This window comes from Podarcis melisellensis (genome assembly GCF_964234715.1).
Source record: "Podarcis melisellensis genome assembly, chromosome: 1".
NCBI lineage: Eukaryota > Metazoa > Chordata > Lepidosauria > Squamata > Lacertidae > Podarcis > Podarcis melisellensis.
The window spans coordinates 45,263,005-45,527,069 of NC_138528.1; the positions used below are offsets into that span (position 1 = coordinate 45,263,005).

A 264,065-nucleotide genomic window follows, 5' to 3' on the forward strand; every position below is an offset into this window, starting at 1 on the left:
AAACAGATGGATGCCAACAGCAGGGCTTATTTGAAATGAAACATGACTGAGTTAGACTTCATTGGCAATATCTATGATAACACTTAAGTCATCACAGTTCTTATGCTTCAACAACACTTACATGAAGTGATGGGCATCACTTAGAGTTAAGTTCAGAGTTGAATCCCTTCTGCTTCCATGGCTAATCTAAAGCATAATGGTTTAGGACATCTAGAATTCTTACCTGTGTCATGACCAGAACATGCATTTACTCAACCTGCCACTTCAGATGTCTCCCTGATTTCATTTTCCATCTGAAGATCATCACCCTGAGCATTTTGGTCAAGAGGGTGATAATGTGTCTTCAGTTCTAAATTTAGAGGTCCAGTATTACTTTTACTTACACTTGGAAACAACATTTGAAAAAGGAGCCATCAAAAACTATAGCGCTCCAAAATGGCACAGCCTATAATATGCATTATGGAATTAAGGATGTTATTCATAGAAACTCCAGCTGAAAATGTTTTTGGTTTGCTTCTGTATGTGAATGTCAAGTCCAACAATTATTTACGTCTTCTTAATACTCTCAACTTTAAGAATCACACGGTCACCCTCTGGAAAACGGGAGAGGATGTTAAAAAAAATAAAATCCCTTCACTGAATAGGAATTCAAGCGAGCATTCTGAAACTTCATTCTGGGATGCCGCCTCTGCTTTCATTTGGAACGGGGCTCAGCTCAGCTTATGGAAATGCATCTTTTACACTTGGAAACACCAGTGCTTGGGCTTCCGGTTTCCGTCGCTAACAGACAGTGCTTGAATTCCAGTAGAGAGACAGAGGATGGGCAGGGCTGTTGCTGCTCTGCATCAGGTAATGGCTAGTTTGAAGAGGAGGAACTGGCAAGACAGGCAGCGTAATAGCTGTGCCAGGAGCCATTCTGCATGCAGACTTCGGCAGCATTGTTTACCCTTTCCAAGGCTAAGCTCCACTGCTATGGGAGCTTGACTGGCTCAAGCTAGCTGGGAAAGCAAAGCTGTTCAATTCCCTTTTCTGCAGTGACCTTGAGCTACAGAATGGCTGTGCATATGGTGCACAAGCACAGAGCTTGAAACTAATCCAGGAAGGTAGATAGGAGTGTGTGTGTGTGTGTGTGTGTGTGTGTGTGTGTGTGTGTGTTGCCTCTCTGCATCTCCCAGCTGATTCCACAGCTTAGGCCTTAACAGCTGCAGTTGTCTGACAATTAATTCCTTCCCAGCCTCAGCTTCCCTCCCCCTCACTTCACACAGGCCTTTATATACCCAAGTGTGAAGGTGCCTGGCAACACAATTTCCTCCATGGATTTGGGCAACTCATGGCAATTTTCTTCAGAGATATCAGCTCCTCCTCCGGGCTCAGGCACAAGTCACACAAGCTTATAGAGCAGCTCTTTCAGAAGATGCTCCCTTCTTGGATTTGTGTTCCTCCACAAGCCTGGCCTTGCATTTCAAATTCATGGAAGCTGAACTGAGCCCCACCCCCCAACACCAGCAAGTCACTGAGGTATCCCTCACTGAGTATTCACAGGCTAAACTTTAGGCAATTAGCATGGTTAATGTTCACTGTGTGATAGTACAGCTGTGTGAGTCTCATTAAAACGTTCCTTCGGGAGAGCAGATGCAGGCGGAGAATAAGGGACCAGTTTTGCATCCTGTAGAGGAGACATACCTGTCTGTTGTGAGGGGGCCTGTACCTGATTAAACACTCGGAATCTCAAGAGCACAGAAAATATTCAGGTTTTTCACCTGGCTGTAAAGTGTCAGTGTGTCACCAGGGAGAGCATGTGCTACAAGAGGTGCCTGATGAGTGGGACAAAAATCCTCCTCCTCCTCCTCCTCTTCTTCATTTTATTAAAAGAGTTGGAATATATTATTATATTATTATTATTACCCCACCCATCTGACTTGGTTTCCCAGCCACTCTGTGCGGCTTTCAACATAATATACAAAAAGACAACAACAAAACATCACACATTAAAAGTGTGCTGATATAGGGCTGCCTTCAGGTGTCTATGGAAGGTTGTATAATTATTTATCCCCTTGAAATCTGATGGGAGAGTGTTTCACAGGGTGGGTGTGACTACCGAGAAGGCCCTCTGCTTGGTGCCCTGTATCGCCAGAAGGCCCTCAGCGCTGAACAATGGGGGTGGAGATGCTCCTTCAGGTATACTGGGCCGAGGCCATCTAGGGCTTTAAAAATCAGGACCAACACTTTGAATTGTGCTCAGAAACGTACTGGGAGCCAATGTAGGTCTTTCAGGTCTGGTGTTAGATGGGCCTGGCAGCTGCTCACTCACCATTCTAGCTGCCGCTGCAATTCCATGGAAAGAAACCAACTGGACAAGCAGATGAATCTTATTTCAATACAGTGGTACCTCGGGTTACAGACACTTCAGGTTACAGACTTCACTAACCCAGAAATAGTACCTCAGGTTAAGAACTTTGCTTCAGGATGAGAACAGAAATCGTGCAGCGGCAGCGGGAAGCCCCATTAACTAAAGTGGTACCTCAGGTTAAGAACAGTTTCAGGTTAAGAACGGACCTCCAGAACGAATTAAGTTCTTAGCCCGAGGTACCACTGTACTACCAATGTAATTGTGGCTTTTACTGCACCTGAGGGCAGCAGGATAGTTCTAGGTGTGCAGGACAGGCTGTGCTTACACAGGTGGACAGAGTGCAGCTGCTGATCACAGGTTCTGCTTTGGGCTTTATCACAGGCACCTGGTTGGCCTCTGTGAGAACAGAATTCTGAACAAGATGAGCCACTAGTCTGATCCAACAGGCTCTTTGTTGGATGCTCTTAATGCACAGCTGTAAAGCAGGCAGACATTCAACAGGTACAATGTTCCCAATATGGAGATACAGTGGGGGTGGGTTGTTGTTATGCAGTAGGCGGTAGATAACTCACAGGAAAAGCTGGCTGCCTTATCAGAGCAACAGCACCCTTCCTTGCAGATTCTCTGCCTCGCTCCATCCTGGGATCCAAAGAAGGCGACAGGTTGTATAGGAGAAGGGGGAAGACATGTCTAATAATTCAGGTCAGTCCTCAGAGAACGCGATGGTGCTTGTGTGCTGCTGGAACCAGACATTTCATTCCTTGTTAAATGCTTTCATTATCTCTCACCAGTCATGAGTCAGAGGCCACTGTTAAGAAATGAAGTCGGTCGCCTCGGCAGACATGGCTAAGCAGTGGCCTTTGGAGTGGAAAAAAAATAAATCTTCACAAGCATCTAAAATCAGGCATCATTTCAAGAACTTTTGTTGGGGGTGCAAAATTCACAGCAGAGTTTAAAGATGCAACATTTCCAAAAAACAGCATATTTTAAGAGGGAGTGTTGCATTTTGCATTATTATACCCTCACAAAAATGGGACCCCAGGTGATAATCCTGTGTGGGTTGAAACACAAGAGTTGGAAGTGTGACACTCCCTTCTTCCACGAAGGCATTTCAGACTTAAACAGTGAATCCAAGTTCCTGGTAAAGAACAAATCGTTTTCCACATGAAGTATGTATGTGAGAGACAGTTTCATGTCCCATATTGTGGGTTTTTTGTTAGCGCAGCTACCAAGCAGCCCATTGATCACAACACACGCTATCCATGCCAGTCTCAGGCCCTTTCTAAGGCCAGACCCTCCAATGTCTCTATTTTCCGGGGACTCCTGGATTTAGAGAAGCCACCCCGGTTTCTGATTTGATCCTGGAAAGTCCAGCTTTTCCTTAGGATGTCCTGGTTTTCTTTGGGGAAATGTTGGAGGGTATGGAGTTATACAACCCCAAGCCAAGGAGATAAGTAACTATATAACCTTTAAAAGACATCTGAAGGCATGTTTAATTTTTTATAAAAAATATTTTTATATATGGAAGCTGCCCAGAGTGGCAGGGGCAACCCAGTCAGATGGGCGGCATATAAATAATAATAGCTAATTGGTTAGAACATGGTGCTGGTGATGCCAAGGTTGCAGGTTTGATCCCGCGTGTGACAGCTGCATAATCCTGAATTGCAAGGGATTGGACAAGATGATCCTCAGGCACCCTTCTAACTCTATGATTCTATTATTTTAATGGAACAGGTCATTCCTATTTTCACCGGAGAAATGTTGGAGGGTATGTAAGGCCCAGTGTTTAGAATGTCACAACTATGACCCAAGATACTCTGGTTCAATTCCCCACTTATCCATGAAGCTCACTGGATTACTTATTATTTCTCGGCCTAACTTAACTCAGAGTTGTTGCCGGGGTAAAACGGTTGTGGGGAACACACGTACACGACCTCACAAACCATTATGGTGAGGGTAATATGAGTGAGTCATTTTTATTCCCCCACCAGCTGCACAATTGTGTGCACATTTTCATCTGCAGCACCCATGGAAAGCTGGATGGACTCAATCGATCCAACACAGGCCCATGAAAACAACTGGGACTCAAAGGGATGTGGGGTGGGGTGGGGGACCCCAAGGCAATGGGGCTAGGCAGGTGGGTTCAATACAAAAGGCAATGCCTATGGGTAAAGCTTTGTAGAGCACAGGTTGCTGTCAAAGATGCTTTGCCAGAGAGTTTCTACTCACTGAGCGGTTAATTTTTAAATAAGGAAGCCCTTGAAACAGTTCGTGCTGAGATTTATGAATGTTTCATGTGACTTGTAGCTTTGTTGGTGCAGCTGTTTTATACTGTGCATCTTTTGTAGACTGTATTGGGAGCCAATTGGGGAGCTTTAAGACATGTTCTGCAGTGTCAAACAAACAAATAAAGGAGAAATCCTGTGCATAATAAGGCACATGCTCCTAATGGGAAACCTTCTCCAATTTCCAGATGTAGGATTTATCAGTGGCAATGGCAATGGACACAGCCTGTTCCCTAAAGGCACTCTCTTCTTTTAGGATTTCATGCATGTATCCGTTCTATTGAAGGTTCTGAAGGAAGCCCTTAAGTGCTAAAGCCAGAACAAAACGATATCACTCCTTCAAAGATCTCTGCCATAAAGATGCTGCTCACATCTTTCACTATGATCTGCAGTCCTGATGGCAATTGCTTTCGAAGCTTGTAAGGGAAGAAAGAACACCAGACTGCCATGATGAAACTTGTGTAGGATTTGATTTATTTCCATCCCCCCCCCCCAGTAATCTATTGCATTTTTGGTACATATATATATTTATACATATATTATTCATTTCCATAAACTGTTGCTATAGATATCCTATGTACATGCAAGTAAGTAACTGTTTCTATAGAACTGCCTCATCACAAGTTAAACAGCAATACAGGTCTTTGTCTCCAGAAAAATAAAATAAAGGTACAATTTGCCATGAGTAGATTTAGCACCTCAAATATTGCCCATAAGTCATAATAACTTCACCCTTTGGGAAGATACACCTGATCATCTTTCATCACCTAGGTTGTGATGTGCCCACATGGGCTGGTTAAGTGCCAAAAAAAAATTTGGTGCAGAAAAAGAATGATGTGGTGTCCCACCATCGCAATCTGCAACATTTTGGCTGGCGTGCTAATCTGAGAGAGCTCTTTCAGGCTCGTAGCCAAATTATTTTACTTGTAACAGAAACACATTAACAGGTTGAGTAAATTCCCATACTGATTCCATACCTGCATTACCAAGGTGCGCAGTGGGTGGCGGCATGGCCTAGTAATCTCCAAATACAAAAAGAGCATCTGCAGGCTCACTCAAGATGATGCTCACTCGTGTTCCTTTAAAGGCACCTTCATGTTGGCATGATCATACTGTCAACCACTGCACTGTGAATATGATTTCTCTCAAGCATGTACTGCTTTGCTTCCACTTGTCTGCAGGTCAGGTTTCCCCCAGTGGTCTAGTTAGGTGGGACGATCAGTGGTAGATCACAGTCTTTGCATGGTGAAAGTTCTGATCTGGTCCCTGGTCCCTCCGATTAAAAGCATCAGGTAGCAAGTAATGGGCAAGACCTCTGCCTGAAACTCCGGAGAGTCAGTGTAGTAGACAATGCAGAAAGGTGGGCATCTCCCTGTATTGCTTTCAAATGAGCGTGAGGGGATCTCAGTAGGTGTAGCTTGTTCTGCAAGGATGAGGAAAGCTGAACCTGCACCCTCTTTGCCTCTTGGCCACCTTCATGGGGTCCAGATCCTGAGAATGCCCTGCATTAGCAAGAGTAACTCAGAAGCCACATGGGGCTTTCCTCATCATAGCTGAGATGTTACTGTCCCCCAACATCCTGCAACCTTTGAAGGGAAATGCAACATCTCTGAGCTGCAACCTGACAGATGGTGCTAATCTTGGCTGCTGTTTGGACCTGACTTGATCTGACTGTGGATTATCTTTAAATATAGTCTACTCTGAGGACTAGGAGCAGAGCGGCCAAGAAATATGAACAAGTGGCTCTTTTAAAAAAGGGTGTTAATGAATGGCAAATATTTCTCTAGGGCTGTTGAAAACTAATGATGTAAAAAAAGAGAGAGGAATTAACTAGAACAAAAAGTGAGAACATTTAATATGCATCCTGCCCTCCTTTACTACTGAATGTCGTTGTGTGACCAATTCAAATTATTTGAATGTCACCTTTCCCCCTGGCCATTTCTCTCCCACCTGTGATCATGGCAAATGTCCATCTGGTCTCAGTCCTGAGACGAGAAAGATTATTACCCTTCATGGCTGACAGCTTCCTATTTTCTATCTCCAACTAGCATGTCTAACCTCCAAATGAGCACCATCTGCATCTCCACCTGAACGTCAGTTTTCCTCGCATGGATTCTCACTTTGCTTGCCAACATGTGTTTACATCCTGGATGGGAGGTGTGAAAGGTGATATGAGCTTGGCACATCTTTTGCATAAGATCCTATTTTTGACTGCTGCTTCTCTTTTTCATCCTGTCCATTTATATGAAGGGACGTGGGTGGCGCTGCGGGTTAAACCACAGAGCCTAGGACTTGCCGATCAGAAGGTCGGCGGTTTGAATCCCCATGATGAGGTGAGCTCCCGTTGCTCAGTCCCTGCTCCTGCCAACCCAGCAGTTCAAAAGCACATCAAAGTGCAAGTAGATAAATAGGTACTGCTGTGTCGGGAAGGTAAACGGCATTTCCGTGCGCTGCTCTGGTTTACCATGCTGGCCACATGACCCGGAAGCTGTACGCCGGCTCCCTCGGCCAATAAAGCGAGATGAGTGCTGCAACCCCAGAGTCGGTCATGACTGGACCTAATGGTCAGGGGTCCCTTTACCTTTATATGAAGGTGTCAGGGGCTCAGGAGCAGAGGCACAGGAAAGGGAGGAAACGGAGAGCGAGGGGGAGGAATCCGAAGGAAATGTAAGCGATGACAGTGGTCCGAGGTCTCTGAGTCTTTCCAGTGAATCGGAAGACTCACAGAAAGGGGCTCCCAGGGTCAGAGCAAGGGGGACACCCCAGGAAGAAGGGGCCAGAGGGGACTCAGAGAGCAGCAGCTGGAAATCGGGACCAGCTTCCCCACCAAAGAGCAGTAGGGGGAAGGAGTCCCAGGTATCGGGATCAGGCTGCTCACCGCCAGCGGGAGGAGATGAGTCAGGATTGGCCACGCCTCCATCGGAGAGCGAGGAAACGGTCAAGAGGAAGGTTGGAAGCTGGGCGCGCGCGCCAAGTTCAAATGTACAGGCGAGCGGCACAGTGGGTAGCCCGGATAGGGAGCCAGGTCCTAAAGCCCGCCGAAAGGAGGGACAGGAGTCAGGGGGGTCAGCGTCAGAAGAGTCCAGGAAGGAGGAGACACCGGGGGGCAGAAGGACCCAGAGGAGAAAGGAGCAACGGAAAAGGTGGAGTAAGGCTAGAGTCTTAAACTGGTGTACAGGGGGTGGAGACTCAGACAGGGCTTCGCCGATCTAGCGTCTAGACGTAGGGCTGCACGCTGCGGCTTGTAAATGGAAACTGAACCTCAATAAAGACTTTTGTACATTACTACCGGCTAGCGTTGGTCCTCTGTGAGCTGGGACCTGGAGGCAGCTCTGACAGAAGGGATTTGTAAACTATATGATGCCACTCTGCTTAAGAGTCCTTAAAGACTCCATATCTACACTAGCCTTCCCTAACCTCACTCCAGATGATTTTGACCTTTAATTTCAGGATCATGGGTTCAAGCCTCACATTAGGCAGAAGGATTCCTCCATGGATGGAGGCTGGAGTAGATGACCCTTGTGGTCCCTTTCCAATGCTACAATTCTATGATTCTATGACTCTAACTCTGATGAACCCCAGCCAGCATGGCCAAAGGTCAGAGAGGATGGGAGTTGTAGTCTAAAATATCTGGAGGGCATGAGGTTGAAGGTTGATCTAGATTGACATTTGCCAGGGACTTTTGGAAACAATCCCTAGAGCCAATGGGAGCTCTGTCACTATCAAGACAATACTTTTTGTAGACTTTTTCCTCCTTTAAACATAAAACAAATTTTGTACGGCACACAACACATTCTGGAACAGAACCTTTGCGTGTGGACAGGACCAAGGCTGTGATAGTAAGCACACTTACTAGGAAACAAGTCCTGTTGAACTCTGTGGGACTAACATCTGATTAAACATACTTAGGAGAAGGACAGCTCTTACACTGAGATAAATGAAGTACCGGAACAATTTAGCACGTGGCGTGTGGCATCTGTAAGCTGAAGCCTCCAAAATATCCATGGGTCGCCAAGGTACATTTTACTACGTTACACAATATATCCAGAAATACAATTGTTCTTGTGATCCTAACTGTCCTTGAAAAGTCTCTAGTGAATATCTGGTACTTTGCCACCATGGTCAGATCCTGTGCTACAATAGCCACTGGCAATTCTGCTAAAGCGCACTGGAGAGTTGCTGCACAATGTTTATTCTGGAAAAGAGATTCTTTGCCTCACTGCTCTCTGCGTACAATTTCAAGCCCAGCCCAGCATTGGGGTTTGTATCTGCATCAAAATGCAGTGTTAAGCTGTTCCAAGGCACTGTGTGGCGGTAAGACATGTTCTAGCAATGGTGTGGAGAGCTACTACATTCCACAAGCGAGCGTGGAGAAGAGGCGTTTTTGAAGTAAGGTGGGAGCAGGGTCTCAGAGCAGTCAGCAGCACAGCAAGCTGAAAGTCACCCCCCCTCCACGATTCAGCCAATTAGGCAAGCACAGCCCCACCTGATTGAAGGCTCTTTTGGATAGCAAGCAATAATATGTAGTGTAGCTCTTCCTGGGCTGTATCAGATAGAAAAGCCACTTATTTCCACAACCCTCTCCCTGCATATGGAAATTGACATGCCAGGGAAAAAGAGGTTTAGCCCAGCCTTCTCCTTAAACTGCTTGATTTCCATATAGAAGGAAATTTATATCTGAAGTGTATCATCCAGGAAGGATCAAACTTGTTATCTCTGCACACTTGAATGGGCACCCGGCATTTCGCAGCCATTTGTTACTCGGCAGACGCAGCTGATAAGCAGCAGAGCAGGGCTAGCTTAGTACCAGCCACCGAATGCATCATGGCTGCTCTAACTACTCGTCTATAAATTTGGGGAACTAATGGTATATAAAGTCACTCACAAATGACCACACAATTTTGATGTCCAGTTAAAACTTTGCTAGGAAGCAAACTGATTCTGCACTTCCCATGCTATATATCCTTTTGGCCTTCTAAACACTTGGCAGGGTGTTTTTGTGGAAGGGCAGGCTTCAGCTAACCAGCTGTGCTTCTTGCTGCTGTAGAACAGATTTTTTTCCACATGCATTATGCTCAAGCATTACTAAGACTAGTTCCTAAATAAATTTAGGGACATGCGAATAGCTTGCACAAGGCGGGTAGAGTAGTTAAATCTGACTTAAAACAGGAGTTTCTTTTTAGTAAAGCAAATGCTTGAAAACAAAGGACAGGGGATTCAAAGAAAAGAGGCAAGCCACCACCGTGATTCCAATTGCTTGGAATAAGAGTGCAGCAAAACAAAAGACGCTGGCTATTCTGAGGGTCTGCAAGAGCAGTGCAGCCAGCCATTGGCCTCATTTATCCTCCAGGATGCCATGGAAGTGATGGGAAAGGGAATTTTTCTAATGCAGCCTTTGCCAGCTCTATTTAATACTCAACTGTCTTCCCGGAAGGGGAAATCCATCATGTCAGAAACCATGCAAAGGGAAAGCTCAAATGTCTTTCTTTATATGGTGCTGCTAGACTCTCTCCCCCCCCCCCATTATGTTCTGCTTTCGCCCTGCAGCTTGGCTTGGGATGGCCTAGAAACAAAGGCAGGTGGGGACACCTTAATATAGTAACACAGCTGCATTTCTGGAAACACTTTCCTTGAGGAGCGGGAGAGGCGGGAGCCTTGTCACATGAGCTGCCTGCAGAGCCACCAGGAGTGCTATTACCCCGCCTCCTTTGACTGGGAGCCAAAAGGCATGTATTGACAGAGCTTGCTTGGCTCTTAAGGAAGTGGGGAAGGCTTTCAAAGGTGGCTCCCCAGTTGGAGTCCACCGGCAATGCAAAAATGTGCCCTTGACAATCCGGGGGGGGGGGGGAGGGGGGACTAGAGAATAGGCAGACGGGAATTTCTTAGCAATAGAACACCAGAAAAATGAAAGGTAGCGGCTCATACCGTGGTACCTCAGGTTACATACGCTTCAGGTTACAGACTCCGCTAACCCAGAAATAGTGCTTCAGGTTAAGAACTTTGCTTCAGGATGAGAACAGAAATCGTGCTCCGGCGGCGCGGTGGCAGCGGGAGGCCCCATTAGCTAAAGTGGTGCTTCAGGTTAAGAACAGTTTCAGGTTAAGTACAGACCTCTGGAACGAATTAAGTACTTAACCTGAGGTACCACTGTATAACTGACTTGGCCTCCTTGCATACAAATTTCTACCACCGAAAATATGGGATTTCTTGATATTCAGGCTGTCTGAACCTGCAGGGCACACATTCTGAACCCACACTTAGGAAGCTGCCTTCAATTGAATCAGTCCATTGTTCCACCTGGCTTAGTATTGTGTGTACTAACGGACAGCAGCTCTCTGGGATTTCAGAGTTTTCTCCCAGCCCTACCTGAAGACACCAGGTATTGAACTTTGGGCCTTCTGCACTCAAAGCAGATGCGCTGCCACTGACCTATGCCTCCCCCCGTTTTCCCCTTACACTGGTGGAAAGGAGAGAAGCCCCCAGGTTCAATCCTTGCATCTCCAGGTAGGGCTGGGAACACCCCCTGCCTGAAACACTTTTTAGATAGCTGCTACTAGTCAGTGTAGAGGGTGCTGGGGGATACGGAGCAATGGTCCAATGCAGTATAAGGCAGTTTTCCCTGTTCGTAATACTGTCCGCCTCAAACAGTTTGTCCCCCAAGTGTAGTGGCTGGAACGCTATGAGACACTGCATGAAAAAGAAGGGCTGGGTCAATCTATAGACATAAGCCTCAAGAATTGCCAAACAGCAGGTGTCATGCGAAAACCCATGGTGTAAATACAACGCTCGCACTGTTTAATTTATCAGAAGCTGCTTAAGGAACTCATAATTCACACTTGCAGGGTTACTTGCTCCCCATAATCAATCAGCTGCCTTATCCCAAGGTTGCAACACGCCTTTTGCAATAGCGGACCAGCTGGTTCGATAGATATGGCCTCTCAGAGCTCCACACAGTCCTTTTATGCCACAGCTAGGCTTGTAACCCTAGAGCTAGGGTTTGCAAGAACAACACAAGCCAGCCTACTGTGATATCAGAGGAAACTGAGTTATGGGCATCAAGGGAGCTGCAGTAGGAAGAATGATCCATGACTGAAGAGGAAATTTCAAGAGTAACCTCAGTGGGTAAGTAGTAGAATGCATGAACTATCAAGACATTCATTGTCTATCATTAGATATAAAGGAAAAAGTATACAGTACATTGCAATTTCTTGATTAAGGCAACTCATCTGCACCTCCTATTTTAGCCGCAAATCCTTTGGTCCTAGTTGGGGGGGGATGTATTTCTCTGGTTTTATATAGAACCCTGTTTACCATTTGTGAATCACTAATAGATAGCCTTTGAGACTGATGATGGGAGACAGGATGCAGTGGACACCAAGAAGACTCAGTGTCAGAGAAAGAGAAAGGAGTTAAATGCTTAATAGCTAGGTGTAGATTCATCAGGCCCAAAGGAAGGGATCCAGATTGGCTATTGAGACTTCTGCATGTTATCTTCCTGTCTGGCCAAATCAATCATCCAGTTTGACACAGCAAGAGCAAACAAAAGGCCTAGCAATTAGATACTTGGTGAGATTGGGGTATGGACTCTAAAGTTAATGCATTCCTCTATGTGTTGTCAAATTGAGTTCATCCATTAACTTAATTCCATGTGACTTTGGGTGGTGAGTGAGCAGTGCAGGATCACCAGGCAAAATGACTGCAACACTGACAAGAACCAGAGATATTTAAGACACGTGCCCAACTTGGCTCTGAGCTTCCCTAAGTCATCAGCATCAAGAGAAGTATTTGTGTATTCACAAGTGCAGCCCAGAACTCATATGCACGACTCACACGAAAGCAAGCAGAAATGGGGTTGAGAGCTGAGGCTTAAGGCTGGGGTTGGCCTTGTCAACACTGAAGCAGTGGGGAGGTGGGGGCTATGACCAAGCAATTGCATGACCACTTCACTAGATTTAGCCTTCCCTGGTCATGCAGATTGCTCAGCTGATGGAGTTCAGCCTCGGAAAACTGTGAAAAAGAAGCTGTGGCCCTCTGTGTCCTCCATGGACATTTTCATCACAACAAGTTGAGTAAGGCACACGGGTCTACAGAGGGCAGGGGTAGCCAATGCCGTGCTCTCCAGATGTTGGTGGACTTCAACTTCCATAAGACCCAAGGATTATGGGAGCTGGAGTCCATCAACATCTGGGAGGCACCATGTTGGCTCCCCCCAACGTAGGGTATCTGTTTAACACTGACTGGGAAGTAGTAGGGGAAAGGTTGCTATTGTTCTCCAATGAAAGCGAGGAACACACAACTGAGCTCGGAGCAAGGGAATCTTTTAAGTTTCACTCTCCCTTCCACCTAAGTTCTTCTCTGCTCTCTCAGAGCTGCAGCTAATTAGTTACAGATTCTGACTGTGGAATTTCCTACACAGAAACAAAAACCATGCAATCTGGCCTGATCAATAACAAAGGCAGCTTTGCATGTTTGGCTTGAGATGTTCCTTCGCTTTCTATGGTGCTTTCCACCATGTAAGATGATGGGAGAAGTGTTTGCCATGGGTTGCCATGGCTATGAAGGATACTTCCAGCCGCAGAAATGAGTGATGGGGCTGGAAGCATGAAGAGAACCAGACAAGTTACCCTGCTCCATTTCCAAAGCAGAGTGCAAGTTAACGGATTCATGAATTAGATGACTTGCTTAAAGAAAAAAAACACATTGATCCAAATGTGTTGAATCCACCTTAAAAAAAAGTCTCTGATTAATTGGGCAGTAAATTTACTTTTTTAAAAAAGGTTTTAGCATACAGTGGACGCACGGGTTGCGAATGTGATCCATGCGGGAGGCACGTTTGCAACCCGCAGCATCCGCAACCCACAGCACCACGTCTGTGCATGCACGGGTTGCGATTTGGCACTTCTACACATGCGCAAAGCGCAATTTAGTGCTTCTGCATGTGCACGCCCACCGAAACCCGGAAGTAACCTGTTTTGGTACTTCCGGGCTTCGGCGTGTCCGTAACCTGAAAAAACACAACCTGAAGCGTTTGTAACCCGAGGTATGACTGTAGTACTGATTAAAACAACAGATGCCATTTCCAAAAAGACACCCTTCCTGGCCTCAGAAAGAATAGGGAATGCCTCTTCCAAGATTAAAATAGCATCTCTATTCAGAGCAAGGTGTGTGTTGCGGGGAAGGGGGGAGGCTATTAAAGAAACTGCTTGTATTCAGTCCACAGAAAGAGGATCCTAAGAGAGACAGCAGGCTCCCTGTTTATAAATGTTTTAAAGGATGTCAGAAAGCAGAAGGGGAACAATTATTCAGGAGGAACATTGTTTGGGATAGGAGCAGAGAAATGTGAGTTTAAGTTACAGGCCTGCAGATTTATGTTCAACATGAGAGAGAAACTGCCAAACCCCAAGAGCATTTCACCAACAGAGCAAGCTGCCCTTTAAGAAAAGGTTAGCGCCAGAATCAGGGTGCCCTACCTTCCTGCTGGCAATGTAACAGACCCATGGGAAGCCAACACTCGTTTTCCATGGAGGGATGAGGAGAGGAAGATTCTGGAAGCTGAAACGTTAGGGAATAGGATGGTCCCCTTGGGACAAGTGTCATAGGCAATCTTGGATGGCACTGGAAACAAAACTGTGAGCCAAGCCATGCTACTCATTGGCTCTCAGAACCTGTGGTCATTTTAGACTCTGGAGGGTATTCTATAGATAACACACATTTCTTCAATGTGTGATAAACCCACCCTGCTGTATTTTGGGGACCCTCCTTCTCATTCTGGAGCTCTGGATTGCTGCCCCAAAGCCCCTGCCCTGGCCAGTTCCATATGCATGCAATCATGGCTGGGTATTATTACAAGGGGACTCCAAGGGCTTTGCTCCAAGAACCGCTGTGAGTGGAAAGAAGCTCACCACAGACACAGTCGTGGCTGAGGCAGCTGTGCGTGGAGCAGTTTTGCAGCACAGGAGCTGAAAGTGAAGTGAGTGAATTAGTACTGGGCATTTTCCCATGGACCACATTCCTGGTTAAGCATCGTAGGTAGAGCCAGAGGCACAGAAATGCCCCTGAAAAGCACAATCATACATCTCAGGATACTTCAGAGCCCTAAGTCAGCTATGCATCTTGTATAATCCCCAAGTGGCCTAGGTCTCTCTCTCTCTCTCTGTCTCTCTCTGTCTCTCTCTCTCTGTCTCTCTCTCTCTCTCTCTCTGTGTGTGTGTGTGTACATTGGTACTGCTGGAGACCACTGCCTCCAGCAGCTGGTGGACCTGGTATACTGAATGGCACATCCTGCTCCCCCCTAAATAAGAGCCATGTAGATGTGGCATGAGTGACACAGCTACATCACAAAAGGTGGAGGTTTCACCTCTTTCAGAATAAGGGCCACAAGGCAAGAGGGGATGGATGCTTTAAGAAGGGAGTCAAGGAGAGCACGACTGCTGAGCTTGGATAACTGTGTCTCTGCAAAAGGTGTATGGAAAGCGGACCTTCCCGCATCTTTGACATCTGCAGCATGACTGATCCAGATTGCTGGACGTGTTTGGAGTTATCCAAAGGATTTCATGGTTGCACTAACCTGCTACTTTCTGGGCGACTGAAACGGAAAGAGATTAGTCTTTTTGCTGCCAGCAGAATAACCGGCAGGAGTTCTGAGGGATGTGCTTGGAATCAAAGAGTGAGGCAAGGATAATGAGATCCTGCCTGGGATTGCAAAAGGCCAAAGGGGTAAATTTGAGTATCTACCATTTTAGCTGCTTGAAGAACTACACAATTACATAAAAACCCTTGTATTAAATATTTTACTCCCCCACCCGCCTTTTGTAATATTATATGCTTTTGTTGAACATCAACAGGATGCCCAAATCATGTTGATAAGAGCTGAATTACCTCCAGAAGGTAGGTGGAGAGCACAGATGCTCTGCTGTGCAGGATGTGCTATCGCTGCACACATTTGCTCCTCTCTGCAGTCCAAAAGCAGCAGGCACGCCGCCCAGTTGCTTGGGGTGGGAGGCGCAGCTGTGTTTTGGTGCATTCCAGCTGGCCTGAGGCTCTCCTGCCTGAAGTAGCCAGAGGGTAAATTTTGTCTGCAAATTTCTGTGCCCGACGCTGACAGCCCCAATTGTTCACTGGCACCATTTTCCTCTGCACTGCTGGACCGGGAGGCTGTCAGCTCCAAGGTCGCTGCTAGGTAGCTCTGGCGCTTCCCGCAAAACTATGGGAGCAGCGTTTGGAGAAGAGCTAGACAACCCTGCGCAGAAAATCACAAAAGAAAAGCAAGCGGGGCAAGAAGCCCTTGAGCAGCAATGTGAACAATAATACTGCTTGTGCTGTAGGGCTGGACCATTTCAGATCACAGGTGGGAGGAGTGCATGGCTGAATGCTCCCCCAAATAGAAAACTAGGATGCCAAGGAGAGGATTAGGCTAGAATGGTCTCCCTGGTGTATTAGCTTACCACAGGCAGAAATACTTTTGATGCAAGGAAACAGTCAAATGTACAATCGACCACCTGCAGCCTGAATTGGTGCAGTCCTAGAAGTCCTAAATTATTATTATTTTCTTGCTCTGCATCCTTGAAGAGGACTCTCCAAAGGTTCAATTTAAGCACTTTTTTAAATTTTAAGCAATTTAAGGGGGAGGTATTGTTTTGTTGTTGCTTTAATTATGTATATTGTGTTTTTATGCTGTGAACCGTCCTGAGATCTCCAGATGAAGGGCAGTAGACAAATTTAATCAATACATAAATAAATAATGAAAACACAAAGTCTAGTAAGCGATACCATTTTATACTGCCTCTTTCATTCTCCAATCAACAGGAAAGGCTAGATCAGACCAACAGGCCCATCTAGAGTAGCACTCTCTCATCTGACTATGACTACGGAGGCGCTCAGGGATAGTCAAATAGGAGGGCACAAAACCATTATCCACTCCGGCTTGTTAGCCTCCAACATCTTGTGGCGCCAACAAAGCCATGTAGAGATTGATCATTAAAATTCCTTCCTGCTGAGAAGACCGTAATTAATCAGGGAACAGTGGCTGTATCCTCATTGTGGGGCAACTGGCCACTGGTTCAATCAGTTGATTTATATTGTAATGAGTCCCAGGTGTGATTCTTGTCATCCAGAGGAAGGGGACCTACCTGTGTGTACATAATTTCTCTCCTGAATGAGGGCAGAAATATGGTGCCTGAGCCGAAGAGTATGAGGCCTCAACAGGATGCATTGCAGGAAGCATCCTGTGCCTAACCCCATTTTCTAGCTAGTTTATAAATACCATGATTGGTAATTTACAGCTAATATTAGCATTGTTTTCTTCCAGGTTTTTTTTTGGGGGGGGGGCATCTCTCTGGAAAAAACCAAGAGGCCATAGAGCCATAAAAGGATGAGTCTAAGGAAGCTCTACAGCAACTTTTATCAAAATGGTGCCTTCAGAAATTTTGACTACAACTCCCATCGGTCCCAGACACCATAGACATGCTTGTCATGTCTGATTGAAACTGTAGGCTAAAACCTGTGGAGGGTGCCAGGTTGGTTGGTGAAAACTGCCCTATTGTCTACTTCCCTGTACGCCCTAAAGGTACATACTGAAAAAAGCTGCCCAGTCTTTCAAGAGGAACTGTGAAGTCCCTGGTCAGGTTGTCTACTTTTAAGCAATGACCCGCCTTATTAAAAACGGAAGTTTTGATACGGAAATGGAAACTGACCCATGTTCAACTGAACCTCAAAAACAAAACGTTTCTTCCTTCAGCCTTGCATGCATGAATTGGTTTAAACTCAATCTGACATAAACTCAGTTGAGCACTTGCCCTTGCAACATCCCAAATGACAAGATGGCTAATCACAGAAAACAGGAGCGTTGTGTGATGCTCAAGGTGATCTCAAGGCAAGATGATGAAGCTTTCAGGGCTGAGCATCACATACAGCTTCCATAATAGTGGCTTATTCCACGAAAGGCCATGCTGTTGCATAATGGGATGCATTACTCATGGGCACACAAGGCGACCAGAGCAATCTTGCAAAAGATGAGCCTATAAGCCTCCAATATGGGCAGACATGAAAGGTTCACCTCTTGGCCACTGATATCTATTATTTGATACTTTGATGAATGGAGTTCTGTCCTTCCTTCTTTAACTGGATGGAAGAAAACCTAGGTAAGTGTCTTCGGTTAAGACTCTCAATCAAACGGAGACGAATTACACCATCATATAGGGCCCCCTTATGACTTGACACCACTTTACATATCACAGTATTTCATGATACCTGACAATTAAGGGATATATTGGAAGCTTTTTGTTGTTCTCTAGTTGAGTAACTCATCGCTACAATGATGTAGGACCATCTGCCAATGTGATTTTTGCCCTAGCTGGAATTTACCAAATTAATCTTACCAAAATGCATTTAGCTTTTGTTGAGTTCCTGCAGATGTTATGCCTTAGCAGAACCCAAATCACCTAATATTTTGTGTGAGGGCACATCTAGTGGCCATTCTCTGCACCTGGTGTGACATGGAAGCACATTAGTTTCTCCCTCTGCATTCCACAGCCACTGTTTCAGGGGTTGCACAAAGGAAACAGAAGCTTTGATAGACAAAATAAGATGATAAGGCATGTCTCTGAAAACAGCTTTGCGTAGAGCATGGATGGGAATGTGGGGGCAGGATTTGCAAATTTACTGTGGGAATGGTGAAGTTTCTGGCACTCACCGGGCACATAAGAGCCCAGCTGTGATATCCAGTGGAATGTTTTGAAATAATAATATAGCATGAATATGCATGAGAAAGAATGGGAAATGGGGAAAGATCTAAGCTGAGGAAGGACTTGTGTCTAAATATCACTGTGGTTGAGGAGTGGGGAAGACAGATAAAGAGAGGATGTGGTTCAAAATAAATGGTTCAGATTTTTCAAATAGCAAATGTGTCTCATGCTTGGCCTTTTGCTTTAACAGAAATTTCGTTAGAAAGCAAACTATCTCTCTACACAGAAGGCAGTCAGACATTTTGGTCACCAGTGTAGTGAAATCAGGATCAGATCACACTGAACTTTATTTATTGTGCTAGGAATGCTCTCCTACCTTGCGCTGGACCTAATATGCAGAATAAGCACATTTAAATGCCTAAACAACAGGTATTGCATAGCATAAGGCTCTCTTGACTGAATGTAGGGGGTGCTGCTCAGGTATGGTGTGTGTGTGTGTGTGTGTGTGTGTGTGAGAGAGAGAGAGAGAGAGAGAGAGAAATATGAATATATGTGTGTTCTGTGTTTATGTGTCGTCCGTGTGTGAGAAAGATACACTTGGTGAAAGAAAGAAGGAAAGAAGGAAAGAAGGAAAGAAGGAAGGAAGGAAGGAAGGAAGGAAGGAAGGAAGGAAGGAAGGAAGGAAAGAAAGAAAGAAAGAAAGAAAGAAAGAAAGAAAGAAAGAAAGAAAGAAAGAAAGAAAGAAAGAAAGAAAGAAAGAAAGAAAGAAAGAGGGTGGGGAGTTTGAATGGTATTGTCTATGTGGAAGGGAGAGAGATGTACTTTGGTAAAGAGAGGAGAAATGGGAGTGTGAAAAAATCAGTATTGTATGAGCTCTACAATCAGGACTAGAATGAGGTTGCCCCGGGGGTGGTGTGGGGGCAAGTGGCAGCAAGTGCATTATGCCACTCCCATGGCAGCCATTTTGAGTTATGCCATGCCCTAACAACAACAGTTTTGTGACTGGCACCCACAACATTCTCTCAGGATTTGAAATGTGTTCCTGGTCCAAAAAGGTTGACTCCTCTTGTTCTAAGTGGTTCTTCCTTTGTTTCCCCTCAACTCCATCTTCCTCTCTACCCTTTATTGTCCCACTTTTGATAAATTTTGATTGTATGCTCCTTGGGGCAGTTATTTTGCAATGTGCTGTGTACTGGATCAACATACCTGTCCATCTAAGAACCAGTAGTGCAATGTCTGACAGAAAATTACCCACATTGCCTTTTTGTACCAGAAGGTGGACAGGAATGTTTTCCCCATCACACTAAGAATTCATGATTAGAGATATATCCATCTACTGCCCAGAAAAGAGCTTAATGTGCATTTAAAGTGGAAAGAAGATTTTTATGAATATAGGTATTATGAAATATTTTTAACACAAAAATATCAACACTACTTAGACTATCCTTCCTCAGCCTTAGGTCCCCAGATGTTATTGAACCAGATGTCTCAGCATTGGCCACACTGCTTGGGGATAATGGGAGTTGGAGTCCAACAACAGACAGAGACCAAGTATTGGAGAAGGCTGCTTTAGATCATCATTATGATGCTATGCAGGTCCAAATCAGATTGAACTTGTTTTAGTTTACACTTAAAGTAGTACTTTGTCTCCTTTTACTACTTTTTTTTAGCTAGTTCCCCTGTGCTCCCATTTCTCAGAGCATTGAGAACAATTCTGAGAAATCAGCCATATTATTTCCATACCTAGCTGAGTTATCACACAGTTTCAAGCCACCCTCACTTATTGCCACATTGTGAGAGACGTTCAAATGCCATTACATTGAGCAAAAAGCCAAAGTGTTGTAGACTGATTTCTCCCTTTCTCTACAAAAGAGACTTATCTGCGACTTAGTTGTCCAGGAATGAATAAATAACCCTAACAGGGTCTTTTTCTTCCTACAAGTGCAGGGAAATGTCTCGAATTCTCCCATCAGCTTGGTTTACTCTGTGTGACTAAATCATGAGACAGACAAAATGGGAAGAAGTATGCAGAAAGTGCAACCACACAACAAAGACAAGACTTCTTTCCCAACCCAGTATCACCTCTTCAAATATGGTGTTTTTACAGAATGTGTGCATAAAGCAGGTCAGCACAACTTGTGATACAACAAACTTGAATGCAGCCGACTGGCCGTGTGCAACAGATAGTGAGGGGTTCAGAAAACCATCCATGTTTGCTGCCTTCCTGGACCTGCAAAGCAACAACAGACAGACTGCCAAACACTTGGCAGGCCAACCTATAAGCTTGGGCTACACAAGCTGTGCAGGCCTGGCATAACATTTTGATCATATCGCCCAAGAAGCAGGGCCAACATTTTTTACTTGTGCAAAATGCAAAGCAACTCTACTGAAATCAGATCCCTCACAGGAAGCTTAGAGTCTGGCTTTATGGACCAAATCCTGAGCTGGCAGTCAGTAGCTTTGCCCCTTTCTATGCAGCTGAGGACCCCAAAATATATTTTTGGACGGATATTACTGACAGTGAGTGAAGAAGCTAAAAAGCACTTTTAAAACCATTATTTAAAAAGTGGATGATAATATGTCTACTATCTCATCGTGGTAAAACTGAATTCTTCCTCCCATCCTTAGGGAACTTTCAATTATTATTTTACTGGACCCGAACGGTTGTATGAAAGGGGACATTTGGCAAGATCAGCGAGAGCTCTTTCTGTGGCTAGGGAGTAAAGGTATTTTGGACCACCCTTTCCTCTTGCTCTGATTCCTCTTTGCCTACTTTAATCTGCATTTCCACTCAAGGATGGCAACACATGTATTGTGTACTATTCTCTCAGGTGGAGAAAAAAACCTCTTCAGGTTTCGCAAAGGATTCCAGATCTGAGAAGTTACTGTCAAGTCAGCAATAGCCATTATCCATGGCTAGGGAGAATTAACGCCAGGGCTACCAAGATATGCAGAAGATGGGATATTTTTGCCTGTACACATGCAGCAGCAGCAAGAGGAGATATGAGTGTGAGAAAGTGCCTGCATTACGAATACGGATCTCAACCAAATCTTTATCAAGATTTCTCTTAGGGCCCCTACATTAAATGACACCCACAGTCAGTCGCCCCAACCATCTCTGCCTAAGTTGGCATCCTGCATACAGCAAGTTGTGCTCCTCTGAAATCAAGCGAGAAACAGAGAATTATCTTGATTGAACTCAGTGCCATTACAAAGCTGTACAAGTAGAAAAGTGTTGATGTAAACTATGAAAAGAGGAACCTCCGGGTGGGCCAGGCTCTCCCTCGTGGTTTCCTTCGCCTTCCCTGTGCTCCCTTCCGTCTCTTTCTCTTCCCATCTCGTTTGCACTCCCAGCCGTACACACACACACAGACACGCACACACACAGTGACCCATTTGCCCCCAAATGATATTTCCGCCGTGGAGGAGGTTGAGTGAGTGCAGCTGTCTTTCGGAGATGCCAGCGACCGCTTGCTGAGACGATGCTGTCAAGAAGATTGCATCAAGCCTGTGAGGCGCTTGCCTGCCAGCGACTTCCCCTGGAGGAACAAACAAAAGGGAGAGGGAGGGAAGAAAGCCAAGGATGTGAATATATCCCAGTTACTCAGGAAAACAGGCCAGATTGCTCAGGGATTGGGAGGTCAGCACAGTGACCAGACAGGAAAGGAAAGGAAAGGCAGTGATCATTCAGCAGCCTCCTTCATCAACCTAGGGCCCACCAGATGTTTTAACCACAACTCCCATCAGCCCCACCTAGCAAGGCCATGGTGACCTCATGTTTGGGACTATATCTCCCATTGGTTCCAGCCAAATGGCCATGCTGGCTGGGCCTGATAGAAGCTGTAGATCAGGATGGCACCAGATGGGTTGTATGGGGGTCGGGAGGACACCTTTCTTATGCTGTGGCTCTTTCAGGTGATAAAAACCCCAGGTGCCAAACTTGCTGATTCAGCACACTTCAAATAGCTGCAAGGACGGCTGGAGAGCTGGTCACTGAGCACATCCCAGCTGGTAGAGCAGGGTAGGTAAGTATAGTTAATCCCACCACATTTTTTCCCTGCCAAAGGGTCCTACTTGGCTGCAAAATAAGCCTCCTGTTTAATCCTGGCTTTGTTGTACGTGTGCGGCAAAGAGTCCTGCCATACACTTACAAATACATTAGAACTGTTCTCAGCTTTGCCCAGATGCTCGGGGCAATCTGGTTGTGCCTGTATGTGTGCGAGTGTGTTTTTGCATCGTTTGAAATGGCAAGTGTATAATGTTTCACAAAAAATCCGAGGCTATTTTGCTGAGCAGCACCATATTGATCTAATTGACGGCTGCTTAAGCAACAAGCACAACCTTCCCTTGGTTGAGAAGAGATACTCTGTCCAACCTACTGATGTTGAAATTCCTCTTTTCTCTGAATTCCTTGATTCAATAAGCTTATGCCCAATTTATATTACATTTGCATCCCAATCCTGCATACATACCGTAGATACTGGCCAAGCCCCAACTGGAAGGTAAACCAAACACTTTCATACCAAAGTACCCCACATGTTCAAAATTGATGAACAGTTGACATTTGGAATTATGTGATATACTTTAAAGCTGCATGATCGTGTAATTCCACAACAAGTACCTACCTGGGCATCCACATGATAAAATTCCAGAGTTATCTCAAGGCATTCTTCCCAGAGCTACTATTCTGAGGTTGTAATGCAAATTACGGCCGTTTCTTTTACTTTTTAGCTTTGTTTATGCAGCCAGTGGTGCATGGAAAATAACAGAATGTGTGCCAAAAGAATGCAACAGATTTCTCAGAATACAGTAGGTAATGTTCACCCTGATCAGAAAAATCCATAACATGCTTTATCATTCATTTCTGTAGTTTAACTCATAGTCTTCTTTTCCTCATTTGCTTGCAATCACTAGATCGAGTTGCGAACTGAATGTGGAACTTCTGCCCACAGCTATCTGTGTGGACCAACGTACTGTTGTTTGGAGGGCACACAAAATTTCCCCTCCTCCTGAACTTCTTGCACCCATTTGAAGCTGAGAAAGGCTTTTCATGGGCCTAGCCAAGGGAAGGCAGGGAGGGGGGCACCTGCCCCTCCCAATCAAGTAAATAATTAAAAATAACTGACTAATCACGTCTCAGGTAGCTCAGTTCTGCCCCCCCAATATAAATCCTAGCTACTCCCATGTGGCTTTTGCCTCTCTAACAGAACAATTAGATGTGCGCCGCCTCAGAAATAAATCCCAATGTGTTCAGTAGAGTTCACTCAGAGGTAAATAGATATAGGATTGCAATTTAAGCTTCTTGGGAACTATCAAAAAGAGGGAGGAGGCATCCATGATTTCAACTCTGCCACTATTTATAAATTTCCTTTATCCGGACACCTCTGGTTGGTTACCCATCTAAATGAAGAGTAGATTCTGTAATGTCCTCCAGAGGTTGTTGGATTATAACTTCCATCATCCATGGTGCTTTGGTGTTGCAATCCAACAGCATCTAGAGGGCATTCATTGGCTATTCCTAATCTAAATGAATCTGTCTGGATTATAACAAGCAAGCAAGCAAGCAAGCAAGCAAGCAAGCAAGCAAGCAAGCAAACAAACAAACAAACAAACACCTAATCTGTATGCATGTAGGAGCACTCTATGGCAGAGGCCTCCCTGATGTTGCCCATGCCCTGTCTGATAAAGTTGTCTTTAGACACCTGGAATGGGCATCCTCTCCTGATTATGATTCCAGTACCATTGTTATTTTCAGGGTCCTGAAGGAAGCTGAAGGTAGGTCTGCCAGGGCTAACTTTATCCCTAAAGAGTCTCTGGCTCCTGGCTTTGGATTTCATAAAAGGGCAGCAAATTATAAGCTATTTTATTATTGTTGTATTTTTGCTCCCAGTGAGAGGTACCTGTATAATTTTCTGCCCCAGGTGTCAAAATATTTAGGCCTTTGGTACTATCCGCCTTTGGGACACGGGTGGCGCTGTGGGTTAAACCACAGAGCTTAGGACTTGCCGATCAGAAGGTCGGCGGTTCGAATCCCCGCGAAGGGGTGACCTCCCGTTGCTCGGTCCCAGCTCCTGCCAACCTAGCAGTTCAAAAGCACCTCAAAGTGCAAGTAGATAAATAGGTACTGCTCCGGTGGGAAGGTAAACGACGTTTCCGTGCGCTGCTCTGGTTCGCCAGAAGCGGCTTAGTCATGCTGGCCACATGACCCGGAAGCTGTACGCCGGCTCCCTCAGCCAATAAAGTGAGATGAGTGCTGCAACCCCAGAGTCGGTCACGACTGGACCTAATGGTCAAGGGTCCCTTTACCTTTTTACTATCCACCTTGACTTTTGAGGCAAGTGGAGCCACTTGCCACTCTGCCTCTGGTAGGAATATTTTGGGGGCTTTCTCTGAGGACGAGATGAGCAACTGACTTGCCCTTCCTTCCCAGGAGCTAGATTGCAGGGTTTAAAAAGCACAGTTGTGTGGTGCCTCTAATCACAAGGGGAATGCTATTCCTGAAACCTCCAGATATTCATAGAAATGGGTTCTCACAGAAGAGGAAGAAATGAGAAGAGGAACAATCTCATTTGTTAGTTAACTTCTCAAACACTGAACTGTCTCAACGGTGCTTAGCACAGCATCAAAGTTACACTGAAGGTCAAAGGTAGAGCAGAAATGTCTTCTGTAATACGTAGACTAATTTAGCCCCTTTTGGAACATTAACTTCAGCATCTCCCTGCTTCCCCTTATTTCTAAGCAGCTGCAGCAGCAGGGTGGTAACATTGAGCTCAACTGTGTTGGCAAGATGTAGGAGATTTGCTTCCCCATCTGACTACAGGCCTCAATGGAGGAAGCTTTCAAAGAGTTGTTACATGACTATTGGCAGCCTCAGTCTGTGTGTGTCAGGCAGGATGCTGGACTTTGAAATCCTGGAATAGCGACTTGACTTTCTGAAAGCAGCTGTGAGCTATGTGCCTTCCTCCTTGCCCCAGGTTTTATTTTGTTTGTTTTTTAAAATTATATCCTGTTTTAAAAAAATTATCTACGTCTCAAAATGGCTCACAAATATGCTCCACACAGAATAAAAAACTTATATTAAACCCCCAGAAATTTAAAATGACTGAACAGATTTAATTTCTTGTGATCAGCTGACTCGTCCACAATCTCATGCACTGGTGGTGTCTATCCACTATCCACTGGGTCTTATATTTGGCGAGGGGAATCAGAGTGTCATCCTATAATACATCAAACTCCAATTGCCAACATGAATTACTCAGCCCTCCTTGGTCCTGCTGAAAGGAAGCACGGTATAGCCACTAAAAGGAACCAGCGACAGGCCCAAACTCTTAGAGGACCTAAACTCATGCATACAGGCATGAGTGGACAGTGTACTACCATGAAGGCAAGCTCCACATCCATGAACATCCATAATTTGATAAATGCCTATCATGTCACCATGAGCATGTGTGAAATTAAGATCCCCCCCCCTCTGGCATGCATAGATTTATACTTGTTTTCACTGAATTGCATTTGCCATTTTACCACCCATTGACTCAGTTAGGAGAGGTCCTTTTGAAGATCTTCACAATATATATTAATTTTCATGACTCAAGTTAAATAGCACAGGTCTCATGACCAATCCTTGTGGGGGGATTCCACTTTCTACATCCCTGGACTGGGAAAAACTGTCCATTTATTCCTGCTCTCTGCTTCCTGCTACTTAACCACTTCTGATCCACAAGAGAAACTCTTCCAACACTGCTATTCTTCAATACCCTGGGAAACGGCTGTGAGGGACATGATGACCCTTAACATCTCCTCAGGCAGGAGGCCACATAGCAACTTGCATTGACAGCACACAATGTCTCCTGTACTTCAACCAGTGCTGCGGAGAGCAAAAAGTCTTATACTAATAACTCCCCCCCCCCAATTGATCAATTCTACTCACACTGAATATTAGATTCCTCTCAGCTATCCAGAAGGCACCCAGCCTCTTGAGAGACTGTAAACTTTTCCCACAATGACAATACAGGGAAATAAAGAGGCTGTGTTTTTGCGGGCTTATATCTACAGCTACAATATTCCTTAATTCAGGCCATGTGGTGCATTAGGCCTCTCAGAATCTGCACGGACAACAAATCCTAAAAAACACAGGGCATGCATAACCATTTCTTATTGAACCAGGATTTTTCATAGGACACCCCCAAAATCTCCATGTGTTTTCAATGCATAATTCTTTTAAAGATCTTAAGGACCATATCCTTTTATAAGCAGCCTTTTATTAGCATTTGCTGGGGGAGAAATGATACACACACCATAAACATAAGAAGGGTAACATAAATTAGGAAAAGAAACAAAGTTAAATGCTCAAGTAAGTTATTTTTTTTAAAAAAGCAACAGTAAAGAAAAGTAATGTCAAGAGAACATAAAATCTACACAGATAAATTCACATGAAAAGAGATCAAAAGAAGAATCGATTTAGCATGCATATAACAAATGGGTAACAACATAAAAACGAAGCCTTATATAGATTCTCTTTCTTAAAAAGTCAAAAGCATATGTCTTGAATACTATTTCCATGGAAATTAAACGTTTACCTAGATAAAGAATCACAATCTGGATGTACAAATGTCAACTCACTAAGTACAGGCATGTCACACTTACCCTATTGGCGCCCGGAGATTGCACAGTAACTATCTGACTGCCCGATCCTTTCATTTCCAGCTGCATCTAAGGTAAATTTTCCGATGGTGACAGTCACTATGACAAATGCAATGACTGTATGTCAGGAATGGCTAACCTGGGGCCCTCCACATTTTTAATGAAAACTGTCCCCCAGCCAGCAAGACCAATGGCTGTCAAGAGATGATAGGATCATAACTCCAACATCTGGAGTGCCACAGGTTAGCCACCCCTGCTACCTGGTGTGCTGCCTACCAAGCATGCAGACACAGCTGTCCCCTCTGCCATTGAAAAACAGCCTCTTTGTGTGTCCTCCCTTAAGGGCAGCTCTTCATATTAGTATTACAGGTGTACTTGCAGGCATGATGGAGAACATCCAACTTACTTGTGCAATGTAAACACTGTTTTGATGCCTCTGCTACAAGAGACTAAAACTGTGCCAGCTTCACGCCTTCCCCCCTTTCTTGTAGTGTCCTGATGAAAATCACACACTGTGCTTATCTAGAGGGGTTACAAAGATCAGGGCACAGAGAGACACACAGCGGCGCTGTGGTAACATCCAAGTACACCTCAACGCCTAACTTTTGCATGCAAGACCTCCGTGAAACATTAAGTCTGTTTCAGTAAGGGATGGATGAACCTATCAGTTTGGGTTTCCCCTCAGTTTCTCATTTCCCCAATCTTCAGCTCACCACCTTTCTGCGTCACTTTGCAAATACTTCTGCCATTGTTTTAGTGTGTATTTCTCCTAATATAACAGTTTTGTATGCAGTTTTCCTCCTGAATTGTAGGACTGTGGAGCAGGGGCACTGGCTCCTAGGCCCTTCTGGCCTCCCCCTATATTTTGGGGAGTGGAGCCACGGCCCGCCAATCACCAAATGTGGCATGCCTGGAGCAGCCGGCTTTTTCTTTCTCCTTCTCCTGCCGCAGAGGGGAAGGAAGGTTGAAGCTGCTGATGGTGCCAAGAGGAGTCAGAGGAGGAGCTGCCAGCCATTGAGTCATGTGGCCACTGCATTTGGCTCCGCCCCTGGCTCCTCCCAAAGTCCTGAAGTCATGTGCATGACATCACATGTGCAATGTCAGCCCCCCAGGCTGGGTAGAAAACGACTCTCAGCACCGCGCCGCTCACCTGCTGCTGTTCCGTAGCCTTTAAAAAGGCTCCTTCACAGCTTTGGGGGGGGCGCAAAGGTGCCCACCGAGTCTCCGGTTCACAGGCTTTGCGCCTGTGATTTTTTTGGGTCCCCGCTTCGCCGTAGCAGCAGGACCCGAACCCACGGAGCAGATCTCCCTCGGGAGCTCTGAGGGAAATCCACCATTAAACGATGGCGCTAACCGGAAGTCAAGTTTGGGGATACATTTCCCAGCACCTCCTGCCATGACCTAGAAGGTGGGAAAGCAGAGAAAGACAGAAAAAGGACTGCAGCCTGAGAGCAGCTCTGTGGGGCCCGGGGAAGCCCCAATGGGGACTTGGAGACGAATAAGAGTCAGTCTAGTGATTTGGAAACAGGTAGCCCTGAGATTGTTGCTAGGCAAGGTAGTTCTGTGGGAAAGACCCTGAGAAGAAGGCCAAACACAGTCTTGAAACTGTGCAGGCCTCCTGTTGGCCGGTAAATGTAGAAGCCTGCGCTGTTGTACTGTGGGCCCAGATCTTTTGTGACACCCCAAGGAAGCTGCAGTTTTCCTTGTTTCCCCAGCTCCTGCTCCACCACCCCAATTAAATGAACTGCTGTGTGTTAACTGCATGTCAGGTGTGATTGCTCAAACTCACCAGGGTCAGTAAAGAGAATATTAATACTAAGGTGCCTTCAGCACTTTCCTCCAGTCCTGATTATATGCACCCACTACTGATTTGAAAATCCATTACACTGCATAATCAAAACTTTATTAGCAAAGCCAACAGGCCACAGCTATGCAAGAATTAAAAATAAAGTAAGAATAAAAGGAAGAAAAGAACAAGCAGAAGGAGGTCCGTCAGATGAACAAGTCTGTCACTCAGATGGTGGCCCTCAATTTCACAGCTCTCTCGATGTACCTCGCGACCTTCTCTGTTATCTGACTGTCCGTATCAGATAAGAGAAAATACAGTGTAGTGTCTTGTGAACGGCCGGGGTTGGAGAGAATGAGTGGAGTAATAATCTCATTCCTTAGGTCTTTGTAAAGGGGGCAGGATAGGAGGACGTGGGACACTGTTTCCGTGTTACCATCTCCACATGGGCAGAGTCGTTTTTCAAATGGAGTCTTTTGGTAACGACCTTCGAGTACAGCAGAAGGAAGAACATCCCATCTAGCCAATGTAAAGGCACGTCTATATTTTGGGATGGTTAATTTAAACAAATATGAAGCTGGAGAGTCAAAATGGGAAGGGGGAAAGTAGGTATACCATGGGCACAGTTTCTTTAAGATAGTCAGGTTGTTTTGCCGTTCAATGTCTTTCAGGCGCTGGCCTATTAGACTCTTTGCTTTAATGAGGCCCATTGATAGTAGGGACTGCGACATTACACTGCATATATAAAATAACAGAAAAACTGAAAGACACCATTTAGTACATTCCTTTTTGCATTCAAAGCAATCGAGTGTACATGAGTCTGTTTCATGCCGTTTGGGAAGCTTTCCTGGTGAGCAAACATTCAAAGCCTTTCTTAGGAGCCAGCAATGGTTCTTAAACAAGATAGAGCTATTTAGTTTTAAATGCCCTTCAGCCATGGTGAGGCGCTGGCAGTGGTTCATTAGAAAAGAAAAGCTAATCCTTGCAAAATGCGTTTTGGCTGTAGGAGGCATTTGTCCCTTCAACATGCAGGATCAGAGAGAAAAAGTAACAAACCTCACATATTCTGTGTAGGAGAGACAAGACTCTGGGCAGTATCCCAGTCCAGAGTGACTGACATCTGAACTAAGGACACGGGCACCATTTCCTGGGGTCCTCAGCGCATGGGATGCTGAAACAGCTTCTCAGAGAAGCCTCCAGTGGGATTTCCCCAGTGTTGCCATTGCCCTCCAGCCAGTGAAGTGGGATGGGTTTGCAAGGCAGGATACACTGCCATCACGGGTCAATCAAAGGGCAATTATCAAGGAGGAAAGAGGAAAGAGATGGTCCATCTTAGTCTTGGAGGAAAAAAAGGTAAGGAGGGGAGATGAGAGTGGTGCAGAAAATTATGCATGGTACAGAGAACATGGATAGGGAGCCCCCCCCCCCCAGTAATATTACAACATGAGGTCATCCAATTAACATGAATGCTAGAAGATTCAGGATAGACAATAGGATAAACTTCACATCCTGTTGGCTTTTGATGGCCACTGTGGGCAATGGGATTCTGGACCAGATAGGTCTTTGTTCTGATTTAGCATCTATGTTTTTAATGTCATAGACACTACAGTACCAACCGAGCTTAGAAAAAAAATACTCTTTTTTTTCTGTGCGTGCATGAAAAGCAGTTTGGTTTCTGGAACCCATTTCTGAATCTGCTTCTTTGCTGCTGTGCAGAAAGGCTGTGGTGGAAATCGAAGATGCATTAAAAGCTAGCTGAAGAAAGAAAAGGCAAGAATCCAAAGGGTCACCTGCCTGAACCACGGACGTTCCACACTAAAGAACAGTTCAGAAGACTTCTATTAAGAGACAGACAGCCAAGCTCAAATCTCATGGAACAGGTTCGTTGTGGCCATTTCTACTCGTTTCTTTTGAACACGGTTATCCACTGAAGCTGAGATTTGAAGGGGAAGACAGACATATATTTTCTCCGTCAAGGGTAGGAACAACTTCAGGGTATGTGTGATTTTTCAGCAGGAAAGCAGAAGTCACATTCTTCTCATACCAACCTTTCCCTTCAAATGGCAACCTCAGTGGCTGCGTGACACAAAAGGTGGTGAGATGTGAGGGAGAGTATTTTCTTTTTTTAAAAAAGGAAGAACATATATTGTGTAGTTCTGTCCTCAGTAGAAATAAAAAGGGAGGGAATGTAAACAATTAAAGGAGAAGCAAAAGCAAGTAGGGAGCCTTATCCATTATTCTACAACTGAGATGGAAACCTTGTTAGACAGCCAGCATGGCTGATGGTTAGGGAAGATGGGACGATGTAGACCAGCAACATCTGGGGGGCCACAGCTTCCTGTTTCACATGGTGGCATTTGCAATTAGAAAGCAATTAGGGCAGCTAATTTAGGGAAGCTTTTAATGTTTGATGTATTACAGTATTTTAATTTTTTTGGGGAAGCTGCCCAGAGTGGCTGGGGAAGCCCAGCCAGATGGGCGGGGTATAAATAATAAATTATTATTATTATTATTATTATTATTATTATTATTAGGACTAAGCTGGAACTGCTTGCCTTATTCATGCTTCCAAAAGTGTATTGAAAAGTGTTTCCCATGTTTTGGTGTGTTCTTCTCAGGACTATTTCTTCATTGTCTTTACTGCCGTCAGCTTCATTTGCCCCAAGCTGCCATTTAATCTGACTGGCCTTGGGGACCCCCTTGAGGTCAGCAATGATTTTGTGGAGCTGCCTAAGCACATCCTGGGTAGGTGCAAACAAGGCCACATACTGTACATCTCCACAGCCAACAGGCTGAGCAGCCATGTGGGCAAATGAGGGAGAGGATCGTGAAGGCAAGTTAGAAGGCAGAAGCCCACTAGGGCACCAAAGAGAACCAAAGGAGTACAAATGTTTTTCGTTATCGTTCAGCTGCATCATCTTTGCTAATTTCAAGGGAAATCTGGCAATGAAAGAACACAGCTGTAACTGTAATGGCTATCAAATCAGAAAATTATTTTCCCCTATTTAGCTCACAGCTAAATATTTTTCCTGTATGGAGAGTAATGACTTACAAGATGTTTCTTCAATGGCTTTGGGTGGTTGATTACTAGCAAGGACACACGTCACTTGCTTGCAAGGGGACTGGGATGTGAGGCAGCTAGGATGCAGATAGTGGAGATAAAATTCCTCTGAGTATCTCTGCAACTGGCTGGTGGGTTTTCAAGGCCTGCTATTTGCTTTTGGGAAACGGAAGCTGGTTTAAAGGCTTGCTCTAGCTGTCTGGGTGTTTGTCTCCTTCCTCCACAGTCAGATGGTGTATTTGTAAATAAACACATAGTTCAGAAATCGACAATCACCTCCAGCATTCTCTCCCTTCTAAAGAATACGATACTACCAGCAGCTGTCCCTGGAACTTTCTACTGTTTGGGGAAATGGGAAACAGTATGTGTAGCCTAAATTGAAAACAGATGTGGGGTTGCTGTTAAGTCCTCTGTGATTCATAATGTGGCGAGGACTTCTCCATAGAATAATATCCAGGCAGTGAAATTGTGGAACAGCAATAGGAACATGGCACAGGTTCCCACTTTGCTTCTTTTTCACTCATGCATTCATACCTGAGTATGAAGCCCATGTGGTCAAAAAAGTTAAAAGGAAATTAGTGGTTGCTGGTATGAATGAAAGAAGCTTCAGACTTGACCTCAAGATCCACCTCTGATCCACCTAAGGTCTTCCACTTAGGTGACTGAAAAGAGAAGACTTAGTAGCCTCTAGCTTAGATGCCTTTGGAAGGGGATTACATGAAGGATAAGTTTGTCGTTGGCTACTAGTCATGATGGCTGTATGCTACATCCAGGATCAGAGGCAAGCATGAGTATCTGTTTCTGGGGAATGACAGCAGGAGGAGGAGGAGGAGGAGGAGTTTGGATTTGATATCCCGCTTTATCACTACCCAAAGAGGTCTCAAAGCGGCTAACATTCTCCTTTCCCTTTCTCCCCCACAACAAACACTCTGTGAGGTGAGCAGGGCTGAGAGACTTCAGAGAAGTGTGACTGGCCCAAGGTCACCCAGCAGCTGCATGTGGAGGAGCGGAGATGCAAACCCGGTTCACCAGATTACGAGACTACCGCTCTTAACCACTACACCACACTGGCTCTCGAGAGGGCTATCATGCTCAGAAGCTTGTGGTTGGTCACAGAATGTTGGACAAGATAGGCCTTTGTTGGATCCTGCAGGGCTCTTCTTATGGTTCTCATGAATGGTTGAGGAAATGTTATACATTCTATTCTACAGCCAGGTTCAAAGAGCAGCTTAACCTCACACTTTTGCTAGTCTGGATTTATTTTGTCCTCTTCTTCTTCTTTGAATTGCCAACCACTAAAGGCACATCACAAATTACTTTTAAAGCTCTCTTCCGTTTCAAAAGCAATTTGCCATGTGCTGCTGCATGAGGAAAAAGTACTTTTTAATGAAATACTATCAGGCTCATGGAACTAGTCTCACGCATCTTTGCATAGGATAGCTGACATTATTCAATCAGAGCTGACCATTCCAAGATATTTTAGAGGCCCATGTTAGATCAACAGAACTGTAATGGATTTTTGAGCCTGAGTTCAGAATCTGCATGCGCTTTTATGAATGAAAATTGTAAGTTGTTCTTTATTGGGCAACTGGTTTGAAACAAGTTCATTAAACATCTCTTAAACCTAGAGCCTTGTGGGGAGCATTCTGCTTACGTTAGACTGGGGTACCTTCACTGGCCGAAATCTGCATATCATGAAATTCTACCTTTTTATTGTACAGGAGTAAACTACACAGGAGGTGTAAAATTTAATAAAATAATTTCTGAAATAAAAGAAAATGCTGAAGAGAAGGTGGGGAAAAGAAAGAAAAGCAAAAGCAAAATGAACTTACCACGCTGCGAGTGAACTTTTCTAGAGAAGTTCTACGACCTTGCTCATTCTCGGGCTTTAGAAGGGGAAAAAAAAGTTAGGAAGGAAAAACTACTGAAAAAGCAAAGAAAAGAAAAGAAAAAGAATCCCTTCAGCTTAAATTTTGATCTAAAAACATTAGCAAAAGAAAAGAAGAAAGATAAAACATCTCAAAACATGGCAGCTACAATTTGCAAGAGCAAAGCAACTAACTTTTGTATTGTAATATTCTGGTAGCTTCTCCCATTGGGAAGTATCTTGTGTTCCGTGCTTAAAATGCGGCTCTGGAGGTAGCTCTAGTCCAAACTTACGTAGCTCAAGAGAAAGATACGTAATGATGCATTCTGCATCTGTCTTTTCAATAATTCAATCAATCAATCCCTGAGCTTTCCCTTCTGTGGTTCAGGATAGAGCCTAAACTTTCCCAATCAGCACACGGTGGTCTCCTACCATTCAGGATAGGCTAATTGGTTTTATAAAATGAACCAATATGGTACTAAAAACAGTCATTGCCCCTATCCAACATGGAGCCACCCATGGAAACACACTTGCTCTCCTCACCCCTGCATGTTGGATGTGTCTTTTAATTTGAATGGTGATGCATTGCCTTACGGGACCATGAACCACTTGTGACTGGATCAGGGCCAGTATCATTCAAGACTGACCTACTTATAGCTTTATTATCCTGTTGTATAGCTCTACACACAGGTGAGACGCAACATATACAATGGCTATAGCACAGTGGTTTTAGACTGTGCTATGAGGAACCCTAGGGTTCCTTGTAGGTTTATCAGGAATCTCTTAAGTGAGAAGGACAGTAATGGTAGGCAAGTTTCCATAATAAACAGGACTGTCCACCACCAATTTATTTTATCCTAAAATATGCAGATGCAAGAGAGCAAGGATGAGACCAGGGCCAACCCTGCCATTAGACAGCAAATGTAGCGGATGGAGAGCAGCAGCAAGATGTTGGGAGACAGAGCTGGCTTGCCCTGCTGCCCTCAGGTGTGTTGGGTTGAAGTCATCCCATTGCCAGTGTTGGTAGAAAGTCTCAGCCACCAGGATTGGCCAGCTTCTGTACATGGCTTTGGGGGCAGGGGGAGGCACCAAGATGAGACTATGATGTGGTGGTGGTGGTTGTTGTTGTTGAAAAAACAAATTAATTATCTGCTAGAGCATATAAATAATATAATTTCATCATAACAAGAAAGCCACCAACATTTTGGGTATGTTGCTGTTCTCCAAAGTAATGTGATTCATTTGGCATAGAACAAATCCTAGGAACTATGAAAGAAGAGGTAATTTTGCTAGCAAGCCTGCCATTTTGTTGAATAAAGGGATTAAATGGTGGTGGTGGGGAACAATCAGCACATCATCGGGGGGGGGGGGACTACCTAACCTCCAGTTCACTTGTGGTTGGGAAGTAACAGAGACATGTGATTATGAATGTGTTTGGTGGTTTTATTAAATCTGCACTTTCTTCTAAAATGAAGTGTCAAGAAATCAGAGAAAAACAGCAGACCTGCCACCCTTCTAAGCAAAGGAAGAAAGGGAAATCCTTTCTAGCAAAAGGACACTTTTGCTGAAGGGAGTTAGGAACATTGGGAAGTTATCTAAAGAGCAGGGCTTTGCACAATGGTATTAAACACTCTGCTTTGCAAGTGAATGTTTCTGTAATGGAAAACTTCCTGTCAGATGGTGCTGCATGGTGGAATGGAAGGGAGAAGAGTGATGGCAAAGGGTCAAGTTCTTTGGAGAACTTTCAGCACAACCAATTCTACTCCTCTGGAATACAAAAGAAAAAATCAGTGCTTGTGACTTACAGATCAGATCTACGAGCAGATGGAAGAGAAGTGAAAGCGGGTGATAAAAGATTGCTTCAAGATTCTGCCTAGAATAGGGATGAGGAAGCTCTGGCCCTCCAGATGGTGGCTGGGGCTGATGGATTCAATACTAGTCTGTAGGAGCAGGCAAGGAGAATCTGGTGAACTCTTTATGTCAGGGATGGGAAACCTTTGGCCCTAAAGACGTTGTTGGACTATAACTCCCAACATCCCTGACCTTTGGCCATACTGACTGAGGAAGACAGGAGCTGGAATCCAATGACATCTCAAAAGGTCACAGGTTTGCTATGCCTGGAGTGCAGGGATTAATCAGATACTAGGCATTAACATATAGCCAGCCGTACAAACAGGAAGAAACACATCTTTCAGGTCAAAACATATCATAAGGAGCAAGGATAAAAAAATGGGAACTGCTGTCAACACCAGCAAAACTTATGAGCACAAGAAAAAATTAAGATGCTTCAGTATAAAAGCTTCTTAGGGCTGTGCTACACAGGAAGCAGCCTGACCATTTAAGAGGAGTATCATCTGGATATGCTGGGGGTTGAACCCGGGACACTGTGTCTGCTGCTATGCAGATGCTCCACCCCTGAACTAAGGCCTTTCCTTCAACTTCTTTTCATCTGGTTCTGGTAGTTTTCCATGTACACCAAAATAGAATCTTAATGGCAAAATTTCTGGCGCTTGAGATTAAATGCTCAATTAAAGAATGCATTGAGATGACCTTTGCATTGGTAGTTTAGCACAGCAATTATTAGAAAAGATGTCTGTAAATAAAACATTTTAGGCCTCGATGTGAGGAATTGAAATCTGAACCTTTTCTGAATGGTCTTCAAATTGCCTTGCATTCAGCATCAAAGAGTAGAGCAAGACCTTTTTTTAAAAGAAAAGAAAAGCTTCTTCTTTGCAAGTGGGACCTCTAGGTATCCATAATTAAGAAAAGCTGAGGTTTGGGATCCGAGAATCTTAAAATATACAGATTTTCTTCCGGGGCTTTCTGAAGTGTCTTGCTTTGGGAGACTAAAGGCGTTCCATATCCTATTTTAACACTTGTTGCAAAACACCAGTTCAGAAAGACCCTGTATCCGAAAGCAGGGCCCTGAAAGTGCAGCCCATGGCCTTGTGGATGATGCATAGCTTTCAAGTATCCCTTATTTGAAGGGACAGTCCCTTATTCCAGCGCCATGTCCCGCTGCTGTCCCTTATTGATGGATGTCCCTTAAATTTCAAAGGAAGCAGCTCCTCTCCCTCGCTCCCTGCCGGCCAGGGCGGAGGGAGGCTCCAACTGTGTTGCTTGGCTGTGTAGCTCACCCAATAAGAAGTCCAAGAACGACTGGGGGGGTGGAGCTTGCATGCCTTGTGTGTGGCTAGTTAATGCAAGCTGAGGGGGGTTTTGAATGCTGGACGCCATTTTGTTGCACATGCTGCTGCAAACTTTGCAGTGCAAAGCCAGGCCGGGGAGCCATCTTAAGTTGAGGCTGCATAGGCCTTGTGGTGCATGTGATTTAGATTCTATTCAGTTGAACCTCTGGTTACAAAGTTGGTTGGACAATGTTCTCAAAGCTACCAGCATGAGTTTGACCAGACTGCAGGAGGACAGGAAGACTGGAGTGTCTGGAACAGGTGAGGCTTCTGGCCCCTTATTTTGGCTGCTGGTCCCTTATTTTCAAGGCTGCTGGTCCCTTATTTTCAAATCTGTAAGTTGACAGCTATGGGATGATGTGCACAACTCAAGTTGCACAATGATGCTTATCTGCACCCTGATGAACCGAAGGGATGTCTCTTGGCCTTCTTATTTGGGGCCAACATAGCACAGTGGGGAGGGGCTATCATTCAGTGGTAGAGCACATGCTTTGAATTAAGAAAGACTCGGGTTCAGTCCTTGGCTTCTCCAGGAAGGCCTTGGAAAGACTCCTGCCTGAATCTCTAGAGAACTGCTGCCCCTCAGTGAGGATAACACTGAGTTGGATGGCCTGACTGCGCATTAGGCAGCTTCGTAAGTATAGATTTTGGGAAATTAATAGAATTGCATTAAACCACAGCTGGTTCTAGATCCCTGAATGGGTTGCATCCAATGGTGTTTAATAGGAGATGATGAAACTGGAGATTTCCAAAATAAGGAGGGAGCTTATTTTGGCTAATTCCCTCTTCTCCCTGCAGCATCTTGTGCCACCTCCCATGCTTGTTCCAAAGCGTCCCCCAAACAGGGATGTGGGTTTTCTGGGAAAGTTGTCTGGAAAACCTTCCGATGCAGATTAGGGTAATTTGCATCAGAAAATGTTCATTGGGAAATGTTCAGGTTGCAACAGAATACTGTATGATGCCCCAGAGAGCTATTTAATGTAGTTAGTTTATTTTACAGGTATTTAGTAAACAAAGTTAAAAACCTAACTAATGTTTATTTGCACTTTGCATTAATCCATTGTTATGAATGAATGTATAAAATTGAATTTTCTGCAAAACCAAAACCCCCTCTGCCCCACAACACTGCTCCTAACCACCTGGAGCAGATTTTTTGGGGGGGGGGGCGTGCACAGTCTGCAGGGGGAGAGGGAAGTGGTGAAAATTGTTTTCCTTCCTGTTGTGCTGACCGAAGCCTCTGCTGCGTCAAATAACCTTCCATCAGTTCAAGGGGGAACAGCAATGAATACAGCCTATTATATGCCTTTTCTTGTGCTGAAAGAGATTGAGACCAAATCAGTTCAGAGCCTATGTAATGATGAAGCAAAGGGTGTGTGCTCTGACATTTCCAGTTCAAACTGAGACACAGAATTTTTAGCTTGCATTAGGCAAACAGTGGGTTTCCTCACCAGTATCTCCTCTTTCCATCTGCAGCATGGGAACAATAATTCTGGCCTACCTTACCAGGTTCTTGTGAGGATGGCTGAAATATTGCACATCAAGCATTCTGAAAACGGACAGGTACTATAGACATAAGCCTTGCTTAGGCATTATGCCTGAACAGGAAATGCCAATACAAGGGACATGTAGGCAGGGCAATTCCCCAATGTCCTGCCCTACCCCAACCTTCCTAAACTGAGCAGGAAAGTCTGGAGGGGGTTTCCAGGCATGCTAGACTAAATATGTTTTTAGACGCCTTCCTGCAATCAGGAAGCCCCTCTGCTATCAGAGTGCTTGTTCATGAATAGGACTCCGAGTGCATTGTGGGAAGGTTGTGGGTGGAGTAAGTGGAGCTGATGCATGTGGGAGCCTTAGGGGTGGGGTGAACATGCAAGCTCCCACACCTTCCTGCTCATGTTGACATTCCCTGCTAAGCCATCACACCTGAGCGAGGCTATGCTGAGGCTGCAATCCTAAACACACTTGCTAGAACATAGGGGAACGTAAATTCCACATAAGTATGCATAGCATTGCACTGCAAGTATGACAAATAGATCAAAAAAAGGATAAGTGTGCATTTTGTTATCAACAGTATTCCTGCCTAACGAAGTATGCTCAGATGATAACTTGTGGGTGACTAGATCTTTGTTGCTTGCTTGAGTCCACTAAAAGTGAACATTCTGGGGACAGTTTCGTAAACCTTCATGAATTTAATTGGAGCGTTCTGTGTGTCCCTCTTAAAGCAGGGAGAATAATTACAAACCTAACCGTTCTGTCTGCGGCAGCATGTTAACATTTCCACTCATTAAGTTCTGTAAATGCAGAATTCAGCACATACAAATATGCAGGGGCTGGCTTATGCAGTTTTCAAACATGCAAAAACAAAAAAAAAAGGTTGTGGGGGGAGGGCAGTTGCCACAAGAGAACAAATCAACCCATTGTTGTAGCAAAGAGTTGGGCATAGCTATGTAAAGTAAAAATGCTTTGATAAGGAAAGCGCTCATTCCAGTTAGCTGCAAGGGGATGAGAAAATGTGGGTCCATAAGTTTACTGTATCTGCATTCTTTGCCCTGGCTTTGCTTTAACCACACAACATGATTGTTCCTCCTCCAACCCCCAAATATCTAGTTCTTCGAATACAAGACCTAGTGCCAGGATGTGTCATTCCTGCAGGGGATTTCACATCCAAGTCATTTTGCTGCAGAGCAACAAATGAACTCCCCCCCCCCCGCCCCAAGTTAAGGTGCACAGGACTCCAGAGGCTGGCCAAGTTATTTTGGCGCCTGATGCAGAAAACCTCACAACTTCTCTCTCCTACTAAGTAAAGGTAAAGGGACCCCTGACCATTAGGTCCGGTCGTGACCGACTCTGTGGTTGTGGCGCTCATCTCGCTTTATTGGCCGAGGGAGCCGGTGTACAGCTTCCGGGTCATGTGGCCAGCATGACTAAGCCGTTTCTGGCGAACCAGAGCAGCGCACGGAAACGCCGTTTACCTTCCTGCCGGAGTGGTACCTATTTATCTACTTGCAGTTTGCCGTGCTTTCGTACTACCTGGCGTTAAAACACAACAATAAAAGCTATTTTATTTATCCATTTTCTGCCTTTTCAGGACAACCAAATTCAACTGCTGGAGGCAGCCACCCCATTCAGCTTGATGGTAGGCTGCATATGCACCATATATTTGAAGTACATGACTCCTCCCCCCAGCCCAATCTTGGGAACTGTAGTTTCTTAGCAGTGCTGAGAATTGTAATTCTGTACTTGAAATGCCAGGAGTTGAAGACTGGGAAAAACATCACCTAGCAGAAGGAGGAACAGTAGGATACCACCCTGGGGTAAACATTTTGAATACTTTAAAGAACTCTTGTATGTACAATTGACAGACGGATAGTTGGAAGTCCTTTTTATTTATTTTTCATTTTTCTCTTTTTCCTGATCTTCCTTTTTTATTCTTGTATTGCTTTCTCATTCCTGTATTACTTTTTTGCTTTCCTTTTTTGCTTTGCTCTTGCTTCTGTTTTGTTCTAGTTGTTGCTGTTGTTGTTCTCTGGGCCAATGAGGGGATTCGATGCTGGTGAAGGACCCTGTGTGAGAGGCAGGGAAGCTCTTCCAGAGGGAGGGGAAGAGAAAGGGGAGCTCCCAGGTAAGAGATGGGAGGGTCCAACTCTTTCTTTGTGAAACAAGGGTTAAAAATCTACCCATGAGAGAGGACTTTGTATTTTTCTCTTCTTTCTTCTTTTTGTTTTTGTTTAGATTAGTTTGTTTTTTTTTATTGTAATGTATTATGAAAAGTCTTAATACAATCTTTTTATATATATAAAAAGAACTGTAGTTCTGTGAAAATGAACTACAGCTCCCAGGATTGTTTGGGGAAAGCCATGTGCTTTAAATGTATGGTGTGGATGCAGCCTTAGACCTAGGTTACAACAGCAATGAAACCCCACCATGGGGCTAACATAAAACCCATCAGAGCAAATTTAGCTGATACTAACAAACATTCAGGGACGCGGGCGGCGCTGTGGGTAAAACTTCAGCGTCTAGGACTTGCCGATCGTATGGTCGGCGGTTCGAATCCCCACGGCGGGGTGAGCTCCCGTCGCTCGGTCCCAGCTCCTGCCCACCTAGCAGTTCGAAAGCACTCTTAAGTGCAAGTAGATAAATAGGTACCGCTTTATAGCGGGAAGGTAAACGGCGTTTCCGTGTGCTGTGCTGGTGCAGGCTCGCCAGAGCAGCTTCGTCACGCTGACCCAGAAGTGTCTCCGGACAGCGCTGGCCCCCGGCCTCTTAAGTGAGATGGGCGTACAACCCTACGGGCAGGGGTACCTTTACCTTTACCTTTACCAAACATTCAAAGGGACGCGGGTGGCGCTGTGGGTTAAACCACTGAGCCTAGGACCAGAAGGATCAGAAGGTCGGAGGTTTGAATCCCCGCAACGGGGCGAGCTCCCGTTGCTCAGTCCCTGTTCCTGCCAACGTAGCAGTTCGAAAGCATGTCAAAGTGCAAGTAGATAAATAGGTACCCCTCTGGCGGGAAGGTAAACAGCGTTTCCGTGCGCTGCTCTGGTTCGCCAGAAGCGGCTTGGTCATGCTGGCCACATGACCCGGAAGCTGTACATCGGCTCCCTCGGCCAATAAAGCGAGATGAGTGCCGCAACCCCAGAGTCCGCGACTGGATCTAATGGTCAGGGGTCCCTTTACCTTTAACAAACATTCATGTTTAGATAGAGGGATGAAAAATGATATGATCAATGGTTGTTATCATGGGACAATGAAATAGTGTTATATTACCATGAAGTTTGAAATAAGAGGTAATGACTATAGTTCTTTGCCTGCTGATGCACACTTTTTCTGGATTAAAACAAGATGTACACTTTACTCTCACTCTTAAAAATATACATTAGTCAGTGGTGTCCAAACATTTTTCAAAGAGGGTCAGATTTGATTAAATGAAGGGCCATGGGGGACGACCAAAGGGCCAACCAGCTTTTTTTTAGGATTGACGTTTTTGAGCTTTTTTAGAGTTGGAGCTGGAGTTGTTGTTGACCGGTGGGCCAGATTAGACCCCCGAAATGGACTCTGAACATGCCTGCATTAGATGTTTCCCTCATCAACTCTTAGAGAGCAGGGCAGGCGTTGCCTTAACAACTGTGGGGTAGCTCAGTTAATGCTGCCTCCCAGTGTTGCAACTAGCCATCTTCCTAGCCGGTCAGGACTCAGAGACAGGGTTGTGCCCCTGCGCCTTCCAGCTGAAGAACACTTTGCACCAACACATCCTTACAGCTTTCCTTTGGGATGCTTTGCTTTACAGAGCTCACTTTGTTTCCAAAGCTGTCTTGGACTCTTGTTTTTTTAAGTGACTAAACACTTTTTGCTGTCCCTCTGCAGCAGTGAAGCTTATATACCCTTTCTAGTTTTGAAATTGAAACAGAACTCCAGCAAAGCTTACATCCTCCTGAAACAACCTCTTACAATTCCATTAATTATTTCATTTTCTTTACAAAACAAAGCAAACAAGCAAACCAACCAACCAACCAACCAACCAACCACACTTTGGTTACTTGATCCCCTGAAAGCACTTGGGTACAAAACCCTACATCTGAAAAAAGAAAACCACTACAGGTGATTGATCACCCAGCACCCACAGTTCAGTTATTTAAGAAGGTTACCCCTTCTGGGACCAGACTACTAGAGGGATCTGTGGCACCAGCTGAAGATCCAGACTAGGACTACATGTATACCTTAAATAAAATCTGATGCTTTGCATCATCTGACAAGATTCCAACAGAAGCAGCAGAACGATGCTCATAGGTAGTCACTTTGCACCCTGAAGCATACACTAAAAGGAAGGTGTACTTTAAAGAAGGCCTCTCAAAACAGTAACCCATCAAGCCCACAATCCATGTGTGGCAGCAACCCAGCAGTCTGAAGATAATCAAGAAAACTACACAGAGGAAATAGGACCTTACCATAGTACCTGCATTTTCCCATTTCAACGTATGCCACTAAAACCTGCCTAAAGTCAATGTCTGGTGTAAGAAAACCTCTTATTTGGTCTGTTGCCTCTATACAGCATTCACAATGGCAGACAGCATGGAAAATATGGTTCTGGAAAGTACCTGGCGCACTCTTGGAGCTAAGTGAAGGCTGCTTCAGAGTACAACAGTTTTCGCCCAATTGTTCTAACACATTCGATCCAATCTAGTTGTCTCCACAGTACATGAGAGGCCACCGCCACACTAACAGAAGTGCGAAGGCTTTGCTCAGTAACTCCAGCTGTGCTTCTGGGCTCCTGAACAGAGAAGGGACTGCTGGATTGTGGGAAATCCATTCTAACCATCGAGGGCACATTGGAGCTGCAGTGGAGGCTAACTTTAATTTGGCAGCATATGGAAGCCCCAGCAGGATGGAGACAGCAAAGAGCAAAGCAATAGGAAACGGCAGGAAACCCAAGCTGCAGAAGCTGGGAAAACTCTGCACAAAGTGTCTTGAAGGTCAAAGGCGAATGAGAGAAGTGGGGAATTCTCTCAGATGTCTATCCAACATTGTTCTAGGTGGAGGAGCTTCTGAAAGACGTTTAAACACAGCCATAAATGGAGATAAAACTACCTCTGCTCCCCACCCTTCTTCCTTGCCTGGATAATCAGGTGATTATCAGTGCAACAAGAAACCCTTTGTTTTTTTGACCTGGATGGAAAACATATTGCTGATAATGGGCATGCAGATGCCAAAAAGGCAGAAAGGAATGGAAAGGTGTGCTGCTTTTGAGGAGTTCCCAGTCTTACTGTAATTAGTTTAAAATTGAATGGAAAAAAGTGGAAGGGGAGAAACCACATACAGGAAAGTGCAGGTAAAACAGGAGGGGAGGGGAGCCGATAAGAAATCATGACAAAGTCTCCATGCAAGGCATCCCTTACAAGAAAAGCTACAAAGCTTGACATAAGACACTAAATGGAAGAGGGTTTTGCGCCACTTCCCAATCATTAGTTACTGCCATGGTTATGAAAAATAAAGAGATTCATAGGTAACGTTACACAAGATCGCATATTTGTCCTGAAGGAGTTTAGAATGGGACTTTAATGCCTTATGTTTAGTTTGAGAGATCCTTGTGGAGGAGCTGTAACTCCACGGTGGATCCCATGCTAGGTCCCAGGGTCAAGCTCCGACACCTCCAGTTAAAGGTCCTCAGGGTCAAACTACACATTACACTTCCTCCTTAGCATGCAGCTGTGGCTCCAGGTGTCCTCCCCTTATGTAATTGCAGGTGTGCCCCCTCCACTGGATTGATATTAGAACTGCAACAGGTGGAGAGGGGAGGCAATGAGAACTTAGTGCCAGTGGGAACTTTTGAACTAATCCCCATTGTGTTGCTCCTAGGGAGAGATGAGCTGAACAGTGCCAGCAACATCAGGGTCCTCCATGGCTGCAAATAAGGAAAGACAGAGATGTAGCTGCACATTGTGCATCAAGTGTATTTTGTCATTTGACCCTGAGGTAGAAGAGTTGAGAAAGGAGGATCGGGCAGACAGCCAGTGTGCTCCACTGATGTACGAGCCTAGGAAACTGCCTTATACGGAGTCTGACCATTGGTCCATAGAGCTCAGCATTGTCCACAGAGACTGACAATACACCTCTCTAGGATTTCAGAAAGGGGGTCTTTCCCAGTCCCACTAGGGATTGAACCCTGACCCTTTGGCAATCAAGCCATTTGCCCCTTCCCAATGACCAGGCTCAGAACTAGGCAGCTTCTAGTTCACATGATCCTCGCAGAGGATGCTCAGAGTAGGTCTTCCTCATATTGACTGCTGTTTATAGGGATGCCAAACATGGAGCTTCAAGGAGAAAGAAAGAAAGAAGTGCTTTCAGTCAGCAAGAAGCCCCTGAATAACTTATTTTTCATGTTCACACAGCAGCAAGCGGCAGGCAGGAGTCATGAAGTGCTCAGAGATGCAAGCATGTCCTTCCCGACAGATACCTTCTTCTTTGCCAGCAACAAGTCTTGGTAAGCGTTAGAACGGAGGAAACGTGCATAGCTGTCACTCTTCATCAGCTTGTAAATGTGCTCCTGTGGGAAGGGAAGAAACAACGGGCTGAGATTTGTTACCTGGACACTAGTCAACATTTCCTGGGCACCTAGAAAAGAGAAACACCAAAGAGGCTTCCTGGATACGAAGCAGGCATTTATGAATACTATACAATATTTATTATTTGCGCATTTATCTAAAACATTTCCATCTCATCTGTCAGTCAGCAGACCCTCAAAGCATCCTATCAGAAGCTGGATATAATTCATTTCAGGAACAGACTTGATCACCCAGAATACAGATGATTAACACAGCTACTGATACACAGATGTACAGAAGTTCTCTACTGGTGAAGATGGGGCCATTGAGCACACTGGAGCATGTTTACAGTACAAACATTATTGCTGTAGTCTAGCTAGAGCAGCCTTTTCCAACCTGGTGCCCTCCAAATGTTGTTGGACTGAGGTGGAGTGAATGATCCTTGTACAGCAGACCTCTGCACACGTAACATGCAAGGTTCCCCTCAAATTGTATCCAGGGGCATTTGGATATGCTAATACATATGTATGCATATCCATGGCTCTGGCTGTGAATATAGTTCTAAACCTAACCCCAATCCCCCTCTTCAAACATATACACAGTTCTCCTTTCCTATTCCATCCACCCCTATTCCATCAAGCTATTGCACATATTTACAAGTTCATGTCACCAGTCAATACCACCTGCACTTGATATCTGTCACAGAGCGAGCCAGGCAGCAAATCACACAGGTCAAAGTTGGTGTTAACACTTTATTAGCAAAAATACAATCTTCACCGACTTGGCTGAGTGTCAGGCCTACTGAGCACACCAGCTCCTTCCTTGTAGGTCTTACTCCATGAAACCAGTTGCCAAGACTAAAGGTTCCCGCCTCCCCAAGCCATCTACTGGATGTCTCCTCCTCTCCAGGGCCTTTTCCAAGCAATCAGATACTACTTCTGTGTGCAGCCTGCCTTTGCTTTGCACTTTTCATGCCGCTTGTGGTTCTGGAAGTCAGGGAGGGAGGGCGCTTGTTGCAGCAAGAGAGGGAGAGCCCTGTGACTCTTCACCAGCCTGACTCATCTCTGCCCCTTGCCCTTTCCCACTTGCCTGCTTCAGCTTCTGCCTGATTCTGGAGTACTGGAGGAGGAAAGGGGGGTGGGGGGAGTGTACTGCCCCCAGCACCATCAGGGAAGGCGGTACCATCACAACCACCACCCCCTGGACACATGCCGTGCATCCCCCCACCGGCCAGGCGCCATGCCCCTGTAGGCGCCACGCCACACCCCCAGGACTCACGCCACGCCCCTGGGACACGAGCCACACTCCTGAGGGGGCGCACCACATCCCCAGATGCATGCCACACCCTCGTGGGCGGTGTGCCACGCTCCTGGGATTCACGCTACACCATGCCACACCCTGCAGGTGGTGTGCCACACCTCCGGGATGCACACCACGCCCCCAGGACGTGCGCCAGCCATGCCCCCGCCTGCTCTTCACCCCCTGTGTCGGAGCATGCATCTTTGCCACTGTTCTGGAGTTCTCTCTGCCACAGATTCTCTCAGTGCCTTAGTTTTCCCAGAGTGCCTCTTTGTTGTCACATAAGTCTTCTACATCCGCACTGCACTGCTCAAAAAGAAGCAGCAGCAGCAGCAGAACAAAACAAACCACAAAACACCAAGCCAACTGATGAATAGTTATTTTTGTAGATAACCAAATATGACTCGTCTCTAAGAACTGCCTATCTTGGGACTGGTAAACCACTGCAACTCTATTATTTTCACTGGCAGGCAGCAGGGCTTTTTTCCCCAGCCGGAACTCAGTTCTGGCACCTCTCAGGTGGGCATCATTGCCACTTTAAGAGAACAAGGGAAGCGAGTTCCGGCACCTCTTTTTCTAGAAAAATACAGTGGTGCCCCGCAAGATGAACGCCTCACAAGACGGAAAACCCGCTAGACGAAAGGGTTTTCCGTTTTGGAGGCACTTCGCAAAACGAATTTCCCTATGGGGTTGCTTCGCAAGACGAAAAAATCTTGCGAGTCCCCGCGGGTTTTTTTCGCTTTCCCCCCCTTTTCCTAAGCCGCTAAGCCGCTTAACAGCTGATCGCTAGAAGCCGCTAGACCGCTGTAGTGCTAATCCGCTAAGCCGCTAATGGGCTTGCTTCGCAAGACGAAAAAACCGCTAGACGAAGAGAATCGCGGAACGGATTCTTTTCGTCTTGCGAGGCACCACTGTAGCACCGGCAGGCAGTAATTGTTTAAAATTATTCCCAAGCTTGGAATGTTCATGAAGAAAACGCTGAAGGAAGAAATTGGCAAATGACTGGCAGACAGTCTCTTCTCTGATTGCAAAGTTTTGCAAGCTCCCCTTTCCAGATGAAGGGCTGGCCCAAGAATTGCAGCACTCCTTTTCATCCTTTGTGCAACTTCTCCTGGGGAAGCTGCACTCGCCTTTGCAACCTGCAGAGAGTGCCCTCCAGCTGTCACTGCTTCAGAGTCGCTCTCGCTGTCATACCTGAGAGAGCAGCTGTCTGCAAGGGCTCCGGCTTGAATTATAGCTTCAGCAATAGTTAATCCGTCCTTATGCAGGCAGTGGATAGAAACTCTTAGGGTAACCGATTATATTGATTAAAGTCTGCACCCCTATGGAGATGCCAATAATATCTGCTGATGCTACAGGACTGCTAAAATGTGTGCACAGCCCACAAAGAAAATATGCAATTAGTTCTTGGCATGGAACAACAGATTGCAAGGGCAGGGGAGTTGGCAAAGCGTTGATTATGTGAAATATGTGAAGCCAGTTTAAATCTTCTCTCCCACTGTCCCCCTGGACCTGTCCTAGGGCACCTACTGTTACTCACAGTTAATTACATCATCATTTTGAAAGACCCGAGTAACGACTTGAACCCTAACACCTGGATAGAGCAGTTTCCAATAACAGCAGGGGTTTCCAGCATGGTGCCCACGGGCACCATAGCACCCATTAAAGATCACAATAAATATATTCTCAAAAATCTACTGTGCATGAGAGACTGTTGTTTGCTCTTCCTGATCAGTTTCTGTCATCAATGAGCTAGACTGCCCCTGAACATGGAGGTTCCATTTAGCTGCCATGGTTTATAGATTTTGATAGAGCTATTTTTATAGGAACACCGATGTGTGAATCTACATTACATCAAATGTACGAAGCTAATGTGGATATATCAAAAATGAAAAATTTAGAAAAAGCGGCCCGAGGGCAGGAGATAAATTCAGAATTCATATTTTCTAACTTCAGTTTTGATATGTGGATGTCTAGTACACATCCAAACCCCCAGTCTGAGAGGATTTTAAAGCACGCGGATGCAATTTCTCCCTGTGTTATTTGTGTTAGATATTTATGATTTTATTTGCCCTGAATACTTGAGGGAAACTTTTACCCCTTTCAGCCCGCTGTTTCTGCCTCACACAGCTCTTAGGGTGAATTTGTTCTTTTCCCTGTCTCAGCTCCATGTGCTTTGAACATCAGTCTGGGTGAAACAAAGGAGAATTATTTTCCTTCAGCTCCTTCTTTTTGTACAAAATGCATATCTCTGAGTCCTGAAGGGAAGCCAGGAGGCCCCTAATGCTGCAAAGGGGCCTGACCTTCCCAGACCTTACTGTAATTCTATCACCATTGAAGGTTACATCTGTTTCTACTGAAAATGTAACTCAGTCCAGCTGGTCTCTCTCCCGCACCTTTTTCTGGCATGGCGAAGAATGGGATGGGGAAACCTCATGTATCAGGCTGTTTAAAGACACCAGAGTAGGCCTAGTAACAAAACCATGACAGCCTGTGCTATCCCATTCATATCTTCTGTCAGGCAGACTAACAACAACAACAGCAACAGCAACAATAACAACAACAACAACAACAACAACAACAACAATAATAGTTTTATTGTTTTATTTGTACTCTGCCCATCTAACTTTGTTGCCCCAGCCACCCTGGGCAGCTTTCAACAAAATATAAAAACACAGTAAGACATCAAACCTTAAAAACTTCCCTCTACAGGGCTGCCTTCAGATGTCTTCTAGAAGTCGTACTATTCATTTACTCATTCATTCATTTAAATATTTCTAATCTGCAACATTTAAAATATATAATAAACTCAATCCACAAATATCCATAAAGTATTATTTGAAACACCATAGATGTTTGGTTAAAAAGAGAAATCCATATTGCAAAGGCTTGCCTAAACAGTGCCATTTTCAGAAGGCAGGGATAGCTCCCTGCTGAACCTCCTCTGGCAGGGAGTTCCACAGGGCAGAGACTGCCATGCTAAAGATTTGGCCCTAGTGAAGGACAGCTGAACCTCAGGGGCGTGGAGAACCACCAGCAGAGCAGACTAGACTTTGAAGGCCCATCTTTGAAGAACTAAAGCTTTCGGAAGACCTAGGCACCCGCCCCTGGAGAAGCAAGAAGAAGCAATTGCAGCGGCTTCCAGTGAGATCTCGTGAGAGCTCCACAAATCTCATGTGATCACACTGGAAGCCATCACTGCGCAATCCCAGCAAGCGAGGCTTTGGCAGGGTGGCAGCACTTTCCTGTTTCACATCAGGCGGCAAAATGGGACGGGGCTGTTGGTTGGTGTTGCAATATGATTGACTTTGTGAGTATAAACAGTAAAGAACACGAAGATATAATGGTTGATAACCTATGCCCCCTCCCCGCCATGCTAATAAATCAGTCAGAAAAGTCTAGGAGGAAATCTCCAAGCACCAAGGCTGACAACTGAGGAGGGAGGGAAGTAAAACCTTGCTATAAAGATATGGCTCCCGCATTTCCCTCCTGTTACGTACAAGCCATATCACTGGGAAGAGATGAAGGACATATTTCTAGAACCAAATGGAAAGGAACACAAAACCACAGCTACCCTGAACTCCAGATGGGTATGTGGGAGGTGGGATAAGATGGAGGCTGCTTCGATAAGGCACCTGCTTCAAATCAATCCACGGCAGGAAGATCTCAAGGCTCCCTCTCCTCCTACACAACCGTTGAACAACAACAACCCTGGCTAGGACACAGGGTGGGCAACCAGCCAGTCAGGGCCTTGAATGTACTAGACAAACATCCTGGGAACAGCTGAACTGTTTAAAATTGTGTCACTTTTATCTCTGTCTTCTGCGCTGAGTATTCAACAGAGCTAATCAGAATATAAGAAAGCATCCCTATTTTCCTTTTGTTGTGCAAACCGAAGAACTCCCCCCCCCACTCTTTTTTCAAGTGCTTGAAGAAAGGGGAAAAGAGGTTTCCCTTGCCTTTCATAACTTCTCTGGAAAAGCAAGAGACAGCCTGGACAACTTGCAGTTGCAGCGTGCAGTATTCTGCTGAGGGTCCACTGCTGTTGATGCCACTGTCCTGAGACCCCATACCTGGTTTGCCAATAGGTTTGTGGCCACTACTGTAATTGCCAAAAAGGCCCTGGGGCAAAACCATGCGATTCTGGGGCATCATGGGCAATTATAATGGCAGCCACTGACACTAATATCACCACCACTGGCAAAAGGTCCCATTCACAGGCCCCTCGTTCCTCCTGGAAATAAACAGGAGGACAAAGAATCCTTAACCACTTGGCAACATTGAGGGGGACGATCCACCAGCATGAGAGACATGACAAAGGAAGCCATTGATGAGCACCTTTGGGTTCGGTCAGTCAGCCAGTTACAAATCCACTGAGTGGTAGCATAGTCAAGACCGCATTTTACCAGCTTCTTTACAAGAATATCATGGGGCACCTTGTCAAATGCCTTGCTGAAATCAAGGTAGGCTACATCCACTGCGTTCCCTTCATCATTCAGCAGTTATATATTGTGGCATCATATACATATCATCAATAGCATATCATCAATACATATCATCAATAGCATAAGTTATTCAAGTGTACCATTCAATCTCCCCCTACATTGCGAAGGAAAATGTGTGATTGTAAAGTGGGAAGGTGAGAGCTGATCAGTCAATGAATCCTTTGTGTCAGTATAGGGGCAACCCCATTTTCCTTGGGAGTAAAAAACAAAGTTTCCACAAAGATGCACCTATGAAATGTTGGCGAGAATGAAGTTGGCTAGTTCACACCAGCCTTACCCAATCTGGTGCCCCCTCCCAGATGTTTTGGACTCCCAAATCCCATCAGCCCCAGCCAGAATAGCCCACAGTCAGGCTCCAAAACGCCTGAAGGGCTCCAGGTTGCAAAATGTTCACCTACACAAAAGCCCAACAGAAGGGTACAGATTCTCTGCAGGGTCCTCAGCCGTATAATGTCTGTCCTGTTTCTATTTTAAATTGTGACTCAGTCATCTTATCAGTAGCCAAGAAACCACAACATCCTTATCCTCCCCATGTATTCCTCTGCGAAGAGCATGTTGCCCACAAGCTGAAATATTTGCAGGGGAAATATGGTGATTTTTCTTGCAGTTTGGGGTTTTTTTGGCACTCGAGTGGGAGTAGAGGGACAGGATGTGGCTTTATTCAAACAGCCTACAATAGCAAACATTCTACATTACAACAATAACTTGTCAGCACTGTAGGCCACATTCCAGCAAGTGTCAGCACTATGATATATTTGGTCACGTCTATGGGGAATTAGAAGTGAAAAACATATGCAGAGGAGTATAATGGATACAGATCTGTATCCCTTGAAAGGCAGGGCAAAACCACATTGTGGGTGTAGGCTTTGGCTGTGGGGTAATTCTCAGAACAGAACTACCATCTGGGCTTGCCGTATGCCTGTGTTATCAGGGTGGGGGGACTTGTAACGATTGGCAAATGCTGTTTTAAAGCCCACTATGGAGATACATCGTATGCTGCAAAGCCACAGTGCATTGCCTCTGAAACACAGTGCAGATCAACATGTTGAACGATGCATTTACCATTATGCACTTACTCATTTGGGGGAAATCCTTTTTCATTTCCTGTACAGAAAAACAATCTGGGTTGCTATGTCTTTTTTCTAGGCACCACAGCCTTCTAAAGCAACAGGACCGATCTAGCTCTTCTCTCCTTCCCTAAAATATATGCCTGGCTGCTTCCCATTTCTATGTCTCAGCTGATCCAGCCACACCAGTTACATTTGGGCATGCTGCTAATCAAATAGGCATTATCTGCATTTGTTTATTTATTTTTCGGTGATGGGCATCACTTCTGAAACTCACCCCACTGGACTTGCTGCCTTCTGCGCATGCTTGGCAAAAATGGTAACTCTTTACATGGTAGGGGTGTGTGAATATGAGAAGCAGGGTTAAATTTCCCAACAGCGATCAGAATTTAGCTCCTATAAATAATCTCTGTAGGACAATACAGTGGTGCCCCGCAAGACGAACGCCTCGCAAGACGAAAAACCCGCTAGACGAAAGGGTTTTCCGTTTTGGAGGCGCTTCGTAAAACGAATTCCCCTATGGGGTTGCTTCGCAAGACGAAAAAAATCTTGCATCCCCCCTGCGGTTTTTTTTAGCTTTTTTCGCCCTTTTCTTAAGCCGCTAAGCCGCTTATCAGCTGTTCCGCTGATAAGCCGCTTAACAGCTGATCGCTGGAAGCCGCTTGACAGCTGTAGCACTAATCCGCTAAGCTGTCAATGGGCTTGCTTCGCAAGACGAAAAAACCGCTATACGAAGAGCCTCACGGAACGGATTAATTTCGTCTTGCGAGGCACCACTGTAAGACTTCCTTAATTTCAGCTAAGGACTAAAGCCTTATGTGGATTCATGCAGAGCCCACCTGCAGTGAAGGAGGGGCGTGGCACTCACTAACCCCATCTCCTTCCAGGGCATACCTCCGAGCCCTGTTCACTCATCTGGGCTCTTCCCCACATGTAGAATGGATGCACTTATGAGAGGTGGCAGCAGACTCCCACTCCTGCTGCTACAAGGGCCCATGCACAAGCATACCCCAAAAGGATTCAGAATTCCTCGCTGCATGGAGCCCTGCCATCACACCTGGGCAGAGCGTGGTGATTGGCTTCTCATGGTGGAAATGGCAGCAGGTAGCGCCTGCTGCTGCCTACCATGCACATACTTATTCTATGCATGGAAAAGAGCCATAGCAAGTAAATAAGGCCCTTCTCTCCATGTGCTGGACATCACTCTGGAACAGGGGCCCACTCTGGTAGATCCCAGGATGCATAGGCTCTGTCCAGCCATTGATAGCCACCAAATCTGGGGTGCATGGAGCAATTATTGTGTGTCGCCTCCTATGCAAACATGATGTTCAATGAGCTGATATTAAGAAGGCAAGAACCATTTGATCTTCCCTTGGATGAAGATTCTACACATTCTAGGGCTTAACATAACTTCTTCAATTTATGGGAGGGCTCAGTTTAAAAAGATAAGTACTGCATAGCGAAACCTTTTCCTCCCCCAGCCAACCCAAGGATGTTCCCATTGTTTGTTCTCTTTCCCATCTTGCATAGTTTTTTAATAGAATAGCCTCATATCCTCCCTACCACACCACTGTTTTCTTTTACCTAATTATGCCTGGCTTACTGCACAGGAATGCGATGTCTGTGAACTCCTGTGGGAACTCGCTGCTTAATTTGAGCCAGGGTGTGCCAGGTCTCACCCTTGAAATTTGTTTTCAGTGCCAAGGCTCAGCCCCCAGAAAACGTGATATGTCATTATAATGTGTTTGCACTGGTTATCTCATGCTAAAGGAGAACTATCTCTCAGTTCCTGCTTCAAACACTTTCAAGCACTAATGGGACATAGAGAAGTGTGGTGCCAGGTTTGTTTGTGGGGGGGGGGTATCATAGAATCCCAGAGATGGAAAGGGATCCTCAGAATCATCTAGACCACCCCCCTATGCCGCTGTCCCATATAGGGATTGAATCTGCAACCTTGGTGTTATCAGCAACACACTCTAACCTTCTGGTAGAAGGAGCAAATTCAACAAAAGTCACATGGATTTTGTGAATGAGCTAGGTTTGGGAGCATATCCAATTAGTTCCTTTTTGAGAATACATTTATAGTGTGAATTGGCTTATCCAGCTCTTGTATTTTTGCCCGTAGTCCTCATTGTATATATTAACTGGCTAAACACAAGTACATTTTCCTGACACAATTCTTGCCCAACCTGAAATTAAAAAGTTACATCCCCTCCTCTGTTCTAGTGCACTATTAGGAATGGCACCCAAGTCCGAACCTGTGCATCTTCATATGTGTACCTCCCTGGGTCTTTGACATTTTGGCTTGTTATCTCATAGCTGTGAGAGTCCAGGTTGATGGCACTCTGGGCCCCAGGAGCGAGGAACTCTTGCCAGATATCTTCCACTCTGGTAGCTACATCTTGCAATGGTTGTTTTTTCAGGTCTTGGACAGCCAACCAAAACCTGTATCAAGGGAAAAGACAGGGAAAATTCGTCTCAGAGATGTGCTTCAACCTGAGCTACCAAGGCACTGGCTAATCCCAGTCCTAGCTCCACTGAAGGTTACATTAAAGAGAATTCATTTATAGTACAGAAGCTGACATGTTACGCAGCCAATATTCAAATTATGTTAAACGCAACTCAGTTACACTAATCCAGTGGCTCGTGAAACAAACTTTGCAAGAACCAAAATGTGATAGGTCTAACCACTAGGAAAGTGGTTGCAATTGTGGTGCATTTGAGTCTCTTGTGGTTTGTTAATGTAGGAGATAAATTGAGATGGAATGTACATTAAATCCAATGTGGAGTTTACATTCATGTAAAGAAGTGATAGAAAACACAGTGGATTTCTTTTATAAAAAACTTCATCTGTGAAACTGCCTTTATTCAAGATAGATTCTGCAATGTGCTCTATGTGGGGCTTTCCAAAGGCTGCAGTTAGGGCAGAATGCTGCAGCACAGTTGCTGACAGGAGTGAGGCCTTGCCAGCATATAACACCTATGTTCAGAGATCTGCACTGCTTGCCAATCTGAGACTCACCCAAGTTCAAGGTGTTACTATTGATATGTAAAGCCCTTAACACCTTGGGACCAGTTTACCTATAAGATGGCCTAACCCAACAGGTGCCCAGTCAACCACTTCGACCGGCAGAATTGGCACTACTACAGGTGCCATATAATACCCATTCTGCATTTAGTAACAATAATAATTTTATCATTTATACCCCGCCCATCTGGCTGCATGTCCCCAGCCACTCTGGGCAGCTTATCCTTGACATCTGAAGAGAGGGTGTTCCACAAGTAGAGCACCACTGCCGAGAAGGTCCTCTGCCTGGTTCCCTGTAACTTCACTTCTCGCAGTGAGGGAGCTGCCAGAAGGCCCTTGGAGGAGGACCTCAGTGTCCAGGCTGAACAATGGGGGTGGAGATGCTCCTTCCATTATACTGAACAGAAAACTTGGATCATTTAGTGTGGCAGCACCCCAGACTTTGGAACTCCCTGCCTATTGAGATCAAGCAGGCGCCTTCACTGTACACTTTTTGGCACTTGCTAAAAACATGCTTATTTAGAAAAGTCTACACAGGTGCCTAGAATGCTGAGGTAATTTTAATCTGTTTTAGTATTTTATCTTTTGTATATTTTAAAGTAGGGTTGTGTTTTTTTCTTGATTTTACTGTTTTATCTTTTGTAAACCACCTTTTTTTTTATAATCAAGCAGGGTATAAAATCTACGAAACAAACAAACAATTTGTACATCTGCCATACACAATTTGCTGTTTTACACTGTGTGCCTGAGTTGCTTACTCCTTATAATGTGCTCATATGCTTGTCCAACTGGATCAATATAAATCATCTGGAGCTGATAACACACCAGAGGAAACTCAAATGAGGCCTGCCTTTACATTTTATCAATGCTTAACATGACATATCGATGCAACTGGATGTGTTCACACTGGTGTGGGGTGGATGTTGCCTACACATGCGTAACAAAAATATCCCCCCCCCCAGGTGCCCCTTAAAAGTAACTGTAGAAATAAACCTCTTTTTCCTACTGCCAAGAAAGTGCTTTGTCAGGAATCTGCACAAAGTGATAATGACACCCAGTGGGCATTCGCAATAACTGCAACTTCCCTCCGATTTGGGCAACCCTAGACAAGAGCTGTCAGGGCAAGCAATTGTGTAAGGAGCAACTCTTCAGGGTTTCATAGAGCAATCCCAGAAGGACACCCAGGACTGGAGCTGGGAGCCTCTGCATGCAAATCACATGCTCTGTCACCATTTGGCTTTTTTTCTTGTAGGTGGTACAAGAGGGGCTGGCTCAGTTGTCTACTATGGTTCCTCACCACTGGCAGCTGAAATTGCATCATGTAAAAACATTACGTGTCAGGTGATACGTAAATGCAATCTGCGGAATTCGGTCTGTGACAGCTCATTCAATGTGCAAGTCGCCAAATGATGATTAAATATGTGTGACCCCCAAAATAAATAAATCTCCAAAGGCGTCCATGCTGCATATACTTTGGAGGTAAACCCTTTATGAGCAGCTTGAGAAATGCATGGCGTTAAAAGGTCATGAGGTCATTGCTTTGCTGAAGCTCAGAAGGTGTATTCCTTGCTCTGTGCTGAATGGGTGACCACCGGGGAACTGCATGTATTTTCTGTGATGGAAGGAAAGTGGGATATAAATGCAAACAAGCACATCCATTGTGCCTCTCTCTTTCTCCACCACTGAAGAGAGTAAAGATTGCCCTTCTCTTTAATCACAAACCTCAGCCGTGTTGCTAATGCTGGAAAAGACATTTTCCATTCATTTGGCTTGAGCTTTGTGAAGTTTTCTCTTTTCGTACCTCCCCCTGCCCCCCAAAAGGCAGCTGTATTCTGCGATTTCCTGTTCTTAACAATCTCTCCACCCTGCAAGAAGTATTAAAGCCATCTGTGTGACAGGATCTGGTGGGCTGTTCCACAGTTGCCTTTCAAAACCGCCTGCAGTTTGATTGACCGTCCATTCCGGTCCTCCTCCCCCATAGCCATGGCAACCAAGGAGAAAGAGGAAGGAGGATAAGCCATCCGAGATATGGAACACTTTAATGTTCAGCTGTGGTGCAGCCCGTCCTTGGGAGCCACAGTTTACACAGACCCATTTTGAGCGCTTGTAATCCTGGAAGAAAACACCTAACCCAGCCTAAATTACACGCTCTCCTCCGTATACTGAAATGCAGGACTAGTGCGCAATGTGATCAGCAAACCTGCATAAGAAAGGAGGGTCCTAAAATGGACTTCCTCTGAGGTTCTGTTTGCAGAGTAAATGGGATAAGGAGCGGACATGGTGACGGTCCAAGGCAATGTCAGGCATGGAAAGCCCCTCAGCAAATAGGACAAAGATATTCTGCTGCTACAATGGCTGCCCCACACTTTAAAGACAGCCTGAGGAGAAAGGATTCTGCCTAGCCAGAGGAAAGGGATTCCTCACTACATTCTCTTTACAGACAGCACACAGTTGTGGCAGTGGGCAGGCAGAATAGAACGTAAACCTATGACAACAGGCACCGCTGTGATTTGAGGAACACAGCAATATTGTACAGACAAAGAGGACGCAGACCTGGAATAAGCAGCCATAAGAAAGAAACACATTTAGAAATGGCAAATGCCATTGTGAGTATTTGGAAAAAAAGAAGGAAAGGTGGGTTTTGAGTTTTAATATTAACCACAACCACAAATTAAGTTACTGCTAGTCAAATTCCATACTGGCTGTTACCAGCAAAGATCAGCACAGAAGAAAGGCTGTGCTTTGCCTTTTGCCTCTTAGGAAGAATCTACCCACCCAGGGTATATTTACTGTTTATTTTAACATATATCCAATGAGGGACTGCACTTTGGTAGATTGCACCCTTTCTAGCCAAAGGGTCTAATGCAGTCTTCACAAAGACATTCAAATCATGGGAAGTCAGAGGAACTACTTGTGAGAATAGTATTCAAAACCCACCAGGATGTGGCAGAAATATGTTCCACATAATGTCCCCTTCTTATATAATCACTGTCTAGTGTCTGCTAAAGATAACCATGTAATGCAATTTATACCATCCAGAAGGGAGAATATTCTCCATTTCTTCATAGTACGGTAATAGTTGTTCATGAAAGCATGCTCATCAAAAGAAACATTTATATATACCAAATCTATTTGAATGAAAAGTGATAAGGGCAGTACAAAAGCTGTATTTTTTTCCAGTGAAGTGATAGCTGTCATTAATGATTCCCACATATATATGCTCATGTTTTGAGCCACCTTGAGCATGGGTTGAACCATGGAAAGACAGCATACAAATAAAATGCATGTATTAAGTGGGGCTTAATTCTGAGAAGATATGCCTAGGATTCTGCTGTTTGCGTTCGTTGCCCTTCTCAGATCTCGTTTAAGCTACCAGGCACCCAAATTACTATGTTTTTAAGGCTCATATTAATTGAGCCTTATAAAAAAATAAAACCACAGTCTTGCAAAAGAACTCATTTCCCCCTCCCAAATAATGGGAAATATAATGAATCACACTTGCTCTGATCAGGGCCAGCAGTATGTTAAAAGATACTGGTGTGAAATGTATTTATTTGTGACACCTGTACTTCCAATTCTCTGAACTCAGTGCAGCTTGGATTTGCTTCTCAGATGGGCTTACAGTGCCAAAGCTTCAGACACTTGCAGTCATCATGAAAGCATGTATGATTCATCCAGAATAGATTGTCCAGCTCCTGAGACTAGGAGCATTTTCTTATGTTGGGTGTAGAAAACAAAAACATTGAGATCTCAAGGTGGGCTATAATCAGGTTGTTATTCAGACCCTGTTCACATAGTGTGGCTCAGGATACTACATTTATGATATCCCCTAAAGGAGGAAAACAGAACATGCTTCACATTTACATCTCAATTCTGAGGTGCGTGGCAAACTTTCCATGTATACCGTATTTTTCGCACCATAGGGCGCACCGGACCATAGGGCGCACCCATTTTTTGGGGGGGAAATAAAGGGGAAAAAATTATTTTCCCCCCCCAGGCGCGGGGCTGGGGCGGGGGAAGCTCGAGCTTCCCCCGCCCCCAGCCCGCAAACAGGCAGCTCTCTGCAAGCCGTGGGAGCACTCCCGCTGCTTGTGGAGAGGTCCGCGAAGCCTGGGCGCGCTGAGCTCAGCGCGCGCAGGCTTCGGCATGCTGGCAACTCCCCGCAAGGAGCCGGAGCGCTCCGGCTCCTTGCGGAGAGGTCCGCGAAGCCTGGGCGCGCTGAGCTCAGCGCGCGCAGGCTTCGGCATGCTGGCAACTCCCCGCAAGGAGCCGGAGCGCTCCGGCTCCTTGCGGAGAGGTCCGCGAAGCCTGGAGAGCGTGAGGGGTCGGTGCGCACCGACCCCTCTCACTCTCCAGGCTTCAGCGAAAGCCTGCATTCGCACCATAGGACGCACACACATTTCCCCTTCATTTTTGGAGGGGAAAAAGTGCGTCCTATGGTGCGAAAAATACGGTAATTTTCAGGTCTACAGGATTTCCAGTATAACTTGTGAACACTGGTGAGTAGCAACAGTTCTACAATCAGTCAGGCTTCGGGTTCTTCTCTAGGCCTATGGAATATAGTACTCCTTTTCGTATCCACACGATGTCAGAGATCTTCCACCTAAATTTAGCAGAAACTAGTACCTGTAGAGCATCTGCACCCTCTAGTGGCTAAGAGACTTCGGACGCTGATGTCAACAAATGGCAAAGTTATTTCAGCTCCTTGGAATTTCTGCCTCATCTTCTTTGTACTACAGTTTAAAAGGTCACACAGAGATAGTAATCATTACCTTTTGTACCATCTCTTAGGACAAGATGCCTTAGGAGTCTGATTAGTACCCGTCTTTCACTGTCAAGAAAATGTGTTTTGTTGTTGTTGTTCGCTTCTTTATAGACACATATATGCTTGCAGTAGTGTCTTTTCCTGTTATCATGTTGGAAGTAATTTCATATAAGGTCACCAACCTGGTACCTCCCACTTGCTAGGGCTGATGGGAGTTGTAGTTCAAAACATCTAGAGGGCACCAGGTGGGTAAAGGCATACTTTTAAGCATATACATAGTGTATATTGTTTAATCACTTTTGCCGATTTCTTGTCTTGGCATTGGGATCTTTTCCAGTTTTGTGCTGAACCTTCACGTTAAGCAAATGAATGAATGACAGATTGACACTGAGCTGTCACTGCAGCTTGTGTTGGTTACGATGATAACATGGTGACAGGGATTGCTCACGTTTAGCTTTTGCCCTGCATCGCAACTAACCATTTCTACTCCCAGCTGAGGTGTCTATGCACATGGTGGCGGCTGACAGGCATTTTAGTCCAAGGTTGTCAAAGGCAATGTACAGAGACAATGAGTCGAGGTCAAACACTGGCTACAGCTGAGGGTTAGTGAGGCGAGAGCAGAACCAGGAGCCCCAGGCTGGACTGCACACCAAGCCAAACCTTGTCTTTGTATATAGCACAGCTGCAAAAAGGGGCAAAGCAGCTGGGAGCTCCTCTCTGGTGACCTGGTCTCAGTAAGCCTGTGTGTCCTGTGCTTTTCTTATCCCTACCTGGAGATGCCAGGAATTGAACCCAAGACCTTCTGCAAGCAAGGCAGGTGCTCCACCACTGAGCTGTGGTCCTTCCTCCTTGCCCTAAGCACACTGAGAGGAGGGAGAGGAAGGGACAACTAATTCTGCATCCTGTGTATCAGGTAAGGATGTTATTGATGTGTTCACAGGAGTGGCATTTGTTGTTTTCACAACACTGTGCTGTTCTGAGGAAATGGCTACCCACTGGAATAAACAAGGAAATAAAAAAGTATCTGAAATTAAGGGAATTTAGTAAACCTAACAAAGCCCCCCACCCACCCAATTGCTTGTCTTCCATTATTTCTGTGTGTGTGAGAATCCTCTTTTTTTTTAATAACTACCCTTAAGGTCTTTAGGTACTTCACAAATGTCCCTTTTCTCAGCATTCATACATGTTTGCTTTCAAGGTTCAGGAATTACCTTACTCTTAGGTTAATATAAAGTGAGAGTTCTAATTGTGACGATGGAGATTTCTCCAGCTGGTTCGAATACACAAAAATCTCTGACGGGAAAAATCTGGAGACAGCTGGTGAAACTCCCCCTCAGGGCTGGCTTTAGGCATTTTGTCGCCACAGGCAAAATACTGAAATAGCTTCTCCCTCCCACAGGATCCTGGAACTCCCAGAACGAGCAGCCTCTTCTTCCGCAGCCCATCTGGTCCTAGGGGCTGTTGCATTTTGATGAGGTCTTCCTACATCAGCCACAACTGCACTGCATAACTGCCCCCTCCCCTGTGATTGGACTATCCCTTCACTATTCCGGTATCATCACCACCATCTGCATTTATATTCTGCAATTTCCTCTAAGGAGCTCACATCAGCACACCTCTTCCCCATCTCTCCTCACAACAACTCTGTGAGGTACTTTAGGCTAGGTGATAGAGACTGACTGGTCCAAAGGCAAGTGGGGTTTGAACTTGTGTTTCCCTGGTCCTAGTAGTTCAAGGCTCTAACCAGTACACAACACGCTGTGTCTCATCCATCTATACTGAACATTCAGTTCTAGGCTCAGTGAAATAAGTATTGCATTCTTCAAGTGCCACAGAGATCCTTTGGCTATCCCTATATCAGTTATTCCTTTCTTCTTCCTGCCCTGGATATATGTGTGGGCATTCGCCAAGATGTCTGTTGCAGAACTACGAGCATCTAATGTAGCGGTTCTGAAACTAGTCTTTAGCTGTAGCTGCAGGAGCGGTCACAGAACAGTGTTCTCAAGGTGCTGCCACATCCTTTATCAATAAATAAAGCAAAGCTATGCTTAGGTGGCCTTATGTGACGTCCCAGAAAACATTGCTTAGTAATAAGGCCTGTTCTTTGTGAATTAGCTCACTCAGTAACACTGATTCAAAATCTGACCCCGTTTGACACAAGCATATAAATGTATTATCGGAACCTACTAACAAAGCTGTCTGTTAAACACTAGATGGGGTCTCAGATCTCTGTCCAGAGATTGTCCCTGTCCCCTTTGAAAACGATGAGGCATGTGAGTTTGCATGTAATGCTAAGCAAATGAATGACTGACGGATTGACACTGAGCTGTCACAGCAGTTGTGTTTGTTATGATGATAAGAGGGTGACAGGGATCGCTCACGTTTAGCTTTTGCCTTGCATCATAACTAATTTTAGTCCAACATATATGGAAAATTAACCTTCTTCTAGAGGGAATTGTAGATTTCTATCAAAATCCAACCAGCATGCCTTTTAACAAAGATTTTGGCAAATTCCTTAGTGGTACCTTAAGGGTACCTTTTAGATACAGACTAGCACTGCTGTCATGCTAATTTATAGCATTCCATACAGGAGTCCAATTCCCACATTCCTTGCTCTTGACATGAGTGAACTTTTCTGCTGAGCAAGTACTGCAACCTTTGGAGCACTAAATCTTTAGCGTATCTGAAGGGTCTTTACCTGAGGTTTTCAGAACTGAATTCCGATTCCAGAAACCGAAGAAACTGGTCACGCCCAACGGGATCTTTCAACACCTCATCTATAGAGAAGCCCCATCTTTTGACCCGGTGCTGAGAAGGCTCCTTGCTATTCAAAGGACAGAAAGATAAGGATCAGCCAGGGTTTCTTTTTCGAGTCTCCCAACGTATATTTTTCTGTGACAGCTTAATTCAAAATGCTCATTAGTGAGCCTGTAGTGATAATTTAAATTAAAGGGGGACACACACATCCTTTTGACTTCAAAGAGTAGAGAAATCTGTATGTATGAAAACAGATGATTTGTTACCTTGTCAAAATGTCAGAAAAAGATAAGCTAGGTAGTACTCTGCTTGTGGATACAAAGCTGATATCAGAGAGAAACACTTGCTTATAATTTGAAGAAATCCATTCTGTAGCCCAAGAGAGGAAAATGTCAACCTGCAATATTTGGGGTGAGTTATGATTTTCTGGGGAGGGAGGGGGCATAATTTCCTATTCAGTATCTGTTTTATGTATTGAAAGGAGAATCTGAGAATGATAAGTATGCAGCCGTATTCTTTTCCTCAGAAGGGTCTCTTACTCTAATAAATTTCTTATCTCAGAAAATAAGAAATTAATGATATATTTAATGACAAGTTTGAGGGAGCCCACAAAATCCCTCTTCTGGGGTTGTATGCAGCCTGAGAGAGAAAAGTTAACTACCCTTATTTTAAATTCAAATAATGACATCCGGTGTAACAGATGGGATACAATAAGGGACAAAGGAATCTATAAAGAGGAGGAGAAGCAAATTTAGGTACCAATTCTTAAATAATGTTAGATAACTGGGCAGGGACCCTCCTTTGTAAATAAACCATCCTGTTCATAGATAGTGCTATGTAAATAATAATAATTGTTACAATGACTATTGGGTTTTTGGGAGTCAGTTCTGGGAAGAGAGGAGCCAGCCAGCAGTTGTTCTCTGCAAGGTCTTGCCATCTCACCTCTCCCTCTGTTATAGGCAGGTGTCAATCCTTTACATCAAGATAATGCAAACTATGCAGCCAAAAGAGCTCTGCAATGTTTTATCTTTGAAAGTTTCACTTTCAAAAGTATGAATGTAGGTTGTAAACAGCTTTGAGATCCCCCCCCCAAAAAATATAAAGCTGTATAGAAATAATAGTAAGAAGTGTGAAAAATATTAATTTCTTACCTTGTTTCTAAGTCCCAAAATACAGCGTCATCATTTATCCAGGGATTGGAAGGTTCAGCGGGAGTTAGAAAAGGGTCATAGTCAATGTACTGATCTGAATAAGTAATTAAACTGTAACAAGAGAAAATAAAAGAAAATATACAGAGATGAGAGCTGTGTGTATAACTTCATTAAATATTACATATATTGCCATTTTAAAAAAGTACATTAATCTGAAAAGTATTCATTATTTGCCCATGCACTGCACAAATGTCAGTAAAAAGGCTGGTTCCTATAGGATACATAGTCTATGCCAAAGTGTTTGTCTTCCAATAGATGTTACAAAACAAATAATGCTACCTTGCATTATCTAAGTTCACAGGAATGTAACTTTTGTTTCCATTCCTTAAAAAAAAGAAGTGGTTAGGCCATGGGGAGGCAAACTAATGCCCGGGGGCCAGATCTGGCCCAATCGCCTTCTAAATCTGGCTTGCGGATGGTCCGGGAATCAACGTGTTTTTACACGAGTAGAATGTGTCCTTTTATTTAAAATGCATCTCTGGGTTATTTGTGGGGCATAGGAATTAGTTCATTCCCCCCCAAAAATATATAGTCCAGCCCCCGCAAGGCCTGAGGGACAGTGGACTGGCCCCCTGCTGAAAAAGTTTGCTGACCCCTGGGTTAGGCAGATGATTGTTTTTGATCTAAAACAAAGTAGCTAACTAGATATAGTGTACCGGACAAAAGCAAGCCCCCATTAACTTCTATTGGACAGAGCTAAGCATTGATTTCAACAGAAAATTAACTGGTGCTTTGTCCAATAGATGTCAATGGGGGATGTTAAACACTAAAGTTTTGTAGACTTGTGCGCATTGGTTTCTAGTGTCCCGCTTAATACAATAATTGCATCAACAAGATATATCATTTTAGTTTCCCCCCCGCAAATGCTGCATTCACTGTGCATACTTTGAGTAGTTGTATTGCTTTCATTTCGTCTCCGTAAGGCAAGTCAACATTTTTTGCCAGATTATTGCTCAGGTGAATATTGATGGGCACATAGCTGGGATTTGCAGCCAGCAGCAGAGCAAGCCTATTGGGTGCCTGGGGCGGCGTGTGTACCCTGCACCCGGGGGCGGGGCCAGCTGTCCGTGGGGCGGGGTCAACTGGGGCAGGACGCTCCACGGGGCCTCTGAGGAGTCTGCCTGCCTCCTCCCACTCAACCACCCTACAGCTGAGGGGGAGGCAATGGCCGGACTGTTTGGGGCAGCGCGGAGCCTGCGGGTGCCCAAGCCACCACATCACTCCCAGGAGAGACGCGTGGCTTGGGTGTGCTGCAGGCCCCACGGTGAGTGCCACCCAGCATTTTGTCACCCCCCTCAGTGGTGACACCCCATGTAGCCCGCCCCCACCGCCCCCCTTCCCCCACCCGTTTGCAGCATCCACATGTTTACTAAAACGCATATGTTTACTGTTAAGACTGTGCACGGACTGTAGCTAAGAATAAGAATTAAGAATCAAACTGTCGCTAGGGAGAATAGTCTAGGTTCCAAACACTGGACAATTGTTCACTTTAATTCTTCTTACCCAGGCTATATCACTTGCCTGTGTGTGTGTGTGTGTGTGTGTGTGTGTGTGTGTTAATGAGAAATGGTGGAGCTGGAGGTGTGGAGCTCTTTTCCCCTTCAGCCTGCCACAGGAAGGTTGTTGTTATTTCACAAGGCATTACAATCACACCATTTCGTAACAAAATGCAGGTCCTACCAATAAAGCCTCGGGGTCCTTAGTCCCTCCCTGTCTTATCTTATTTCATTAATAACATTTCATGACCACCATGGATCAGTAGCTAGAGGAAGGAAAAGCCTCAATTTTCACAGTAACTGAAGCATTGGGGGGGGGGAGAGATTTCTGTTAAAAAAAATCAATTGGGGACTATAGTTTCTGAAATTCAAATGTTTTCCGATGAAACTGCGGGCACCACAAGGAGTTAAAAATAATGTGGGTTGCAGTTCAAGCTGTTTACTTCAGAGCCATTTCATGGAATTTGATGAGCCTATTATCGAGTGGCTGTGAATCGCACCGGGCAAATTGTAAAGTCAGCCTTGGTTTTGCAGAGACATGAAAAGTAAGGGATGAAAGGAAGGAAGGAGAACTGAATCCACTGAATATTTCAGGCATGTTCTGCAGCTGAACATTGCAGGCACTTTGCTTAGTGTTGGTGCAATGCTACATGGCAGATCTAGGAGCATGCAAGTCTGGGAAAGTCACCATCTACTTTCTCTGTGACTGCACAAGGAATTTCTTCCTTCTTCTCCCTGGTGAAAAGCTTCCTCTGATGCTCCCCAACCCTGCTGAATGATACGGAATCTCTTTCTGCACTAAACAGGAGCGCTGTTTATCTTTCGGCTTCCTCACCTTTTTTGCTGTATATCTGCGGTTCTAAATTTTGTGATTCTATACGTATTTTTTACGATACTCGTGGCCTCTGGAAGACCAACAGAAAAGCTGTTTAAAATGGCATTTTCCATCCCAATCCCTAATAGCTACTGGAATTCAGGGCATACACACTCATAAATTGTGCAACTAGGGCAGTATTCTGATTTGCTGACACTGCAATGTGCTTTTCTTTGTCTCCTTCTAGCCAAAGTCTCCTTTACTGCTAGTGCAAAATTTGGAGACTTCTAGGAGGGAAAATAGTCTTGGGAATTAATGCTGCACAGATAAAGAGAAAAGAAGCCCTCATGCGTTATGATCTGCTAATCTGCCACATTCCCGGCGGAAACAATAAGCTATTAAACTGTGGGTTCAGTCTGAAAGGCTACCGTACAACAACAATTCCATCGTAATCAACAAGTCTGGCCATGCTGAGCTCAGCATTTTATCCCAACTTTAAGGTCAAAGGATCTTGTTTGGGTTGGCTTTAAAACTACTTCATCCTAATTCACTCTTGTGAGCCTTCTGACCTGTAACACTAAATGATGCTTTAAAGAAATGCCTTGTGCTCACATGTCCCCCCGCCCCCACTTTCCTCCTCTGGTGCAGCCGAAAAGAAGAGATTGGAAGCTGCCACTTATTTTAAAGTAACCAGAGTCATCCTGGGCTACCTTGAGAGGAAGAGCAGATATAAATGTCATCAAGTAATAAACTGGAGGGAAATTTAGTTAGTTTAAATGTAATATTTACTTACTTAATTCTCAGGAGAAGGTACACCCCATGATACAGTTCTCCTTCCTGCAGGGTCAATGTCTCCGCTTAACAGAGTCACACAGCTGTTAAGTGGGAGGGTGTGATCCTGTACAGTGCCAACAAACAGTGGGAGAGCATATGCCGCTCCGGAGGGGGGCGTGGCACACTCCCAAGGGGGGGCGCGGTGCGGAGGGTGCCCTCCCAGGCACGGGATAGCCGCTTGGGTGCTCAGGTGCTCAGAGCAGTGCGCGCACCCTGCAGCTGGGGGCGGAGTGAGCCGCCCATGGTGAACATTCAGCACACCTCCCACCTGCGACTCCCAAGCCTCTTCCAAGCTGTCAAAATGAAGGAGGAAGGGGGGAATGCTGCCAGCAAAGCGGTGCAGCTCCCACCTTATCCCGATGGCTCAGGGTAGGGCTTGCGAGTCGCGGGCACACGCCACAGTCACCCCTTCAGTGAGTGTGCCAGGGGCGGTCCGCCCCCACCGCCCCCTTCCTCCGCCTCTGCCAGCAATTGCTACTTCATGAGCGGCTTCCCTTAGTGGCTTTCCTACACCCCCACATAGAATAGATGGTCACTGGGGCTTACTGTTAATCCACATTAAACCAGAGTTTGCTGGTTTGGATGTAATGGGGGGGGGGGTTCTGACTCAATACAAATCAGGGTCTTCATGCCAAAGTAGGCGTACAACAGGAGCAAGGGAGGGCAAAAGTCAAGGGAGAAATGCCCAGCTCAGGTGCTCATTCCTAGATACGACATTAGTCTTGAATCCGAGCACAATTCAAAGTGTTGGTGTTGACCTTTAAAGTCCTAAACAGCCTCAGCCCAGTATACCTGAAGTAGCGGCTCCACCCCCATCGTTCTATCCAGACACTGAGGTCCAATGCCAAGGGCCTTCTGGCAGTTCCCTCACTGCGAGAAGCCAAGTTACAGGGAACCAGGCAGAGGGCCTTCTCGGTAGTGGCGCCCTCCCTGTGGAACGCCCTCCCACCAGATGTCAAAGAGAAAAACAACTACCTGACATTCAGGTAGACATCTTAAGGCAGCCCTGTTTAGGGAAGCTTTTAATGTTTAACAGACTATTGTATTTTAATCTGTTGGAAGCTGCCCAGAGTGGCTGGGGAAACCCAGCCAGATGAGTGGGGTATAAATAATAGGTTATTATTATTATTGACAGGGGGAAACAGAACAGATAGCAGAGAACCATTACAACAACGATTATAACATATGCAAATTGGGAGTCTTACCTTTCTGCTACTTTAGACATTTTTAAACAGTGTCTGTCTATCTGCACATTCAGAAATGTTATCTGGCGGAAGAGAAATAAAACACCTCTTAATGCTTCAAATGACTTACACTGTAATATACTTAAAGATGCTGACTCCCAACCCAAACCTTCCTGACTATTCTGGTGAGCATTTGGAGGACCTTGTAAACCCAGACTTCCCCGTTTGCTGAATTGTCAATGGCCATACATGACAGGAATGGAGAAGTGCAATGGTCCAAGAAGGAACAAGTTGATTATAGGAATGTAAGTGTCTGTGAAATAAACTGACTTGCTTTCAAAGAAATGTGTTTAGCATCAGGGGGTCCCTGGTAGCTTACAGCAAACTACAACAGTACAAGAGATATAATTATAACTTTAAAAATTGGCAGATTATGACATACTCTAAACACATGTGTTTTCTTTTGAGGGAGAGGCAAGTTTCCAATTTCATATTTACTCAATATTCTGCTCTATTTATAGTAACATGGAAAGAGAAAAAGGGTGGAATATCTCCAAAAGGAACATGAGAAGTCACAGAGAAGATTCCTTACTTGCTTCCGGACATCATCTTTTGTTGTTTTCCGAGCTGGTTGGGAGGGCATATGTACAGGACTTTGGGACTGACTGTCTTCTGTAACTCCGTATACTGACTGCAATGAACAGGTGAGAAACAGTATGGTAATAATAATAATAATAATAATAATAATAATAATAATAATAATAATAAAGGGGGTTATGATTTTAAACACTAGAGTTGTTAAGGTGTTTTAGGACAATTATACCTTCATCCCTTTCCTCTTCCTTTCCTTTCTCCCCTCCCCTCCCCTCCATTGGTGGTCATTTCTATTTGAAAGTAAATATCTCAGAGTATGGTCCTATCCTTTCACCCCCTAATTATTATGTTATTTCAGCCTTATTAAATCTCAGGTGCTTCTGACTACAACTCCCATCATCTCTGACCATCGGCTACATTGGCTGGGGCTAATGGGGTGGATAGTCGAAAAGAAATAGAGGCCAACATATTGGGGAAGGTTGTCTTACGCTGTAAAGTACCATATACATCAGCAGCCCTATATATAATGCTAAGCCATAAACAGCTTAGGCCCAAATATCTGAAAGACCACTTCCATCCCTACTGACTCTCTTGGGTGTTAACGTTCCACTATCCTCAGAAGTGCGAGGAATGGCAGCCTGAGAGTGAATTTTCTAAATTTAGGCATCCCCTGAATTGTGGAACTTCCTCCACACAGAGGTGCATCTAGCACAGGCATCCCCAAACGCGGCCCTCTAAGGTGTTTTGGGACTACAATTCCCATCATCCCAAGCTAACAGGACCAGTGGTCAGGGATGATGGGAGTTGTAGTCCCAAAAACATCTGGAAGGCCGAGTTTGGAGATGCCTGAGCTAGCATTTCGTTGCATAGCTTTTGTCACATCCTGAAAACACACCTCTTGACATACACTTGTCATTTAAGGTGTTTTTGTAGCACCAACCTCTTCTGTTTCTTTAATCTATAGTATGCAGCTTTCACCTTGAAAGGCTTTATTTGTTTTTATGATTGGATATAAACTGTTTTAATTACTTTACTTTTTTAAAAATTTACATGATTATATTGCTCTGAGCCACCTTGGGATCTTACAATGAAGGTAGAAACCTGATAAATAAATAAAAGAAGTAATCAGGTCTACGTGTTTTGTTGTATGATTCTTCACAACTGGTACACACAATTTATCTACCTCTAGTAAAAGGCGAAAGATTTATATGATCTGAGGTGAAACCAGAGTATTCACAATTTATCTACCTCAATGAAACTGAAAAGCAACTTATATGTATGTATCTTTGGCATGGCCATGTGCCTCCTGCTATATAACAAAAACTTCCCATGAAACTCTGATATTCTTATTGTAAAGGTATGGCATAATTTAACGTTAACTTTTTTGAGGCGGGGGGAGGAATCTTGCCTTTTTGACCCTCTGTGGATTTTTCATACGCCGACACTTTCTGATGTCCATCTCTGTTGTGTTCACGCAGCCTGGCTGAAAAACACACATTTATGAGATTACTGGCTGCGTTTAATTTCCATACTGTCCCTGCTTTCTAAAAACCAGTAATTTCAAAATATGATCCACATAGCCAAAATTGCTGTCCTTTATTTAAAGTGCCGTTATTAAAAACAGGAGCTGTTCTAATGCAGGGACAGGGAACCTGCTGCCCTCCAAATATTACTGAACTTTCAACAGCCCTAGGAAGCATGATGAGTGAACAGGCACAATATGAGCTGCAGTTCCAACAACTTCTGGAGGGCCAAAAGTTCCTCATCTCTGCTTTTAAAGTCTCAAAAGGTCACTATGAGGTACAATTCAGGACGAATTAGCTGCAACTGAATTCAATTTCATACATTGCCAGTGGCATTGCTCTCCTTTGTGTGGTGAAATGCTTCTGCCTCCCCACTCTTCCCAGTGGGAAGATTCATGCTCTCTGATGCAAAAAGTGAGCTCTGAAGGGGCTTTAATCTACAGAATTGTGCAAATTCTTCCATACTATAGGAAATAGGATAAAATAAAGAAAACATGAAAGCTCACGCGATATCTGTGTGTGAAAACTAAATAGAACATGTCATCGGAGTGTATAGCAGCAACAAATCATTTAACTTACCACTGGCCTATGGACATCCCAGAAGGCTCTTTCTTGACTATCCAAAATTTTCCTTTCTGTTTTATCCTTTTTTCTGTCAATTCTAAAACAAACCACAAGAAAATCACAAAAGTTTGATTGGGGTTTATACGAAAATCTAGATTAACCTTTAGTGTGGTGTTTTGACTGATTGGATTTTAGGGTCTATTGGATAACATTACAAACACAATTGCTATATAGAAAAGCAGAGGCAGAATACAAATGCAATGTAATATTAAGCACCCACAACAGCTCATAAAATCCTCCACAAGGACAATCCCACAATGAAATCAGACCACAATTTCACTAGTTGGAGTTAGCAAAGGGCAGAGATGGGGAACCTCTGGCCCTCCAGATGTTGTTGGACTCCCAACGCCCAATGGTCAGGGATGAGAAGATGGAGTCCAACAACATCTGGAGGGCCAAATGCTCTCCACCCTGGGCCAAAACTCTTGTCTTCCCCAAGGTTTATTGAACTCAACAAGGCATGTATAGGATTGTGAGGCTAATTTGTTAGACTTGATAGTCGGATTAGAAAGGCTTTGCAGGAATGCTGTTGTTGCTAACTCTGCACCAAAAACATGGTGCTCACTGCATCCTGTTGGGTGGACTTGTATGTGCATTATTGTCAGGAGCGAGCCAGCAGTAAATCACACCGTGCAACTTGGAGTTAACTCTTTATTAGCAAAAAAACAGATCAGCAAAGAAGTGTCAGGCCTAATGACCACAGCAACTCATCTCTGGTAGTTCTTGCCTCCATGAAGCACTTGTTCCCCAGCTGGCTCATCCCCACATTCCTCTGCATCCAACCAGTCCATGAGAACTATACTACAAGTCCTCTCTGTGGTATCAAGAGGCAATTGTCATATTTCCTTTCATATAGCAGAGAGCATGCCTTGAAACCAAGACACGAATTTATTCCTTAGCAGCAAGCAAAAACATATGGGGGCTACATTCACCCTACCTTTAGAATAACATGGGGGCAGAAAGCAGTTAAGCATACATAATGCCTAGATGAATTTTGCGGGAGGCCATTTACATATCACCAAAAAGGAGCACACAAAATTGCACAAAACTGGCATGTCCTAATTTACATCTGTAGGTGCAAATTTAGAAATAATTGCTATAATTTAAATAGAAATACATTACACCATAGTGGTTAAGTCTGTGCCCAGGTGACCTGTTCGCCTGCTCAATCTGCTCTCTAAGTGGTAACAGCTGATGGGCAATTTCAAGGTCTCTGCTCTCTCTTCTGATGGATCCTTACCTTTCAACCAGACCTGGACCAGATAGCTATTCAAAGAAAGGACCTCAAATAGAGGACTGTTCTCTGTAAAGTGGGACACATGGCCACCCACTGGCAGGGCTCCATTACACCTGTGTTTGTCATTCAAATGCAGCCCAGTTATGAACTAAGCTTTTTGCCCCCCCCCCCATGTTGACAACTGCCAGAAGGGAAATACAGAGTAAGTAATGACATGGTAGGCACAACTGTTAAACCTAAGTACTTAATATTAGGCACATAAATCTAACAGCCTTAGCAGCAAGAGTTTAATGATGAGCATCCACACTTATCGCTGCGGTTGACACTGACTAATGTGGCTCATTTAATGTTGCCTGCGGCTTTGGGAATACCCCACGGATGGGGGTAGAAGCCTCTGTCATAGCAGAGAGGCCTTCAAATGAAGGTGGCCAGGAACAGGCAAAACAAACACCCTCTATTCCAGTTTCACTGCTGAAATATGTAGGGATGGCAAAAAAAAAAGTGAAGAGAATCAGAGAAGGCAAGAGTCAAATGAAGTTTTAAAACCTTTCCCGTATTAATAAGACAAATTGCAGCAAGTGGCAAAAGTAGCTTATTTAATTATGATTAGCCTCGAAGTTCTTCACACCACACTGGGACTATAAGGTTTAATCGGGAGATTAAGCAACTGACAGGGAAGATTCACACTTAGCTGGGAGTCTCACGGAGCAACAGGACTTACTTCTGAGAAGACATGCACAAGGTTGTGCTGTAAGAGTTCAGTGGATTAACTGGCGGAGCCCAATTTTAACTGGCAAGAATGGAGGTTAAGGGCAAACATTTATTTGGGGCTTGTGGGTGGTTGCGTGTGTGTGCTATTTTTGTTTTGGTGTGTTAATATAATAGGGAATGGGGGGGGAAAGATGGTGCTATAATACAGACTGTGTGTTTTAATCTGTTTTTAGTTTGCTGCAAAATCTGTGTTTTTTCTAATGTTTTAAGCAGTTGCTCTTAACTGTTTTTACCAATAATGTCATCTTTTCTTATTCTCTTTTCAGGTTTTTCACAACCAAGCATAAATTTAATGAAATAAATAAATCCCCTCCAGCAAGGTGTGATCATTTTTGTCTACCAAATTGTAAGTTGACATGTTTATTGCAGAAGGCATCTTTATTTATTTTCTCTTTTTTTTTTTGGAGGGGGCAGGGAGCTTCATCTTCAGACAAATTAATGTATTGTGGTTTTGAGAATATGCAAAATCACTGAAATGATTCATTGGTGATGGCTCAATAGTCAACCATTTACAACGACAAATTAGGCCTAACGCCATCATTCCCACCTGCCCTTTCCATGTACAAGCCATGCACAGGGTGATATCCAATGAGGGTCCCACCAGAGACAATTGGTGCGCACATGTGTGTGTATGCGCACACATGGCGGACTGCAGAGGAAGGAGAAGTCCCACTGAAGAAGTGGAAATCTGCTTGTGCGGCACTGGGTATCACCCATAGAAAATATGGGTGATGTTTATATTTGTTTTATTAAATTTATATACTGCCCTTCATCCAAAGACAGCATTTTTGGGGGAGGGGGAAGGGGGAAGAGTCAACCATATGAAGACCACATCATTGTGCCAAGAATCATCATGCCAGAGCTGCACATGTCTGGTGGTTGATGCCATCAATGGAGAGGTTCTCCTTGTGAATGGAGCCAGCTATGCAGTGAAGGAATGTTAACTGTTCAGATCCTGAACAGAATGTAGCATCTTTCAGTTCCCTCCACTTTGCAGAGGGGAAGGGAAACGTACCCTTGAAACCTAAGCTTTAAGAAGGAATGGTTAGCCTTAACACATTCTGTCCCCAGAAGATTTGTTCACTTGGTACCTACTTCACTTGAGCTTCAGCTTGCATAAAGATGAATTCCCACTTCCTTGCAAAAGCTCTCTGGAGTCTTGCCAAGTTCTCCTAAACGAGAGAGGAAGATGAGGCGAGCCACCAATTATACCAACCCGTGCTCAAAATGAACCTCTCATTATAACGTCAGTCACGTGTACCTGCAAAGCCGGACAGTCACAAAGCAATGGCGGCGGCGGTTGAAATGACAAGAATGGAAATTGCATTGAGCATAAAAGGAGTAAAGAACAGAACACAATACCTTGAGATGTAGCAGGGCATGAAACCACCTTTCTTGTATTACTGGTGTGCATCCCCCTTTGTTTCATGTACCCCAGTATTTTGGGAATTATTTAGCTGCTGTCTGTTTGCTTCACATAAGATGAGTCCCATGGTCTTGATGTCCGTGTGGCATTTGTAGAGAGGATTTGAGCCAGCATTTTTAGAGTCCCATTGACTTAAATGGGAGCGTTTCAAGTATCTACTTAACATTTCAATCAAGTCAGTAGGACTTGAAAGCACTCAATTTTAGCTCAATTCTTTCCATATACTGTATCCATTATGTGAATTTTCTCTCTCTACCCCCCCAATGTATTATTGAAGCACATGACCTGCTGTATGCAGGTTCTCTCGGCCAATAAAGCGAGATGAGCACCGCAACCCCAGAGTTGGCCACAACTGGACCTAATGGTCAGGGGTCCCTTTACCTTTTTTTTAACACTATGGAAATGCCATAACGGGAATCTCATTTAATAAGTTCACTATTGACTTGTATAGGAAAGGATCATTGGCCTTGCCAACACAGTGGACTAAATATTAAAGCCCAGCCATTTTAAGATACAAATCCACCGTGAGCCAGAATATGCAGACAACATGCCTTGCCTAAAAAAATTAAATAGATACGAACTCACATATAGACAAAAGAATGGGAAAAGAAGGTATAAGCAAAGGAAAAACAGATTAAAAAAAAGAATTACAAAAACCTCCAAAACATCTGCAGTAATATATCCAATGGTTTGTTTGCAACCACAAAAACAAAATCACCCCTAAAAAAAATGGAGCTACTATTTTTAACAAGAGCTTCTGTTAAAGCCACACACCACCATTCTTATCTTTAATTAACCGGGCAAGTGTTGATGTGGTTGCTCATCACGTGAGCTATGGGCTTGAAGAAAATGAAAGATGATCTAATCGTTTGGCCTTGTCTGATAATTATTGCTCTCAATAGGCCCCAGAATACTGCATTTTGGTGCCATGCCTTCTCTGCATGTATACCAGAACGTGACTGGTGGCTCTGAGTAAACCCTTTGTGATTCATAAAGAAGCTTTATAACCCGCACAATTGACTAGCTGATAGTAAGCAAAGATTTGTAACTGAATTTATAAATAATGAAGTTGGAAATGTGTGGGAGTAAAACCCTGTAAAGAGTGATAATATACCGTATAAAAATATTTAATATACCATGGTTGGTGGTTAGAGTCAATTGGCAGTTCTGCCTGGGTTGCAGGGATGGAATGTGTATCTGTTTAGCAAGCCAGAGGAAGCGCTGGGTTGTGCAGGAATAAACATCCACTGTGGTTTAACAAGCATCCAAAAAGTGAAAGAGCATGAATTTCCTGACATTTATTTAAGAGTTTCCAGATAGAAGCAACGATTAGAAAGCACAGATTCCACCTTCAAGTTTGTTGTACAAGGAAAAGAGGTTTGCTTTAGAGGACAACATTACACTTTGTAACTGTAAAATCAGTATACCTACGGCTTCATAATCCGCCAGCTCCAGCCTCGCTTTGTTCTGCATGGTCCTCTTGCAAAGATAGATGGCTATGGAGAGAAAGAAAACAAAATGTCACCATTAAGGCAAGGACAGTTGCTACAGGGGGGGGAAACCCAGCCACAGGTGTGGACCAACTCCCATAACTGCAAAATCACATTTTTTCAGATGCCTGAATCACAAAAAAAAAAAATCATTTATGGGTACCCAGAAATTCTGAGCATGTCTGTAGAATTGTTGTGTGTATCATACAAATGCTGCCCTGAGCTACTTCATGGTGATTGGTAGGATACAAATGGAATAAATGATAATAAAATAAATCTTAGCAAAACATCAACATGAATAACATGGGAGAAGAATTTTGACTGTGAGTGCTAGTCTTTCAAGATGGTTCCCTGTGCATGCTCTACGCGCTAGGGTGTGTTTCCCTTAAAAAATGTGCCCACGGTTAAAATGGCAGCCCCATGCGTCATCTGGTCCAACAGCCTGCAATGCAAATGCAGCAATGTATTGGGTTACCGACTGGATGGATTTTGCCAGTTATAAGGGAACAGAAATTGCCATCTCTTAAGCATGAAGCACCTGCTTAAATATCTCCCACTGAAATAAAATGGACTCAGAACTGCTTAGACAGCTGCACAATGAACTCAGTGCCTAAAGGAGGAGAAGGATTGTTTGTTATACATCTTTTTTTCCTACTGACTTGTTGGAGTTATTAACAGTTAAATAAGAGATTAAAAGTGATTACCATTATATGACTTCCACAGTGATGGCAACTCTGCTTCCAACTATAACTACAAATCCTACAATATATTTATTAAAAATTGTGCAGTGACAAGGAAGAAAGGGTTTTTGTTTGTTTGTTTTGTGTGGTCATAAATTGCTTCTGGTCAACCTGTAAAAAAAAAGCACTGCCAAAAGCCCTTGTTTTATGAGCACAGGTATATTCATTTCCTTTGCCAGTGCCCCAGTTGAATGAAAAAATTGATTTTATCATTTCAGCGTGAGAGGAGTATGGCTGTAGAAGAGACAGCAATAACGCATAGAGACAGCTAAAGATAACAATGCTGACATATTCCTTTTATGCATTAGTACTCAAGCTGTTCAGACATTTAATAGAGAATTCTGTGGTTTATTAGCTCATAAACCACTGTTATTTCTTTCCCAACGCCAGACACCAGCCGCTAATATAAACTGATCACTCTTCTTTCCCCCCGCTATACATCAATGCAATGCCATTTTCATTTACTGCTGCTAAGGGATTTCTAATTTTGGTTAGAGAACAGTTTATTGATCAGCCAGACTATATATTAGTGTCCAGGCTATATCATCATTTATTGTACAGGACACCAAATTCATCCACAGATCACAGCCTGACCTTCGTACAAAAACCATACTAATGATGCGAGATGGCAATAACCTTAAGGCATTTTACAACGCAATCATTTTATACACAGGGAGTGCATTCATATCTGCAGCTGTAGATCGACACTGTTGCATCTGAATAAAGTCCTATCTTAATTTCCATATTAACTTAATCTCTGTACTGCACGCAATTTTGTATATGGCTCGGCACTATTGAAATTACTCTTAATGTCTGCCCTTTTCACACAACAATTAATATCACCACAGCCGGCCCAAGGGGAGCAACAAGTGGTGCCCCATCCTAAATCAAGGTGCTTAGTAATGAAGGCTGTCAAATTATTTGGCATTAGAGGCACAAACTGCACAAGCACCCCTCCCGAATAGGAAAAATGCAACAATAATAAATCAAACAACTAACAATTTGCTGCCCAATCATGGCACCCAAAACCAGCTTAATAGTAGGGTTGGCTCTGAAAGACACTGTACAGTGGTACCTCAGGATGTGAACAGGATCCGTTCCGGAGCCCCATTCGCATCCTGAAGCGAACGCAACTGCAGGTCGCGATTCGCCACATCCGTGCATGCGCGTGACGTCATTTTGACCGTCCGCGCATGCGCAAGCGGCGAAACCCGAAAGTAACGCGTTCCATTACTTCCGGGCCGCCGCAGAGCGCGACCCAAAAGCGTTCAACCTGAAGAAGCTTCAACCTGAGGTATGACTGTAATGTTTCCAGTGTAAAATGAATGCATGGGGATTGGGGGCAGAACTGCGATGTGACTTTGGCTCAGCTCTGTTTGCCTTGAGGCAGGTGGGCGCCAACAGAGCAGAAGCAAAAAAAGGGGAGGGAGGTGGTCTTGACAGTCACTGAAACACTGTGGCTGGTGCACACAGTTTTAATTTGACTCTGGGGCCCCAACTCAGGGTAGCTCTGGAGCAAGGTTACACTGGGGCCCCTAGTGGCAGAACTGGATAAGGCATGGGTACACAGGAAAAACATAACAGTTTTTAAATCTTCTCCCCAAACACTGTGAGATTGGAGAGAGCCCTGGAGAAGTGATTCACAGTAATTAAAAACTAGAGCTATCTGTTGACATATATCTGCCGTTATATTAGTTAATGGTTGGCTAGGATTAAGACATTTAACACAATATGCACATCTGTTGCGTTAAATTTAAATTTCCATAGATTTCAAATTGTATTACATACAGTAAGTGCAATATGAGAAATAAAAGAAGCCAGAAGAATACAATAAAAAATAATTCAGCACCTAGCAGAGCATATTACAATTGCTACAACAGAAAGGGAAATCATTAAGTGGGCCACCAAGACCCTCAGCAATTTTCAAGTGTTCAGCTAGGAAGAGGGAAACACTGCTCTTGAAAAAAAATAATCTACTGTTAATTTAATAATTCATCCCATAATGTCTCTTGTGCTTGCTCATTTTATATATCATGAATTTGCTCCAGGAGATGCTGCATGTCAGTTGAATGAGGGTTAATATTATTATTATCATCCAAACTGAAAGACAGTCCAGCTCTAGTCATGAGAATAGAACTGTTTCTTACATGGGAAAGGAGAAGCAATGTGGGTCATATAACGAATCATCTCTTTTTAGAACAACTTGGTCACTGGAAATATATTTACAAATAACATTTTAAAAATTACATCACCGCAAATTCTCACCATAGTCTGTGTTTTCTGGTTCCCAACAATTTGAAGGCCAAAAATATGGAGCCTGAAAAACAGTGAATTTTTATCACTATGATGCATTCATCCAAATATAATTATTGCTGTTATCATAATTAATATGTTTATTTTATGAATCACTTCTCATGAGGCATCCCAAAGTAATTTACAATATAACAAAAACATATTTACAACATATACGCATATAAAAAACAGTTAAAACAATTAAATGTATAGATACAATTTTAAAAACAATTCGCGCACGTGTGTGTGTGTAAAATCTGATGGGAGGGTGTTGCACAGGGCAGGCGCCACTACCGAGAAGGCCCTCTGTTTGGTTCCCTGTAACCTCACTTCTCGCAATGAGGAAACTGCCAGAAGGCCCTTGGCACTAGATCTCAGTGTCTGGGCTGAAGAATGGGGATGGAGACGCTCCTTCAGGTATACAGGACATTCTTATGTTAATGAGAAATATTCATAAAACAAGATTTGATCAGTTGTAAAATACTGTGAGAATTATATTTTCTTTCATTGCCTCCTCATATGAAGAAAACTGATATAAAGCCGTGTGATGTAACCAAGATGTGTAGCCATTCCAGCAGGAAGAAGATGGCGAATTTCCCCCCAGAAATGCTTGTATTGATGTGGTTTGGGCAGTCAAAACAAGCTGGCAGACTCAAGTCTCATCTTTGAACTTTAGACTTGGGAGGAAGTTGGGAGGAATCCTGAGGGTAATCTAGTTCAACCCCCTGCAATGGAGGAATCACAACTAACACAGATGGAGGAATCACAACTAACACAGATGGTCATATAACCTTTGCTTAAAAACCTCCAAGGAAGAAGAAAGTCCACCACCTCTCGTGGGAGTCTGTTCCACTGCTGAACAGCTCTTACCATCAGAAAATTATTCCAGATGTTTAGCTGGAATCTCCTTTCTTGTAACTGGTTCAGGTCCTAGGCTCTGGAGCAGGAGAAAACAAGCTTGCTCCATCTTCCATGCGACACCTCTTTAGATATTTGAAGATGGCTATCATATCTCCTCTCAGTCTCTTCTTATCCAGGCTAAACATACCTAACTCCCACAACTGTTCCTCAGAAGACTTGGTTTCCAGACCCTTTATCATCTTGGCCACCCTCCTCTGCACACATTCTAGCTCATTAATACAGTGGTACCTAAGTTCCCGAATGCCTCCATTGTCGTACATTTCGGTTCACGAACGTCAAAAATCCAGAAGTACCACTGTATCCTTATTAAACTGTGGTTTCCAGAACTGGACACAGTACTCCAGATGGGATCTGACCAAGGCAGACTGGAACAGTACTATAACTTCCCTTGTGGCATCGCATTGTGGGTCTGTCAGCTGCCAATGGGTGGAAAGTGTAGGAAAATAAGTTGGGCATGAGACTGATCATAATATGCCATGCCACGGGGCATACGTATGTGGTAGAACACATGGTTAGCAACCAAAAAGGTGTGAGACTCAACACCTAGCCCTACTAGTTTAAAAGGAATCTCTGTCACAGTTAAAACAAACCAACTCCCCCCAAAAAACTTAACTTTATATATAAGCATCTGTTAATGCTTAGTTATAATAAAAGTTAAGCATTTCCATGCCACTGTCAAACAACTAAAGCAGCTCCTCCAAAAGTTAGAAGGCAGCAGGTGTGTGTCGGAATGCCTTTACTCTAGGTTCATTCCTCTTGTCAAGGAGAAAGCAGGAATTTCTTATCAAGGAGAGTGTTGAGTTGTTGTGTAATCCAAATTACCTGAAAGCGATAGAAAGTCCCATCATCCTTCAAAGTAAGTACATGATCTGAGATTGGGAAAATGTATCCCTGTGCTGCAATGAGACTTCCCATATGTATTGCTTCAGCTGGAAATTAAGGCAGAAAAAAGATATGTCAAATATCTGTACAAAGCAACATCTCCCAAGGCCTAGGGTGGCAGGACCTTGTTGGTACAGCAATCCCCGAGCCATGACCACCTCCTTCCTTACAGACACACCTGGGTGCTAAAATTGGCAGAGGGGGCCCCTCTTGGTAGTTCCTCCACCCTCAGAGTCTGGTGGTGGCCCAAAAGAGGACATTCTCTGTGATAGGCCCTAAGCTGTGGGAGTCCCTCCCCACAGAGGTGCATCTGGAGCCTCGCCTTCATTCAGAGACATACAAATCCCACTGAATTCAAGTTCTGGAAGAGTTTACCACAATTCTGAGTGTGTGGTAGGCACCTCCCTATCCTTCTCTAAGGTTTTCATCAATCCAAATGTGGTAGAAAAAATTCTGGAGAACTCAGAAGAGAAAATGAATTCATTTAGGGATGGTACGAAACTACTTTCAACCCGTCTTTCATCTTGTGGTCACTTTTCCCACCTGGGTCTCAGAAACAGTGTTCCCAGAATCTGGCAACGAATTCTTAACCCTTCAGTTTGGGATGCCACAGAATCACAAGATTCCGAGTTTAATTTTACAGCATACAATATTGCAAGCCATAGATAATACCAAGCCCCAAGCTTATATATATTTTTGGCATTGGAAGAACAAATTACCTGGGTCTTCAATGTTGAGATTCTTCATGAGCCACTGCACTATGTCAGTCCCTAGAGAAAGGAAAGGAAAGGAAGAAAGCCAAAAGGAATGAGACAAAGAATACATAAGCAATAAGAACTATTTTCAGTCGTGTGGTGGAGAGGAAATGCTGTAGGGAGGGGTTCGGCTTTTTTACAGCAGGAGCAATGTTGTCATCAGGAGGAGAACCAGGATAATTGTTGAGCCCCTCCCCGCTCTAGTAGGTGAGGATGAGACTTTCAAGTTTTCTTGCGATTAGCAAAGATGAAGTCAGCAAATGAGGAATATAGTCAGTAGAGGCAGGGTGCATCTTTCTTTTTTTCTTTGATGTGGTTCCCATTGTCACGCTGTCCATTTAAATGGTGGCACTTCTTGGCAATGTTGTTTCGGTTTCTAATTAAAACAGGGAAGGCCAGGGAACCTTCTTAAGCCCAATGGCTCCACTCCCTTCTAGGCAATCTTCCGAAAGCCACATACCAGCCTTCAGGGCCAGAAGCAAAGATGAGTAAAGCAACAAATGTGCATTTTACCTTTTATATAGGAGGCTAGTTTCTACACGCACTCATGCACTCCCCCCCTTCATTCATAAGAACCGGGATCAGAGCAGTGGTCCATATAGCCCAACAGCCTGTTTTCACAGAGGCCAGCCAGCTGTCCACAGGAACCCCACAAACATCAACTGTTGTTCATAGCCAGGCTGCCTCTGGCAGTGGAGGCAGAACTCTCTCTGTTCTGCCGTCTTCTTACCTGTTGGATGTGCGATGTGGCAGCATTGGTGGGGAACCCATGTTGCAGGATAACAGCTTCCATCATCCTTGGCCATTGGCCATGCTAGCTAGGACTGATGGGAGTTGTATCTGTAGCGTACAGTGTTTGCTGTCCCTGGTTTACATCAAGTTAGAAACATTACACACAGCAATACCTTCAGTGTCTCAGGCAACTTATTGCTTAGGACAGCAACCAGATTTTCTGGTCAATCAAATTTTTATGCCTCCCAATCAATCAATGAATCAGTCAATCAATCAATCAATCAATCAATCAATCAAGTCAGCCAGCCATCCTTCCACACTCCAAAACAATTTGGAGTTTCTGAAGATTTGCAAAGCTTGGACAAAGATAACTCCAGAAACACCACACAATCACCCCTTTATGTGTACCATTTTTGAAAGCCCAAAGGACTTTTTTTTTTAAAATGGTGGGTCCCTAGCTTTCCCCAAGGCTGACAGATTATCTTCCTGTTGACTTTGCCAGACCATTAATTATCACCTGCCAAAAATGATTACTCACCCTCAGGATAATGACAAGCGTTTCCTCCCCCTGTTAATTAGTGTCACTGCTAATACTCATGTGTCTGATCAGCATTCATCAAGAAAACAGACATATCTCCACACCCTCCTCCCCAGATGCCATTAATCCAACAAAGAAAACACTCACATATGTGTGTGCATGTGTGTGATTATGCAGGCTGCATCATATGCTATTACATGCTATTCATGGGCTTTTTTTCCTAAAACTGCTGTATTTTCTAAAATAAAGAATAATAATAAACCTTTATTGCCACTACACCACCTGTGTGCAGTGAAAATTGCTTTCTGCAATCTGCCAGGGGTCAGCTAACTCCCCAATTCCTATGGGCACTATTAAAAAATAAAAGTCTTCTGAAAGCCTCCAACTTACAGTTTATTTTCTACAAAAAAAAGTGGGCTATAACACAAAAACAAACAGACAAACAAACCTCCTTATCTCATAACAAGCAAGCAGGGTTAAATTTCCCATGGAGCTCATCTTCTTATCCACTACAATGCCTTCCAGAACCAAAGTTTCCCCTCTCAAGTCTCTGGCCCTGTAAACATGTTCTATAATGAATATGTTAGTCGTGGTGCCCTTCTTAATCATGCAGGAAAGAAGCAGAAAGCTTTAACCCCCGTTGCATATTTCTGAAATCAAAGCCAGCAGAACGCACAAAACAGGATAAAAATGGGCCCACTGGTGTCTGCAACTGACAAAGGGACTGCTGCTATTCGTGGCATCAGCACACAAGAGAGGTCATTATTTGGCTTCCAAATCTCTTGCATTTTTAGGAGGAAAGCAGCAGTAATGGCTGATGTACAGAGAGACAAACAGTGGGAGATTTGGGAAGGAGGGGCAACAGGGTGGCGGTAGATGTCAGCAATAACTGCATGCTTGTGTGTGTGTGTGTGTGTGTGAGAGAGAGAGAGAGAGAGAGAGAGAGAGAGAGAGAGAGAGAGTCCAAATGAGAGAGAGTCCAAAAGAGAGAGAGAGAGAGAGAGAGAGAGAGAGAGAGAGAGAGAGAGAGAGAGAGAGAGAGTCCAAATTTCTTTATAGGGATGTTTCTAGGGACCACACACCAGTGATCAGGGTAATGGAAGTTTCTATATATACACACACATTCCCATTTTCTGAAAGCAGGAAAGAGAGACCCGGAGGGCCTCCTTTGGCTCCTGAGCCTGAGGTTCCAACTCACCCCTTTTATAGCATACCTATATGAATATTGTATTGTGGCTCTCTTAATCTTAGGGAGCTTGCCTGCCTATGTTAGGAAGTCGGGCAACTCCATTTGGCCACAAGTAACAAATTAGACTGCCAACTATTTCACTGGCTCTGCAGCATGAAGATAAAGTGACGTGCAAGGCCACGGTCTCAGCTAGTGAACTGCTGCTGTCAGCCTGCTTTTCATGTACAGGAGCAGGGTCAGTATAAAAGTTGGCAACATTCACCTCCCCAGAATTGACAAAGGGAGCATCTCTTCCTGGCTCTGTGCAGCTAATATACCTAGCACACATGGTTAGAAATGGAAGCTACAAAGGCAACGTTTCTGATTTCATCCCTTATAGGAGGCGTGAGGAACCTGTTGCCCTCCAGATGTTGTTGGCGTCTCCACCCCCATCGTTCTGCCCGGACGCTGAGGTCCAGTGCCGAGGGCCTTCTGGTTCCCTCACTGCGAGAAGCAAAGCTACAGGGAACCAGGCAGAGGGCCTTCTCGGTAGTGGCGCCTGCCCTGTGGAACGCCCTCCCATCAGATGTCAAAGAGATAAACAACTACCTGACATTTAGAAGACATCTGAAGGCAGCCCTGTTCAGTGACATTTTTAATGTGTGACATTTTCATGTATTTTTAATCTTTGTTGGAAGCCGCCCAGAGTGGCTGCAGAAACCCAGGCAGATGGGCGGGGTACAAACATATTATTATTATTATTATTATTATTATTATTATTATTATTATTATTATGACTCCAACCCCCATCAGCTCCTACCAGTGTAGCTAATGGCCAAAGATGGTGGGGGCCAGATGCAGCAACATCTGGGGGTCCACAGGTTTCCCACCCCTGCCTTATGTTCTGCATTGCTCTCCTTTTTGGGGGGGGGGATATCTTCCAATATACATAAAAACCTAAGGCTGTCATCATGTGCTGCAACTGCAGCATGACAACAGCAGGCAAGGCGAGCAAGCAAAGCAAACAGACTGAGCGAGTGAGCAGACAAAAATGGCCCAGGTGGGCCTTCCCATGTCCTCTGAAGAGGAGAAAGTCTTTCACCTCATGCTGCAACCCACTTACTTCTGCTGGCAGGATGGAGGAGACAGAGGAGAAAAACTCTCCTCCTGTGAGTGGCAGCGGGATCTTGGGATTGGAGTGAGTTTAGAGTGGATAGGGGAGTTTGGGGCAAATTGTGGGTGGTGGCGGTGACACCTGTGGGTGGCCTGTGGGGAAACATGGCCTGGCAACAGGGAGGTGGGTTGGCAGGGTTAGGGTGGGGATGGTTAGGGGCAGAAGGAGTAATGAGGACTGGAAATTTGGGTAAGAGGTAAAGGATGGAAGTTTGGCAAAGGAGGTAGTCAGGGTTGGTAAGCAATAAATGAGGGGCATCAGCCCCTAGTAGTTAAAAAATATATACAAAATAAGGCAAACAAAAAAGAGGTGGAAACAAGCTGTTGTTACACACACACACACTTTCCCCCTGATGGGGACTCAAGGCAGATTTCAGATAAAAATAAGGACCACTTAAAACAGAAAAATAATAATAATTATTAAAAAACAGTTAAACATTGATAGAATAAAAACTACATAAATCTATTAAAACTACATAAATCTATTAAAACCATACCAATAATTACAATAAAAGCAGCACAGCACAAGCTCTTTTACTAAAAGCCATTAGTTCCCCAAAATCTGTTGGAACAAGAAAGTCTTCATCTGTTGGCAACTAGTAAGAAAGACAACTAGTAGAGGAGCCAGTCTAGCTTCTCCAGGCATGGAGTTCCGGAGTCCGGGAGAAGCCAACAAGAAGGCCCTTTCCACATCCCAACCAAGTATGCCTGTGAGGGTAGTGGGACCGACAGAAGGCTCTCCCCTAGAGACCTCAAAACCTGGGCAGGTTGATATGAGGGAATACAGTCTGTCAGATAGCTTGGACCAAAGGCAGACCCACGTAGCGTGTGTTACAGTAAATCCAAATGGGACAGTATTTCAAATGGGTGACTAAGGCATGTGGCTCTGTGGTCAAATCAAACATCTCAAGGATGTTATCCTACAGAAATAATTCAATACAACATTTATGGGTAATACCCAAAGAAGCAGCAATTATGAGATGTGCTTGTTCCTTACTTCTTGGATCAGTTAGCGTTGCGCTGCAAAAATGAACTTACATAACACTGAGAAAACGGTGAATCAGATCATAAACTGCCAAGTCACTCATTCATTTAATGAAGTATTATGGAGACAGGATAGCAGCTCTATATCTCCAACTATTTCCTCATAAATATTAGATCCCACTGTTCCTTGAAAATGTAACCAGACAAGCGTCTGTCACAATGACAAACAGCAAGGCAATCAAGGAAAGGGGGGGGGGGAATGGAAATAACAAGTTTGAGAGCTAGAGGAATTATAGATACAATGGATTTGAATAACCACTGTCTGAGATACACTGTTTTTATGTCCCATCACTTTTAGGAAGATTGCAAAGCTCACAAGAAATCAGCCACAATTTCTTGAGCCTCCCCATATGTCTTTACAGTTAGGGTAGCCATGTGCCCTTCTTTACAGAGGACAGCCCTCTATCCACAGGGATGTCCAGCTCAAGTCATGTTTAAAGATAAAGGAGGCACAGGGGCCTTGAAGTTGCCCATACAGTTAACACCTTGGAAAGAGACAAAGCAGCCACCTGGTCAAAGCTTTTCCCACTAGGATGGGATTTATTGTATTTCTGGTTAAATTACAGTGATTATTTTCTAAATTTGCATCTATACATACATATTAGTATATTCTAGTGTATTCCAATGTTATGCAAATCTGTGGTCTCTTTTGAATTAAGCACCTCGTCTTTTTTTGGCAATGTGTTTCTGGCTACCACATTTATAATATTTGATGAGGTGAACAATATGGAACAGTCTGCATAGTTTCTGGTGTGGAAAAAGAACTGCACATGATTATATTCTTTTCCCATTAGATGGAACATTTCGTATTTTTTGGGAAGCGGGTGGCGCTGTGGGTTAAACCACTGTGCCGCTTGGGCTTGCTGAATGAAAGGTCGGCAGATCGAATCCCCGTGACAGGGTGAGCTCCCGTTGTTCAGTCCCAGCTCCTGCCAACCTAGCAGTTTGAAAGCACGCCCCAAAGTGCAAGTAGATAAATAGGTATCGCTCCAGCGGGAAGGTAAACGGTGTTTTGGTGCGCTGTTCTGGTTTCGCCAGAAGCAGCTTAGTCACACTGGCCATGTGACTTAGAAAAACTGTCTGCAGAAGCGGACAAACACCAGCTCCCTCGGCCTGTAAAGCGAGATGAGCGCTGCAACCCCAGAGTCATTCGCAACTGGACTTAATTGTCAGGGGTCCCTTTACCTTTACCTTTGTATTTTTATTGTTTTCTGTATTTAAATACTTTTTTAAAATTGTACCTTGTTTTGCTTTTTGCTCCAGAGAATATTTGTTGATGGGTTGCCATGAAAATCATCACCAGCATCACTATCATTTTACTGCTGCTACTACTGCAACAGCTACTTATTAAATGTGCAGAGCATAACTGCAAGTACAAGAAAAAAGCCCACAAAGGGCCTGGAAAATTAAAGAGTGGGGTTTAGTCTCGGCAGACTAGGCAGTATTCTAAGGCTAATTTTCATATTTCATGCTATACAAATGCTAGTCATGTCAAACATTTTATTACAGCTACCAAAGGTCATTAAAGTTCCCTCTGGGGCAAAGATTTGCATGCAGAAATAAGGTATAATTAGAAAGACCCAAATTGTCCATCTTGTATCTTCAAAACAGGAAATAGCAGCTTCTATCACTGCCTTGATGCTAGCACTCTCTGTTTGCAGCTTTAGCAGAGAGAGCTGTGGGGAACACCTGCTATAACCTGATCCTGGTTTGGGCAAGAAGTGTTAATAACATTGCCTCCTCTGCTGGCCACAAAATCCAGTCTTCAGCTGGAAGGGAAGGCAAAGCACTTTTGATGCAGCATCCAGCCAGCTCTCTCCCAAGTCTGTTGCCTGTCTTCTTTCTTTCCCTCTCTGAAGCCCTTAGAGTGCATCAGCAAGACAGAATGTGTGGGACCTGCTATCAGAGGGCTTATGATTCTTCCCCCCTAATTCGCCTGCCAGACAAGGGATTTTCCATGTAACACCATGTTGCGCCACAATGTCCGAAAACCATTTAATAGTATTTCCCCCCTGTAATTCATATGTAAATAACTGCTCATGTCAGCATGAAAAATCCTGGCACTTCCATCTGAAAGTGCAGTAATTGCTTCACTTTCAGTATCAGCATGTGGTAAATGCTCTGTTTGCTGCCAGCCAGATGCATCAAGAAAGAAACAGCAGCATGGAGCGTTTGAGCAATGAGAGCAGAGCGCTCCCTTTATTTTCTGCACCTTGCCTCTGGGGTGTGTCATGGCAGCACTGCCTATGACATATCAAGAAGAGTCAGGCTGAGGCTTCCTATATCTGAAAGGCTGCCTTCTTTCCACTGGGCAGAGGAGGCCTCCAGCTGATTTTGCCACTGCTGCTTACTGGGAGACAGAGGCAAGGTCAGTGCGGTGGAAACGCACTTGTGCAGACAATCTGGCACGGGTGTGTTTGCACTGCACTGATTCGGCCACCACCTCACTCCTCCTGATAAGCACCAGGTCAGTGGAGTGGTGCTACACTACCAATCTGTCTGGTACCTGTTCAAAAATGCTTTGAATCTATCTATCTATCTATCTATCTATCTATCTATCTATCTATCATCTATCTATCTATCTATCTATCTATCTATCTATCTATCATCTATCTATCTATCTATCTATCTATCTATCTATCTATCTATCTATCATCTATCTATCTATATCTATCATCTATCTATCTATCTATCATCTATCTATATCTATCTATCTATCTATCTATCTATCTATCTATCTATCTATCTATCATCTATCTATCTATATCTATCTATCATCTACTTACTTACTTACTAACTATGTATCCCATGTCTCCCACAACAAGCTCAGTGTTGGTTCTTCCCATGTTTCTTCCTCATTTATCTTCACAACAATCCTGGTTGGTAGGCTTGGCTAAGAGATGGTGTACCGAGGTTACCAAGTGAGCTCTATTACTTTTGTTCATGATGATGATGACTGAATATATAAATCGCTTTCTCCAAAAATGAGTCAAGAAACTTGCAGAGTATTATAATCTCATGGTGGAGGTGGACATGGGTCTCAGCCTTGGTCCAAAGACTCTTAACCAGTATATCACAATGGCAAACAGAAATGAAATATGAAATTGGCAGTGTAACATCAGAACTGGATATTTTGTATAATATTATTCAATATTACTTAAGAGAGTTGACCCTTTTCCATTTTACACCCACACCCACACACCCCGTATATTATATTTATATGGCATATTTCTCCCTCAGGGTTCAGTTCCCTTTCTTGTGATTTCTTGATCCTTCTCATTTTTTGATGTATAAGATAGCAACAATATAGGGATTAAAACCAGGAGTCTTTATGAAATGGGTCAAGATCAGTGCCATCTCCACCTTCTAGATCAGGGGTCGGCAAAGTTTACCTCGCCTGGGCCGGTTCACTCCTGCAGAGATCCTTCTGTGGGCTGGATTGTGTGCAAGCATGAGTGCGCGCGCGCACGATTTCCAGCGTCTGTGTCTGCACAGATGCGATTTCTGGCACTGCGGAAGCCAGAACCGTGCCAGTTTAACACAGCATGCAGGGACTCACTGAGTGGGCGGTTCAGTTCAGGGGCGGCTTGTGGGCTGGTTAAATGACCCCGGTGGGCTGCTTGTGGCCCAGGGCCTTAGGTTGCCGACGCCTGTTCTAGATTGAGAAGGAATTCACATTGGAAGGTGGGCTCAAGAATATATATTTTCTAAGCCCTATTCCTACTTGTATGTAAGCAAAGACCTCATTTCAAAACCAAAGCCAAGATGAATGAATAAATTTCCAATCAGCTGCCTGCAAATAAAATACGTTCAAGATTTGGGCCGGACATCATTCAATTTATTAGCAGTAGTGAAATGGAATCGTTGTCTCGTTTTTCCAAGGAAGGAGGAATCTTCTTTCATCTTATTCCTTGATAGAATTCTTGTCAACATCAGAGTCCCAGGAAACCTTTAACTGCTACGCCCAGGATCTGAGCTCTGTGGCACACCAGAAACATTAATTGGAAAGCTGAGAAGGAGAGAGCGTGAAATCCTTTCATGTCCTTCTGAGACTTGCCAGAAATTGAATCTGAAGTTTCAACCTGCGAGTTAAATGTCCTGTACTGTAATCTAAGTTTCTCAACCCTAAGCCACTAAGAGGGTTGTTTCTACCGAAAGCTACTGCCATGCCTAGATTCAGACTGGCTGGCTAGTGTGTGCTGTGGATACCAAATGTTAAGGCCTCTGATATTTAAGCCGGTGCTGGGATGTCTATTTTCGTCTGTTATTTCCCATCCATTCATTGGGGGAATTCTGGGGAAAGAGGCTGGAAATGTTGGTTAAATTCTCTAGGCTGCTGGGCTTTGTCATTTACCTTAATACTGTTATGAGGTACCTAAGGAGTGTCCGCTTCTTTTTTCACAATGCCTGCCCCATTCTCTTGTGCCCTACAACCTCCCTGGCTATCCAAACTCATTGGAAAGCCCATAGGAGGATGCCACACAAACTTTTTTTGGAATCACTGCCTATGGGAGCTGCCTGGGGAATGCTAAAGGTGGCACAATTTTGTTGGAAGTTTAAGGAGCTTCTTTTTGTAATTTTTCAAAAATAATAGCTGCGCCACTTAGCTATTCTGTGGTTCTGAAGCTGCACAATGGGACATTTGACAAATGTCCTGTCAGGTGCCATCAGAACATTCAATAGATGTCTTCTTAGATGACATCGGAGCTGAGGAGTTAGAATAAATGACCTCATGTCCTCTAAAGGGACAGAAGTGACCTTGTACTCTAGAAGTATATTGGGATGCTGGTGGTTCTCTTAGAAATAGGAGAATAGGGGTTTGGGGATATCTGTCAGCGTGTTGAAGGTGTACCTCCACCTATGTTTTGTCTTCTATATTTGTAAATAAACACAAATATTTGACCTTATTGGGGGGGGGGACCAGACCCAGATCAACTCTGCACCCTTGAAATGTCTCACAATTCTGAGACTTTTAATGTATGTTTAACAACAATCCTTTCAAAGTTCGTTGCCTTAAAAACTTAAAACAACAGCAACACAAAGGCACTAATGAGCAGCAGCCAACACAACAATTTACAGCCCAACCACTAGTTCTTGAAAATCTGCCCAAATAAAATCCAGCAACATATGGAGAATGCAAGTCCTAGTTTAATGCTACATGGATGAGCCTCCTTGGGTCCAAACACAATGCCTCAGGTTCATGCCCTCTGCCTCCTCCCATGTGGCTAAGGCTTAGGCCATGTTAACTTTCATTTACAAAGCATCTTGTATGACTGTGTTATGTACAAAAACAAAAACAAACCACAACACAATGCTTACTTATATAAGCCAACTTCATAAACTGTAGTTTGAGGTCTGCTTGTTTAGAAAATACACAGCACTAAGCTGAAATAATTTGAAATAAAAAGTAAACTCAGAAGCAGTGGTCCTTTCAACCATACAGGAGGAAAAGAAGGTAAGGGGGAACATATGAGCCCTATGTGCTGCTTAGGTTTGTGGAGGCTTGCCCAAATCATGCCAAGCCATGCTTTAGCGTTACATATCAAGCCAGACCTTTCTTAACTCTGTTCTAGGCCAGGCATAGGCAAACTCGGCCCTCCAGATGTTTTGGGACTACAACTCCCATCATCCACAGCTAAGAGGACCAGTGGTCAGGGATGATGGGAATTGTAGTCCCAAAAACATCTGGGGGGGCTGAGTTTGCCTATGACTGTTCTAGGTGGTGGCCAAGGTATGTTCCAACAAACATGGAAAAGTTGTGAGGGAAGGTTTATGCATCCAAAAGAAAACCCTGGAATATGCCAAGACAACAACGTATGCGGCAAGTAACCACTTAGTCCCACAGGTTCAAGGAATCACGAATACGGAGGCAGATTGCCTTTGAATGCCAGTTGCTGGGAACCAGAAATGGAGAGAGGGCTGTTGCATGCAGGTCCTGCTCGCTGGTCGCTGAACCAGCAGGGCTCTTCTTATGTTCTTACAAAAATGCGCAGTACCTCACCATTTTCTTACAGGAACGTGCAAACATGGAGTGCAACGAAAATTAGAATGTAAGTGCCACTGAAAGAGATGCAGTCTGCTAGGCCACAAATCCCCATCTATATTAACCCGCCATACTGTGCCGTATCAATGAAAAACAGCGGACAGATATATTGCGGGAAGTTCCTCACGCTACAGTATGTGCAAATGCAACCCTAATTCCAGTATCAGACGCTAGAAAGGCGAAATCTCACATGGGATGCTGTCCAGCTACACCTCTCCTGAAGAAGTATGAATCAATTCTGCCTCGGGCAAGAAATGTACTGGGCAATCTCTGCTCATCACGTTCAAGTCTATGTTCTCATATAGAACATAAGCTGCACAATCCTTTGTTTATCCGTTCATTGCACACACACACACACACACACACACACACACAGAGCTTCCTCCTCAGCTTTTCTCATTCCTTTGCTCCCTGTTTTGCTTCCTCTCTAGTAAGACACCTTTGAAGTTAGGCAGGAGGGTTTTTTTCATGCCTGCACACCAGCTGCAGTGAGCATTTGGGTGAAAGCAGGAAGCTGAGGGGGCCCCAAGTTATTAGTATGCATTGTTATCTGAGACAGTGACTCTGAAACATGACTACAACCAGTGAATTACCGTTGCTGAATTCTAGCTTCAAGGGGCCCAAATTCTGCGTAAATCTATAAATTGGCCATTGTGTGGCCCCCAACAAAAGACCCACAAAGGAATGGGGCCCTGATAGAAGACAGTGGCTCACCACAAATCCTCTGTTAAAGAGTCCTTTATGTATTAGTATCCGAGTATGTGATTCTGATGCATTTTAGGGAGTATGTTCACAAGTTATTCTGGGAAACTTGTGGGGGCTGCAATATTGCCTCTGAGCCTCCAGTTAGCTAACCATACTATACACTAGTTTTGAATTATGGTGCTGGAGGAGACTCTTGAGAGTCCCATGGACTGCAAGAAGATCAAACCTCTCCATTCTGAAGGAAATCAGCCCTGAGTGCTCACTGGAAGGACAGATTGTGAAGCTGAGGCTCCAGTACTTTGGCCACCTCACGAGAAGAGAAGACTCCCTGGAGAAGACCCTGATGTTGGGAAAGATGGAGGGCACAAGGAGAAGGGGGAGACAGAGAACGAGATGGTTGGATAGTGTTTTCGAGGTTACCAGCATGAGTTTGACCAAACTGCGGGAGGCAGTGGAGGACAGAGGTGCCTGGCGTTCTCTGGTCCATGGGGTCACGAAGAGTCGGACACGACTAAATGACTAAACAACAACAACAACAACTATACACTAGATTCAGGTAGGTAGCCGTGTTGGTCTGACGCAGTAGAAATATATATAAAAATTAAAAAATGTCCAGTAGCACCTTAGAAACCAACTAAGTTTGTTCTTGTTATAAGCTTTTGTGGACATTTTTTTTATTTTATTTTTTATATATTTCATACTATACACTAGTCTGCTTCCAGTTCATTTCACTTTCACATGCCTTCATTCATAAATCTGTTCCATTCTGTTTCCACATTAATTGGCATTAAAAAAAATAAATCAAAATCTGCATGATAATTGGTATCAAATAGATATTTTTGAATATATTTTCTCAAAATTATTATTTATTAAATTACAGATTTCTAAACACATTTTCCTACAGTTTTAGTTGAGAATAGCATTGCAAAATTCAAAGTGTGGAGTACTAAGAATATCCAACATTCCAACCTGCATTCTAACAACTACATTCCCAACCTGCACCTTAGTCCAGGAGGTGCAGACTTGATGAGTCTGTATAGCAATTCACAAAAGCTGAATTTCTCAAACTTCCCTTCTGCTAAACACACACGCAATAAGGACTTGACTCTGCAGAAAAATGTCATCAGCAAAGCACCATTCCAGAAACAGTTATGCAACTTGGCCACCAGATGGTGGACTTGTACACAAAATAGAAAGCCAAAGTCCCACTGATTCTAAAACTTTCCATTATTTTATTTATTTATTTATTTAAAATATGTACTACATACTGTGTGTGTTAGCTAAGGTGGATTGCCGGCATCTGTGGACACATTGATTTTGAATTAGCAGCCATTAACACTTCAACATGCTGCTTGCCCTTTCAGCGTAAACAGAATTTATATGAAAACTGATCTAATGTGCATTTACAGCAGTCTGCTACTGCTAGGAGAAGTCTCTCTGCAGTGGGAAGAAACAACCACCGGATGTTTTGTTGCAAAGGCCAAAAGTTCAGGCTCATTCATAGGGCAACATAGGCATGAGAACATAAAATGAGCAAGGCAGGTCTTTTATATGTTTACTAGTTTTAAACAGTTGTATGTCTCCTTTCAATGGAAGTATTCCTAGAATATTATTAGGAACAATGAAATTATCAGATCTAGTGAAAGAAGACATTTGAGGAAGGGGAGTTCATGCAGTTTGCTCTTTCCTTGTTTATTTCCTGTTCCTATCCTGTAATAATAATTAGCATTGTATACAGTGGTACCTCAGGTTAAGTACTTAATTCATTCCGGAGGTCTGTACTTAACCTGAAACTGTTCTTAACCTGAACCACCACTTTAGCTAATGGGGCCTCCCACTGCCACTGCACCGCTGGAGCACAATTTCTGTTCTCATCCCGAAGCAAAGTTCTTAACCTGAGGTAATATTTCTGGGTTAGCGGAGTCTGTAACCTGAAGCGTCTGTAACCCGAGGTACCACTGTATAGTGTTTTTGAGTGCAACGGTACAGAAATAACTTGTGATAATATTGGCACTGATCTGGTTCAGCAGATGAAACAGCCAGGAGTGTGGGCCTCTCAAAATCCGAAGTGCTGGTTTCAACTTTTGAAGTCTTATGCAGCTCATGATCCCTATGACCTAAAGGGCTGCCTTTCAGCGTAATGCTGATGGTCAACAAAAGAGGCTTGAAGACTCTCTCAAGGACAATCTTAAAAAATGTTGTATAAACACAGACAATTAGGAAACACTGGCCTGTGAACGCTCCAATTGGACAGCAGCCTTTACCAAAGGTGTCATGGACTCTGAAGATGCTCAAACTTAAGACGAAATGGAGAAATTTGCTAAGAGGAAGGCATGTTTCGCAAACCCTCACCTTGATCAACTCCTGCCCAGAAACCTATGTCCCCACTGTGGAAGGATGTGTGTATCCAGATTGCCAAAGAACAAGAAGACCCTGAGATCACCAGGTGAGACTCTTATTTATGTGCTACCTCTGAGGGGGGGGGGGTCAGGATGTTAGCAAAAAAAGAGAATAGGGCCATTTCTGTAGCAGCTCCCTGTCCATGGAATGCTGTCCTCAGAGAGGCCTACCTGATGGCAACTTTGTCACTTTTTTGGCACCATAAAAACTCATTTTGTTTCCCCAGGAATTTGGGCAGAAGCAATGACTGGATGTTTTTACTCTGGTTATGCTTGGTTGTTGTTTTTTCTGTATCACTGCATTCTGTTTTTGAAAATCACTTCAAAACTGTCTGTTGTGGGAAGCAACTTATAAATTTAATAAACTAAACTAAAAAAAAGTCTCCACTCTTTTTGTGGGCAGAAGGGTGGGGGACCATAAATACACTGATCACAAGATGCTGTAGGCAGATGCAGTATAGAAATGATGAGTTTGTGACTGGCAGAATAGGACAGTTTATGTGTTTGCCTGTGCAGATAAAATTCTTGAGATCCATATAAATTACTCGGTTTCCTGAAGGGCTGCCCTCACCCGTATCAGCCTACTTGTGACTACTTGTGACCCCCGCCTGTGACAGCAAATAGGTTGACAGGCAGAAGTGAGGGGGCTTTTTGGAGGGTGGAGATTGTGGACTTGCGATTCCACAGGCTCCATCACTTCAGGCCTTTAAGAAGAGGTGGAAAACTTACCTGTTCACTGCTGCCTTCCCATGATTTAAGAATCAGCCCGGCTGCTATAATTTTGGTTCTATTTTATCTTACATTATGTCTGTGACTTGAATGGTTTTACTAGGCTGAGTGCTGTTTTAAGTCAATGAATTATGGGGTATTACCATCTATTAATTTTATTGCCAATGTGTGTTTTTTTATCTAAAAAATGTGGTTTTATAGATTGCTGTTCTAAATTTCCTTAGTTCATATATTATCTGAGATGCCTAGCAGGAAAGCTGCCCCTCTCAAAGTGATTGGATATGGATTTGGTAAATAGATGATGATAGATAGATAGATAGATAGATAGATAGATAGATAGATAGATAGATAGATGATAGATAGATAATGATAGATGATATAGATAGATAGATGATAGATAGATAGATAGATAGATAGATAGATAGATAGATAGATAGATAGATAGATAGATGATTGATGATAGATAGATAGATAGATAGATAGATAGATGATAGATAGATAGATAGATAGATAGATAGATAGATAGATAGATGATAGATAGATAGATAGATAGATGATAGATAGATAGATAGACAGATAGATAGACAGATAGATAGATAGATAGATAGATGATAGATAGATGATAGATGATAGATGATAGATGATAGATGATAGATGATAGATAGATAGATAGATAGATAGATAGATAGATGATAGATAGATAGATAGATAGATAGATAGATAGATGATATAGACAGACAGACAGACAGACAGACAGACAGACAGAGAAACCACAGTAAGAAAATTGGTCATTTCTCATTTGACAGCCTCATCTGCACATCTAAGGATCAGGTTATGTTTACATATTCTGTATAGGAACACTACTCTAGGCCAGTGTTTCCCAACCTTTTTTGGGCAAAGGCACACTAGTTTCATGAAAAAAATCTCGAGGCACACCACCATGCCAGATGGGGAAAGGTCACTTTTTACTTATGTAAAAAAAAATTAAAAAATAGTAACTTCCAACGAATTCTGTAGGTCTTGTTTCTGAATCATTAAAGCTGCATTTGGGAAGGATTCGTAAGGGCGCACAGCAACTCAGTCCCACCAACTCCACAGCAGGGTTCTCAGGTTCAGTGAAGGGCTCCCTCAGGGGGGCACATATATACACCTGGGCTCCCGAAAAGCTACCGCAAGAGCCCTTCAGGAGTTCACATAGCGCAGGCCTGAAGGCTGCAGCTTCCCACTTAGCATCCCGCCAGAGGAGGAAACCTCAAGTGGGCGACCTGTTTTTTTTCCTCCCGCCTCCCTTTTGGAGCGCAGAGTTTTGAAGGCCGGCATCAACTCCGTTTTCCCGGATACTTCCCGCTCGAACCGAGGGCTGGGTGAAGCAAGGGCGGCGCTGCGCGTTTTACCTCCACGGCGCAGGGGCTCTGGCTCGCCTTCAGCCACCGCACGACAGCGCTGGCTGCCACTTCGTCCTGCAGCAACAGCTCCAAAACAGCCGCCATGCCCACCTCTCTCCTCCTCTAGCACTACCGCGCATGCGAGCCTCCGGGGCGGGCGCACAAGGAGCGTGGGCGCCACCCCTCGACGCCGTCCCAAAAGCCGCCAAAAAGCCCTAAAAAAAGAGGAGCAGCAAAAAACACACACCACACACGGGGGGCGTGTTCTAATTCGCTTCTAACTCCGGGTTAGAGCGCAGCACGTGGAGGATGGGTGGGGAAAGAGAGAGGAGGTGCACTGATAGAACGCCAGGCACGGGGGCCGCCAGGGAGAGCCAGCGCGCGCCCCGCCCCGGACGCTCGCGGCCACCACCGTCCCTCCCTCCCAGGGAAGGCGGGATTAGGGCAAGCGCCCGGGCAGCAAGAAGCGCGCGCGCACGCCGGCCCTGCCCTGGATCCCTCAGAACCGCCAGTCTCTGGGAAAGTGGGCGTGGCTTTAGAACTCTCAGGCAGCAGAGGCCGCCGCCCGGCAAGGCTTCCCATTGGGAGGCGCGAAGGCTTTAGTGGGCGGGGATTGGTGCAAATATAGGCAGGGCGGGCTGAGAGGAGGAGCCGCCGCCGAGGAGCAGCGGCACCATCAGCGTTTCCTCTCCCCCCTCCCCTCCTGTGTCAACAAGCGGGGCGCCTGCACCGGGGGTTTGCACGTCAGGCAGGCAGCCAGGCAGGCAGACGGCGAGAGCCCCGTGCTGGGCGGCCTCTCCTCGCCGCCGCCGCCCCGCCTCTCGCCGCCCGACTCGCCCGCCTCCCTCCCACGGCACACCAGGCAACGCCTGGCGGCACACTAGTGTGCCGCGGAACACCGGTTGGGAAACACTGCTCTAGGCCATTGTTAGAAGCCATTGAATATTTTCCTCTTTGAGATTCTATGCCTCTACACCAGCCTTTATCTATCAGCCCACCAATGTTTTCCAGCCTAGAGGGCACCAGGTTGACAAGGGCTGCTCTCCACCACTGCCATGCATTCCTGAGCACCCCCACCCTGTTCATTTATGCTCTCCATGTTTCTTATCCAAAGACATGATAGCACAGCAGGAAGGTTTTGCAAATATGCCTATGTGTTGACGTACATATCTCACTTACAGTTTAGCAACACATCAATCACACATCCATCACAAGCTTGTGCTGATAAAACCCTTTACATTGCAAATCACCATATGTGTGTGCACTTTTGGTAAACACACGCTCACAAAGCTAATTTGAAAGCTATCTGCGCTTTGCAATGCAGAGGTGGTAAATCCTTGTTTCAAATGGTCACAAAGCCATGCATGCTAAATTGATGTATCGAAAGAATATCCTGGGAGGAAAAGTGTTAGGGAAATGGCAAAGCTTTGCCAAAGCAGATTTCCACCTACAGTGGCTGTACAGTGTACCTTGAGATTGCGAGGGCCTCCGCTGGGAATGTAGTTCCCTTGGGACATCATTAAGTGATCACAATGCCTTCCGCGCCATTCCGCGCACGAGATGAACTGCCCCCCTTTTCTTCCCCCCACCTCCAGAAACAGGCTATAGTAATTGTAACTGCTTCACAATTGAAGGAAGATCAAATAGCAGAAAATCTCAAGAGGAATCTCCCTTTCTCTTTAAGGACTTAGCTCATATAGATCACTGATAAAGACTCAAAGGTTTGTCTCCTTACTCTACATCACAGCCACAATTCTTAATCAAAGTGTGTTCTGTTCTTTCTCTATATGGCTTATTTATGGACTTAACCTTCTTTGTACAGAGACACATCAGAGTCCAGCATACATAAATTATTTGAACAGCTAAGGCACAGTGGAGATGTTAATATTGTTTTCTGCCAGTGCTTCGCATTATCTGATACCATGCTGCATATATTCACACACAAAGGAATTGGTACACAGTTCTTACTTGGATCTTCACCACCAAGGCAGCATTTGTTAGTTCTAGTTGTGTTTCAGATCTGGAGCAAATTTAAAACCCAGAAGTTCTGTAAATTAGAAATCACTGCATGCTCAACAATGGGTCAGCGCCCAGTAACGAGGCACGTAAACCCTGGAAGGAGATAACTACAAATAAACACAGAAGAGGACAGAACCATCATGACCAGTGCTTTTTTTCTGGGGGTACGCAGACCCCTAAACATTTGGTGAATCTTTGTACTTTTGTCAAATTTAATGTATTTATTTTTCCTGATGTGAACTATAAAATGGTGATTGTCTTGAGTCAAAATGAGAGAACCCCTAGACATTTTTTTTAAAGCACTGATCATGACAGATGGAACAGTACCCATTTTTATGTTGAAGTAATTGACCATTGATGCAGTAGGAGGGCAATGGGGAGCCACCTATCAACCAAATTAGGTTTTGGCCCAGAAGGCCTGTTTGCCCCCAGTCACACCGCTTGTGACATCAGGTATGGGGCAAGTGAAGATGCAGCTGCAAAGGAGCTATTGGGAGTCTTAAAGCGCGCTCCTGCTTGTCCCTTGACAAATGGGGCTTGCTGTCAGTGCCGATCAGCTGCCAGTGTCCACAAGCCCTGTTGGGATCAGCTGAGCTATGGTGTTCCTGACCATGAACTCCCTAGTGCAGTCAGTCTCTGCTTTTGGCAAGGATCTTAATCTGAGTTTAAAATGCCCTGTAGGGAGTGCAGGAGCTCAGGATCCAGCCTGCGGACCAGATGTTGTTCCTTACCCCGGCTGTAGGATCTTGGCAGGGGGTTTCTATGTGTCCTACTTTACAAAGGGCAGTTTATTGTCAGAAGGATGGTAAAAGGACAGTCCATTGTTTGAATGGGCCCTCTGCTTGAAGCAGTGTTAGAAACTGAGACATGAAAGCTGGGAGCTAAATGGCACCTTAAACCTAGGTTATGGGCGCAACAACGGAATGTCTAGGCGTGCTTTTTTTATAACAAGAATACAAAGCTGAATATGAATGAACTGCAGCTAAAATATTATGTTCATTTTTCACTTGGTCTAGTCCTTCCCCTGCCTGCCCCCCACCCCATATTCTTATGAGGGTCCCTTCTTGAGTCTTCAGAGAATAGCTGGAAGTGGGGAGGCAAAAAAAGGTCTTCCTTTGCTTCCATTCTGCAGTTTTAATTTGAAATCTTAGGCTCGATACTGTGCCCAGAGCTCATAAACTGCTTGCGCTAAATTCCCTGTCACAAAATGCACCTAGAACAATGGGAGTTTCGAACACTGGCTTTCCAGCCCAAGCCTGTTTTAAAGAAAAAGAGCTTAAGAAGGGAAACCATAAATGGCTTTGATGTGGTCCAAAAACCATTAATTCATGGACAACAGATCTAGCAGATGCATTGGCCTGTTGTTCACCGTCTTTTTCACATATGATATGTATTTCTTCTCAAATTATATACAGCTCTACATGTACATGAAGCTATGAAAACTTTTGGCAAATTAGCATCCTCCTTTGTAGCAATGCATTGACTCTTCTTTTTTGGTGAGGTGTAAGTGGCCATCCACTTACTCTGTGGGTTAAACCACAGAGCCTAGGGCTTGCCGATCAGAAGGTCGGCTGTTTGAATCCCCGCGATGGGTTGAGCTCCCATTGTTCGCTCCCTGCTCCTGCCAACCTAGCAGTTCAAAAGCACGAAGCACAAGTAGATAAATAGGTACCACTCCAGCGGGAAGGTAAACAGTGTTTCCATGTGCTGCTCTGGTTCGCCAGAAGCATCTTAGTCATGCTGGCCACATGACCCGGAAGCTGTACGCCGGCTCCCTCGGCCAATAAAGCGAGATGAACGCCAACCCGAGTCGTCTGCGACTGGACCTAATGGTCAGGGGTCTCTTTACCTTTTAAGTGGCCATCCTAGATCTTGGGGTAGAATGATAGAGGTGAGTCTCTAGGTCAGTTCAGTTGTTTTGCTAAATTCAAGTCTCCCATGCTGTGGGGTGCCATCCCAACAGCAAAAGCCAAAAGCAGTGTCTTTAGTGAGGGGTGGTTGGGTGGAGAGATCTCAGCCACATGATTAGTACCATTGCCTGTTTTATTTACGGGGCACAGAGACTGCCATACTTACATTATGTGAGGAGAGGAAAGAAGACCCATGCATTAGCAAAACTGGTTTATTCTGTGCGTGTGTGAGATTGTTTGGGTCCCACTTGAACTACACAAATGGATTTAAATGCCACTTAAGAAACAGCTTTAATCTGCTCTATTTGATCAGTAGCTGTAGTAATTTGGAGAGAAATATAATTTTGTTCAAAACCCAATAATTTGATGGTAATAGACTTTTCAATAAGGGGTTTCTGAAAGCCATGTATAAATGCTATGTACGTATACGCTCAGTTAAAATTCATTCATTGCTCCAGTGAAAACAGTCACACTTCTGATGGGGCCTAATTGCTTCATTAGTATTCAGTAGATAGAAAGAAATGATCAGTAACAAAAATATTAGAGAGGGGTTTTGTTTTTTTAAAAGAACAATCTTCTAGCTTTTTAATTTCATTTTGATTTTTTTGCTGTCCCCGTTACAGCAGTGCACAGGCCTGTGTATAGCTTAGTATGGCAAGCCAGTAGGACAGGGGTATGTGAATCTAACCGTGGGCCAAATGCTAATCCCACTCTGTGGGGTCCATCTTGATACGTGGGCCAGGCCACCCACCTGTCAGATGACATCACCATGGTGTCAGATAACATCACTATGATGTCAGATGACATCACTATGATGTCAGATGAAGTCTCTCCCTTGAATAAAAGCCAGTCTACAAAAGAAAAATGCTCCTCTGCCTGTGTGCTTTGATTGAAACGTTTTCTGTTTACAAACCAGTTTGAATTTCAGCCGGGCTGCAATGGACAAGTGTTCTTTTTCATGGAGTTGCTCCACTCAGGTGCTCAGAAGTTGCACTTGCATCCGGCACTGCAAACTCTGCTTGTGGCCAGGTGCACCCAGCTAACACGAATCACAGTGGGACTTAAAGGGCACCAAATGCAAGCCCCGCTTACAGAGGAGGAATTAGACTTTAAGATGCCCACATGCTTCTTTGCAGTTGTGGCTTTACCTGCCCTGCAAAGGATGTTGTATGAATGTGGCTGGGGAGGGCAGTGCGGGGGGGACGGCCTTGTGGGTCAGAAGCTCCCCATGCCTGCAGTAGATCTTCCCAAGCAGTAATGAGACTGAGACCTGAAAAATATACGTGTGTGTGTGCAATTAAAGGAAAGGAGCTTCCACTCTCCTGAAATGGCAGCCCTAACCAAGCATGTATAAAAAGAAATGACAGCCAGACAGATATTGTAACAGATAAAATAGGTAGAAATGAAAATGAATTTCGATGAATAACTTGGACATGAATTTCCATGTAGGATTTCTGAGGAGATGCTAAGGATATGACCCAGTAAAACTACTCTATACTGAAATTGCTGCCATGTAGCTGGGCAAAATAGGAAGAAGGCACTGGATGTAGAGGAGGAGGAGGAGTCAGGAATTCCTTCTCCTTGCTCACCCTAATTGGACACTGCAGGTCTCCCAAGTGTCATGGCTAAAGAGCAGGTATAATCTTTCCCTTAACTGAGGGGGGAAAGAAAACAGGAAGATGGCTCAATGGACTAATTTACCTGTAAGAGCTTCCTCCTTAAAAACCTGAGTCCCTGTTCAAGGTCAAGAGTCCCGAACTTCTGTCTTTTGATTACAGTCTCCTCCATTTGATTCCAGGACTGAGGGAGAAAGAACTTTTGGACCCTGAAACAGAAGCCTTTACTGATGTCAGGAGGGATATGCTGTAGTGTGAAATGCATAGCTGATAAGTGCTGTCTGTTTGCTGTGATTGGAACTTCAGCTAACTTGTGCTCCTAACACAAGAGAGTGGCTCAGTTTGAAGGCAGCTTGTGCCTCTATCGACAAATATGCACACGAAGAAACAGAAAGCACAGACAAGCAAGTATCATATATAGGATTTAGTCTAATTGTTTGAATAAATGATGCAGTATTTTAAGACACCATTTTAAAAAATCAATTGGAGCCAATGAAAACAACCACCAACCTTAAATTTTAAGATTTAAATTCAGTTAACATCCATTGAAATAAATAGGAAAAATAAAGTTGTTCTCCCAATATTGCCCTGCCTGGGTGCTGCAGTTGGCTACTTCTGCCAACATCAATTGATGTCAGGAGGCCTGCGACCTGCTAGAGCAGTGTTTCCCAACCTTGGGTCTCCAGCTGTTTTTGGACTACAGTTCCCATCATCCCTCACCACTGGTCTTGCCAGCTAGGGATGATGGGAGTTGTAGTCCAAAAACAGCTGGAGACACAAGGTTGGGAAACACTGTGCTAGAGAGCCTTCTTAGCAATGCCACTCCCCAGCCCATCCCAGCCACTGAATATTGGCTGGTGCCTACTTTGCCTATTTTTCACCATCAGCCAGTGGCGGTTCTCACTCTCCAGGACTTCTGAATAAGTAAGGGGTTATGTGACAGATAGGTTTTTAACTGTAATGTTATACTGTATTTCATATTGCTGTTTTCACCAGTTTCCGAAATGCCATGAAAGAGAAGTCCAGATGAACCTCCTTTGACAGCACCATGGTCAAATGTATTTCTCTGGGTGGGTTTTTTGGTTTGTTTGTTTTTTTGTCCTGGATATTAATCACAGCTCAGACAGCACTCTGCAAACTACCCCCACCCCCACAAAGGCTGATTTTAAAAGCTCCGGGGAACTGTGCAGTTCCTCAGCTAATCCACAGAATTCAAGTCAGAGAAATTCCTTGGGAAAGTCTTGAGAGAAAGGAAGCTATGCAATCCCTGAACTTGCTTGATCTTGCTCAGGAAAGCTGCTCAGCACAACTGGGCTAAAGAATAAGCACGCATCCCTTTATATCATGCTTCCTCAGCCTCGGCCCTCCAGATGTTTTGGGCCTACAACTCCCATGATCCTTAGCTAGCAGGACCAGTGGTCAGGGATGATGGGAACTGTAGTCTCAAAATATCTGGAGGGCCGAGTTTGAGGAAGCCTGCTTAATATGCTCTCCAGAAGCCTTTTCAATCTAGATTTATACTGCCTAGACTTGTTGTTTTGAAAGACACTGAAATGTTTTAGGAAATGCTTAAATTGGGGGTTTTTTTCTTAGACATATTCAATTTGCTCAAGATGTTTCTGCATCTGTGACATAGTTTGTTTGTTTAATACCCAACTTGAAAGCCTACGGTTTCTAAGACCATTAGAGGGTTCATTTTTCAACAGCCCTTGCTGTAAACCCTTATCCTTGAGGAACTAGTACCCGCAGGACACACAGCTGGAATTACAGTGGTTTGACACCAGCTTTGTCACATGGGAGCCAATTAGATGAACATTTTATGAGAGATGCACCACAGTTCAGCAGGGTCACCAGGGGAGAATTAGGATCAGGAAATACACCCATCTTAAGGCATTAACAGTAAGAAGGGAGTTTCTGTGTTCCAAATCAGATTGTTGCATAATCACAGTACACACAGCACAACTATATGTGGTTCCTGCCCCAAAGCACTGTAATCATTTGTTCTTGGGCAGCGAACAGCAATGGCAGTGGGCTTTCTGTTGCATCAGATACCGCCAGTTTATTTCCAGCTTCTTTGACTTTACAGTGTCTGGCATTAAAACACATTTTAAGTAAAAGCATTTGGTTTTTCACCATCTGGCTGAAGTTAAACTCAGCCTGAATACAGAGGTACCTCAGGTTAAGTACTTATTTCGTTCCGGAGGTCCTTACTTAACCTGAAACTGTTCTTAACCTGAAGCACCACTTTAGCTAATGGGGATTCCTGCTGCTGCTGCGCCGCCAGAGCACGATTTCTGTTCTCATCCTGAAGCAAAGTTCTTAACCTGAAGCACTATTTCTGGGTTAGCGGAGTCTGTAACCTGAAGTGTATGTAACCTGAGGTACCACTGTAGTAAGCAATGACTAGTTGGCTGCTGGTATACACAAAGGCATATCCTGATTACGTTCTCCTTTCCCCTGAAAAACCTACCAAAACATATTCTATGCCTTGATGACATTGTGCTGTATGTTTTCCTGCCTCTGTGCCTTAGCCTTCAGCTTGAACCACATCCATGCATTCAAGCCCCACCCAAAGTGGTCGAGGCAACCCAGCCAGATGGGTGGGGTATACATAATAAAATTATTATTACTCTTACATATGGCAGTGTTGGTTTGAAACAGGAGTGGACCATACTTCTTGTCCACCCTCCACATCGTCACATCGGTGCACTAAGCCTGCCCTCCATTTCTGTGGACATCTTGATCAAGTCACTCACATGTTCTGTTACGCTCACTTAGCTGGCATTTTTGAAATAAAGGGTAATAATTAACATATGCAAATAGGCAAAGGGCTTGGTTTTCCTACCCACCATGTGAAACAATCCAGAGAGATCCTCTTTTAAAAGTTCTGAGTTTCCTTTTAATACGTATGTTTCCTATGCTGACAGCAATATATCTGGAGAACTTGAGCATTATTGCCAATGGGAATTGGTCTATTTGATTTGAGAGTAAAATATTATTAAGTGCTACCTGACTAAAGCTGACACACAGGTCTTTATTCTACATTTTATTTCTTCTCTAAATATTGGGGATAATCTGGCAGAGTCAAGAACTAACTGGTTATCTTTGTTTGCCTGAAGGATCAAAATGGTAGTTTCTATTTCTCCATTCCCCCCAGTCCACGTCATCTGTTTTTGGTTCTCCTTTCCTCCCTCTGACTGAGAGGAAATCATAAACTCAGAAATGAAACACTACCCTTCCCTCTAAATGTTTTAAAAGCTGAGGTAGTGACTTCTTAAATTGTATCACAGCCCACTATTGCCATGGAACAATGGAAATGTTGAATTTTCAGTTCACTGTATGCTATGTCTCATCTCTTCTAGGTGTCATAGTCATCCTCAGCTTTTGGTGTGCAGGCCTCAGAGACCTGAAAGTACAGAGGAAGACAAGATAAAAGAAATCTCTAATAGGGGGAAAGGGGGATGGGGAAGTCTGAAGGATCAGTATAAATGAATATGACAATGACCAACGCAATCTTCCAACTGAGAAGTAGGTGAAAAGGGAGTATGCAGCATTAAAAATTAAAATGTTGATCCGACATATAGAAGCATCCAGTGCTTTTTGTGTGTGATAGTACTCACTGGTACAAAGCACTAGCACCTCTTTCTTTGTGGTCCATAGCAGCCATTTTTTACTGGCACCCACAGCCTTTTCATCAATATTTAGTACTCTTTTTTTATTATTATTCCCCCCCCCCCAAGTGCTGGAAACATCCTTTCTAAAGAACCTTCACAGTATTTAATGCCCTGAGGCAGATGAGCAAAATCTGCACACTAAGTGCAGTGGTTAAGAGCCCCTAGTTAAATAAGCTGAGGGACACGGGTGGCGCTGTGGGTTAAACCACAGAGCCTAGGACTTGCTAATCAGAAGGTTGGCGGTTCGAATCCCAGCGATGGGGTAAGCTCCCGTTGATCAGTCCCTGCTCCTGCCAACCTAGCAATTTGAAAGCACGTCAAAGTGCAAGTAGATAAATAGGTACCACTCCGGCGGGAAGGTAAGCAGCGTTTCTGTGCGCTGCTCTGGTTCGCCAGAAGCGGCTTAGTCATGCTGGCCACATGACCTGGAAGCTGTACACTGGCTCCCTCGGCCAGTAAAGTGAGATGAGCACCGCAACCCAGTCAGCCACGACTGGACCTAATAGTCAGGGGTCCCTTTACCTTTAAATAAGCTGACTTCATAACCTTCACAGATATAAAGAAGAACTATCAATACCTTTCCAAACCCATTTTTTCCGACTGTGGAGGAAGAACTAAATTATGGATAGCCTTGGTCATCAATCTTGAATAATACCTGTCTATCTGTACATCACAGTTATGAATTGTCTAGAAGGGATGATAGGTGAACTTGGGATGCAGAAGCAAAACCAATATTAATACAGGATTTAGGATTACTGCTAGATGCTGCTAGTAAACCTCTGGCTTGTACCCCTGTGGTCTTTGCTTTTATGTTCATTTTTATGTAGTATTAGTAAACCTCCGGCTTCTACCTCTCTGGTCTTAGCTTTTATGTTCATTTTTATGTAGTATTTGTTACTTAATAATAAAAAGGGGGGGATAGACTTGATTCAAATCTCCATCCAGCCATGAACTCACTGGCTTGGTTGAGAGGTAACAATCTCAGGCTGGTACACCCTGAACTATGGCTATGAGACTGAGCTGTGCACTGTTATGCTTCCTCCCTGGTCCTCCCTTCATGCAGCCAGCTTCCGCTTTCCCTTGGAAATCTTGGTCTAATCTGGTTTCAAATCCTGCTTTGTAGGCAGCAATTAGACCACCGGTTCCAAGTACAGACACCATTATTTAATGAGCTGGATATCAGCCCCAAAGACAACAGGCCGCTGATTGGCCTTAAGCAAGCTGCAATCTTTCAGTCTCAGCCCCTTAGCTATATTCCGAAACAATCATTTTGGCCTGCTAGTGAGACAATTTATGTGGAGTACAGAGAGCATTTAGGGAAAGTATACATAAATATTCATCGTGTTTACTTCTACACCGGAGTGTGCTGTTGAGAAAGAAAGTCCCATGAATTTTAAGATTACACACTCTAAGGGGGTTACATGAGCATCTTGAGCTATTACAATTGATCTTGGATGAGATACCACGGTCTGCTTTCTCATTTCCTTTCTGCCACTATATATAGGAACTCATTAAGTCACCACCATCGCAGTCATGTTTTGACTCATGGGCACAGCAGCTCCTCTACATACATTTTATTTGAAGGAGGTGTAACAGGCTGGGGTTAGATTCTAGAAAGAAAGCATACTGTTTGCTTAAGTGAAGGTCAGGGCAAAGACAACAAGATGGTAAATGGCAGGATTCTATGAATCTCTCCTTCACAAAGCCTTCCCTTAGCTACATGGACTGCTCTTCTCTACTGCCAACTAAAGGTGGTCAATCTGTGACCTTCCAGGTGGTGTTGGACTGCAGTTCTCATCAGACCCAGCCACCACTGCCTATGGTCAGAGGTGGGATTTACAAACGAGGAAAGTCAAGTAGGGCTACCAATTTTTTTAGAAGTCCTGCTTTTAAGTCTTTGACAGCAGCATAACTCACATAGTATTTATTATTTATGTTTGTTGGTCACCTCATAATGTAGACAATAAGTGCCAGTGACACTGCTTTCCACACAGCAACCACAGTGTCAACCTATGGGCTCAACAGTGACTTACTCAGATAGGACTTTGAGGTAAATGTCTCAGTAGAATGAGGAGGAGGGCACCCCAATTGCACAAGGGTTGGTTTATCAAACTTTGAAGTAAGTAGACTAGTAGTACACATTACACGTCTAAAGTTGGAGAAAAGCCCTTTTAAGACCCTTAAGCCCAAAGTCTAAAATTCCCACCCGAAAATATATGGGGAAGAATCACAGTTTCGCCAGTACAAAATGCAGTGCAGCATATCAACTGTGCTGTCGGGAATCATCTTGACCCTATAGAACAAACAGGTTGTGATAGCATTTTTAATGCCAAGAAAATCCTTACTGCAGCTATTCCGAGGAATGCAAAAGACCCATTTTCAGGAAGCCTGATCATGCATAAGGATAAGTATAATCAGCTTAGAAATGATTGTCTTCTCTTTCCTTCCTTGTCCTCCTAAGGAACAGTGATGGCTAGCTCCAATGCTTAAATAAAGCCCATGAATATTAAACAAGAAGATAAGCAATCCCTTTTCTTAGCTAAATATACATTAAGTCATCTTGACTTGTGTCTTTCTCACTTGAGCTGATGGGATACATTCTCAAAAGAGATGAATCACTTGTTTTTTTTAACCAAAGGACATTCAGATACAAAGTTTGTCAACATGAATTTCATGCCCTCATACCCCGTATATATAGCTACATAAATGATAGTCAACAAGTGTCCTCCAGATGTTGTTGAACATATAATCCTCCAATAATCCTTGGCCATTGGCCATGCTGCCTGGGACTGATGTCCACTTTGGTTGACCCTGGCCTACATTATGCACTTAGTATTTGGGGACTGCAGATGAGCTTGAAAGTCCCAGGAGAACTTAAAATCTTCATTATCATAGTAGTCAGGGATGATGGGAATTGTAGTCGAACCACATGGCTAGGGCTACAAATCAGCCACCCTTATCGTGGATAGTACTGAGTTAAGATGGTCCAGTGCTCTGACTTCCTATTTCTTCCTACTATTATGATTTGAAACAAACTGAATGGCAACGTGTTACAATTCAAACAGCATACATACCTGTGACAACACTGGGGATTTTTGACAGAAAGCTCTTGACTGTTCGGATGGGCACACCACCTGTTTTGTCATCTTGCATTCTTGTAATGACATCTTCAATCTGGAAAGGAAGAGACAATGAATATTATTCTTGCAAACCACGTGACTGACTATAGAGATTTAGACTGCAGCAACATATTTAACGGTTCTAGGAACACTTCACCAACATCTCAGGTGTTACATGGAACCATGCTCAAAAGGAGCAGGCAGGGAAGAGAAGAGCTGAAGGAATAGCACCGGCTGAACCTTAATTTGGTTGCCAAAAGGATGGAGAAAAAGAAGAACGAATGACCAGTCTTTAGAAATGGCATTATCTTGATAACATAAAAGCAAGTAAATCAAGATAGCTGAAAACAAATATGATGCATGCCAGAAATAAGGAAGTATTTTACCAAATCAAGTTCTGATGAACCAAATGCAGGATTGTGAATTACAAAGAAGTGCATTGTTATTTTTATCATCATCATCAATATCACCATCAAGTGGCTTAAAATAAAAAAGCCTAAAACATGAACATTAAAAATACTGACATTAAATTTATAGAAGCAGACACATGTTTCATAACATAAAAATGTTATCTAAATACAAACCAGAAGAGAAAAATAGTGTCAGCGTGTCCTGAAAAAATGTGAAGGAGGGGATCATATGTATGCTGCTGATGAAGTCCATCCATAGAACTGGGCCACATCAGCGAGGCCGAGAGAGGGTTCTTGTTGTCTGGGCAGCTCAGGACCTCCCATATACAGTGGTGCCTCGCAAGACGAAATTAATCCGTTCCGTGAGGCTCTTCGTATAGCGGTTTTTTCGTCTTGCGAAGCAAGCCCATTGACAGCTTAGCGGATTAGCGCTACAGCTGTCAAGCGGCTTCCAGCGAATAGCTGTTAAGCGGCTTATCAGCGGAACAGCTGATAAGCGGCTTAGCGGCTTAAGAAAAGGGCGAAAAAAGCGAAAAAAAACCCGTGGGGGGATGCAAGTTTTTTTTGTCTTGCGAAGCAACCCCATAGGGGAATTCGTTTTGCGAAGCGCCTCCAAAACGGAAAACCCTTTCGTCTAGCGGGTTTTTCGTCTTGCGAGGCGTTCGTCTTGCGGGGCACCACTGTACACTACCCAAGCTTGTGCCTTGGGGAGGTCAATTTGGGGCTGCAAATGCAGCAGTTTGACTTCAATCCCAGATGAGTACTCCATTGTCTCTAGAGACAGATGTATCCCAACAAAATGCTCTGGACTACTGAAAGAAGGGGGAGTGGAAATTCCTAAAACACTAAAGTTTCTAATTGGAAAAACCTAATTCTCTGCTTTCCTGGGAGTTTCCATCCACAGTCTTCAGTCTAATGACTTCAGCGCCCCATAATTACATTTTACCACTGCCTTCTAGTAAGCTTATAATTGAAACCAGTGTCATTGCTCTGCTCCAAATAATGTCTCTGGAGACATGTGGGTGACGATGACTCATTATTTCAAAGCTACACAGTACATCATACGCCAGCCTTATTACTGTCAGCAACTTCAGCTTGCATCTTATAAAGTTACATAACTGATTAGCCCACTGCTGTCTTTTTGTATTTACACATAATCACATACATGAGAATTATTGCTAGTGATATCTATGGTGCTTTTTAGCATGCAATGAACTTTTACTGTTACTGTGGAAGTTGCATATATGTACAAAGTAGGCTTTTAACTATAACTATTTTTAGAATGTTTTTAACTTGAACCTGTTTTGAAAGGTGTTAACTGTTTTAGAATGCTTTTCATTATTATTGTGGATGTGTTTGCTGCCCTGAGCTCCTTCAGGAGGAAGGGCAGGAAACAGACAGATGATAGATAGATAGAGATGTAGAGCTATATAGCATTTGTATCACAATATTACTTAACGTTTGACTCAGCCTTTAAATGTAGGAACTGTCTCAATTGAAAACTGTTATGTTTGCTCTGAGGTTCGGTGGTGCCAAAGATCTCCCTGCGATGGCTCAAGGTGTGAAGGTAAGAAAACCAGAGGTGCTGACAAATGTGACAATGTGAAAGCTATCATGGAAAAGTGTTTGCTACCAATGAAATGATGCTGAATGAACTTTTAGAAGGTATGAGATCTATCCCCAGTGCTTCTTGACTTACAATAAAGATTGGTTTATCCAAAGGTGTCTTTACCATCTGTATAACAGATGAATAATTCACTAGGTAGGAAGTAGGTAAAGGTAAAGGGACCCCTGACCATTAGGTCCAGTCATGGCCGACTCTGGGGTTGCGGCGCTCATCTCGCTTTATTGGCCAAGGGAGCCGGCGTACAGCTACTGGGTCATGTGGCCAGCATGACTAAGCCGCTTCTGGCAAACCAGAGCAGTGCACGGAAACACTGTTTACCTTCCTGCTGGAGCGGTACCTATTTATCTACTTACACTCTGACATGCTTTCAAACTGCTAGGTTGGCAGGAGCAGGGACCGAGCGACAGCAGCTCACCCCGTTGCGGGGATTCGAACCGCCGACCTTCTGATCAGCAAGTCCTAGGCTCTGTGGTTTAACCCACAGCACCACCCACGTCCCTAGGTAGGAAGTAAGGTAGAACCTAATTCACTAATGCTTGTAAATGCCACCAGAGGAGAATATGCATGCATACACACACTTTATCCTCAACTGACTTTTAGAAAGACTTTAATCAAACTAGAAAAAACACTTCAAATGGAAGCAAAGGTAGATGACTCTGTCTAAGAATATTTGAGTTTATACAACTGCCATCACTAGATGGTAGAGATGTTCTCTTGTGCTCCTCCCTACAGTCATTTCTGCTGTGCTCTTGCACTTGACACAGATGTTCATCTCATGCCGCATTCCATGTACACCCTGACCTTACAAGCAGATGGCCATGTTTTAAAATTACTGCACATATTTAACACTGGGGTCCGGTCAACCTGGCATATCTCCACACCAAGAAAAATGTGCAGTGTGTCCTTATCCAAGAGGTGTTGTCTACAGATGGCACAACCTTGACAGCACACTCCGAGGAAGCTCTACAGAGAATCATCAGGTGTTTTGCCCAAGCCTACAGGGAGTTTGGCCTTATCACCAGCCTGATGAAGACCAACACCCTGAGCTGGGATGTCAGCAACACTCTACGCATCAGCATTGGTGGCAACACACTTGAAGTGGTAGGTGGTTTTGTCTACCTGGATTCCACCATAACCAGCAACTTCTCCATCAACGCTGCGCTGGGAAAGTGTATTGGCAAGGCAGTTATGGCAATGGCTCACCTCTCCAAAAGGGTATGGAAGAATGTGCTGCTAACGACCAATGCCAAGATGAAGATCTGCCAGGCCTGCAGGTTGAACACACTGCTTTCTGGAAGTGAGTCATAGGCACCTTATAACTGCCAGGAGCAATGCCTCAACACCTTCCACATTGTAGGAATAACGAGGACGACAGGAGGTTGGACGCAGGTGAGCTGTGCAGGAGCAAGCTGGCAAACATGCTCCAAGCAGGCTGCCGACTAGTTCCGCAGAGGCTCCTTTTATCAGCAGAAGTCAACAATTGGAAACAGTAGTAAAACCACTCTGAACATGACGTATTTCCATCTAAGCACATTTCCAGCATTATTAAAATACACGTGTCAGCAGGTGTTTCCCTAAAATGTTCCCCGATACTTGATTACATCTGCGTCCCCGGTCATGCTCCAGCCAAGCATTATGTCTAGTAACCAAATCTGTGAGAGGACAAACGGTCAGGGGGAAAACCCTGTTTTCTAGCCAAGAGGCAGAAGTTCAGGGAGCGTGGGCGCAAGGCTCCTTGGCAAACTGTTGCATGCCAGGTGCGAGGTGTATCTCAGCACAAGCAGAGCGTTACCTCCACACACATGCATTGCATCAGGAAGATTTTGGGCATCACATGGCCGCACAGAGACTCAAAGATGTGCTCTTCCAAGCCCACATTCCTAACACGTTCACACAACATCTACGGAGGTTTGGTCATGTCCACAGAATGAAAGACAGCAGGATCCCCAAGGACAGGGAGCTAGCTTCAGGCACCGGGCCTGTTGGCAGAGCAACTCTGCATTACAAAGCTGTCTGCAAATGAGACATGAAAGCTGGCAGCAGCAACCCTGCTGTGTGGGAATCCCTTGCAGATGACCGCAGTACTTGGTGACAGTCGGGTTGCATATCCATAGAGTGACCAGAGGAATGACCCCTGGGAGGAACACAGAGACAAGAAATGCCATGCTAAATCAGTAGCAGAACAACTGGACACCTTCATCCGCCCCAACTGCAACAAAACATATCTCTCCCCTATTGGTCTCTACAGCCATTACAGGCACTGTAATTCTCCAACGGTTTTACTTTACCCACAAAGACACACTCTTCCATTGTCTCCCAAAACAGATGGATGCCAACAATAATATTTATCATGCACAATAAAATTAGAATGTCTTGACTGAGCTTGAGGACCACTGGCAATAAGATTGCTATGGGGCTCGTTCCCTTGCTGCAGGTCTTGGCAGGTATGTGGTCACATTGCAAGCCTGGATGTGACCTGAGAATGAATTCAACACAACAGGTTTTAATTCATTTAGCAATGTGGACAAGACACATTGTCACCAATTACTGCTGTATGATCAGTGAATGGTCACTGCTTCTTTTTTTTGCATGAATTCCCTCTGAATATTTGTATTTCATTACTATTTAAACCCATATTTTACATTCCCTTCCCATGTGTTTGCATACCTGCCAACTGAGGATAACACTTCATGCATCTGATGAAGTGGAGACTCCCATCCATTAAGACTTACAACATTTTAAAAATAGTTAGCTATTTAGGTACTAAAACAAAAAAATTCCTTCCAGTAGCACCTTAAAGACCAACTAAGTTAGTTCTTGGTATGAGCTTTCGTGTGCATGCACACTTCTTCAGATACACTGAAACAGAAGTTACCAGACCCTTCTGTTTCAGTGTATCTGAAGAAGTGTGCATGCACACGAAAGCTCATACCAAGAACTAACTTAATTGGTCTTTAAGGTGCTACTGGAAGGAATTTTTTTGTTTTGACTATGGCAGACCAACACGGCTACCTATCTGTTATAGGTACTAAAAGTTTCTGTTGTTGTTTTAGCACAGACTAACATAGCTTCACCTGTGGGAGTTCTGGTCTTCATGCTTTCCCTTATTCTTGAACCTTTATTGAATAAGACTTTTGTCCAGTGGGATTCAGGTTAGGCTCATGCTTCACGAAAGGCATGAATGCAGGCTGGTATAGACAGAGGCGTCTGATGAGTCAAAGCAGTTCTTTCTCACGATATGTGCTTTTACTGGGGGCATCTAGGAGGATGTTGTACTCTGGAGCTGGAATCTGTTAATAAATAATCGTTGCTTCTAGATTTAGGCTCTGAATAGGTTATGACAGAGTGTTACACTTGTGAGAACATGTGTGTGCGCATGTGTGTGTGTGCATGCGTGTGAGAAAGACAGGGGCAGCAAAGGCAAACCCATCCATAGATGGGTAGCTCTCTCTATATTCTATGTTTGATGCCATTGAGCTCTCTTCTGAGATTATAAAGGTCATCATGGCAGGTGATAACACCCCTGCAATTTTTTTCTCACAAGCTAACAGCATTTTCATTTTAAGAAGCAAAAAGTCTTGTGGTGCCTTAAAGACCAAGACATTTATTACAGATTTCCTAGACGAGATCTGACCTCGTCAGCTGCATGGAACATTGTCCTGTGTTGGCAGGTATATACTGTGTAACATATAATATATCTGATGAAGTAATAATAATAATAATAATAATAATAATAAATTTTATTTATATCCCGCCCTCCCCAGCCGAAGCCGGGCTCAGGGCGGCTAACAACAATAAAACAGTACAAAAGTACAGCATAAACAACACTCTAAAATCATTCATTATAAAATTAATTGAATTCTAAGTCCATAAAAGTTTACACGGTACTAAATGCATTAGTCTTTATGGTACCACAAGACATTTTTTGTGTTGCTTTTGTTATAACTGACTGAAATGGCTACCCTTCTGGACTTATTTTAACAACTAAATTTAGGTTCTTTTCTTTTTTGACCAGTAGTAATTATATTTTAACAGTGACCTAGAAATGTCTTCTCCCATTCAAATGCAGGATAAGACACAGGGAAGATTTTAAATGCAAATGATGAAGCTACACAGATGAGTACCCAAAGGGGAAACACCACTGGGTTTTGCAAACTGCAAAAGGTGTGTGTGTGAGAGAGTGGTAGTTTTGCTTTGCTAAACTCTTCATGGGCTGAAGGGAAATCCACAGCTTCTCTGTAAAAGCAACATTTATTTGCACTTGTTGCCTTGGAAACAGGTGCAGCTTTTTGGTGTAATACTTCAATATCTTAACATAACATAAAGATAGGCAGGTCTTTGTGTTTTGACAGTTCATGTAACAATGACTGAAACAATAGCAAGCAATAGAAATGGGGGCAGAGCTGTGGGAAGTGCACAAACCACCTGCCCTCGACTCTTTATCCACATTTCTTTTCATTCGCCCACACAGGATATGAAGATACTGTATAATATTAAAGGGATGCCCTTTTGCAACAGCAGCCAAGGCATTAATGAGTCGCTGTAGAGTGAGTGGGTTATGAATGGCAGCCTACCAGCCCAATCTGTAATCCTAAATCAACATGCCTGGACTGAAACAGACTGAAATCAACAACATAACATAACGACATGACGTAATTCCTACATGGGGGTATGTATCTATATGGGAGCTGATGGGTAACATATGGATATAATGTACTGGGGTGCACACCAACTACAAGATTCAGTTCGGGTGCCAATTCAGCACTTTGGAAAACAGCCCAATAAAATCCAAAAGTCTGTCCAACTCAGCTCAGGGTCCAAATTTGATATAGGGAAATTTTAAAAAGAAAAAAAGCTGTAGTCTTTTTCCTTTCATCAGAATTGTATGAAATTTGCAGATCGAAGAAGGCCTGTAGGGAAGGAGATGGTCTTTCAAATATTGTTTTTTTTGGGGGGGGGGTCTTAGTTGTTGAGGGCTCTAAACACTAACATGAGCAACTTGAACTAAGCCCCAAAACAAACCGGCAACCAACGCAGCTTTTTAAAAAGAGGGGTTATATGTGATCCAAATGGAACCTCGGCCAGGAATCTGGTGGCTGCATTTTGAACCAATAGAAGTTTCAAGGGTAGTCCTGCATCAAGTGCATTGCATTACCAGTGCATGGAGAAGAAGAGGAGGAGGAGGAGGAGGAGGAGGAGGAGGAGGAGTTTAGACTTGATATCCCGCCTTTCACTCCCCTTAAGGAGTCTCAAAGCGGCTAACAGTCTCCTTTCCCTTCCTCCCCCACAACAAACACTCTGTTATGTGAGTGGGGCTGAGAGACTTCAGAGAAGTGTCAAGGTCACCCAGCAACTGCATGTGGAGGAGCAGAGACGCGAACCCGGTTCCCCAGATTACGAGTCCACCGCTCTTAACCACTACACCACAGTGGCCAAGTCACTTCTGTCCAAAAGTGGCTGCAGCTGGCGAGCCAGTCATAACTGGAAAAAGACAGTCCCAGCCACTGAGACCATCTGAGCCTCTGAAATCTCTTACCTACTTTCAGCACTGTATTGAAAACCAAAGCTGGGCCACTTAGTGCAGGGGTGGGCAGTTGGTGGCCCTTCTCAGGTTCTTGGACTGCAATTTCCCTCAGCCCCAGCCAGCATGGCCAATTGTAATCCAGTAGCTGGGATAGCTCAGTTGGAAGGGCATGAGACTTATGAGGTCATGGGTTCGAGCCCCACATTGGCAAGAATCCTGAATTGCAGGGGGATGGCCCTTGTGGTCCTCCTCAACTCTATGATTCTCTGAACATCTAGAGCGCCACAAGTTCCCCACCCTTGAGTTACATGTTTCCCTTCCTACAAAAGTGGGCAATTTTTACAAACAAGTTCTGCCCATTTCTTGGGAGATGGAGACTGGTGAAATCTGAAGTACTGTTATTATTACATTAAACTCGAGATAGTGTTTTTTATAACGAGTGGGCTTTATTTATACAGATTTTAGTTTTATATTGTTACCCACCCCAAGCCTTTGGGGGAAGGGCAGGTTAGAAATCTAATAAATTACAGCGTTACCCTCGCTACAAGAAAACTCCAATTAGGTTTTGTATTAGCTCCCATCACTTCCCCAGCATGAAGCTCTAAGTTTGGCAGGGCTGCATTTGTAACAAATGACACATGGTGAAAAAAAGCACAGTATCATAGCTACCAGTTACAGCAACGAGTTAGTGGAGGAAACCTGTCCCAATCATTCCTTCCTTTTATGTTGCTGTTGCTAAATTCATACAGATTAACAAAGCCACTCCGCACGAATAGATTTTTCCAGTGAATAGCAAGTGCACCATTAATACTCTCTTCTCTCCCCGCCTCACACTATTTTCTCCCCCTCCCCTTTTCGTGTGCTTTTCTGCACCACATAATGCAGTGTGACAGGTCATTTCATGCATCATTTAATGCTATGCACTGCAATCTACCATGGCCAAAATTAAGTCTGAAAATTGGCAAAAGGCAGATGTAAAAGGAGTGAAGCTTTGGCCCAAAGGCATAGAGGGAGTCTGTTTACCAACACAAAGTGAAGCTGAGGGTTCCATAAGCAAAGGCGGTGCCCGTTTCCTCTCAGGTTTTCTGAAGGGCTTACGGTCACATGGTGGAAGCTGAAATATTTAAACTGAATGGAGCTGAGGGGGAGACAGGTGTGACCAGGGCACAGGTGGGTGGCTTGGCTGACAGGCCAAAAGGTGAACAGAGTTCTCTTCCGCCCTATTCCTGCCTCTAGGCCCTTTATAGCAGCAGGAGCTGAAGCTTGAATGAAGAGCTGAGAGGCAACTTCTTTACCCACCAGCCAAAACTTCAACCAAACAGTCACAATGGCAACTCTTCAGGCCAGTTCCTTGAGCTTATTTCTTCCTAAGAGGGCCAAAAGAAGTCCAATGGGCCCAAGGTGGCAGCATCACACTGCCTTTTTATGTATACTAAGAAAGAAGAAGGAAGCTATATTTTCAAGTCTGTTTATTCAGGGTGCCTGAATTGGTTGTGGTGAATTTGAAAAAAAATGCTTTTGTTTTCATCATGGGTCTTTGAGTTACTGTTGTTGGTAATTTACACTTGCAAATACAATACTGCAATTGTATTTTACTGCCATTTATTGCTGTGAAACAAGCTGGCATCTGTTTATATAGAAGGTTGTATACATCACCTTAAATAAGTGAAAGAATAGCAATGCATTGTCTCAAAACTTTGGGGGCTTGAGATACTTCTAAGCCAATCTGTAAATGTAATGCCATATGGAGGCACAGTTAATGTATATGAAAGTTTTTTGTTCACGCATTCCCTTCACATACTAGCCATATTCAAACTGTTCACATGACCAGAATTGCACGAGGCTCCACAACTAGCTAACCTCAGCCCCCCTATTGCTTCTGGAGCTGTTGCCAAAGAGAGACGGAGTGGGAGTAGCTGCAGTCTGGATCTCTCTCTGAAACATCTCCCTGTGTGCCAAACTGGGATGGGGGAATTTCTTTACCCAGCGTTCTTCCTCTGTCAATTTACAAGATTTAAAGGTCTTTACTCTCCCCCAGCCTCTCTTTGAATCACAGGAGCACTGACTGTGTCTGCATCACAGACATGAGGCGGGAGGTTGACTGGAGACTGGAGCGGGCAGCCCTGCCTCTTTCCGAAGGACAAAGGAGACCGCCTTCCGGCCTCAGATGGCAGGGTCCTCCTCAGCCTAAACCAACCCAGAGAGTCACCCAAGGATAGGATCCTGCACAATCAGTTTCTGAAATTGTGGGTGGGGAGCTTGATGCCCTCCAGCTCCCATCAGCCCCAGTGGTCTGGGAAGGAGATGCATATTTTTATTATTATTTTTTTACTTATCATTTTAATTTTATTTCAGACAACAACTGGCGGGTGTCAGGTTCCCATCCCTGTTTTAAAGTTCCCAGAGGACCTATGAGAGTACAGCAGATTTGCCACTGTAGAAACTGGCTCAGCTGGTTAGAGTCTGGTGCTAATAATGCCAAAGTCACAGGTTCAATTCCCATATGGGCCAGGCTGGACTAAATGACCCTTGTACTTGAACACTTTCTTAGGCTTCAGGAAGTTGATTTTAAGGATTGTTAATGTTGCTCTTCCAGGGCCAAACTCCACATTACATGCAAATGTGTACAACACTATGCAAGCAGCTTGTTTTTAATAGGAAAAACACAAAAGGAAAAAAAATACAACAAATTTAGTCAGACAGCTCTGATTCAGAATATTTTGTGTATCAGACAAGTTGGCCACTGGAGAATATCGACAAGCATTTATGCCGGAATAAAAGAATAATTGAGAGGGATACTTTTGTGTGTTTGGTAGTAGAAGGATTCAGACACTGGAGACCCAGATTCACGTGGTTGTACACAACACAGTAACTATAATTCAGTTACATAAGACGCCAACCTTTGAATAAAGAAGCTAGATACTTTCTCTGAGGTCAAATTGTTTCATAATTTAATGCCCTGTGCCATCCTTTGAAGCATATGGCATTGCTACCAAGAGGAGAGAGACATCAGCCTCCATACACACCACTTAAGCGATACAGTCGTCTTTTGTTATTTTACTACTGAGAAGCTTAATGTACTTTAATTGCCTCACTTCATTCTGTATTCTCCACATCCTGATTCCGTAGCTACAATTTGCTCAGATGTGTAAAGAGAACATTTTCATAGGGGGGAAAAAAATATGTGAATAATCTCCCAACAGCAAAGGGATAATATGAATGAAAATCTGGATCCAAGCGCTTTGGGACTTTATGTATTTCAGAACCAGGGTTAGTGCTTTGAAAACAACTAAAGAAAACTAAATGCTAGAGGGGGTCACTCAGATCACCTTGCCGAAATAACGTGTGACAGGGTTGTGCTAAATAGCCTCAGCGCCATCAACATAGGTGGTAGCCATGCCCTCTCCGCCCCCCCTCCACACACAGCTGTTCATCCAGTGGCCCTTCATAAGGTTAGCCAACATGGCTTCACATCTTTTGTCAATGCTTGAGGGAGATTGTGTAGACCCTCCTACTGAGGCCTACAGTTATAGATACAGCCTCAAAATTACTACTGTATGTGGACTGGCCAGGACGACAAAGTCTTTACATGCTCATTACAGTGGTACTTTGGGTTACAGACACTTCAGGTTACATACGCTTCAGGTTACAGACTCCACTAATCCAGAAATAGTACCTCTGGTTAAGAACTTTGCTTCAGGATGAGAACAGAAATCATACTCCGGCAGTGTGGCAGCAGCAGGAGGCCCCATTAGCTAAAGTGGTTAAGAACCACTTTAGGTTAAGAACAGTTTCAGGTTAAGAAGAGACCTCCGGAACGAATTAAGTACATAACCCGAGGTACCACTGTATATTATTGAAGAACTAAAGCAGCACTGATTTGTTAAAATATATGTCTCTGTTTATTGTAATATGTCATTAGCCATTGAATGCAGCTTGTCTGTTCTTTCAGATTACAGAGCAGGCACCTGGACACCAATATAACTGACATCTATTCCTAGCATGTGCAGAGGGTTTTGAATATCCTGAACCTGGACACCAATATAACTGACATCTATTCCTAGCATGTGTAGAGGGTTTTGAATATCCTGAACTTTCCTGTTCAGCTAAAAAGGTGACCACATTAGAAAGGGATCACGTTGGGAAGGTGGCAGGATAGAGTCTCTTAACAGTAATTGTACCATACAGCTATGGGCACAACATTTATGATATTTATATGCAATGCAAAACGACTCTATGCTGGAACAGATTAATGAGGTAAACCAGGATGGTTTCGGTTAATTTTCCTCCTTCTCAAGTCAAAAAAGCACCTCGAGTAGGATTAACACTCCCCACAAAGAGTCATGTTGCTCTGTCTTCCTGTGCTCTATTTTTTTCCTATGTTTTCCTATGACTATTTATGTTTCTCTTGGTTCATGGGGTTTGCAAGAAATGGGGCTGTCTTGAATGCTGTCTGCATAGCACTGAGCAATGGGTGATTTTTTTTAAAAAAATACAACTGGGTAGTGATTATTTTAAGTTAAAAATTTAACTTATCTTTTTAAAAAAATCTCAACCTCTCTCTCTCTCTCTCTCTCTCTCTCTCTCACACACACACACACACACACACACACACTGCTGGGTGGGTAGGGCTTCTTCGCCACTCCAGAGGCATATTTCAGGAAATCTTCAACTTCTAATGCCTACTGGAGGACATCTGTTCCTCACACCAGAAAGCTAAGCTAGATGGTGTGAAGTAGGGCTGCCATATGTCCAGAATTTCCTGGACATAGTCGGAATCACTGTCCAGGCAAAAATCGCTGCAATGTTTGGAAAAATCCGGACATATGGCAATGCATGTTGAAAGTCTAGATTTTGGTGAATTGCATTCTTAAAAAAAGCTCAAAAACTTCTTTTCTTTTCTTTTTTTGAGATTCTGCCCCCCAAAAAGTTGAACAACTTTTGTGTCCAGATTTTCACTTTTTGAAATATGGCAACCCTAGTGTGAAGCCAACCCATTTTTTTAAAAAAAGTTATGCAACAATCCAACACAACTCAGTCACCTCTTAACTATTTTGACAAGTGAAAGAGCATGAGACTAACCCCTGCTCTCTCCTCAAAAACATGAAACTAATAAGGTTTTTTAGTTGGCCTAATATAGATTATGGAGGAAAGTTGATCCCCTTTACTTCCCACACAAAATCCACTAGACCCTTTCCCCAGCAATTTGACAGACATAATTCATGCTGAAGAGGTTCCTGTGTCTGCAAATGTGTTCCACTTCTGAAAAAAAGTGAAAGAAGTTATAGCTGTGTTTAGATTTCTCATAAAAGTGAATGAAGCTTCGTTATATGCAAAGCAGGTCAAAGTCTGAATCGTGGATTGGAGCAGAGTGAAGACAGAGCAAAGAATGACAGATTGGTTGTTGTTTTTAAAAGTACAAATACAAGGCAAATCTTGGGGCACATGTGTACCCTAATATTTATACCTTTTAGGAAATCATCTGCATGAAAAATACAATCCATTTACCTGATACAATTGAAACAATTTTCCCAGTAGTTTTTCAGCAGCAACCCAGCTTCTAAAAATAGAACTCTAACTATCCAGCAGCTGATTTGAAGAAGAGAGTCAAACATCTAATGCTCATCTTCATAAAGTAAAGGTAAAAGGTAAAGGACCCCTGGACAGTTAAGTCCAGTCAAAGGCGACTATGGGGTTGCGACGCTCATCTCGCTTTCAGGCCGAGGGAGCCAGCGTTTGTCCACAGACAGCTTTCCAGGTCATGTGGCCAGCATGACTAAACCGCTTCTGCCTCAACGGGACATCATCGTAGCAGCCATTATTATTTATATAGAATAATAATAACAATCTATTCCCACCTTGTGCGGGCAGCAGAATAAGCTCTGACACAGCCTGATACTGTATTGTTTGAAAGTTGAGGGTGGAACTATGCATGTAACAAAAACTATGTATGTAGCAAAATCCTGACAGCAATTTCTGGTGGGGGGAAATCGCTTTGGGGAGGGTTGATTTGCACTGGAGAAGTGTGTGTATGTGTGGGCGCACGCAAGTGTGGAGTGTCAAGTTTTCCTGCCTGAGACAAAACAGGAACATGCTGCGCCGCTGCCTCCCTTCCTTGGGTTTTGTGGTGGCACCAGCAAAGCTGTAGTAAGTTCTGGAGAGATCTTGCCTCATGAGCAGGCTGGCCCTGTTTATCTCTCTGTGTGTGTTCACTCTGCAATTTCCTTGAGCTGTTTCCTCCTCTGTCTTTCAGAAAGTGCATATCCTTTGCATCCAGACCCCCTTAGAACAGTGATGGCCAAACTTGGCCCTCCAGCTGTTTTGGGACTACAACTCCCATAATCCCTAGCTAACACAGGAGCTGCTTTTCCCTGAGCAAAAGTGGCAATTTGTTACACACATTCACAGCTTGGTCTGCCCTGAGAATACACAAGTCTGCAGCAGAATTACACCAAGGGAAAAACCTTGCACTTATATTTCATTACAGAGCTACAATAGTTTCTTGTTGGAGTCCAGGGGTGACATATGAGCCTAAGAATCAACAACAAAAAATCACCTTTCACTGTGAGCAAACTACAGCAGGGTTTACAGGGACTACGGCTCAATAACTACCAATATATTTAATCTCATACTCTTCAAAGATTCTGATTTGGTATTTCCCTCCAAATTTCCTGGATATGCATTTGCTACTTATAGCTGACAGAACTCTTAGTGCACCCAAAAACATTTCGACATTATTGCTTGAGACTTGGAGCTAAGATGAGGTTCATCCAAAAGAGGTTGGCAAGGAGACACAAGATCTCACCACTCTCTCACCAAATGGGCTCACAAGACTCTGTGCAGGGATAGATAAGCAAGCAAGCAAACCTTTAACAGAACAGGGGGGGGGGCAGGGGAGAGACTCAGCTTGAAAAATGACTAGTGGCCATAGGACTGTCCAGTTAGTAAAACTGTATTTATTATGGGGCCTACAAATTAATTGTTAGTCAAATTACAACCTTAGGGTTGGATTGAACTACATTGTTACACATGTGCCCTCTAAATCTGCTCCCAGAACGGGGGGGGGGGGGTAGTCCCATTGTGTGAGTGGACCTCGTCCCCCCCATGCATACCCCACTTAGCACTATGTTGAATTGCACCCCATATGTTCAGTGTTTTCACTCCTGGATCCTTGAGCAATGATAACCAGAAAACCCAGCTTTTATGCTGATACGGATAAATATGCGGGATTTGCCATCTGCAACCTGACTCATGTGGAACAATTTTCCATGAGACAGCTGTAATGTATATACCACACCAGAAATTACTCATATTTCTTGGATTACACCTTCCAATTAACATTCAAGTGTTTTACAGCACTGAAGTATAAATGCTATTTTTTGAGAATGAATGGAATCATTTTCGTTTTTCAAATTTCAAAAAAAGAAAGAAAAGATGTTTATGACCTTGAGACAGAAGGTTTTAAGTCTTTAGAGATAGGGAGCTGCACATCAGCAATCTTAACATGTCCCACTCTGTTGTCAAACCTTATTAGTGTTCAGGTCTGACAGTAGACCTTAGTGCAGCATCATTATCTGGCAAGCCTTACATTTGTGATTAAAATCACCTTCTCCTTTAGATTACGGGTTGCTGCTATGGTGTTCAAATACTGACTTTAGCAGTAACTAAACATTCAGCATAGTTTCCCTTAGACCAAAAAGGGGGGGGGGAATAAATGTGATTTTCAACTGCGACAGAAAAGGCATCAATTTTCCAAGATGACTGTCACAAATATAGCTAAGCCTAGTTCTATGATGCAATCACAGTTCATAATAGCCCTTTCCAGGCATTATAACTCTTGCGTAGACCAACACAAAGAAGGGGATGGGACTGTGCTGGTTAGCAAACCCCTGACATCATTTGCGCTGACTAACCCAATCCCCTGATCTCTATTCATGAACAACTGTAAGGATAAAAGGTAAAGGGACCCCTGACCATTAGGTCCAGTCGCGGACGACTCTGGGGTTGCACTGCTCATCTTGCTTTACTGGCCGGGGGAGCCAGCGTACAGCTTCCAGGTCATGTGGCCAGCATGATTTAGCTGCTTCTGGCGAACCAGAGCATCGCACAGAAACGCCGTTTACCTTCCCGCCGGAGCGGTACCTATTTATCTACTTGCACTTTGGGGCGTGCTTTCGAACTGCTAAGTTGGCAGGAGCAGGGACCGAACAACGGGAGCTCATCCTGTTGTGGGGATTCAAACCGCCAACCTTCTGATCGGCAAGCTCTAGACTCTGTGGTTTAGACCACAGCGCCACCCCCACAAAAATACAGCTGAAGATGAGTAGGCTTGCATCCAACATGGAGCCCTGTGCAATCACAGTTTGAGGCCTGAAGGCCTTTTCATAATAGTTCATTATCCATAATTTTTAACGGTCCTATTGTCTGAAACTCAGTCACTATTTCTCCCAGCACGTAAGCCCAGACCCCAGCGTGAATAAACAACTATGTCTGGATATGAGTCTACTTTTAAGATATTCTAGGTTTTGATTAGCTGAAACAAGGTTCTCACGTTGCACTTTGGAAGGAAGAGAGATTCTCTGCCCCTCAAATCTCAAGAAAACTCCCATGTGTTCTTCCCTGCCTAATTAAATTCCTAATTCTCTACATATGTTGGTCAGAAATAAGTTCCCCTAATTTCAATGGTACAAGTAAATATGCAAAGGGGTAGCTCAAACTTTTTATGACCACAATCACCCAATTTTCTTTTATGAGAATGAACACTGCCTCAAAACCACTATACCGGTGCTGAGAAGAAACCTATGTAAGTGCTGGCAAGCAGCCTTGAAAAGAAACAAGCCCTGACAGGCCGGTGATCAACATCCAGGGCTTCATGCCTATTCATCCACCTGTTCCTACACAGCGGTGCACAAGGGTTTGGAGAGCACCAGGTGAGAGGAAGTGCTGAAAGGTCATCAATAATAAATGTTAAAACAGCTAGATGGATAAAAAGCAGAGGACTACCTGGCTGTTTTCAAAAGGTGGCTGGAATTCTTAATGGGCTTCAAGACGATTTTTGTGTGAATACATGCTGCACTGCATCGCTCTGCATGATTAGGAGCGAACGGCTAGGAAACACTGTGAAAGAGATGAAAAGGAGATTGCAGCCACCAAAAGGGGATGGAAAAAATATCTACCTCTTTCAATTCCTTAGCTAAATCCCATCAGGAATGTTTCGAAGCAGAGGCATTTGTTCTCACAATATGCAAAAGGTCTATGAAAGTTTAAGGACATTTTAAAAACACAAATAACTCCCGTGCCCTATTGGAGAGATAATAGCCCACAGTCCTCAACCAAGCGATTAAGATTCCAACCCTGTATGCACTTATCTGGATGTCTGGAGGGGCTGTCTTCCGACACACAGAATTGTGCTGCAAACCCAGGGTACGTATCTCATTTTCCACCACTTGGTGAGATGACAGCGGGGTTAACCACATGTTTGCAAACTATAGCCACTTCCTCAGATTAGGCATTCCAGAAGCTACCAGTTGTCTAAATCTGTCCACCAAAACGAACACAGAAGCAACTTTAATTCAATTTTGAATTCTGATGGTGTGGTATTGTAGGGGAAATCCCACATCATTCCAACAAGATGCTTGCTTGTTAATGGCAAAGTTTAGGGTTGTTAGTTATAGCAAGAATGCACTGATCTAAAGGTCACACGGGAGGTATGTTTGGAAGTTCAATTTGGAAGCCGAAAGTCATTGTGAGAAAAGATTCACTGTTATTGGGCAAGCAACAATGCCAGGGTTAAGACAGGAAGGTACACTCAACAGTAGGTCTGGCTACCCTGATAAATTCAGGCTGCTTTTCAATGTGATATTTTAATGGTCCCAAGACTTGAAAGAATGAATGGCCATATAAGCTTAACCTGTTTGAAAACAAATGTCCAAGTTGGCTTTCCACAGGATATATATCTCACTCTTTATGAGTTGCTCAGCTATCCCCACAGCAAAACAGAGAGCACTCATAGAATAGCAAAAGAGTCCGATTCCAATAAATAATATATTTTTTCAAACAGGATGCTCTTGTATCATGTCCTACTCATGTTATATACATGACTCAATGCCATTAGACTCATTCTCAGGAATAACCACCCATCCTTCAGCATATCTAATATAATTGCTTTCATTCAGTGAAGGTACACAACAACATGTTTTGATTAGCCTTCTGAATCTGCCCCTCTTATGTACCAATGCATGGGCACTGCCAATCAAATGAGTGGAACCATCCACTCTGACACTGCTAATCACCTGTTCAGAATCCTGAACATTATGTGTTGGAGAAGAAGCCCAGGATCCAAATGGATGGATAAAAATATCTATGGCTTAGCCCAGGACCTTCTTTTAAGTATCAGGGATAAGGCATGTAATGTGTGAAGAAAATCTGCACTTTTGATTTAACTTGTTGCCTTTGCACTTTTCACCCCTTTTACTTAATGGAATTCTAACAAGAGAGTAATCAGAACACAGTTGCATTGTGGCCTGGCAGGCCTTCTAATTCTCCTGGTCTGCTATTCCCAAGATAACCTTTAGCACTGTTTAAGAAGTACAATACATAATGATGAGGAATAGATCTTTGGCTGCAAGTTGATTGAAAGCAGACGTTCGAAATAGGTCCTTGTAAATGGCCATACCTGAAGAACGATGAGATGGTAGAATATTTTTTTATCTTTTTTGAGGGGGGAGAAGGCATTAAAAACAACAACTAGGAAGGGGAAAATTTGGAGAGCAAAATGAATGAGAAATCTAAAAATTAACAGCAACAGAAGGAAACAAATTAAAAGAAAATGTACGAATGACCTAGACACCGCAAGTTCAGAAATATAATTGTAATGCATTTTATTAGATTATTTCTCTTGATGGAAAATAATGTAAGTTTTTGAGGTCCACACAGTGATACTTCATATAGAGATTGATAAACTTTCCATGCATCATTCACATCCCACTGCTCTTTCACTACAACCATAGTGTTAAGTACTGTGACTCACTGGGCCCCATGGCAGTTTGCCTTCTAGAAAGAACTGAACACCATCAGTCAATTCTTAAAGCAAGTGTTATGATGATTAATCCATAAATATTTCAGATTTTAATGGGAAAGTTCTATGCATTTACAAAGCCTTGCCATATTTTGGTAGCTTGATCCTTTATTCTTTCAAGATTCAAGTAAATGTGATCAATAATTTTTTTTATAAATGACAGCCTTCCGCTTGTCCTGTCCGCACACACACACACACACACACACATGCTCCATCTTGACAAAGACAAGCCCCTTCTTTCCTTCTAAACAGGAACCATAGGACATGCAGATGTCTCATCCCCTCATTTAAGTAAAAATAGCAAGATGTTGTACATGCCCGTCATTTCCACTGCTATTCTGTACAAGGTAGATTGAAATCACAAAGCACATTTCTGCCCTTTGCACGGATGCTGATAGCTGACACAGAAACTGCTATCTGTGTTCAACTATAAAGTTCAGTTCAGAGATGACTAGTCAAATCTATAGTATTTGGAACAAGTCTATCTTCTTTATTGTAAGGGACACGGGTGGCACTGTGGGTAAAACCTCAGCGCCTAGGACTTGCCAATCGCATGGTTGGCGGTTCGAATCCCCGCGGCGGGGTGCGCTCCCGTCGTTCGGTCCCAGCGCCTGCCAACCTAGCAGTTCGAAAGCATCCCCGGGTGCAAGTAGATAAATAGGGACTGCTTACCAGCGGGAAGGTAAACGGCGTTCCGTGTGCTGCGCTGGCTCGCCAGATGCAGCTTGTCACACTGGCCACGTGACCCGGCCTATAGAGTGAGATGAGCGCACAGCCCTAGAGTCTGGCAAGACTGGCCCGGGCAGGGATACCTTTACCTTTTTGTCTTCTTTATTGTAGGGATAGCACCAGCAACTGGAACAGAACAGAGCCTGCATGGTGGCACTGTGTTCACTGGTCCCGCCCTGCCAATATGCCTCCTGTTGGCCCTCCCCTTCCTCCCCGCCCCCATTATCCATGACTTGGGGGAAAGTCAGTAGAGGGAGCTTACTGTGTGAGTGTAGGCTTCTGCCAGGATTTAGATTTCCATGTGACCAGAGTTCTCAACCACTTGCAGAGAAGTCTATGTAGGTAAAGCAGCTTCCCATATAGAGACCTTTCCATAATATATAGATAATGGTGGTGATGGAGGTGGAGGATTGGTGTATACTTTGCCTGTTTCACACATTCCATTGTTCTTCCATGAGCGTATATCTCATGGTACATACAATGTTCCTCCATTTGGCAAGCATGTGAACTGGCTTTATGGGGCACCCCTTCCAAAGGATTAAATGCAATCAGCTAAACCCAGTGCTGCCTTGACACCCTTTAAAGTTTTGGTTATCTTTTGACAGCCACAAATTCTCTCATGTATTTTTACTTGAATGCTAATGGGGGCCTTACAAGATACCCACAGGCTTATCTAGCCTAGCACTGCACTGGAGTTTATTTTCTGTATCTATACACTACTTGCATTCATCAGTGACTGTTCTCAAGCTGCTGCTGACCCAATTTAATGCCTGGCAGGAGATTGTACTCCCAGCTGTAATTAAAGTAAAAAAAGGACTTTACAATACATTTATTCATCCAAAGCCCATGACATCTGTTTATTCTTCTCCCTTCGTATGCCTGAACTTATTTGAAGCAAATACATGCTCTATAGTGTTTGAAGCTCTACATAATCCCGATGAAAATCACTTCAGAACAAACACTCAGCTTCTAATAATGAAAGGCCAGACTAATCCTTCAGCTGGTGTTTTCAAGCTAAGAAAATAGTTCCTGCGTTGCTACAGCAATTTGCAGTATATTATACCCATAATGCCTAGCAACTGAGCTTTACCTCAGCAGTATTTTCAGCATGTCATTGGCCCAGGTTAACCTAATTCAGTCTCTATTTCTCCGGCAGGCTGGAAATATGTATCAGGGAAGTGGGTCTCAACTTCCCACGTTACACTTTACACAAATGTGTAAATATGAATGCAGCAGATCCCTTACACAGAGTCAGACCATAGTTACATGTAGCTCAGTATTGTCTTCACTGTCAGGCATAAGCTCTCAGGGTTTGGGGGGCAATCTCAACCCAACCTGAAGATGCTGGGCATTCACCAGGAATCTTCTGCATGCAATGAGTACGCAGTCATTTCTCAGTGAGTTCACCACCACATAATTCTAGAGCTGTAATCTAATTAGAACACAGACCTTTCCCAATGTTAGGGGGAAATGCCTGTAGGGTAAATTCAAGTGTAAATACGTTTCTTTCAAATTTAAAGATTAGATTTTAAAAGTAATAATTCTGCTGCATTCTACTGCTCTCTTCCCCACTGCCCCAATATAAAATACAATGGGAGGGATTCAACTACTTAGTCACGTCAGGAGAGAACCCTGCAGGATGGCTTCCATTTTCACAATGGGAATTCCCCCTATTCTTTGCCATACCCCCTTTTGTCCCCTAAAATTGGCTTGCGGGGGGGGGGGGGGAGAGTCAGGAGAAGCCCCAGAACAGCACACAGAGGGAGGAGAGGAGGAAATGTTCCACCTGGCAAGCTGTAATAGCATGGTGCTGAATTCCACCCAATATACTGTAATTCTTGATTCATGCACTTACAATATACATGCAATACTAACATTTTAGACTTTCAACAGAAATTTGAAAAATAGAGGGGAAAGTATAAAGAAAACTCGAGATGAATCTACATAATCCTGCAAAACCAAAGAAAGATAATACTTAAGGCTGCAATCCTAATCCCACTTAACTGGGAGTAAACCCCACTGAGTTCAACAGAAGCTCAACAGGTGGGTTCAATGTGTAACTACTGGAGGGTGGGCTTAAATCAAATCCATGATCTAAAGACTCTTCATGCTTGCTGTATTGCTGACATTTCTCTTATCAGATCTCCTGGCTCTGGACCTAACCCTTCACCTCACAGCGGTTTCTTCCCCTCACACAAGGCTTCCGCGGGAGACAACCAGCAGCCCTTCGTTACTATTATGATTGTGTCTCTTGCAAGGGAGAGGAATGCCTGGAAGAAAGGAGTGTGGTTCGGTCCTGCATGGTGGGCTTGAGCAAAAGTCAGCATAAGCCAGGCATAGGCAAACTCTGGCCCTCCAGATGTTTGGGACTACCATTCCCATCATCCCTAGCTAACAGGACCACTGGTCAGGGGTGATGGGAACTGTAGTCCCAAACATCTGGAGGGCCAGAGTTTGCCTATGCCTGGCATAAGCAGAGGAATGTTCCTGATGCAAAAGCCCAGTGGAAAGGGGATCTTTGTGCTAGGCAACTGAGGATGCTCACCACTGGCAAGCCCACAAATGGATTTACGGAGCTCTCAAGACGCTGTTAAAGGATGCAAGAGTACAGGATTTTAAGGCAAGGGACTACTCGTTTGAATTCTTTTCTACTCTCCACTAAGCAGCAGGACTTAGATGGCCATAAAGACGCACACCAGGACACAAGGGTCCATCTTGTCAGAGCAATCTCAGGTCTTGCAGTGTCCGATTCCACTGAGGCTCTGCATCCTGCTCCCAGAACAACTATTACCAGCTTATAATACCAATTCCCAGCTGTTTGTTACTGCTCTCTGCCACTGGCAATGCCTCTTTCTTCTGGCAGGCCCCTCAGGGTTACAGTCAATGCCCTGCAGCTCCAAAATAAAACACAAGAGTCACTGTGGAAATAAGCTGACAGGTATGCTAGCCTTCGAAACTTGTCCTCATTCAATTAAAACTTGAGAATTCCCTGTTCACCAAATGAAAAGCATTCATGATATTTTCTTTCATTATACTACACTTGTGCTATTCAATGGATAGGGATGCTGATCTCAAGCACTACTGCAGATCAGACGATCACGCCAGCAAAGTGATAACCAGCTGAAACACTGGGCAGCCTGCTGTATCTGAAAACCTTTATTCTGTCACCCACCTCTTAACAATTCCACCCTATGGGCTATGATCCTTGGGGGAAGATTTTTTGGGTTGCTACTTGCATCTCCCTGCTGTCAAACTTCCCCGTTGCTTTTCCCTCTCCCACACATGAAAAACTAGAATAGACTTTTGAAAATTAAACACTTCTGATTTGTATGAGGAATGAATGTAGCAATTAAATGACCAAGGTATCTACTATTCTAACAGAATCTGTTTATCTGAATGGGCAATGGAGCAAGAAATGAAAACTAACAAAGTCATTATGTGTGGTTTTTCTAAAGTGGAAGTAGTGCGAAGGCAAGAACAACTTATTATCTTCCTCAAGATACAGTGGTGCCTTGCAAGACGAAATTAATCTGTTCCGTGAGGCTCTTCGTATAGCGGTCTTTTCGTCTTGCGAAGCAAGCCCATTGACAGCTTAGCGGATTAGCGCTATTAGCGGTTTAGCGGCTTTTAGCGATCAGCTGTTAAGCGGCTTATCAGCGGATCAGCTGATAAGCGGCTTAGCGGCTTAGGAAAAGGGGGGGAAGGGGAAAAAACCTGCAGGAACTCGCAAGACATTTCCGTCTTGCGAAGCAAGCCCATAGGGAAATTCGTTTTGCGAAGCGCCTCCAAAACGGAAAACCCTTTCGTCTAGCGGGTTTTCCGTCTTGCGAGGCATTCGTCTTGCGGGGCACCACTGTATTCACTGCAAACAAGGAGCTTGAACATCTTTCAGAAGTTGTGCAAAACCTGAAATCTAAACTTCCATGCTGTTTGAAGATGCTAAATTGAGACATTCTGCTACTCCCCAGATAACCAGCTTTTAAACATATAAATTAAGTAAAATGCTGCTTTGATTTTACACTTTGACACAGCAACCCTAACTCCATTTACCTGAAAGTAAATTTACCTGAAAGCTTACATTTGAGTTCACATGGTTAGGATTGTGTTGCAAGTCTCTCCCTCTCTCTTCACCATCAGCTCCAGTTTGATTTCTTGTCTAACATGCTCTTGATGCTGACTTATCAATCAGTTCGGTGCTGAACAGCAAGTCAAGAAAGCCAAGCCAAGTTCCTGTGCCCTTGCAGTGGTAAAAGATGCCCATTTCATTTATATTGGCTGGTATTCAATTGACTTTTGCTCACTTGCCCCACAGGATTATAGAATTATAAGCGTCATCTAGTTCAACCCCCTCTCCTGCAACACACGATATATATTTTTTGCCCAACATAGGGCTTAAAACCACAATCCTGAGATTAAGAGTCTCATGCTCTATCGACTGAACATGTTATAGATATGATTAAGTTAGATGCTTCAATTTCAATATATTGCCACTCATTATTTCTACCGAAAGGATAAGAGAGAGAGGAAGTACTTTGAATTCCCCTGCTCTTCTTACTAGTTTTAAGAACCTACAATGCTATTAAAACTTTCCAAGGTCTTCTCAAAGTGGGGTGGAAACCCTAAAAACTTGCAAAAGGCTACATCTTGGCCTCCTTAAGACACATCTACATTTGATTCTGCTTTGAAACCTTTTCAGATTAATCACGGTGAAGTCTTCCAGCTTCTACGCAGAGCCAAGGATAGAGAATAGTATCTTTATAGAAAGCCTCCTCACACAGAAACCTGTTAATAAAGCAAGCACTTTTTGGCACTGAACTTCTGAAAGCCTGGCATGTCTCTGGAGTTCAGATGTTTTAGAGAAGGCTGTCATCATTTGAAGTTTGAGTTCTGTTCTTCTACGTTTCTGAAATGGGGTCACTCCTCATCGTGCCATTGGTTTCTTTTAGCAATGCTCCTTTCATTCATACACCCTCCAAAAGGGGCTTTTTCCAAAGAGCTTATGAACCTGTTATTTTTTCATTAAAAATGACCATATTGCCCTGATCTTAACGTACACAAATACAAGTTCCCTTGCATAAATGCAGAAGAACGTAAGCAGCAGCATAAATTAGTAATGGCAGACCTGGTTGTCTTGAAAGGCGCATTAATATTCTATCAAGTGTAGAACAGAGTTGTTTTATATTTGATGTTTCTCATGCTTGTGACCTGTTATGGCCTTGAGGAGCAGATGTGCAAGAGAGGATAAATGGATGACACCTAATGAATACTGCAGAACAGAGATGCTTCCGGTTGGAGCTGTAGCTGAAATTCAGTAATCATTTCACGGCTTTGCTCATGCCACTTCTGCTCTAGTAGGTGAACACAGCCAATCACTGATTAACCCGGAGACACGGCTGCGGTCACCAGAACAACAGTCTGTGGCTGAGACAAACAGGGCCCCTGGACTACATCACGGATGGGGAACCAAAGCTTTTTAACCAACAAAGAGCAATGCATAATGGAACAGCAGAACCAAAACCAGAAACGATCAATCAAAGCGGTCATGCAGTGTGCATTTTGCTCTGCTGTGTCAGGGACATGGCTTGCATCCGTCTACAATCTGACACTTTGTGTAGTCAGGCAAACACCTGCACATGCCCAATATAAAGAAGTAAACAGCAAAAAAAAAATGTTCAGTAGCCAAAGTGTCTAGGAAGGCAAAAAAGTCTTCCTATACACTCAACTACTTCAACCTGCGGAAGGTGCCACATATTTATTCTGTACATGTAGGAAATTGATCTTTCAGCCTGGCAACACCCACACTGAGGAACTCCCCGTCTATTGACATCAGGCAGGCAGCTTTCTTGTACTCTTTTCAGTGTCTGCTAAAAAACGTTTTTGTTTTGGCAACCTATCCAGACACATAGAAGTTAGCATGTGTTTTCATTTGTTTTTAACTGCTGATTTTTATTTTGAGGGGTTTTTTTAAACCACCTCTATTTTTAACTTTGTATGTTATTGACAATTAGAATGTTTGTTTTATTTTTTATAAGCCACAATCAAATGGAATATAAATTTTTAATAATAATAATAAGAATAAGAATAATACAAGCAGTGAAGGAGCCTTAGATATCCCAGGAGAGGAAATTCCTGAGAAGGAGCCACCATTGAGCGCTCCTCTTACATACTGTCCCTAATGGATACCTGAAGAGACAGTGAGAAGGGTCTCTGTGGAAGTATAGTTATGTATGTTTGTTTGTATGTCTTTTTTCTTCTTTGTTTTCTTTTCTGTTTTCTATGTTGTTAAAATTAATAAAAATTTATTTTTAAAAAAAAAGGAAGTATAGTTATGTCTACCTATCTATTCCATCCATATTTTTTTTCAACTGCTGTGTCTGGGTTTGTGAGGGTTTCGGATCTTTGCTGCTTCTAACTGCCCTGGCTGGCTCTCCATTTTGTAGGGAATGAAAAGGCGGTACAAATACAGCAAATGATCAAAACAGAGGCTCCTGGCAAAGTCCAAAGTCTAAGCCAAGCCACATTGGGAAGCTGCTGACCAAGGTCCTCTGACAATTTTCTGAACCTTCATCATTGCTGCTAGATGACTTAGCAGCACTGCTTTTCCTTGCTTCCCTCCATTGTGTGTGATTTGTGAGCGCAGCCTATGCAATTTGAGAGATGGTAATAGATTCACTTGCTTGGCATTAAGCGAATGATTGGTTTGTAGCACGGCGGCAAAAGATCAAGATGAGCAAGTCTCTTTCATGTCATGCCACTATATGGAAGGAAATTAAATCTTTTTCCAAAATGTCCATAAAGATTGTAGGAGCAGTTGGAAAATATAATATGCAGTCAATGAACAAATCTGTCCGAAGCCCAGGTTTGTTTTCAATCCTGTTTACCAACCATGAAACCTTTCTCTTTACATTAGGAGAGGATTTTGAAAATAAGCATTCCTAAGTGAAATGTAAAAAAAGGAAAGGTTCCCATCTCACTTTTCTCCCTCATACAGACTAGGGAAGAACCTGTACGTATAAGATACAGTTCCCTGAAAAAGCATTGGGGGCAGTTGCATTGAGAGCATTCCAAGGCCTCTGACGTCCAACACATGAAGTCCATAAGTAATAAAGTGGGAAAGGAAAACTTTCCTCTTCTGGGACTTGTAAAGTGAAGGGGGGGAAGTAAGCACAGGGCCTCTTTCATCCAACTGGAAACATGAGATAATAATGTATGTTCAGTGCCGGGCAGGTGCTGGGGAAGCCCAACGGCAACCTGGTATGCAGGAACGCCCTGGCTCTCACCAAACTTAGTTAGGGAGAGCCAGGGCACTGCTCACAGCATTGCTGCTTGGCTTATTTCCTCACAGGCTGGAGCTTAGCAGCAACATAGCATGCGGGAACAACCCAGCTCTCACCAAACTCAGAAGTCTGTGCGTTCCATAAAGCATTGCTGCTCAACACCAGAGTGCCTCCCTCTCACCGCCAGATGCTGTTGGACTTCAGCTCCCGCTAGCTCTAATCAGCATAGCCCATGGTCATAGATGACAGGACTCCAATACTACCTGGAGGTCATTACATTGGCTACCTTGAGAAATATCCACCTACCATATATACTCGTGTATAAGCCAACTTTTTCAGCACATCTTTTTATGCTGAAAAAGCCCCCCTTGGCTTATACTTGAGTGAGGGTCCCACTTACTGTTTGCTGCTGCCGCTCTGCCAAGCACGGCTCCTATGCCTGCCTTTGCAAGCAGCAGAGGCTGTTGTCAGTGGAGGAGGAACAAGCAACCCGAAAGCAGCCCTTTCGGGCTGCTGCTCCTTCCTCCTCCGCCTTTGCCGCTGTTGGCATTTCCCACCCTAGGCTTATACTCGAGTCAATAAGTTTTCCCAGTTTTTTGTGGTAAAATTAGGTGCCTCGGCTAATATTCGGGTCGGCTTATACTCTAGTATATATGGTATATCTAAATATTTCTGGATTGTATCCAGTGTAGCAAAATATCATGGTTCCATCAGTGGAAGGATTTTTGCTGGAACAACAGAACTTGCTTTCCACATTCCTCCTCCTCCCTAAATCTGTCCTGCTGCCCCCCCCCACCAACCCTCTTGAGCAGATCTAGGGAGGAACTAGGAAAGTCCCATTACAGAGGCAGAAATCCTTGTACTAGTGGGATGTGTTAGTTGGATGTCATCCTCTATTTTGGCTTGGAGCACAATTTTGTTAATGAGAAAGATGGCTTTTTCCCTGAGACCTGAAATTTAGCATTAAAAATATCTGGACAGAAGCAGATTTATGCAGCCTGTGTGCAATTTCAGACCCAAAATGAGCTACAGTGTCTCTTGTAACGAGCCTTAGCTGTGAGGTATGTTTTCCATTCCACTGCTTGACGTGCATTTCAATTATCTCACTCACACTCAGTTATAAATAAAGCTGCAAGGAGATGTTCAAATTGGGGCTGACTGCAAAAGTCAAGGGCTTCACTGAGTCAGGCTTTCACTTGTGGAATACTGATTTTCAAGCACTGCGTTTCTTAAATCCAGTGCAGGTAACAGACAGACAGATGGAGTCGGATAACAAATATTTTAATCTTTTGATTACTCTATTTATTCCAAATGATATTTTTCAGGCACAGCATTGTCTGCATAGTTGTGATAAAAGTGTATGCGTGTATGCATACATAGTGGGAAGGGTAGGGGGATGGCAGAATGAGAAGGTTCATGTGCCATAACTTAAGTTTGCTAAGACTGGCAAAATACTCTTGATCCAAATATAAGCACATGTGCATAGCCTGAGCTATTGTGGCTGGGAAAGAACATTCCCATCTGCACTGCAATTGCTTTTTAAAAAAATAAATCACGTACCAATACAACCAAAATTATAAGATGCTTGTAAAGAGCTATCACTCTCAGAGAGCTGCAATTTTTTTAAAAAAATATTTATTAAAGATTTTCTTAATACAATAAAAAAAAACAAAATAACATATAATTTTACAATAACCATACTTTCTTCACTTCTTTGGACTTCCTCGGATCTCTCGTTCCTGCGTTCCAAATTTTCGAGCTTTACCCAGCAATTTATCACCTTGTTTCAATTCTTATATTATAATTTTCCAATATTGTATCCCTAATTTTAGATAATTTAACCCAAACCTTAAAAGCTTAATTTTAACATAATATTTATCCAAAATTTATCTTTTCTTATATTTTCATTTATCTTCATATTCCTTTTAACTAGCTTATTGGTGCCATATTGTTAATAATCTTACATCTTTCTTAACATTCATACAATTTACAATATTTTTGTAAATAGTCCTTAAATTTCTTCCAGTCCTCCTCCACAGCCTCTTCTCCCAGGTCTCGGATTCTGCCAGTCATTTCTGCTAACTCCATATAGTCTATCAGTTGCATCTGCCATTCTTCCAGTGTGGGCAAATCTTGGGTTTTCCAGTGCTTGGCGACAAATATCCTTGCTGCTGTTGTTGCATACATAAAAAATGTTCGGTCCTTCTTTACAGAGAGCTGCAAAATTAGAGATCCCACTTTGGAAAGGAAAAGGCTACAGGTTCCTCAAACATTGATGATTTTGTCCACCTTGTTCCACTGCTTTTTTCCTTTCAACTTTCTAAGGCAGGATTTCTGTAACACTGATTATTCTGCTACAGGTACAAACCATTTCCAATTACACTTAAACGTTTATATGAGTGCCAGACTAAAGCTATCAAATGATAATATTATTCCGCATGAAAAGATTGTGTGTGAATAGCTATTGTTCTCCAAACCCTCTCTTAAAGAAAGGGTGGTTATTATCCGTGTTTCGTTCTCTATAATTGGAAGAAAATTAAATTTCAGTTAAACTAATTTTTCCACTAGAGATTGTTGTGACTCAGATCTAAAGGCACCTGTACTACCTTCCTCATTCATATATTCTTTTATCCTCAGAACTGTAAGATCCTATTAGCTTCCACCTCTTTCAAACACCCATGGTATAGAAGTTACAAAGGACTTAACAAGCATAGGGCAGAAGGAATGGTGGAATTGGCTATGAGTTCATTGACATATCAAAAATCATAAGATCCTAAATTTAAAAAAGAAAGAAGGAAATCCAGAAGAGTTTGTATAATAAACGAGTTTGTGGGCCCAACTATAGGTGGCATTAAAAGCAGACACAAGGAAATCCAATCTTGACTAGGGCTGGGATGCTGCCCACACTGTTTCCCAAACTTAAATCCCACCTAAAGTTACAAAGGAGGGGGAGACAGGAATCTGTTCTGTACTCCCATTACCACCACCCCTGCCCTGGTGACTAACAACAGCTCAAAGAACTGGGAGGTCATGAATATGTTTTGCCTTGAACAGCAAATGGATAACTGAGTGCCAGAGTCCAGAGGTAACCAAAACATTGAATCATGAGCTCTAGACTTACCAGCTGAGCAGCCAGACTGGGTTCCCAACTCTAGCGGGCAGGAGTCTGCCTTAGAATGAATGTTATTCAATCACTCAGCATTAACTCTTACTCTCACTTTGCTCCTGAATTTCAACCAATATTCTGTCGTTCATTCTGTTCTCCAAACAAGCAGCAGGTTGTATCATTTGTTTCAATATATCTGTGTATCATTTTAGATGGTATCCATAATTATTTTATTCAAAAGGCTGATGGAAGCAGATGTGCTTCTGTATTTACTGATGGCTGTCCTTGTTTTGCCTTTTAGGATAATTTAATTTATTTATTGGATGTCTTTTAGTACAAAGCCATAACAAAACCAAATAACAAAAACAAAAGACCATATTGGAATATGATATAGTTTCACTATATCCTGTGGAGAATCCGTGGGGGAAAGCTATAGCTCAAGGTCCCAGGTCCCATCTCCAGGTAGGGTTGGAAGAGATCGTCAGGACCATGGACAGAGCCCAGGGAGCAGATAGCATTGTTACATCAGCTCAGGGCTCCTCTACAGTCCCGCTTTCCCAGTGCTTTCTAGGCACGGATCTGAGCAGTTTTCTCTCTGCCCCACCACGTTCCCTGTAAAAACTGCTCTTTAATGCTGAATCAAAGCAAACATCAATATGCAGGAAACCCAATGGACATTTGCTCCCATTTAGTGGCAAAGACTGGATTTTCCTGATGGGAAGTGGCAGGAGAAGTTTAAGACTGGATGAGCCTTAAGTCTCAATTAAACCCTTTAATGTTACCTGGGCTACCTTCCCTTGCTGACAATACAGAGTCTGAAAGGAACCTGACATTCCTTCTCTGAAAGGTCATGCTGGTCATGTTGGCTCCACGGATGAGACATAATGGTTAACTATGAGGGTCTTGGGTATAAGGAAAGCAGCTCTTTGGTGAAAGATGTCTTGGGGGCAGTAGTCACTGAACATCTGGTCTTCGGGGTCTAGGAATCATGTTTTTTTGTTGTTGGGCTTGGGCTCAGAACCTTCTCAGGCAGCAATAGTGGCATTTCCCTCTCTCTGAGTTGGTGGCTGTTGGATATCTGGGCCACAACAAAAGTTAAAACCATTTTTAAAAAATGGTTTCAATGTGTTTGCTCTCACACATGGATGGCTTTGGAAGTATAGGGGAGGCTGCTACAGAGGAAATAAATACAGCATACAGGACTCATAGAACAGCGTTCAATAATGTGCTATAGCGTGTGTTAAGGAAGGGCTTGAGGTGCACGGTTGGTGATATTTGGTGTGATGATAGAGGTGTAGCACAAGCATAGTGCCTGTTTTCATCTGGGAAATGTTGGGCAGTTACACTGCTTTCTTCTGCGCGCTCTTTTCTCTCAGCAGGGCCTCCTCTGCTGATCTTAAAAGGCAGAGAAAGGAAGTAGGTATTTCCTTGGGTATGCTGGATAGAAAATAGACAGCAACAATATCACCATTATATGTGGAGCAGGAACAGGGAAAAGGCATTTCCCCTCACAGGTTGAACTGGCCAGTTAATACTAAAGATCAAGGCATGACATGCAGCAGCCACTGGGAAATTGTTCCAGAATCATTCATGTGCCACTTCCCTGCCTATGGCCAACCAAATCTGTACCACTAGAATTGACACGATTAAGTTTCTGCCTGCCGGCATAAATAATAAGTTCGCTATAGCATGCAAAAAGCTTGAACTTGTGAATGGTGATTGCAAAGGGCTATTTGGGTGCAAGCATGGTAGTGGTATGTGCAGGATTATCAAATTACTATGGAAAGATTGTGGGACTGGACTTGAGTATGAGAGATAAGGCTGGTCCTGCCATTAGGCAGAATATGGCAGCCACCAAAGGCAGCAGCAGGAGTAGAACACCCACCCACACCCAAGCCATTCCGTCTGAACTCTCCACCTGAGCTGGCAAGCAACAATGTTTGGCTATTGCTGGACTGGCTTGGCTGGTTTGCTGAATTGTCTTCTCCCAATGTGCTACAGACAGTACTGCTGGGAAAAACCACCAGCTGAGCAAGCAGGGAAAAGAGGCAGCCAGACAACACCACACAATCCAGCAGCACATCTGCTCTTGAGATGCATGCTGACCTTACTGCTACTTTGCATCATTTGTCTGAGTGAGCAAGAAGAGCAGTGAATGATGGACAGGTGTCAGAGGACAGATCCATGAAGCCTGCCCTGTGCCCCTTAAGCTGGCCTGCTGCCATCACGTGAAGTGGAGCATGCTATCCCATCACCGTTACCCAAGGTTCACCTGTCAGTCAGCTTCTATGTGCCATTTTGTCCTTTGTCTCAGGAAGCAAAATGTCTTGGGCTGGTCCTCTTTTCCTTTGGTACACAGTTTATAATCCCACGGCTTCACTGCTGTACTTTAATATTTCATTGATATTTTAAGCTTCCTCGAGAATGTTGTTATTGGGAGGCATAGAAATGTGGTGAGACGCCTAAATTACAGTCATTCAGCCACCATTTTATTCACCAGGGCTTTTAACTGATTTATGTTCCCACTGTATTCTGATTCTACTGACTGCTGCTTTATTGCTCTGACATTCGTTTGTATTTATGTGTGCTGGTTTTATTTTTATTTCTTAGTGTTTTAAAAGTTGATATGTTACTACATCACTTTGAAGACTCAAAGCAACTTGGGTTTTGTTTTTATGAAAAAGCAAACAAACCCAGAACAAAGCAAAACAAGGGGGAGTGAGGAGACAGAACTATGCAAAGCTTGTTCACCCTCTGGAGCTACTTGCTTTGTGGGCACCTTCCTTGTTCCTATTCTCTGCTTATTCATGGTCTCAATAGGACTGGATGTTCTTCAGACATTTTCCATGCCTGTGTTTCCAAGATAGTGTGGAAATGAGTCTTGCTGAAGCTGCTACCCTACATGGATCCTCAGACAGTTGCTGGAGTGAGGCCAGGATGCTAATGTGGTCCAAGTACTTCAGCTCTTCATGTCACAGGAGCAACTGCACTCATCTGCTTGCAGCATTCAAGAGTGAGGCTGTGCCTCTCAGGACGGCTGCCAAGGCTGGCCTTGCATGAAGAAGAGCAGGCCTTTCTTTTGATAGGCAATACTAAGTCACAAATAATCTCAATGACAGAGGAGCACAGAAGGGGCTAGTGGCACCATCCCAATAACTGAACAAAGCTGTAAGGGAGACAAGTGCCACATTTACTTTCCAACATTGATGTGAATAGCTGTTGCAATAATTGCATGAATGGCCCGGACAGAAACATAATGTTCTTGCTAGAACATCTGCTTTGCCTTCAGAAGGTCCCAGATTCAATCCCCGACATTTCCAGGTAGGGCTGAGAGAGATTGTGGTCTGAAACCTGGGGAGTCACTGCCAGTCTGTGTGGACAGTAATGACCTAGATCAGTGGTTCCCAATTAGGTGTCTGGGAACCCCTAGGGGTCCGCAGAATGCACCCAGGAGATCAACAGCCCCATCCCTTGCCACCCTACCAACTATTTTTTTGTCATTTTTGCCTGGCAATATCACAAATTTTATGTTCTGGGGTTGTTTTTTTTAAATCATTTGCTTATTAGAGGCTACCCCACATTTTGTTCAAAAAATTGCTTTGCAGACGTAACTACCACAGAGCATGGGCATAGCCCAGATTTTTGTTGTGGGGAGGTTTTTTAGGGGGGAAGGCTTAGGGGGGCAAAACCTCAGGTTTTTATTGGATTTGTTTGGAGGGGGCAGCTTCCCGCCTGCCCCCCTGAGCTATATCCACGCCATAGAGTTATCAGAATTTTCAAAAGTAGGGGGTCCGTGGCTTGGCTTTTGAAAAATATGGGGTCCTCAGTAATTAGTTAATTGGGAACCACTGACCTAGATGTAACCCATGGTCAGACTCAGTATAAGCCAACTTCCTATATTCCAATGTTCACAGTCTTGGCTACATAAGACTCAGCGGTGTCCCTACGTATTTTGCTGCCTGAGGCAAAGGGCAAGACTTCATTTCTCTCCACTCCACTTACAGAAGCTGACTGGACTGGCTGATGATAGGGTCATGTCCTTCACCACACCTGCAGCAGTTGGCATATGCCTCCAGGCAATTGACAGAAATGCCATCAAAACATCTGAAAATAGTTCTGAAAACAGTAGTGCAGAACTCAAGCTAGACAGGTCTAAAAACAGCACAAAGTGAGCACCAAGGCAGAGAGAAGTTTTCATAAAGTTGCTGGAAAAACTAAATAGAATAATAAACATGGCATATTGAAACAAAAATGTCTTCAACTGCTTCTGAAAAGTAAAGGTAGTTGATGCCTGTCGTATCTCATCCCGAGGGGCAGCCACAATGACAGCTCTGCTATGAGTTACAGTGGTTTGGAATTCTTCGTTTTGGGACTTGTAGGAAAAACTCTCTGGGAGAATAGAGTGCATCTGCAGCTCTATCCTGCAACAGAAAGGAAAGGCCAGGAAACTTGGGAAGAACAGCAAGGGGACTGCTGTCCCCGCCCCCAGCATCTGCTGCCTGGTGCCATACTAACTGGAAAATGTGCACAACCGTTATGAGTAAGAGACTAATAGCGATCGTACCATGCAAAGTGTTAAGTCTTTTGTTAATGTATATGTATTTGTGTTGTTTAATTCTTTAAATCAGTTTTGATGGGGGGTTGTATACTTTTCAAAAATAAATGAATCAATATAAATAAAATGCAAAACAGTCACGCGGCACACATGCAAGGCACAGAGACATGTGAAAGAGGAGGTGGAATAGACAGAAAGAGAAGGTAACAATGATTAAGAACATACTTCAAGGGGGGGCATGAAAGAGAGAGTTTCCAGTAATCTACTAACTAGGACCTAGGGAGGGGTCTCTGTGTCAGAATTTACCAAGCAAAATGGCAGCTACAGGCCCCTAATTCTTATATATTTAGAAGACTTTAATTATTATTTTCTTCATAGCTAGGGCCATTTGTAAGGGCACACTTTCTGGTGTTTCAGCCTGGGGTTACTATTTATATCTACATTTGTTAGCATCTGATTTAAAGAGTTTAATTAAACATGAAACTAGGTGAGCTGTGAAAACAAGAAGTGATCTGAGATTTCATTGTCCTTTGATTTATGGTCTATTTACAAAATGCTGCTCAGAAGGAACCCATTCTGATTAGATGCTTTCCACTGCACAAAACTGTTAAGGTGTTTAAATTCAACATTTGCATTCCTATACCTTCAGTGATCCATTTCAGATGGCCAGACAAGACCATTCTTCATAGATAATCCAAAATAAAATCAGATGTCGATTTAAGATGACCTAAGGGACACAGGTGGCGCTGTGGGTTAAAGCCTCAGCGCCTAGGACTTGCTGATCGAAAGGTCGGCGGTTCGAATCCCTGCTGCGGGGTGCGCTCCTGCTGCTCGGTCCCAGCGCCTGCCAACCTAGCAGTTCGAAAGCACCTCCGGGTGCAAGTAGATAAATAGGGACCGCTTACTAGTGGGAAGGTAAACGTCGTTTCCGTGTGCGGCTCTGGCTCACCAGAGCAGCGATGTCACGCTGGCCACGTGACCCAGAAGTGTCTCCGGACAGCGCTGGCCCCTGGCCTCTTGAGTGAGATGGGCGCACAACCCCAGAGTCTGGCAAGACTGGCCCGTACGGGCAGGGGTACCTTTACCTTTACCTTTAAGTGACTGATGCAAAAGGAAAGTCAAAACTGTGCTTAATAAAAATTAAAATCCTAAGTCCCCCCACTCCCTTCCAAATAGTGAAATAGAACTATGATTAAGTCCCCCATAAAGGCCTGATGAAAAAGGTATGTCGTAACTAGTGCTGAAAAGTTAGGAGAGTTGGTACCAGTTTTATATCTCCAAAAGGGAGAACATTCTATATTTGGGTACCATCTCAATCTAATCTGTATGGCACAGATACATTTGAAAACACATGTCCGTTGCATTCAAAGATGTGTATGCACCTTATCTGTTTAAGACAGGGGTCCCCAAAATATGGGCTGCGAGCCACATCCAGCCCACCAAGCTCATAAATCCAGCCCACCAGTCGAAACGCCGTGCCAGATTTAACTCAGCGCGCGGCGAGGCTTCTGCAGCTTCCGATTGGCTGCAGGAAGTTCCTGCAGTCAATCGGAAGCCGCAGAAGACTCAACACCACCTCTCCCTGCCTGTCCACCTGCCTCCCTGCCCCGGAGGTCAGTGGTGCGTTGGAAGATGGCTGCAGTTGCGGGTGAGGTCGGGCCCAGCACGAGGGCCTTGCTGGCATTGCAGCACTCCGTGCTCTCGCTGCCGCCTCCTGGGGCACTTACCTCACCTCCCCCAGGGCCCGGGGCCTGCAGAGCCGCAATGTGGCAAGAACGGCATCTTCGTCAATGGTACCTTCCAGAGGAGGGGTGGCCCGGCCCTGCAGCTGTGCCCGCAGTAAGTCGGGAGTCGTGGGGACGGACGACATGTGGGCAGGTCGTGCCATGGGGGTCGGGGGTAGGGAGACGCGCAAGCTGGCTGGCGTGTGGGGATTTGGGGTTGGAGGACGCACGGCTAAGTTGGGTCGTGAGGATGGGGCTTAAGGAGACATGGGTGCAAGCTGGGCCGTGGGGATCTGGGTTAGGGAAGCACATGCATAGGCTGGGTCGTGGGGAAGGGGGTTAGGGAGACTTGTATAAGCTGGGTTGCGGGGATGGAGGCATGGAAGGCCTGCATGTAGACTGGGCCATGGGGGTGATCCATGTGTAGGCTGGGATGCAGGGACGAGCATTAGCGATACTGACCATTTCATTAGCCAAAAGCAGTCCCATACTTCCCTTTGAAATACTTATAGGTTTATGTTGATTAAATTTGTTCTTCATTTTAAATATTGTATTGTTTTTCCGGTTTTTTGTGCACTACAAATAAACTATGTGCAGTGTGCATAGGAATTCGTTCATTATTTTTTTTCAAATTATAGTCTAGCCCCCAACAGTGTCTGAGGGACAGTGAACCGGTCCCCTGTTTAAAAAGTTTGGGTACCCCTGGTTTAAGAGATTTACATCCCACCTGTTAGAAGGATTTCATCACAAGGGAGCAAACACAAATCTTATATCAACTCAGCACACAACAACACAATACAACACAACTTAAATGTTTCTAACAACATTAAAAGAGCCAGCACGTTAAAACAATCAGCTCAGTACAACCATAAAAACCCCATGTAATCAGAATAAAAACAGCACCAGAAGGCCACTGGAAATCAGTTCAAAACAGCAGCAGGAAACAAATGTTAAGTCTTCAAGATCCATTTAAAGACCTATAGGGATGTGATTTGCTTGATCTCACTTGGAACAGAATTTCACAAACGCAGGGTCACTGCCAGAAATGCCCTCTCCCAAATGTCTATCCAGTGCCACCACCCTGCCCTGTTCAGGCACTGTCCTTATCATACTTGAAAAGGTGTGGCACCACCATGTCATACCCCTACACACCTTTGACTCTTAGGTGAGTCTTACGTCAATCTCTAAAACAGAGGCAGAAAAAAACTGCCAAATCATAATATACTTTCCCAGCTGCAGCACAGCAATGTACCGTCAGCAATCCCCATAGGCTAAGAAGTCTCTGCAGGCCACTGTAGATGACCCCCGGGATGCCTAGATTAGGCCTTTGTCATACACTTTCAGCCACAGATCACATTTCACTCTTTAGCTTGCCCCTCTTTCTTATTATATCCTTAAATCAAAACACTTACAGATCTGTTTGCTCCGTTTATATTACATTTCTCATGCTAAGGCTCCCCCCATTTGTGCAAAATTGCTGCTGGGTTAAATTGCCAACGAGTGTCCTTCTGGCTTATTTCCGGTGCAGGTGGCCATATTAGTCTCTTGCAGCTAAAGCTATTATCATAAAAAAATTGTTAGTTCTTATGATGCCACAAGATTCTTGGTAGTTTTTTATGGCTTATATCTGTACATGGTGTATTGGTTTGATTAATGTACTGTCTAATTAAAAAATGAGCCACTGCAAATAAATTTATGCTCATCTTGGGTAGCTCAAAAGCTGCTATGCATACAATTCTATTAAAGATTTATAGGGATAGGGCCTGATATCACGAGGAAGAGAATTTCACAAATGCAGTATCAATACCACCACCAACAAAAGCTTTCTCTCAAAAGTCTGCCAAATCCCCAACAATGGGAGTAAATCCCACAGAACACAGTATAATTTATTTTTAAGAAAGTTATACAGGATTGGTTCTAAGTGTCATATCTATGTCCTACTGTTTCACATTCAATGACTTCTTTAATATACACAAACTAGGATGCTACTATTAAGAAGGGAGTCAGAGGAAATCTCACAGGGACACTGGGATAGGATGACAGGGTTGTAAACAACTAGAAGATAACCATCACAAGCCATCTTACTCCAAGGCAGGACCTTCTCAAGAGTATTGCTGAGGGAAATCACAAGAGCATAAACATGTCTGTCTGTTTTCAGAATTAGTATGCAATTTTTCTAATGCATAAGGCAGGTTGCTATTAGAACAGAAACAGTGCACAATAAAAAACTACAGAAGTATCAGTTAAGCTACAAAGCACTCTAAATAAGGATTGAAAACCTAAAAGCAATAGGAGCATTAAAAACAATTTAAAGATGGTATAGTAAAAAAACAAAAAACCCTAGCTGGAATACAGTTGTTTTGTTTCAAGCAGGTGATGGGATCTGGCTGAACTCTATGGAGAGGCTGTTGCAGATTTGGGGTGCAACAACTGAAAAGGCCTCTCCTATAGGAGGTCCTCCCCTGTATAGTGCATTTTTTAAATGGAAGTTAATTCCACTGCCAAAAATTGGAAAGGTGGGATACAAATGTTTTAGATAATAATAAATAGCTGTGCTTTTTAAAATGTCTCCAGTCAGGTAGCATCTATTTCCCAAGTGGAGGCAAAAGACTGTTTCATTTTTAATAAGGGACTTAAAAATGAAAGTATCTGCATTTTTAAATGTATTTTTGGAAAGGAGTGGACTGACAGGTCTGACAAATATCCATTCTAAGTTTACAGACTAGATGTAGGATGAATGCTGTCTCTTATAATCAAAATCCCATCATCACCAAACAACAACTCTTAGAAGCTATATTGAACTTTCAAAGCACTTCACATTATATTTCAGTTATTGTTACTGTTATTCTTTTCATTTCATTTTTCTATACCACTTTATTTGAAAGGAAAAAAATTATTACGTTAACCCTCTTTTTATTTATTTGTTTACCAGGTTTGATTATATTTCTTATCATAGTTGTTAGTTGACCTGTAGTTAGTTCACAACCCACATTTCCGTTGATGATGATAAGATACAGTAAGTTGCCTAGGAATACCGTCATAACTTTGGTACTGGGGTGACCTTTAATCATGGCTTCTTGGTTTACAAGTTAGTCTCCACACAAGCTCTCAATAGCATGGTTCACAAACAATGCTAAGCCAAAATACAGCTTAGCTTGAACAAGGAAGTGTGAATTCAGGTAGGTCGCTGTGTTTGTCTGACACAGTCAAAAGAAATTAAAAAACCATCCAGTAGCACCTTAGAGACCAACTAAGTTTGTTCTGCTATCTGAAGAAGTGTGCTTGCACCCGAAAGCTTATACCCAGAACAAACTTAGTTGGTCTCCAAGGTGCTACTGGACAATTTTTTAGGGAAGCGTGAAGGTACTCAGAGAAAGAGAATCACAGCTGCTCCACTCCTTCCCCAGTCTTGCTGCTGTTCTAGTACCCAGAACTAAGCCATGGTTTGGCTTAGCATCACCTCCAAACCTGGGCTCATGGTTTGTATTAAGTTTGTTCTTGTCCTACTGCTCGTGGTTTGTCTGAAGCCTGGGTTTGGACATAATGCTAACCAAACATTGACTCGCAGCAGCAGCAGGACTAGGAGAGGAGTGCAGTGGCCATGGTTTTTGCTCCAAGTATTGTACCCACTTGCATGCTTATTCATGCTCAGTCATGGACTGGCTTAGTGTTGCATCAAACTGAGCCACTGTATCAAAGTGACCTAGCTCGTACCACTAGATAAAACACTCATTGGTCGGGATAGGCAGGGCTCCCTCAAAAGGTTACTGTTCTAATAAACAGCAGTTTTAAGCAAGCTGCTTGCAAGAATGTTCCAAGGCACATCTCAAGATAAGCCAAAGAAGCCATTACGCTGATTGGGATGTTTTGGGGTCCAATCTAGACCCATTAAGTATTAGAATGTATTGATTGCCAGCAGGCTTGTAAAAACCAGTATGGATGTGGTCATATATCAGCATCTTCCAAAGCCCTGCAGATAAAAATAATTAACATTTAACTTTTTGCGGAGGGGAAAATCAATGTAATCAAAACGGATATTAACCTATGAATAATGTATATTCTCAGGGGCTCTCCGGTTGAATTAACTTGTAAGAACGCTCTTGGGCTCATATGTAATGGAACTTGCAGGTCGCTCACCCAGCATATCTTAAGAGGTGGGAGTGCATGGTGCAGGGGGCGGGGGGACCAGCTCATCTGCTGGTAGCATCACTGCCAACAGCACTGCTTCTGTATGGGTCCTGGGAGGAAAGTCTGGGAAGATGCTAAGTAGTTTAATTAAAACAGCACATTCAGAAATTATTATTAGGCTGTATTGCTTCAGAATACAGTTGGAGAATTGCATGACTGAATGCCACCCACCTTCAAAAAAACACCTCTCCATACATGGAACACAGTGCTGCTGGGATGTCTAGCTCAGCATTTACTTTAATGTGTTCATATGGTGTATCCTGTAGTAGTAGTAGTAGTAGTAGTAGTAGTAGTAGTAAATTATTACTCCTGGGGAGCTTCCAACAAAATTTTAAAAACACAATAAAACATCAAACATTAAAAACTTCCCTAAACAGGGCTGCCTTCAGATGTCTTCTAAAAAGTCAGATAGTTTCTTATTTCCTTACATCTGATGGGTGGGCATTTCACAGGGCGGGTGTCACTACCGAGAAGGCCCTCTGCCTGGTTCAACCAACATTCTCAAATGGTACAATCCTAGGAAGGCTGCACCATGTAGTTCAGGTAGTTCATATGTAGTTCAGGTCTTAGGCTTGGGAGCAGATAACTGAGAACAAACCAATATGTAATACTTATAACACTTCTGAAGGAGAAAATTCAATGTGAAATGTAAACACTAAAATGTAAATTTGAACATATACTATAAGTGCTCTCCTTGAACTTATTCAAGTAAGCATAGATTAATGCATTTATTTTCATAGATAAAGCTGCAAGAAAGCAGCAAAGGCCTCTCTCTAGCGAGAAATAAGGGTTCTCTTGTTCTCTTTATACCTTATCACTTGGTGAATAGAACTGGTGATAGATTTTTTTCCCTATGTACTTGGCCACCAAATAGCTCTCAACCAAGTAGGAAAAGGAGGAGCCACGTGTAACAGCAATGTTAAGCAAGCCACATATTCAAAGGACTTATGCTGAGCTTGTGACAGATTTCATGGCTAGAATATCTGGATATACTTAAAGGGTAATTAAAAATTCTACTATGAAACAGCTTTATATTGTAAAATAAAAGAACCTGTAGGTTTATTTTCACCCATGTATTATTGTGAGTTGAAGTCTTATGCACACTTAGTTGGGAGTAAGCCCCACTGAACAAAATGGACTTACTTCTGAGGAAACATACACTGCATCAAACTGCACAAATGTGTCAAACAGTAAACTTGATTCTTAAAAGAAGGGCAGTGTGAGTTATGGTAGAGAGAAGGGGGAGAGAAGTGCACTTTGGTTATTTGTGCCCAGGAAAAGAATTTACCTCAGAAAATGAGCCAGGAAATGGACAAAGAACTCTCCTCAGACCATGAACAATTTGGAACAGATTTTTGTTTACTGTGAATTTCAGAACGTTGGTGCTTTTAGCTGCTGCTCGTTGGGAGTTTTTAGCTTATTTCTGCCAGCCAACAATAGGAAAAGGTTGCACATATTCCATAAACAGAATTTCATAGCAGTTTGACCCTTGACAATAAAAAGAGATTTTCCTCACAGATTGGTGGATGCTAGAAAACTAATCTCGTTTTGCTGGGTTATGTTCAACCGTGTGCTTTATTTAGTTAATTATTTTACATTACAACTTAGCTCCCTTACAGCGCTTCCTGGGAACTGTAGTTCTCAGTATTCTTGGTGCCTGGCATTCTACCAAGGAAGCATCAGGTGCAGGGAAGGGTAAGCTTAGTTCCATCACAGCCTTGGGAGCCACAATGGCATATGGAAGGTTTGAGGGAGGGGGAAGGGGAACTGGAAGCTCATGGGAAGGATCAGATTCCATTGCTAATTAAACTCAAATTGGATTGGAAAAGACAATACGGTTTCCCTGTTTGGGTGGGAGTGAATAGCACAGCTTATCCCGAGCCAATCAGAAGGGTGTGTTTGGCAGCAGAGGAGATGCATTTGCACCGTCAGCGACAAACCAGCAAATCCCAAATTTGCACCCTCCCCATTTGTAAATTAAAAAAACCCCTGAACATAAATAGCTTAACAAATTCAGCAATAAGAGTACAGGAGGGGATACTGGGAGTCTGTAGGCACTTTGTATCAATAATTAATGCTTTGGAGTATTTTAAATCAAAGGACAGATATCTTAAACAGACATATATTACACTAAGAAAACAGTGGCGCAATATGTTGCCATCATTTCATAATGACGTACTGTAACCCTTGGGTCAGCACCTATGGCCAGATAATTCATAAAAAGCGTTATTTTCTTTTCGGCTTGGCTCAAGATCCCACCAGGGAAAAGCAGGTTGGCAAATCTCTTCTTTAATAGTTCAGCTCAACAACAGTTCAGCTCTTACTGTGAAGCGGTCCAACAGCAACTACTCAGCTCTGTAATCTTCACCCCACAAGGGAAGAGGGTTATTCAGCTGCAATCCTGATCTCATCTACACTGAAGGATATACCATTAAATTCAATGAGGCTTACTCCCAGGTAAGTGGGGGTTAGGATTGCACTCCCAGTGCCACTTTTGCTCAAGGAGAAACAAGTTATGACTTAATGAGAGTGGCTGGGAAGAAGGTACAAGCATCCAAGTACTATTTGTTATCTTATCACAACAGTTTCATATTGCATGCAAATCAGGGCTGCGCTTTGGGTTTCTTACCTAAGAAAGGACTACCAGCTTCCACCACTGGGTGGCTTCTATTTTTCTCGACCATTTTACATGTTTTTGCAGCTCTACCTTTACTGCACAAAATCATTTACCGGTATTTAAATATCTCAAAACTAAGGAATGAGTATACAGCATTAGCTTCAGCAAAACTCCATAATAACTTCATGAAGTCAGTTCATAAAGTCAGAGATGTGATGTTCCATCGTCTGAAATAATCGCCTGCCATTTTAATACCTAGCTGATATCCTGCCTTGTTTGCCCTAATAGAAAAGGAAAATATATATTTATGCTGACACCTCAGTTTCACTCTCTTTTGGCATGTCTTATGTACAATAGCAGATGCTCTGTAAAGGCTTAGCTAGGCCAGGAGTCTCTAACAAAATTATACCACACTCTAGTTATTCAAGGAAACCACATTTATCCTGTATTTGCTCAGATTTCTGTGCAAGACTCTCAAACTCTAGAACAGAAATGGGAAACCTCCAGATTTTGCTGGGCTTTAACTCCCATCATTGTTGACCATTAGCCATGTTGGCAGAGGCTGATGGGAATTGCAGCCCACAACATCTAAGAGACCTCAGGTTCCCGAACTCTTCTATAGGGACTGGTGGCAACCATCCTGAGTTGATCTCCAACAACCTCTGGAGGACCAGAGGTTGCCCATCCCTGCTCTGTAAGTTGTTTTTCTCCCCTTCTCTTTTACCTTCTCCACTCCCCATGGCCATTTTTCCTATTTCAGCTTCTCCTTTTTCTTAAAAGGGAACACACCAATTCATCGATTCCTGTTATGCTGCCCGAAACTTAAATACATCTGCTGTGTTCAAATGAGGCCAAGCTGTCGTGATAAGTACACAAATGGAATGGTTCCGTACAGCAGACAAAAATAGGCTACCCCATGTTTTCCAGCTTAGGCAAAAATGAGACAAAAGTCCCTTGGCATTTTGAAGGCTGGCTTGACATACCTCAGTTTAAATTTAGGTAATATAATTTGGCAGCACAGGGCAGGAAAGAGGTTATAAAGTTGAGCCAGCATACTTCCAGGGAAAAGTAGGTGTGTATTCCAACTCTGCCACCCACAAAGATTTTGAAACTGGAGGTAAACAAGAACTGACTACAACCATAAGGTTTATCTGTCAGCAACAATCTACTCAAGGTCCTTTGAATCTGCACCAGTTTCTCCATTACAGTTGGTTCATGTCTGCATGGATATCAGTTTGTTACATGAAATACACTATTGTGTTTTATCCCTTCCCTTGTTCTTTTCAGAGACCAATCACCCAAAGGGCTGTACGGAATGGAATGTTTTTAGAACAGTGTTCTTTCCACACCAGTGAAAGGCACCAGCTCCTTCAGATCTCTGTATGGCATTTCCTCTCCCTTTTCACATTTATTTTCAAATTGTTGTTGCTAAGATTCATATCCCTGCCTTCCTCTCAAAGGAGCCCAGTACGGCAAACAAACAAAAGTAAAAAACAATGAAAACATCTAAAAGCAGTTCCAATATGATGCAGACTGGGAAAGGTCTCAGTCTAAAAGGCTTGCTGAAAAAGGAATTACGTATCTTTAACAGGTGCTGAAAAAGCAACCATGGTGGTGCCTAATATTTAATTAAGTTGAATTCCACCCCCGAACCCAAATATTGAAACAAAATATATTCGTTGACAGGTGCTTGAGAATTTTCTCCTGAAAAGAAAACCAGAAAGCTTCCTCTAAAGCACTAACTTTCTATATGATGGAATTGACCATTTAAAATATAATGAGATTAAATATGTTCACGAGCAGGCATAATCAATTGAACCGTGTTTATTGTTCCTTGAATTTCATGTTAGTTACCTAAATTAGCAATTGGGGTGTGGGTGTGTTTAAATCAGATATAAATTCCAGCTATACATGAGAGGCTACAAACTAAACCTACTCTACAAATTGCCAGGGTGTACAAAGGCTGCATGCATACTCTACCTTTAAAACACATTTTTCACCTCAAAGAATCCCGGCCCCTGTTAGGAAACAGCATCAGCAGCAATTTTATTATTTATACCCCAGCCACTCTGGGCGGCTTCCAATACATATAAAAACATAATATAACATCAAACATTAAAACTTCCTGGTACAGGGCTCCCTTCAGATGTATTCTCAAAGTTGTGTATCTCCTTGACAAGTGATGAGAGGACGTTCCACAGGGCGGGTGCCACTACTGAGAAGGCCCTCTGCCTGCAACTTCGCTTCTTGCAGTGAGGGAACTGCCAGAAGGTCCTTGGAGCTGGACCTCAGTGTCCGGGCAGAACGATGGGGATGGAAACGCTCCTTCAGGTATACTGAGCCGGGCCGTTTAGGGCTTTCAATATCAGCACCAACACTTTGAATGGTGCTCAGAAAGGTACTGTGTATACTCAGCCGAAAACCAACAATGATTCAGGGTGATTGTGAATGGGGAGAGCTGATATTGAAGTGAACTGCTTTTGTACTAGGATGTGGTGAAACAAAAAAAAAAAAAAACCACGAGGCTGAACAGTGGTTTTAGGATATGCACTTGCAACTTTACTTTTTCACCAGACCCACTGGACCTTACTTGGAATGTAGGGTGCTGCTAGGAAAATGGTATAAATGTATTCATGAGGTAGGCAACTGTAACAGGTCAGTGGTGGGCTTTTGTCATTCTGGCTGGAGCCCACTTTGTATAAAGATCCCTCCCCAGAGAATTCCGATAGTCTGTCAGCAGACATGATGTACTGTATATCCTGGCACACCCAGGACAGATGCAGATTGTAAGAAAATCCTGTGAAATATCCTCAAAACCCAGGGATAGCTTTAGTAAACCTGCTGTCTTAACACATGGAGAATATCCTAGTAAAATATTCTGAAGAATTGCCTTTTCAAACCAAGAAAGCCAAGTGTCAACATATAAACAATTTTATCAGGGAAAAGAAGAAGAAAGGGGAAGGAAAAGGGAAGGCAAGAATCACACAGAGAGACTTACCAAAAAAAAATCAATAAAGTCAATCTAACTTAACAAGCTATGTGTTACCTGATTGAGCAGTCTTAGGTTTCAAAACATCTGCAAAAGAGAGAGGTTCTGAGAGAGGGCACTTCTGGATTTCTAATTGGATGTAGGAAGAAGACTGATAGTATAGCTTCCTGGGAATCTGAATCCTATAAAAAACCAGCTTCCCGACTAAGGCAGAAGGCGGCAGATCCACACTATACATTTAAAACACATGACCCCCTGCAAGGAATCCTGCGAACTATAATGTGATGGCATTGGAAATAGCTCTTTGGGGGGGGAAACTAGAGTTCCCAAGATGCTTTGGGGGAAGTTATGTACTATAAATGTTTAGTGCAAGGAGAGGTCAAAGCTAGAAACAGAGTTATTGGAATCCAATACTAAGAATTTGTCTAAAATGTATAATTTGTTGCTGAAATGGAACACTCAAGATGAAACAGTAAAGTCAGCAATGATTAAGTGGGCACAGGATATCGGACATGATATTATGTTTGCAGACTGGGAACAGTTATGGACCACAGACATCAAATTTACGGCATGTAGTGCCTTAAAAGAGAACATAATGAAAATGATCTATAGGTGGTACATGACCCCAGTCAAGCTTGCAAAGATATATCATCTGCCCAATAACAAGTGCTGGAAGTGTAATGAATGTGAAGGAACCTTCTATCATCTTTGGTGGACCTGTCCAAGAATTAAGGCCTACTGGGAAATGATCTATAACGAAATTAAGAAGGTCCTAAAGTGGACATTTGCAAAGAAGCCGGAGGCCTTTCTCCTGGGCATGGTCGATCAAACGATTCCAAGGAGGGATAGAACTTTTTTCATGTATGCAACCACGGCAGCAAGAATTCTTCTAGCAAAGTATTGGAAGACTCAAGAGCTACCTACTCTGGAAGAATGGCAGATCAAGGTGATTGAATATATGGGATTAGCAGAGATGACCGGCAGAATCCGTGACCAGAGGAGAGAGACGGTGGAAGAGGATTGGAAAAAATTTAAAGTGTATCTTAAGAATTTTTGTAAAATTTTGGAATGAGAAGATGCCAAGGGCTATGAAATTAGAGAATTTATAGCTGTTAAAATTTAAATTTAAGAAAATTTAAAGAAAGTTGTTGTTTTAAAATTGAAAGAAGGATTGTTTAAAGCTAATTTAAAAAATAAGGGTGCAGTGATGGGAAGGTTTGGGGAAGTCATGTATGTTTGTTTGTATGTTTTTCTTTTTCTTTTTCTGTTCTGTTGTCTATTCTGTTTTCTATACTGTTTAAAATCAATAAAAATTTCTATAAAAAAAAATATATAAATGTTTAGTGCATATCTGTCCAGAGTGTTGCTTTGTCCAACGGTGAAAAAAAAAATCTCCATTTCTGATCCCACTGGCCCATTAGATAATTATTTAGAAATCAGATCTACTTCCCTAATGACTCTGACCTTACATTTAAAAAGGCCTAGCAAGCACCACCTGAATGCAGCATTGTGCAAAAGAGCTTAACTCCTGGATGTTTATTCAGAGGGAAGGCCTTGGAGAGCTGTTAATTCAGAATTCACTGGAGAGTGTGAAATCCCAGACACTGTAGGTGGCACTGTTGACTTCATTAGAATATGTACTTCAGGCCTGGGCTTCATAACAATGATAAACTCTCTTCTCCAGCATTGATAGGAAGCTAGGAAATGGATGGGAAGATGCCGGATCCAAAGCTTCAAAATAATTGTGATAGCATGCATACCTCTGTGTTTGAAAAGCCTCTTTCCCCTCTTTAGCAGGGGGATGTGTGGTCCCCCCCACCATGATTTGGACATATGAGTAGGCAGGGGTCCTTCTGCATTGTACTGAGAGGTGGACAGGAAGCTTAAGACCCGGTGGTCCAGTTCTTCACTTGATGTGGAAGTGGGATCTCTGACCATTTTTCTAGGAGGGTGCAGCCTGCATCTTTGTCATGGTTGTCTCTTCTGTGGCCTGGAAGTCTGGGAGGTGAGTGCCCCTTTATAAGCAAAATAAGCAGTGATGCTCATAGAGATGGTGGCAATTTAAAATGGAAGAGGGGAGGACTTAAGAGATTAACTCCCCAATTCAGGAAGCAAAAAGCATTACAAGCTAAGCCAAAACTTTGCCTGTTTGTTCGAACCTGGTCTGCCCCAGGACCAGCCTGGCAGTGCCCCTTCATTCACTCCCTGCTGCTGGCTCTCTTCATTCCCAAGCATATCCTGATGAGCAGAGACTGGCAGGGCAGGCTGAAGTGGAAGGTGCAGAGTCTCATTCTTACAGATTCTGGATTCTTAGTAGCCTGCTATAGAGGATCCTGGAAAGTAGAGTTCTCAGTGATTCTCTGCTTCTCCTGGTGAGCCTGTAGCCAATGGTTTCTACCTGCAGGCCCCCTACCTTTTTGGTCGCAATTGAAATGCCCCCTGTTTCTTCCTCATCTAACTCAACGATTTATTTGAAGGCTGCTGCTGGCTGTGTTTGGACTGCACAGAGAATTGAGGAAAGCTGTGGAGCTTGTGGCTACAAATGTCACTTGATAACCTTCTAACCAGTGACACAAGGACAGCAGAAGCACTGAGGATTCTTGCTTGCACAATCCTTGGTGCAGCATGTGTGCAAGAAAGAAAGGGGGTGTGGGGAATCACACCTCTGACTTCGCAACGTGTTGATTTGTGCTTTCCGTGCATGGCTATTTTGGGTTCATTATTGGTGCACAACACTGTGGGTGGCGGCAGTGTTGGTCAGCATCGTTGTGCGAGTTGCCGTCGGTGATGCTATTTCTACCAACATTGTTTTGCTTTCCACTTTGCATACATAGGATGGTAACTAAGATATGCCAGCACTATAGCACTGGCCCATAAATTCACATAGGCTACCTGATGGTGCTGCCTCAAGAGCTTATGGTTCCAGCTTTTACTGCAAGCTGTTACCTAATTTGCTTGTATTACTCTTTTGTACACCCCATTAAATTATCGAATAGAAGGCAACTCCCACTTCTTCTTCCCACTACAATTTTTCATCAGAGAAGGTGCCTCCTCATTAGAGCCTGGCAAAAACATAAAACAGATTGGATTAAACTAATTTAACATGAATGCACTAGGGAAGTGGCCAGTTTGAGATTTTTCTTCAGTTGAGCTTGTTAATTGTAGGCTGGCTGAATACAAATAGAGAGATGAAGAATTGCAAGAGGCAGTTGATTGGTTATTCTTGGCTGCCAGCAAATTATTCAAGGAGCAATTGGAGGAAATCCAATTCTCGTTAGCTTACTTTAACTCTTAAGATAAAGGATTACTGGCATAGAGCAAGATATGGTTGAGAAGAACTACAATCGGAGGCATGTATTATCTAAATAAAGCTGAAATTCTCCAAAGATTCTAATCTTTAAGAAAGGGAGAAATCACACAGCCTTATTAAGGATGAATGAAATTACAGTCATTCAGATTCCTTGTACATGTTAATTGCTGATCACAAAAGAATCAAAAACACTTTGCATAAAATGCATAAATTTACTTTTAATCCCTTTTGTCAGGACCTTTAAAAACACCAAAATATTAAGGTCTTGTGTTTTTTTTAAAAAAGGTGTACAATGACTAGGCAATCTGTAAAAAATGCTGTTTTGGAAACATTTAAATTTGCTTTAGAGGCAAACACTGAACTATGACCTGTTCCTACAATACATCTTTTCATTGGGATAATTGTAGCATATGTGAGCTTCATGGGAGTTTTATAAATTATGCTGCAATTGTGGAATCTGTCTGTAGATGGCATCCTCTTTTGTTCTTCTGGACATTTTAATGTAGGCACTGAGGGGAGAGAATAAATTGAGTAAAGATGGGGCTTACAGCAGCAGACACAGTACACAAGACCTTTTTTTCTACACATCGCTAAGCTCCTTGAGCCTTTTTCCCCCCTGCACTATTTGCATTACTAATGAGAGATATAAACTGTTGCAAATTTAAGGCATATAACATTTTCGGCATTGTGTGCACAAATGTCCTAAAGTTAAGAACATGCTTCTGATGCTACCACAGACTAAATCTCAAGATGTTATTCTTTCCTGTAGCCAAGATTGATACACTCACAAAATAGAAATTGTGTAAATTTAAGACTATAATACACACCCTGATGTCCGGAGGGTGGTAACACAATGGGCCTTTTCTGCAGTGGCTCCCCATTTGTGGAATGTTCTCCCCAAAGAGGTTTGGCTGGCACCTTCATTATACATCTTTAGGCACCAGGCAAAATTGTTTCTCTTCAACCAGGCCTTTGGCTGATTAACATTCTATGTCCTTTTAAATGTGTTTAATGGTATGATGATGATGATGCATTTTTATGCTGTGAAATGCCCTGAGATCTTCGGATGAAGGGGAGTATACAAATTTAATAAATATTAATAATAATATAATAAGCATTTTCCTTCAGCTCATATAGTCAAGAGGATTATGAGATATGCAGCACGATCCTATGCATGTCTACTTAGAAGTAAGTCCTACTGTGTCCAGGGGGGCTGACTTCCAAGGAAACTTGCACAGAGTAGGGTACTCCAATGTTGTCCTTAAAATGCTTAATCTTTAAGGAATACAAACACGATGGGCGTATCAGGATTGCTCCACAGCAAAACCAACACCATTCTATTTAACATCAGCCAACGGTTTAGACAATTCCGAACAGGAATTGTGTTATAGAACAAGTCACACTCAGGCACAAAGAATTAGGCAGTACTTGCAAGGTTCAATTGGTAACCCTCCCTCAAAACATGCCTTGTTACTTATTCCTTAAACCCTTGAGTTACACTTGGCATAGAAATGCATAAGGGAGTGAACATAAAGTAATCTAGGGCATCTCTATCGCTATCGCTATCTCCATCTCTCCCCAGTCTAATAGCCAATTCATCTTCACAGACAGTTGCTCTGTTAAAGAGAGGCTAGGGGAGCTCTCTGATTAGGGATCTGTAACAGACAATTCCCAGACTTCTAACAAATCTATGATCAATGCTAGTCATCTATAATCAACAGACTTGGACTGGCAAACCTTCCCCTTAAATGCATCTGGAATGTTTTCTAGTCTACATGTATGATCATCATTCTAGTTTAAAGTTCAGAGGATAAGGGTCATCAGTACAGAGTCTTCAATGTTGTGGAACAATGGTGTGATCCATTTATTACTTGCAAATCACTCAATCTTCACATCATCTCATCGCTGCTAGCCAACAAATCTAAAATTAAACATTTTATGGCTAAATTGAAACAAAACAAAGCTACCTGTCTGAATGCACTTGCTGAGTCATCCCCATTTGCTATTCTCCAACAGAATGGCAAATCTCTTTCAGAATGTTGACACAGGAATTAATTTGCCCATCACTGAAATGAAGACTTCCCCTTAGGTGAGACGTGGCAGCCATTCTATTCTGGCAACCTCCAAAACAATTTACTGAAGCATTTAGGAAGCAAAACAAACTTGCCTAATTAAAACCACAGCAGATCTTGAAATGCAATTATCCCAGTTGCAATTTGGCCAAGATATTGAAACGAATACCTTTTGCCACCGATTCTTAACATAATTATTCCCAAACAGTCTTGCTGAACATATATAGGAACTCAGGATAGTAGCCCTAGGTGCTAACCACAAACCACTTAATCTGAAGCATTTCCACTGACTTCAAATGAGCCATACTGGAAGTACAAGAGGTTGGTTTGCAGTGCCATCGCTTTAATCTTCTATAAGCGACATGCATTTTTCAATAATCACTACACAAAGAGTGAAGGCAATCCAAAATCCATGACTGCGCAATAACTTTGCTAGAAGCAACCAAAATATCACAAAAGCATGAACGAGTTTTTGAATTTTTCCAAACCCTTCCATCAGGCAATATTGATTGATTTCATTTATATCACACCTTTTTATACAAGGAGCTCATGAAGGCACACATGGTTCTCCTTCTCCTTATTTAATCCCCACAACAACCCTATGAAGTGGGTTAGGAAGCAAAGGGTGGGGATGAGAAAAGCTGGTTTGTTGTTAACATCAAAGGATTACATTTAGTCACAGTCCAAAGATGGAGAAAGATCATAACCAGAACTACAGTAAATTCAAATAACATTTACATACCTTACTAGGTAGAGAAGACATCCTTCTTAAACTGTCGTGACCAGAACTGGACACAGTATTCCAGGTGTGCTCAGACCACAGCAGAATAGAGTGGTACTATTACTTCCCTTGACCAGGACACTATACTTCTGTTGATGCAGCCTAGAACAGCATTAGGTTGTTGTTGTTGTTTGCTGTTGCATCACACTGTTGACTTGTGTTAAGCCTGTGGTCTACTAAGTCCCCTAGATCCTTTTCACATGTACTACTGGTAAGCCAAGTGTTCCCCATCTTATATTTGTGCATCTGGTTCTTCCTGCCTAAGTGCAGAACTTTACATTTGTCCCTGTTGCAATTTGTTTCGAGAGTTTGAGCCCAGTTCTCCAATCTGTTAAGGTCATTTTGGATCCTGATGCTGTCTTCTGCGGCATTAGCTACCTCTCCCAGTTTGATTTCATCTGCAAATTTGATAAACATCCCCCTCAATTCCTTTGTTTACGCTGTGTATAAAGACATTGAACCACAATGAGCCTAGGGCAGAACCCTGTGGCACCCCACTTGTCACTGTTTTCCAGGATGATGAGCACTCTTTGGGTTGGGCCAGTCAACCAGCTACAAATCCACCTAACAGTTACCTTGTCAAGTCCACAGCATTCCTTTGATCCACCAGGCTTGTAACTCTATCAAAAAAATGTTGGATTCAAAAGTATTTCCTCACATAGCGCAAAGTTAAACTATGGAATTCATTCCGAAAAAGGGAACTGATGACCACCAACTTGGATGGCTTTAAAAGAGAAATAGACAAATTCATGGAGAAGACTACTAATGGCTATTAACACTGATGCTATGTTCTACCTCCACTGTCAGAGGCACTATGCCTCTGAACACCTTCAGTTGCTGGAAGCTGTAGGAGGGAAGAATGCTCTTGTGCTTGGCTCCTGATTGTGGGCTTCTTCACAGGCATCTGGTTGGCCACTGAGAGACCGGGATGTTTGGCTAGATGGGTCACTGGCCTGATACATCAGGCTTGCATTATGTTCTTATGTTGCCCTATCCAGCATGACCAAAGGACAGGAATGATAGGAGTTGTAGTCCAAAAATATCTGAGGGGCACCTCTAAAAGCCATTTAGCTCACGTATACAACAGCAGTGCAGAATTCATCTCAGCATGTGCTTGAAAGCTGCCAGGATGAGCTTCTCTGTCTTCTATCACATGGAGAATGGGGCAAGCTTGTTTTCTCCTGCTCTGGAGGGTAGGACTCAAACCAATGGCTTCCAAGTAAATATCAGGAAGAACTTTCTGGCAGTAAGAGTTGTTAGACAGTGGAACGGTCTCCCCTCTCCCTCCTTGGAGGCTATCTGTCATGGATGTTTTAGTTGTGTTCCTTACATGAGGTTAAGGAGGGCGGCTGCAAAAGGCATTGGGGTTATTTTGTGTTGATGGCACTGAAAGCAGGTGGTTTAGAGGTGGTTGCTGCCTCTAAAATACAACTCAACAACTTTGTCCGTCTCAAAAAGGTGGGAGTCTCTGCTTCCAACTCTATTCTATTAACTGCTGGAGGGCCACCACCTTGTTCTGCACGTTTAGAAACTCACCATAGATGTGATTTCTTACATAAATAGTGTAAAAATGCAGAAGAGGAGGTGAGAACCAATCAAAAGATATGGTGCTGAACAAAACAGGGTGGGTGGAAGATAGTGTTTATGCCTGTGAAGTTCATAAACATAAATAAGCAGTGTTCGTGTCTGTATTTTTAGGGCAGTCTTCTTGTGTTACTTCAAGCTGTTTTGATTAAGCAATAAAACAAAGAGAAACAGTGGAATACAAAGCCAAGAGAGTATAAACGAAGCTGAAAACAGATTGTCATTGCAAGGCTTCAGATCAGTCTCATAAATAAGCCCCACAGGAACAGAGGATGCTGCATTAAACTGAGGCAGATTATTGATCTACCCAGCTCAGTATTGTCTATACTGACTGACAGCAGCTCCCTAGGGTTTCAGGCAGTGTTCTCCCCAAACCGTAGCTAGAGATGCTGAGGATTTAACCTGGGACCTTCTGCATGTAAAGCAGATGATCTACTGCTGAGATACAGCCCTCCCTGCTAAAGTCACTAGCTTGTATAAAAGGCTTACTGTATATGCCTGCTGGTGGGCTGACAGAAGAGAGATGGAGACCTGCATTTCTATGCTGAATATGGAGGTGGGGGCTTCCCTCTAGGGGACCACTCAGATTCTCTACTCAGCACAGGGGAGGGATGGAGCACTCCACCCCTTCTCTGCCAATCTGCACATTTGCCTGCATGGAGTTTCTGGCGGCTAAAAGCTACCAGGCTAGTGCTTAAATACAAGACTGATAAAATATACGCACTCATAGGCTCGTTTTATTACAGGGCAATCTTTAAGAATTTGATAGCAAACTGTCAAACAAGTCCAGCTGCCTGTTCATGTTCAGATAGCCCCATTTGTACTGGTCAAAGGCACATGCTCCATTTTTCCATGGACATGAATTTTGCATACAGTCAGACTGCATGATGGGTTCCGTAGTCTTCTGTTGGCGTGTTCTTTCAGCATTTACATTACCGCACATTGTGCAACTGTGCACACTGTCCAAATGCACAAAAATCGCAAGGAGAACAACCCACTTTAATCTTTGACACAAGGGAAATGACTCTATAAAAGCTGCTTGGAGCTTTCCACTACCAAGGGAAGGAAGAAGTATAAAACAATGTGAAGCATATTCCTTTTGACAAATCTTATGCTGAATGAGATGAGTTTACAAAAAGACTGATTTCCTATGTCATGAAAGCACGAACCCTTCTGTTCACAAAGATCTGGGTAAGGAAAAGGCAAATGTTCCAAAAAAGAAGAAAGAAGCTAATTTCAGCAAGAACTTGCAAGACAAACAGCTTGCATCTGTAGTATGCTAAAGAATTAAAAGTTCCCATGGATTCAAGGTACCATCTACAAAGACAAGGCCCCCTTCAGGGTTGATGTTTTTTCAGTTAGATTATTTTCAAGATGTCCCATGGCAAACATCTGGTGTGGGCCCTGGAAGTGTCCTGAGCTATGTGGTGGTGCCAGGGCTCTGCAGAGAATAGTGTCCACTGAGTCTCTGCAGAAAGACATATGCCTTGCAAGTGTAAGGGCCCAAATTCAATCCCCAGCATCTCCAGATCTGAAATCCTAGAGAGACACTGCCCATCAGTGTGGAGAATAAGCTCTATTAGCCAACGGTCTGAATATAAGGCAGTTACGTGCATTCCCAGAATTCACTGCTCCAGCCACACCTGCAATCAGGCTTCACTGATCAGGGGAGGTCTACCTACAGTTTGGGGAGCTTTCTAGATCTCCAGGAGAGAGGCTTTCTCTCCCAAATCCCTGCACAAGCTGAATTTGGCCTACATTGGCTCATTTGAACACACCCGAACACTCGCTACATTTGAACACACTTGCTACTTGCTCTTTCAGTCATATTGGAAAATGGTGCCATGGCTGCAGCCTCAAGCTCAGAGGCGAGAGGAGGGAAAGTTGGCTGAGTCTGGGGATGTTGTACCGCTGGCTGAGAAACTGGGCTGGGTTCCTGAGGCTAGTGATAAAGGGCCTCACATTTTCCTGAGCTCAGTTTGAGTCAAGTCCCTTCCATGCTACCATGCGTGTCCAATGAAAGACGGAGCGTGCCAGGTAAGGGCTACAGAAAAAAAGGAGAACTGCTCAGGGCTCTCCCTTTAAGGATTCACATACCTCCAGCAGTGGGGTGGAGTTGTAGGCTGGGCTGGACAGGATGAAGAAACTCATAAGCCCTCAGTCCACCTCCTGCCACTTGTCAAAGTGAGCTGCTTATTAGAGGCTTTATATTGTTTTGTTTGGTGGGTGTCTGCTGCAAAAGGGTCTGAATAATTGGCAAATCACAGATAGCCAAAATAGAAGCATGGAGGAAAGAAGTCTTGGCTACGTTGTTCGGAGACAAGGCTATCTCAGTCGAAGCTCTGCTTACAGGTGAGGAAACTGAAATTAGGTATCTGTGAAGGATGAAGCCAAAGCAGCTCCAGTTCAGTGGAAGGCAGCCAATCACAGAGAGAAGGCAAAGCATTTTAACAGATTCCCAAATCTAATTGGCATCACTTAGGCTAAGTACAACAAAGCAAAGAGGGCGGCTGTTTGCCAGAGAATTACGTGAAGCTATGTGTGAGGGGAAGAAAAGAGGGGAAAGCGTGCTTCCAATTTTAATTCTGGGGGTGGGTGGCATATACTTCAAGTATCTGAAGTCTGTGAAAATGTTCAGAGTTGTTAAAACAAAAAGAAATTGTGAAGAGCTCCAGAAGGACCTCTCCAAACTGAGTAAATGGGTGGCAAAATGCAAATGCAATTCAGTGTAAACCAACATAAAGTGATGCAAATCAGGCAAAAAAATACAGTGGTACCTCGGGTTACATATGCTTCAGGTTACAGACTCCGCTAACCCAGAAATAGTGCTTCAGGTTAAGAACTTTGCTTCAGGATGAGAACAGAAATCATGCTCCGGCTGCGTGGTAGCAGCATGAGGCCCCACTAGCTAAAGTGGTGCTTCAGGTTAAGAACAGTTTCAGGTTTGGAAAGAATTAAGAACTTAACCCAAGGTACCACTGTATACTTTCGTTTTTTGTTTTTTTTTAAAATGATTTTTATTGGTTTTTTACACATACAAAAGACAATACAAAACAAAACACATACATCAAAAACATACAACAAAAATTGACTTCCCCATACCTTCCTTTCACCACATCCTTATTTTGCCATTTCTTTTTTAAGCAACCCTTCAGTCAACTTTTAATCAAGTCTCTTTTAAATTTACTTAAGATTTAACATTTACAGCTGTAATTCTTTGTTTCTTACCCCTTGTATACTTTCGCATATACACTCATGGGGACTGAAATTGATTGACTGACCAGTGATTGACCAAGAATGAGACCTTGGGGTCATAGTAGAAAGCTTGATCAAGATGGTAACCCAGTGTTCTAAAATATTACCCATTCTGTGCATTACCTTCCCAAAGGAGCGAGTGATCCTTTTGGGGGCATCGGGTTAACTTTTTTGGAGTGGAGATGAGTTGTTACAATGAGGTTGCATTTGCACCACACCCATTAAATCTCCTCTCTGGTCATATCACAACTTCTTCCAAATGAGCGACCTTCATTCACGTGCACTCACAGTTAGGTCCTGATCCCCTGAAATTTGAGCTTGCAGTACATATCCCCCCCCCCCTCAAATGGAGAAAGCTTCAAATATTCTTTCATTATTTGTACAATGACTTTTCCTATGAAATGAGATGTGGCTTGTGCAATGGTGTGTGTGTGTGTGTGTGTGTGTGTGTGTGTGTGTGAGAGAGAGAGAGAGAGAGAGAGAGAGAGAGAGAGAGAGTGTGTGTTAGAGTTGCAGGAAATCCAAATTAGCAACACAGAGACATTGTGATTAGATGCACCAATAAACTATAATCATTATGTGAATATGTCCAGGTGAGCCTTGGGCTTGCACGCTTCTCCTCAAGACAAGAAAGTTGAGGGAAGGCGGCAGGATCCATAGGGGCGGCAGATCCAGCCTCCATGGAGTGCATTGCCTCCTGCGCCCCACTCCTTAGAGCCACTTCCTCAACATCCATCCCACATGCTGCCTCTACAGCAGCCTCTTGGCAAATAGAAGGTGCTGCTTGTGTTCTCCCCTTCACAGTGTAAATCCCTTGTTCCCGGTGTAAATCTTTATTCCTCACTTTATTCCTCACCAATGCAGAACTTCACTCACCCCTTCTTCCCTGGCCAGGAGGGGGTGCCATTTTGTGGTGCACCTCAAGTGCCAAAATTGGGCCGGCCCTCCTCCTCCTCCTCTGGTATAGCTGTGAAGAAGAGATCAAAGCTTTTACTTCTATTTCTACTAACTGCAGGTTAGCATGATAGTCTGGACCTGGACAAACTATGTACTGAAGTTTTAACTATGGTGTACTGAAACAAATCAACTTCCAGCTATGGTTTATAAGGCTAGCTAGTTTCAGCAAATCTTAGTTAAAATGAACCATTCTCTTGTATTCAGACATAATACTAAATGGTGCTTAATTAAGAACAGAAGCAAATCTGCTCTTCATGGCTGCATCTGGGTGGATATGGGAAGTGTCCTTTTGTCTGAATTCATCCAATGCAACTACAGAGGATGTTGCTTTCACTGCAGCATTTTAAAGCACTATTAAGCAGCAGCTGGTGCAAAATTCAACTGCTGGCGTCTTAGTGGGATACTGAACTTTACAAATATTATGCCAGTCTTGAAAGATCTGCACTAGCTGCCTATTAGCTAACAAACAAGGGTCAAGATTTTGCTGTTGACATTTAAAGCTCTAAGGAAACCAGGATACCGAGAAAACTGCTTCCCCTAGCACAGACCAAGCCAATCTTTCAGACATTTTGAGCAGACGAATTTCTACTTCGTGGTAATGTGGAAAAGGGCCTTCTCGGTGATTGCATGTACCTTCTGGAATTTCCTCCCTCGTGTTCCTGGTGTGACAGAGGCAGTAATGACCTTTAAAAACCACTTTACAACTTCGGTGTTTACCCAAGCTCTACCAGACTCTGACCCTTATTTTCTGTTTTGCTTTGTATACTGCTCAGTTTTAATTGTGATATACAGTTGTGTTTTGTTTTCATCTCATTTTTAGGAAGTGGTACTAAACGTTGTTGTATTAATCTTTTAATACAACAGCATAATTATTTAAATTAAACAGCATAATTTTACAGCATAATTTTAAAAGCAAAACAAATAAAAACCTCTGATGTTCAAACTACACATGGATTTTGGATCTGGTTTTGTTTTTAGGGAAGCACAACCTTTGGCGGTTCCATAACCTGCTCTACTGCTAAAGGGTAAGGTACTTTTGAACTAATCAATATAATGATTCCATAGTACCACTTCCTCACAAAACATTTTTTAAAAAATAGCAGTCAGCAAAGGACAAACATTCAGCTATTCAGTGCTACCAGCTAGAGCAACAGATAAGTGACAGCTTTAAAAAACACACCATTTTAAAAAGCGAAGTCAAGGATTCTCTACAGAGATTAACCTTGATGGTAAATTAAAACTATGATGATGATGCGGAGGAGGGAGGGCTGCCAAACTCCCAATATACCGTATTTTTCCCTCTATAACACGCAGATTTTTTTCTCCTAAAAAGGAAGGGGAGATGTCTGTGCGTGTTATTGAGCGAATGTGTGGTCCCTGGAGCCAAATGGCAAAAGAAATCAGGCAAAAATCAAATCGCGCGTCTCGGAGAAGGGAAACCTGAAAAGAGGAAGCGGCTGCTTTCCTGCATTCTGCCTCAGGGTCTTACTGCCCACCCTCCTCTGTTTCCTTGCTGTGTTTGCTCAAACGGAACAAAGAGCAGGGAAAGCCCCTCCCCTCCAGGCAAGCAGAGGGGAAAGCAGAGTGCTGCTGAAAACATGCAGGAGGGAGAGGGAGGGAGAGAGAGAGAGCTTCTTGTCCATTCTGTGTTTTTCCTTCCCTCCCCACTTAAAATGTGGTTAAAAAGCATTGGGTCAGCCCAAATTCACCATCAGAGCACATAGCATGTCCATGGCTACAGCCTGCCCCCCCAAAATCACACACCCACTGTTGCCTGCGGCTGCAATGGTGCAAAAACGTGGTTACAAAGCATGGATCCACATGGATCCTCAGGATCTTTGCATTGGGTCACCCCAAATTCACCATCAGATCACATGTCTGTGGCCACAGCATGAAGCACAAAAATGATACATCCACTGTTTCATTCAGAATGTTTTTTCCCTTGTTTTCCTCCTCTACAAACGATGTGCGTGTTATGGTCAGGTGCGTGTTATAGAGCGAAAAATACGGTATTTCATTCTTTGAAACCTCCTAAAAATGCCATCTTACAAAACATGAAACGAAGATTACAGTCCCTGCTAGCTTTAGCACCGATGATGCAGCTGAATTTTCATTTTTTTAAAGGTTCCTAGTTTAGCACCAAATTATAAATTTATGTTTTTCACTTTTTGAAATGGATTATGCAGACACTATTGCCATTACTTTGAGTTGTAGTCAACTCACTTTTACTCAGAGTAGACCCACTGAAATTAATGGCTGTAACCAAGGCTCCCCCCCCCCAAGCTGGAACTCACCAGAACTCAGCAATGCCACCTCTCGGGTAGGTGCCATTGCCATTCTAAGAGAACAAGGGTGGTGTTCATGGTGAGTTCCAGCCCCTCTTTTTCTAGAAAAATAGTATTGGCTGTAACTAACTTAAGTTCATTAATTTCAATAGCTCTACTATTGAAGCTGGTTGAATAAAACTCTTTATTTTTGGAAACTTCCAACTTTGGTTGTCATTCTGCAAGTCCTTCCACCCTAGAATCCCTGAAATCAGTTCTAGTGCCTGGATATCCCAAGATCAATGGCTGTTCCTGTTCTGATTTACAAAATGCATGTGTTTATTCCATGTAAATGAAAATCTTTCCGTTTTCCCCCTTACTATTGCTATGTCACCAACACACACTGTCATATCAGTAGTTCTACCAACACGCAGTACTAGTTTTTTGGTTGAGGGGGAAAACCGGTTGGATGGCAAAACTATGTTCAAAATGTAAGGCGCTACACAATATATTTTCACTTTTCTGACTTAAGCAATTAGAGGTTCAAAGATGCACAGCTATCTGCTAGGTGCCTATCTACTCATTAGCTGATTCTACATAATGAAGTGCTAATTAGAGAAAGTGCTCTCTCCATTTCCCTCTCCCGTTAATAGTCTCAGTGCGGCCTTTATGGACAATTTCCTTTCTAGTTATTGAGAGCAGATGGTCAGTTGACACTGTGACATTTCTGTGGGCTTGCTGGGAGAAAGAAATTAAAGATTAGAGGGGATTTTGGTAAACTTAGTATGCAAAACTTTCTTCTATAAGCAAGCTGTGGGTCCTTTCTTACTGATACTCCCCAATGGGGGAAAAACATTTCCCTGGGCTGACAATGCATAATCATTATGAATGAATAAAACTTGTCCCTTCATTTTGGTGAATATTTCATGCAACTCATAGGAAGATGATAATATCAGTGTTATGTACAGTAATAGATATGCATCATGCATACATCTTCAAATAATTGTTGCACATAGCACATATATTATCATCTTCATTCTAGTTTAATTGTGTTTTCCTAACCAGTACAACAAATCAAAAGCACCGCTGCACATCATGTATGCAAACAATATAAATGCACATGACCTTGCACACTGGCACACACTCCTGCAAATTTGATGACAACATTTCAAATCTTTTTACTTTTCCGTTACCAGCAACAAGATTGAATATCTTCATTTTTTACAGATGAACATCCATACAGATGTTTTGAATACAAGTGATACCTTTAGTAGACTCGATCCATCTTGGGTTTTCTGTAAATACTTGATTTTGCAGGGTGGATTATGTATCCCCATAGAAATTAAGGATTAACAGGCTTTCTACATTTGATATAACCAAAAGTATTTTTTTAATGTCTGTGGATGCCCTCTCTGCTCTTCAGCCCTAGACATCCACTTGGAAGGAGATGTGGGAATTCTTACACAGAAGGATGTGGTAAGTGATGTGCTCTTGGTGCCAAATCACTGGGAAGAGAAAGATAATCCCTGTGGATTGATCCTGTCCCCCCCCCATGACACACATTCTCAACTGTTGAGGAACTGTGTGGCAGGTTCATGTGGGTCACTCTCCCTGGCTGTGTGTCCTATTGTGAACTTTTTGGGATAACTGAATTTCCCCTAGGGCCTGAGAAATGTAACATTAACAACAAGGTTTGTTCTTGAATTACCACTCATGGTCTAAGACAAACCACAAAGCTGTGTTTGCTTGGAACAAACACTAGGTTAAGCAGCGACTTAGCTCTCAGTATCATCAGGGACTGGGCAGAGGAGGCATGGTGGACACCGCCTCCCCATCCTGGCCCTTCCAGGGAGGGAGGAAGAGGAAGGCAGTACAGATTTACAACAGGGGTTTGAGGAGGTCACAGCTCAGAGGCAGTTGTGACGAAAAGCTGGGAAATAATTGGAACAACATAATGACACTTTGTCATTAGAAAGCACTCCAGACTCTCCATCTCACAGAACCCAACTAGCCTTAAAAGTAGGAGAGCAAAGAGCTCAAAGACAAAGGACACCTAGCAGCACCCATAGAAGAGACAATGAGAATGAGGAATGAGAAAGTGGGAGAGATGGGGGGAGGAGATTCACTTGGGAAAACACTGTAATGGTTATATGGGGTTGCTCGTGCGTAAGTTGCCGCCACTCCTGGCTAGGTAGCCTGGTTAAACCTTTCCTGGCTGGACAGCCCTTCACTTCGTGGCTGTTCAGTCACTAGCAGAATCCGTCAGTGGGCGTTTCTTGAACTTCTTCCAGCAAAGAAGTTCTTTGACGCCAAGTCTACGCCTACTTTCCCTGCGCGGAAGTCTTCTGTGCAGGGTGGGTGTGGTTAGCGAAGGACCTGTGCTCTCCCCGCTGGTCTCCAGCGAAGAGTCCTGGAGCCCCCTCTCCGATTCCCCCATCCGCCCCCCTTTATCCCTGGTGTTACGCTGATTTCCTTCCCCAGCTGATGAGTCCCCTCTCTCCCTGCTTGGCCCTTCTCCGGCATCGCTTGGGAGCCCTGCCTCCACTTCTGGCTCTGATGTCAGTTCCCTGACAAACACCATTATCCAAGAGGCTGGGTTCTATAGCCTCTCTCTGTAAGACTGAAATAAAAAGGACAGTAAGAAACTTTTCCTTGTCTCTGTAACTTTCCTGGGCAACCAGCCGGGAGCCACTGACAGCATTCTGACAAACAGTAGTATGGCCATCGCAGTAATGAAGCAGACACCATTTTCTAAATGTCCACCAGTATGCTTCGTTGCTTACCATAGTTTGGCTTAGCATTCTGTGTGATGCTTCTGCTGTCAAAAGCATAAGGGACATATTATATTTGACAGGCATAGATATCCTGTGAGAGATTCCTGTGCTTCTATTGCCTCCGTTGAAGTAAACTGTATAAATGCTTTAAGAACAAGAACGGCTTCCACATCAACCTGCGCTCAGTGAGTCTCAGTATCCGTTTTATACACAACATTGGTATGAGGCTCACTTGCAGGCGTGACCCCGTTTCTGAGAAACTGTACGTTGTGATTTGACCCTTAGCAGAGAAGAATGACAGGCTGGGGACAGAGTGCAACAGAGCTGAGACACCAACAAACTACAGAAAGCCGCTGAAGTAACAGTGTCAGAGAGGCCTTGTTAATCCTGGAAAACTATGAAAGGAAAACAGAACCGAATGCCAGAAAACTTCTTGGCATCTCTGCAAGACCTCTTTATATACAAAGAACATATGGGCAGAGTTCAAGCTGTTGACTGATAGCTACTGCACTTTTTAAATATGTTTAGTTTTGCTGTTCTTATATTTTAAAGAAAAAGTGTAATCTTTCAGTAACTGGCTTCTTGTTCAGCTTTGTAGCTTAAAGACTGTATGTGAAAACAGATGAATATCAAAAGGCAGTGCTTAATAAGTTTCAATATGCTCTCGATTGTTTTTAAATATTTTTAGATTTCTTAACTTTTAAAAAATGTTCTAAATAGGTTGTTATTTAGGTTTATTTAGTGTTATTTAGTTTCAACTGTACTGTTTTACTACTTTGTTGATGGCCACCCTGGGCTCGTTTGGGAGGAAAAGTGGGACAGAAGTTTATTATCGTCATCAGTCAACAGACTCCATTGCTGTGTGAGCCAGGCCATAATGAACAGTTAATTTCTAAAGATGTGAGGATTGGTTTATTGACCCCACAGTTCTAGAAGAAAGAGGATGAAGTTTGGGCCCACAAACGAAAGAAGCCAGGATGCCAGTGGTTGCATTAGTCCTTTTCTAAGCTACTGAATTTGGCAGTCAAGAATAAATTCACGTGACTAATTGATATTCATTGGCTAGAAAAGCCTTACTTAAAATGTAGAAAATAGGTTTAAAAAAACACTGGGGTCAAAACATGATTTGAGCTAACTTCATAAATTTCATTGTCTGTTCTATATAATCTTGCATCATGAGAGAAACTGTTTTATAGCACTATGAGTTTCTTCAGGATTAAATATTGCTGCTTTAAAAACAACAATTCATTGCAGCAAAGTGAGATAATCAATGGTCAGGTGCAAGTAAAAGGAACCGCTGAGAGTAAGTCAAGTCCTGTGTGGTTCTTTTTAAAAATTTGGCAGTTAGCCATTTTTTCTTTGTAGTTCCGACCTCACCTGTATTCTATTAGATAAGGGTGTATATCTTAGGCTTGCCTGTAGTAGAATAACACAGTATTATGGTTTAACATGGTGAGCACTGTGTGTTCAAATTTCAAACTAATTCTTCCAATCTGTTTAGTGGAACAATTTCCTGTTGATTTCATCTGTTACTTTCTATTGTATTAAAAACCTTTTCCTTTTCTTTGTTCTACCTTTCACTTTCATTAAGTGCTCCTTTCTTCTGAATTGCAAGTTTTCACTTGTTTGATTGACTTAGTACTTGACAGCAAATGTTCCTGCCTTGAGAAACAGATTTGCACTTGGCCGAAAGAAGAAATGGTGAGTGGGATGTTTTCACAGCTACCAAAAGCTGTCATGTAGGAGGCTAGCGTTTTTTCTGATGAGAAGGTGGAATATTTCCCAAAATATGAAAGGTAATTGGGAGAGGTCCTTTAAAGAATGGATGAAGGGGTGGCGGTGTTCAAACGATCCAATACATGCAGAGGCACAAACCTATCACAAAATATATTGCTTATTTTGACAGTTTGCAGAAGATGCTGAATTACAAACCTTCAACATGTAAGCTGAAATCTGAAAACTTGGTAATATTTATCAATCAATACAAATGTTTATGGAGTTCAATTTCATGTCATGTAACGGGCAAGATTCTTCCAGTTAGTGCTGTTTATTTTAAATTGTATACCCTGCTTTTTGAGGAACTTCTTTCACGAAGCAGCTTACAATCTCCAGTAACAACCAGTTCCATGTTTTCTCAGTGAAATAAATCAATTTACCATACAGATAAAGCATGAAAAACAAAACATTCATATGGACACATTTCCCCCCCCAAAAAAATATCTGCTTACCTGGAGACATGACTGCAAACTCTGGATAGGGTCTTCAGACCATTTGAGTATCTGGGGCCTAGACATATGAATGGTCTATAGAGGAGGTCATACTAAATAAGACTGAGAACACCTTATGCTCAGAGTATAAGCATACAGGTGTGTATTACGGTAGTTAGCATGCAGAACTCCACTCAGCTGACACCACCAACCCTGATTAATAGGATTTTCTTTTCTTTTGGAAGCACAGAGAGACAAAGGCTTCAAGAAATGCAGGCAATTTTGCAAAGAAACCAAATGTAGCTTTTCTGTTCCAGCTCCAAACTGTTGGTACTTTGCTGACCCAGTACTAAACCTTACTAAAGTCAGCATCTACACAAGCACATCTGGACATGCAACATAGGCATAGGCAAACTCGGCCCTTCAGATGTTTTCGGACTACAACTCCCATCATCCCTAGCTAACAGGACCAGTGGTCAGGGATGATGGGAATTGTAGTCCCAATACATCTGCAGGGCCAAGTTTGGCCATGCCTGCTCTAGAGTAAGTGATTTCTCTTCTCCCACCCAAATATATATAGAGAAAAAAACTATTTCTCTCAGAAGAGAACTTTGGGAGGTGACTTTTTTTTCTTTTTTTGCAAGGGATAGTCTTGGCCCATCAGGTTTAGTGGTACTTGTAGATTTTGTTGGGAATCTGGTATGAGATGCCCATGCAGTGGAAGTTGCTCCCAGCACCAGTCACCACATAGCAGAAGCAGGTCGAAATCACTTTTTGCTGCAGAAGATAAGGCTCATTAAAATAGTTCTGGACATAGATATATACAGCTTGTAGGATTTGAAGATACAGATATCTACAGATCCATATTAGAACAATGTATCTCCATTGCTCCAAATAAACTCCAGCAATTCAAGACATAATACAGACTCTGACTCACACTGATGAACACAATTGAGCTGACATACATTAATCACAGATATAGTCAGGGACACTGGGCTGGGTGATCTTGCACCTGCAATTAGCTCATCCATGGGGTGATTTAAGCTCATGAAAGAAATTAACCCTTCCCATGTCCAGTTACTCCAACAGATTTAGTTCTGGCCAATCGGGAAGTTAGCTTTAAACCTGGCCTTTCTTAATGTTTTGTTAACGGCTGAAGGTGCAAAGAGGCATGTAAGAAGACTACCACCAATAAGTGCCCTGGTGTCCCTTAACACCCCAGTTTAACAAGACATGTTTATGACTTGTTAACACATCAGACTGGCAAGAAGTGTGGTTGATACAATAGGTGTGAAACTCTATCTGGGCTACACCTGCTGTTTCCTGGAATGTGACTCATCAGTCTGTTCTGATGGCAAACTTGGGTTCAATCTAAACTGCTAGATTGGCATGTCCAACTATATCCAAAATGGAGCCTATCCATCATACCCATAATACATCCCGAAATTTGGTGCCAAAGCATTTAATACAGTTTTCCCCACATCTTTGCCTCCAAATCTCTGAGAAAGGCTAACCAGTAAACTGAGATGTGATGATATTTATTCCATTAGTTATGAGTGAGCATAAATATGCTATTATGCTAGTAGACATGACTTTGGTGACGACTTCCAGGCCATTTGAAATGCTGGCTGTTACTGATGGATGCTGGAGTCAAATAAGATTTAGGAGGATACCGCATTGGATCTCTCTGATGTAGACCTTTCCTTTTTCCTTCCTCAGAGGGTCCAAAGATTATAGCTTATAAAAACAGAAAAACAACAAAACACCAATCCCAAAATCAGTAATCCATACAGGGAAGACACTGACAACATCACTTTAAAAAATAATAATTCAAAGGCCAGGGTAAAGAGATGCATTTTTAGGAACCAGTGGACAGTGTAATAGATTGTGCCAAACACATGTCTCTGAAAAGGGAGTTCCATATTTTGGGGGCTACCACCAAGAAAGCCCTCTAATAAGCCAATGTCTCGCTCCACCCCCCAAACCTGAGTGCAGCAGAAAGAAAAGGGGTTTCTCTTTTGAAACGAAGGCTGTTAAGTCTTAAAACACTAATACCATACAAAGCTTTATGCAAAAATAGTTTTCACAAACATTGTTTTGCCTTGAATGAAGCATTGCTCATTTTCTGAAATTTGATTAGCTCTCCAAGAAATCAGTGTTCCAAAATTAGGGCGGTTGTGCCTGGCCTGGGGGATGGAGGAGGAAAGGGAACCTGCAATTTAGATATGAAATTGCCTGGTGATGAGCAAGACCACTGAGTCATCTGGCCTAACGCTGCATGCTCTGACTTTGTGGCAGTCCCAAGCATGGGTCCTCCCCAGCCTTGTTACATGAAGTTCCTTTGGACAAGGAGATGTTGGGAGCAGAACCTGGACTCTGCTACATGGTATGTGCTCTCCCACCAAGCCATGGCTTCTCCCCAACTTCACATGAATGCAGTTAAGACACAAAGCTCTTTCTGATATGGGCTTCCGTTGAAGGGGTTAACATCAGCTGAGTTTTAAAATCCAGAAACCTCTTTTCTGTTTCGAGCGCTGCCTTGGGATGGATTGAAATTCTCAGCATTGCGCAGCTCCTGCTCCATATTCTTCTTGCGCCTCCTCAGTACATGATGAGACGGCTTCTCGGTAACCTCTGCGTCACTCATGTCTCCACCTCCTTTCCATGCTGCTCAGATTTCTGCCACAAGCAGTTCACAGTGAGGAAAAGTACACTTCCTAGTTATATCTGAAAAGGGCTACCGTACTTCTTTGCTGAAGGCCAGCCTAAATCAGGCTCCAGTTGTTCTGGTCTACAATGGGTGGGGCTGGTGTGAGTTGTACTCCAAAATATCTGGAAATCACCCCTTGGGGAAGGCAGTTCTAGACTGTGGACCCACTAGTTTTGTTTGTTACTATGTTGTGTATTTCTGTGTTTTTATACTGCAAACAGCCTTGTGGTCCGCGGATGATGGGTAGTATAGAAATTTAATAAATCCATATAATATTAGCCAGGAGTAGATAAATTGCAACTGCATTTCCCCCACAGCTGTAAATGTCCCATATGATGGAGTTTTCAATACGGCAATCTTACTGCTGAGATACATAGAAAAGCAGCTTAAAGATGAACACACTACATCTGCATCAAGTCTAATTCTGAAAAGAATTGTCTTCAGCATGAGTGCTTCCATGCAGCTTTTAAAAGAAAATCAGGGGAAGGTGGCAGCAATCTACATACAGAAGCAGGAGGGTGGGAGGGGGGGGGGAAACCACACACCCAAGGCTGTATCTTGGAGTGTTAAAATACATCTAAATGCGTTTATGCCAACCCTCAAAAGAAGGGCAGGAAAAAATCATTTTGTAGCTTGGAGCAAACTGGAGTTATGTGTTTGCATGTATTTCATCATCGGCTTATTTAATGTCTTCTGTTTCTTAGGATGACTCTATAATTCATCAGCTGCCTTAGGAGACCTATAATAAAGTGATGCTTGTCCTGCTTCCTCTATTTTTATAACTCTTTGCAGGGAATCTCTGAATTCTAATGCAAAACAAGGTACTGAAGTCTGGCTGGAAGCAGGTATTCCCATTTCTCTGTTTTGCTCCCAAACTCATAATATTTAAATGCTGTTAGGATGCTGAACAGCCTTAATTAAAAATAAATATATCTTTAGGGTGAAGAGTCAGATCAAAGAATCAAAATACTACGACTACTGTTATATTCAGATTGGTCGGAATAACTCCGGAACGTTGGTGATAAATTATCATAATAAAATCTTATTAGGGAACTGCAGCAGTCATAGCTAAGTGCACAGGTAGCCTCAACAACTGAAAAGGGCAGGTAACTGCTGGCTGACATTATGTGTAATGGCAAGATAATTTCAGGGCAATTTTCAGTGAAAAGAGCAGTAAAAGTATACTGCAGCTTCCTTGATGCTACATGATTCAAATTCATGATTATACCCCGCCCTCCCCAGCCAAGGCCGGGCTCAGGGCGGCTAACAAGCAATAATAAAAACAAGTTGAATGAATACAACTTAAAAACAAGATTAAAATATAACATTAAAATATTGAAACGTTAAAATATTAAAATGCAGCCTCATCACAGGAGGAGAAAGGAAAAAGAAAAAAGAAAGAGGGGGTGGGAATCAAACTGGCTCCAAGCCAAAGGCCAGGCGGAAGAACTCTGTCTTACAGGCCCTGCGGAAAGAAATCAGATCCTGCAGGGCCCTGGTCTCCTGAGGCAGAGCGTTCCACCAGGACGGAGCCAGAGTTGAAAAGACCCTGGTTCTGGTTGAAGCTAATCTAACTTCCTTGGGGCCAAGGACCACTAGGGTGTTGCTATTTAAGGACCTTGAGGCTCTCCGTGGGGCATACCGGGAGAGGCGGTCCCATAGGTACGAGGGTCTTAGGCCGTAAAGGGCTTTAAAGGTCAGCCACAGCTTCCAAGCATCTGGTCAGTGTGTCCAGGGCCGAGTCGGTGTGGCCATCCATTACTGTTTATTGTGTCATCATACTGCACAATAAGGTAATAAGAGATGGAGTTGTTGCTTTAGAAACTTTTAAAACTTATTCAACAAAATTTGTATGCCACGTAACTGTAAATGACTTTGCTGTTAATTTTGTAAAATGGAAGAAATAACCTTGCAACTCACTTTTTTTTTTTTACAATCAAGTACAGTGGTACCTCATATAGATAGGTAGCCGTGTTGGTCTGCCATAGTCAAAACAAAAAAAATTCCTTCCAGTAGCACCTTAAAGACCAACTAAGTTAGTTCTTGGTATGAGCTTTCGTGTGCATGCACACTTCTTCAGATACACACCTCAGGTTAAGTACCTCAGGTTAAGTACTTAATTCGTTCCGGAGGTCTGTTCTTAACCTGAAATTGTTGTTAACCGGAAGCACCACTTTAGCTAATGGGGCCTCCCGCTGCCACCGCAGCACAATTTCTGTTCTCATCTTGAAGCAAAGTTCTTAACCCGAGGTAATATTTCTGGGTTAGCAGTCTGTAACCTGAAGCGTATGTAACCTGAAGCGTATGTAACCCGAGGTACCACTGTATATAAATTTTATGAAATAAAACAAAATAAAACCTCTAAGCAGTTTACAAATACTTGTATCTAATGTAGCACTATGTAAGGCTCCTGTCACAGCAAGAACTTCTACTTGAGGAACAGAACATTCCCCACTCCACACACTCCAAATCTGTTCTGTGCAGAGGAAATCCTTGCTCTGACAAGACATAGGAGCCAGATAAAATAATATAAAATAAAATAAATAAAATATAAAATAAAATAAAATAAAATATACATTAAAATTGTTAATAAAAATGATGGTAAAGCCAAGTTGTTGGGTTTTTTTAAAAAAAGCAAAATGAATAACACCAAGTATACATTTATTTATTTATTTATTTATTTATTTATTTATTTATTTATTTATTAGATTTGTATACAACCCTTCATTGGAAGATCTCAGGGCTGTTCACAGCCTAAAAATACAACATAAAAAACCACAATACATAATGAAAATAAGAATTAAAACAAAACAAACAAATAACCTCACCTCCCACAAAATAATCAACCAAAGGCTTGGTTGAAGAGGAATGTTTTTGCCTGGCACCCAAAAGTGTATAATGAAGGCACCAGGTGAGCCTCCCTAGGTGAGCTAAAATGAGAAATTAAAGTGCACATTAACTTTACACGTCTGGGCAGAAAAGTTTTCATCAGGCTCCAAAAAAAATACTGAAAACACCTGCCTAATGTCAAGGGGCAGAGTTCCAGACTTTAGGAGTCTCGTGTAGCACATAGAGTTAATGCCATGTTCTTCCAAAAGCAGTGTGTCATTTGGTAGAACACTTGGGTGGTTCAGAGTGGACCATTTTCCTCCTCGCACAGCTGCACCTGCTGCTGTGTGGGGAAATTCTTCTTCCTCTTTGGCAGACTGATGCAGACAGCCACGCTGCCCTAGGAAGAAGCTGCTCCCCACAGGGGAGTTTGCCTTGTCTCCCTGTCTCTGACCATCCCTGTTCTCTTGAGCCAAAGACTTCCAAATGTGGAAATTGGAAAGACATTCAAAGCACCAAATCCCTTGACTCAGCTACTGCTAATGTGGAGAAATGGCTGTAATTTAAAGTCTGGATCCAAAACAAGATTTTGCAATAAAACCCACAGCGCATTAATGGCCAGAATTCTTAAACGTTTGAAAACCTCTGCAAATGGCCAGTAAGTACTTCGGTACTGAGGTCCTTAAAGCAGGAGCTCATTTTTTATACTTTTCTTAAAAGAAGGAACAACAGCTCTAAACAGTTTTTCAGTAAAGGTTACAATCATTTATTATTTATAAAAGTGTAATATTACCGAACAGATATAAAAAGAACAGGTCCCTGGACACAGGCTCTAACATGAAGCTTTTGGGGAGCGATAGAATGGGACACTGGTCTTCCAGCCTGCTTAAGGATGAGACCGGATTTAAAAACTACCCTGCAAGGAGGCAGAAAACTTGTATTGCTTGGATTTTTTAAAAGGGGGAGGTCAAAGAAAGGGAGTCATTCTGTCTCAAAACCTCTCACCCTAGAAGGGTAAGCTTGAGCCTAAAATCCTCCATACATAAAAGTAAAGGGACCCCTGACCTTTAGGTCCAGTCGTGGCCGACTCTGGGGTTGCGGCGCTCATCTTGCTTTATTGGCCGAGGGAGCCGGCGTACAGCTTCTGGGTCGTGTGGCCAGCATGACCAAGCCTCTTCTGGCGAACCAGAGCAGAGCACGGAAATACCGTTTACCTTCCCGCCAGAGTGGTACCTATTTATCTACTTGCACTTTTGACGTGCTTTCGAACTGCTAGGTTGGCAGGAGCAGGGACTGAGCAACGGGAGCTCACCCCGTCGCGGGGATTTGAACCGCCAAATTTCTGATCGGCAAGTCCTAGGCTCTGTAGTTTAACCCACAACGACACCCGCGTCCCATACCCTGAGTCTAATTAGGCCCAAAAGGCCCTTTGGGGAAGGCAATGCCCACCTTGCCCAACCCCTGATGGCATCTGGTGGAAGGCAGCTAAAAATTTGGTTCAGGTGAAAGGGAGGGTTGGAGCACCTCTGATCAGCTGCCTAGCCCTATGTGCAAAATAGTGCTTTGAAAGGAGTTTCAGGTCTTTGGAAGTCCTTCAAAGCACTCTCTTGTTCTGTGCTTTGAAAGGAGCTCAGCAAGACCCAATAATCAAACGACTATCAGGTCCTGAGCAGGGATCTTACAAAGTTCTCTGCAAGACTTCTGTGGGCAAAAAAAGATCACCTAAAGCCATTGTAACATCAGGTGATTGGCATCTGGGAACCTATCATAATTGGCCTATGAGGGGTGGGTGAGATAATGATCTGGCCCAGTGGCCAGATCCCCACCCCTGCTCCCACATTTACCTGGGAGTAAGCCCAAGGTTCCTTTTTCTAGCAATAGCTCTTCTGTGGATGCTGTTAGAGCTATTGTGCTGAAAAGGAACAAAATCAGATTCTTTCCACAGTGAAAAGCAACACAATAATTACCCTTCATGGGTGAGAAATTCTGCTTGCTCCACAGGGATTAATTTTAGTTTATTTCAAATTAACTGCCAGGCTTTAATGATTTTTAGCACATGCAGTTAATGAGGCCTGGGAGTGAGAAATCCAGGGGTCTTTGAATCGCAGGCAGAGAAAGCCCAGAAACACTTCTCCCACCCACCTGTTTTCCGTTCTGTAATGATCAGAAGAACGCCAAGAGCGGAGAAATGATAGTTAATAGTGAAGAATGGAACCTGCTCATAGAACCACATGCATTTTCCACTGGACTTTAACTGTTTATGTATCTCACTTGTGATGGAAGCAGGCAGGTAGTGCCTAGGGTAAGCTAGGCACCGTCTGAACAACTGCCTAAATAGGCCTCAACAAAGTAATAATAGTCAAATTATGTAACATTCTCATTTCATAAATGTTCAGCATTTAAGAACATAAGAAGAGTCCTGCTGGATTGGGCCAAGAGCCCATCTAGTCCAACATCCTGTTCACACAGTGGCCAGCCAGTTGCTTGTGAGAAGCCTGCAAGTTAGACTTGAGCACAACAGCACTAGCACTGGAGGTCAGACACAGCCATCATGGCTAGAAGCCACTGTTAGCATTTGAACACGCTTCCAAAACTGAAGCCAAATCACATCGCCTTGCTGGGTGGTTTAGTTGTTGTGCTGCTGAGATCCAAGAGCTGGCTCCCGAGTTCAAGAAAAACGCAAAGTTTTGGCCGCCCATCAATTGATTTGTGAGGGTAACAGTCAAGTTATTTGCCCCAATTTATGTGTAGTACTTCAAATGATTCTCACTGTAACTGTTATGCCTGATGAGAGGTCATTTTCAAAGTTGGAACTTATAAAAAGAAGCATGTGCTGCAAGAACATCCAGTAGGATTAGCACTGATGTCAGCTGAACTGGGAGAAGTTTGGATTACAGAAATTTGATTGAGGACTCTGCTTCCAAGAAGGCGAGACAATTTTTCATTTCACTAAATAGAAAATGAAAACATTGACTTTTATGTGATTAATCACTATGTTATTTTTCAGTGAACCGGCTATCACTAAATTCACCGTACAGTATATCCTTCCTACCATATCATACAAAACCTTAAAAAACACACCACTTTGTAGGGTTGGGGGGGTTGGGGCTGTTTCTGGTTACAAAGGAGAATTGTGTATGAAGTTAACAATTTGTTTATGCCTTGCATTCATGTATTTACAGTTTGGTGGTAACAATGGTTTGCATCAGAGGTCTTCAATTGGAGGGTGGTGACCCACTAGTGAGTTGCAGCTGGATCCAAAATGGGTCATAACACTATCACCGTGGAAATATGTGGCATAGGGTTACGAAATGGGTCTCCAAATGCATGTTTGGGTTAATCATGGGTCTGAAAAGGTTGGAGAGACCCAGTTTACATAATATTCTCCACGCCAGTTGTAATGAAAATTGGCAAGGAATGTATTAATGAATCATTTATCTGTACTTTCATTGCAGCTTTGTATGTAGAATTGGCTCTATTCATGCCTGACTCGCTTTCATACCTTTAATGGCCACAATGACTCTCTTGCCCAGGCCCCCCAAAACCCTAGGGTACCCATGGGCATAGCCAGGATTTTTGTTAGGGGGGCAAGCTTTTGTTGGGGGGGTCGGAACCTCAGATTTGTATTGATTTTTATTGATGGGGGGCAACTGCCCCCCTGCCTACACCCATTGTTGAAATGTATAGGAAATATTCCAGTAGACAGGTTGGGAGGCAATTCCAGCAACTATGTCAGGAAGCAATTACATAGAGTTGAGAGATTGCGGGAGGGGGTGAGCACATGATCTATGTCTAAGCCTGTCCAAAATTATTTGGGCCAGATCCAAGATGCAGAGGAAACGGATTGGTGCTGAAAGACCAAGATAAATTGCGTGCTCATGGAGGCTCAGTTGGAAGCAACTACAATATGTCAAGTCTGTAGAACGTGCGTATTTTAAGAAGTGTATTTTAAATGAACACACACCCTTGTCATGAGGCTCCCCTGATTCTTGGTGTTTGCAGGAGGATGCACAAAGATTACATGACTAACAGGTGAACTGATGAACACTGGAGGTGGGGAAGCTGGGTAATGTTGGAACAGGACTAACCCCTAATATGGGGCAAATGATGTAATACTGTTGACCTAGCTTACAAGCTTACCTAATAAGGATTAATTATAACACTTTAAAGCCTCATACTTGTTTGTTATATTTTAATATATGCATTTTACAGTTACAAATAGCTTCGTTATATAAGGAAGAGGCTAGGGGAAGTGCAAGAACATTAAGATTCTGATAAGTGGAAGAGTCTCACCTTCTTGGAGCTGTTTTACATGGCAGCCTTCAGAATACTTTGTACTCCCAATGACAGGTGAATATGAGCTCCTTTAAAAGGAGCTTGGTGCCCAATGGAAAAATCTCACATTTCGAACACTGAAATTCTTTATGCATATCTGTGCTTTTTGTCTCCACAGTTGTTCCCATACTGATCTAAGTGCAAAAAAAAAAAAAACACTTCTGGTTGTGTTTCTCTTCCATGCAGTAACTGAGGAACCAGGTGCCTTTTTGCATGAACTCAGATCAGAGAGGACACAGCTACAGAGGCAGCAAATCAAACACACTTAGACATATATACGTGCAGGGAAGTTACGCCCAGTCAGCTTCATTAGCATGCAAAGCTTAACTAGAGCCAGTCTTCCACAAGAGAAAGTTTGTTTTCTGCGAGAGACCCTAGAGAATCTTTGGCCCTCCAGAGGTTGCTGAACTGCAACTCTCTGCAGTAATGCTTCACACAAACTTTACAGGATGGTTTATTGTGGCACAGAGCTGAGCTTATTGTTCAATAATTGTGTAAGATATGGCTAGAGTGGCTAGATGTACCTATTTTATTAAATACATTTGTTGGCCCTTATAGAGTTTATTTTTCTGTCACATTTTTTTTTAAATAAAGAAAGTAAACAAAGTTTAACCTTATTTTAAAAACCCTCCATCTTCTGTTCTACCCCAAAGGGCAATCTCAGTGGAGAAGAGAGTTATTATAGAAGCTAGGTAGCTGTATTACAACGATTGTCAAAATCCTGCTAAAGCAAAGTGATCTAACTGGCTGAATGCCTAGTCCAAGGATATCCAGTAATGAAAGTGCTTCATCATTGGAAAGAATAGCTGTAATATACATCACAACCTACAGAACACTAAATTAGGTGGGTTTCATTTGTAATATGTAAACTGCACCAACTAGGCTGCAACAGGATTCTGACAGATTCCAACATGTTGGATTGATAAATATTAAAGACTATCAAGTACTAAATGGTGCTTACATTTCTGGGAGACATAAATATATCAGTTTGTGTGATTAGTCAGCTCTTTATAGAGTCAGAGGCAGATATATTTATATCCCCCCAGAATATCCAACTGACAGGCACCCACCAACAAGCAACAAGTGAAATCCATTTCTGACAACATTGGTGCTTACTTGGGCTAATTCATAGGAGCCAACTCCTAGAGGCCAAGGTCCCTTCACACCCCCAATAGAATATTTGAAGGGGCCAGCCCCCCCCCCCAGTTAATGGGAATCGCCATTCCAATGATGTGCATGTGCTGCATCTTGTGATCGATTATGCATGCCGGGACTTACCTGAGCCCCTTAGTATTTTATTCAAGTTGGCACCCCTGGGCTAATTACATTGAAAAGACCTGCATCTGCATTAGACAATCACATGTTGTGCCCAGTTTGCATGATTTAAAATCAGAACAAACATCCTAATTAGGAAGAGTGAGATGTCCTTCAATTCTAAAATAAAATTTGGTGTAATGTGTGAAACATGTTACAGAAAAATGTTTGGGGCACAGCTTCAGTAAAGAAGTACAGTGGTACCTCAGGTTAAGAACTTAATTCGTTCTGGAGGTCCGTTCTTAACCTGAAACTGTTCTTAACCTGAGACACCACTGAGACAAGTTCTTAACCCGAGGTACTATTTCTGGGTTAGCGGACTCTGTAACCTGAAGCGTCTGTAAACTGAAGCGTCTTCTGTAACCCAAGGTACCACTGTACTAGTAACATCTCAAGAACAGTTGCATTGTAAAGATACAAAAGTGTATGCAATCAGTTTGGGGAAATAAATTGTCTGAATCCAGGAAACAGAACAGGGCCATGCCACGAATGAGACTCCTCACACACCTGTCTGTTGTGAAAGGTTTGTTTCTGGAAACTTTCCCTTTTGAAAATACACAGATACAGGACCTGGGAAAGCTGTGGGCCCAAATTTCGTGTGTGTGTGTGTGTGTGTACTTCTATGGAGGTGCAGGGGTATTAGCAAATCTGCTTGTGTGCCAGTGCATGTGTGCCTGGGAACCCATGTCTCACAGTCACAAAAGATTCTCAAAATCTTCACTGGAAATGACTGTGCACCACAGGCATTATTGCAATGGTCATGATTGTCTAGCTTGCATTGGGGAATTTAGCAATAATCACACCATTGTTATAATTAGAATAGTTATTCACAAAAATAGCTTAAAGGGGAGTTTTTAAAAGGTTTTAAGATTGTGAAGTGTAGTTATAGAAGGATAACATGCTTAATGGTCACACATGGCATAGGCTACCCACCCCATGTATCCTGAACTATACCAGGCATAGGCAAACTCGGCCCTCCAGATGTTTGGGGACTACAACTCCCATCATCCCTAGCTAACAGGACCAGTGGTCAGGGATGATGGGAACTGTAGTCCCCAAACATCTGGAGGCCCGAGTTTGCCTATGCCTGGACTATACACTTTGACTGTGATCTTAACCCCTGGAAGGCAGTAGTAGGGCTTAATGGAAAGAGGAAACCAGCACTGCAATCTACAGCTATGCCAACCAGGGCAGAACCAGTGAGGAATAATAATAATAATAATAATAATAATAATAATAATAATAATAATAATAATAATTTATTTGTACCCCGCCCATCTGGCTGGGCTTCCCCAACCACTCTGGGCGGCTTCCAACAAAGATTAAAAATACATTAAAATGTCACACATTAAAAACTTCCTTAAACAGGGCTGCCTTCAGATGTCTTCTAAATGTCAGGTAGTTGTTTATCTCTTTGACATCTGATGGGAAGGTGTTCCACAGGGTGGGTGCCACTACTGAGAAGGCCCTCTTCACTGTGTCAGCTTCCAAGCTCACAAAAAAAGAGATGGGCAAGGTCTGAAGCATGCTCAAAACATGGTTGATAATGCACAGACAAGGCTCTTGATATAGGCAGCAGAAAATGTATCACACCAGGGCCAGCCCAAGACATCTTGGCACCTGGGGCGAACCACAAAATGCCCTTACCCCAGGCAGGGAAGAAGGGGTGAGTGAATAAAAAATTGGGAACAAGAGCGGAAGGGGGCCAGCAGTGCCTTCTACTCATCAAGCTGTTGCTGTAGATGCAGGATTGGGGAGGGGGCCTGCGGAAGAGGTGGCAGATCCAGCCTCCAGGGAGCACACTGTGGTGACAGGTGATGCATTCTTGGAGACTGGATCTCCTGCCCTGTATCGCGCCTATTGTCACCAGGGTGCTCAAATATCATAAATCAAAAATGCAAATATAGAAATGATTGCTATAGTGTAAATAGAAAAAAATACCTGCCTGTAATGGGGAAGACAGGGGCCATGTGACCTGTGGAGGCCTGCTCAGCCTGCTGTCCAGGTGCTCTGCTAACTGCCGATGGGCTTGTTGTTATTTATCTTAAAACCAGACTTGATCTGGACATCACTTCAAAGGCCTGTCCTCTTGTCAAGTGCAAACAGTAAAGTACAAACTATATGAAGGCGCTGGTTTGGTCATGCTTGCCTCTTATACTTAACAGATCAACAGAACAATGTTTGCTCTGTTTTAGGCTCTGGCTTCCTCACACCCTCCAGACCCCGATTCAGATACGGCTGCTTACAGCCAGGGCTGTCCCAGGTGGTATCACAGGAGCTTTAAATATATGGTGTGAATGCGCCCTTTGACACTGCTAAAAGGAAATAATGTCTTTCATTCACATTTTCCCCCTGTTGCAGAACCATAGAATTGTAGAATTGGAAGGGACTACAAGGGTCATCTAGTCCAACCCCCTGCCATGGGGGAATCTTTTGCCCAATGTGGGGCTCAAACCCACAACCCTGAGATTAAGAGTCTCATGCTCTACCAGCTGAACTAGCCCAGGTCCTAAGCGTTAAAGTACTCTGAAGAGAAATAAGCATGGCATGGCATTCATTCATTCATTAAAAAGATAAGCTTGCTTCCAGCACCATGGAGACCTGACCATTACCATTTGGTAAATGGTCATTTGTATTCACCCAATTCCTATGTTTTATCTCTCATTCTCACGAAACCAGTGCACAGGAACGACATATTGTACCACATTTATACTAATATATTTTGTTATAGTTTCTGTTCAAAATTTAAATGTTCCTGCATGCTCCCCTTTGAAGATGCAAGAGCTACACACATCATCATCATCATCATCATCATTATTATTGCCACTACTGCTACTGCTACTACCCACCCTTTACCCTAAGGTCCCAGGACAGGTTACAATAATTAAAACTACTCAAACTTCTCACCTACCTGGAAACACTGAAAGCTGCCTTATACAGAGTCAGGTCACTGGTCCATCAAGCTCAGTATTGCCTACACTGACTGACAGGGTTTCAAAGAAGTCTTTTCCAGCCCTGCATGGTGATGCCAGGGGTTGAACATGGAGCTTTCTGCATGCAAAACATGTGCCTCTGCCACTGAGCAACAGCCGATCCCCAAATGCTCTCCTTATAATCACCCAGGTACCAGTTATTCAACCATATGCTGATCAACTAAAAAAAGGGAAGAGGCGCAGTTGGACACGCACAGCTAAAGGTCTAATTCACTGAGGACATTTGGCTACCTGTGAACAACATTTATATGGTGGCTCAGTAACAAGCAGTCCGTTGAAAGACTATGGAAGGTATTTTTTAAAAAAACAACAACCACCTTTCACAAGAGGTTTAAAATCAATATCGGCAGACTTCTGCTGCAATTACACTGATAAGATGAAGATAGTAGCTAGGGGACTGTTTCAGGAAGAAACTGGTGAAAGATTATACACCGCTCCAACATTATTAGCAGAGTCAGTACGCTACTGCTAATTAGAGCCGTGAGCTCTTGTTCCAAAGCCGACTTTGACCGATTTAAAAATGGCATCACTCCCTTTTTCTTCTAGGGAAGCAGCCTAAATTAAGAGAATTCAAATGGAGGAAAGGTGAGGGAGAAGCATGGAAGGCATTTTCAGCTTGCACAATGTAGAAATCACATCTCCTCCCCCAAATTTTCAATTCCATGGAATAATTTCAGTTCATCCAAACGCTACCCAAAGTAATGCCATGTGTTCAGTTATCCTAATAGAGTTAATTTACAATTGGAGGAAGTGTTCACTTAAGAGGCAACACCTCCTTTCTTTGTTACAATTAATAGCAATTGCCACACTCTATTCAAGCTGTCAGTAAGAAAGACAGTTTGCCATAAACATCTGTTTCCTTTCATTTGCGCAGACATCTCTAAACAGCTCTGTTCCTTAGCCTAATGCACAACTACATTAGGACTTCTACAGCAGAGCCACTTCAAAGAGGGGATCCTAGAAGTAAAGGTCAACATAAGATACACAGTTCTATAGTGATGATTGACAGATCACTTAAATAAAGGTAAAGGGACCCCTGACCCTTAGGTCCAATCGCGGACGACTCAGGGTTGCGACGCTCATCTCGCTTTATTGGCCGAGGGAGCCAGCGTACAGCTTCCGGGTCCATGTGACCAGCATGACTAAGCTGCTTCTGGCGAACCAGAGCAGCGCACGGAAACGCCGTTTACCTTCCCGTTGGAGCGGTACCTATTTATCTACTTGCACTTTGACATGCTTTCAAACTGCTAGGTTGGCAATAGCAGGGACTGAGCAACGCGAGCTCACCCCGTCGCGGGGATTCAAACCGCTGACCTTCTGATCGGCAAGTCCTAGGCTCTGTGGTTTAACCCACAGCGCCACCCACGTCCCCACAGATCACTTACACAAGAGTAATCTGGCATATTTCAATAGCATTACAGCAGCACAGCTGGCCTCTAAATTGTCCTTAGTTTCCACTGTTACTCAAAACTACTATCAACAGGCCGTAAGCCTAACCTTACTTACCTAGGAGGAAGACCCATTGATTTCAATAGGATTTACTTCAGAATAGGATGGCACTGTTAGTTAATGAAACCAAATCCTTATTTCAATAAGCTATTCGTAGCATTGCCATATACTTGTTGTTGTTTAGTCGTTTAGTCATGTCCGACTCTTCATGACCCCATGGACCAGAGCACGCCAGGCAGTCCTGTCTTCCACTGCCTCCTGCACTTTGGTCAAACTCATGTTGGCAGCTTCAAGAACACTGTCCAACCATCTCGTCCTCTGTCGTCCCCTTCTCCTTGTGCCCTCCATCTTTGTGCCATATACTTAACCACCAATAAAGCCTAATCAGCAGTCCAAATTCTCCTGAAGCAAAAGTTTGTCTATATCAGCCTTCCTCAACTTGGTATCCTCTGGATATTTTGGATGGCAACTCCTAGGAGCTCCAGCCAGCGTGACTTGAGGCTGAGGAAAAGTATAGTGCAAAACATCTGGACAACACCAAATTCATTGAGGCTGATCAATATTATCCTGCCAAGTGATAAGGAAGATATTGCCATGTACCAACTGTGTGTGTGTGTGAGAGAGAGAGAGAGACGAAATGGTCAGTTATACATTCTCAATCTTAGGCCACAAAAAGAAACATTACTACCAAAAAGAACAGCTGTACAGATTGCATGCATCATTTCTTTATGCTTTATTTTATCTATATCCAGGACTTTTTGTTTCCAGCTAGAACTCGTCAGTTCCGGCATGTCTCAGGTGGGAACCATTGCCATTATAAGAGAACATGAGAGGCATTCATTGTGAGTTCCGGCACCTCTTTTCTTAGAAAAATAACACTGTTTATATCCCACCTTCCCAGCACATCATGGAATTCAACTGTGGTTCCAATCGAGACTGGCATGGGCAGAGGAATAATACATGACATTACTGACCTCTCCACCCTAAGTGCATAGAGAGATGCATTCCGCATGGTGGATCAAAAGCTATGTAAGCCTAGTGTGGGAGAAATCGGAAAGTATTGAGAACTGGCTGTTTCTATTTTTATCTAATGTTTCAGCTGAGGATTTTCATACTGTGCAGAAGACATCAAAATGAAAGGAGACTGGGTTGTAATTCAGCAGCTCCTCCTCGGCTTCCTTTTCAGGGAGAGAAGACCAGGGATACAGTCACATGCACACACATTTGGTGTAGATAAGTTACAGCTGTCTTGCAAGAAGCCTATACACAGTCCTTGAGGTGGCGAGAGAAGGGTTTCGCCTGCCTTAGGAGCTTACCCCAGTCTGGAGCTTTGCACTGTTCTGGCAGAGCATACTCCACAGTTTAAGACAGGAGTGTGTATGTGTACACACACACCCTCTGGTCTACTCTGCTAGCAGCTCTCAAAGGTTTCTGACCCACATCCTTTCACTGGAGACGTGAGTTGCCAAGGGCTCAACTCTGGGCCTTGTGTGTACTCTGAGCTATGTGGGTTACTTCATAGTTAACACATAGACTGTTCAAAATCAGCGAGCTCATGTGATCCTTGACTGGTGCTTTAGTGCTTAAAATCAGGCAGGAAATAACTTTTCCTTCCACAATGAATCTCCTTTGTCACACCAGTGAACAGACAAGTATTTGTAGACTCAGAGAGGTGCTAGCTGCATACCGAACCCCTTCCAAACCACTGCCCCCATACAAACAATTCAATTAACAATTCAGTCTGTGCAACATCCTCCATGTGTGCACATGTAGACATCTTGGTGGACTAATGGTCCCATTAACTTTCTGGCATGATTTCTAGCTTTGATGGTCTGAAATGAGAGCAGTATTTGGATTTATGTCTTTACCTCAAATGCCTTCTTGGCTTTCCTTGTAATCATTTTCTATGTTAGTTGCCGGAGGTTATACATTCTCCTGTGTTCCTCATTTGCCTTCTATTTATTTGAGGGTTTTTGTTGCTGCTAGCTTGATTCAAAAGAGTCTTTCTCAGTGCCCTGCTTAGCCATGTGTTCCTTTTTTATACTGAATTGTCTTTTTTTATTATTAAATATTTATGCTGAGCCTCTTATAATAGTTTTAGATTGCAAGAGGCAGTTCTGCTTTGTAACTGGCCCTTTTAAATGGCTCTAATTAGAATTCTCATTCATTAACTCCAGTTCCTCTTGAAGCTTAATGTTACTGTGCTGGCTATTTGTTTGCATTTTCCAGTATCTGTCCTTCTGCCGTCTTACAAAAATACAAGCACATTTGTAGTCATCACCACTGTGCTCCATTTACATTTTGAAAAAATGGCAACCTCTCATCATGTGACTTTCAATGCTACCACATCTAAAGTGTAGTCATTTGTGGTATTTAAAGCACTCTCCACATTGTACATAGAGGTGACATTTGCAGTTAACATAAACAAAATTTAAAATCACCCATTAAACTGTGTGCACTGCTCCCCATATGATTTTTTAATCTCTGTTCCACAGTCATAGCAATTAAAGATATACCATTAACTTTTATCCACTTGGACATTACCTTCTTCTCCTCTTCTTGGTACATGTTAGTCTAACTAGTATGTTCTCCTAGAGACATTTCAAGCAATGCTTACTTCTGCTCCTGTGCTGACCATCACAGAAGGTGCATGCAAGTAAGCCAACATAAAACATGAGAGCTGGGAGACTGGACATTTTCATGGTCTAGGCAGCTGGAATATTGCTCATATGAAGTTATATCTCCTGGCGCAAATCTTCTGTTTACTTCACACAGAATGGTGGCTGGGAGAACTTATGTAAACAAAGACATCAGCAAAAGGCGAAAGATTTATACTATCTGAGGAGAAACGTAGGATAACATGTCATGGCTCCCAGTATGTTTCCAAGTACAATTCAAAGTGTTGGTGCTGACCTTTAAAGCCCTAAACGGCCTTGGTCCAGTATATCTGAAGTAGCGGCTCCACCCCCATCGTTCTATCCGGACACTGAGGTCCAATGCCAAAGGCCTTTTGGCAGTTCCCTTACTGCGAGAAGCCAAGTTACAGGGAACCAGGCAGAGGGCCTTCTCGGTAGTGGCACCCGCCCTGTGGATCGCCCTCCCACCAGATGTCAAAGAGAACAACAACTACCAGACTTTTAGAAGACATCTGAAGACAGCCCTGTTTAGGGAAGCTTTTAATGTTTGATGCATCACTGTATTTTAATACAGTAGTACCTCGGGCTACATATGCTTCAGGTTACATACGCTTCAGGTTACAGACTCCGCTAACCCAGAAATAGTGCTTCAGGTTAAGAACTTTGCTTCAGGATGAGAACAGAAATCGTGCTCTGGCGGCGTGGCAGCAGCAGGAGGCCCCATTAGCTAAAGTGGTGCTTCAGGTTAAGAACAGTTTCAGGTTAAGAACGGACCTCCGGAACGAATTAAGTACTTAACCCAAGGTACCACTGTATTTTGTTGGAAGCTGCCCAGAGTGGCTGGGGAAGCCCAGCCAGATGGGTGGGGTGTGTATAAATAAATAAATAAATAAATAAATAAATAAATAAATGCCAAAACAGTGTATAGTCAAAACACATTGGGTGCAATGGTGGGTGGGATTGCCAAATCTGGACATAGCTGGAAAAGATAGTTAATATATAGATAGTTTATTGAGGGCACTAAGTCAAAAGCATTTTGGGTCATCCTCAAGATGCATCTCAACAGTGAAAAGCAGGAAATGAAGAAAATGGACCAAAATTCTCGTATTAGGTGCACACATTAATTTTCACACTTTCCCAATTTCAGTCTGTGCTTTCCCCATCAATGCTTTAATTATCTTGTGTTAATCGGATCCCTCAGGCGTTAGCAACACTGGATGCCTATAACCCCTTGTGTGTAATTATTTCATGATAACCACACCTCAGGGTTACCTGAGTTTTGGAAAATCTAATTCTCTCCCCCTGCTCACCCCCACCAAATCCACTTTGAAATTAAATACATCTCTGACCTATTTTACACATTCCTAATTCTTCTTCTTAAAGGGAAGTGTGATTCTTTATTCTCTTCCTTAGAGAAAACATAGAAAGCCTAATCTCTTTTATTGTATAAGACCTTTCGGAACAATATACAATCCTCCCAGGATTCAGGATTTATTTATTTTTTTAAGATGACAGATTGGACTTCAGGACTAATATATTCAATATTTTATTTAAGAAGGATTATCATCACCAGCTATAGTGTGAGAAGCTGAGAAAATCTGTGACTCAAAGTTAAAGAATCAGGACTGAATCATAGGACTGTGAATGGGGCTTATTTCTGTCCATTCTGTCATGTTTTTATATGGGTCAGATGTGTGGCAAATGAGACTTGCAAAATGGCAAGCAGAAACATAAATCGCCAGCATATAGAACACAGATTGCATTTGCTCTGAGAGCAAGCCACACTTTTTGTACGTACATACACACCAAATTTCCACTCAATTCTGCTCCGTAAATTTCCTTGCCATGAAGTTTACTATGTTGGCAAGGAGGACCAGGGTTTTGTTTTGTTTTGGAAACAAATGTAATAAATGAGTATGGGAACAATGTCTCAGTCAGTAAGGCTGTGTACACCCCTCACACATTTAAAGCATATCCCCCTCCCCCCCCCCAAGACTCAAGAAGGAAATATTGCATTGATGGGATAAATAATTAGCTCTGCACTGTACAAAAGCCAAAAAATTGTAGTTCTCTTATCAAAGTTGACTGTGCCAGATACAGGGACATGGGTGGCACTGTGGATTAAACCACAGAGCCTAGGACTTGCCAACCAGAAGGTTGGCGGTTCGAATCCCCGCAACAGGGTGAGTGCCTGTTGCTCGGTCCCTGCTCCTGCCAACCTAGCAGTTCAAAAGCACGCCAAAGTGCAAGTAGATAAATAGGTACCACTCTGGCGGGAAGGTAAACGGTGTTTCTGTGCGCTGCTCTGGTTCGCCAGAAGCGGCTTAGTCATGCTGGCCACATGACCCAGAAGCTATACGCCGGCTCCCTTGGCCAATAAAGCGAGATGAGCGCCGCAACCCCAGAGTCAGCCACGACTGGACCTAATGGTCAGGGTTCCCTTTACCCCTTTACCTTTACCTTATGCCAGATACAAACAGTTTGGGTTTTACTAAACAACTTCTAATGGAAACCATTTTGTGCAAATTCATATTTCTGGTTCAAACACTGAAATACAACACACTAAGGAGAGTAAGTTTGCCCACCGTATTAGGTAGTAATGAAAACATCAACCAGTGCATAGATCACGATGCTCCCAAGCATTGCAGGGGCAAATAAGTGCCTGGGATGAGGTGCAATAACTGCTGCATTAGCAGAACTTCAAAACTGCATTAGCAGAACTTCAAAACACTGGCTTCCTCAGTTCATCCAATTAATGCAGCGACATGACTTGGCACAGCATCACCATGTCCAGCCACAGTAGAGAGCCATCACACAAAGCTGCTGTGTAGAACATGACTCAGCAGAGAGAGGGAAATGGAGAAGACTCCAGTAGCTATTCTAAAATGGAACTTTGGCTACCTCAGAAGCAAACATTCAAACTGTCATGAACAAGCTCTCTTCAGCTCCCTTTGTAATTACTCCGGGATTTCAGAGTTTTCTCAGAGAACACTTGGAAAAACTTAGATCTTTCTGGAGGTTCAGAAAGGAAGATCGTATCTATAAAGGAAGTTCATCCTTCACTGAGAGGAGCTCAGAGGAGGATTTTCCAAACCACTCAGCCCCTGCTGCTTCCCAAACAATAGTACCAAGAAACAGAATGTATTGGCTTGGAAACACACATTAAGACAACAAGGGTAGGCAACATGGAGTCCTCCACATGTTGCTAGGCTGCAACTTCCTCCAGCCCCAGCCGGCATGGTCAAAGCTTGAAGATGATGAATGTGGTAGTCCACAACACATTGAAGAGACCACATTGGCTACACCTGCTCAACAGCACCCAGATATTAAGGGCAAGGCCTGGAAAACGCCCCCTGTTGCTAGCCAGCACTTCCAGGCAGTGCCATGTGTCTGCTTCTCTATGCAAGCATAAGTTTGCTAGGAAAGAATGGCAGATACGGCTGGCAGCAAAGCCAGGTTCGTAATCTCAGGGTTGTGGGTTCAAACCCCACCCTGAGCAAAAAGATTCCTGCATTGCTGCTGGGGGTTGGACTAGGTTACCCTCACAGCCCCTTCCAACTCCATAGTTCTATGATTTTAACCTCCCACAATTCAAAATCCATTTGCATACAGTGGTAACTCGGGTTACATACGCTTCAGGTTACATACACTTCAGGTTACAGACTCCGCTAACCCAGAAATATTACCTCGGGTTAAGAACTTTGCTTCAGGATGAGAACAGAAATTGTGCTCCGGCGGCGCGGCGGCAGCAGGAGGCCCCATTAGCTAAAGTGGTGCTTCAGATTAAGAACGGTTTCAGGTTAAGTACGGACCTCCAGAACAAATTAAGTACTTAACCCGAGGTACCGCTGTATTTGCAACCAATGCAACTGTCAGGGAACTGCCATCAGAGCAAGAAACGGAGGCAGGGCTCCCGAGCGATGCTGGAGAGGGGACTAGCAGGGGGGAAGGATTTCAGCGTAACACCCATAGAGAAGAGAGGGAGATGGAGGAATTGGTGACAGGGCTCCAAGACCCTTCACCCGAAACTAGTGGAGAGAGCGCTGGGACGCCCCTGCCTTCCCCTTACTTGCGCAGACGCGTTCCGCGCAGGGAACAAAGGAGGAGACTCGGGGTCAAACAGCTTTTATGCTGGAAGAGGTTCAAGAGACGCCCACTCTCGGATTCTGCAAGTGACTAACAGGTCACGGAGGGCGAGCTCCGACCCTAAGCATGGTTGGGCAAGCAAACTAACTAAACTGAAGGCAATTTACGCACAAGTAACCCCTCACAACTATTACAGCAACCCTATGGAATAAAGTGCTCGTTAGTGTGATGACAGTAGCTCACACAAACTATCTGCCTTGAAAACAAATGTTACAGAATACAAAAAAAGTGTGTTCAAACAACTTTCCCTAAACATTAGAATGATTCTCTACCTCTACCAGCTGATGACTCGGTGGATTAACAATTAAACACACAGCATAAACGAAAAGACATCCATTATCCCTGCCTTCCTTCAGAATGTTGTTCAACAATGGCTGTGCTAAGCCTGAGCTCTGGGCTGGTCAGGGCCGTGTCTCCTTGCATCAACAGTGGCACCAATTCTGTGAGCCGCAGTGACCATTCCCAGGAACTCCTAATTGATTTGGAAAATGGTAACATGAAGTAACCCAGTCCCAAATATTTGCAACAGGCTAGCAAAATGTAGGAGAGATAAACAGCCCATGGTTTAAAATGTACAACTATGCTTGCTGGCGTAAGCTCATCAAAGGTTTTGTGCGTCAAAGCAGCAAACATTGTGATGAAGGCACAGGATTCCATTTTTCACCTGTCAGTAGGACATTTTGACAATAGTAAAGTAATGAAATAGAGCTGGGCTCAAATAACAATGGAAAACATTTTTTCAAGAAAAACCCCAAGCTACATATTCAACCACCCAGCAGAGGCGTGGAAAAACACAGCAGATCGAATGCTGTGCATATCTGACACAAGTCTCCAAATTAAGACTGCAGCCACACAGCAAAGAAACTCTTGCCACAGAGACTGTTTACTTTTATTGATTCTGCTGGGGCAGTGCCAGGGAATTATTAATTCAAAGTCATTAGGGAGAAGCCAATAAATTCAGCTGCTTACATACAAACTCCTACTTGTGCTCTCCTTTGCTTTAAAAGATATGCATTAATAAGCCTCCTGGAGACTGAAAACAATAGGATTAAAAATAATTAAAAGGCAGGAGATAAATGCCATGGTTCCATTGTTCCATTTTCCATGTTGCCTTCACAGTGGGGGGGGGGCGTCTTTGCAGCATTGCTCCATCCATTACCATGAAGATTAGGCGTGAGGCCCCAGTGCACATGGGAGGAACCTGTGCTCCAACTCCTCCCCATGCCAACACTGCTGTACCCAGAATTTGGGTAGGGGAACTGGCATCTGGAGGACTTTCAGTCCTTGGACTCCAGTTTCTAATATCAACTTCTCCATGGAATGCGAAATGAGAATGAGAAAGGGCCACTCACAGTACCTCTCATCCTACCACAACAAATAGGGATGCAGGTGGCACTGTGGTCTAAACCACTGAGCCTCTTGGGCTTGCCGACGGGAAGGTCAGTGGATTGAATCCACTGAGCTCCCATTGCTTTGTCCCAGCTCCTGCCAACCTAGCAGTTTGAAAGCACGCCAGTGCAAGTAGATAAATAGATACCGCTGCAGAGGGAAGGTAAACGGCATTTCCGTGTGCTCTGGCACTCGTCACAGTGTCCTGATGTGCCAGAAGCAGTTTAGTCATGCTGGCCACATGACCCGGAAAGCTGTCTGTGGACAAATCTGCTCCACTTAGCAGTGGGGAGGAGTTGCGGTGGACCACATGGCCACCAACTCCCCTCCGGGGGCGGAAGACTGAGTCCTGTATCACCCGGAGGCTCCCTGCCATGCCATCACCCAGCCAGCCAATCCGCTGGCTGGGGAGGCATGGCTAGACCCCATTTAAACAAAGGCATGAGATGAGCTGGAGAGCTTTCTCTTGGCTCACTTCCTCAATCTCCCGCCCGCCCTCCCTAATTTCAGGTTTTGACATTGGCCTTGCTATGGACGACGGTCGCCCGCCGTTGAGGGGCCTGGTAGGAATTTTTCCACTTGGCAGATTGGCAAGGGCCATTTGGTTTTCGCCTACCTCGTAGCAATCGCCACAACTCTGTAAGGTTTGGCGGTTAGGCATTGGTTGATCTTATGATGGGGGAGGTGAGGTGTGGACATCACCTGCCCCTCCAAGCTTAAGAGTATTCCGCTAAAGGAATCCGGGGGTGTGGATCTTGTCCAAAGTCCGGGGCTGGGCTAGGGCCATGCCATGACTCCGTCGGGAACCCTGGGGTAGCTCAAGTTGGCTTGCATCAACGGGGCTCCCCCTATTGGTGGTTGACCCTTACTGGACTCCCTGTGTGACGGACGGGAGTCAGATATAGTGGGGTCAACTCCAATGCCTAAGCCAATACCGCTCACATTCTGTAAGCAATAAAGTTGTGGCCAAATTTTGCCCAATAACATTAAACTAATATTCGTGTCCCTGTGTCTCATACATTGGCAAGAGGGTGGTTTCAAGGTCTCAACACACAAACGTTGGCTCCCTTGGCCTGAAAGAAAGATGAGCGCCACAACCCCATAATTGCCTTTGACTGGACTTCACAGCCCAGGGGTCCTTTACTTTATTTCTTTTTTTTTTAACCATGACAAGGACTTCTTTAACCACATATATTTTGTAATCAATTACAGCAACTTTCAAAGCACTATAGTCAACTTCCCTGTTTACTTCCTTTATTGTCTTTGATACCAATATTGATGGTATGAAGGAAGCATTTAACATATTCATGAAGGTAACAGTTCAGCACATCTTAATATATGCTCGGTTTTTGCTCAACATATTGAAAAGTCAGCTTAATGAACAATAAAGTCAACAGCAAAGTGAGTTCATTCATTTAAGTTCCCTGCTGCAATAGTATTTATGCGTTGTTTGTTTATATTGACAGCAAATGTTTAATTTCCCCCCTGTGTATTTCCTAACTCATGTTTAACTCATACAAATGTCATAAAGGTACTCTGCATACATACCTTGAAAGCAACAAGTAAACCTGTTTTTCCATTTCTTTCTTTTAGCTGCAGCAAGCAGCTCTGACTAATGTATAGTTATTTGAATTGTAGGCTAGACACTCTATTTAAAAAAAATGTCTGGAAACAAAACCAATCTGTCCACTCTTGGCTGAAGGAAGTCAAAAACATCATGAAAACTTCAGGGGCAGGTAATGAGGAATTACTAGACTTTCTGCAGTCTGGAAATTCACCCCAGGAAGAATTACATGCTGGACCTGTCCAACCCCTCCCACACCCAGATTTCAAAGACACCTGCATTCTGCACTGGTGTTTAAGGTACAAATCCTAAGGCTCCAATCCTACCCATATTTACCTGAGACTAAGCACCATTTAATATGCAGAGACTTCTGAGTATGTATGCATAGGTCTGTTCAGTAAATTACTTTAGTTAGAATACCTGCTCCTGCTGCGGCCAACTGAGGCAATGATGATGCCTTGCTGCTGTCATTTTTTTAATGTTAAAAGCAGAATGATAATCCGGCAATAAGCAACAACTCTGTTGTCCTCTACTAAATTTACTGACTGCGTCGAAAGATCTAAGTTGCCAAGACAAGCAAGAATGCACTTATCTACATAGCTTTTGATAGCTTCACAGCTGGAAGGGATTTTTAAAAGCTTTGCATTTTGTTGAAGTGGAAGCTTAGGTTTTACGAAACATACAAGAAAGAAAGAGCATAACATTAAATCTCAAAGAGCCCACAGACCTTTTGTTCTCGCACATCTCATTTATCTTCGCGTTCTACTACATTTGTGGTTTCAGTCCTACACCTGAACTGCATGCTCAGGAGTGCAAGAATGGGATATCGGCTCACCTGAAGAACAAGCAGCACATCTCTGTAATTATAGGCAATGCAGTTACTGCCACATTGCCTGCCACATCCAATGAAGTTCTTATTTTCTTCATATCTCAGCTTCATCCCAAATGGGATTTTGACTGGTGCTTGAACAGCAGAACTCAGCTCCAGGGAAGACTTGTGGCATTGTTGTCTTATTACGTTTTGAATTGTATTGATTTTACATAGTTCCTAAGTCACCTTGCGGAGCCTAACTGACAGAAAGGCAAATATTTTATGTCATCCCTCTGCGAACGGTTTTGAACGCTCCAAAATAGAAGCAGATTCTTGCTGTGTTTTTAAATTTGGAAGGAGGAGATTTTGTCATAAGTGTTCTGGTCCTAAATCAAAACCCCAAAGCACATGCTTAAGTTCTCTTCTGGGTCAGAGCTCTGCTTCTTGCAAATGTTCATAGAATCACCCGGCAAAGTTTACTGAATCTGAAATCTGCCAAGGAAGGAAGGGGATCGCCAAAGGGCATTCTGGATCTGGCCACAGAGCCACAGAGTGCATTGACAAGCGCAAGAAGAGTGCCTTGGGATATGTGCATGGTGCTTTTCTGAATCATCTGAACCAGTCTCCACATACATGGGGCTCAGGGAAGGTTAATCAGTTGTTTTGGACCTGGCTTCACGCTACAAATTAAGCGTCAAAATGTAAGAATTACATAAGATAAAGCATCTCCTTCACAGCCTAGTTACCCAGAAGGAGGAGAGGACTGCAGGTCACTTTCTGAATAGTTGCATAAGCCAGATTGCTGTAGTACTGTGGCTTGTAAAAATAATTAAATGCTTGCTAGAAGGGGAAAGGGCACTGCTCCAATAGCCCAATAAAGCAGTTGCTTAGCTAATAAAATAAACACCACTAATGTAAACTGCTGCCAACCAATTTGTAAACTGTTAATGTTCAGTACTCCGGAGCCTGTCTGCAGCTGGCATGGTCCAGTGGAAAAAGTACGTGAGTTAGAAGCTGAAAAATCTGGTTTCAAACTCAGGCTCTGCAATTGTCTCGCTTGAGTATTGATCACATTTGGCAAATTATTATCTTTATATAGATAGAAATACAGTATTGAGAAATTAATTTTGGTGCATATACACATTCCTCATAGTTCCATCACATTCTCGCTGCGACTTGGAACCAAAAAGAAAAATCATCTCCCCTGACAGGTGGTCCTGTCTGTCTGGAGTGTGCACAGCACTCTCTCACAAAACAAATATGCTTTCTCTGTCCCCACAACCCTGCACATCATAATTCTGCTACATTTTTGCTAAGCCCTGCAGTTGAGGTTTTTTTAAAAATGGAAAAAGACCCATGCATATTTCAGCACTAATCACAATTGGACAGCAATAGATCTCGTCAACAATACCACAACTCGTTACATATTAAACGCATACACATTTATATTTTCGCCAGTGGTTTTTCCTTTTTTAAAAAAAGTTAACTCATGGTATGCTGCAGACTTAAAAAGAGATACAGCAGAGGAGGATAGATATCTGTATTTACAGTATCTAACACAAAGCAAAGTTACTTACTCTGTAGGTCCAGAACAGGAGGCTGCTTATTGATGAACAGAATAAAATTCAACTACATTGGAAAATAACATGCTAGAGAGTCCAACTCATTAACTGCTGGAGACAATATTTAACTCTATAAATACCAATTGCTACAGTTTGTTTAACCCTGTCTCCTCAGGCTGGCTTTCTGCTCAAAAGCATGCTTCCCCCACCTCCAGCAAGCTGCAGGGGGAAAAATATATGAGTAGCTCGCTGTATCTTGTTGCCTATGAAGCGGGGGGTGGGGGTGGGGGGAGAGAGAATCTGGGGAAAGACTGAGCAGGGGGGGAAACAACCTGAAAGAAAAAATTTGGAGCAACCATCCTTCCCCTCCACTGTTTTTCTTCAGAACTGCCTTGTAGGTGGTTACTTTTGAGTAAAAAGGGAAAAAGAAAATGCTGGGATGAAACACAACTTGTGATATTTTACTGTCTTTTTGGTTTCTATGGAAGCCACCCAGAGTGGCTGGGGAGGCCCAGCCAGATGGGCGGGGTATAAATATTATTATTATTATTATTATTATTATTATTATTATTATTATTATTATTACAACTTATGGCTGAATAGATCATGTAGCTGGGCCCTACTTTTGTCTGCCTTTTTTAAAATCATTGTAATTTTTGGAGGCTTTAATCCAAGAGCACAGCACATCCAAGTAAATTCTAGGGGAGAGGAAGAGAGAGCTACACGTGCAGAATCAGGTCACCATCCTTCCAAAGATGAAGCCAACCAGTGTAATTTAATATTTATCTATTCTCTGGCTCATCTCCCCCTTTGTTTTAGTGTGTTGTCTTGATACAGTTCAGCAGAGGGGAGAACCAGGAAGTGAAGCTGAGCAGTTCTCTCGCCTGAACTGCTCTCTAGATAGCACTCTGATACAGAAAGAGACAGGGCTCAAGAGAATATATAAATATCTTATAAAGCATCGCAACATTCAATAATTAATTTCCAGCAAGAAGAAGCTTTTATTTCAACAATACATGGGTGCAAAAAAGAAAAAAAGAGTGCTTTAATTCCACATCTGCTGCCACATTACCCCTGACCTGACCCCAAACTAAGAGAGAAAATGGAAGAGCCCCAACTTTAAAAAAAAGTATTACTGCAGCTGAAAATATTAAATGTATTCTTTTTCTAAGCATTTATACCCCACTGTTCAGTCAGAAAAGCACTGAGAGTGGCTTACAAATCAATAAAAACAACAGAGTCCTTTCCCTCAGGCTTAAAACATGGCACAAAAGGGGGGAAGTGATGGGGAGGGAAGAGGAAAACAAGCAAACTCTGGCATCAAATTCCTAATGCTACAACATTCTTGTAATAACCAGCTTGAATTGAAACAGCTATATGCAAAAAGTTCAAAAAAAAGCCTTGGTGGGCAAACCTTCCTTGAAGTGGCTATAAATGCAGCAAGAAGTTATTGACCTGACAGAGTAGAGTCTTGGCCTCTGGGGTCCTAGCTGGAACCTGCCAGCTTCTTGTTTCTCCTGTCATGACAGGTAGTCTCCACTAAAGCTCCGTGGTAGAGCATCTGCTTTGCAGGCAAAAGGTTCCATGTTCATTCCCTGGTATTTCTGAGTAGGCCTAGGAAATATTCCTGTCTGAAATCTTGGCAGCAGCTGCTTGGACTATAAACACTACGGAGCTAGATGAACAATGGTCTGGCTTGGTAGACAGCACCTTCTTACATTCCTAACACCAAGCCTCCTCTATTTCTGCTGTACAATCCCCTCTTGCACCACTTCTTTTTTGTCAAGCCATAGTTTGCCATTGCATCCAAACTGGACAAACCATGGCTTGCACAACCATAGTATTCCAAATTCAGGTAGGTAGCCATGTTGGTCTGACGCAGTTGAAATATGTAAAAAACTAAACATTTTGTCCAGTAGCACCTTAGAGACCAACTAAGTTTGTTCTTGGTATAAGCTTTTGTGTGCATAGTATTCCAGGCCAAACTACAGCTACAAACCTGGGAGTGCTGGTGAACGTGAGAAGGGAAAAGGAGTACGTAAACCCTGATGCTCATTCGTGTAATTCCAAACCATGTTTCGGGTGATACATATCTTAACTGAGCTATAGTAAGCAGCTGCAAGAATATTTATTTATTTCAGAGGCATTAATGCCCTACTTTTCAATCAGGGTCTCAGGGAGGCTTACATATTAAAAGAAACAATAACACCATCCCTGCCCTTAGACTTGGATCTAAAAGGACATAACCCAAAAGGAAAAAGAAGATACAGCATTGTTCTGTATACCCTGCAAATAACTACTCAATATTTAGACTACCAGTCAGCTACTTAATAATTTGTTCCATGGCATGAAAAAGTCGCTGAATATACACACATCTCTTCATTTTAACTATTTCTGAGTGCGTTTTTTTTCACAGAGCTTGTCTCAGAGAGCAAAGGAACAAAATGCTCATTGATTTGTAGTTAGCATCTGTTTTGTCAGCAGTAATTTGAGATTTATATACTGAATGCTGAGCTGAAGTAAAAAGCATTTCTTTGGACCGGATCCCAGTATTAGTTAAGAATACTTAATGTCAGTGATAGAGTAGTTCCCGGGGGGGGGGGGGGGAATGTTTCGCATCACATGTTAACCTAATGGCACAAGCTCAGCTGTCAATCCAGAAGCTGCTCACCTGTGGCTTCTACTTCAAGGTGAAGTGCTCTGCTGCTGCTCCTCACTACTGAGTCGCAACCAGCAGCTGAAACCCACAGACTACAGCCAAGGATAAATCCAGTTCTGTGTGTGGTGAAGCAAAGCAGAAGCTTCGCTTCAAATGAGTTCTCAGCACTGTTCGAAATTAGCCAGACATCAGGCGCATTTTGCAACTGGCGTGGGTATAATCGCGATCACGTGGAGCTCTCTGAATGCCAGATTGGCGACCAACATCTCCATCTGGCTGGCCCCTCCAGCCTTCTTAAGCAGGTAAGCAGAAGAACTTATTTATTGCATTTATATCCCAAACAATGGTTGTTTATTTAAGGGTAATAAAAGTCATCCCTATTCACCTCACAGAGCTACAATTCTCAGAGTGGTCTAACGGTCATACCCTCTTCCCAGGAACTGTAGCTCTGTGTGGAGAACAAAGGTCTCTCAAATTCAGCTGTCAGTTTCCTATCTGTGACTGGCTACATGGAACATATATCACTACTTCTGGATACTGGTGCATTTCTATGCACCATTCGAAGTCCTAGTGCTTGCTTTCCTGTCCAGGAAAGCTCATCTGGGACCAGCTGAGATGTCATTCTACTGCCGGAGATGGCCTTTTTATTATTATTCACCCAGTCTTTTTAGCATGTAGTATCAACTGGCTGTGTGATGATTTTATCCAATCTGCTGTTCTACGCTGAACTTTTATGCCATTGTTACTTTTAGCATGATTTACAAGCAGAAAATAGCTATAACAAGAATAACAGTATTAACTGCAGCCTTTGGCAGGCTGATAGGCGCCTGAGGTTTTGAACTACAACTCCCATCAGCCTCAGCCAGTACAGACATCATCCGTGGCTGGGATGGGAACTGCAGTCCAAGGCAAAGCCTGGTTTATAGTAGCAGCAGCTTATTATGACCTTTGCTGGTGTTTTCTTACTATAGTGCAACACTGTCATAATAATTCCTAAAATCATTCAAATAAATCAATGCAAATTTGGAAAGGGTGTCAGTTTGACTTTCCAGCTCAGGCATGAAAATACCACTGGACACTGTTCAACGTACTGTTTAATTAAGCAGCAGCATCCAAAAGTCTCCCAGCCACTACATTATCCATCAGAAAGATTACAAGTAAAGTTATAGATTTCATTCCTGGCACCATCAACTATAGAGGGGGGTCAGAAAGCTCTGGCATTCAAATGAGAAATACATATTTGTATGCCCTCTTTCAACCACTTAGCTTCTTTTCAATAGTTAAGCTATTTCACCCATAACTGTGTCTTTCCCCTGTGTGCTATGCAGCATAATCTTATACATGTTTACAAGATCCACTGTTTTCAGAGATGCTTACCCGCAGGTAAGTGTGCATAGGACTGCAGGCTGAAGATCTAAGCACATTACCAGGAGCAGGTCCCATTAACCACTGTGAGATTTATATATGGAGATACTAACTTGCTTTCATATAAATAACTCTGTTCTCTTCTAACAGTCTGGATTTGAGCCAAGGACGAAGGATTTGAGCCACTTACCATGTTTAAAATAAAACTATTTCCCTCATTTTAGTTTGTCAGTTTTCATTCCAAAAACATATGCACAAATCCATCAATGCTTAAAAGGTAGCCCTGCCTGCCTGCCTTACCAGGTATGCAATGGAGTGGGGAAAATTAAAATAGAATGAGAAATGGAAGAAGTCCGTGCTGCACTTCCTTCATATTCCATTTAGGAAAAAATCTCAACTACTCCTGCTTGAAACCCCTGGGGAGTCCTCATCAACCTGACATGTCTTAATTTGAGCTTGTTTTCCAGGTCATTGGCTTCCTCTCTCGGTGCTTCTCCATTTTAAAAACTCTTACTAAAAGAAGCGCAAGATCCACCCAAAACAATTTCTCTAAATATGCAACAATTTCCAAGGAGCAGAGATGGCACTCTTGACTCACTAAGAGAAGGAACCATGACCTGACTGACATCCATGCATTATTGTCTCTCTGGAATTGTGAATATGTCACAAAGCCAAGTGCATGCCCCATGCTGGGTGCAGGGATGTGACTGGCTTATGGATCATATCCCACACTTCTCTAAAGCCTTGATGCAATGAGCAAAACATGCCCTGGAAATTTTTGTGTGTGGTTTTCACAGCACATTTTCAGAGTAACTAATCCCCCTCCCTCCCTTTCTGATTCTCACCACAAAATTTTGAGTTGAGCTGGTGTGGCATAGTGGTATTAATACAAATTATATAGGAGTTAGTAGACAGCATATAGGGACATGGTCTAAACCACTGAGCCTAGGGTTTGCAAATCGGAACATCGGTGGTTTGAATTCCCGCGACAGGGTGAGCTCCAGTTGCTCGGTCCCAGCTCCTGCCCACCTAGCAGTTCGAAAGCACATCAAAGTGCAAGTAGATAAATAGGTACTGCTCTCTCCAGTGGGAAGGAAAACGGCATCTCTGTGCGCTGGTCTGGTTGTGCCAGAAGTGGCTTAGTCATGCTGGCCACATGACCCGGAAGCTGTACGCCGGCTCCCTCGGCCAGTAAAGCGAGATGAGCACACAACCCCAGAGTCGTCTGCGACTGGACCTTACGGTCAGGGGTACCTTTACCTTTAGACAGCATATAGTACATTGGGAGACCCTTTCTGATACCATGACCTAAGAGCATAAGAAGAGTCCTACTGGATCAAGCCAAAGGTCCATCTAGTCTAACATCCTGTTCTCACAGTGGCCAGCTGGATGCCTATGGGATGCCCACAGGCAGGACCCAAATGCAGCAGCACTCTCCCCACTTGCAATTTCCAGCAACTGGGATTCAGAAGCATACTGCCTCCAACAAGGGAGGTAGAGCAGAGCCATTGTGGCTTGTAGCCATTGACATCCTTCATGGATTTGTCTAACCCCCTTTTAAAGCCACCCAGGTTGGTGGCCATCGCTACATCCTGTGGGAGCGAATTCCATGATTTAACCATATGAAGAAGTACTTTCTTTTGTTCTTGCTATCCCTGTAGAAATCCTCCAAATCGCCACTTTCAATACAGGAAGCACAGAAAGCAATGTGTTCCAACGAGGCAGCATTGCACCCAGTCTAGGGGTGAGGCCTACTGAAGTCCAGCCACTGTAGTCACCAAAAACCATCCCCACAGAGGACAAACTGAGAGGTGGGGTTTCCACATTCCACAAGATGCACTGCTGTTTGTCAGCTGAGTTGGCACTGGAGGGGAGACTGAAATTGAGCTGATGGCCCACGAACATCTGCATAGTCAAAATATGGAGTGCTGGATGCATTTGCCAACCAGGAAACACTATAGCTTTGGGAAAGAGCTGTAGTGCATTTGCCTTGCGTGTCCCAGGTTCAATCCCCACCATCTCCAGACGGGGTGGGAATGGTCCCTGTCTGAAGCCCTGGAACGCTGCTATCAGAGGAGACAATCCTGAGCTAGGTAGACCTATGGTCTGACCCAGGCCAAGGCAGCTTCCTATGTCACTTCTGGTACTGGAATTAATTGCAGCCTGAAATTCTTTTGTTGCAACTGTGGGGTAGAAACAGAAATTCTATTCTTGGTTGAGTTGAGTTTTAGCCTTGGCGTTCTTTCACCCTCCCCAGCCATTTGATTCCAGCCGGGCACCAAGCTATTCTATGAACTCAGCACATTATTTTCCTCACCTAAGTGTGCAATGCTGGTGCAAATCCCAGCTGATCTGAAATTTCTCCATTGGCAGATTCAAAGCAGACTGTCTTATCCATCTGAAACAGCAACGGGGATTTACATAGAGTAAAACTGCCTCCTAGCTACTTTAAATCCCTCTTGGCATATTACCTCAGAATTTTGCCTTCCTCTAACCAGTTCTGATATAGCACTGTCATTAAGTCAGATAGCTCTAATCCTTCAATTTTTATATACCTTTGATTCCCCATTCACTTGCATCTTGTATCTTCTTTGCAGTGGATTTAGCCTTCAAGTCCCTAGCCCCCATATCTCATTTTTGATGTTCCTCTTCTCCTCATTGCTTAATCCTAGTAATTCCAAGGCACTCTCTTCTCTCTCTCTTCCTCACAGCACAATGCATAAACACAATTTCCCTCACATGCTCCCGTGGGGTCTATAACAGGAAATATGCACTGTCCTTCCAACTATTACTTATAATATATATTCATTTGTCACTTATGCAGAGTGATCAGTAATTAAAAAACAGCATGAGTGCTACATGTCAAAATATTTCCCTTTTCTATTTTCATGCTGAAATTGGGAGTCTGAAGTGGGAGGATCCTGGGAGATTGCAGGGGCTGCCTCTGCAAGAAGAAACATGTTATTTTGCAATCTTTGCCGTTGTGGAAACGGCTGCTGCAATTTTTCATGAAGTTCAGAACCTGAAGTGCTCGTAAGAGCAGATCACTCACATCAGCAGTTGCTTAGTCACACTGGTTATCCAACTGCAGTAACTTTTAGGAGAGAAGTGAGGAACCTGTGGCCCTCTAGATGCTGTTGGCCTCTCAACTCCCATCATCCCTGACCATCGGCCACAAGGGACTGACAGGACTGCAGTTGGAGACCAACAAGGGCCACAGGTCCCTAACCTTTGGTTTAGAACCTTAGTGTGGTGTCACACACACACACCGAAGTCCAGCAGCAATCCAGACAGAAACATGAGATGCCAGAGGCACCAGCCAAGGAATCAGATCAGGTTCAAGGATCTGAGCCAGCTGCTGGAGATGTGGAGACCAGTAGGGATGTAGCTGACAGTCCACAAAAACCTCCCACAGAACCAGGACCTGTAGAGTTCTCTGAGCCTGAGGAGTCCACTACCTCATCATTCCAGTGGCACACACCAGGCAGGTGGCCATGGAACATAGGAGGATTGCCCATCTTCAGACCAGAGGATTGGCTCTTTAAGGAACGAAGAGTTCTCTACAAGGGGGTCAGAGAAAGTTGCTCACTGAGAGCTATCCGTGGTACTGAAACAACTCCTAACCCTCATCGCTCCATGGTTTCGGACACCAGACAGACATGATGCTTAGCACTTAAACCAGACCTGGAATGGAGAAGAACTTGTGCTAATCGCACCAAACAATTGTAGACAGGAATGATCTGTACAATCTCCTGCCTGCCTCTGAAAGCCAAACTACCCGAGAGGAACTTCATCACCAATGCAGGCGTAGTAGTAGGCAAAAAGCATCTTCCCCAAAAGTGAAGTCATGGCCTGAGGGACCTGAGCTGTGCTAGCCGCCCTCGCTGTTCGGCATGTGGCACATGCCAGGTCCCAAGAGCACAAACCCAAGTTGGTCAACAATAGGAGGAAGCTAGTGGTGGAGGGTGCTTGCCATGTTAAATTCAGCTTACCTTCCCACACAACCTACCCAAAAGGTGACACAGCCTGCTTAAACCCAGCCAACCAGAAGCCAATTGCATTGAGAGAAGAGTAGGCAAGTGCCCTCAAAGGTCAAACAGATAGCAGCCTAATAATTCCTACTTGAACACCATATGGTAACCAGCAAAAAGCCCCCTGCTGGAAGGGTGAGAGGGCAGGATGCTGAAAGGATAGAAAAGGAAGTGCTTGGGTGAGGTCTCTCCTCTATATAGGAGGCTTGCTTCCCCCTACAGGCCTAAGAAGGAATCCCTCATCTCCCTAAGAATCTTCCTAAAAGTGGAGTAAATTCACCTCCAACTAAAGGCTGGGAATGGCAAGATCCTAAACTTATAGGAAAGTAGATCATTCTTTGAGGTATTTTCTGACTTAAAGGCTCCAGAAACTGAACAGCGCTATTTGTCAAGTGAAGCAGTTTACACACACGTGCACACACAGGTTTTTGGTGATAATCGTAGCTTAACAGGGTTAGTTCCTCCACAGGGATGGAAAGGGAAATGCTTGCATTCTAGTTGCCATGGAGGCATCAAGCAGGTGCTGCTGTCCCCAGTGTGAACTTCCCAGGGACATGAGATGGGTGGTCAAGTGGCAATTGCAGCAGTAGCAGTTATTTTCTGTATTTTTCCTCTCCTGGAGAAAAACAGTACCTTGCTTTGTGTGGTGATAGAAGATGACAGTCATCCAATACTTTCCCTTCCAACTTAAACCTAATATAGCCCTTCCCCCCCAGTCCTCAAATCACACTATAGTTAGCATGAATTTGAGGAAAGTGCTGACTAAGTCCTGTTGTAGTGCAGGCAGGCAGAAGATCATTTCGCACACCTTATTTTTCTGCAACCCTTGAGGGGAGCTTAGGTAAATGGCCTCTTCATCTTCAGAAAAATTGCTAGTAGTACTGCGTTAAGTCAAAGAAGAAGATTGAGAACATGAGATTAAAGACCATTTGAAGGACTCCTCCCAGAGAGCTCCCATTTATACAAAAGCAAATTAATAACAACAACAACAACAATAATAATAATAATAATAATAATAATAATTTATTATTTATATCCCACCCATCTGGCTGGGTTTCCCTACTCTGGGCGGCTTCCAACAGAATATTAAAACAGGATAGAACATCAAATGTTAAAAACTTCCCTAAACAGGGCTGCCTTCAAAAAGTCCTTGACATCTGATGGGAGGGTGTTCCACAGGGTGGGTGCCACTAGCAAGAAGGCCCTCTGCCTGGTTCCCTGTAACCTCGCTTCTCGCAGTGAGGGAACCGCCAGAAGGCCCTTGGCACTGGACCTCAGTGTTCAGGCTGAACAATGGGGGTGGAGAAGCTCCTTCAGGTATACAGGACCGAGGCCATTAAAGAAGAAGCCAACTTTCCCCAACCATCCAGATGTTTTGGACTTCAGCTCCCATCAACTCTAGGCAGCTGCTGTTGAGCAAAACATATGGATGGCACCAGGCTCAGGAAGGCTGAACTAGGCTAAGATTATTCTTTACTGAGCCAGGAAAACATTTTTACATTCTTTGCCATAATGATGATGATGATAATTCAGAAATATTTTTAGGTTCTCCTTTCATATAAATTCATCCATGAATCCATCCACTTACAGCAAAGTCCTCTCAAGTTCTACTCAGAAGCCCCAATGAGTTCAAGGTAAGTGAGTTCGAAAGAGTTAAGACCGTGTGGCACCCTACAGATGTTGTTGGACTCTAATTCCCATCAGCCCCAGCCAACATAGACATTGGTCAAGCACGACTGGAGTTAGAATCCAAAAACAACTAAATGGCATCATGTTGACTATCTCTGCAGTATAGGATTGCAGCCTCCATTTAACGGACCTAACGTCTATGTAAATATCCATAAGCCTCTACAGCAAATAACACAAACATGACATTAATCTTAAGGGACTTAAAATGCAAGCAGTTTTTATTGGTGGGCGTGAGTTCACAGTATCCAGTGTTCTTTGGGCCAAGCCCCACAAACTGTTTATCTGCTCCTAAACAGATTAATTACTCATACTTACAACATACACACATATCATTTTAAAATACAATTTGTCCCAAATCCTTTGCCATTTTTTTACAGTTCCCCTGAACTCCCTCAAAATTACAAAGTTCTTCCTGGTAATGAGAGGCCAAGATTTGTTCTGTGGCCTTTTCTGCCAGATGACACAAAAGCAGGCTTCTTTCTGGCATGGCCCTCAGATCCCTTATTTTTACGAGTTTTATTGCAGGAAAGTGAAAGCCCTGGGCCATTTGGATCCGAGAAATAATACTCAAATGAGCAAAGCAATCAGTATAGCTTAGATTTCAAGGACAAGTGACAGTCATGAAAAATCAATTGATGTTCCCTCTTACTGCTTGTTTAATAAAATATTTCGCATCCTCCCCGCTTTCTTTCGAATTTGCCCATCTTCTGCCATGCTCACAGTGACAGACATGGAAAGAAGCAATAGGAGCAGAGAATGTCGCCCTATACGGAGTTACACCATTGGTCCATCTAGATCAGCACTGTTTGTGCTGACTGGCAGCAGCTCTCTAGGTTTTCTGACGGGGGTATTTCCCAGCCCCATCTGGAGATGCTGGAGACTGAATCTGGGACCTTCTGCATTCAAAGCAGGTGCTCTTCCACTGGGCCCCAATACAACGCAATTCACTTCAAATGAAAGCTCTTTTTAACCTTTGTAGTATGTGCCTTGGAAGAGGGCAGGATTCTACATACAGCAACACAACAAGAATCTGGGGGGAATGAAGAGATTACTGTCCTAAAGGTTTTCTGACCATGACTCCTAGACAGTCTGATGTGGGGGTTGTCAACGCTGGGCTACATCTGTTGGCCATGGTTGCTGGGGTTGATGACTCCAGCAACATCTGGAGAACATTTGCTTTCCCTGGTTTTATGACTCTATACAGCACATCAACAGTCCATGGCGTGGAAATAAAGATTCAGCATATGTATCTTACAAGTGGGGGGCCTGTGACCCTCTAGATGTTGTTGGACTCCGGTTCCCATCAGCCTCAGCCAGCATGGTCAATGGCCAAGGATGATGGGAACTGGAACCCCAATAGCATCTGGAGGCTCATGTATTCCTCCTCCCAGTATATATGATGCTGCCCAATATTAACACTCATTTTCAACTGCACCAGAACCTGAAATATAATCCTCTTCATACAGATTCATACTGTGTTTGTGTAAAGAAAAATTGTGCTTGACAATGGTAGCCTAATGAAACTCAGCACTTCTATCAGAATATATAGTTAAACAAGATTATTGATTCAGATTCATGTGTAAGTTCCACTTTCAGCACTGAAGAGAATTTCCTGCTATGTTTAAAGCAAGCAATTAGTTTAGTTTCTGCTTTAAAAAACAACAACTATTCTTTGTAGATGAACAAGTACTAATGTACAAATTAATGCTCTCACAGTCACATATATCTTTAAAATCTATTTCCTGAAGTATTTCTAATGAGACATTGAACGTATTGAATCAGATAATGCATTCTACATTACATTTTTTAAAAGGTTTGGATTAAGTAGTGGTAAAGCTCTTATACAAGGACTGTACTCTTTCCAGCTATACATAAAAAGGTGCCGATTGCTAGTAAGGAATCCATGGGGAAACCGCCCCGTGTCAACAGTTTAATTACCAGAGAGAAGTCTTGTTCTATCCTGACATAGTGCCTGATGTGTTAACTTAGGGGCAAGTGTTTTCAAAACATTGGCTTCCCATATGAAACCTGAAATAGAACAGTCCCCGCAAGGGGATTTCTGCTATCTCATTATGGAAAGATAAAATAGCCTTTACTGAAGGCTAGGCTGCATTACAGAACTTTGCTGGTAATAATAGGAAAGGTTAAAACCAACAGCTTGGTCTTCTTGACTTTTGATTGCGAGAAAGCAACCTGCAGGTGCCTTTAATAAAGGCCCGCTATGACCATGATCTCACACACTGCACAATGAGGTTTCCAGAGGGCAGAGTTCCTCTGCTTCTCCCATCCCCTGGTATGCCAACAAAGTATGCGAATTGGATATCTGATACACACACATACTGAATACAGGAGCTGTGGTGGTCTCCATGCTGATTTCCGCTAGTCCAAATGGCAGACAGAAGTCTGTTACAGTTGATGCAGTGGCTAAAACCTCAAACAGGAACTGGAATGCACAAACCTAGAACCATTTGGTGCGTTTTCCATTTCTCCCTCCCCTCCACCTCCTGGTTAAATGCTACAGCTACTTTAGCACAGCAAGGCCACCTGGATGCAGCTCCAGAATGTCTACTGAGAAGTAAGTCCTGCTGAAGCCAATGGGACCTACTTCAGTTTAAGTGAGCAAAGGATTGCAGGCCCATTTTATATATCACCACTTTCATGGTCATAAGGAAAAGTGCCGTTATAATATGCCCATCAATCCATTTGAACTTCTACTGTTTTCTTTATCAACTAGTAGGATATTATAGTGACATCTCTGTTAAAATGTGTGCCAAAACATTTCCAACATAGCCCCTTCTATTGAAGGAAGAGAAAATGTTTTTCGTAGAGTGACTTATACTGGCTACATGGGACTATTTTGGAAACTTCAACTTGAAGACAAATCCTTTTCGTTGGCCAACTCTGGGCAGCATTCAACTAAATAGCTGCTCAGCTGCAAGCTTTAGTGCGATTGTGACAGGATCCCCCTCATACCCTCTCCTAGTGCATGCCCTGTGCCACCCCCAAATCTGCTCTGGCAGGCTGGAGGAACCCCAAGAACAGATGTAGGGAGGGGGAGGAGGAGAAGAAGTAGAGAACATTCCAATGTGTAAGGAGAAATCCTTGCACTGACAGAATGTTTTGCTTAGCACTATATTGAATACAGTCCAAAGTCAAAGTGATTTATGCCAATTAGGTTCCAATGAAGTCAGTCAAAAACTGCAGTTAGCTTGGTTGTGGCTGTCTACTGTTAAAAAAAGCAAACCAGAATACCAGTTCTACAACAGACTCTTACAAAGGTGAATCTAATTCAACCTATATTCCTCGCAGTCAATGATATCTTACGTTTCCTTTTAAATTTACAGGAAGTGTACCCAAGTACAGACAAAAACAACAGAAAACCGTTAATCTTATAGTACAAAACCTGAAGAATCCATTGGTAAATTAAGTCTGCAGTCCTATACACACTTACCTAGGAGTAAGTCTCATTGAACTCACTGAGGTTTACTTCAAGGTAGACATGTATAGGATTATGCAGCAAGTTATTTTTTGAAAACATGTAAACAATCATCCAGCTCAGAAGCTGGCACAGAAGTAATGAATGCCTCTGAATGCCTTACTTTTCTGTAAACAATCATATTTGGAGAGCTCTCCTCTTGATCAGCTGTTTCCATGTCACTGGATCCCTGGGCCATTATGAACTGCCTTCTTTTCACCCAGGCTGTAAAAGGAAAGAACATTATTCAATGGGTCACCCAGAGGAAGAAAGACAGGAAGATACATTCAAAATCAAATAATAAGCATAGATATAGAAGATGAAAAGTGTGCTCAGGAATTTTATCCCATCATATAATACCTGAAAGGCATGAGATACAGAAATATTTTTATCACACTGATGAAATAACAGACTGGCAAACTTGAGTCTAAACATATGCTTACTGCCTTGCCAAGGGGCAAGAAGAATTTTGTTTTCTTTGGATGAGAGATCAGGTGAGACAAGGGTGTGTTTGTAGTATTTTGCTTAGTAATTTGCTTAGAAGCAAGTAATGTTGAACTTAGGCTTGGTGCTGTTGACTGGGGCTGATGGGAGCTGCCGGGCAACAAGTTGGGGAAGGCTTGATTAGTCTTGTTAAGAACAGAAGACCAGGGCTGCAGAATTAGGCCAATGCTCATCCTGCTCTTACAGTTGCCAACCAGATGCCTGTAGGAACCCTGCAAGCAGAACATGCAATGGACTCTGATAATGGGACGCCATTAACAGAACCTCCTCAGGTGATCTTAAACACAGAAGTCAACATGACAGCGTATGTGACGTTTCTCCATTTCTCCTCCAAAAACATCCCTGCCGATCAAAAGCTCCCTTGCCCATACCACACCTAGTGTAAGTGAGTAAAATGATGGCAATCTGTATCAAAGTATAGAACCAAAAATATGCATCTTGGGTCTTAAGAGAGCCAAAGAATGAGGCTGTAGAGCAAAAGAATAATCACCACCAACTTGAGGAGCCTCATATCCATCAGTACAGGCATCCAGTAGCCACTGGCATCTAAGAGATTAGGTTTTTCCTCCTAAGGAGAGATCTTGCTGGCTCCAAAGTTTTGCAGAAATGATTGTGCCATTGCTCATTCACTTGCCCCTACTTGGTCAACAGTTCTTAAGGTAAACCCAGTGTCCTGACCCATCATTATGTAATTACATTAATGCTTAGCCAGAAACGGTTTCACTTTGAAGCTTTGTATTAATACATTTTCTTTGACTTGCATAGGGGTGGTGGAGGAGTGCCCAGGTCCATATTTATTTACTTAGCCATGGATGCTACTTCTACTGAAAGACACAATCAGGAAGTTAATTCTTTTTCCAGGAGTTGACAATACAACAGACAAATTCAACTCCATCATGACTGCATGCCTAATTAGAATGGAGAGAAGAGGAGAAAGGGAACATTTGCCATTACTTTTGCTAATAGACAATACATTAGAAAAAGCATCAGACCATGCAAAAATAAAGTCAATATTGGCAGAGTCTAAATAGTTTCATCATCATTTAGCAAGGAGATTCAAAGAACACAATCTGTTATTTTATGCCAGTGGACTGAGAGGCATCAACAAACTGCTATGCATCAAGCGTATAATAAAAATGTATTTTTAGGGGCTTAATACCCAACCAGTTTAGAACATTTCACAGTTAATGGCCATGATGAATTCCACATCTAAAAACAGAGGCCATTAAAATAAAGACATTAATATGGTAGACGAGAGTGGATGAGATTGGAAGTGTGTGCAGAGTTTTTATCTTAAAATTCAAACACACTGACCCAACTTTAGTGAAACGAGCTACCCCAGAACGTAGATGAAGATACACATTAACAATGCAGTTCTAAACTAGAAGTGTGTCCCAATGAGTTCAGTGGGGCTTACTCCCTAGTAGGTATGCATAGGATTGTAGTGCAAGATGCACAACCGATAGAACATAATGCAATGCGTGCAGACAACAGCATATTCAAATGTGCATTTATTTGTCTGTAGTTCCTGATAAATCAAGTAATATCTGCTTTTATGCCTGCACCTCCTTTTCTGGATCAGGGTGAAAAAACGGGACATAGTTTAAGATACCTTAAACCAGTGCTGAGCTAAAAAACAGAGAAGTGAACTAAAGCCCCATTTCTGGGATTGGCAGAAATGTATGGCCTAGAAGAAGTCACTGTCTTTTAGCATCTGTAAAATAGGTTTCTACTATTTAGGAGAACAGTACTGTAAAGATTAATACAATCAATATTGTTGAGCACTTTGCAAATTAAGAGAAGAACTACACAAGATCAGCAGTCAGCAAAAAGGAAGCACTGTGCTGATAGTGTCAAGGTTGAATCCTGTGCATGCTTCTTCCTTTGAAATAGCAGGAAAGTAAACAAGTGTTATCAGATCCCAGCAAGAGCAACATGTGAGTGGAAGCAGGTGTACATGGAAGTTTTCCCTGCTGGACAATGAACAGCACACATGCAGGTGAATTGTGTAGGTGCTGTTCCTAAAGCTGGTTCACTATAACCAGCGCTTGGAGCAAGGCACACAGTTCCCAATCCCATGTTGGGAAGAGCATGCACAGCTCCAAGCATTGATTATAACATTTCACAGATGAAAATAGGGACCTAGTCATAATCAAATCCTTATTTTCCCATTCCAAGGATCACAGACAAGATCCCCCAGCCCAACCATCACCACACTGCTTTGCTTCACCTGCTGGTGTAAGCTAATGACCACAAAGATACACATTCCTCAGCGTATGGTTTCCCCATATATCCCTCATCTCACATATCCCTCTGCCCTTCCAGTGAAGTGAATGGAAAAGCCGTTGTACGTGGAATGAATAGGACATCACTAAATTCAAGTAGTGCAGGGTTAGAGCCTTGTCCTTAAATAAATCCCCTCTTTATAACGCTCAAGACGTTGCTATGGCAGGATATTGCTTCACCAATAATCAATTTTGCATAAAACCTGTGGCTTATCTTTCATCTTATTCCTTAATCTTCTATTTATGACATCAAATTCTGTTGCTAGGGAGATGCTTACGCAGATCATTATGACTTTAGGTAGCAAGACAAATGGCTAGTTCTTTTGCACACACACACCCCTCCCGAAATTAAACACACACACCACTACAGTTCTGTGCTATCAAGGCAAAACTGATTCCCAAAGGGAAGGTTGGTCATCAGTTACAGTATAAAGCTGCATAATAATGCTTATTCATGACTAAGATGAACTATTCCACTGGAAAGGCACATACCTAATTCCCAAACCCTGATGCAATTTTTTATCTGACATGACAACTTGTCACTTTAAAACAGGGCTTGAACAACGACTGATGTCGTGATTCAGATATTCTTGCAAAGATTTCTTAGCAGCAAGGAACTATGAATATTAGCTTTATGGGGGGTCTATTCAGAGTATCAATTTAAGGCCTAACAAACGTACAGCTGCGTATTTGTTGTGCGGATCATCCAGACATCTTCCTACCAGAGAGCATGGCTGACTCAGGGATAAACTGCAATATATATTTGCTGTTGGTAAAATTAGCTAATTGTTGCCTCACCCACAGGACCATCACCATTTGAAGCAGGGTGTCAAACTGAAATTGAACCTGTATGTGCAAACTGAGCTGGGGGCAAAACAGGATTGAACCAGGAGGAGGAGGAGGAGGAGGAGAAGGAAGAGGAGAAGTATAAGTTGTTGTTGTTCAGTAATCAGATGCTCAAGAGGCTCCTTTGAAGGTGGTGAAGGACGTCTCCAGGCCGGGAGAGGCAGGCAAGAGATATGCTGTATCATTGTACTTGAGGATTGCTAGTTCTCAAATCTAGTGGAAGACAGAAGTGCCTGGCGTCCTCTGGTCCATGGGGTCACGAAGAGTCGGACATGACTAAACGACTAAACAACAACAAAAGTTCTCAAATCTCATGTATTTTGTCTCAGAGTGCAAAGTGCTTCCCTCAAATGAAGACAAAGAAAAGGTGAATCTAACTAAACTGTAGGCCATGGGTCAAAAGGCAGCAGTCCTTCATATGTTGTTGGACTACAACTCCCATCATCCCTGAACTTTGGCCACACACTGGCTATTGGTGATAGGCGCTGGGAGTCCAAAACATCTGGATTCCAAATGGCAAACTGGGCGTCACTGAATTTTCATGCCTTGAGTTACTTCTCAGAGTATGAGATTTCCTTCATCAAAGCAAGTTCCACAAGGGAACCGCCCTGAAACCTGAGGGTATAGGGCAGTAAGTAAGTAACTCAATGAATCAATCAATCAATCAATCAATCAATCAATCAATAAAATAAAATAAATACAGGTCAACAGTGGAGACCCCTGCTCTAACTACTCCCACATGTTCCAACTTGTGTTTTGTTCCTTATTAGAAAAGTTTACATTTTTATTTGCAAATTTAGCAAGAAAAGGAGAACGGAAAAAGAGAAAAATTAAAATTAAATAAGAAAAAAGAATAAGGGGGAAAATAGTAATGATACAAATTATATACAAATAATAATTAACAGACCACCAACCTGAAATAGGTAGCCATACAAAATTGATATCAATATGAGATACGAGTGAATATAGCCGGGGAAATGAGGTCCTCAGACCACTGAGTACTTATAATCTCTTAGCCACCATAAGGGCTCACAAAACCCACTTTTGTTGTCCACTTCTTAGTCCCCATACTACAGGGATATAATTTCAGAATATATGAACATCTGCCATAGCAAGGGCTTCACCAATACAAAGCTGATGCAAGGAACAAATTCAGACTAAAAGGAATGTACTGTATCAGTGGACAAGCCCACATCAGATGCCTCAAATAGGCATTCTCAGCATTACACCTCCAACATCTATGTATGTTAGTCTTCCTATACGAAAGTTGTGGAGCCCAACATACTCAGAATATCAATTTTGGCTGAATCAATATCCATTTCAGGTCCAAGAAAACATTCTGCATAGATTCAAAAGCAATTTCCCATTGTTTAGGCTGCACAATACCTTCTAATTCCCTAAATTCTAATTGAGTTTATAGTAAACTAAATAGTTGAATATGGAAATCCAATGAAGCTAAAATCATCAGTAAAGACATCACAACAGTAACAACCAAAGGCATCTGGGACTAAAAGTGAAGGATAAAAATATGTGCTTTTAACTGGCGGCAAAAGCACTCCGGAATAGGTGGCCACCTAAATTCTTACAATAACCCTATGAAGCAGGTTGGTTTGAAGGATGAGGATTGGCCCAAGGTCAGCTTCCCAATGAACTTTCTGGCCAAGTCTGGGTCTTCCCAAGCAGAGACCAGCTCTAGTCTACATTGAATACACCCCACTGGCTCTTGCAGATTCTGAAAGCTTTCATGTAGGAGGCTTAGATTGCCTTTGGGCTGCTTTTGCGCTATTTATGCAGATGTCTGATCTTTCTTCATGTGGAAGAGAAAGCGGAGGAAAGACATTTGGAACAAGTAGTGGTACTCTGGCTAAAGTTACATTTATATCAGAAATCTGCTTTAAGTCTCATGTATGAAAATGCCCTTCACTCCTTGGATGGGTGGGGGAGACAAAATAAGATCTCCCTTGCCCTGCTACACCATCCATGAATCCCTCTTATAACCTCTGCAGGATAACCTTGGAAGTCCCAGCTGAAAGGCAATAGTATACTCCCCACCCCAGTTCACAGGTAAAAAGGATGGCTAGAGGAAGGAATAGCCTTGTCAAGGAGGGGAACATGTATTTTAACATTTGTTTTAAACTGATTTTAATATTTTATTTTTTAATCTTTGTAACACACCCTGGGACCTCATGGGGATTGGCTGGTAAGAACCCTATCTATCTATCTATCTATCTATCTATCTATCTATCTATCTATCTATCTATTTGCATGTTTTTAAAGGCTTCTCCAGACTCACTTGATACAAGCCATTTCCAGCTCCTATGTATCACAGATTTTGTTGTTGCTACTGCTGCTGTTCCTGCCCACTTTCCCTCTTTCCCCTGAACCCATATCCTCCAGCCTTTGAAAGGACAGCCTTTAAAAGCCATGATATTCCACCCTCCAGACTCATCTGCAACCTGCGAACAGCATGGTATTGTTCTGAAATGGGACTTGTAGGATTATGCTGCAAAAGCAAAATATAAAAAAAAATGGGAACACAGACGTACCCGAGTTCCCTTCCCACCTTATAAAATTATCCTTTCCAGATAAGTATTTCTCAAATTCAGCAGTGCAATTTCAAGATAACTATTTAGAGGAAGAGAGTACTATGATTCCCTAATGATGCTGAACGTGACTCCTAGTACGCAAGTCCCACCAGCTTCAATGGAAATTAAGTGCATACAAGTGTGCTTGGTACTGCACACATAAGGATTTCTCTTTAGTCATAGCTCTGCCTTGTTGTATTTGGTTGTGCTTATTTGTTGGTTTAAACTGCACTTGTATGCTGTGTGAGTTAATTTCACAGATACTTTTATACAGCAACCTGGTATCTTTTGAGGGTGGGCAGTCAAGAAATAATTAATTAAAATAAATAAAAGCATACACCTGCATTGTTAGGCTATATAATTTTTTTAAAATGAGATTAGGGAAATAATGGTGAAGTGCTCAGGCTGCATCCTTTGAATAAACTTGAAGCGGATTCTACTAAAAATGGAGAGACTTAGCAACCCGCCCTGAACAACATGGAAGCCCGCATCAAGAATGCAGCCCATGCTAGCAATAAGCTGGGGGAGGGGGGGTCTGCTGATTAATTGACAACCCTGCTCTTCTAGCAGTCTCATCATGACCTGCAAAAACAGAAGGTTTATCAAAGTCTCAAAGAGCAGGCTTCAAGCTGTGCAGGCCTGTTCTGTGCTTAGGATAAGGAAACACAGCTATTGACAGGACCGCTGCTTCCTAAGAAAAAAATCCAGCAGGCAACATGTTCAACCAACTCAACAAGCAATCAAAGCTGAGCTTTCCTTCCAAAGCCCACCTGGGCACACTAAACTCCCATCCAGGGAGCTTTAATTTTAAGGGACCACAGCCTTAAGGCTTTTGCTAGCACTTCTAATCCCCACTGTCCAGAAACATAGGGTACCTAAGACTGCTCCACAGCTGCTTTCACACAGAGCTGGCGGGGACTTGTGTGGGACCAGCATGGCCATGCAATGCAGCTGTGAGAGCATGGCACACTCATGCACAACTGGGAATATAGAAAGATGCCTGCACTCAGCACTCTTCCTCTCTCTGCTAGTGGCATGGGGATGAAATCGGTCTCATATCCAAGCAAGAGCCTTTGGTTTTCTTTGGAAAGATATGCAGATAAGTAATATGCAAGTTCTCAATCACTCCATGGCAGCATATGATATTTAAATATATTTAAAGCACATACAGAGCCAAAAAGAACCATGGGGGCGGTAGTTCACAAAGCTCCCAGCACCATTAAACTACCGTTCCCAATATTCTGTTTCAGGGTGGGTGCTTTATATGTCTGATGGGTATGCAGCCACAACTCAGTTATGCCATAGTACTTACTTGGCTTTAAGTGACTCTGTGCACACTATATCTCCAAAGCACATGCATGGCACACTTGTCCCCTCACAGAATTCTGGGCACTGTAGTTTATCAAGGCTGCTGGGAAATGGAACTCTGTGAGGGGTAAACTACACCACCCAGAATTCTTTGAGCGAAAGAACATGCTCTGAATGTGATTTAAGGGTATAGTGTGTACACAGCCTAAATGGAAGTATGTGTGAGTAAGTATTGCTGTCTTTTTAGTTTGTTGTTGGGGGAGGGGACTATGCATCTACAACTCAAAGGCAAAGGCTACCCATAGCTGAAACCTCTAACCCACTGAAAATAGGCTTCTTCCAGTTCCTATCTCCCCATTCACAACATGATGCATTCCACATTAAAAGGCCTTCTTGGGGACAGCTGTGAAAACCAGATTACAGCGCAACCCTAGTGTGGTTTACTTCGAAGAGTCTCATCTGATCTCAGTGGGTCAGAGCTTAGGATTCCAGTCCCATCCCTAGGGCCCAACCAGCCTCAACTCCTTTGCGGAACAAAAGGAAAGTGTAAGAAGCAGCTGAAAGACTAGCAGTGCAACCCTAGGTGCATTTTCTCAGAAGAAAACTATGGTTTTCCAAGTAGTGATGTATGGAAATGAGAGCTGGACCACAAAGAAGGCTGATCGCTGAAGAATTGATGCTCTTGAATTATGGTGCTGGAGGAGACTCTTGAGAGTCCCATGGACTGCAAGAAGATCAAACCTATCCATTCTTAAGGAAATCAGCCCTGAGTGCTCACTGGAAGGAAAGATCCTGAAGCTGAGGCTCCAGTACATGAGAAGAGAAGTCTCCCTGGAAAAGACCCTGATGTTGGGAAAGATGGAGGGCACAAGGAGAAGGGGACGGCAGAGGACGAGATGGTTGGATAGTGTTCTCGAAGCTACCAGCATGAGTTTGACCAAACTGCGGGAGGCAGTGGAAGACAGGAGTGCCTGGCGTGCTCTGGTCCTTGGGGTCACGAAGAATCGGACACGACTAAACGACTAAACAACAAGAAGCAGCTGAAAGACGAGCAGTGCAAACCTAGGCGCATTTACTCAGAAGTAAGCACCTTTCAGTTCAACGGGGCACACTCCCAGGGAAGTAGATTCCAGCCTAAAATGCAGCAGGTCGTGTTGGGAAGACCCCCCTCGGCCTTTCCTCTCCCCAAATACTCCGCGGCCTGGTTGCAAAACCATTTATTTGCTTTGAGTTTTAAAATCAAATCCCGTTCTTCGAACATACGCGAAACTTGCGACCTCTAGCTCTGCAAGTCGCCGATTCAAGCGCGACCATTTTCCAAGCGCGGTTTTCCCCCCACCTCTCCCGCCCTTGGACCGCATTTGAACAGCTTGTAGCAAGACGCGACAGCCGGCGGCAAACTCCTGCTCCCAAGTTTCCTCCAAGGGTCAGGGGCAAGCGGCGCAGCAGCGAGCCAGCGCCATCCCTTGCCCAGCCCGTTGCTTAGCGATCTCCCTCCGCGCGCGCCCCCCGCGGCCCCGATTCGCAGCGCCCCGCTTAGCACGCAAACCCCGCTCCCCTCCTCTGGGCGCAAGCCCCCCGGGGAAGCCGGCGGGCGCCCGGGAAAACCAACGCTCCCCGCAATGGAAATGAACGCGCGCACCCTCCCCAAAGCACACGGCCCCGCATGCAAATAGCTGCGCTCCGAATGGAACGCCGCGCCGAGGGCGCGTTTACAACGGCGACGCCCGCGATCCAGTGCGTCTCCTCCAACTCATTTGCATCCCTAGAATAACAAAAGGGGGAAGGCAAGGGGGCCGCGAAGCTGCTTCATCCGAATCCCGCTGCTCCTCCTTTTCGCACCCGTTGCACAAAAGGGAGTTGCACACGCATTGCTTGGGGCTGGGGTTAAGGAACCGAAGAACCAATTTAATGAGTTCCCGTGTCCCTTTAACGTGGGAAAGCGAGGTGGGGGTCATGCATTGCTAGGCATCGTTGCCCCACAAAGCTTTGTGGGGTTTTTTTGATGGGGGTGAAGAAACGAGGACGCTGCGCAAGGGCGATCGTAATTTACCTTAGCAACCAAGGATCTGCTGTGGGTCGCCTTCGGCTTTTAAATTTCCCCTGGGCGGCAGGGAGCAGCCTGATTCATGTTGAAGCCGAAGTAGCGGGCGGGGTGGGGGGAGAGGCGGGTTAAAGGAGAGGCGGCTTCCCCGGGGATCTGGATCTCTCTTTCTCCCGCCCGCCTTTCAGGGGATCTTAGACGCCGTCGTCTTCAGGAGGGCGCCTGCCGGCTGCCAAAGGGGTCGCGGGAGGGCTGGCAGCGCCGCTGGCGAAGGTGGACCCGGGAGAAGCGGCGGAGCCCAGCTCAACATGCTCGGCGGCTCACGCCTCCCGTCGCTGCATTCCCCCTCCGCGCGCGCCGCCTTCTCGCTCGCCTTCCCCGCGGCTCTGGCACACGCTCTTCTTCGCCCTCGCCGTCTTGCTCCGCTCCAGGCCGGGCAGTGGGGGGAGACCAGCCCAGCGGCGGAGGAGGAGGAGGAGAAGAAGAAGCCACCCCGGCGGAGCCGAGGGAGGAGATGTGGACGGAGAAGGAAAAACAGAGGCTCCAAGTCCCAGGTTTGTCCCTTGCGAGCCAGCGGGCTGGCGGGAGTAGCAGCAGCGCCCGCTGCAGGCTGCGGGCGGAACTGTAGCCTCGTTTCCAAAGGCTCTGAAGGCCTTATAGAGAGAGCGCGTAGCCCGCCCGCCCCCAGGGAGGTGCAGCAGAAAAGCCCCCAGCAAGTTTGTTGTTTGTTGTTTTGCTTAACGTACCTGAATTAATGTCAGGGCAGTGCACATTTTAAATCGCCGGTACAATGCTAACATTTTCCCCAAATCCATACTACTATATTATTAAAAAAACAAACACCCATTTCACATCAATACAACAACATTGAGAGGAATAATGAAGACAGCCCAGGTGGTTGACACAATCGCTCTTGGGCGTCATCTCCTCTCCCTCTGTGCCTGCCATGGTCCGAGAATAATGAACCAGTAAGGGAGATGGCATAAACACGTGAAAGAAAACTCTCAAATACAAGCAAACGCAAGTGTGTGCCCACTGTCAAGCCTGGTCTGAGGCGGTGAATGCAGCAAAGAAGTGTTTTCTCTCTGCTTCCATTGTGCCCTCCCAGTGCCAGCCAAAGGTTCTTCAAAATGGCTTTGGGGCCTTTTACATGCTGGCCTTAAAGAGGTGTCAGAGGCCTGCATTGACTTGTTCGTGAAGCAATTTTAGGATAATGAGGCACTAGAAGCATCAAAGGCCTGGGTTGTGATAAGTTTGCTAGGCACTTCAAGCACAAACACATTCGCCTTCATACCAATACAGTGGCACCTTGGGTTAAAAACTTAATTCGTTCTGGAGGTCCGTTCTTAACCTGAAACTGTTCTTAACCTGAGGCACCACTTTAGCTAATGGGGCCTCCCGCTGCTGCCACACGATTTCTGTTCTCATCCTGAAGCAAAGTTCTTAACCTGAGGTACTATTTCTGGGTTAGCGGAGTCTGTAACCTGAAGCGTATGTAACCCGAGGTACCACTGCATTGATTCCTTTGCTATTATAATCTCTAGTGAGAAATCCAGCACACTGTCATATCTAGTTCTGTGGGATCAGTTCCAGCTACGGAGGCCTGAGGATGTGGACCAGGTGCTTCTAGCTGCCCATCCCATCCCTGGCCCTCTTGACCCTTGCCCATCCTGGTTGTTGGTGCAAGTCAGGGTGGGGGCTGGTTAATGCATCTTTGCATGAGGGGGTTATCCCAACTGCCTTAAAGGAGTTGAGGGTACACCTGCTCCTGAAAAAGACCCTGAGGGTTTGACAACAGCGTTCGGTCTCTAATACCCGCTTTTGGAGTAAGGTGCTTGAGAGTGTAGTGGCAGTTCAGTTGCAGTCACTATTGGAGGAAATAGGACCCATTCCAGTCTGGGTTCAAGCCTGGGGTTGATATGGAACTGGCCCTGGTCATCCTGAAAAATTACCTTCAAGGGGAGGGGGAGAACGAGGGACCAGATAGCCCAAACACATCTCACCAATTCTGGCCTGGCTTCTGATATGTTTCCAAGCTCAATTTAAAATGCTGGTGTGTGTTTTTCAGAATATTTTAATTGGTCCCCCCCCATATATCCAAAACAATACAAACAAATGTATCCCTCCCCTAACATATCTTTCCTCCACTCCCACTCAGGACAAAAGGCATCTAGTAACTTTTCTTGTTGTTGTTGTTGTTGTTGTTGTTCTTTTATACCAAAATACTTTTCCATAGATTTCCATAAACAGCAGGTGGTCAAAAGCCATGTTCCTTAGACATTGTGTATGAAATAAAGTCTCCCCAAACTTTGTAAAAGTCTTTTGCTGTGTTGTTTTTCCTTCTCGCTCTAATTTCATAAATCAATTTCCATCAGTGTGAGATGCCAAATTTGAGGTGTCCATTCCATCAGCATATCACCAGAAAGAGTTTTTCACATGCTTCGCCACTGCATGTCTCACAGCAATGAGCAGTTGTGTAATTAATTCATTTGAAGTCGCAGGAGGAAATACCAGTTCTGAAATCAGAAAAGGTGCAAGTTTAGACCATGGAATCATGTCAGATTTGATCATTCATGAAATTGTTTGGAAAACCTTTTGCTGAAACACTGATACCTTGTTACATGAGCACTGCATGTGGTAATACAATTTTTGTAAAATTAACTGTTGAGTACTGAGTGTAGATGCGGGTAGTGCTGTGATCTAAACCACAGAGCCTAGGGCTTGCTGATCAGAAGGTTGGCGGTTCGAATCCCCGCAACGGGGTGAGCTCCTGTTGCTCAGTCCCTGCTCCTGCCAACCTAGCAGTTCAAAAGCATGTCAAAGTGCAAGTAGATAAATAGGTACCACTCTGGCGGGAAGGTAAACGGTGTTTCCGTGTGCTGTTCTGGTTCACCAGAAGCAGCTTAGTAATGCTGGCCACATGACCTGGAAGCTGTATGCCAGCTCCCTCGGCCAATAAAGCAAGATGAGCGCTGCAACCCCAGAGTCGTCCGCGACTAGACTTAACGGCCAGGGGTCCCTTTACCTTTACTGAGTGTGGAGCTTCTGGGGCGCTGCAGCAGACGTCGCAACTATGATGTCCAACGGAAGGTGAGAGATGGGTGGGGCAACCAGATTTTGGCGTTGAACAGGGCAGTACTGAAATTTGAGACACCAAGGTCTGCCACTGGGTGGGGACTGCCTAAAGCAGGCTGAATTTGGTGGGCACTTCTCCATTCACCTTAATGGAGCAGCCTCCACTGGTTTTACTTTCTCCAAAGTGGACATTAATCACCATCATGCATCACAACAATCCCAGGCTGGAGTTCTTACAGTCCCCAGATTCCTGCCTTCTTACCTCCAGCCTGTGTGGTGGTGCTGGCTGTCAGCTTCCTCTTCCTTAGTCCAGTGTTGCCATTATAGAACTCAGCAGGGAAGAGGAAGGAAGCCAAACTGGAATTACAGTAGTTGGCTCTGTCTGCCATTGGCTCTGGTTCCACCTTCTCTTGGCCTCCTTGTCTTCTGCCCTGCCATTTTCAATGGGCCACCACTGAGTTCTGAACCTGTTAGGAAGACTTGCTTGAATGCATTTAGGCCATAGTTCTTCTTGTGGTGCACTTTGCTATAATAAGGAGTGTTTAGTATTCATGACAGGCCAGCATCCTCAGGTTCAAGAAACACACATCAATGATTGTTAGATGAGATTTTAAAATGCCTAACACAGGCACAGAACCCGTCACAAATAACCCCACCATTTTTAGATGGAGCTAGTGTGTTACAGATGACGCTACGTGCACAAGGATTAACAGAATGGTGGTCATTTGTGAAATCAAAATGTATTCTGTCAGTGGAGTGGGGTATAAATTATAGGAAAATACAGCAGCATGGTGAATTTTCTGGAGTCCTTCTCAACTGAACCACATTCACTATTTTCGAGGTCTCTGTGGTCCATTATGATTATTCAGTATTACCCAAAGCACCACACAGACGTTAGAAGTACTGTTGTTTCTGTGTCATGCTTATAAAGCTTAAATCTATACTATAAAAACTCTCACACATAGCCAGGTAAATTATTCTTCCCATAAGGTGACTCTTCCCCTACCCATCTTAAGAAAAATCTGTGTGGCGCATAATAGGACAACCACTCCCACAAAGTATTGTCTCATTGTGCAAATTTACAATGGTAAAAAATGTGTGGAAACACTTGGAACAGACAGATCTGCAAACTGCATGTTACTATTATGGGGGGGGGCTTATCCTGCCTGACCTGTAAGCATGATTCCTAATATAATAATAGTTATGGGAAAGATCCAGCCAAATTAAAGCACTTTAAGATGCAGTCCTATGACCCCTGGGAGGGTGTCCCAGGGGCCATAGGATATACTGAATCTTTCGCTCCAATCTCAGGGAAATGCCTCCAATATCACAGAGAGAGCAGGGTGTAAAGGAATTTTAATAAAACAAACACTTTTGTGCTGCATTGTTTTCATTGGGAGATCAGAATGACAAATAATATCTAAAGCAATACACATAACAATAGCAGATACATAGCAGCCAAAATATCCAGGAGCATTCAAAAGCCAAAAACGAATTGTGTCTTGTTTTTAACTTCACTCATGAATGCAAACAGTGAGGGAGCCATATGGCTCTCCTGAGGGAGGGAGTTTTAGAGGTGGGGAAGCCACAACAGAAAAGTCAACCTCGCGTTCTGTTACCTTACAAATACCTTGAAGGAACCATGAGTAAGGTCTCTGTGGGAGATCTTAATTTGCAGATTGAATTATAGAGGAAGGTGGTACTTCTAGTAAGCTAGCCCTGAGCCATTTAAGGCTTTATAGGTCAAAAACAGCATTTTGAATTGTGCTCGGAAACAAATCAGTTGAATCATGCTTTAAAATGGCTGGATTTCTTGAATCCACTGCTGCAGAACTTTAGATCTACCTTTTCAGAAGACCAGAATGACAAGGAAGTTGATCAAGAGAGGGTATTTAATTTAAAACAAAAGTTAATTTACCCATGGCCTAAATTTCACAGCAGGAAATGTTGAATGACTTCGCTTTTCACTTGGATTCCAGTGGTCTGAATTGCCTCATGCATCAGATTGGCTATAGCTCTATGGCACAGCATTTGCATTGTTCAGTCCCTGCAGTCCCCAAGTTGGGCCAGGAATGGCTCTTTCCTGAAACCCTGGAGAGATGCTGCTATTTATTTATTTAGTGTATTTGTACCCTGCTCTTCAGCTAGAAAAGCTCCCAGAGTGGTTTACATACTATCAAAACAAGACTGTCCCTACCACAGGCTTACTAGCTAAAAAAGCATAACACACAAGGGAAAAGGGACAAGGAGGGAAGAGGAAAATTAAAATCAGGCACCAATTTCTGAACAGTAGGTCCTTTATTGACCAGCCAGCACAGTAGCAAAGCTGATGCATGAGCCCTGCTTCCTATCTCTCCCAGTGAGGCAGCCTGATAGAATGACTGCCCCTAGGTATCAGTTGAGGGGAGAAGAGGGCTGATGGAGCTGGCCTGTCACAGAAGAGCCAATGGAGTGGCTCAGCTTCCCAGCTCTCCCACTACTGGAATGGTTACCTCTAGATGCTTCCTGCATCTTATCTGTGTTCCTAGGCTTCCCGCATCAGATTTGCTGAGAAAAAAGGGTGCTACTTCAAGCTCAATACAGCAGGGATCTGGTTGCTGAGATATTTTTATTCTTTCCAGCTACATTTAAGGCATCCGTAATGACCATCTATCTCCTTTTGTATTTATGCAGAGGTTTTTGAGCATATTGCGCTACATTGTCAATTTCATTCAAATGTCAGCCCAGATAACTCTGGACTTGTCATTATGCTGTAAATTTGAGAATCTCAAATGCCTCAACCTCTTTGCAGAAGGTTCTTTGTTTTGTAAATATTTAATAACTCTATTTAGGCAATGAATTGGCTAAGCGGGGATGAAAATCTTACAAGCAGGATGAAAATTGTACTTACATTGTGCAGCACCGAATGCTGCCGTTCTATGAAGCATTGACAATGCAACCAGCAAATCTTTCACTCTAAGAATTCTTCCGACTTTCTGCTTAGATTCAAGACAGATTTGGAACTTCCATTATTAGTCTGTTTTACCCACATGCCAGGACTCTGGCTGCTCAGATCGAGCTGGCGCATAGGCCGGCTTTCAGTGGTGGGAGCAGATCTGCACAGATACAGAAATGTCCCCACAGAGCTGCCCTGTGAATCCGTGGACGAAACTAAATGATAGATTAAATGCAAGCTGGCCTGGCCCTACCATTAGGCAGAGTGAGGCACGCGCCTCAGGTAGTGGGTGCCGTGGATGGGCCAGCATCTCTTAAAGTGTCCTGCCCCCATAAGCTAGACTGGAGGAGACTGTCCTGTAGCCAGTATGGAAGTCAGATTCAACTCCCGATCTAGTCAGATTCAAGAGGTAAGATTACGGGTGCCATCTTGTTCTTCAACACAGGCAGCACTTCTGATTGTCACCACCCATTGCGTCTCCATGGCACCTTCACCATGCTTTATGCATGAGAAATATAACCACTTAATGTGGAAAAGCATATCCAGTTGCCCCACTTGATTTATCATGTGATTATGCGTGTTGCCATGTATCAGCCATGCAATGGCCACTGACGTATTTTATTTTTTTAACAAAAATTTGTATAGCATTTAACTGGGGTTGGGGTGTTGCTGGGGTTGTTGGTGGGGTAGTTGCTGTTGCTGCTCTTGTCTTTTTGTATCTTTATTTTATATCTTATGGTGATTTATGTGGACATTGTTCAGTTTGGTTGTGTATTTTTAATGTCTCATTTATTGTTATGCCGACTTTTGTTACATTATAGTTATGCATTATTTTCATGTTGTGAGCTGACTTGAGCATAGCCTGAACTGTGGAAAGGCGGCATGCAAATAAAATTATGTATGTATTTAGGTATGTATGTAAATGAAAGCTCTAAGCGGTTTACATAGAATATAAAATATACCTTACGTTTGTCAATAAAAGTCAATGTTAAAAACAAGTTTATTTTAAAAAGCAAACGTATACATTGCAAGCTAATATGGCAGATTAGAATACGTATCAACTTCACATGTCTGGCTAGGCTTAGCTAAACAGGAAAGTTTATAGACTTAAGTTGTCAATGCATCCCCCCTCCACGATTGTCCTGTTTGGATGCCCACAGCCTATTTAAATAAAAGCACGGGGAATTTTAACACATTTACGGTAATGTGCATTTTTGTTGCTGTGTGTGTAGCAGCACTGAAGGGGAGGGGAAGTTTAATTCTTTCCCTAACACAGTCCTGACAACAAGAAAGAATTGCCTCCCTAGCGCTGCTATTTGCATTTGCATTTCAAGGGAATCCTTCGCTGGCACCAAATGAAACCCAAATGGCAGCTTTGGAGAAATGGCGTTTGCTGGAACTGTGGCAGGGAGAAAGCGAATCAAAGAAGGTGCCCACAGCTTAGAGCAGGGGTCAGCAAACTTTTTCAGCAGGGTCCACTGTTCCTCAGACCTTGTGGGGGGCTGGACTATTTTTTTGGGGGGGGGGGTGAACGAATTCCTATGCCCCACAAATAACCCAGAGATGCATTTTAAATAAAAGGACACATTCTACTCATGTAAAAACATGCTGATTCCCAGACCGGATTTAGAAGGCGATTGGGCCAGATCTCGCCCCCGGGCCTTAGTTTGCCTACTCATGGCTTGCTGCTTTTATTGGAATAAACATGGAATTCATGCCATTGATGTCACATCTGCTTTGGCCCACTGGGGGCGCTCTTTCAAACTCCGACCGGGCAAATGGTCATTGCCAGCAAAAACATAGCCTCTGGCCCTTGGAGGAAGAGTTCCCAGGGTGTTCCCTGGGGAGAGGGAATTACTGTGACACCAGTTTACATGTGTAGTGTTGACATTCCCTCAAAAGCACTGAGCGCTTCTGGTTACTTGCAAATGCGGAGGGAGCTGAATGTCAGACGCAAGTTCATTCTTTATACATTTTAAGCAGGATTGCTATCTGGCAGAAACCCAGGTTATCAGCGGGAGGTTATGGGTAGTGAGAACATAATCCGTATAAAAAATGAGTTCAGTTCTCTACTCACAGCCATGTAAGTAGGAGAATGTTTGTTCAGAGCTTGAAGTAGCCTTAGGCAGGGAAGGAAATACTATTTTGAGTCTTTGAGGCCATGGGAATGTTATGCTGTCTCAGGCTGCCCATGTTTTGAGAGATTTAAGAGGCCAATTGAAATAGCAGCATTTCAGCACCTAGATGCTCCATTCATTATATACATTACTACTAGGGCCATAATGGCTTTCTTCAGTCCATGCCAACACCTAATATGTCAAACAAATGCTCTGCATCTTGCCCTGTACTATAGGTTTTGGTGGGGAGAGGAGCTCACTCGTATGGAGAGAAAATAACAAATTGCCTTCATGTTCCTTATGGCATCCTTTTGAAGTATGGTAATTGTTTGGGAAACCAGCTAATGCAATGTCTTCGTGGAATGGAACTGGTTCCATTCCTAGCAAGTTGTTATGTTTACTACAAACAGTTCCAGGCAATACAAGCCATGTCTGATTTTATGTGGCATTCAGAGGAGCACATTTACCTCCCTCTTTCTCATTTAGCATAGAGGCGGGAGCAGACCATCTTACAATAAATATCACCTAATTTTTATTTTTGGAAAGCAGATAAGCTTGCCTGGATTAATTTCCTTGTTAAAAACTCTGGCATGGGGCAGCATTTCTGTTACTACAATATGTTCCCCAGGTCCCTGTTTTTACCCTTTCCCTGTTTCCATGTTAGAAGCCACAAAATATTTTAGAATGGCATAGTCTAGTTTATTCTATTCGTAGCCAGATAGGAAGATGGGCATTTTGACCCATCTTCTGGACCCCCACATACGTGGTGTACAATCAAAGCTTCCCCAGTTCCCTGTGCTCCAGAGATGTATGTCTCTGTAAGAATTTCTTTACAGACAAGAGCTGTATTGGCCTCCTCAAATGAAGACTGAGAGGAGACCTGGGGATTGCTGCCGCAGCTGCTCCTCACTGGCCTGTGGAAATTACTAGACATCCCCTGATGCTCCATTTGAGTAGAAGGGCTTTGGGGTCTGTTTTTTTCCAGGCCAGCTACAAAAGATCTGATTTAGGAAGATGGCTTGTCTGGGCAATGTGTATTGCAGGCTTAAATCAGGCGAAAATCAATGGGGCTGAAGCACAAGTCACTCCTTATATATTGTTTTCAGAGGCAGCTAGCTGAGATCACCAGTCTTTTAGAGCCACACTCAAAAGTATTTATCATTCCAACAGATAAGCCTGCAACAAACATTCCCTCATCCAAAGATCTAAATTTATATATTTTCATATACTTTGTTCTTTCTCCTTTCCCACCAGACACAGCAGCCTTCTGTTTTCTTTCTTCCTCTTTGTGCTCTGTTACACATTAACACACAGCTCTTTCCCTCACTTGGCTTGAGGTACTAAAAAAATAAATAAATGCCTACAATGCACTGTGTTTAAATCTACTATTTCTACTGTGTGTGTGTGTAGGCCAGATAAGAAATATTTAGGAACGACATGAGGAATGAAAGCACAGGTGGTTTGCAGTGAAATGTTTGGGGGCACTTGTTATCCATAAGCTGCAGGGCACAGGAAGCATCACAAACACTCAAGCCAAACAACTGATATTCTTCTGGTCTGATCCCATGAGCCGCTATACTGTACCGAAGCAAAGCTTTTTACACTATGGTCCTAGCAGTAGTAAAGAGACTCTCCTTTTGACAAGGCTCTGCTCATTCTGGCACACCTTTCAACTGTCCCGATTTGAGCGGGATATCCCAGAATTACAGAAGCCATCCTGACTTCTGATTGGATCACAGGATGTTCTGTTTTGGCTCCCACGAGTCTGCGACCCCCAAGGACACCCATTTTGGAGAGCTGTGCTTTCACACAAACCACTTGGCTCCTGCAAGAGCCAGCCCTGAAAGATGCGGATATCCAAGTACAGCAGCAGTTAGGAACCTGTTGCCCTCCAAATGTTTTGGGGATTACAATTCCCATCACCCTTCACCATTGACCATGCTGGCAAGGGCTGATGAGATAGAGGATGTGTGCACACTATACATTCAAAACACCCCTTCCAGGGAACTGTAGTTTGTGCAGGATGCTGGGAATTATAGCTCTGTTGGGGTGAACTGCAGCGCTCACAATTATTGGGGGGTATGGCTTAAATGTCTGGAGTGAATGCTTCCACAGCGGCATTTGGATGGCCACAGGTTCCTAGGGACCTGTTTAAACAAGACAATGCTTTTTCGTAGCCCTGCCATTCATTTCATCCACACGTTCAATGCCTTTCCATCTTCTGGAGGCATCAAGATGTGCCGTCATCCCCCCTCTACCCCAGCCCCTAACAACAACTCAGAAAAGGCCAGAGAGGAGAGTGCTGCATCTGATAACAAAGAGTCAAGAAGGGGTGGGGGCAGTGATCTGTTGAGCTGTGAGAGAGACTCACAGCTACAAGACCAAGCATAGTAACACCGTGGCCCTGGGACACTGGCCAAGCCTGCAATTAGCTGTGTCAGATTGGCAAAGTCTATAAATGTCATGGCCAAATTAGGAATGTCAGCTCCGCTGCCTGCCAGGATGAAGCATGCATCTTTCTCCGCTTGGCAGTTTGACATGATGTTGGAATGCAAAGTTGTGACAACAACTCACAGAAAAACTTGGTTCAGGCTCTTTGTCCCTGGTTGTCACTTTCAGAGTTTTAAATTATCTGAAACATTCATAGACTACTAGGCATGGCGGGAGCCCATCTCACTGTGTCCACTAACCACAAGTTTAGGGCACAAACAATAAGGGCAGTGGGCGGGGGCTTAAATGTATGTAATGATGAAGCCTCACTATTTTGTTTTTAATGAGGAAAATGTGTCAGGAGGCTGCAGTACTGTGCAGAAGAGCAATGGGGCTGTTTTTTAGTACTAGATGACTTTGCATTTCATTAAAGATAGGAATCCACTGGCATCAATCGAAACTTCCACCTAAAGGCTAACAGCAGCTTGGGGTACATATATACAAGTAAATTTAAAAAATTAAATTAAAAAAACTAGGTATTCTGATTACAACCATACAATTAAAATCTTGCCTAATTTGGCTTTTGGACTAAGAGAAACCCTGCTGCAATAATGCATTAGGACCCCCGCTTTAGAGTCACATATAACATTTTAAACAAATTGGACACCCAGTTCTATAGACAACACATGGAACACATGAGGAGTGCTCTTATGCAGTGCGTGTTCATTTCAATGAGACTTGCACAGGAAAAGATCCCCATGGACTTTGCTGCGTGCTATTTTAAGGGTAGGGGAATTCCACTTGGATTTTTCATATCAGGCACTAAAATGTGTTGGGCATTATTTGTCTTTTTATTTATTATTTCTCTTATTTATTATTTATTTCAGTGAAGGTTTGCCCCACCCTTCATTTGAAAGAAAGCCCAAGGTACCAACCAATATATGATTATAATAATACAAAATACAAGAAGAAGGAGAGCGAAACCACTTAAAACACCAGTGAAAACATACAGCAAGGTCAGTGGAAAAATTCTTACTCCCTAAAAGGTTTGGCAGAATAGGAACTATGTCACCAAATTGCATAGACCACCGTCTTCCTATCGCTTTCCCCCCCTGGGTAGACTCATTTCCAGCTCCACCTCTGAGGACACTTTCTGTAGCCACTCCATTTCCTCTAGACTTGGGTGCCTGGGCCACCTGGCCGACAATTATGGATTTGAAGTTCCACTGGGAAAAAATGCAAGAGGGTTTGTAGGAGCTTGCAAGGAACCTCGATCGGCTGGTTGATCAGACAGGTACGCGGCATCCTCTAAGGGTTGACTGAATCTAAGGATGGCCTCCTCTTCTTGGTTGAAAGGTGAGTAGCATATGAGCTGAAACACTCTGTGGGGTGTGGGTATGAGATGGGGGGCGGCTATGCCTCCCACCCTAAAAACTACAAGGGGCTCTATCAATGGAAGGTGCTCCATTAGGGTGAAAGGGGCAGGCCCACACCACCTCAGCCTGCTACCAGGCAGAGGGCCTGGAACAACAACTACCAGACTTTTAGAAGACTTCTGAAGGCAACCCTGTTTAGGCAAGTTTTTAATGTTTGATGTTTTTAATATTCTGTTGGGAGCAGCCCAGAGCGGCTGGGGAGGCCCGGCCAGATGGGCGGGGGTATATTATTATTATTATTATTGTTATTATTATTTTTATTATTATTATTATTAATACTCCGCCCATCTGGCTGGAATTCCCCAGCCACTCTGGGCGGCTTTCAACAAAATATTAAAATACAGTAATGCATCAAACATTAAAAGCTTCCCTAAACAGGGCTGCCTTCAGATGTCTTCTAAAAGTCTGGTAGTTGTTGTTCTCTTTGACATCTGGTGGGAGGGCATTCCACAGGGCGGGTGCCACTACCGAGAAGGCCCTGTAACTTCGCTTCTCGCAGTGAGGGAACCGCCAGAAGGCCCTTGCTGCTGGACCTCAATGTCCAGGCAGAACGATGGGGATGGAGACGCTTCTTCAGGTATACTGGATTGAGGCCGTTTAGGGCTTTAAAGGTCAGCACCAACACTTTGAACTGTGCTCGGAAGTGTTATGTGGTCTCGACGACCGCTCCCAGTATTAGTTACCAGTGTTATGTGGTCTCGACGGCCGCTCCCAGTAATAGTTACAGCCACTCAGGGTGGGCTGATCTGCATGTCAGAGAAAAGATCTGCTAGCCATCTTCAAATGGGCTGTCACATGGAAGAGGGAGCAATATTGTTTTCTCCTGCTCTGGAGGACTCAAACCAATGACTTCAAGTTACAAGGAAGGAGATTCTGACTAAGCATCAGGAAAATCTTTCTGACAGTAAGCTGTTTGGCAGTGGAACTGTCTCCCTCGGGAGCTGGTGGACGCTCCTTCCTTAGAAGTTTTTAAACAGAGGTTGGGTGGCCATCTGTCCTGGATGCTTGAGCTGAGTTTCCTGCCTTGCAGGGGGTTGGACTAGATGACCCTCGGGGTCCCTTCCAACTCTACAATTCTATGATTCATTTGCTCTGACTTCATCTACTGTTGTTCTCCCTGCCTTCTGCCTTACCAGTCTCCATGGGCACCAGGTCTTTAAGCGCCAGTTCTGTAGTCCTGGCTTTACTTGTTAAACATCTTAGAAGCCTGCATCTTAAGACTCTGCCTCTTGTTAGATAAGCAAGCAGAAGTAAATCAATCTGGGCTCAGTCTCCGTGTCTCAGCACGCTTCACGCGCTCATTATTTACTGGTGGGGATTGTTTTTGGTGCAGCACAGTAAGATCCTTGTGGAAGCTTTGGTGTCGTCCTGCCTTGGGCAGCCCTATCCGTCATAATGACAGCGCTGAGTAAATAATTGATAATAATGAAACTTCTTTATTGGAAAGGACTTTTAACTACTTAGCTGCAAAAATATGCACAGCCTGTACAAAAGCAGACTCAATATCGTCACTCAAAGTGCTCTTGTGTCCTGATGAGTCAGCTTTGTAAAGAATTATGCAGCAAAGAACAGATCTATGAAAGGAATTTAACTCAGAATAGCTGAGTTATTGCAAAGCATATTCTTCTTTCGACCTCTAATTTTTCCATAGTAGCAGCTTGATCCCCCAACAAGAACAACAAAGTTGCGTCTTAAACCTAAAAATAGCACTTTTGGATTGCTAAATGCATAGGAAAAACTATTGGGGAAGGAGCCGTCTAAAACTGGATAACTAGGCATGCAGAAACCTGATGTTTTAGAAGATATTTGAAATGAGGTTCCCCTCAAACTGTAGTTCTTTTAGAATTATTTTTCCTTCATTAAACCTTTTTGAAAATGCAAATTAAAAATAAGTTAAACAAAACAGATGCAAAGTTATTAACACAGCAGGCTCAAGACAGCTCAGCAACTATACATACTGAGAAACAGTTCTCAGTTGGTTCTATGCAGTGCAATGTCCGCTCAGGAGTAAGTCCTTTTGACTCCAATGGGATTTACTCCCAGGTGCGTATCCATAGGATCACAACCTTTAAAAGCACATGGGTTAGACAGGCCATGGATTAGAAAAAAATATTTACAAGAAAGCAAGTTTCATATTCTTTTGAATACATCCAGGAGCAATACTATTTTCAAACGGTTGCCGGACTCTGTTGCCTCTTCCATGCTCCCAACATGCAAATATTTCCTTTTAAGCCTTGATCCATTGAGCAAGCAACAGAGAACGTACACATTCATTTCTGTGGGTTGGGAGGAGAATGATCCTGTTCCGCATCTCAGCTTTGAAAGCGCTGTTGACCTCTCTCAAAAGTTTTTCCGGCTTGGAAGAAGCAGCTTCCTCCCACGTGACCTAGTTCTTGCGGAGCCCAGTGTAAGCGTTTGAAGTATGATGAGGATATATTGCACAACGCTGCTGTTCGGAAGGAACAGAACACGGAGGAAACTAGAAGTCTCATGAGTAATTAATTGCCGTGAAATCTATTATGAATATTACTTGCCATTTCTGAAGCGCTTTCCAAGCATGCCCAGATGGCTGCTTCCCACACTCTCGGTTGGGGTTCTGTGATGCAAAACCAGAAACACAGCAAGGCGGTGCAGGGGAAGCCAAGTCCCAAGTCCCTCATCGTCACTGATGCCCAAGATCAAGGGCTTTGGTTGATTCACTTTCTCACATTCCTAGCTCACATCCTTCATGGAACCCAAGTCACCCAAGGTATACATGTGATTCCCAGGCATGACCAGACCCTGACTGGCTTTGCTTCATCAAGGAGTTGGTAGCCTCCTTTGTCTTCAGACCATGTGGCATGGTTGGATTGGGGCCAGGGAAGGAGTCTTGGGCAGAACCTTGAGCAGGAAAATTCAGAGCAGACAGATCTGGAGCAGATAAATGGGCCAGGGGGTGGGGTTGGCTGCTTTGCCAAAAGAAGTAGTGGGGCAACCCATAATAATAATAATAATAATAATAATAATAATAATAATAATTTATTATTTGTTCCCCAGCCACTCTGGGCGGCTTCCAACAAAGATGAAAGATACACTAAAATGTCACATATTAAAAACTTCCCTGAACAGGGCTGCCTTCAGATGTCTTCTGAATGTCAGGTAGATGTTTATCGCTTTGACATCTGATGGGAGGGCGTTCCACAGGGCGGGTGCCACTACCGAGAAGGCCCTCTGCCTGGTTCCCTGTAACTTGGCCTCTCGCAGTGAGGGAATCGCCAGAAGGCCCTCGGAGCTGGACCTCAGTGTCCGGGCAGAACGATGGGGGAGGAGACGCTCCTTCAGATATACTGGACCGAGGCCGCTTAGGGCTTTAAAGGTCAGCACCAACACTTTGAATTGTGCTCGGAAACATACTGGGAGCCAATGTAGGTCTTTCAAGACCGGTGTTATATGGTCTCGGCGGCCGCTCCCAGTCACCAGTCTAGCTGCTGCATTCTGGATTAGTTGTAGTTTCCGGGTCACCTTCAAAGGTAGCCCCACGTAGAGCGCATTGCAGTAGTCCAAGCGGGAGATAACTAGAGCACGGAACAAAATGAATGGGAACAAGGTAGGGACACAATTCCTGTTTTCAGTAGAGGTTAAATTGCAAAAACAGTGTTTTGTTTTTTTAACAAGGGCATTGGCTGCAGATATATATATAGCTATAGATACATACACTGTTATCTAGACAGATCGATCACTGATCATCCTGCCAATATCCTCTTTGTGCTTCCTTGGGCAGGGGAGACAGACTGTAGCCTATCAGACCAGAACCATTAGTCACAGATGAATATAATGACAAGATAGCAGAGCTGGGATGAGAAGTGAGATCCCTGCAGTCACAACTTAGATTGTCCATGCTGCGCTGGCCTTTCTGAGACACGAGATAGGCTGCATCTAGTTCTTTCAGTTAGAACTTCATGATGTGTATTGGATTATCAGAGTGTTCATAAAGAAGGTCACTGTAGTGCTCTTTTTACAGCACAGGAAACAAAACTGCTCACCTTCCAATGTCACACATGTGCCAGCAATGATAGGATAAACATGAAAGAATAAATGGACACAGATCTGACATCAGAAATGGCAATATTCAAAAGCCAGTGTGTCAAAACATTTCAACCACCAGGACACCCTATATATGACTTTAAGAGTGAGTGGCCATCCCGAAGCAAAGGAATCTCAAATGGAGACTGAAAAGTGAAACTGCTGAATTACAATACATCAATATGTTCAATACTGTCACTTGTGAACTGATCTGGGATAAAATACAGCACTACTAGTGATTCCATAATTATTATTGTCTGTACTTTTTGGCATTGGATTTCTCTCTGACCTCCCGAGTCTGTCTCTGTGTAACTCAGGATGACACTTCATGCATCTGACGATCTGAAGAAGTGTGCATGCACACGAAAGCTCATACCAAGAACTAACTTAGTTGGTCTTTAAGGTGCTACTGGAAGAAAAAAAAATTGTTTTGACTATGGCAGACCAACATGGCTACCTATCTGTAACTGGGGTGAATATTGTAAGGGATCATAGTAAGGCTAATCACTTCTGATAGGAGCCCACAGCTTCCTGAAGAGCTGCGTTTCACGACTGGGTGGCTCAAGATATCCAGTCTCTTAGTACAGCAAAGTGATCTGTAGGTACCATATCTAGACAAGAAGCAGACAGCCTTACAATGTGGTGGTGGGAAACCTCTGGTCTGCCAGATTTGCTGAACTATAACTCCAATCATCAGGCTTCGCCAGTTGCAGCCATTCAACAAAATCTGTAGGGCCAGATGATCTCCTTCCTGGTTATGTCAATGACAGTGAAATTAGCTCCAAGCCGCCATAAACTGGTTAAGATGGTATTTCAGCAAATTTAACCCTACTAACTGTAACCGTGTTGAACTGCCAGCAATCCCTGCTTATTTGGTTTTTCAACTGAGCTACTAGTGGCCATGAACCTCTTCTATAGCCAGAAGGGAACCTGTTGTTTGCTATTTTCTCAGATATATTGAAGGAGCTTTGCAGAGGAAAATCCTTTATAGCTGAAGGAAAGTGAACACATGGAGGTTTTTGACTCTATGCTTCGTGGTGGCTGTGTTTTGTGAATATTGCATGGCCTGCATGAAACTTTCACTGGGGAAAGGCCTCTGGGAATTGCACTTTTATGGTTGACTTCCAGAGTTACATTCTCACTAATTGCAATACCCATTCCACTTGCTGATGGAGCAGCAAAGGGAACACAGAATGTTTTACACACTCACATGTTTAAAGCTTTTGGTCCTATTCTAGAAAACAGTGTACTAAGTTTGGATGTGCTGCAACAGAAACACAATATTGTAAACTTTCTGATACACAGGAGTATTAAAACTGGGTCATGTATATAGACAATGTAGGGTTCACAGCCAAGCTAACAGGGCTTTTGTGATAATTACAGTAAAAAAACACATTTCATGTTAAAAGTTAACATTAAAATATAAAAGTAGTGAATACCCTTGCAACCCCAGAAAAGGGCCTGTTCTAAAAACTGAGGTCACATCCGCACCATAGGCTTCAATCACACTGACACACTTGAATAGTCATGGCATCCACCAAACAATCTTGGGAACTGTAGTTTGCTAAAGATGCTAAGAGTTGTCAAGAGACTCCTCACAGAGCTACAATTCACCCTTCCCAGTACACCCTTAAAATTTACAACCCTCAATAAATGTCTATTATCTCCGTAACAGAACATAAAAACAAACCCACTGCACTCACAGTTCCCATCACTTGCAGCATTGTGATATATCTTTTTAAACTAACATTTTAGTATCTTTTTTCTAACAATATTTTCATACAGGAAAGCGTTTTCTACATTGCATCTGTCTATTCATTTTTAAAACTGCAATAGCTGCAATTGGATTCCTATTACCTGGAAAAGTGGCAAACTACCGGTAACTCCCAGGAAAATGCAATTCTATACCCATTTACCCAAACCTGGGAGTTAGTTCCACTGAACTAATGAACAATTCGGGGAAAGAGAGCGATCTCCCCTTTAACTTGACAAGAGGAAGGGGAAGTGGTGGGAAAAAACAGCATAGAGCAAATCGAAAATATTTATTTAAACATTCTTCCCCCAAATCAATGTGACTGGAGTTCACCAAGAAAATAATTCACTGTAATTAAAACCTAGACAAGACCCTCCAAGTGTTCCTATTTTCCAAGGATGTCCTTGATTCTGATTTGATCCTGGAATGTCCCACTTTTCCTTAGGATGTCCCTATTTTCACTGGAGAAATGTTGGAGGGTATGGAGTTATCTGACCCCTGAGCTGTCTGAAGGCAATCCTATATGTGGAAGTTTTTTTCATGTTTCATGTTTTATTATGTTTTTATATATGTTGGAAACTACCCAGAGTGGCTGGGGCAGCCCAGTAAGATGTGTAGGTTATAAATAGTAAAATTATCATTATGGAATGGGACGTCCCTATTTTCACTGGAGAAATGTTGGAGGGTATGCTAGACCTCACCGCAAAATGAAAGATTCCCCTACCTCTCCTACTCCCTTCCTCACTTGTTCAGTGTGTTTCCTTAGTCAGCTTGCTTTTGCTCTTTTACAAAAATAAAAAATAAGCGATCCCTTTAACAACGCAGCAATTTTTGTGTTTTTACCCAAGTCCAAAGAGTGTCTTGGGACTTTAGGAAATCCCTGAACTGACTTGAGATGCCATGTTAGTGGCACAATCCAATTTGGGCCTGTGAAAATCACACCTGAGTCACCCCCATTCACCTCATAATTGAGGAAGTATACAGAGCTCAATTATGGTTTCTACTCCAAAAAGTCTCTATATGCTAATTCATTTCTTATAACATCATATGAATGTTTGAATTAAAATTCCCCAGAGGCCTGACCGATAAAGAATTGTGCTAGACATAGGAACCAACTCCTAGAGGCCACAGTCTCTTTGCCCCCCCAATATATATATTTGAGGGGGCTGCCCCCCAAGTTGATGGACATTGCCGTTCAAATGGTGTATGTGTACTGTGTTATGTGAACGATTATGTGGGGTGGGGCTTTCCTGCCCCACCCATATTTTATTCAAGCTGACACCCCTGATTCTAGAACTGGACATCCCTTGGCCTGTCAGCAGAGCAGGGTCAGTGCAAGACACTTTGCTGACAGAAGCAAAGGACAAGATGGCTTCTGCCCCCATTCAGTCTACTAGACTGGCAACTGAATTGTCATTTGACACTGGCAATGGGACAGCGTCCTCCACTGCCCCTAAGGGCATCAGGTTAGCTTAGGGGCCACACAGAGGCCTGTCCACTTCCTGCCCCTCAGTACCTGTCACCCAAGGCTGCTGCCTGTTTCATGGTAGGGCCAGGCCTGTCCTTCAGATCACAATTCCCTTCACAGGTTCACTAAGTATATGACGAGTCAGTGGGATTGCTCACCACACACACCCGCAGCAGCTGCTAAATTTGGCACTGGTGCGAAGGTGACCTACACAAATAGGGTCAGATATGTGTGGGCCTCTTTCAGAGAAACAGGGACCCTAACAGGCCAGTGAGTTCAGTTGAACTGAAGAAAACAATTGCCACAAACACAGAAGGCTTAACTGAAAGCAGCATTCAGAGAGGTGCCCAGAGGTGCACAATGCCAGAGGATCACATACGTGCATTACGTTTTGAGGCAAGCTTGCTATTGTTAGCAGGTACGTTCCCTGAACAGGAAGCCTCCCGACAAATAGCTAGCGCAATTGACTTCCTCCCCGCTGCTGACAACACAGAGATGCATCAGTCCTGCTCTTAGACAAGTCATATATTTTGCCGGAGAAGGCAGGATGATTAAATGTTTAGACACTCTGTCAGCAGCAGGGGACACGGGAAGGGACAAAAGCTGTGGACCAGATGAATGTATCTGGAATGAGTTTGTTTCACAAAAGCATTGTTGTCAGCGTGAGGAACACAATCACAGTTCGTCGCCATGAGACAGTGGTGATAATGAGCGGCTGGTGGGCTGATTCTTTTCCTGAGTTACGCCTGCTGAATGGGGTCAGACTCACTCCTGTCATAGAATCATAGTTCTGGAATGGACCTTGGAGGTGAGGTAGTCCAACCCATAGCACAATGAAGTAGAGCATCCTTGGCAGACACTGCCTCTGCTCAAATAACTCCAATGAAGGAGGAACTTCTACCTCCTGAGACAGGAAGAGCTGTCAAACATCTCCTACGTTTCTGCTAACATTTAGCAGAAATCCGACTATCTGCAATTTCCATCTATCGGTTCTTGTTTCTTATCTGGAGCAATTGTCTTCTCCATCTTTTTCATTCCAGCCCTTCACTGCTCTTATGCTTGCAGAACCTGGCGTGGTAGAACAGTGGTAGTGCTTGGGGAATAGACACTAACAAAGGGACACCCCTGTGCCAGTGGAGTACTGCTGGTGTAAGGAGCAAAAAATACAGAGGGAGAAAAGTGGCTTAGGCAGAACCCTGGTATGCCAGCTGATTCAGTGGCTCAATTTGTGGAGGTCAGACACATTTCTGACAGCACTGAAGCACTACAGCTCAATCCAAAACATATTTATATGCCACTTTTCTGGGCAAATCCCACCCAAAACAGCTTTTAAGTAAGGCTCCTGCCCTTAATGTACTTACTTTATGCCCTTAATGTACTTACTCATTTTTTTACTTTCCTCTGAGTAAATATATTTAGGATTTGGGTGCAAACATGAATTATTAAAATTTCAGTTTGGGAAAGAGGTGGACTATAAAGAAGGCTGATTGCCGAAGAATTGATGCTTTTGAATTATGGTGTTGGAGGAGACTCTTGAGAGTCCCATGGACTGCAAGAAGATCAAACCTCTCCATTCCTAAGGAAATCAGCCCTGAGTGTTCACTGGAAGGACAGATCGTGAAGCTGAGGCTCCAATACTTTGGCCACCTCATGGGAAGAGAAGACTCCTTGGAAAAGACCCTGATGTTGGGAAAGATGGAGGGCACAAGGAGAAGGGGACGACAGAGGACAAGATGGCTGGACAGTGTTCTTGAAGCTACCAACATGAGCTTGACCAAACTGCGGGAGGCAGTGGAAGACAGGAGTGCCTGGTGTGCTCTGGTCCATGGGGTCACAAAGAGTCGGACATGACTAAACGACTAAACAAATGTTTGAGAAAGAGCTTTCTCTCAGAATCTGCTTTGCTGATCCCTGCTGTATCTTTTTCAGGTGGCTCCACTGATGAGGCAGGGAAATTACAAAGCAAGAGAGGCAAAACCAGAAGATCCGAAAGAGAGAGAACATGTTCAGCAAGAGATGGGTTTACTATGTGTGTGAAGTAGGGGGAACTAAGATCTGAAGGACTGCAGGAGGAATACAGATAAGGAAGTTCCTTCACCTCTGTATTAAATTTCTTCCATACTTAAGATTCTGTTGCATCACAAGATTGCGGTGAGGAATTACTCCCTTATTATTCTTTGGAGAAGCTCAGAACCATCAGATAAACTGCTTTCTTGTCTTCCTATGAAAATCTCAGTACTGTTGTAGCAGGAGCTATAGTTCAATGTGCACAGTTCCCTCTGGAAATGCCTGTCAGGTCTTCAGTGATTGGCAAACAGAGATTAAACTGCCACTGTGCCTTTGTATTTGGAGTTCTGGGGGGAATGTGCACACAGAGATAATAAAGAAACATGCTGTAGTGAGGAATACATAATACTTGTAAAATATATGGAGGGAAAATTTGCTGCGCACAGTCCAGTTAAACACTTTTAAGCGCTGTGGAGAAATGAGAATTTACATGACTGGCTGCTCCAATAGGTCTCTGGTAGCTGCATTCTAGACCACCTGAGATTTCTGAACCGTCTTTTAAAGGAAGCCTACTTAGTCTAGTCTGGACATGACCAGATCATGAATCACTTTACCAAGGTGCCACTTTTCAGATAGAAACACAGGTTTCCTAGACTTGGCGGTGGGGTTTTTGTTGGGAAGCCTAGAACAGTGGTTAGAAGTGTGTGCATCTTTTGTTTCTCCGCTAATTATTTTCTGTACAATTACAATGTTAGAGCCATCATCTTTCTTTCCTCCCCTGAAAGGGCACCATCAGATCAGCTCCTCTGGGATTGTTTTTGCTTCCCGTTGGTATTCATGAGCAGTTGGTGCCCTTGTGGGTGGGCTAGTTCTTATTTATTATGGATGACACATTTATTAAGTATTAATACACCCCATTCAAATGAGTCACCTTCCTCTGTGTGCCTGCTTCAAGTTTCAGATTTTTCTGCACTATCCCAGCTGGAGGAAGGAAACAGGATGGGACTTGACTGCTGTTGCATCATTCTTTTCGGATGCAATGGGCACTATGGCAGCCTCACGCCACCTCCATCTCTTTCATTGCGCCCTTGTTGCTTCAGCCTTTAGGGTCAAATTTCCTTGTTTCCTTATAGCATGAAAGGAGGAAGCAGAAGACAGAAGGACTTGCTCTTCTCATGTCATCATGCTTGGGAAGATTTCTCAAAGGACGCCACCTTGGCTCTTTGTCCCCCAAACTGTGAGCAGAATGTGTTGGAGGCCTTAGCAGGAACAACCATTCTTCTTGTCCCTGAGTCTCTGGCTCAAGTGGGAAAGAAACAGCTCTGCAGGACCTGGAGGTATCCACAAGATGCTCAGGTTGTTTGGACAAAAGCTGAAGTGAAGGCAGATGTGGTCTAGTGTGAGTCTTGAGGATGGTCAAGGAATGAGCAAGTAACCCAATGCCAATGTAACACGTGGCCTGGAAAAGCATAAATGGTGTGACCTACTAGCAAGAGTATTGCAGCAGGTCCCAGGTCAGGCTGTGAACCTGTGTGAAACCCTACAAAGATGCTACTGGTCAGTGTAGTCAATACTAAGCTATATGGACCCACGGCCTAATTCAGCATGGGTTCCTGTATTCCTGATTCCAACAGACCTGGGTTCAAAGGCTTGAATTCCATAGATGATTTGGGGCAAGCTATGCTCTCTAAACCTAATAGTTAAAATCTGGATGAATGGCAGGACTGGGTAGATCCACCATTTCAGAATGTGATGGAAAATCCAGAATAAAATAATAACGCTGGAGTGTACTTCAGCATTCAGAATGAATTCCACCTTTGGACATCCCCAGAGACCATGGCCCTCTCTGTGACCTTCTGTGACCTTTAAAATCAGCTGAGGACACTTTCTAGGCCATATGAGCCATGACCCTTTCCACAGAGATTAGTCTGAGCTGGCCAAATATTCACCGGTAGCGATGTTAAGATTTTGTTCATTATTATTTGTTCCTTACATTTTATAGGCCACCTTTCCTCCATGGAGTTCAAGGTGAAGCACATGTTTCTCCACCTCATTTCATCCTCCCAGCTACCCTGTAAGGTAGGTTAGAGTGAGAGATAGTGATTGGCTCAAGGTCACCCAGTCAGTTCCATGGACGAGTAGGGACTTGAACCCTGATCTCCATGGTCCTAGTCTGACGCTTTAACATATCTGTAGCAAGGTGATCTTGCATCCCTGGCAGAACCGTCCAGATTGCACCCCCTAGCCATAGACAAGCTAGGCCTTCTTTCTGCCTCTCCTCCAACCCCCCCTCCACCCATTCATAAAACCATTTATTATGAGGCAATAATCAATATTTATATTTATATTTATGAACATTTTTTTTAGCTGATTTTGCGCCCCCCCAATCGCCTGCACCCCTGGCGGGGGCCCACCTCACCACCCCCTAGCTACAGCCCTGCACTTTAATCACTACACCCTGTTGGCTCTCTTATCTGCAACAGCAGGATTAATAATAATAATAATAATAATAATAATAATAATTTATACCCCGCCCATATCTGGCTGGGTTTCCCCAGCCACTCTGGGCGGCTTCCAGCAAAGTACATTAAAACATCAGTAATTAAAAACTTCCCTAAACAGGGCTGCCTTCAGATGTCTTCTAAATGTTAGATAGTTGTTTATTTCTTTGACATCTGATGGGAGGGCATTCGACAGGGTGGGTGCCACTACCAAGAAGGCCCTCTGCCTGGTTCCCTGTAACTTCACTTCTCGCAGCGAGGGAACTGCCAGAAGGCCCTCGGCGCTGGACCTCAGTGTCCGGGTTGAACGGTGGTGGTGGAGACGCTCCTTCAGGATATGAATAATCTTTAATCATTAAAAGACAGATAATAAGCATCTACAACACACCCTGAGGGTGGGGGTATCATGGTTAAAGGCAAAAGTGACAAAGTAAGCTTACTTGTGAGCAAAAACTGGACTCTGTGTGCTCTTGATTCGCATGTGCAGATAAGAGCATTCAGTACTCAGTGGAACTAAGCCCTGAAGATGCAGTCTTTTATTAAAAATACCGTATTTTTCCGTGTATAACACACCCCCATGTATTTTTGGGGACTTCAAATTAAGAAAATGGGGGGGGGATTGCCAAGAGTTGTTAAACTTTTTGGGGGGAAGGATTGCCCCCAGAGTTGTTGAGCTTTTTTGGGGGGGAGATTGCCTAAAATCGTTCATCCGACTAACCAACGCTGACAATAGCAAATGCCGACAAAGCCACCAATCAACTACCCACTCACCGCCAGCAGCCACCAATCACCCGCCCAATTGCCACAGCACCAGCCTATCAACAGCAGCCTTGCCACAACCACCGATCACCCACCCTATCATTGCTGACAATCTCCTGCTCGCAGCAGCAACCAATCGCCTTTCCACCCTCTGCACTATCCGTGTATAAGACGACCCCTAATTTTTTAACATAATTTTAAAATAAAAAACCTCGTCATACACGGAAAAATTCAGTGATTACAGGTTATTTGCAGGTTCTGTGAAATTTCCCTTATTCAATGCACCTTTGTATTATTTTTCCCTTTGCAGCTTCTACCGTAGATTTTATACAACAACTTGTACGATGAGTGTTCTCTGTAGAGCAGGAATGACTAACTCATGGCTCTCCAAATGATGGTGGGCTCCAGCCCTGTTTCCCCCCCACCCAGCTTGAGCAACAACCAGGGATGCTGTGAGCTGCAGCCATCAACACCTGGATGACCACAGGTTCCCCATCCCTTGCCCAGTACGAAGATGCTGACAAATCTTTTTTAATTTGGCAACGAGCCTGATCTGACCAAGTCTCTTTCCCACCTTGCAGAAACATCTCTTTAGAGAGTTGAACCAGAGCAGATCAAAATTAACTTAAGAAACCCATCTCCAATCAGACTCGGCATCTGTCCTCTCCGATTTCATTTTGCTGTGACCACCTAGTGGCTTACTCAGCCCAGGAGGGTAACAGACCTCCATGCGTGGAACAATTAGGTAGCTTGTGCTCTTTAAACCTGCATAATGACAAAGAGCTTCATTTGGATAAAGAAAAAGCATTATTTAAATGTGATTATGCTGTTTTACCGAGGCTAATTGGCTTCTAAAGGTCAGTCTCATTAGGAGCTCATCAGTGAAGGATTCATTGAAAGAAATTGCATTGTGGGATTTTTTTTAACACATTGATTACCTTTGTCTTTTTTTCATATTAACAACTGAGTAAGAAAGTACAACAGTGGTGAAGTTGGGCAAAATACAGGTGTAGCCCAGACTGTTTGAAAAGCAATCCACTCTGGGCTCATTTCTCAAGACTGTCTCTACAGCATGGACTCCCACAAGAGAACTCAGAATAATGCCATGTGGCTTTTCTACTTGCAGATACGGAAACCTGACACCACCCACAGGCTCCGCTCCTCCTGAGGAGGGATGGGAGAAGTTCTGTGCAGTTTGCATTAAAGGTGAATCAATTTCCCAAAACTGTACATGAACCGAAGCACAGCCGTCCTTGGAAATTCACATCTCTACAAATTTTGCAGTGCAGTTCTCAAGCCAAGCCATGTGTACAAAAATGCATCTTTAGTGGGGGAAAATAATATAAAAGTGCATTGAATAAGGGAAATTGCTTGGGGGGGGGAGTGTTTATTAGGATAAGTTCACTGATGACTTTTCATGGGGACATAAAACAAAAGGTAAATTGATGCAGAAATGTAGAGAACTCAACTTAAGAGAAACCGAAACTGATAGTTGCCTATCCCTGCTTCCAGAGGAGCCAACTCCTAGGGTCCGAGGGGTCTTCCACCCCCCCTAAAATGTGTGAGGGGGCCAGCCCCCCTCCGTTGATAGACATAGTAATTAAAATGGTATGCATACACTGTATCATGTGATTGATTATACAGGGCGGGTCTTACATGGATTTCCCCAATTTTTTATTCAAGTTGACACCCCTGCCTGCTCCCGACGTAATACACTCTCAAACACCACAGTCATATCCACTGGCATAGCAGATTGTGAGAATTCTTGTGCTCAGTGTGCTAGGGCATGTGTGCATGTGTGCACAAACACACACAGAGAGCTATATCCCCAAACCAGCAGGGATGTGTCAGGAAAAGTCACAAAGGCCCATTAGTTATACAGTGGTACCTCGGATTAAGTACTTAATTCGTTCCGGAGGTCTGTTCTTAACCTGAAACTGTTCTTAACTTGAAGCATCACTTTAACTAATGGGGCCTCTCGCTGCCTGTGTGCAGCCGCCGTGTGATTTCTGTTCTCATCCTGAAGTAAAGTTCTTAACCCGAGGTCCTATTTCTGGGTTAGCGGAGTCTGTAACCTGAAGCGTATGTAACCTGAAGCGTATGTAACCCGAGGTACCACTGTATCATAGAATTCACACCCGACTTATTTCCCTGCTTTTACGTTTGGAGACATAGCTCCTCTAGACAGTGCTATTTTTCTAGAAAAAGAGGAGCTGGAACTCACTATGAACTTGTTCTCTTATAATGGCAATGGCAGTGAGTTCCGGGAAAGTTTATCAAGTTTACCATGTCTATCAGAAGGAGAAGTGATAGACTGTGTCTAACTGCTGAACGAATTCCCCCAACGAAAGAGCAGTGTCCTTCTAGGCAACAGAGCCAGGATCCACACAGCATCACATCGCAGAAGAGGCCAACAAAGAACAGGTCTTCTGACTCCTGGCCAGGTGTGCCACTAACCCCCACTGCCCATTCTTCTGCTGACACGTTTGCCACAGGTGGGTTATCTGGGCACTACATGACGGTTTCGACTCCTAGTTCCTCATAATACTTTCTGTAACAAAGCTCTCTCTTCTACATTATAGCAGCCAAGCTCAGACACAAAAACGAGAAGGGTGCGGGAGCTATTGTACTATGCAATGATGCAGTAGGCTGCGCCACCCAGTGGCTGAAATGCAGCACATGCCAAGGCTGTTGCCCTTTTGAAGGAGTAAAACGGAGTGGTCTGAGGCACAGAGAGAATGCCAAGGGCTTTTCCATGAAATACAGTGACATTTCGAGCTATAAAATCGACACAACTACTATTAGGCTTTAATGAATTCCCAGGAGAGCTGTGCAGCCATGTTCCACACCTCATTCGAAAAGAAAAAGGAAGGAGCACCGTGATTGAGGATGTGCTTTGCATGCCCAGGGTCAATCCCAGCAGCACCAGGCAGGATTGGGGGAGACCCCCGCCTGAAAGAGCCACTGCCAGTCAAAGTAGACAGCACTGAGCTGGGTAGACCAACAGTCTGACTCTGTCTTGGGCTCTGCAGGCGTCATTGTTTCCATGTGTGCATGTGTGTTTTCAAGTTTATGCCTCTGAAATCTATCAAGTATACTTTGTGGGGTGCATTTGCACTGTGTGTTGTTGCCCCTCCCTTCAGTTAGCACTTCACAGCCCAACATAACTTACAGACATTTGAGGTCCATTATGGGCAATGCTTTTTTAAAAAGGTATTTTTGAAATACAAGTTTTTCAGTCTACCATATTTACACAAAAGAGCAGATAAAATAATAATAATCCCAAGACAGGAGACCTAAATTCTGGTGTGGGCATGCGTGTGTGTGTGTGTGTGTTTTTGAAATACGACTTATTTTGATATACCAAATTTGCCACAAAAAAGCATTTTTACAATTTGTGTTTCCACAAGGCAGGGAATAATTTACTGTTGCTCACAGGAAAGGTTGCCACTTCCTTTACTTCCTTTGTCCTCTCCTGCCTCCTGTACTTTTAGGGGCGGATGTTATTTTTATTTTTAATATATTTGTTTTGTGCAAGAGCAGTTATGTGCAAAAAAGCTATTAAAAATAAAAATACTGCTCACCTCCCTTCAGCAACAACCAGTGGGAAAAGGCAGGCTGCATCCCTTCCTTTAGAAACAAAATGGAAGTATGGGGTGTCGTGATAGATGGCGCCCAGCAGCTACCATACACATTAAAAAAAACCTGCCCACACAATGCAACTCAGTGCATACACAGTCAGGTAATGTGCTTTTATATTGAGTTTTCTTCCCTTATCAGATTGTCCATGTATTGCAAAAATCCAAATTTAATAGTAGGCAGGCACAGACTGCCTTTTGGGTGAGGAGGATGCCATGGGAATGCTGCAAAAACAACAATACACACATGAAACAGAAGCAGCTTCAAATCCACAAAAGACTCCAGTGTGGAAAAGACTGAAGGCAACTTTCCATGTTCTTTGCTTGTGCATGGCCAAGGAAAAAAGTGTGGGCAATATTCCACTAAGTGGAACCAGAGCCGCCACAACCATTAGGCAGGATGAGGCCTCTGCTTCAGGTGGCAGAAGCTCTCCAGGGTGCCCCAACTGCCCCACTGCTTCCGCCATTGGCGGAGAAGTATTGCCACAATTGGTGCCAATTTCCAGCAAGATTGTGTCCATTCAGAGAGAGCTCTCATCCGAAACCACGTGAGATCTTGTGGAGCATGCATGATTTGGGGCAAGACCTCACCCGAAACCTGTGTGATCTTGCCCAAAATCTGCACCAATGGCAGCGTTGCTTCTCTGCCAGTGGCAGATGTGGTAGGGTGTCATGAACTGACAGAATAGCGGGGAGGAGGAAGAGGATCCCAATGAGGTGTGTCATCATGACTGGGACACTCCAGGGCAAGCTGGGGATGGAGAAGAAGTTGGTGTAGAAAATACTCACGGAAGGACGGAGAATGGTGAGGAGATGGGGGGGTCAGTGTACAGGAACCAGAGCAGCAGGACCCATCACCAGAGCCAAAGGGGCCCCTGTCTCCATGAAATTGGTGGGCTCTGAGGCATAGGGAGCAGTAGGAGGAATGCTTTAGGAGGCTGAGGTAGGCAAGGGCCCACAGCCCAGCTCCCTAGCTGACCAGGTGGGGCTCACTAGCTCTGGGAGGAGGTATGTGATTCCACAGCTGGAGTAGGCTTAGAACAGGTGAGGGTCACATGCCTCTTCAAACCCAGGTGCTGCAATCAGCAGGCAAAGTACTAAAGGCAAGCAGAGCTGAGGTGCTGTGTCTCCTCAACTGCCCATGTTGGTTAGATCACGACTGGGTGTATGGGACTGATCTCCAGGTGCCCTGATCCCTGGATCAGCTGCAGAAGTGAAAACCTGGCCTGACTGGACTCTGGACTCTAGACTCATTAGCCTACTAGGCTACATGCTAACAACAGCCATGTCCTTGTGTACAGCAGTGGAACTTGGGTGGCACTGTGGTCTAAACCACAGAGCCAAGGACTTGCCGATCGGAAGGTCGGCGGTTTGAATCCCCGTGACGGGGTGAGCTCCCGTTGTTCAGTCCCAGCTCCTGCCAACCTAGCAGTTCGAAAGCACGTCAAAGTGAAAGTGCTCTGGTGGGATGGTAAACGGTGTTTCCATGCACTGCTTTGGTTTTGCCAGAAGTGGCATAGTCATGCTGGCCACATGACCCGGAAGCTGTACGCTGGCTCCCTCAGCCAGTAAAGCGAGATGAGCGCCACAACCCCAGAGTCGTTCGCAACCGGACTTAACTGTCAGGGGTCCTTTACCCCATGGTTCAGGACATAGGGAGTACAGCAGGAGCAGGGAGGTGAGGGTGGGAGCGGCAACAGCAGGGCAAAGTGGCACTTTCAATTGTGCAGCGAATTAGGACACATTGCCCCTGCTCAGAACAGACCCATTGAAATGAATGAGTCCTAAGTGAGTCCTAAATTCAACGGACATAAAGGACTAGCATTGAATACAACCAAAAAATTTCCAGCAACAATAAATTATGGTGAGTAATGGGGCAATGAAGTGTCCCTATGAAGCAAATCACACTGTGTGGTTTTTTGTTTTGGTATTTCTTCAGAAAAACAAAAGCTTCTGAATGAAAAGCTTGGCCTAGCAGAAGGCCAGCTAGCATATGAAGTTTCTTCTTTCTCTGCATTGCAGGAATTAGAATCATAGAATTGTAGAATTGTAAGGGAACTGTAAGAGTCATCTAGTCCGACCCCTGCGATGCAGGAATCTCAGCTAAAGCATCATAACGGAGACACCATAGCAGAGACTTCATAGCAGAGACACCCCGGAGGTGTTGCATAGAACCGCTGCAAGCTTCTGGACGGATATCCTTCCAAGTTAACGGTTAGTGAAAGAGGAATGGGTAACAAGTTTTGAACATGTTTGGCCTCTGGAGTGAGGGAACTGCCTGCAAAGCTGCAGAACAGCTTCCCCTGGCTCCACATACTGGAAGTTTAATCCTTGCAGAAATGAAGAAGTGTGTGCCTTGATGCCTCAGTAACGATTCTGCATCTGCATATTTCATGCACAGGTACACTTCTCAGCCGAACCACAGATGTTACTTTGGTTATAGTTGAACGAGTCCTGATTCCCCACGGTGATTCTGCCTTTGCCAGCACATAGTGTTGTGCAGCCTGGGCAGTCTTCTGATGAGATCATCTCGGGTGGGAGTCAATGGGGGGCGGGGAGAGAGATTACTTTCTTGCTATCTTCTCCATATACAGTGGTACCTTGGGTTACATAAGCTTCAGGTTACATATGCTTCAGGTTACAGACTCCGCTAACCCAGAAATAGTGCTTCAGGTTAAGAACTTTGCTTCAGGATAAGAACAGAAATCGTGCTCCGGTGGTGCAGCGGCAGCAGGAGGGCCCATTAGCTAAAGTGGTGCTTCAGGTTAAGAACAGTTTCAGGTTAAGAATGGACCTCTGGAACGAATTAAGTACTTAACTCGAGGTAGCACTGTATAGTAGTACCTCAGGTTACAGACGCTTCAGGTTACAGACTCTGCTAACCCAGAAATAGTACCTCTAGTTAAGAACTTTGCTTCAGGATGAGAACAGAAATCATGTGGTGGCAGCGGGAGGCCCCATTAGCTAAAGTGGTACCTCAGGTTAAGAACAGTTTCAGGTTAAGAACGGACCTCCGGAACGAATTCAGTTCTTAACCCGAGGTACCACTGTACAATAGATTTCCGTGCTCTCAAAGCACACTTCCGTGGATGAATGTGCACACGTTGCAAATTACTATGCAATGGTGCACACTTTGCAAGCGAAAGCTCCTAGGTTCAATTGTCCGCATGGTTATGGGAAATCCTGACAATCTGGAGACGAGCCTCACATAGGATGTGTCCTTTTCAGTCTGAAGTTGCTGTCTGTATTAATCTTGCATTGGAGAAATACTTGATGGCTGCTGATGTTCATGTACTTTAGGGTTATACTCCTGTAATATGGGGGCTAACAGCAGGACAACAAAAATGGATGCTACAAGTCCTTGTGGTTGCTAAGAGACCTATACATTTGAGCCTGAAAGGACATTTTTCACCATCTGTTTTGCAGTGCTTTGAAAACCTTAATGCCCTTGCTACCTTCTATAAACACCAAGTGCAGTTGGAGACCTTTCCGAATATTTGGAGGGCATATGCCAATGTTTCTTGTACTGTGAATGGGAGCAGACGATTCTGTTTTTGTTTTGTTGTTTTGTTCTCCCTCTTTCCAGTCTCTTTTGTGGGTTTTTCTTCCTTCCTTTAATAAATTAGCAAAAATTATATATATATCCAGAGAACTGCTGTCATACAGTGCTGGCACTGCTTAACTGTATACCTGAAGGAGCATCTCCACCCTCATTGCTCAGCCCAGACACTGAGATCCAGCTCTGAGGGCCTTCTGGTGGTTTCCTCACTGCAACAAGTTACGCTACAGAAATCAGGCAGAGGGCCTTCTCGGTAGTGGCGCCTGCCCTGTGGAACGCCCTCCCATCAAGCAAATACACAACCATCTGATTTTTAGAAGACACCTGAAGACAGCTCTGTATAGGGAAGTTTTTAATGTTTGATGTCTTATTGTGTTTTAATTTGTTGGAAGCCACCTAGAGTGGCTGGGGGAAATATACACACACACACACATTTCCCCAAGTGTCTCATTTTCCTTGGTTATCTACATTTCTGCTTCTGATTGCAATTTTACTTTTTTTAAAATGTCATCACGAAAATTCATTGGGGAACGTTTCCTAATACACAATAGTATTATGCAGTCTTGTTGAATGTACACGTTTTGGCAAAGCAATTTGCCCCAATAGAATACATTTTAATATGTTGTTTTCACTAATATGCGCATGGTTATGCACACCTCTCCCCATTCTATGCATATTCGTACACTTTATTTGGCTGGAGAACCTCATGACAAAATTCGGTGGAGTGGAAATTTCAAAGGATGGCTGTGGTTCATGTAATGTTTCGGAATATGCAAATTAAGTGGGTTTGCTTTTAAATATAAAGTGAACAGATTTCTCTCCCGTCCCTACCATAGCTGTCAACTTTCCCCTATTCTTGCGAGGAATCCTATTCAGAATAAGGGAATTTCCCTTAAAAAACAGGAAACGTTAACAGCTATGATCCCTACACAGAGCAGACTAATGTGTTTATACTATGACTGGCCAATGGGAGCTATAAATGGTGGTGTCTAATGAAACTTGATGTTAGTATTCCTTTGTTTTAATTTAAAAGTATCATTTTCATTTTCTGTCCCACCATTTCAGACTTTAATGAGGCCTCTAGGCAACTTACAACACAGTGCCATATTCCCAAATCAGTTCAAACCCAATTTTAAAACCAAAACCTAGCACTTAGCTGCAAGACAACAACATTACTGACAACAGCAGCTAGCTATCATCACCCACCCTGGACCCTAATCTGAAGCTGCAGCAACTGGTACCTCTTCCTCCATTGAATAGGAATATCTCAGACACACAGGCACATGTTCTCCTTAGTCACATGTTTAACAGAAAAGCTATTTGTTTGCTAAGTTTCCTCTTGTTCGGAAGGATAAAATCTTGTGTGTCAAAGTGAACACTAGGGGGTGCTAGCAACCTTTGCTCAAACTGATGAAGCCTCTGCAGCTTTTGGATTGTGTTCACTAGGGAGGGATAGAGATTTCCCAGAACCCAATGTAAATAGTGTGATTAAAATTAGCATCTGTGTTGCTAATTCAGAAAACACTTTACTGAAAGTCACACTTAATGGCAAAAGCCACTCTGTGTTGATGCAGTTGAGAGTCCAAGCCAGTTAATTGGCGAGTCAATCCTGCGCTACTGTTACTCTGGCATCGATTATTCCATTAATGAGGAATTGTCTGTGGCTAATAGGCTTTTGATCATTTGTCTTAAGTGCCAATACAGCAGCAGATGCTTAACCTGTTGAGGCACCAGTCTTCTTTTCTGCCGCGAGGGCCAGCTGCCTTAAAATAATCCCATTGCCACGGTGTCCTTCACAAATATCTTCCCCCCTTGCTATGAAAGGCGCTTTGGGTGGTGAAATGGCAGTGCCTGTGTAGCAGCAAATGTGGTGGTGCAGAAACAAGGACTGAATCAAAGAGGTTGTGGGTTAGAGGCCAAGCTCATGGCTTGACTAATGGTGACAGCAGCATAACATTCTTATTGCTTCACCAGCTTGCCTGACATGGTTGGCGCTGATTTGTTGGAAGGGGGGTGAGTGATGTAAAAATAAAATTGTATCTGAAGTCAAGTACCTGGCTTTCTTAAGGAGGGCATGGTTAGGCTATTTCTTAAGAGGCCTAAACTAAGGATGGGGATCTAGTGACCCTCCAGATGTTGCCAAACAACAACTCCCACCGGCCTCAGCCAACACGGCTAGTGATCGGTGAAGATAGGGGTTGTGGTTCAGCAATATCTGTAGGTTCTCTTGTTGTTGTTGTTGTTTAGTCGTTTAGTCGTGTCCGACTCTTCGTGACCCCAAGGACCAGAGCATGCCAGGCACTTCTGTCTTCCACTGCCTCCCACAGTTTGGTCAACTCATGTTTGTAGCTTCGAAGACACTATCCAACCATCTCGTCCTCTGTCGTCCCCTTCTCCTTGTGCCCTCCATCTTTCCCAACATCAGGGTCTTTTCCAGGGAGTCTTCTCTTCTCATGAGGGGGCCAAAGTATTGGAGCCTCAGCTTCAGGATTTGTCCTTCCAGTGAGCATTCAGGGCTGATTTCCTTAAGAATGGATCGGTTTGTTCTTCTTGCAGTCCATGGGACTCTCAAGAGTCTCCTCCAGCACCATAATTCAAAAGCAGTAGGTTCTCTACCCCTGACTTAATCTATCTGGCCTGGAGCTGCCTTTGAAGATGGTAAAGAAGTGTTACCTGGCCAAAGCTGCTTGAGACCTCGTTGGGAGCAGACATCATTCTGTGCATGTTTGCACTGGCTTATGGTGCATTTCTGGGTCCAATTCAAAGTCGTCTTCTTCTTCTTCTTCTTCTTCTTCTTCTTCTTCTTCTTCTTCTTCTTCTTCGGCGATCACTCGTAGCTGACTAAGATTGTCTTCCATAAACACGGTTTTAACAGTGAATCCATGAGTGATTGTGGAGGCCAATTCTGGATCCACATGTCCTTCCACAGTGGGGACATAAGTTTCTGGATGGGAGTTGATCACAGTGAGGGTTTGCCAAGCGTGCCTTCCTCTTAGCACGTTTCTCCCTTTGTCCTGAGTTTGAGCATCTTCAAAGCCCATGACACCTTTGGTAAAGGCTGTTCTCCAAGTGGAGCTCTCGTAGGCCAATGCTTCCCAGTTGTCGGGGTTTATACTACCTTTTTTTAGATTTGACTTGAGAGTCTTTAAACCTCTTTTGTTGACCACCAGCATTACGCTTTCCATTTTAAAGTTCAAAGTGCTGGTTTAGTTGCAGGTTATTTGGAGAATTGCTTCACATAACTACCTTTAAGGTCAATGAGGCTGGCGGGCACCAGTGATGGGACCTCCTTATGGTCGCTCCTATCCTATGAGATATACAGCTATAGCTCCTTCAGTCCAGGCTCTTATTTTATTCAGCTTTAAACTGAAAAGGTTGTTGCTGAGGCTCCCTCTTGGTGTTTATTGAATGTTATAGACGTATTTAAACCCTCTATTTTATTAGGATTTCAATTGTATGTTTTTAATGGTTTTTTTTAAAATGTAAGATTTTTAAAAATAATTTGAACTGCCTATAGTAGCCTAGGAAGATCAGAAGTGAATTATTAATATCTAACCTTTGATATTTTTAAAACTAGGTGTTCCTGGCTGCTTAGTACCAGGCGGTCCTGGATGATACTCCTTATCTGATCCCAATTTCACTCTGGCTTCAGACCTGGGAATGGGGCAGATGGAAATCTGAGCCAGGAGGGAGAAGGAGGCAGGCAGAGGCCCTGTGATACTTAAAACCAGGTTTGTGAACAGAAGATGTGCAACGGAGAAAGCCTTGCCCTATTGCCATGCCCTACAACTAATTCCTTGAAAAGGGCTCAGAGATTTATCAGGCACTAATGTTCACTGCTCTGGTTTCACCAGAAGCGGCTTAGTCATGCTGGCCACATGACCCAGAAAAACTGTCTGTGGACAAACACCAGCTCCCTTGGCCTGTAAAGCGAGATGAGCACCGCAACCCCAGAGTCGTTTGCAACTGGACTTAATTGTCAGGGGTCCCTTTACCTTTTTAAATGATGGGCAGGACCTTATTATACCCACAATGTCTTGGGGGAGAGCTGCAGGATTTGCCTGAGTGTCCATTCTCTTTTAATTAGAGCTTGGTCAGCGGCAATTATTTCTCTCATTCAAGAAAATTGGAGAGCAGAAGTACAAGACAAGCAAATCTGCACAGACATTTGGCAGGCAATAGCAGCACCACTATTTTCTGCTCAAGCGGAGCCTGCCTTCCATTCCTGCCCTGCAATGTCAGCATTATTACAAATAAATACATACCTGTGTATAGTGATGTATCAAATTAATAAATGTAAGAAGATGCCTCGTACCAAGTCAGGCTACTTGCCACGTAGCCCAGTATTGTCTTCTTTGACCAAGAAGTGGCTCTCTGGGTTTCAGGAAAAGGTACAGTGGCACCTCAGGTTACAGATGCTTCAGGTTACAGACTCTACTAACCTGGAAGTAGTACCTCGGGTTAAGAACTTTACCTCAGGATGAGAACAGAAATCGTGTGGCGGCAGCAGCAGGAGGCCCCATTAGCTAAAGTGGTACCTCAGGTTAAGAACAGTTTCAGGTTAAGAATGGACCTCTGGAACAAATTAAGTTCTTAACCCAAGGTACCACTGTATTTCCAGTCACAGTGCCAGGGATTGAACCCAGGACATGCTGTGTGTGACAGAGCACATGCTCCTTAAGCCAGGGATGGGGAACCCTTGGCCCTCCAGATGCCCTTAGATTCCAGCGCCCATCAGCACCAGCCAGCAAGGCCACAGCACTGTCAGGCAAGGAATGTCCAGAGGGAGGAATCAACTCTTCATTGTCAAAAGCACACTTACAAGTTACGGAAAGGTATGTCCCTCAGTCCTATGTGCCTCAGCTACTTCTGAGAGTGTACCGTATCTGATGAGGCAGATACCCTCAACCTTGGCTTATGTATCTCCCCTATCCGAGCTGCGCTCAAGCAGGTGCAGACTCCGCCTGTGTTTCACCTTCTGCTCCTCCTTCTTCAATCCTCTTTTGGTCCTGGGAGACAGTGGAGCAGGAGAGGCGGGGGCAGAAGGCAGAGGCTTTTCTTCTTTTCTTTCAGAAGGAAAATAAAGTAGTAACAAAAATTTAAAGAGAGCGCTCTCCTCCTCACATGGAGAATCTCCCAATGTTTGCATGGGCGGACTGAGTGGATTTGGGCAGTCCAGTTGCTAGGGTGCCGGGTGCCCCCTGCATGAGCTTTAGAAAGATACCTGTTCTCTGCCATGTTCAGCATTCACACGGCAGCCGCCACTCATGTAGGTCACCACGATATTTCTCCTTCTCTCCAGCCTATTGGTGGGTAGTGCGGAAGATACTTGCCTTGACCTGGACGCCGGCAGTCTATGCTATGCCACTGGGATAAGTCTTCTAGGAGGCTATCCTGGAAGTTGCCCCAAAACCAAAGGCAGCCTTCTCTCCAGTCACAAGAGAGAGAGGTCACACAGAAACTGGCATTTTCTAATTTACAGCTCACCCTTAGCCACTGTATCTGTTCATTTATCTAGTTGTTGGTTTATTTGGCAGAAATGGGAAAGAGCAGTATTTTAGAAGCAGAGGGCGAGGGATTTAATTAAAAGAACAACCTGCAAGTGCAAGGAGAATCCCCTTCCCTCATTGCCCCTGAGGCAAGAGGCTCATGCTTTTCTGTCAGCTGTTTACTAGGATCTGCTTCCAGCCTGCTAGTCAGGCACTGCATAAGAAGTTGCACCTTGAGGAGGTATCAGCCCGAGATGATGAATAGGTTTCCTGGAGTACTGAAAAAATCGATGAGGCAAGGAATCTGCTTTAATTATTCGGAGCACCATCTGCTCAACGTGTCTCACAGATGTTGGCCTAGATCCAGAGGTATATAATGAAATGTGCAGCAGAACTGGGAAGAATGCGGATTTTCCTGAAAGGCATCTATAGAGGCAGCGGCATGGCAACCGAAGAGCCAAGGAGCACAGCAGCAGCAGCAGCAGCAGCAGCTGGCATTATGCTCAGAGAGCTCATGTGTCACGGGGAGGAGGCGCTTGCTTTTATGCTGGCTGCACAGAAACTTCAGCAACTGTTTTTTTCCAATGCTTATTTTTGCATTGATCAGCGAAATTCTTTCCCTAAAACCCCCCTTAGTTCACAATAAATGACTTGTGAGAAATTGGTTTTCACAGCTTTCAATGCACCGGGAAGAAGAGTGCTTCAATTCCTTAAAAGTCAGAGAATGGGAGAGAGAGGTGGTCATCCGGCCTCTGTTTAAAGAGCTCCAACACTGCAGAGCCACTGCTCTCTAAGGGAGTCTGTTCTACTGTCATACAAATTTGACAGAAACTGCTGGGGTGGAGGAGTGTGCTATGGCAGCCGAAGGCCCAGAAGGAGTTCACATATATTTCTCCTCAGGGGTGAACAGCTCACAAGGGCTGCCTTATGTTGAGATGCTGAAGACATCTTCTTGAGGGGTGTCTTGCCACATTCAGCAGGAGGCACAAAAATCTCCCCAAATCTCTCTCTGTTGCTGTGAAGATGAGAGCACCTATAGTACCAACCCTGAATCAACTGCAGTCAGACTCAGCAGAAGACAAGAGATCCTCAACAGCTCAATCATGGTTCTTGGTCTCTCTCACGGGTATTATCTTTCTGCTGCATTGGTATTAGTGATGATTTGCCAGGAGTTCCTAAGGACAAATGCTATGAATTGTTCTAAATACAGAATATGAACTCACGTTTTGTTATTTATGTCTCTGTAACTGCTGCCCTTGTCCAAATATTTGTTTCATACAGTGGTACCTCAGGTTACAGACACTTCAGGTTACAGACGCTTCAAGTTACAGACTCCGCTAACCCAGATATAGTACCTCTGGTTAAGAACTTTGCTTCAAGATGAGAACAGAAATCATGCTCCGGCGGTGCGGCGGCAGTGGGAGGCCCCATTAGCTAAAGTGGTACCTCAGGTTAAGAAGTTTAAGGTTAAGAATGGACCTCCAGAATAAATTAAGTACTTAACCTGAGGTACCACTGTATTCTGGTATGGAATGGATGTACTAGTGGGGTTTAAAATAAAATAAAATAAAACCTTGCCTAGTGAATGCATTGCTAATCTGTGAGTTAGATCAGGGAAAGGGATGTTGCTGGCCTATAATCATCTCAATAACTGGCCATATTAGCTTGGGATGATGGGATGTGGAGTCCAACAACATCTAGAGGGTGAAAGGTCACCCCCTGCATTAAATAGTAAATCAACCAAAATAGAAAGGCTGCTACTTGCAACCAACATCCATTTGACATAGGAATGGTGATTTGATAAATAAATAAAAGGTGAAAGGAACATTACATGGTACACTTAAAATATGCTTCCTTTACGAGTAATAAAGGGACTTGTATTAAAGGGAAATTACTCACTTCAAGAAATG

At 43.7% G+C, this 264,065-nt stretch overlaps 1 protein-coding gene and 3 long non-coding RNA genes across 10 annotated transcripts; 2 read left to right on the forward strand and 2 right to left on the reverse strand.

Annotated features, from left to right (window-relative positions):
- Window positions 1-13,138: 13,138 nt before the first annotated feature.
- Window positions 13,139-19,447, reverse strand: LOC309358147. Its single transcript, XR_014163351.1, has 2 exons — window positions 14,853-19,447; window positions 13,139-14,792 (listed from the first exon to the last, which is right to left on the reverse strand). It is a non-coding gene; the product is annotated as an uncharacterized lncRNA (long non-coding RNA).
- A 232-nt stretch (window positions 19,448-19,679) lies between these two features.
- On the reverse strand, window positions 19,680-225,490 carry RGS6 (regulator of G protein signaling 6). 7 transcript variants are annotated; one of them, XR_014163242.1, is made up of 18 exons: window positions 224,936-225,490; window positions 215,479-215,579; window positions 109,326-109,425; window positions 81,081-81,131; window positions 80,302-80,408; window positions 78,532-78,583; window positions 75,468-75,532; window positions 73,706-73,782; window positions 70,558-70,639; window positions 69,864-69,938; window positions 68,454-68,552; window positions 67,883-67,944; window positions 63,474-63,584; window positions 62,264-62,389; window positions 54,053-54,217; window positions 44,814-44,903; window positions 33,640-33,693; window positions 19,680-21,856 (listed from the first exon to the last, which is right to left on the reverse strand). XR_014163242.1 is itself a non-coding variant. In XM_081890402.1 (18 exons), exons 2-18 carry the CDS (start codon window positions 215,551-215,553, stop codon window positions 21,806-21,808), a joined length of 1,464 nt encoding a protein of 487 aa, XP_081746528.1. In that variant the 5' UTR covers window positions 215,554-215,579; window positions 224,936-225,490; the 3' UTR covers window positions 19,680-21,805. The 7 variants fall into 7 exon arrangements, 5 of the variants coding, with proteins under 5 accessions (XP_081746528.1, XP_081746531.1, XP_081746527.1 ...); XM_081890402.1 differs by having other exon boundaries at window positions 54,031-54,217; XM_081890401.1 differs by lacking the exon at window positions 19,680-21,856 and adding an exon at window positions 29,481-30,467 and having other exon boundaries at window positions 54,031-54,217.
- Window positions 171,996-174,150, forward strand: LOC309358131. Its single transcript, XR_014163347.1, has 3 exons — window positions 171,996-173,642; window positions 173,782-173,891; window positions 174,097-174,150. It is a non-coding gene; the product is annotated as an uncharacterized lncRNA (long non-coding RNA).
- Window positions 225,491-244,289: 18,799 nt separating the features above from the next.
- On the forward strand, window positions 244,290-246,600 carry LOC309358118. The gene is made up of 2 exons (XR_014163343.1): window positions 244,290-244,620; window positions 246,132-246,600. It is a non-coding gene; the product is annotated as an uncharacterized lncRNA (long non-coding RNA).
- The last annotated feature ends 17,465 nt before the right edge of the window (window positions 246,601-264,065 follow it).

Coding starts and splice junctions, on each gene's coding strand:
- RGS6 (XM_081890401.1), bottom strand. CDS start 215,553: ATGGCCCAGGGATCCAGTGACATGGAAACAGCTGATCAAGAGGAGAGC. Junction 69,939..70,557: donor GGGATGTCCATAGGCCAGTG/GTAAGTTAAATG, acceptor TGTGTTTTTCAG/CCAGGCTGCGTGAACACAAC. Junction 68,553..69,863: donor ATCCACAGAGGGTCAAAAAG/GCAAGATTCCTC, acceptor TGTTCATTGCAG/TCAGTATACGGAGTTACAGA.